At 38.6% G+C, this 288,358-nt stretch overlaps 3 protein-coding genes, 1 long non-coding RNA gene, 1 other non-coding gene and 1 pseudogene across 16 annotated transcripts in view; 1 reads left to right on the top strand and 5 right to left on the bottom strand.

The window, feature by feature from the left end:
• HECW2 (HECT, C2 and WW domain containing E3 ubiquitin protein ligase 2) overlaps positions 1 to 84,090 on the bottom strand; it is a 376,253-nt gene extending 292,163 nt beyond the window's left edge. Inside the window, exon 1 of one of the 5 annotated variants that reach the window (XM_058710579.1) lies at positions 83,994 to 84,090. The gene's annotated coding sequence lies outside the window, so the exon portion shown is untranslated. Of the gene's footprint in view, positions 1 to 39,919; positions 40,029 to 83,040; positions 83,164 to 83,842; positions 83,972 to 83,993 lie in introns of those variants that run through there. The other 4 variants (XM_058710563.1, XM_058710589.1, XM_058710560.1 and 1 more) reach the window with 4 other exon arrangements.
• A 41,664-nt stretch (positions 84,091 to 125,754) lies between these two features.
• Positions 125,755 to 225,371, top strand: CCDC150 (coiled-coil domain containing 150). Of its 8 annotated transcripts, none has more exons than XM_058710493.1 (27): positions 125,755 to 125,946; positions 133,956 to 134,119; positions 135,303 to 135,523; positions 136,413 to 136,591; positions 138,408 to 138,476; positions 147,339 to 147,455; positions 148,089 to 148,218; positions 151,331 to 151,374; positions 153,141 to 153,233; positions 156,805 to 156,912; positions 161,732 to 161,856; positions 162,099 to 162,276; positions 162,829 to 162,897; positions 176,635 to 176,748; positions 183,276 to 183,359; positions 197,782 to 197,889; positions 204,842 to 204,970; positions 206,365 to 206,534; positions 208,842 to 208,935; positions 209,968 to 210,137; positions 211,339 to 211,465; positions 220,412 to 220,606; positions 221,008 to 221,076; positions 221,171 to 221,332; positions 222,004 to 222,090; positions 224,478 to 224,597; positions 225,011 to 225,371. In XM_058710493.1, the coding sequence occupies exons 1-27, from the start codon at positions 125,755 to 125,757 to the stop codon at positions 225,125 to 225,127; spliced, it is 3,435 nt and encodes a 1,144-aa protein (XP_058566476.1). In that variant the 3' UTR covers positions 225,128 to 225,371. The 8 variants fall into 8 exon arrangements, 7 of the variants coding, with proteins under 7 accessions (XP_058566476.1, XP_058566467.1, XP_058566489.1 ...); XM_058710484.1 differs by having other exon boundaries at positions 225,008 to 225,371; XM_058710502.1 differs by having other exon boundaries at positions 125,834 to 126,029; positions 225,008 to 225,371.
• Positions 159,831 to 160,491, bottom strand: LOC131500939 (uncharacterized; annotated as a pseudogene).
• Positions 218,355 to 218,408, bottom strand: LOC131505891 (small nucleolar RNA SNORD56). The gene has a single exon (XR_009258644.1). It is a non-coding gene; the product is annotated as a small nucleolar RNA SNORD56 (small nucleolar RNA).
• LOC131500942 (uncharacterized) lies at positions 223,742 to 230,226 on the bottom strand. The gene is made up of 4 exons (XR_009256541.1): positions 227,725 to 230,226; positions 224,921 to 225,052; positions 224,490 to 224,841; positions 223,742 to 224,329 (listed from the first exon to the last, which is right to left on the bottom strand). It is a non-coding gene; the product is annotated as an uncharacterized LOC131500942 (long non-coding RNA).
• Positions 230,227 to 249,207: 18,981 nt separating this feature from the next.
• On the bottom strand, positions 249,208 to 287,848 carry GTF3C3 (general transcription factor IIIC subunit 3). Its single transcript, XM_058710470.1, has 18 exons — positions 287,653 to 287,848; positions 286,687 to 286,798; positions 284,108 to 284,298; positions 283,106 to 283,229; positions 275,129 to 275,320; positions 274,459 to 274,624; positions 271,743 to 271,890; positions 271,126 to 271,198; positions 266,943 to 267,046; positions 265,449 to 265,620; positions 263,538 to 263,740; positions 262,873 to 262,974; positions 261,662 to 261,797; positions 259,158 to 259,395; positions 258,128 to 258,318; positions 256,209 to 256,333; positions 252,416 to 252,568; positions 249,208 to 250,587 (listed from the first exon to the last, which is right to left on the bottom strand). Exons 1-18 carry the CDS (start codon positions 287,752 to 287,754, stop codon positions 250,465 to 250,467), a joined length of 2,655 nt encoding a protein of 884 aa, XP_058566453.1. The 5' UTR covers positions 287,755 to 287,848; the 3' UTR covers positions 249,208 to 250,464.
• Positions 287,849 to 288,358: the final 510 nt, after the last annotated feature.

Genomic DNA, 288,358 nt, shown 5'->3' with positions numbered 1-288,358 from the left:
TTCACGCTGTCACATGCTACAGATGCAATCCCTCTGGGCTCAGAGAAAAATGATGATTTTGGAAAACCCTCAAGTCCATGCACTCGGCCAGCATTACACACATGAATGTTCCTAATAGAATAAATAAAATCAGTGGCAACATCTTCTCTGGGCCCAGAGTGTGGGTGGCAGCTTTCCCCTGCAAGGGACAGAAATGGAAGAAGACATGTAGAATCGAGCACCCTTAATTATTACTCCATACGCCGCCCTATTTTGAGAGAAGCTTAATGAATGGAATGATAGTTCAACCTGGTAACAAAGACTGCAACCCAGCATCCAAGGGAACTATTAAACAAGAATAAAAATGCTCAGGGTCCACCCCTTTTCCATGTAATTCCAAATATAAGTCCGGAGAAATTGTGTTTCTCACTTCTACACATTTCCTCATTAGGAATGTAGGGCTAATATTAAATCCTCAAACATAAGATTTAAATGGACTGCTATTATTGCTGTAGTGGTGCCATAAAAGATGGGTAATTATCACTACATCACCGATCTCTGGGGGATAATACTCAGGCCAGCTCATAAAGAAAGGCTCCCTGTCTATTCTTGGAAAAATTTAACCCCATTCAGACCTTACTTACTAATGCTCCAATATGCAAGGTTGAGACCTTAACCCTATAGGGTGGAACCATATCCCACTGTCCAGAGAAATAAGTTGGCCTATTTGGTCACAGAGCCCGCAGAAGGTCTCCTGGGAGCTGCCTGAAATTACCTCCCACAGCAGGCAATACCTTGTTAAACAATTTGACTGTGATACAGATGTCTTCTAAGACAGGGGCCAAATACTAAGTGAATTTAATCATCTCAAAACTGTAATACTGACCATAAATGCATGACTCAAATATTTTGATACTATTATAAGATGTTCAGATAAAAACAGCAATTCTATTAGATCAATGCATTAATTAGGTAGTATTGCCATGAGAGCATTGGCAACAAGATCTCTCCAAAATGCCCCAGTTTTAAGGAACACTTTGGTCTTTCAGGACACATGAATTAAATTCTTAATTATCCTTAAATTAGCTGGCTAGGGAATGTGAACAAGGCTTAGTTAAACAAACAAACAAAAACTATAATCCTAGAACTACAGTGGGATGATGTTTTTAAAACCTCATTTACTATATTTCATTTTTAAAATGGGAAAGTACCTGTACATATTCTAAGATTAGGAAGTATTCAGGAGGATTATCATTACCACACTGAGCAACAGTGCATGTAGGTCAGTTTGCTCATATTCTCCAGTCTCTTAAAATTGCATTTCTCAGGGGCATATTACAAGGAACAGGATCAAATCCTTTCTTCCATCCAAAACAACAAAATACCCAATTCCCCTCTTATAAACACCAGTAAGAGTTAAGGCATGTCAGATCATAATCCTGACAAATATTTCCACCCACATGTAAATAGTTCTTTTGAGGGAGATCAAGAATAGAAAAAAGTCTCAAAGCATAAACACAAAACAGTGATTCTATTTTTTCTTTATATTTCTGAATTGGCTCACTAAATAACAATGCATTCATTCCCTTTACAATAAGGAGGAAAAATTATTAGAATGATGCTATAAGAGAATATGTAATGGAATGGGGAAATGTTCATTCCGCTATACATGGTTAAAGGAACAAAAAGTGCATTTCAAAACAACATATACATTAATACCTTAATTTTGTAATGAAGAATACACACATACACACCATATAAAACATACCTGCACACATATAAACCTGGCGGCAGGGGGAAAGGAATAAAATTAATTTCTCCAAAATGTTATCTCTCAAAGACTGGATTGCTAATGAGTTTTTCTTTTTACTTTTCAATATTTTCCTACTTTTCTGCAATGACGGTGACCTTTAGGTTATTTTGGAAATTAAATAATACCTGAGTTCAAACACAAAACTCTTTGCCTACACATAGTAAGCATTCAAAAAACATTAGTTTAAAAATCCAATGCAGGGGTGCCTGGGTGGCTCTGTCAGTTAAGAGTCCAACTCTTGATTTCAGCTCAGGTTATGATCCCACATAAGATCCAGCCTTGGGTCCAGGCTCTGCCCTGACAGCAAGGAGCCTGCTTGGGATTCTCTCTCCCTCTCTCTCTCTCTCTCTCTCTGCCCCTCCCCCCTTCACATTTGCTCTCTCTCTCAAAATTAACATTTAAAAAAATACATAAAAGTTTTAAAACATGCATAAAAATGCACACAGACCAAAATAAACTAAAAAGCAAAGGGTAAAACATCACCTACACAAAGTATATTGTATTAAAAATTCCATATCAACCAAAATGAATTCAAAACATTTTTGCAGTAATGAAATTAAAGTTACTTTCTTTTATTCTCATAATTTTATTTAAGTTCCTTTTTTTAAGTGTACGTACAGTGGAGGATTCATGTGGAAAATATTGGGGTTCGGAGCTGACAGCCGAGAAAGTATTCTTGATAGTGTTCAGTGCTAAAAGGGTGGTTTTATTAAAGCATGAGGACAGGACCCCGGGGCAGAAAGTGCTGCCCCAGGATGGTGAGGATTCTATACTTGGGTGTTAGGGGAGGTAAAGACAAGGGGAAGTTTCCAAAAGGATTTTCATATGCTAAAAAAGACTCACATGATCCTGGAGGCCTAGCTATGTCAAGCTAAGGCTGTTTTTCCCTGTAGCAAAGTATTAACATAAGGACAGCTGGGAGTTCCTGGAGGAACGCTATACTCTGCCTGCCTTAAGTATTTGTCAGTGGGCTGCAGGCTATAAGGAAACTTAATTTTATCTATGTTTCCTTCTGCCTTTGTTTCCCACATCAGAGATGACCTCAAGAAACCTGGAATTCCAAGAGGCAGTGAGTCCTCAGTATTGTTTTGCTTTGCCAATCAGAAGACAGTATAATATTGTAAATTAGTAGGCTCATAGGAGGGTAGACTGAACACACTTTTCAAAACGGTGCTTTGTTTTTATGCTTTGCTAGAAACTGTGAGCCGATTTTACAAGGACTCAAAGAGGGAGCTATAACCACCCTATCATAACAAAGCTATCATTTTCCATAACAAAGTACTACTTTTCTTCTAAGGTCCTCAAAGCTATTTATTTTCAAAGACACTGTTATAATTCAGTGGTGTGCTGGAGGGACACAGCTAAATTCAATAGGGACTAATGACTGACCAGCAGAAAGATCAAAAGGACCCACATCACAGATATGCACAGTAATGAAAATCCCATAGAGTCAACTTAATCCAAATCCTTTCCTTCAAACCATTAAACTAAAGAATCCCAAACAAAAACAGCCCTGGGAGTGTGAAAATAGACCGCAAAGCCTGTTTCAAATGCTTACTCCCTACGCAGTCAAGGTTGCCACTGTCATTTTAACAGTGCGGGATGGCCCATGCACTTGGCCCCCAGCCTTGGGAAGTGGATCTCGTGAACTAGTGAGGAACTCAAGGAAATACGAGTGGGATGGCACAGCAAAAGGTAAAGAATAGGAATGCCCTGTTCCCGAACTTTCTTCTTTTCGTTGGATGATACTTTAAACCCCATGATAATATCTGAACTCATCTGCACAGAAGACTGTAAACAGGGAAAAGCAAAGCAGCCAAGAAGAATAGGGTAGGTGAGAATTGGAAGAGCACAGGGACTAGAAAACATTTACAGGATAAAGGTAAAGACCCACGTGGGGTTCCACACAGATGCAAACAAACAAAATGGGATAGAGGTGACTAGTTGCCTGGAACATTCCATTCACTGGGCTAGGCCTTCCTGGGAAAGGATTTTACTGAACTATTCTTGATAAGCACTGAAAAACTACAACCAAAACCAAATTAAACAAACAAACAAACAATTCAACAGTGCTTGTTCAAAGGCTGGAGGATGGGGTTGCCCTTCTTTCCCTCTACTTTATTTTCTCTTCCTTTCCTATTTCATCTTTCTTATAAAAGCAGTCATACTCCTCCACCTGTTCCCTGACAATGATGGGATTTACTTGCCCACAAACTAAATTCATTCACCAGTCTGCTCTCATTTGACCCAGAGAACGCCTCAAAGCACTTGAAAAAGATTTATTCCAACAAGAACCTTCATATGCAGCCACTTTGAAAAACAGGCATTTTCTTTAAAAATTAAACATGTATTTACCAATACAATCTAGCAACCTCGCACCTAGGTAGGTATCTACCCAAGAGAAATGAAAACCTACGTCCACATGAAAACTTGTACACAAATGTTCAATAGCAGCATTTTTCATCAAAACCAAAAGGTGAAAACTCAAATGTCCATCAACTGTGAATGGCTAAATAACATATGTATGTCCATACAATGGAACATCATTCAACAATAAAATGGGATAAAGAACTGATTCATGCTACAACACCTCAAAAATATGCCAAGAAAAAAGAAAAGGAAAAACAAAACAATACATATTGTGGAAGTTCATTTATTTTTTTATTTTTTTATGTTTATTTACTTTTGAGAGACAGACAGCGCGAGAGGGGCAGAGAGAGAGGGAGACACAGAATTAGAAGCAGGCTCCAGGCTCTGAGCTGTTAGCACAGAGCCCCAGGCGGGACTTGAACCCATGAACCATGAGATCACCTGAGCGGCTGTCGGATGCTCAACCGACTGAGCCACCCAGGCACCCCGGAGTTCATTTATATCTAGAAAAGGAGAAAGTATATTTGTGGTCACCTAGGGCTCGGCATGGGAAAAGGATTCATAGTAAAGGCACGAAGAATTTTACTGTGGTGATGAAAATGTTCCCAAACTGGATTGCAGTGATGTACACCCAAAAATTTGCTAAAAACCATTGAATCATATAGCTAAAATGAGTGAATTTTAGCACATGATGCCTCAATAAAGTTGTAAGAAAAAAGTTTGTATATAATATTCTTTCCACAATTAAGGCTTTCCACATTACATACCCATGAGGCAGTCAGAAAAATTGCCCCTCTTTAACAAAAATTTCACAAAACTTAATAGACTCATTTTACTGGCAAAAACTACAAACATATTTCAAGTCTGTGATGCTAGAGAGCAGAGATGTAACTTTATCAACAACCTTGACTCTTTAAAAAATGAAAGACAAGGGTGCCTGGGTAGCTCTCCGTCGGTTAAACACCTGACTCTCGGTTTCAACTCAGGTCATGATCTCACAGTTTCCTGAGTTCAAGTCTTAAGTCTGGCCCTGCACTGGCAGCTCTGAGCCTGCTTGGGACCCTCTCTCTCCCCCTCTCTCTCTGCCCCTCCCCCACTCATACTGTCTCTGTCTCTCTCAAAATAAATAAAATAAACTTAAAAAAAAAACCTAAAGATACAAACTTTGCTATAAAGTTATGGGGGTACAGAATAGAGATAGCTGACTGAAATAAGCACTTTCAGGATATTTCACAAAAATCTGCCTGAATGCTTCCAAAAAGATCAGAATTAGATGATAAACAGAGATTCAGAAATGTCTTTGCTACTAATGGATGTAGTTTTGTTTTCTGGTTTGTTTTTTATCTTTGAGTCTCTGTGTATCTCGATGCTCAATCCGATTATCTTTCAAAGACCAAATTAGGGATGTCACGGCTTAGGGTATTGTCCATCTCTTTTTTAAAAATCTATGTTTCCTTGATCTGTCAAAGACCTAACTGGCCATAATTTTAGCTAGAGATGGAGGAGGAGAATTTCCCAGGTGCTCTCAATCCTTTTCAAAAAGCAAATTTTGGACGAGAGGTTAGTAATTACAATCAAATTTATACAATAGTTCAACATTAGCTCCTAAATGGGAGTTGGAGGGGCAAAGCCTATTTACTTACTACTCAAAATTGGCTTCTCTCTATAAGCATTTCCTGAGCGACTAGACTACAAAATACACAATGTGCCGCCAAGAGGGTAGAAGTGGGAACTGAGGCTGGACAAAGAGCTGGAGTCCCGATCATAGACACCTACGCCATGCTGCCAAATTGGCAGTCGGGGCCACCAAAAAGGAATTTTCAGCTGGAAAGTGAGATGCTCCAATTTCCATGTTAGAAATCACAGTCAAGTAGCAATGTGGAGGGTATGATGGAGAGGAGAAAACCTGAAAGCAATTGCAATGACCCCAAATGGCAGAGAAGATGGTGCAGACTAAAAGATACTCAAGAAATAGAATTTCCAGAACTCCGTTTTTGGTTAGAGTGGGGAGGAAAGGAAAGCAGTGACAGAAGGGACGAGTTTAGGAAATTTCCTAGATTTCTTGGACCAACTGTCTAGATGGTACTGCCATTAACAAAAACGGAGCACATAAGGGAAGGGCATGCCAGCTGAGGGGACCAAGACAATCTGTGATGTTCAAGACTGTCCAGTACACAACTAAATATATGAAATCCAAAAATTCAAGTCTACTACAACTTCCCAGTACATTTTTTAAACGCAGAACTCTTTGGGTCCCAGTTGAGGTGATTCATCTTTATTTGCTTGACAGATTTTATCACATGCTTCCCAGATGCAGGGCACTCCACTGAGGGTTCAATGAGGCTTCTGTACATGGTGGAAAGAGCTCTAGACTCAGAGTCAAGACTCAGAATATAAATATTGGCTTTGCATCTTCTCTGTGATCTCCAGCACTTGCCCACTCTGATCTTTTGCAAAATGCACTGGAGTTCTTCTACCCAGCACTGCTGGGAGGATTAAATGAGATAATTGCATGGAAAGGAATAACATGATACCAGACATTTTGTAGGTGATCAGTAAAAGCTCGAAGAATGCAACCTCTGTCATTCTCTATACTCAGAGAGCTCATGGGGAAGATGAGGTATGTAACATAAAAATGCTATAATACACCGTAAAGATAATGGACACCTCTACAGAGATATAAAGTGATGGGCCATCAAAGGAGGGAGAGACCACCTATAGAAAAGGGTAGGATATAGACATGCAGACAGAGAGACAGCAGGGCAATCTAAATAGTAGGGAAAGACAGAATAGCATAAGCATGGGCTTCTGGTCAGAGAAGCTGGCTTTATATTAAGGCTCTGGCACTCACTAGCTGTGAGACTTTGGACAAAATAATGAATCTGAAGGAGAATAAGAGCAACTATCTTTCAGTCACCATGACGATTTTATGAGACACAATATGTAAGATTCTTAGCACAGGGCACATGTCAGCTAGCATCATACTTAGCAGAAACAGAGGCAGAAATTAAGGGAAGGTCAATTTGACTAGTGCCTGGTTCACAATGCTGAGTAGTGGGCATAAAATTAAAAACAGACTATAAATGTTTAAAAAAAGAGAGACAGAATTGTGGACTTTACAGGCAAGAAGTGCCACTGATGGTTTTAAAGCAGGAAAGGAAGATGCATGTCCTTTATCTTTCCAAATATCTGACTTTACATTTACAATATAAGGAACTTTAATTATAAAATTATCTGCTTTCAACCCTATGCCTGACTACACACAAGTTTCCAACAACATATAGAGTTTGAAAGGACTAATTTTAGACCTGCTTAAAAAATAAAAATAAAAAACAAAAACCTGCCTGAAATTCCTATAGTACGTCCTTGTACATATTTTTTTTTAACTGTGTGTGTGTGTGTGTGTGTGTGTGTGTGTCCTGTATCACTAAAAAAATAGAAAACCCTTGGGCCATGGCGGCCTCAGATACCAGTACAGTATTTGAAACATAAGACCGAGAGAATATTTACTGATGTTTTCAATAATTTTTCTTTTTATTAATCATAAGTGCAATACACTGGTGCTGATATGAGAAACACTGATTAATTTTTCCATATAACACATGTATTTATAATACATGTATTTATATATGCATACATATATAGAATTCTCATGTTTATCTTCTATCAGTATGACTAATCTGAAACATTTTTTATAATTATCTCACTCATATTCTTTTTACAGCATGTTTTCCTCCAAATCTTAAACCCTTTTCACTCTTCTTTTGCCGTTGAACTCCCACTGAAGTTAAAAATAATCAAATTTCCAATTCAGATATGCATAGCACTTTTCTTCCAAGGAGCTTAGGTTGTTTTATAATTAGTCTCAAGTTTATTAAGTCCTGTGAGATAGTAGGTATAAAATACTATATAACCTCACTGTCCTGTAAATAGTCTTCTTAAATGTTCACTGCAGAAGAGTACTGACATTGAGGAGGTCATGTTTTTTTATGTTATTCAAATATTAACCTGGATTTTCTCCATCCATCTACTCTGTATCACAGCAGTTGTTAACTATAAATACACCAGCAAGTCATTTTTTCCAACCATTTATTGAGTGCCTACCATTAGCCAGACACCATGAAAGGCTAGAGAGAAATGGACTAAAAGAGAAATAAATCTGTGTACCTGCCTTTAAGGAATTCTCAGTTAAGTGGAGAAGACCCATTCTCGGTTGATAGTACAGACTACTTACAAACCAGACTGGCCGAAGGTCTTTAGGAGCCTCGCAGAGGGAGAAATAGGGAAAAATTTTACTCCTAAATCCCAATTCCAGGATCTACAGATTACTCCCAAAATATGTGCCAAAAATGTTCAGACCCACCTGTGCACTTAAAATTTCCTAAAGTTGTTTTTCCTGGCCTTTTTTTTTTTTTTCTGCTGCACCTTGATTGCCCCACCCTGGTTCCTAAAGCAAACAAAGTCTTCCACCCAGGAACAAATTCCACACTGTGACATTTAACTAGAACTCCACTGCTTACTAGTAAACACTTACGAGTAAATTTTTTTTCATTTTTTTAATGTTTATTTATTTTTGAGAGAGAGACAGAGCGTGAGCAGGGGAGGAACAGACAGAGAGGGAGACACAGAATCTGAAGCAGGCTCCAGGCTCTAAGCTGTCAGCACAGAGTCCGACGTGGAGCTCGAACTCGTGAACTGCAAGAGATCACGGCTTGAACTGAAGTTGGACGCCTAACAGACTACGCCACCCAGGCGCCCCAACTTATGAGTAAATACTAAGTTTGCAACCAGATACTAAAGATTTTAGGCATTTCACCTTTGCATCTCAGAGCCCAGCTCAATATCTGGCAGAGTAGACAGAATATGAATGATTGTTGACTTAACTGAATGAATCACAAGGTCTCTATTCTGCAATAATAATGCACCCACTCACCAGAAAAGTCAAGACATTTTGGAACTTCAAGAGCTACTGTCACTCCTACTAATTGGAAGTCATATGAATCTTACAACCTGTCTTTTTTCACTTAACATTCTAGCAGAAGTGTTTTCTCAATTAATCAAAAATTCTCACCATGTGTCACTTTAGAAACTAGATAAATATTGCATGACTGTGTCATAATTTTTCTAACCATTCCCATTTGCTGGAATAGCCCAAAGGTCCTTTTTATTTTCATTTTATGAATAATATTATGGTGAACATCTTTGGGCATAAAGGTCTGTATGGATTTCTGATTACTCTTTGAACAGGGATCTCAAAGTAAAATTAAAAGGTCATATATTTGGGGTGCCTGGGTGGCTCAGTTGGTTAAGCATCCAACTCTTGATTTCGGCTCAGGTCATGATCTCACAGTTTGTGGGATCCAGCCCTGCGATGGGCTCTGTACTTGTGCTCACAGCACAGATCCTGCTTGGGATTCTTTTGCCCTCTCTCTCTCTGCCCCTCCCCCCCCCAAAATAAATAAATAAGCTTAAAAATAAAGAAAAGGTCATATATTTAAAGTTCTTATGATGTACTGACAAACTGCTTTTAAACAAAACTTAAATTCATTCTGACTGCAGGACTACAGTACTAGCTTCACTGTACCTTCCCCAGGCTTAAACATTCTGAATTTTTTTACATCAATGCTCACGTACGAACTTAAACACATCTGACAAATAAATGCAAGTAATCCCTTATGCATTTAACAGTTTCAAAACAAGAGGACCTTAGGGGCGCCTGGGTGGCTCAGTCAGGTTAAGTGTCCAACTCTTGGTTTCAGCTCAGGTTATGATCTCACGGTTTCGTGAGTTCGAGCCCTGCACTGGGCTGTGTGCTGACAGCATGGAACCTGCTTGGGATTCTCTCTCTCTCTCTCTCTCTCTCTCTCTCTCTCTCTCTCTGCCCCTACCCCACTTGTGCTCGGTCTCTCTCAAATAAATAAATAAACTTAAAAAAATATTTTTAAAAAATTTTATCATAGCAAGAAGACCCTGAAAAGACTTGAGAATGCATTACAAGATAAGCTATTTAGATAGGGGCTTACCATGGAAAATGATACTGCATTTATTCTTAGAATCTACAGACAGGGGCACCTGGGTGGCTCAGTTGGGTGAGCGTCTGACTTTGGCTCAGGTCGTAATCTTGAGGTTCGTGAGTTCAAGCCCCACATCAGGCTCACTGCTGTCAGCCTATCAGCACAGAGACTGCTTCAGATCTTCTGTCCCTCTCTCTCTGCCCCTCACCCCTTTGCACTCTCCCAAAAATAAATAAATATATTTTTTTAAATCCAGACATCTTTTATCTTTACTGGTAATCTTCTCAAAGGCAAATTTAGAGTCCTTCATTTGTCAATATTCATATTACATTAAATTCTGGGGCTTGCTTTTCACTCTTAGACTCAACAACATAATAAAATGCATGCAATTTTTAAATTAGAAAGCACTTTACCCTAAACATCAATACTGACCAAACCACTAACACCTCCCTAAAGAACCCAAGGACTTCCAGAAAGTTCTTTTCCTCAGGGTTTGTTGTTTTGTTTTTTCTTTTTAACTTCATTGTTCTTTATCATTCTGAGTTAAGGATTATGCTACATGACCTTTCAGAGAACAGACTTTGTCATAACAAAACCCATTGGTGCATTATACTGCCACTGTATTCTACGAACATATGAAAACAGATGGAATGAGTCTGGGATTTCATTTCATTTCAAGTTCTACTATATATTTTTTTCTAACCTTAACCATCCCTAAAAATGTCCCTCTTCAAAAAAAGAAAAAAAGAGAGAGACTGCAAACCCCTTGCTCATAATTAAAATTCTCCAATGAATAATGCTGTCTCTATGACTCCAAGTTGTTGTAAGAATTAAATGAGATAATACATGTGAAAAACACTCTCAAGAACTACAGAACCTCCTTTCCTCGACTTTTTTGAGCAGGATCTAGAACTCTGAACATCAGCTTCTAGAAAAAGAAAAAATAGCATATAACTTAATGTAACTCAAAATAAAGCAAGCTCAAAGCTCACTTCCTCACCATATGACCTAAAGACAACACTGGCATTTGCATTAGCTGATCTCCTTAATACACACACACAAAACACACATGTGTATATACAGACATATGTACAAACAGTCCACCATTAAAAGACATAAGCGTTTCAAACAATTTCCATAGGAGCAATTGACACCACTAGGGGGAAAAAAAACAAAAAAACAAAAAAAACACCAAAAGCTAAAAAAATAATTGCGCTGCCACTAGAAGAGTGAATGGCAGGCCTTGGGATTTCACATGATAATAAAACTTCAAACACATTTTGCAGGCTGACATAGAGTAACTGACTTTTTATTTTGCCAAACAAAGATATTTAGGAAAGAAAAAAACTAGAACCATTAATACTATTTTACCACTTTACCACTTACTTCCTTAAAGTTGAATAACCTCAGCTTTAATTAAAATTGAGTACATGGCTGGAATTTTTCTAACCCCATACAAAATGTCTCGGAACAGAACTTGGGAATAATTTTAATCTAGTCTATCCTGGACTTAAGAACACCAGCATCCCCTCCACATTTCTATTTCTCATCTATATTTCCCTTGTGCTGCTTCTTTTTGTCCAAGACCCTGTCTGCCAACAGGGCGGTCGCCTATCCAGGATTCAACACTTCAGACACCAAGGTCAAGGCACACTTTGATTGAGGGACACCATGCCCATAGATGGACAGCAAATCTCTGATGGTGAGATCATCCTTAACTTTTCCTGCCCTAATTGTCTTGGTTAACCCATTTCCAAAAGTGAAGGTTTTTCTCTTTTGAATACAAAGTGGAGAAGGATAAGGAAGAAAGATAAAATGAGCGTAAATAATAATAATATAATGAACCCACCTACTGAATTTAATCCTTGTTCAGAAGTTGGTTCTTTTCAGAAAATAAAGAAATAATACACAGAATTTCCATGTGAAAACAATAATCTTCTAGTAGCTGCAGAAATGCATTTTATCTGTCTCTTTTGTGAAAATCCTAAAATATCCAAATAACTTTTTTAAATCATAAGTTATAAAAGATGACTAATATATTTAAAAATGTTTTCTTTTCTGTGAAACTCTCCTTTCAGATTTTGCATGATATTAAAGTGTTGGAAGAGATGTCACAAGTACAAAAACTGACAAAAGGAGAATGTTCTGGGGAACAAACTACTAATTCTCAAATTAGCACTAATAGGCTAACTCCTCCATGTGTTTTGTATGTATATTCATGAAAGCACAGAGTTTCTCCTGCTTTAGATTTTTTAAATACTCCTTTAAGTAAAAGACTCTCAAAATCTGGGGTGCCTGGGTGGCTCAGTTAAGCATCCAACTCGATTTCAGCTCAGATCATGATCTCACGGTTCATGAGATCAAATCCTGTGTCAGGCTCTGCACTGACAGCATGGAGTCTGCTTGGGATTCTCTGTCTCCCTGTCTCTCTGCCCCTCCCCTGCTCTCTCTTGCTCTCTCTTTTTCAAAATAAATAAATAAACACGAAAAAAACCCTGTCAATATCTAAACCCACAAGTACTATCATAGATCAAAACACTCAGTGACTTAGGCTTACTTCTAATTGAATATAAGAAAACATATCTTCTGGTTTGAAAATATGAATGCTTACACTTCTCTTGAGCATGAGAAAGAGTCATTGCATAGTTTTCCAAAATCAGAAACAAGATCAGTAGATAACGTTTTCCTCAGCTCCAGCTACTGTACGTTCCCAAAGAAGACCATGACACAGGATGAGTCCCACTTGACCTTTCTCCTAGCACGCTCGCCCAACATCCACAAATGGGCTAGATTTCCAGTGACCTTAATCAAGGTCTCAAATGACTCAAGTCACACTGAGATCAGCATTCTTCACTATGAAAACCTGGACTAGCCTTGAATCTTGATATACCTGAATCTTGATATCCTTGGTAGTTTTATTTATTTTGAAAATGCTTTCAAAATAGTGCTAGGACTTCTTTGAAAAATTTTTCAGAAAATATAGCATTCCTATTTTGTTTAAAAATTTAGTCTCAATAATCAATAATGATCACAATGGTTTTTATAATGTATCTCCCCCTTTTTGGCTTAATTTATGGTAGTCTGGGGTTTTGTTTATATGTCTTCTTTCTTTCTATCTTTCTTTCCTTTTTTTTTTTCTTTCTTTCCTTCTTTCTTCCAACTTAATTGAACTACATACCATCCTATATGGATATTTGTGGTGAAAACCTGAATCAGGAAATTATGGTAGAACTCCTTTCCCTCAAAAATATGATACAGATACAAAGTGAAACAAGAACATATTATCAAATTTACATAACCAAGGGTCTCTAAATGATACAAAAATTTTCAAACTTCATATGATCCAAAAGAAAAATGGATACCAGAGAGCATCCTGGAACAGCTGACTATCAGTCTATTACACATAATTGTACCCCAATGTAGTCAGTAACGGTATTTCCCTCTCCTGCTGAATAATTCCCTCCCTTCCACTGCTGCTCAGATCCCATGACTAGTCCTTCTTTCATTCAACATGTGCCAGGCATTGTTCTAAGGAACAATGGTGAGCGGTAGGAGTGATGGTTCCTGCCCAATGGAGCTGATGTTTGGTGGGAGAGGCATGTTCTTCACCCAGCCTTGATCCTCTCAACACCAATAGACAGCAGAGTGCCTGCCTGGGGCAATGCTCTTTTGTAGGTCCACTGCTAACATTTGCAAGGTTCAGGGCAAGTATACAAATGGAAGCTGACCTCCATATGTCTAAATATTTAAAGGCTATAAATTTAACTAATAAATATGTTTTACTCTCCTACTCTGATCCTCATAATGGCCTGAAAGGTCAGGGTGGAACTGAGAATTCAAACCAAAATGTGGGGGTCTGGAGGTACAAGATACCCTTCTCTATCTACCCCAGCTCCATCCAGCAAAGGGGCCTCATCTGTGCATACTTGTGGGCACTTAAGCCAGCTCATCAAACTCCATTCACACTACCTGCAAATAGGTACCTCTAAACACTCCTTGGGTTTGCACCCTGGCTTCCCTATGTGTCCTCAGTAAGAAACCCCATGAAGAGGCCCAAGCAGTCCCCAGAAGCAGGCTTAGGGCTTTGGGGAAGGGAAATGTACCCAGAGTGCCCAGATGGTGTTCCAGAAGGCAGGACACAGGCTCCAGGTGGGCATATTCACTTAGCCCTGTGGACTCCTTGCCCTACGGGGAGGGGTAGAAAGGGGGGCCAAAGGAATGGCCTCTCACCCAGTGCAAAGGGCATTAGTGTGGTCTGTACAGAGGCAGATTATACTTTTCAGAATCAGTCAAGAGCAGCATTGAGCAACAGGGTAAGAGGAGTCAAGGGCAAGGAAAAAACAACATACTACCCTGATGCCAACAGGTAATCTCCACCACCCCAAGGGAGGAACCCTTGCATTCCTCCACCCAGATTGCCAACAGCAGAAGAGGGAGGGGAAAAGGAGTGGCCAGGTACTCTGCTGTTGCGGGAGTGCTGTCTCCCTATAAAGGCCAAGTTGAGCACACAGCCTGGAAGACTCAGGTAAAAAGAAAGGAAACAAGAAGGAAGATGGAATGGAACTGATATTTATTAAGACTCTGCTGAAGGCCAGCTCTACCCACCTCAGAAATACAGAAAGGCAAACAAACAAATAAAAACTCCAACATAAGCAGCAGTGTTTAAAAAGTTGTCTAGGGGCGCCTGGGTGGCTCAGTCAGTTGAGCACCTGACTTCGGGTCAGGTCATGATCTCGCAGTTCGTGAATTCGAGCCCTGTATCGGACTCTGTGTTGACAGCTCAGATCCTGGAGCCTGCTTCAGATTCTGTGTCTCCTTCTCTTTCTCTCTCTCTCTCTCTCTCTCTCTCTCTGCCCCTCCCCCACTTGCACTTGTGTGTGTGTCTCAAAAATAAACATTAAAAAAGGTTGTTTATTAAATTATACCAAAAGTTTTAACTTTTTCTTTATTTATTTTCAGAGGGAGAATGTGAGCAGGGGAGGGACAGAGAGAGGGAGACAAGGAATCCCAAGCAGGCTCTGAGCTGTCAGCTCAGAAACGGACGCAGGGCTCAATCCCACATACCAGAGATCATGACCTAAGCCACAATCAAGAGTCAGACACCTAACCAATTGAGCTGCTCAGGCGCCCCTACCAAAAAAAAAATTTAAGTAAAGTACCTTTCCCACCACCAGCTTTGCTCTGCTGTTTGTGAGCCTTCTGTGTCAGAGCCATCAACTCAGCAACTGCCACTGTTAAAATAATCACAGATGCTTCTAATTTGAGAGCATCCCATACTTGCTTTATTCACAAATGGCAGAGGCATGCAATGAATGCCTGGCTAACCAGTGGTGCCAGGACTCTGGTACAACCAACCTTCAATCATAGAGATGCAGTACATACTCTCCTGGGCTCACCTGCTAGATGCCTCCACCTGACTAATTCCCCTCTCGGTCCCTCTGAGTCAGAGACACCTGGCAAGTTGTCTCACGTGCCCATCACAACAGTTAACCCTCCCTTCTCTCCTCTATCCACTGGGCAAAGGCTATGGGCTTTAGAGAAATACTTACCAGGTCCATGCCAGCCCAGAGGCCCACAAACCTCTCCATTAAGTTACATTCTACATCATGTTATACTTCCATCTCTAGTATAATTCTCCCCTTCTTCCTCCACACCAGCCCTCACCCTCACAAGAATTCAAGTCCCCTCCCATCTGTTCTTCTGACGTATCTCTTTTATTTGACTTGACTTATTGGTTTACTCGTGAGTTCTTTAGAACAGAGCATGTATGATCAAACCTTATATATCACGCACTAAGACAGGAGGGAAGGACTTTTTGAACATGCCTTCCATGTTCAGGAACCATGTTTAAAGCTTTACAACCATTATTACTACCCACATGTTTATCCACTGAGCTCAGAAAAATTAAGCAAGTGACTCAAGATGACAAACCTAGGAAATGTGTGAACACCCAACAGAGTTCTCCCTGTACCTGTGAAACTCCAAAGCTATTCTTCCCACTGAATTAGCTTCCTACTTGATGAATGGCCAACTCTAGACATTCTTGTGTATTATTTGGCTACATGGGGCCTCAAATAGCCTTCAAGGGCTGACCCACAATAATAAGAGTAAAATACTGTATTAACCAGACTTCATAGTTTAAAAAAAAAACTTTAAAAATTAATTTTTAAACACTGAGACAGCAGAAAGAATTAATAAGGATAAAAACAGCAATTAATGAAAGAGAAAACAAAGAAACTAACTTGATGAATAAACCAAAAGATGATACTGTGAAAGGACCAAGAGAGGAGACAAATCAGAGGCCACACTCATTTTTAAAAAGAAGGAAAACACAAATAAACAGTGTTACAGATGAGAAAGAGATCATGACCTGACCCGAAGTCAGGTGCTCAGCTGCTAAAACGGTATTAAGAGAATAATACATTTATGACAATAAATTTGAAACTCTAAACCAAGTGGATAACTTTCTAGGAAAATATAAATATATCAAATCATTCAATGAATATTTACTGAAGCCTTTCTATATGCCAAGTACTAGGGCTATCACAATCAAACAGGTGAAGTCCCTCTGTTGTGGAGCTTTCCTTTGGGGGTTAGAATCGAAGGACAGACAAAAGTAAATACATAGCATGTCATATGGTAATACACGCCACGAAGAACAAAGATGGTTGTCAGAGGGAGACAAGGAAGGAGGAACAACTTTCAAAGCTGTGGTCAGAGAAAGAATGGAGCCATGTGGATCAAAGAGAAAGGGAAACTGGAGTGTATTCGGCTTGCTCAAGTACAGTTAGGAGTAAATGTGTAACATGAACTGGTGTATACTTTAAAAGAAGCATTCAAGAGATGCCTGGTTAGCTCAGTGAGTTGGATGTCCAATATTGATTTCAGCCCAAGTGATGATCCCAGAGTCATGAGATGGAGCCTCACACTGGGCTCCACATTGAGCATGGAGCCTGCTCATGTTTTCTTGCTCTCTAAAATTTAAATAAATAAATAAATAAATAAATAAATAAATAAATAAATAAATAAATAAATAAAGCAAGTTTTCAAGGTCAAAATAAGACCAAAAAGAGGTAAAAACACTACACAGAACAATAATTACATGAGAAACTATAAAAACCATTTTAAAAACAAATAATCCCATTTACGACTGCACCAAAAATAATAAAATACCTAGGAATAAACTTAACCAAAAAGGTGAAAGACCTATACTTTCAAAACTATAAAACACTGATGATAGGAATTCAAGGTGACACAAAAAAATGGAAAGATATTCCATGCTCACGGGTTGGAAGAAAAAATATTGTTAAAATATCTATAATACTCAAAGCAATCTATAGATTTAAAGCAATCCCTATCAAAATACCAATGGCATTTTTCCCAGAACTAGAACAAAGAAACTTAAAATTTGTATGAAAACACAAAAGGCCTCAAATAGCCAAAGTAATCTTGAAAAAAAAAAAAAAAACATGAAGTATCACAATTCCAGACTTCAAGTTATATGACAAAGCTGTAGTAATCAAAGCAGTATAGTACTGGCATAAAAACAGACATACAGATCAATGTAAAAGAATAGAAAATGCAGACATAAACCCACATTTATATGGTCAATTAATCTTCCACAAAGGAGGATAGAATATACAACAGGAAAAAGACAGTCTCTTCAGTAAATGGTGTTGGGAAAATGGACAGCTACGTGCAAAAGAATGAAACTGGACCACTTTCTTACATCATATATAAAAATGAACTCAAAATGGATTAACGACCTAAATGTGAGACCTGAAGCCATAAAAATCTTAGAAGAGAGCCCATGCAGTAATTTCTCTGACACTGGCCACACAGCAACATATTTCTAGATTTATCTCCTAGGGCAATGGAAATAAAGGCAAAAATAAACTACTGGGACTACATCAAAGTAAAAAGCTTCTGCACAGCAAAGGAAACAATCAACAAAACTAAAAGGCAACCTACAGAATGGGAGATATTTGCAAATGACATATCCAATAAAGGTTGGTACTAATGTATATAAAGAATGCATATAACTCAACACCCAAAATACAACTAATCCAATTAAAAATGGTCAGAAGATATGAACAGACATTTCTCCAAAGAAGACATACAGATGGCCACAGACACATGAAAAGATGTTCAACATCACTCATCATCAGGGAAATTCAAATCAAAACCACAATGAGATATCACCTCATATCTGTCAGAATGGCTAAAACCAAAAGCAGAAGAAACATGTATTGGCAACATGTGTAGCAAAAGGAACCCCTGTGTACTGTTGATGGGAATGCAAACTGGTGCAGCAACTGTGGAAAACAGTAGGGAGGTTCCTCAAAAAGTTAAAAATAGAACTACCCTATGATCTAATAATCATACTACGGGGTATTTACCCAAAAAAATACAAAAACACAAAAGGATACATGCACCTTATGTTTACTGCAGCATTATTTACAATAGCCAAATTATGGAAGTAGCCCAAGTGTCCACTGATCAATGAATGGATAAAGAAGATGTGGTGTATACACACAATGGACTATTATTCAGCCAGGAAAAAGAATGAAATCTTGCCATTTACAACAACATGGATGGAGCTAGACAGTATAATGGTAAGTGAATAAGTCAGTCAGAGAAAGACAAATATGAGATGATTTTACTCATGTAGAATTTAAGAAACAAAACAAATTAGCAATGGAGAAAAAAGGGGAGGGGGCAAACTATGAAAGAGACTCTTAGACTATAGAGAACAAACTGATGGTTACCAGAGGGGGGGTGGGTGGAGGGATGGCTGAAATAGGTGATGAGGATTAAAGAGTACACTTTATCATGATGGGCACTGAGTAGTAATGTATAGAATGGTTTAATCACTATACTGTATACCTGAAATTAATATAAAACTGTATGCTAACTATACTGGAATTAAAATTAAAAACTGAATAAAACAAAACAAAAACAACAACAGAAAACACCTCTAAAATAAAATGGGCCCAGACAGCTTTAAAGGTAAATTCCACCAAGCCTTTGAAGAACTGATAACCCCTACGTGAAAAGCTTCAGAACATTAATGAGGCTCATAGAATATGGAAAACAAACTAGATAGATAGATAGATAGATAGATAGATAGATAGATAGATAGATATAGATAACTCTCCTACTCACCTCCACCCATTTATCTAGCAAACACACACACACACACACACACACACACACACACACACACACACAACTTTAAAGGCCTATGTGCCTCAAACCATCTTCACAATTTTTAACATATCCAGAAACCACCAATAGTACATATAAATATTATTAATGTTCATTTAAATTGACTGGCTACTCTAAAAGATAAATTTTTATTACTGTCAAGAATGAAAAACAGTATCACTTGTCAAAATTAATTCAATAATTACATACATATTACAATTTTTGAAATATTTATCTGCATACTACCTAAGAGTAGATTACATTCTCCCAGTACTTGGTACTGGCATATGGACCATATTTGAAGAAATACTAACATAGGTCAAACTTACTTATGAATGACTCTATGTATAAAAAATTTTAAATATAATATTAGAAAATCTAATACAAAAAATTCTTTTAAAGAACAATATATCATGACCCATCAGGTTTTACTCCAGAAATAATTATATATAATTAATATACATATATATTACATATAAGTAATATATATACACACATATATTAATAAAGACACATGTAGACTACAAATTAAAGACCATTCATTAACTTTTTTGAAGTAAGTAGTACCTAACTTATAGACAGAAAAACAGGCTGAGGACTGTTAGGATAATATGTCCAAAGTCTTAGACATCATACATTTAGAGCAGGGATTCTCCACCAGGGACAATTTTGCCTCCCAGGGGACATTTCTCATTGTCATGACTGGATGACTGCTACTGGCAACCAGGTCAGAGGTCAGAAATGCTGTTACATCTCTTACAATGAAATACAGGACAATCCTGCAGGACAAAAAACAGATCTAAAATGTCAATAATGGCAAGGTTGAGAAACCCTGGCTTAGACAAAATGCAACATCTAATTCCAAATCGGATTCTGGGTCCAGGGCTCTTTCACTGTTACAATGCACCCCTATCACTGAATTAAAACTTTATTTCTATGGAAAAATGCATTTTGAATTCCAAATAACCAACTCTAAACTTACCTAAACACTATACCTAACTAAAGAGTCATAATTAAGAGAAAGGACATTCACCCCACAGGGAGTCTTCTTTCCCTAGTGGAGCTACAGGCAAGAAAAGTTAACAAATTCCTTCTACCACCAGGCAATGGACAGAAGGTTTAAGAGCAGTTGACCAAAATCTCTGTCCAGCTATTCTTCTCCTCTGACATTAACATTTCGCTTTGACTCCAATATGCTCTGGAAACCTAGGTCCATTGTTTCAAACGGGCCTGGGAAATTTTGTAATAGGCTAGTGTTTGTTAAATATTGTTAGCTTACGTCATTTATACAATAGGTATTAAGAGAAAAAAAAACAGACTACTTTAAACAAGTATTTTTACCTTTCTGCAACTGTCTAGAAGTGTACTGCTTTCTGAAAGATGGAAAGAGACATAAATATGTTACTTTACTTTTCTTCAGTTAACTCTCATGACCTACTTCTTCTAACCTGTTTTCTACTCCTGTACTCCGACTGCAGAGAGGAGAAAAGACAGTTAATAAGCCACCTGTGTCAAACAGAGAAGCTTCAGTCCATCAATCTCCGGGTGTACTCGAGACAAAAAAGCCAAATATTTCTACCCTTCCCAGTGGTGCAACTAAAATATAAATTAGAAAACCAAACCAGTAAACTTTTTTTTCAAGATTACAATCGAAGAGCCTGCAGAAGAAACCTACTGGGTTCTCACTGCAGCTGGTGCACATCATATGTTTGACTTTCAACATGCATGGATTATAAAAAAGCATCAGTGTGTACAGAGGGATGTGTGTAGGATGAGTAGGTGGGGATATAATAAGAAAGAACAGTATTTTGGTTCTTCAGCAGATTTAATTCCTTCATCCCAACCTCCCACTACTATTTCTGAGAATATGCAATTATCCCAGAATGTGCCTGTCAGACCAACTGTCCCCACTCTGCCTCTTTGCCCTCCATCCCCTCATCCGCCAATGGCATCTTAGTGGGGGATGATGACTCTTGCTTCTTTCCTTCCCCTCCATTTTGCTCCTCCCTGAAGAGAACTCCATCATTCCCTATAGGATTTCTTTTTATGAATATTTTAATCTTGGGCTTTCAAACAATCACAATTATCACTCCATGAAAGATATTTCTACCATAATTAGGACAAAAAATAACTTATTAAATGTTTAAATAAGCTTCTGGGTCAAGAATAAAAATGGTTTAGTAGGACTATAAGATTTTCTTTAAAATGATTCCCTAAATTGCTATACTTCATAATTTGAAAAAACAAAACAAAACAAAACAAAAAAATCCTCCAGCTCTCAACACTAAAGAAGAATTTCAGTAGTTATTTTCCACAAATATAAGGATTATCATATTTTTTTTTTTACTTAACCATCTATTTTTTAATGGTGTGATCAAAAGCCCAAAAGACCTTATGGACAAACAGTTCTAATTATTGTGTAGCCTGCAGTTTTAATTAGTATGAAGCTAATGTAATGGTGACTCTTTTCTCCCCTCAGAATTACAACCACAAGCCATCAGTAGTGAGGACCTACCTTCTTGAAAATCTCTAAAAATTAGACACTTAAATCTGATTGATAATAATGTAAAATACAGTAAATAAATTATTTTTGGAAGTATAAAATATCACATTCCTAAATGTGAAATCATGAGCGCCAAAAAAATAATTAATATACTTCTAAACCATCAATCAATATTTCCATTCATTTTCTGAAATAATTCAATCATTCAAATAATTCAAATAGCTCTAAATTAGGATTCACTGGTGACTGCACACTGCATGGGTGCAAATCAATTCCACCACCCACCCTCAAGCCTACTGCGCCAACACCTTCATTTCATCCAGCCATCAACTATGACAATGTCCTAGGTATGCCACACATAGTAGTAGGGGTTAAGAATTCAGTGGATAACATGGGGCACCTGGGTGACTCAGTCGGTTAAGTGTCCGACTTCAGCTCGGGTCATGATCTCACAGTCCATGAGTTCAAGCCCCACGTTAGGATCTGTGCTAACAGCTCAGAGCCTGGAGCCTGCTTGAGATTCTGTGTGTCCCTCTGTCTCTGCACCTGTCCTGCTCACATTCTCTGTGTGTGTGTGTGTGTGTGTGTGTGTGTGTCTTAAGAAACAAATAAATATTTTTAAAAATTAAAAAAAAAAGAATTCAGTGGTGAACAAAGCAGAGATGGTCCATCATAGAGCATACAGTTTTGGATTAAATAAGTAAGCATATAAATAAGTGTATGTTTACAAACTATGGTAAGTGCAATTAAGGAAACAAACAGTGCTATCAAAAATATTCCAGAATAAGGGATATACAAAGGCAAAACCAGAGGTATTGTAAGATTAGCACTACATGAGAAAAAAACGTGTAATCCAAAGGACAGAGCCGTAAGAGGCAAGCAGATAGAGGTTGATAGGTAGAGGTTTCTAGAAAGGCTAATAGGAAAGCAGGGGCAGAGTTAGGTAGAACACAGGGTAAAGAGAACAGCAACCATTCAGAGCAAGAGAATCAAGGCAACAGGAGTATGACATCACTAGTGCCACAACCTGATGGATTCTCTTTTAGATGGTGTCCCTCAACACAGCCTGCTCCCTAGACACTCAGACTTTACTCTGGACCGGAGGTGACAAACTCCAATGTCCACAGTGGGTGGGCAGGTAAGTAAAATTAATGAAGCAGCTATATGCACCCTGTGTGAAAGGTGGGGACTGTGGAGACCTTGCACTGACTGAGGTCACCTAGAGATGGAGACCCCACAAGGGGCCAAATATTAGGGTTTTTTAAAGATATAGAGAGGGGTGCCTAGGTGGCTCTGTTGGATAAGTGTCCGACTTTGGCTCAGGTCATGATCTCGCAGTCCGTGAGTTCGAGCCCCACCCCAGGCTCTGTGCTGACAGCTCGGAGCCTGGAACCTGTTTCAGATTCCTTGTCTCCCTCTCTCTCTGACCCTCCCCCATTCATGCTCTGTCTCTCTATTTGTCTCAAAAATAAATAAACGTTAAAAAAAATTTTTTAATAAAGATATACTAGAAAACTAGATTTTTTTTCATATGACACACCAATTTTTTAAAAACTATAGTGGACCAAATAAATCAAGTTTGGGGGTCACCATTTTATAACTTTCCTTCAATATTTTACCTCTGTTATCTATGTAAAAAAGACTTAACTCTTCAGCTGGTTTTACTTTTTAATATACTACTCATACACTATTTCAGACAAAGAAAACAAAAAACCATAAGACAATCTACTCCACTGTTATTCTTTAAGTAACCCTTATTCTTTAGACCCTTATTCTTTAAGCCTAAAAAAATGTGTATGTATTTTAGTCATGAATAACATTGAATAGGTGTCCATCTTTCTTCAAGAAGCAAGTTATTTACTACAAAATTGTTGAAATTGATTACTGACAAAGGACAGAAGATTAATGTGAAAATAGTAGCCTTATTTGCTTTACTTTGGATAAAAGTTTGAAATGAATATCCTGAGCTTGCAGAAACTGATTTATAAAAATACTTTTCCCATTCTTGTAAACATATCTTCTGTGAGCCCGGCTTCTTTGCTGTGAGTGTAATTAAAACAAAACCTTAAACATTTTGGGTAGACATGCATTGTGAGTAGCATGTCAGCAGTTCAACCTGTATTAGATACGTCCACAAGCAAGAAGCAAGCCCATTTGGAGAATTAGAAACTATAAATACTGATATACACACAGTTTATATTCAAAGTGTGCATATGGAGATCACTATTTCACTTATAACTATTTGTTTAGTTACAACTGCAGGTCAAGAAAGGTATGAATGCAATAACAATTCTCTAAAGTAACTGCCTACACATATACACATTTTCAAGAAATCTGTGTAATTTTCATAATTATCATTGTCACAATTTTTCTCTTCTTTCCTATGTTAGGTTTGTTATTTATTGAAATGTCATGTTATCTGTTAAACCTAATTTTAAAAAGTCTATACTTCTATTTTGTATGCACAGTCACTATTTTATTTTTCTAGTAATTCAGAGTACCAGTCCACAATGTATTGGAAATTAAAATTAAAAAAAAAAAAAAAACCTGACCTTCTCCACAGATAATTTGAAAAATACTGATCTACCCAAGACTGCTAGAAAACAAGCCAGAGTTATGCAAACAAATATTTCCCTTGGGCTATATTGTCCAAAAATTCAGGACGTGTTGATTGGTCATAGACAAGGCATTCAATCACACTGAATCAGAGGAAGAAAGATACTGCAAGCTGACCTGTTCAGGAAGGGTCTACATCATTTAGGAAGGACCTGTCAAGCTAGGTATAAGCCATATATCTCATTCCTCATATACCTCGCTATGGGGTAGTACATTATGAAATCAAGTCATAAACTAAATTCAGCCAAAAGTACTTTAGCAAGCAGGCACCAAACCTGTTTTGTAGCTCAAGGAAGCCCCACTTTCTTAAGGCACTTCCTATTACCACCTAAGATGAAAGACACTCCCAGAAAGACACCAGAAAACCTAGATGGCAGGATGAGCCCTCCTGGGCTTCCCACAGTTCATTCACACAATTCGCAATCATGTCACAGATGAAAAATTGTTCCTAACATCCTTTAAGCTAAGTAAATCCTCTGGCATATATTTCTATAACAATATTTGAAGTTCTGGGGCACCTTAGTGGCTCAGTCGCTTAGGCATCCAACTCTTGATTTTAGCTCAGATCAACTCTCAGGGGTTGTGGGAGTTGGCTCCATGATGAGCATGGACCCTGCTTAAGATTCTCTCTCTATATCTCTCTCTCTCTATCTCACCCTCCCCCCCCCTTTGCTCCTCTCTTCCAACTCGCATGCTCTCTCTCTTTCTAAAAAAATTAAAAAATTAACAGAAAAACAATATTTGAAGTTCTAAGTATCCAATACCAAAGGTGTTAATTCCTTATTAAGGTGCCTGAAATGATACCAGCCTGTAAGGAGAAAATTAGCCAAGAATCATGCTGTTTATGTTGAAGCGCTTCCAAAGTAAATTACACACATACAATATAAAAATCTTATTCCAATAGTTCTAATGAAATAGTCTCTGTTTAATGATAGGATTCCACCAACAAATCTTCAACACCTGCTCATCTCCCATTTTAACAAAGAGCAGAAATTTGGTTTAGGGCCTCTGGCAAGTATCCATATCCACCTAGAAGTTAATTATGTTGTTTTCATTTGTTTTCATTGTAATGAATGCTAGAGTGACCTTCTCTTAATCATGTAATAATAGTATAGAGCTACCTTTTAAAATAAATTTCCTTCAGTTAAATAAAAAGTAAGTAAATAGAAAATATCAGGTAATCAAGTAGCACCTGAGTGGCTCAGTCAGTTAAGAAACTGACTCTTGATTTCGATTCAGGTCATGATCTCACAGTTTCAAGAGTTCAAGCCCCAAGATGGGCTTTGCACTGGGCGTGGAACTTGCTTAAGATTCTCTCTTTCTCTCTCTCTCTCTGTCTCTCTGTCTCTCTCCCTCTGCTCCTCCCCCACTTGCATACGCACGTTCTCTGTCTCAAAAAAAAAGAAAAAGAAAATAAAATATTATGTAATCAATAGTAGAAGCATATAAGGTAAAAATCTGTGAAAACTGTTCTGTCCTAAGTAATGAACACTGTGAACCACCCCAGCCACACCTCCCCACAATTTCAAGATCACCAGTAACTAGGGGAGGCAGCTATTGCTTTAAAAAAAAAAAAAAAAAAAAAAAAAAAAAAAGGCCTGGGGCACATAATTTCCCATAATTCTGCCTCAAAGCATCACCCAGGGAATCCTGTGGGGTAACCCATCCTTACTGTAACCCTTTTTCCTTTAACACCACATACAGAGCATGAGGCTTACAATTCAGACTTCCTCTAAAGTCTGTGTCAATCAGATTTTATCCCTATAACAAAGGAAATGGAGGAAGATAATTTTTATATATATTCAGGATAAGATGAACAAAGAATGAAATCCACTGTATTAACACAGCTAGCAAATTGTGGGCTTTTTTTTCCCTCTTCTTTATTTTCAAAATTTTCTGTAATGTTATAGGCCTTTTATAATCCAAAAATATATGAAGAAAAAATTAAGTGTAATGTTTAAAAAATACACAGAGGCACCTAGATGGGACAGGGGATACTGAAACCAAATTTATAAGACCCATGTGGTGGTAGCTTGCTTTACAAAAGGCTTCTGCGCATGACTGCAGAGAACTCCTTTAAAGAGTTCACGGTAAGAGGCTGTAGGGAGAAAATTAGCCGTAGGATCCTTAATTCCTCTGTGCCATGCACCACCCTTGCCCAATAACTTAAAACCCAGCCTTAGCTCAGTGCCTACTGCCTTCTTGTCTTCCTGGGTGTCCTCCCTGTATCTCTGCCTCTCCCAGACAGGCCTGGGTGGCTCACTCCTCACCAGTCTTCCCACAATGCCTGTCCCACCGTGTCCCATGGTGTTGGCATCTGTCTCCACTACTACTCTGTGCAGTGCCTGAGAACCCAGACATGTCATTTCTCAATGTCCCTAACACCATGTCCAGATCTTAGCACACAGAGGAAAACTCAACATGTGCCTGCCTCACGACTGGAACTGATTCAATTTATAAATTAAAAAGGAAAAAAAAGGAAATACATTGAATATTAATATAGCTACCATGTATTTCAGTGTTTTACACACGTCATCTGAGTTAATGTAACCTTTGGACCTCTGAGGCATTCATCACCATCCCTGTGCTACAGGTGAGGAAACAAGGCAGGGAGAGGCTACATGACATATCCATACCGAATCTTAAACTTGAGAAGGTGGTGTGGAGTCAAGACGAAATGCCCCCATTGTGTGAACCTGACTTTCCCCCGTACCCTATTCTACCTTCGCAGGTTTATCAGTACAACAGACATGCAAAGCCACTGTCATCAATTTCTCCCACAATTCCGTATCAGTAACTCAACAACTGTACAAAAAAATAATAATAATAATTCAAAATAAACAGAAGAGCATTGGCAGCTTTTATTCAGCTATGACATTAGCATGTTAGTTTATGTTCTGAGGAACATTTGCACATCTTTATACTTCTTGAAAACACAGAAGTGTAAAATTCCATAATGAACTCTACTTAAAAGTAGTAATTTATGCTAGGAAACACTTCGTCTCCTTGCCCCTCAATTCTTGAGTCCAGTCCACTCCTGATGGCAAAAAGGCTAAAGCTTCTCTGAAACACTAAGTCAGAGAAAGATGGATACAGATTCAGACTAAAGTATTTCTTTGTTTCTGGAGGTCACAGAGGTAATTAGATTTAAGGGAAAAATTAACATTTAAGCCAAGAAAATCAGTATGACAGGAATTATGTGAATGTTTACTTTGTATGCTTTTCTATATTTTCTGTATGTCTGACAAGTGAATAAAAGTACTATTTTTTTATAATTAGGGTAGAAAATGTTATAAATTTTTAAAAAAGGACTAAGGATCTCCTTTCATCAATAATCTATAGCATACACTTAACTTAAACAGAACTTCAATATAGCCCAAGTGTTAGATTACCTGGAATTTATTTTCAAATACCACAGCAGAGCAATATGAAATGCATGTGTGTGTTAGTTTTTGTCTCCTACCCTAACTGGAACTACACACTATACTGGTGGTCAGCTGATATCTACTCAAAAGAACCACACTCCCAGAGGCAGCTGGCTATCTCTTTCCAACTGATACTGGTGGTTTTGATCACAGGTGTTGTAGATACTAGAGACAAATTTTCATTGGTTAAAATTAGTGGTGTTTAAGATGTATAAACTGATCTTTTTCATGAACCTGGTACAAAAGTCTAATGACTAAATGCAATGTGATAGTCTAGATTGGATTCTAGAACTGAAAAAGGATACTAATGGAAAAAAGTCTGGAGTATAGTTTATACTGATAATAATAATATTGATTTCTTAGTTTTGATAAATCATGGTAATGTAGAAAGTTAACAAGAGCAGAAATCAGGTAAGAGGTATATGAAAACGTTGTATTCGCAATTTGTCTATAAATCTCAAATGATTGTCAAAAAGTAAAAACCGAGTGAGCATTTAGAATATGGCATTAAACCTGGCACCTGTAATGTGCACCTAGAGAGCACCTGAAAGACTGTTGAGAATTCACAGAGCTCAAAGAACAGGTTATATAGGGTTATTTCATACCTTCTCTAATAAACATCTTTATATGCAGTGGAATGAAGTCTGAAACTTGCTTTCATTATTACAACCCAGTAAGAAATTACTCCTAATTACTGGAGTTTAGACATAGTTACCAAAACAGATGAGTCTACTGGTTGCACAGAACCAGATCCATTTGTAATACAATACTCAAAACAGTCGTTCAACTGTAACTTCAAAAGATGAATGTGCATCAATGCCTCATGGATAAGCAGAACAGTTAACATGAGACAGGTAGGTCTGAGGGAATCCTGTCTAGTTAAGATTAATGCTTGGGGTGCCTGGGAGTCTCAGTTGGTTAAGCGTCCGACTTCGGCTCAGGTCATGATCTCACAGTTTGTGATCTCATCAGATTCAGTGCCGACAGCTCAGAGCCTGGAGCCTGCTTCAGATTCTGTGTTTCCCTCTCTCTCTCTGTCCCCTTCCCCTGCTGGCGCTCTGTGTCTCTGCTTCTCAAAAATTAATAAATATTAAAATTAAAAAAGATTAATGTTCAGTTCTCATAAGAGGAAATATGAGTCATAATTATACCATATATAAGACAGAATTATTTATAAAGTCAGAAAAAATACACCATAAACAGGAAGAAGCTAGCTAAAACATAAAACAGTATGGTTTTAGGATACATCAAAGAAAGTATGTGTTTTCAGCTTGGGACAAGCTTCCCATGCATTCCTTAATGTTTCTCATATCCTTACCCAATGGCTATGTGGCATAGGAATATACTGGAATATACTGAAAAGGGTTCAAACAAAAAGAAGAACATCATTTCATTTAACCTTCACAACAGCCTAATATTGGTGATGAAGGTAACAGCGACTGTACTGGTGGTGCTATCTTTATATCCACCTATATTTCCAGATCATTTGGGCCATTATTTAATATGCCAAATTCTTCCCTCAATAAATATGACATAGACTTTTAAATATATTTCTTTAAATGATTCAACTGCAGAAGTATGTGATGCATTATCCAACAATTAATTAAATACTAACACTGGTGCCTACATTACTGGAAATTGACTGACTAATGGAAAACAAGTCAAATGTATTATTTTTTTAATTATATAAATTAAATTACATAAAAGCAACAGTATCACCATCCTGTTCTTTATGTGGGGGGGGGGGAGGGTAGAACACACTCACCCTCACTCATTTTAAAATTATCTGTTGCCTGAAGCAACCGAAAGCTATTTCCAAAGTCAATGCTGAGAATCAGTGGCAGAAACACCACAACTAGAATCCTGGTATATGGGCATTATAATCCTGGGCTCCACCAACCAGAACATGACGCTCCTTCAAAAAGCAAAACAAAACAAAACAAAACAGAAGGCTTTTCTATTGTGTATATCCAAGGCATTGTCAACACATCACTGCTTCATTGTTCTGCCCATTCTTCATCAGAGCAGCCACAATTAAATGGTCAAGCCTTCTTTTCCTTTTTCTAATAAAAGCCAGAGGAGAATTCCACATCCTTACAATGTTTCATTTTCTAGAACTCCAAATCCACTATTTAAATGTTTCATTCAAAGGCCTGAGTAAAAACAAAAGACAGTATCTGGAAAGTATCTGGAAATTCTGTGGCTTTGTCTGATCTGTATTAGTGAAATGCCCCCAAAACTGTCAAATGAAATTTCACTTATCTGTGCACAGTTGTGGTTACCCAGACCTAGAAAAGTGACTTGACTAATGACAGCAATTCTGGCCATGACACTCTCTTAATAGTTTTCTCAGAAACAGAAATTGAATGAGGCTGAGAGCTCTAGCCACATGTAAACACCATGCTATAAGGAATCAATGTTCCTGCACACAATTAAACTGTAACATTTAAGACAAAAGAATATTCTGGTACTACCAGAGCAAAATCATCTTACAAAATATTTGAAGGGCCGTTGGCTTTTGTGGATTCCCCATGTGATGTCAGGAGCCAACAAGAATGATACTTCGGAAGAGGGATATGATAATGTATCCAGGAGGAAAAATATACATTGCCATCTGTTTTCATGCTTCAGTAAGTGACTGAACTTTAATAACAGGAATTCAAATAAACTGTTAAATATGTATTACATATGCATTTCAAAGACATTTTATTATTAAAAGGGAGTCAAGGTAGATTCTAGTCCTGCCACTAATTCTCTTTGTGATCTTGGGTAAGTTACAACTTACTTACACCTCATTTTTCTATCTGTTAAATAGGACTAATAATCCATCATGCCAGGCTCAAAACTCTATAAGGATAAAAATTAATAAGGAAGTATGCCAGAAAAAATTTAAAAAAAAAATAGTAAGAGTTTTTATGAATATATGGACAGATACTTCATCTGTGTTCTCTTTCTCTTTCTCTGAGTTACTGGAATCCAGATGTAATGATCCAACTTTAACCATGAAGATGAACACTCTACTTGGGGATGGTGTAACAACAACTGCAAGATTACGAAGTACCTGAAAGATTACGAAGAGCAACAATGTCCAGCCACCCGGTCCATTCACATTGGAACTGTCACATAAGAAATAAACATCTCTGTTCTCTTGGCCACTGGGTTTCTTTGTTACAGCAGCCTACCCAAACTAATACAGTTATTAAGACGTAAGCACACATGAATCTGTGCAAATCAAATCTCATTTACAGACCTGTTTTGCTTGGTCCTTACAATGTTGGTCTACACAGTACTTCGTTTGTTTGCTTAATTTTTACTTAGATGTCAACATTCAAAATCAGAAGATTTCAGGGGCACCTGGGTGACTCAGTCGGTTGACCATCTGACTTCAGTTCAGGTCATGATCTCGCGGTTTGTGAGTTCAAGCCCCACACTGGACTCGCTGCTGTCAGCACAGAGCCCACTTCAGATCCTCTGTCCCCCTCTCTCTGTCCCTCCCCTGCTTGTGGTCTCTCAAAAATAAATAAAACATTTTTTTTTTTAATTTTTTTTTTTTAATGTTTTTTATTTATTTTTGGGACAGAGAGAGACAGAGCATGAACGGGGGAGGGGCAGAGAGAGAGGGAGACACAGAATCGGAAACAGGCTCCAGGCTCCGAGCCATCAGCCCAGAGCCTGACGCGGGGCTCGAACTCACGGACCGCGAGATCGTGACCTGGCTGAAGTCGGACGCTTAACCGACTGCGCCACCCAGGCGCCCCAATAAAACATTTTTAAAAATCAGAAGATTTCATATAACAACCCAAGATAAAAGGGGAAAAAATTAGATCTGGCAACAATGAATTTTTATTTATAAATGACAACACTTGGCTGGAACTGAGGATATCTGACCCCTTTGGAGACAGCATGTACTATCCAGTTCTCCATAACCTCCCAACATTACAATAGGTCTGCTTTATTTATTTCGTTTTCCTATTCTTAGGCCATAGTGAATACTTGATTTTGCAACCCCTCATCAAAATAAATTTGTGGACATTCAAAATTCTTGGAATTCATATAATTTTATGAATTTCAGCCCTGGATAGCAATAGATTAAAATAGCTCATCTCTGCCAAACTCTTACTCCACGAAGTTCTGCCTATTAACTATATTATGGCTAACAGATAACCATCCCTTATCACCATATCCTTATCACCATATCCTTTCTCATCTGGATTACAGCAATAGCCTCACTGGCCCCCCAGCCTTACATCTTGCCCACCCATTCATTCATGGCATTAAAACGAGAGCCACCTTTCTAAATTATAAATTTAATTCCCTTCTTTCCAATGGCTTCATATTTGCCTTTGGATAAATCCTAAACTTCTTAAAATATAGTGATATGGTGATGTATGTGTGTGTGTATATTATATATTATATATATTATAATATATTAATTATATATTAATATATATTAATGTTATATTAATATAATAATATATTATAATATATTATAACATATATTATATATAATATATAACATATATTATATATTATATTAATTAATATTAATTAATTAATATATTAAATAATATAACATATATTATATATTATATATAAATTAATATGAGACAATTAGTTCACAGTTAAAGTTCCCTGATCAAGAGTTCACTCCTGCTAGCATTGCAAACACCCTATTCAGGGATCCATCCTCTAGAAGCTGCTGTTCTATGGGAGGAAAGTAAACTTGTTTTGTTTGAGTTACTGTAATTTGTGGTCTCTGTGTTGCTGCACCTTAAATTATACCCTATCTAATACTATACCCAGTGATTTTTAGTTCCTTAAATCTCCTATATTCCCTCTTGCCATGGGTTCTCTGCACATGTTCTTCCCTCTGCCTGGAACTCTCCCACCTCCTAACTTGCATCTTGCCAACTTCTACTTCAGTTCTCACCTCCATGGAGAAATTATCCCTAACCTTAAGTCTGGGCTCCATCCCCCTTGATATGTATTCCAATAGCAGACTTCTTTCTGACTTTCAGTTATCACTTTAGACACCAGTGGTTCATTAATTGTATAAAGGATGCTTGAACAAGTTTTTCACTGGTAAGTGAATGATAAAGATAAAAAGAATCTAAGTTCCTTTAGAAATAGAGTTGCCTAACCAACCTGGCTTGTCAACCAATTCCAGACAACTTCATGGGAGGAAATAAATTTGTCTTATTTGAGCTACTATAATTTGGGATGACTTTGTTACAGCAGCTAAGCTTGTACCTTAACAGATGCACTTACCATATTCAATGGTTTTCATGGTCTGTGAAGAGACCATGTCCTTCTCACCTCTGAGTCCTTGTACATGCAAGGGCTATGACTGGAATACTCTACCATTTCCCACCGTTAATGTAGCTATTAGCCTCCAAATCACAGCTCAAAGATTATCTTGGACAAATCTTCCCTAACCTTGAGGGTCCATTAGATCCAACAGAAGATCCTGCACCCCCACCACCATTATCTCAACATATTTTACTACTCTTTGTTTTGTAATAGTCTCTTTCCTTCAACACACTATAAGCTCTTTGCAGACAGAGGCCACTTCTCACTCATCTACTGCTGCATTGGCAGCACCCTGTGGATCTGGCACCTAACATATGATCCGGGGCGCAAACCTCCATCTTGACCACAATGCATCTCAACAGATCTTGTCAATTACCTCACTACAATCTAGAAATATCTCCATATTTTGTTTTATTTTACTTCTAGAAACACTAATAAGGAGAAGGAAAGGGAAGAGGACAAAAGGCGGGGGGGGGGGGGGGGCGGAGAAGAAGAAGAGATTAGTATGGCATAATTTGGCATGGTTTAGTGAACCTTTCAGTCTATGTTGCTTCCCAAAACACTTTGTTAAGAAAATATATTCAAAATATTTGGGGGTTGAAGACAGTTAGATAGCATATAGTTTCTTTAGCTGTAATTTTTTTCAAGCCCATAGCATATAATTTATGTGGTATGGAGACCAACTAGGTGCCTTCTTACTATGTCTTTCTTCACCTTGGATAGAACTTCAACTGCATCTTAACCATGTTTGTTTGAAGACTAAGACAGGTGCTTAGCTAGTATGTTTTCTCTTCTGGAAGCCAGGGATTTGGCAGCTGATCTTCCAGTAAACAAATAAATTATAATATTGCAAAAATGTCCAAACTTTAGTCACCTTATCCTTTGTAGAGAAACCAAGAAAGAACCCCAAGCTAGTTGGGATTAGCAACCGGTGACCTCTATCTACTTCCAAAGCCATGATGCTGGGAGACAAATGTCTGTCATTGATGTGGGACATTCTAGAGCCCCTTTCATATTGTGAAGCAGCCTCAACCACCGTAGATGAACTTTGTCCTTTAATTATTTTGAATCACAACAGCCAAGAGACAACTTGCCTTTTTTTTCCCTCACCTTGTATTTCACTTCCCTTTCCATACTCCTGCTTTCGCCTTCAATTTTAAGGTTGTAAGACAGAGAAGCTCCTATTCTTTAATCTCAGCAAAATTATCTGTTCTCTTGTCCATAGCACAAGAAAAGGAATATACAGATGTAATTTCATTCTTGATCTTCCTTTAACAATGTGTTTAATTAGGCAAGTGCCTCTGTTACTGTCACCTTAAACTAGACTGACTTTTTTCTGGCTCAGCTTACCTCACTATAAAACAGTATGAGGTCAACGCTAGATTGCAGAATTTAATTAAATGCCTAAAATGAAAGCTTTATAACACCTTCAATTCTTGTTTTGCATCAAGAACAAGAAACCAAATTTTGCTTGAGGCGAAAATATAATACTAGCCTTGTAAAAAAGGATTACTATACATAATTTATAACCTCATTTTTGATAGCAGTTATCAGCAAAGGCTGAGTATTTTTTTTATATAACTGCACTCTGATTTACTATTGCACACAATTCCCAGAATCCTGATTTCAGTTGTTTTTACTGTTAATATGAGACTGCTAAAAGGTCCCAATTTTGTGTCCTAAACTAAATGAGATCAGCCAATTGGAAAGTAGTATGTATAAATTTTAATATCCAGCTATTTATAGTCCTATTTCCCAGACATGTTGCCTGACCACAGGAAAGGTTCAGTCTGGCTGTAAATGAGTCTTCAGTATATGTCAGGACCTCCTGTCCTTGTGCAGCAAAAAATCTTTACTCTGCTTTGTTCTTAAATTATGTAGCTCTTCCCTGCCACACACACTAGGCCGCTCATATGTCAGCATTAATACACAGGAATCAATTATTAGCAGCAACATGCTCTGAGATGTCAACTCAGTGAGTTCAGTGAAACATCAGAGGGAATGTGTTACTTTTTTCCTCTTTAAATAATACATACCTGAGGACCAGAGAAGAATCTTTCCAGCCTTGGAAATGAAAACGGAGGTTGAAATGATAGTTAAATCCTCTTCTCTTCTGCCTCACTCCACCACCCATAAATATCAGATGAGAGGCTGCATATTCTGGTGAATGTAGGCCAGCTGCTGTGACGCAGGAGGGAGATTTGGGGCTTTGAGATATAAATTTTTCAAAGAACTAAAAGTAGCTCCCAAGAACCTGCTTAACACAACCACCTGCCTGAGCCTCAGCATTTCCACCGCCAGTCTCTACTGGGGAACAAGATGGGCTTCATCTGCCTCCTCTCATGGTTTCACCACACCAGGCAGGGTTAATCAGACCAACACGACACTTTCATGCTTTTCTTGCCATAGTGTGTGTGAGGGCAAAGTATCTTGCTACAAGCCTCATATACCGAAATCATATCCCATTTCAATTGCCCCACAGCTCCCCACATCTAAATGGGGAAATTTTTAAATAGCAAACACTAAATGAGCATAGCAGCTAACTCCTCAACTAACTAGTCTTCTCCACAATGCGCACAACAAAATGACTATGAAGAAAACAAATTGTCGACATAACTCTTCTTCAACTGCTAAAAAAGCTAGCCCCTAAAAAGCCATATTTAAAGCTTCAAGCCTCATTTCTCACAGCACTCCCAGAAGAGGGAAAACAGATTTCCCAGTCTGTGAAAATCAGTGTTGCTTTCAGAAAGTTGGTAACGACTCCAAATGCAGAAACTCAAAATCAGGATCATACTAAAATAGATGTGGTTGGTCCTTACCACCAATGTGAGACATACAGACTGCTCACCATGCTGGCTTTGTTATTTCTTAAGGGCTGCTTCCAACATAATGCATAAGAAAGGACGCTAGTCCAAATACATCAATGTTTAGAAATTTTATACTGTTCCACATCACATTTACATGCCATAGACAGTTTGGGTGAGTCTGATGTAATGCCTTGCATAATGTATTGAAAGATAAAGAGATTTGCTAAGGCAAACTACAAGACAATTAATTAAAAGCCTTATCCTCTTACCATATAGTTTTTTAGGTCTGTCTGTGGCAAAGTCAACCCTAAACGTATACATAATAGTCCTGGCTAGTCTTACCCACCCCCCACCTCACCCATCCCTAAACTATTAACAGTCACTTTGGAAATGCAGAGGTGAGAGGAGTTCAAAAGCAGCAAAAGTCAGAGAAAGCAGAAAGAGCTTACAGACCTCTTTTGTGTTGTCCCTTCACTTCTGTTCAGAATGTCTGAAATTGCTCACTTCATTATGATACATTGCCTCAGATGTCACCAATTAAAGATATGAGTCAACAAGCATTATTTGTTTAAAAAAAAATCCAACCACCTTCAGGGGAATCATTATACTATGAAGAATTTAATCAGATCGCTTTCTATCCTAACATTTATCAGAGAACAGCTCCAGAGGAAAGAAAAAGATGACAGAGGCCTAATAATCTGGGAGCACTTTAGAACAACCTGGAAAGGTAAAGTGGGCTCTTAGGAACCATACAGCATCCTAAAAACTCAAACTCTCTTTTTCTAAATGACCAATGTTGGATATGGAGGACACACTTAATAAGTTGGCGAGTAACCTGATATGAGAACCCTCCGATGCTCTGCTAGAATATTCACGGACACTCTAGCTTTGTCCACTTCTGAGTTCGTTAGTTTTCTTGGTTCACCTTGGTGCACGGTGCCACTCTAAACTACGACAGCTGTGGCAGCATCCTGCATAAGGGACCACTGTAGGGGCCACAGGATCACATAAGAGAGCTGAAGTAGAAAAATCAGAAATGTCCATGGGCACTTGCTTTCCAGATTATGTGTCTAAAGTCTATAAATCTTAAAAGCTGGCATGCTCAGCCTCACAAAAGACCTCCTATCTCCATCAACTTCTAGAATTGTTCCAATGATAAGCAGAAAGAGAAGCAAAAAGTATATAATAATTTCTTGAAAAACGTTAGCCTTGCTATTTGGTGCCTAGACCCCCTTCTAGGACTCACTTCCAGCTTGAATGGGAAAAGGAGATTATAAATTCCAGAAAGTTACCGGGCAAATGATCTTCAGACAGCATGTCATCCAATTTTCTGGACTAGAAGCTGAGAGCTATGGGGCCAGTCACCCTCCATATTAATCTGCCAAATGGCCAATGCACTCCATGAATAAACTAATAAGCATTGATCCACCTAGTTAGAAGTCCTGACTTCTTTTTTTTTTTTTTTTTAGATTTATTTATTTGGAGAGAGAAATAGAAAACACAAGTGGGGGAGGGACAGAGAGAGAAGAAAAGAGAGAGAATCCCAAACAGGCTCTTCGTGGAGCCCAATGCAGGGCGCGAACCCACGAACCATGAGACCATGACCTGAGCCAAAGCCAAGAGTTAGACGCTTAACCAGCTGAGTCACCCAGGCACCCCAGAAGTCCTGACTTCTAACTCAGTGGGTCTTTGATGGCTACATCAGTGGTGGTGTTGGGTGAAAGGCGGCAGCAGCCACAAGTGAACAAGCCAGAGCTCCCCACACATCAGCCATCTCCTGTGTGTGGGATGCATCATTCACCTCAGAGCTCCATCACCTGACTTCAAATACAGAAGCCAAGAAAGGTGGATCTAGTGGAAGAAAAGGAGTGGGCAAAAAGTCATTCCTATACTAGGAAGAAGAAGGAAAACTGTTCTCTGTCCTCCCTCCATATCACAAGCCTCCTGCTCCTGGGAAACAATTCGGTTACCATATAAAGTGAATTAAGCTTCGTGGAAGAACCTGAACACCTTAACACTATGAGAGTTTCCGGTAGACATAAACAAAAACAAAAAGCAAAAAAAGTATATCGGGAAAAACTGTTTAGAATTGAGAATGTGCTGTATATGTATATGGGACCAAGATGAGAAGGGAGAAGAATGAAAGCCTCTGACTTGTAACTATAGAGATCAAACCAACCGATGGTTACCAGAGGAGAGGTAGGTGGGGGGATGGGTGAAATAGGCAAAGGGGATTAAAGAGTACACTTATCATGATGAGCACTGAGTAATGTATGAAATTGTTGAATTTCTGTTGAAACTAACAGAACGCTGTATGTTAACTATATTGGAATTGAAATAAAAAACTTAAAAAAAAAAAATGAATGAATGAAAGCCTCTGGATAGAAGGCAATAGAGCCAAGAGGAACTCAAACATCCAATCTAGAGATGAGGTAGCTATATCCAAAGGTTTATAATTCAACTGAAGCCAAGGATGGGGAGATGCAGAGCTCTTGACTGCCAGGCAGACCAGTCAGGGCACAGATGATTATAAATATGAAAATACTTCTCGTAAAACCAGGGACAACATGAACCAGGGCAGAGAACAGACCAGGCTGAGGTGTGACCGAAGAGCACACAGTAGAAAGACTCAAGAGTCTAACAGAGACCATTGAGAATGGCAATTGTTTCTCTACCTTTTTGAGACCATTCCCCTGTATCCTCCTCACCCCCTTCCACAAAGTGATTTGTCCTTAGTGTAGCTCAATTGCTTGTGATTAAGACAAATAAGGGAAATGAGAAAGGTGCCAGTAGCTGTCAAATCTTAAAGTATCTATGAATACTTGGAAAGTTTGTTTAATTAAGAATCCTAAGCCCCACCCCAAGAAATCCTAATGCAGGCAGTTCCGGACCACAATTTGGCAAACACTGAACAACAGAGAGGGCAATAAAAAGGCTAATTTTCCAGCCAGCCCAGCAGCTCCAGATTTGTTTTGACAGCATAAAAGATACCCTGCACCCTGCACAATCCTCAGAGAGGTTACTGCAAAGGGGTTCTAAAAACCTTGCCCACATTATACTTATGGGAAAGTTAGGGCTCCAATTTAGAATACTCTTCTATCACGGCAGTACCTGAAAGGCCAGTTAATCACAAACTTAGCCAGTGCCCCTACATGCCTACTCATGATTTTGTTTCTTTTCTTTTTTATTTTTTTTTTAAATTTTTTTAACATTTATTTATTTTTTGAGAGAGACAGAGTGCAAATGGGGGAAGGGCAGAGAGAGGGAGACAAAGAATCCGAAGCAGGCTCCAGGCTCTGATCTGTCAGCACAGAGCCCGAGGCAAGGCTCGAACTCACAGACCGCGAGATCATGACCTGAGCCGAAGTCAGACCCTTAACCAACTTAGCCACCCAGGCATCCCAGGATTTTTGGTTTCTTTTAAAAAAACAAAGATTTGTCTTGTTGAAAACTCTGCATCTGTAAACTATGCAAAGGTATCATAAGCCAACATGTTCTGACACTTTTGGTTTTGCTTGTATAAGGTTTTCTCCCAGGTACCTTTATTTTTACATGAAAGACAATCCTGGTGATATGAGAGGAAACAGAGGCCAGCTTGCTGGCTGCTCGTCAAAACTTACCAGAAATAGGGGCGCCTGGGTGGCTCAGTAGGTTAAACGTCGACGTCGGCTCAGGTCGTGATCTCACGGGTCATGAGTTAGAGCCCCGCATCAGGCTCTGTGCTGACAGGTAAGAGCCTGGAGCCTGCCTCGGATTCTGTTTCCCCCTCTCTCTCTGCCCCTCCCCACTCACGCTCTGTCTCTTCTCTGTCTCTCAAAAATGAATAAACGATAAAAAAAAAATAAAAAATTTAAAAATTTAAAAAAAAAACTTACCAGAAATAAAAGCTTAGTAACGTGCAAGGAAACCAGCTGTTGCCTCCATACCAAATCAGCCCGCTGCCATGGCAGTCTCCTTGGAGCTGAAACACACTTTGAAGGTAGGAAAAAATATCTCAGAACAAAGAAAACAAGTCCTTCCAACAGTGAGAAGTGGTAGTCTGCAAAGAAAGAGTCTATTTAATTTTTCAGTGCTAAAAGCAAGTAACTATTGCCCAAATGGCATGGAAAAGTGGCAGAAGTGCAGAAGTATCCTAGAGCCTTAAGCTGAGACTAAAGGTGGGTTGGAAGAGAAATTCTGGACACTCCTGAGTTCTTGTCTGAGAAACTCAACCACTGTAGGACCTTGGGTGAATCACTGAACCTCTGAGGCTCATTTTACAAATGTGTCAAATGGAGATAATATCCCCCACCATCTCTCCTCACAGGAAGTGGTAAGGTTTGAACCACAGAAAACATGGAAGAGCTTTCCATAAAATACTAGTCAATAAGCAAATATTTGTACACATTTTTATCACCATGATTGCTACTCTGCTGTTCCTTTAAGGCTTTTAAAAATTGAAAGAGCAAGTCGTCGCTGTATCCATTAAATACCTATTCGTTAATCTTTTTTTTTAATGTTTAGTTTTGAGAGACAGAGCCAGAGTGGGGGAGGGGCAGAGAGAGGGGGAGACACAGAATCCGAAGCAGGCTCCAGGCTCTGAGCTGTCAGCACGGAGCCCGACACAGGGCTTAAACTCACAGGCCATGAGATCATGACCTCAGCCAAGGTCGAATGCTTAACCAACTGAGCCACCCAGGTGCCCCCTCATTAATTTCTTTTAAAGTTACTGTGCTATGGGACACCCAGGTGGCTCAGTTGGTTGAGCATCCAACTCTTGATTTTGGTTTGGATCATGATCCCAGTGCTGTCGGATGGAACCCCACATCAGGCTTTGTGCTGAGCGTGGAGCCTGCTTAAGATTATCTCTGCTGTCAGCACAGAGCCAGTTTTAGACCCTCTGTTTCCCTCTCTCTCTCTGACCCTCCCCCACCTCTCTCTCAAAACTAAAAATAAACACTAAAAAAAAAAAAAAAAAGATTCTCTCCCTCTGTCCCTCTCCCCCACTCATGCTCTCTCTCTCTAAAAAACAAAACAAAAAAAGTTACTATGCTAAAGAAATCTGTTAATATCAATGAAACTGATCAGTGTTTGGTAATCAAGTATAGGAGAGGAATGTATTTGTGCCTAAAAAGTCTAAATCTCTGAATCTTTTTTTATTATTTATTTATTTTTATTCTCACATTAGATAACATACAGTGTAGTCTTGGCTTCAGGAATAGGATCTAGTAAAAAGTCTAAATCTCAAATACTATCTTCTATTACCCATTTTTTTCCTAAAACAAAGAAATCACTATGAGGATGTACAATATTTTTAATCATTTCACTTTTTCCATGGAATGATCACACAAACGACTGGTCATCCTATTTACACGACAGAGAATACGAGTAGTAGCAGCAACTAGAAAGAAAAAAAACATGGCAATTTAGCATTGCAGCAAGAAGACTGTACATAAAACTATCCTCAGCTCATCTGTACTCTTCTATCCATCAGTATCTTTATCTTAAAAAACTCTCTTACCTTGGGTGCCTGGATGGCTCAGTTGGTTAAGCATCTAACTCTTGATTTCAGCTTGGGTCATGATCTCATGGTTCATGGGATCAAGCCCTGTGTAGGGTTCTGCACTGGTGGCACAGAACCTGCTTGGGATTCTTTCTCTCCCTCTCTCTCTGCCCCTCCTGAGTGATGTTCCCAGAAGCCCCTGGGAGGCTGCCCTCCAGGCTGCCTCTGCACCTTTGTTCCCACCAGCTGAGTCATGTGCCCACCAAAGCCAACTATGTTTGTTCCCAGACCTGTTTATGCCAGCTCTACTTGTTATTGTTAATTATATAATTGAATTAAATATTATGTAAATCCCAGAAATTTGAGAGCAAAAAGAAAGAGTGGTAGTAACTATGGAAACCAAGTTAAATACTTTAGAAAGATCTGGTAAAGGCAAGCACCTAAAAATATTTCTGTCAAATTAAGAATGAATAAAGGATTGGAGGAAATCTTAAAATTCTAGAATTCTTGACTCAGACTGCTTCACAAGTCTGCATACTTTCCCTACTGAAGAGGTTGGAACGGCAAAGCATGGAAGAGGCAGTATGGGTGCAGCTCACACAAGAAAGCCCATGAGGAACCCCCATGAGCAGATAAAGACTCAGAGAGAACACCTCAGTCTTCTCAAAAGACTGGTGAGTGTGCACAGAAATTTTTTAATCTCTTTTTGACTCTCTGTTTTAACTGACTCCACATATTTAAAGACCCCAATAATAAAACATTTTTTTAAAAAAACACCTTTTGGCTTTTATTCCAAAAAGACAAGTGTCAAAAACCAGGGGGAAGACTCTTTTTTTATTTAGTGTTTATTTATTTTGGGAGAGAGAGATTTTATCTCAATGTTTTGCAAATAGATAAAGGAAAAGCCGGCCAAATTGAAAAGAACTTGAATGAAATACAAACACAAAACTACAAATTAAAGGAAAGCACAGGACACAAAGAAGAGCAAGAGAAAGGCATGGAACTAAAACCACACTGGACAGAGAAAAGGCTAACCCAATACTCTGAAACACCAGAACTGGTGAAATGAAAAATAAACATGAGAAAATTAAGCAGAAGTTAGAACTTGGCTCTTGAAAAACTACCTCCTGATGAAAGAAACTGCTCATAATGTGATTTTTAGGCATTTTATTTCATCCACAATTTTAGGAAAAGTAATACATACACATCATACAATATTCAGACAATTAATGAGTAAATAATGAAAAGCAAGTCTCCCTCACACACTTTTCCTTCAGCCACCCGTTTGCCCCTAGAGGCAACTACTGTTACTAGCTTCTGTTTCCTTCCAGGGACAGTACATGCATACAAGCATGGATATATTTAAATAATAATATAATCTTAAGCATTAAACTTGGGATAGACAGATACAGGTATTTCTAATAGATCAATGTATAAGTCTCCCAGAAAGTCTCAATCCACTCTTGCAAAATTACCTCACAATTCCACAGGTACCATTTTTGGGAAATGAATTCCATCCAAAGTCCTATTTTCACAGTGTAAAAATAGGGATGGTGCTACTTCTCAAAAAGCAAGTCAAGTCAGAGGTCTCTAAGAGTATTTATTTACATTAAATACAAAGCTGGCTAGATGACAGATCTGATCTGTTAGGGCAATTCACCTCTTCGTGATGCCATGGCCTTTTTAAAAACTGGCATACCACACATACAATGTGGTAATCGGTGTGGGAATTCAAAAGGGAAAAGCAAGCGGGAACAGTAAAGTAGAGGAGACTCCTATGGGTCTCATACCTCAGGCTTTTCTTGCTCAAGTCCAGACTTTGCATCACCTGTCTCTGGACGGCTTTGGAACCTGATTAGTTGTTCAGAGCAGACCCTTCTCTCAGGCAAATTCACTTTATTGTAACTCATAAGATCTATGTGTATGATTGGGGCGGGGGGGGGGGGGGCTTTGGGTGTGTATGTATGTGAACACATACACTTACAGAATGCCAAAGTATTCATTTACAGGGAGAACTCTGTCAAGGAGCCATAAACACTCAACATGGAGGCAAGTGCATTTTCCTTCTGTGGGCACATACGTGAAAATCAAATAACCGAACTACAGAAAAACTGCCATTTCCACCTATCCAAATCCATTCCTCTTTATTCTGATTACAGAATTTCATTTCTGAGAACTGTTCATTCCCCATTAACAGAACTTATGGTTTAAATGGTTGGGTGGGCACATGTCCCAGGAGTGGCCAGTCCCAGAGCTGAACCTGTCCCAGTAGTTGACAGGATTGTTAAACTGTGAGCACGGAGATGCAGAAAGCCCCCTCAAAATGAGAGAGCTTTGACTGAAAATGAAGGCAAGAGATGGAGAGAGACGTTGCTTCATAATACCATTTAACAATGAAGCCAAGCCATGCCTGCGACCAGGATACCCAATGAACTTTTCACTTATGAGAGAAAATAAACTCCTTTCTTAACTCACTTTGAGCTGGGATTCTATCTCCTGTAAACAAAAAGAAGTCCTTTCTGGGGCGCCTGGGCGGCGCAGTCGGTTAAGCGTCCGACTTCAGCCAGGTCCCGATCTCGCGGTCTGTGAGTTCGAGCCCCGCGTCAGGCTCTGGGCTGATGGCTCGGAGCCTGGAGCCTGTTTCCGATTCTGTGTCTCCCTCTCTCTCTCTGCCCCTCCCCCGTTCATGCTCTGTCTCTCTCTGTCCCAAAAATAAATAAAAAAACGTTGAAAAAAAAAATTTTTTTTTAAATAAAAAAAAAAAAAAGTCCTTTCTTCTTGTTTATATAAGTGCTTTCACAGAGAAAATGGAATTCGACTAAGGAAGGTTTATAATATGATTTGAATGCTTAATCAACATCAAAGTAGCTTAATGCATTAGTATCCACACCAAGGCAATCCAACGCTCATCCTTGGGCATCCTTCTGTCCTTCAACATCTGACCAGAGCCACTTGCACAGACACACTGTTTCTTAAACCATGCTCATTATGTTCAATCCGCCTGGCAAGCCTGTCTCTGCTCCATTTAACCAGCTCTCAGAGGGCAATCACATATCCCTTGTTCCCAAGTTCTTATGGGGATGCATCACTGGATCCCAAGTACCGAGAATAATCGAAAACCACTTAATAGATTAAATTCTATGGCACCCAAGAGAACTCGTAACGCATTCAAATTAAATGTTATGAATTTCTTCCAGTGAATTCTAGCATCAAAAAATCATTCACTGTAGCAAAATGACGTACTCAACAGTTTCCGACTATGGGAATATATCAATGATATTTTCCACTAAGGTGAACACATAGCTCTGATACTTTGATTAAGGTCGGTTCTTTAAACCCACATTATTTTGATTACAAAGAGTTGTTTACGCTCACTCCAATTTGTAGGACAAGACAAAAGTATACATCTTTGTAAGCTAAGCTCCAATTGGAGCACCTGTTAGGCAAATAATGGCTGCAGTGCACCACTTTTTTCCTCCTTTCAGGCACAAATCCTGTGTGTGGTTACATTCTTTGAGTGCCTCCCCCAGCACCACTTCCCAGCCCCTTGTCCCAATTAACCCACGCCATGGAGAGAAGCAAACAGTTTCTCTCTCCTCAAACCATTATCATCATTTGCTTCTGTGTCGCCCCCACTAGACTCAGCTCTTTGGATGACTTGATCACTAGTCTAGCACAGTGTCTGGCAGACACTTTAAACATCAGTTGTGTGGCTTTAACTACACTTGTCGACAACTTACCAGAATATCTGGTCTGTGACTTTTATGTCACTGTTCAGTTTCAAGCATCAAGGAAAGTACTGGAGAGGAGTCTTAGAAACTTGGTGTCTGCCCTCCCTCCAAGAACAAGGGGTCCTGAAACAGGTTCTTTTGAACAAATTTTCAACCTTTGTAAAATGTATCCTGCAACCCTGGCTACAGCTCTCTGGCCGAGGGGTTGGTGTTTGACCTAAACGTGTCAGATAGAGACTGGACACGAGGAAGGCCACTGGCCTCCAAGGTGGCCAGGCATGAGAGCTGAACCCCAGGAGGGACAAAGTGTACTGAATAGTGATGAAGCAACTCGGTAAGATCCCTTCTCAGAGTGTGTGAATGCAACTCTGACAGGGAAAGCTGTCAGAGAATAGCACAGAAAAAAAAATCAAAAGAAAGTAAAAGCTGAAACTCTAAAGCAAGAGAAGCCAAGAATAATTCAAATCTTGAGGTCTGTAGGGGGAAGGAAGCATTTAAGACCACAGAGAAGACACAGCAAGAAGCGGAGACAAGTATCAGGAAAGAACTCCAGCCACTATAATGTGGTCTCAAATTTCCTTTACAATACAACATGAGGTCAGTGGATGAAAAGGCCACATTAAGAGACAGCTACTGTAAGTTTTTCAGTTATCTTTACCTCTACTAAAGAGCTGAGGTTGTCAATTATCAAAATGGACATTAGAAGTAGGCTTTTATTGTTGAAATCAGAGACATTTAAGACTTCTGAGTTGGCAGGTTGCCTGGGTGGCTCAGTCAGTTAAGCGTCTGGCTCTTAATTTCAGCTCAGGTTATGATCTCATGATTCGGGAGTTGGAGCCCCATGTCGGGCTCTGCACTGTCAGCACAGAGCCTGCTTGGGATTCTCTCTCCCTCTCTCTCTGCCCCTCCCCACCACACATGCACAAGTGCATGTGATCTCGCTCTCTCTCAAAATAAATAAATAAGCTTAAAAAAAGGATTGTGAGTTGGGTATAAAAACTTCAGGGGTACCCCACCATTTCATGAAGGGGTATAATCTCACCAGGCCGTTCTCAGGAACAGGCCCCAGGCTGGATTCTGCACTCAGGCACAGTTTACTTAGATGATCTTGGTTGTCGAATGCCAACTCTAAGTTTAATTGAATCCTGCCTCTACAACATTGTGATATTTGCCTCAAGTGAATCTCTTAAGCAAACCAAGGAACATCCAAAGGGCAAAAATACAGACTTTATTAAACTTATAAAATAAGTTGTAGGTGTATTTGTATGCCCTCTTACAAATGTACATTTGGCTTTCATATCTAGGGATGGGGGAACTGGTAGGAGACCTGGAGCCCTTACCTTCCTCTAACTACTGGGATATGTTCATTGGGGCTTTAGACTCGGGTGTGATTACACAAAAACCAAAAAGTAAATGGCTTGAACAAGAGCCATATTTATACCTTAATATTTAACAGTCCAGATGTAACCAGTCCACACTGGAAAATCTTCCACTTCCAGTTCCAGATAGCTATTTCAAGTATCACCATCCCCTAGTCAGTAGGAAGGCAGAAAGAGGAATGGAGGGTACACTCCTTCCCCATTGGCCAGATTTTACCACATGATCATGCCTAGCTTCAAGGGCAGCAAGGAAATTAATCCCTACACTAGCAACCAAAGGAAAACTAAGTGAAATTATACTCTCATACATCAATCGGGGGCCTTCTTCCCTGTGCAGCTCCCATCACCTGAGGAAACTTGAGTGAGATCTGTTCTCCACAGTATGTATGAGTTTAATATAAGCATGAAACTCACTGCTTAAATAACACCAATAAGAAATCCACTATGAAGTCACTACATAAAACTGACAAATGTTTACAAAAAGAGAAAAAAAAATAGTAAAAGACCTGAAAGATAATTAGGTAACTATTATATGAAGGAAAATCTGGATGATCTGAGAATAAACCACACCCTTGCTCCTAACCTTCTTCAATCACCTGAGAGACTCCCAAATCACATGGGAAAAGTAGCTCTCCTGCCCTGCACTGAAAAACCCACACAGGTCATTGTAATAACTAAAGGCACTGATTAAATGACAAAGTAAAATCTTCCTCAGCCTTTAAATTGCACTACTTGGTTAGAGTGGCTTAAACAACAACTTTATCATCTCACAGAGATGGAGGCGAGTCCACAGTCCAGATGTCAGAAGGGTTGGTTCTGTGAGGGAAGGATCTAGGCCTCTTACCTTGGCTTGTAGATGTCTCTTCACAATGTCTTCCCTTTACGTGTGGCTGAGCTTGAAACTTCACCTTTTTAGAAGGACATCAGTCATACTGTATGAGGGCCCCCCCTTAATCACCTCATTTCAACTTGATTACTTCTGTAAAGACCTCAACTCAGAATAAGTTCACTTTCTGAGGTATTTGTGGTTAGACTTCAACATATGAATTTGCTGGGGGCAGTGGGGAGAGATTGGGGCACTACTCTAAAACTTACTCTTATAGTTTTTGTTCCTTACAAAAAAGGGGTTTTTTCCTTACCCAAAAAAAAAAAAAAAAAAAAAAAAAAAAAGCCTTTTGTGCTTTTGTGTCTATGAAGACAGATTATAACACAAGCAACTTTCTTCATTGTTACCTCTGCATTTTCCCAGAAAAACTGAACAAGAAATGATACTCATTGCAAAGCATATTTACTAAACCACTTGATCGTTTTAGGCAATGCTATAATATTCAAGGTTGTACTGGCCCACAGACCATTTCTCACAAGATACGTGAACCAGCAGGAAAAAATGAGAGAGGTGATGGTTCAGTGGTTTGAGAGGACAGTCATTCGTCAGGGTCTAGTTGACAGATTTCAAAGGACCTCAAAGGAAAGACAACATTGTAACATGCTGGGCTATGCTAACAATACAGACTTGCCCAATTCTTGGGTTTTCAATGGTCAGAGACTTGCTCCTTGGTCACTTCTATTTGAGATTTACTTAACTTAATGGTGTCAGTACTCTGACCTTGCCTATCTGCTTACCTTTGTGAACTGGATTTCAGTCTGCAATCTCAGGCTGATATCTGACACTAGTTTGGTTAACTCATCTACTTGTTAATGCCCCGGACCTGCAGAGGTAGACTGGCCTTCCATCCTTCACTTGTATTAGATCCTAAAACCTGCTTTTAAGTCTCCATTCAGATTTCATTCCTGGTCCTGACAAGCAGCTTTATTTTCCAATCCCAACTTAAATTCCAGTCCTAATGGCGACGTGACTCCCCTACAAATGAATCACAACTGGGAAGCTGGTTTTTTCTGTCACTCTGGATGTATCTCTGTGAAGTAGAAATGAGCTAAATAAAAAAGGAAATTAAGAAATTACAACAGATATGAAATATTCACAAAAGTTCTTTAAATAATAAAATAGCTTCTCCCTTCAAATTTATTATTTATTTTTAGTCTCTACAAAATTATTAGGAAGAAAGGGAAAGTCACTCTTATTTCTAACCCTCGAGGATAATCACTGTTAACATTTTGGCACATATCCTTCCAGTCTATTCTTTTCTACTCATAAATACATAGGTAAATAGATTTAAAAATGAGATCATGTTATAATTTTTATTATTTTGTGACTTACTTTATTGTCTTAAAAAAATATACTACAAAGACTATCTTCTGGTAACATTTTTTCTTTATATCATCACTTTTAATGGCAAAATAGAATTCCATTGTAAGAATGTACCAGACAGACAGACCTAATAGGCCTCTAAGTAAACTTTTTTGTAAAGGTATATGTTTGATGAATGAGAACATTCCATTCTGATTTTCTGCCTTGGTAATCTGTTGCAGTTTACAACCAAATACAGTCAACTACAAGATGCTAAAGGAACCTTAATTACACCCCAAAAGATTAATGACTGAAAAGAATTTCTAATAAGATCAATAAAGATTTTAAATCCTTCATGCCTTATTGCTAGCAGGTAAGCAAGACCGTGCTAAACATTCAAACTTCTGATTAGGATAAAATGTAAAAATGTGTCTTTTTGCCCAGTATTTTTATTGCCATTGTCTCCATACTAGAAAATTCAATGAAATCCAAAAGTTCCTCCTATCTCCATCACAACAGACCAGGTAAACAGCTTTATCTGCTTAATATGTTAAGAAAGAGGCAAAGAAATGCAATGCCTTGGGGACCAAAAAAAAAAAAAGTTTCACAATGAAAACAATACAAAACACGCCAACCTCATTTTATTAGGAAGAAATACACTAACTCTTACAGCCAAGCATAGCGGCAGGAAAAACAGTAATTAGATACTATTTTTCACAAGCATTTTTGTAGGACACCTTAAAAGAACAAAAAATTTCAAGCTACACAAAGTGGCAGACTATAGAAATCACAACTATTTTGAATCACTCCACTCTAGGAAGTGGAAAGACTAAGAATTTGTAGACACCACCAAGCAGAAGTTGGCTTGTTTACCACTAAAACTCTATTCCAAATGGTAATTCAGAACAAATGCTTGAATTTAATATGCTTCTTTACAAATGTGTAATTTTTCCCCAAACGATGTAAAGATGTGTTTTGAGGCTATACTATACAGTTTCAAGACATCCAAATATAGTTAGTGTCTGATAATTTTGTTTAAATGGTAAACATGATTATAAATTTCTTTTAAACTCAGATGTATAAGAATTACTCCCTGATTTGTGAGAGAATCAACATGAATTGAAAATTACAGTAAATGTTGAGAAAATGTGATTTTATTTAATCATATATTCTTTCCATAAGACGTTACAGTTTGACTTCACGATCGAAATCTTGCCGGAAACTCTCTTCTCCATGGTCATCAGTGACTTCCTTCATGCCACATGCAATACTTCTCATTCTTGAATTTTCTTATACTAGCATGTCTTACTGTTGAATATTGCTCTTTCTTAACGTTCTCTACTTTCCAGCTTTTCTAACAATATACCATCCTAAATCACTTCTCTCCCTCTCTTCCCAATCTCTGTTAACTCAAACATTACCTAGAGCCTAGTAGGAGATGGGCACAACAATGTATCCTATAGATAAAGAAGGATCAAGACGTGTCTGGTCCTTGAGGAGAGAGATGCAAGTAACTAACATTTCAGCCCAAAATGATCAGAATTGTAAGGTATGACCAAGTTGGTGTAAGACTATCAGTGAGGGATATTTTAAGTTGTAAATCAGAATTGAGGATTTATGGTGAAAGCAGGCTTCCTGGAGCATGTGATGCTGACCAACTAGGTTTGTGCCAGACACACTTATATTCCCCCAAAGTAGTCCTCAGGCCTCAGCTGCCTGGAAATCCTTCTAGATTTTCCCTAGGGCAGCTCTCTGGTCCACTTACATGACAACTATTTCTGACTTTCTCCATTCTCCTCAAAATTTCCAGACAGCCTCTGTTTGCCTCAGACACAGAAGATGACCTAACCTTCAACTTCGGAGAAACCAGAAATACAGTCCACTAGAAGAAAAATCTTACTATTACAAGATGAAGCATACAGTACAGAGGATGGTACAAAGGAGTTATTTTAGAGTTTCTTAAATCCCAGCTCCTACCATGATCACTTTGGGAGGCTCAGGGAAGTCCTTCCTCTCCTGTTTCCCTATGGTTCCTTACGTGTCTTCACTTGTCAACCAGAGCCCCAGGCTCATCTCCTCCTCCTCTGCTACTGGCCAAGAGACTCCTCCCATTTGGTTCCACTAGATTTTCCTTCAGTGGAACAAGGTGGAGGAGAGAATGGCAGGGAAGGTGAAGATCCTTCCTCTTCAGAGAATCAAGAGAAACGAACTTCCAGATCCAGCTTGAGAGTGAAGTCTCCAGGACCGCCACCCCCTCAACATAAACCTAGATCCAAAAACACCTCCAAATTTCCAACCCACCTTACCACACCTGTTCCCATTAACCTAACCTGGTCAAGGCCATAGAAGAAAAATGGCTGTGTTCCAAACCCCAGAAAGACTGGGTATGGTGGGCACAAAGGGAAGAAAATCCAATCCTTTCTCACAAGCCATTATGTTTTACTATAGCTGCTTTCTAGGAGCCAAATTTAGATACACTAGAAGCTAACAATTGTTTTTGCAAGTCATTAGAAAATAGATTTCACAGGCAAACAACAGTTCTCCAGAAACACCATTTTGTTCAAATTCTGCTCACAGTATGGATTACATGCAGTAATTATAAAACCTGCAAGAGGTTTTAGAATCCAGTTAATCAAAGTTGTGGGTTAGCCAACAAAAGTCAAAAACTTAAGTCTGTAACTCCCCTATAACCTGAAGGTACTTAGACTCTTTCAAGTTCATTCATTTCTTCAGCAAATATGTATAAGTCATGTATCACACACCCAATACAGCACTAGGCTCTGAGCACACAGTGGAGAATAAAATAAATGTGCCCACTGCTTAAAGACTACTGAGGAGACAGATAAAAAAACAAGTAAACAAGTAAATAGAGCATTACAAATGGTAATAGGTGTTTGCATCACATCCTGCAACAAAATTATACTCCCAGGCACTACCCAATTGCCATAGTCTCCTTAGCAGAATGAAGCAGTGACCAAGAAAACATGGTAGAAAATTGCACAAAATTGTTGGTCTAGGGGACATATGCATTTAAACTCTGATTTGCAAAACAACTGTCTGGAGAAGCCTTCAGGCTGATGACTCACTAGACCAAAAGAGACTCTTACAGAGCTTTATATTTAATCAAATTGATACCCCACAGACTGCATGAGTTTTTCACCAAAGACACTATTAACTTGAGCCATCAACAATATTCAACCCATGCAAGCCTCAAAACACATTTATATGCTAGTGTCATTTTCACAAAACCAATAAGATCTCTACCGTCACTAACCTCAGGATCTCATTCAAATGACCCAGCCCTAAGTGCCACAGAAGACAAAAAGCTGTTCACCTGGTAGGTTATCTCCCAGACATCTGAGATGTGAATAGAGAGATTTTTTTTTTTTAAGATTTCTGAATTACAATGACAGAAAATAAGCAACCCCTGATTTACACTCATTGGCTCATTGACTTCTCTGTGACATTTTCAAGGTCCTGGAAATCTGACAGAAACATCTCCTAACTGACCCTCATTTGAAGCCCTGAGACCTAAATTGAAGAAGGGGAGCAGGTGATCATATAGGAGAATTCCTTCCCTACCAAAAAATATCTGCACTTTCCCCACCCCTTCCCTGCCCAAATCTGGGCTTTGCACAAAAAGAAAGCAAACCACTCTCTTGTGCTGCTTTCTAAAGCAGCAGGGAGCTGCCCCCCATATGCCAAAACTTCTTTTCTTGTACCAAATCCACTTTAGTTCCCGCCAACTACACTTCCCAGTGTGCAGTGCACAAATAAGAAGTCAATTGCTGGCGTTTAGCCTAGAAGAACAATAAGCAGTAGATTCTGTGGTGTGCAAAACTGCTGGCTTGGAAATTACCTGTAAGTTTCTCAGATCATCCAGGAATAAATTCTCACCTTCATAAAAAGATAACAAGAACACAACATCAGAAAATCTCTGCTTTAGACAACAGATCTATACACAATAGAGCCCACAGTAACACAATGCACAGCACTTAGCCCTCTAACTTAAAAGGCCAAACGAGGATTACAAAACCTATAATGTAAGCCTAGAATAAGGACACCAAGAATAAGGATAAATAAGGCCTACAAGAATAAGGATAAATAAGGCCTACATCAAGAATGAACAGATTTCCCCTCACGTAGGATTAAGTAAAGAAAAAAATATCAATATGGGTCCTATCAAAACAGCTTACTGCAGGGGTGCCTGGGTGACTCAGTCAGTTAAGCATCGGACTCTTGATTTCAGCTCAGGTCATGATCTCATGGTCTGTGTGTTCAAGCTCCACACTTACAGCATGGGACCTGCTTGGGATTCTCTCTCTCTCTCTCTCTCTCTGCCTCTCTCTCTCTCTCTGCCCACTAGCACACACTGGCACATACCCTCTCTCAAAATAATTAAGCTTAAAAAAAAAATCTAACTACATAAAAGACTTGAGGTATATATAAAATTTTATTAGATGATAAGAGTGCACTTCAGATCCATGGAAAAAAGAAGGATTCAATAATAAAATAATAGTAATAGGCACATTTCCTAGCCTTCTTCATGAAAAATAATTCTACACATTGCAACCACTCAAACATGATTAATTCACCAAAGCCCTTTTCATCACAAGTTAACATTACTGCTTTACGCATATCCTCACTTTTTCCTGACTCCAACTACATGTTGGCATATCCTCTGTGTAAAATGGAATATTCTCAGTTTTCTGGACATGTAATCCCTCCTGGCTATGATCTAGCTGATGAATCTGCCAGGCTGAAAACACTGTGCCTTTGAAGGCCAAGGACTGCCATAGTGATGATAACAAAAAATGATGCTTACCTGGCTAAGAATCACTTGGAAATATATTTGATGAACAAAACTATCAGAAGCTACTTAAATCCCTACTTACTTTAGCTGAGACAGGCACTGAGGAAAAAAAAAACTGGTAAGGAATTATTTAATATACAAAATGTATATCATAATGTGTATTTAATATTCGATGGTTACCTACTCTATGCCAGCACAGTATTAGGCTATTAATATATTATCTCATTAGAGTCTCACAACAACCCTGGAAGAAATCAATTAACCTTATTTTTATAATTATCTAACTCAAAAATCAGAGGTTAAATAACTGCTACTAAGTCAAAAACTAAAAAGCAGAAGAGATGGAATTCAAATCCACATCCCACGAATTCCAAATGCAATACTCTTTTTCACACCACCATACTGCTGCCCTCGGTCAGCTCTTCACACCCGTGGGTCCCGATGGACCTCCCACCGGACTGAGCCAGTAGGGTGCACCTGCAGTCTGGCACTGGCTTAAGGCATTTGCTTCAACAGCACATTAATTAACCTGTCAGAGGCATATCTCACCCACCTTCCCCTCAGAAATATCTAGAGACTTGAGGGAGATTCATGAGGTGAGGTGGCTCAGTTTCTTCACCATCACCCCCATCACCTCCAGATCTAAGTGAAACATCTAAAAAGCTGGGGAAACCTGACTTATATCAAGCTGCCATCAACATTACTAAAGCCAATGCTGGGTTAATGTGAAAGACAGACACCTAATGTTCGGCTGAGTACTACGCACAGGGTAATGCAGTAAATCAGCACCTATGCCCGACCCCTCGAGTGCCGTGGAACAAACAGGCTATCCAGCAAACAACAGAGGCAGCCTAAAGCCTTTCTCTGTAAGTTTTCCTTACAAGTTGAAGCAGGACTTCAAAATTTTAGCCCCGTGGTATCATCAAAATACAAAGAATATGTCAAGCAAGGAATGGGAGGGGAGTATTTGTGCATGCTAGCCTATGACTAGCAAAATCACTTTTTGAAAATAATATTCTTGGCATTTTGGAAACATCTCTTTAAGTCTTCTTGGGAGGAGTGATGTGGGAAGGTTGATCTCTAACTACTATATTGAGCCAAGAGCTTACACCATATATGGGAAATGCTTTCACTCAAGAAGGATCTTCCAAAATATGCTACTTAATATCTGCAGATACTTCACACAACAAGCCTTTATCACCCAACTAGTTAATGTGCAGAGAAGGACAGGCTCACAAAAAATGATTTTCAGTGCTTCCCAAATCTAATTTGTATGTGAACCACCTGGAGAGAGTGTTCAAATGAAGATTCTGATTCAACAGGCTAGAACAGAGCCCAAGATTCTGCATTTCTAACAAGCACCCAGGTGACCTTGATGTGCAGAGAACAGCCAGAAGAGCCCTTAGCAGCAAAGATCTCAGCCTCCATTTCTTCACTAACATGCCAGTGTTCCTCACACTGGCCCCAGCAAACTGAGCTTTACACAAATTGTGTATTGTGCCTTCATATTTTGGATAACCTAAAAAACATACATTGTACTAGTTCAATGACAAAAGACTTCTCATTTGCAGAAACAATTGACAGGCATTTCCAGAAAATAGGTTTTATTTAAGACAGCTTTCTCAAAACAGAGTCTGCAGACATTTTCTTGGTGGGCACTCAAGAATAATCTTCCAGGGGCGCCTGGGTGGCTTGGTCGGTTAAGCGTCCGACTTCGGCTCAGGTCATGATCTCACGGTCCATGAGTTCGAGCCCCACGTCGGGCTCTGTGCTGACAGCTCAGAGCCTGGAGCCTGCTTCCGATTCTGTGTCTCCCTCTCTCTCTGACCCTCCCCCATTCATGCTCTGTCTCTCTCTGTCTCAAAAATAAATAAACGTTAAAAAAAAAAAAATAATAATCTTCCATAAAAGAGGGCCATACAATGACTTCTTGATCAGTTTCACCTTATTCAGGAGTACAACCAACATCCAGTTGCAGGAAAAGGACTGCCCTCAGAATGGAGCCAAGACTAGGAGGAAGGGGAAATTCTGAAAATCACAGAGCTTGATTTCATGTCCTCCAAACCTCTGAAATGGATTACTGAATAAGCAGTCTGTGAGAACTTAGGGCAGATAAAAAAAAACAGGCATTCACTAGAAAACAGCATGGTTTCACTGAGAATTAGTGATGCCAAATCCTTTACTTCCTTTCTGACAGGCTTGTAAGAACGGTGGACTAGGACAATGCTTCAGGCATCTAGATACCTAGATTTCAACAAGGCAGTGGTAAAACAGAATATCCAGCAGGTGGGTGAAATAACCTCAGTCTAGGAACAGACCCCTTTAAGACCGCTTCCTTCCTCCCACCAGCCCACCCTCCATCCACCAATTCCTCTCAACCTCCAACCGATTAGAGACAACCCAAGTCATATGTACTGAAATAAATTCTTACACATACTCATATAAGAACTCTACAAAAGAGGGATTCAATTTCAGTATACTTGACAGCAATTTCTCTTGATAAGGCCCCAGTAATTAAAATGTAATGACTTGTCCCTGTATAAGTTATTTAAACTGCTTTCAAATGGCAATTTCTGTGGTTAATGCTTAAAGAGAGGTTGGTAATAGAGGAGGTAAAGTGGATGTCAGAGAAGCAGTAGGGGTTTTTCCAATTAAAATTTGGGAAAGATAATGGAAAACGAGCTCCAGTATACACCGTATTTACAAAGTGTGTGGTAGGAAGGAAGGACAGAGCAGAGATGTATGTGAGGAGGGCTGTCCCAAAGCTTTTTTACCATCTTAAGCATCGACATTATTCTGCCTCTCTGGGATCAGAGAGGGTCCCAGGAGATAGCACACAGGAGTGTTTATTTTGAATCATAAATCAGAAAAGGACTAGCTTTGAGAAATCAAAAATTGGCCTCTTGATATGCTTGTAATCTTCAATGAGCCAGTTATGCACATATCACTGATACTACAAGGAAAGGAGAACATTCCATCAAAGGAAAGGAACGAAGGAAATCAATTTGTATAAATGTCTAATATACCTTTATTTCTTTTATTATAAATAAATATTATTACTTCACTTGAGTCACTAAAAAATAGGTCTTCTGAAAAAGCAGGGAAGTGCTCAAAAAGTACAGAAGTCATGTATAAAAAGAACACAGGAGCTGGCTTGTAATGGCACCAGATTTAGGGTAATTTGCACATCTAAAAGTGTAATGTTGATAATTATAACATCTAATTTTAAAAATTCATGAATCCATATTAATGGGGGAGGTGAGGGAATTTCTTCTTGCAAAATGCCAGCTATCAGTGGAAAAGGAATGATAAAATTAGAAAATAATCCCTTTGCAATCTCTAGGTAATTGATTTAGGCAACAATCACATATAAATAGTAAAAGTTCTTGGGAAAAGATAACGAGGAAACAAGATATTCACATAGCCTCAAGCATCATCCCACAGATTACCTACCACTCATAAAAGGACAAGTGTACTTGTACATGGGAAAGCTCTGGTTAAGCCCCCACTTAACCAAGTGACCCATTTCACTGTCACCAACAGCAGGATGATCAGACCTCATGTGCCTCCTGCTGTGGCACAGTAAGTGGTATCACATCCACTGTCTTCTTGCCAAAACTGCTAACCTGATTCTAAAAATTGAGAAACAAGTAGACAAGTTCAAAATGTGGAACATTCTACAACTGGTTTAACCTCTTCAAAACAGTGTTATAAAACGAAACAAAAGGAAGAGACAGGGTGATCAAATGCAATGCATGAAACTTTACTGCATCCTGGATCTAAAAAAAAAAAAAAAGTCATGAGGCCCCCTGGGTGGCTCAGTGAGTTAAGCATCCGACTCTTGATTTCAGCTCAGGTCACGATCTCACAGTTCATGAGTTCAAGTCCGGCAACGCTGCGCTGTCATTGCAGAGCCTGCTTGGGATTCTCTGTCTCCCTCTCTCTCCACCCCTCCTCCACTCTATCTCTCTGTCCCTCAAAAATAAAAACGGACAAACTTAAAAAAAAAAAAATTACTTAAACACTTTCAACATAAAATGTACATGAAATGATATTATTGAATTATGGTTAATTTTCTTAGGTTTAACGATGATAAAAACAGTAACAGTAATACTGGGGGTGGTAGGAGACTGTGTTTATTCTCAGGAAACCTGTATTTAGGGGTGATGTGCAATGGTGTCTGCAACTTATTCTTTAAAGCTCAGGGGCACCTGGGTGGCTCAGTTGGTTAAGCATCCAACTCTTGGTTTCAGCTCAGGTCATGATCTCACAGTTCATGAGTTGGAGCCCCTCATCATCGGGATTTGCGATGACAGTGCAGAGCCTACTTGGGATTCTCTCTCTCTCTGCTCCTCTCCCGTGTGCGTGCATGCGTTCTCTCTCTCAAAAAATAGACATTTTAAAATAATAAAAGGTCAGAAAAAATAGACATACAGTGAGAGAATCCAATATGACAGAAGGTTAACAATTGCTACAGATGAAGAGTATATAAGTTTTTTTTTTCAAATTTTTCACAGTAATTTTTCAAAATTAAAGGTTGAGAGAAAAAGGCTATAAACTTGTGTTTAATTTAAACACTCATGAGTGTTTCTTTTCCCCTCAGCCTTATTTTTTACATAAAAGCTTATGTTCCTCAACCTCATACCTCCTACTACAGAAGTTTCCACTAACTTACCCTTGGAGTGTGGTAACAATTACAGTCCTCTCTGAATGATGCATTCAATATTCCAAATCTAGAGAGGTCGTAATAAAAATATATTTAACAATAAAACAGAGCATCAAAAGTCTAATGGGCAGGGTAGTCCAGAAGATAATAGGTGAAAAGCAGAGTGCTCATTTCTGTTTCTCTGCTTTCCATTTTTTCCGAGGCAAGTACTTCAACTATCTTTAGAGACAATTAGAGAAACCCTTTGGTAAAATGCAAAACTGTCCTTAGTGCAATGCTCCACACCAAGTGAACAATGAAGTCAAATGTAAGAGATTACAAGGCTGGTAGCTGTGTCCCCAGCCCTGTCTCCCCACAGTAGATCCTTGAACAACTCAAGGGTCAGGGGCACCAATGCTCACACAGTCAAAAATCCACGCATAACTTTCTAAGTCAAAACTCTTACCAGCCTACTATTAACTGGAAGCCCAACCAATAACATAAACAGCTGATTAACACATATTTTGTATGTTGTATTATATACTGTACTCTCACAGTGAATAAAGTAAGCTAGAGAAAAGAGAATGTTGTCAAGAAAATCATAAGTGAAAACCTGCCCAAAATTTTCAATTATATTTATGGAAAAAATGCACGTATAATGGCACCCACACAATTCAAACCCACGTTGTTCAGGGTGAAATGTACATGAAAAGGTCATCTTAAGCTCACTCACAAAATTAGCCAGCAGCAATACCAGAGATCAAGAAAAAAAATTACCAAAAGCTGCAGGTTAAATCAATGAGAAAATCTAAATTGGGGGAATTCGATCTCAAACTGACGATGACAGAGCAGATGGCACACATATTCCCTTCTGGCATTTGGCCCAAGAAATAGCAAACCAAGGAAGAATTCTTATGCAACAAATGAGCACACTTGAGAGATGCTAAGGCAAAACAAAACTTAACCTATTCTTCACTTGTTTACTTCTCATGTCCTTATCACTAAAGAGAGTAAGGGATGAATGCACAAATAGACTGATAGGTAAGCTCTGTCATATTTAAAACACACTGCCAATGGAAAGACTCTGCTTGAACCAAATTAACATACTATCTCACAAAACTAAAGAAGATTCCTGGATAAATGTCTAGCCTCTTTTTATCTTTATTTTTTTAACCAAAAACTTTGCTAAAAATTACTTTCAAAAAAGTTAATGAAGGGGCGCTTGGGTGGCTCAGTCAGTTAAGCATCCGACTCTCGATTTCAGCTCAGGTCATGATCTCACAGTTAGTGAGTTCCAGCCCCATGTGGGGCTCTGTGCTGACAGTGCAGAGCCTGGAGCCTGCTTCAGATGCTGCCTCTACCCCACTCATGTGCTCACTTGCTCTCTCTCTCTCTCCCTCCAAAACAAATAAACATTAAAAAATATATTTTTTTAAGTTAATGAATGATCCTTAACAACGGACAGGATAAAATAAACAAGGAACCCAAAACAAAATAAAGTTATTTTTTTTTATTCGAAAATAGTTACAATTGGCTATGGGGATTAAAGATCATTTGTTTAAAGGTTTCTTTCCAGCTACCAATGACACATAATATCTAGTACACTAAAATAATCACAATAGTATTATGCCAGGAAAAGTAGGGATTACTTTCTGTACTTTCAAAATCAGTTTAAAATAATAGCAAATTTTCTTTACTTTGGTATATGTTAAAAATATCAATAATAGGGATACCTGGGTGGCTGAGTTGGTTAAGTGCCCAATTATTGGTTTAATCTCAGGTCATCTCACAGTTCATGAGTTCGAGCCCTGCATGGGACTCTGGACTGACAGTGCAGGGCCTGCTTGGGATTCTCTCTCTCTGCCTCTCTCTCTCTGCCCCTCCCCCAACTTGTGCACACACACATGCACACGCTCTTTCTTGCTTATTCTCTCTTTCCCTCTCTCTCAAAATAAGTAAATAAACTTAAAAAAATCAATAATAAAGAAGTTTGGATTCAGGTTAGTAAGAGATTTTATAGTTTATTCGTCCCAGCGAAATACCAAGAAAACAACTTTTAAAGTTACAGCGGCATTTTAGAATTCTCACTTCTGCAGCAAATCCATACGCTAAGAACACCTTGCCAAATAAATGAATTGCTTCTGGCGATGACCCATTTTAAAAGAAAAATCCAACTAAAATTTTTGCAAGCGAAATTAAATTACTCTAATGGACTACTTACCTCAAAACCTACTTATGTGTTATCCACATTAAAACCATTCTAAGAAATAGCGTGAGATGTTCCATTAATAATACTTTTTCAAAAGTAAGCTAAAATAAAAAGCCTAGACATTACATTCCTATAAAATATGTTGTCTCCATGTATTTAGTGCCTTTTACTACTTTAAATAGTACAGTTCTCTTGAAGTAAAATACTGCTTAAGATTTCTTTAAGCTTTGAAAAACAAAAAAGGAAGTTATTCTTGTTATTAGAAACATCTTCATAGTTAATATCTAATATTTATTGAGCATATTTTACATACCAGAAACTGAGTAAATAATGTATACAAATTACCATACCTAATCTTCTGATAATCCTCTGAGGCAGGTACTGTTATCACCATTTTAGAGATGAGGACACTAAATTCAGAAAAGTTAAATAACTATGGCATATTGTTAGGCATTGTCCAAAATCTAATGTCCCTTTCTTTCCTAGTCACAGAGTAATAGCCAGGCATATGGACGCCCAGCAAGAGGATACATCTGCCAGCCTCCATTCAGTTTCCATGTAGTCATGGACTAAGTTCTCACCAACAGTTCTCACTGGTGAACTACGTTCTCACACTGAGTGGAGGTGATGTATGTACCTGCCGTGTTACATGCCTCTCCCCTTTCTCAGGCTAGAACACAAATGTGGAACTGAGGCAGCTTCAACCACGCAGACGACAACAGCACCCTAAGGGATGGCGGAGCAACAAAACACAGGAATCAAGCAGTGCTAAAGGGCCCGTCCATCCTGGACTACCCATCTACCTGTGAAATAATAGAAAAAAATATGCAGTACTCTCTGATCCCTGTTCCTGACACAAGATTTCCGAAACCTTTGTAATTTCCTAGGAGATAGAAGTGTCTTTTGTTCTAATCAGGTGACTCTAGGTGGGGTCCTGGATGACGGCAGGTTGTTGGAAAGAACAAGCCATGATTAGAAGCCTGGTGTTTTCACCCTACCTCCCATTCTCTTGAGAAGAAAGAAGGGCTGAAAATAGAGTGAATGATCTATCATGCCTTGGTGATGAAGCCTCCATAAAAATCCTTATAGTATAGGGTTCAAGGAGATTCCAGGTGGATGAACACATCCATGTACTGGGAGGTGGTGCACCCCAACTCCACAGGGAAAGAAGCTCCTGCACTGAGGACCCTCCCAGACTTCACCCTAGGTATCTTTTCATCTTGCTATTCATCTGCGTCCTTCACTATATGCTTTAATAAACTGGTAAACCTAAGTGTTTCCCTGAGTTCTATGAGCCGCTCTAGCAAATTAATCTAATCCAAAGGTCACGGGAACCTCCAATTTGTAGCCAAGTTGACCAGAAGGGATAGGTAACCTGGGGACGTACTACTTGTGTTTGGCATGTGAAATGGCAGAGTTGTGGAACTGAGCCCTTAACCTGTGGCATTTGATGCTGTCTCCAGGCGCATAGGGTCAGAAATAAGTTAAATTACAGGACAACCAGCTGGTGTGCCAGAGAACTGCTTATTAGGAGAAAACCTCCACACATTTGGTAACCAGAAGTGTCTGAAGTGAAGTATTCTGTGTGAACGCAAAGGAGATACACAGGAGGGAAGGACTGAAGTTTTTCCAAAACACTACCTCAGATAAAAAATAAGTGAAAAATGGCCAGAGAAAATGTTAGAGAGAAATAAGCTTTTCTATCACTAGGACCACTATAATTTTGAGGACACTTCCTCAGCTTAGCTCATACCCAAACAACCATAAGAAGTGGTAACAGAAATGGGGTGCTGATGTTAAATAAATATAAAATAGAAGGCACTGGGTTAGCGATTGGGTGCTAAGTAACAAGAAAGATGTTGCTAGCTGAAAAATGTCCTAAACCGGTGACCCTTGTTTGTCAGAGTAAAACAGTTGGTATATCTCTCACCTGAGACAACCTCTAAGGCAGCCGACCACATACCTACAGAACTAGTTGCCCTAAGGAAAAAGTAGATGGAAAGTGCAAGAATGGGCCATTCCCATAATTCCGGGTGTTCCACCAGAATTAATTAGCCAACACTGATAGGGGCTATTGTCACAAAGAAATCCTGGAACTAACTACATTCTTCAGCAAAAGTCAGAGGCTTCCCTACCTCATATAATAAAAATATCTGTGGTAATATGCCTTCTTAAGTTTGTTTCCAGATTAATTTCATCCCTCCCTCAATAAGAATTAAATAGCAAGCACTAAATAAAACCTTCTCAGATTCTGGAAATTAAGAAATGGAATATTTTATTTCCCCCAAAAGTTGTTGGATGAAAACAAATTTTTAATCTTATATACCACAGTTATCTAGTTAGTCTTGTTTCACTTTGATGATACACATGTCTAAAAAGAAAACAATTCGAGCGCCTGGGCGGCTCAGTCATTTCGGTGTCTGACTCTTGGTTTCAGCTCAGGTTGTGAGTTCGAGCCCCACATCGTCAGGCATGCACGTGTTCTCTCTCTCTCTCAAAATGAATAAATAAATAAACTTAAATAAATAAATAAAACAATAAAACACATCACTGCAGACGTATTTCCTTTAGATATATTTAATTGGAGATTTTGCATATTTTGCTTCACTTGTTCTTTCTTTTTTTTTTTTTTTAATTTTTTTTTTAACGTTTATTTATTTTTGAGACAGAGAGAGACAGAGCGTGAACGGGGGAGGGTCAGAGAGAGGGAGACACAGAATCTGAAACAGGCTCCAGGCTCTGAGCTGTCAGCACAGAGCCCGACGCAGGGCTTGAACTCATGGACCGCGAGATCATGACCTGAGCCAAAGTCGGCCGCTTAACCAACTGAGCCACCCAGGCGCCCCATGTTCTCTCTTTCTTAATATCTTTTTATTTCCAAATTTAGCTAGACTAGTTAGAACTTCATTCAAGGTCAACTTATATGTTTCTTTAAAAATCGGGAAGTTATTATAACCCTCAAATATATCCCTAAATAAAAGAACTCTATATTATGGTAGTTATCGTTCTATTTTCATTCCCAAAAGCATGTCTGACAGTGACACCAACTTAAAACCTCATAGGACTGAACTTTACCCACCCCCACCTCATGCAAAATAGAGACTAGAAGCGTGAATAAAATTAAGTGCAAGAAAACAACAAGCCTTAAAAAGCACTAGTCAAAAACCTAAGAAAAATTATAGAAATAAAACTTTGTCTCAAATGTCAACTCCTCCTTGATAAACACCAAAACTTATCCAAGAAATGCCTTCTGTCTACTTTTTCTGCAGGATACTTTTATAGCCTTCTGGTCTATTCAGCATTTGTGCGTTTTCTCCTTAAGAAACCTTTATTTTATCATATTATTTATCTTCCTGCTGTGACGGGTGAGGTTTACAATACAAATAAGGAGACTAGATCCTTAATTTCAGCACTATCACTAAGTGACCCTGTCCCAGACTACCAAGGACTATCCCCATTTGTGTCTGTTGTCCCACTGTAATAATCTCAAAGGTATCTCAGGCTGAAGAGAAAGTATAATGGGCACACTATCCATTACTAGCTAGCTATGTGAACTTGAATAAGTCACAAAACTTCTTTGGAACTCAGTTTCTTCTTTGGCCCAAGGAGAATAACCTCTGTGCTACAACTTGTGATTATAGGAGATGACCTATGCGAATGACATGGAAAAGCTCTATATAAACCTAAGTTATTGTAAATAAGAACACAAGGGGGGAGCCTGGGTGGCTCGGTCAGTTAAGCATCTGACTTCAGCTCAGGTCATGATGTCACGGTCCGTGAGTTCGAGCCCCGCATCAGGCTCTGTGCTGACAGCTCAGAGCCTGGAGCCTGCTTCGGATTCTGTCTCCCTCTCTCTCTGCCCCTCCCCCATTCTCACTCTGTCTCACGGTCTCTGAAAAATGAATAAACCTTAAAAAATTTTTTTAAAAATAACACGAGAAGTCCAAATGCATTTGGACTAAGAAAGAGCAGCTGGCATTGTTATCCTTAAGCTTGCTTTGCATGATTCCAAGAGTCTTAGCAGGTACCACGGCAAGTCACATAACTTTGGTGGGTCTTGTTTCTTTATACGATAAAATAGACATGCTAGATGACCCTTATAGCCCTCTGCAATACTAGAAATGGTATTGTCGTAATTACCCTAGTCAACTTTCTCCAATTACTACAAACATATCGCTTATGTGGTATCCATCAAACAGGTTACCCCCTGAATTTATAAATTCCTGGACCTCAATCAAAGTCATAAATCCAGCTTGCGATCTTGTTTGGCTGGGCAGCACGATTTTTTATTTTCACTTTTAAGTTATCTGCCCCTTTCTTTTTAAATAAGAAGACTACACATAAAAATTCTAATTTCTCTTTTTTATTTTTATTTATTTATTTTTTTATTTTATTTTTGGGACAGAGAGAGACAGAGCATGAACGGGGGAGGGGCAGAGAGAGAGGGAGACACAGAATCGGAAACAGGCTCCAGGCTCCGAGCCATCAGCCCAGAGCCTGACGCGGGGCTCGAACTCACGGACCGCGAGATCGTGACCTGGCTGAAGTCAGACGCTTAACCGACTGCGCCACCCAGGCGCCCCTCTAATTTCTCTTTTTAAAAAAAACTAGCTTATCGGGGTGCCTGGGTGGATCAGATGGTTAAGCATCGAACTTCAGCTCAGGTTATGATCTCACAGCTCTACGAGTTCAAGCTCTGCATCAGGCTCTCTGCTCTCAGCACAGAGCCCACTTTGGAGCCTCTGTTTCCCTCTCTCTCTGACCCTCTGTCAGTCATTCTCAAAAATAAACAAAAAAAAGAAAGAAAGAAAAACTAGCTTATGTAGCATCTTGGGGCAACACTCTGGAAGGAGCTGGTAACAGCTGTCCCTTTAGAAACTGCATGTAAGGTCCAGCTTACCAGAGCTCTCATCTGGTTTGCTTCACAGATTTATGTTACCTTCCCATGTGGTGCAGGTATTTGAGCTTGCTCCCCAGATGTACAAAGAATGTATGGCCACTCACATCTATTACATGACTAAACCTGTTACTTTCTATCCCTAAATATGCATCCCCAGTAGCCTACTCATTTATCAATGAAATTTAAACTATGAAATCCCATGTTGGTTTCTTATTCAAAAGGATTACAAGAATTCTTATCCCTACACTCTTTTTTATTTAGGTACATAAAAAATAACAAAACACAGCAACTTAAGGTTTCAACTAGGAATCGGAAGTTGGGTTCCATTTAATTTTGTAATTTATTCATTTCCTAACCCCTGACATGGCGTCAAGTCATCTAAAATTTTTTAAACTTTACCAGCTTAAAAATGGGAGAACAAGTGAGGTAATGTCTAAGTCTGCGAAGAATCAGAAAATAATACTTAATTGGGTCTAATGAAGAATGTACTGTATAGCAAAATCTGAGAAACTCATTTAGTTTACTAACCTGTTTAAGAAAACTATCGAGTTGGGTATTTCTGTACATGCTGCCACACAAAGCATAAATAAATAAATAAATAAATAAATAAATAAATAAATAAAAGCAATATACTCAAAAGAATTGAAAGAGATGTGTAGATCTATGCTCATGTTCACAATAGCAAAAGGTAGAAGCAACACAAGTGTCTACTGATGGATGAACAGATAAACAAGATGTGTTAAATGCATACAACAGAATATTAATCAGCCTTAGGAAGTGAGGAAATTCTGACATATACTACAACCTGGATGAACCTGGAGGACATTATGCTAAATGAAATAACCCAGTCACAAAAAAAAAAAAAAAAAATACTGTACGACTCCACTTATATGAGGTAGCTACAGTAGTCAAATTCATAAAGACAGAAAGTAGAATAGTGGCTTCAGGAGCTAGTGGGAGGGAGAAAGGGGGAATTTTTGTTTAATGGGTACAGATTTTCAGTTTTCCAAGACGAAAAGTGTTCTGGAGATTGCTTATACAACAGAGTGAATGTACTTAACATTACAAGCTGTACATTTAAAATGCTGAATTAAGACAACAAAATTTTGTTACGTGTATTTTACCTCAATTTAAATATTTTTAAAATATACACATGGATGTTTAAAGAAGTATATACCTATAAAAAGCATAAAAAAAACAGATAAAAAAGATGAAAAAAGATAATAAAAATTGTGCTTCTGGGGCGCCTGGGTGGCTCAGTTGGTTAAGCATCCGACTTTAGCTCAGGTCATGATCTTGTGGTTTGTGGGTTCAAGCCCCACAATGGGCTCTGTACTGACAGCCTGGAGCCTGTCTGGGATTCTGTGTGTCTCTCTCTCCCTATCCCCTGCTCATGCTCTGTCTCTCTCTCTCTCTCTCAAAAATAAGTAATGCTAAAAAATAAAAATAAATTAAATAAATTTAAAAAAACCATGCTTCAAAATCTTGAAAGAAAGAAAGAGGAAAAAAAAGAAGCCAATCAATTGTAACATCACATTCTAGCAGCCAGTGGTAAAATTCAGTAGGAGGGGGAAGCACTTCCAGAATAGCCAAGTAAGAATCACCCAAAATTTGCTCCTCCATAAAAGCACAAAAGCTACCAAAAATTGTCAAAATCAACTTTTTCAAAATTATGGAAATAAACAAAAGACTTACAACATTACAATGATACTTGAGTCATGAATGTTTGAATGTCAACAAAAACACTGAGTTTTGTAGGATTTTAATTTCCCTGTTTCCATCACTCTCTCCCTAGTATCACAGGACCCTTGAAAATGAGCATCCTTGCAGCCACAAATGACTGAGAAAGCCAGTACTCTAGTGATCCATGAGAAGGCAAAATGGGTTTGGAGTTCCCCTAAAAAGGCCCTATCCCAGAGAACTGTCATTATTTGACCTGGCAGTTATCTGGAAAAGCCCCATTCTCTGGGCTTGTGCTTACTGGGCCCAACTCAGGGATCACTCATTGGAAAAAGCTCTAGCCTCTCAGCATTTGTTGAAAACAATTGTTTAGGGCACTTGGGTGGCTCATTTGGTTAATCCTCCAACTCCCGATTTCAGTTCAGGTCATGACCTCATGATTGTGGGATCGAGCCCTGTGTCAGTCTGCACTGACAGTGTCAAGCCTCCCTGGGATTCTCTCTCTCTCTCTCTCTCTGCCCCTCTCCTGCTAGCATGCACACGCGTGTACACACACACTGGCACACTCTCTCTCCCTCTCTCAAAATGAATAAATAAACATTTAAAAAGAAAAGAAAAGAAAACAGTTGTTTAACACTGCAAACACCTGAAGCAGCAATACCAGTTGTGTGGGCGTTGGGGTGGGGGGGGAGGGGGGGAGGAGATGGGGGAGAGGCTGACTAAAAAAACTTAAAACGAAAATCTGGGGAATAAGACGTACATAGAAGGACTTGAAGAGCTCTGACATATTCCTTGGAATATAGAAGACCACATGCATATGTAGCACTACATACACATGCAACAAATATCTGAGAAGACCCTCATCTTTCACCTCTGGCTGACACTGAGCCTCTATGCCTGCAGCAACTGAAGGCCAAGGCAGTGTTGTAAATAGCAGCATGGCTGATTGCTGAAGATGTACCCTAACATGCACCCAGGGCTTCTCAGCACCAATGGAAGGACTTATTCATTCCAAGCATTTAAGGAAATTTCTGTCAAATCACTAGCTGACCACTAAGGTAACTAAGCAGAGGCTTCAGTAGCCACATGTGACAAAAAATACAGACTTTACAGAATTTATTCAGAAACGTCTGTAAACAAATAACAACAAAGAGCAAAACTACCAAACCCTGGGGAGGGAATGAAATCTCATTTTCAGAGTTGCCATGAGATATTATTTGAAATGTCCACTTTCCAACAAAAACCTACCCCCCCCCACACACACACACACAAATAAATAGGAGAGTATGGTCCCTGCATAGGAAATAAAGTAGTAAATTAAAATACGTCCCTAAGAGGGGCATCTGGGTGGCTCAGTCAGTTAAGCATCGACTTTGGCTCAGGTCATGATCTCACAGCTCATGAGTTTGAGCCCTCTCCCTCTCTCTCTCTCTATCTCTCTCTCAAAAACAAATAAACATTAAAATTTTTTTATTTTTCTTTAATTTTTCAATGTTTATTTACTTTTGAGAGAGAGAGAGAGAGCACAAGCATGGTGAGGGGCAGAGAGAGAGGCTCCAGGCTCTGAGCTGTCAGCACAGAGCCTGATGTCGGGCTCAAACTCATGAACCACGAGATCATGACCTGAGCTGAAGTCAGACACTTAACTCACTGAGCCACCCAGGTGCCCCCCAAAATTTTTTTTAAATATGTCCCTGAGAAATCCAGATGGGGCATACTAAACGAAGATTTAAATATGCTATTATAAGCATGTTCAAATTATTAAAGTAAATCATGTCTAAAGAATTAAAGTAGAATATAAAAAGAATATTTCACCAGAGAATATCAATATAGAGACAAAAATTATTTAAAAAAAAAAAAAAGATTAAAAATTCAGGTGTTGAAATGTACAATACCCAAAATGGAAAATTCGCTAGAGGGATTCAACAATTTGAATAGGCAGAAAAAAGAATCCGCGAACTTGAAGACATGTCAGTTGAAATTATCCAGTCTTAGGAATAAAAAAAAGAATGAAGAAAAATTAACAGAGCCTCAGAGATCTAGAGAACAACAAATATTGTATCAATACATGCATATGGGGAATCCCCCAAAGAAAGGAAAAGGAACAGAAAGAATATTTAAAAAAATAATGGCCAAAAACTTCCCACATTTGATGAAAACATTAATCTATACATCCAAGAAGCTCAACAAACCCGAAGTAGGATAAACTGTAAAGAAACCCCACCAAGACACATCATAGTCAAAACGTCAAAAGACAGAAACTTAAACACAGCAGGAAAGTCTACCACATAAAAGGGATTCTCAATAACAGTAACAATTGATTTTTCATCAGACACTAGAGAAGGCTAGAAGGCAGTGGAACAGCATATTCAAAGCAGTGAAATAAAAAGGTAAAACAAGACTTCTATATCCAATAACATTATCCTTCAAAAATGAAGAAGAAATTAAGACATTCCCATTTAAGCAAAACTTGAGAGAATCTGTCACTAGAGAATCTGCCCTTCAAGAAATACTAAAGTTAGTCCTTGAGGCTGAAATGAAAAAACACCAAACATTAACTCCTACCTACACAAAGACATTAAGAGAATCAGTAAAGCTAACTACGTAGTTAAATGTAAAAGACAACATAAATGTATTTGCTATAACCCTTTTCTATTATCTGATTTAAGAACAACTGCATTGACAGTTGAGCCTGAGTGGCTCAGTCAGTTATGCATCTGTCTTCAGCTCAGGTCACGGTTTCATGGTTCATGGGTTCGAGCCCCGCATCGGGCTTTCTGCTGTCATCAGGGAGCCCACTTGGGATCCGGATCCTCCATCTCCCTCTCTCTCTCTGCCACTCCCCTACTTGCCTGCACATGCACGCGTGTGCTCTCTCTCTCAAAATTAAACTTTTAAAAAAAAAAGTGCAGTGATGGGCTTGTAATATGTAAAGCAAGGAATGGAGCTATATTGAAGCTTCTGTATACTTCTGAAATTCATCTGAGTAAGGCTGTTTTAAATTAAAAAGGTTATTGTAATCCCTACAGCAAACGTAATGATATAACTCAAAAAATATCATAATAATATTATCAGTCATGACAGAATAAAGACCTATGAAAATCAACAAGGGAATTAAAAGCAACAAGGGAACTGAAATGGCACACTAGAAAATAGATATTTAACACAAGGCAAGGCAGTAATGAAGGAACTGAATAAAAACGACCTGAGGCATACAGAAGACAAATAGCAAAATGGTAGACAAATAAAATCTTGTCAGTAATTAACATTAAATTTAAATAAATTAAACATTCCAGTCACTAGCTAAACACTCTAGTCAAAAAGCAGAGATAGGCAGAACATATTTTTTAAGTGATCCAACTACTTGCTGCCTAAAAGAGACACTTTAGATTCAGAGACACAAACAGGATAGAGGTAAAAAGATGGAAAAAGATACATCATGCAAAGAACAACTTAAAAAAAGAGATGGATTGGCAATACTAATATCAGACAAAATAGACCTTAAGACAAAAACTGTAACTAGAGAGAAAGAAGAATATTTTATGATAAAAGAGTCAATTCAGAAGGAAGACATAATGATATAAACAATGTATGTACCTCAGAACAGGACTATAAAATACATAAGTACAAATTGATAGAGTTGAGAGAAAGACAATTCAACAATAGTTGGAGATGTCAATATTCTACTTGTCACAACTTACATAATAATTAGACCAACAAGGATAGGTATGACACCAAAAGCACAAGGGTGAAAAACATAATAATAACTGGACTTCATTAAAATTATAAATGATTGTGCTTCAAATGACACTATCAAGAAAGTAAAAAGATAATCCACAAAATAGGATAAATATTTTCCAGTCATGTATTTCATAAAGGTCTAGGATCCAGGATATAAAACGAATTCATACAACACAAACGTAAAATAACCCAATTTAAAAACTACCAATGAGAGGTGCCTGGGGTGGCTCAGTTGGTTAAACGTCGGATTCCTGGTTTCTGCTCAGGTCATGATCTCACGGTTGGTGAGTTCAAGCCCTTCTTCAGGCTCTGCGCTGACAGTGCAGAGCCTGCTTGGGATTCTCTCTCTTCCCCCGCCCCCCCCACCCCACCTCCACTCTAAATAAATAAACAAATAAATAAGCAATGAATTTGAAGAGACATGTCTCCAAAGAATATATACAAATGGCCAATAAGCACATGAAAAGATGCTCAACATCATTAGTCATTAGGGAAAAGCAAATCAAAACCACAATGAGATAGCACTTAATACTCCCTTGGATGGTTAAAGTCAAAAAGAAAAATAAATAACAAGTGTTGCTGAGGATACGGAGAAATTGGAACCTTCACACGTTGACTGAAATGCAAAATAGCACACTCAGTTTGAAAAATGGTTTAGCAGATCCTCAAAATGATAAATGTAGTTACCATATGACCCAGAAATTACACTCTGAGGTATGTACTCAACAGGACTGAAAACATATCCATATAAAAACTTTCACACAAGTTTTCATATCAGAATCATTCATAATACAGCCAGAAAGTGAGAACATCTGAAATGTCCATCAACTGGTGAATGGATAAACAATATGTGGAATATCCATACAGTACAATTTTATTTGGCTATAAAAAAGAACAAAATAGGGGAGCCTGGGTGGCTCAGTCGGTTGAGCATTTGCCTGAGCATCTGACTCTTGATTTTGGCTAAGGTCATGATCCCAGGGTCATGGGATAGAGCCCTGTGTTGGGCTCTGCACCGAGCCTGGAGGCTGCTTAAGATTTTCTCTCTTGGGACACCTGGGTGGGTGGCTCAGTCAGTTAAGTGTCTGACTCAATTTTAGCTCAGGTCATGATCTCTCAGTTTGTGAGTTCGAGCCCCGTGTTGGGCTCTGTGCTGACAGCACAGGGCCTGCTTGGGATTCTCTCTCTCCCCCTCCCTCTCTGCCCCTCTCCTGCTTGTGCTCGTTCTCTCTCAAAACAAATAAAGTTAAAAAAAAAGTTTAAAAAGAATCTTTTTGAAAAAGATTTTCTTTCTGTCTCTCTCTCTGTCCCCCTCCGCACTCCTGTGCTCTCTCTCTCTCTCTCTAAAAGAAAAAGAACAAAGTACTGATACACACTACAACATGAATAAACCTTGAAAACATTATACTAAGTGAAAGATGCCAGTCACAAAACACTACATATTATATAACTCCACATTTTCTTAAGTTTATTTATTTTATTTTGAGAGAAAGAATGCTTGCATGTGAGTGGGAAGAAGGCAGAGAGAGAGAGAGCAAGCTGGACGGGGGCAGAGAGAAGGACAGAGAGAATCCCAAGCAGGCTCCATGATGTCAGCAGGGAGCCCAACTCGGGACGCAATCTCACAAACATTGAGTGTCTGGAATAGGCAAATTTATAGAGACAGAATGTAGGACAGCAGTTGCCAGGAGGTGGGAGGAAGGGTCACGGTGAGTAACTAATGGGTAACTGGGCTTCTTTTGGGAGAGATGAAAGGGTTCTGAAGTTACCTAGCGGTGGTGGTCGCACAGCTTCGCAAATATACTAAAACTCGCCAAATTGTACACTTAAAATGGTGAATTTCATGGTATGAGGATTATTATCTCAATAAGGCTATCGTTTTTTTTTAATCAGTGAGGAAAATGAATACCTACAGAATGATTTTCCAAGATGAAAAATAAATTACATTTTGCCTTACAATCATTTCAGACCAACAAACATTCACTAACCCAGACTGTGCTAGATGCCAGGATGCAAAGATAAATAACAAACAGTACTGACCCTTGAGGAACTTAGTTTTTAACAAGAAACATCATCAATAATAAATATTTGGAAAGAATTTTGATTCTTTCTCCTAGTTTTCACTTTCAAAATATATAAAATGCTAATTTTACCATGACGAACTTTAATTGAAAATCTAATTCCAGCAAACGTTCAATATTAGCTGGCACCCAAATATAACAACCAGATGCTAAAGAAAAATTAACTCAAATTCTATTTCCCGTCACACTCCTCTCCCAACACAAGAATGTCCAAGTTGTGATCCAGCCCTCCAGCCCTGATTGCTGTGTTGCTGTGCGGGATCCCAGCTTGGGTGTACCAAGAAATGTCCATGTCTCCATTTCCTCACCCTCGTCCCAACCCCCTTCAGATCTCACAGGACCTAAACTGTATTCCTTTAAGCCCCCAACTCTTTCTTTCAAACACCTTTAGCCACCAAGGTTCTGCAGATATACATTTTGTCAGGTCATCAACACAAATGCAGCTCCTTTCTTTCATGTCTTTCATTTCTTTTACTTAATAACGATCCAAAATGGTCCCTACCAAAACCCAAACACCTCTGTGTTTGGTGCCCTGCATCACAAAAGCTGAGCAGTGATACAATCTCATATGTTCTGTGGCTCCAGAACAAGGGTTGTAAAACAGATGCAGGCAGCATATGAATTTTGTTTGGCCTGTGCTGTTCTAAAAACATTTTAATTACCACTCAAGAGATGTTTTACATACAAACTTACATTTCTAGCTTCGTTGGAAAAATGTGAAGATTTGGCCATGCTAGACCCAAATTCCCATGTGGTAACAACGGAGCGAGCTGAGTGGCCCCCTCTCCCCTCTGATGAAGAATGCCTCTCCCATGATCCTCACCACTCTACAAGGTCTCCATGCACACCACATCCAGCTGGTTTCATCTGTGACCTGCTGGTTCTGGAGGCATTAGACTTTAAGACAAGTGCAAGCCCTCAGCATCAGAAATTGTTTCAGATTCTAAAGGGAAGACCTCTTCCTTTATTTTCAGAATTAGGTTGCATGGCCACGCCCCTCCGCCTTTACCAAGCTCTCCTAGTTTCTCCTCCAACAACTGCTTCAAATTCCTGTAATCACCATCATGTCTCACACATATCACCCACTTAAATTCCTCCAGGACACTCCTACAGAGACATCTTCTGGCCTGGAAGCTTCTACGTGAAGCAGCGTAATGAGGCCACACTGCAGAAAGCACTGACAATCTCACCCAGAGACTGATGAAATCCTCATTTCCAGTCTTCCTTCTCTTTGAAGATAAATGCTCCTCCTAAATTTCGGGATTCTGGTAAGTTAAAACAATGTTTCTCCAACTTTGCTTTCCCTAATACAACACAGCTGGGGATCTTGTTCAAATGCAGATTCTGATTCACAGTAGTTCTGGTGTGGGGCCTGAGATTCAGCATTTCTTTTTTTTTTTTTTTTTTTTTTTTTTTGACAAGCTTCCAGGTGATGCTGATGCTTGCCGGTCTATGGACTACACTTTGACTAGCAAGGAGTTAGAAGACTTACAAAGGAAGAAGGAGTTCTGAGATCAGAATTATCTCAATGAATCAGACCCCCAAGACTTGACTTTCTGCCATTTTAAAAACTACAAAATGTTCATTATTTAGTATCTGTGCCAACTTAATATCTGATTTATATAAATAATAACCTTTCATAATGGTCCATGAGAAAGAAACAATGCCTTTCAACCATTAGGCATTGATAATTGTATATTCACTCCATGATCAATACTGGGCATTATACACAGGTGTTGGCCAAGTTTCCACATATTGAGGGTGCTTAAAACCTAGTTGGCGAAAGGCTGGTAGGAAACAAAATAACTAGTACACCATCTAAAGCAAAGAAGATTATGATATTAACTGCTATAAAACAGTGATATGAGGGTGGCATTATCAGCATCTGGAGGGGAAGATGTCAAACCAAACCCACTTCCTTCTATCCCCTCAGATTATGACACTGATTCTACCCGCCCTTTCTGTCAGTCACTGACAAAGGAAGCTACATATGCTACAAGAAATGCCATATTCTTCAGAAAGGTAAGACGGGAAAAATGGGAAAACTACTGTTTTCAGATTGTATACAGAAAGGCAATGGAGGTACGGGGCCTGGAGAGTAAGTTCAATTGGTGAGTGTTCCAGGAGGGAAGTGCCTCCTGTGGTAGAAAGAAGGTACTGAGGGAGAGAGGAGTCTGGGGTATTTACGGGACAGAAAGAAGACCGGCCTAATAAAAGTAAACCAGAGTGAGTGCCCCACTCACCACCACCCCATTCTGAGTAGAGGAAGCATGAAAAGGATCTCCTAAGAACTTGATGACCGCCTGTGAAGAACATTAAAGAGATATTTCTTCACAGGAAGGCCGAACTGGTCTGTCTCTCAGTTCCTTTCCAATTTTTCCTCAGCTGAAGCACAAAAGTTCAATTTTCCTCTCGCACATAATTCTAACCGGGATATGCCTTGCCTGCTGTTGACCATGGAACGTGACTGAAGAGAATGTGGTTGCGTAAAAGACCCTATAAATTTAACAAAATGACAGCCAACCCCGCCGCATCAGGTAAATTTCTCCCGCTGCTCAGCATCCCCAGTTCTTCGAGACTGTTCTCATAGATACGTCTTATTTCCAACCATGTCATCAGTTATCTTTGTGTCTCTTCTCTGAACCCTGTCCAAGTGACCCTTATCCCTCTCACATAGGCAGGCAATGAGGTGCACTTCAGGTCTTCCCTGACTACTCCATCCAAAGGAAGTCTCTGTTACACTCCACTGTCTATCGAAGTCCCCTCTACAAAGTACTTATGCTTCCGACCATATTTTTTTCATTTTTTACTTAGGAAACATTGCAAATATATATTCAGAAGCTCATCTAGTTCAGAAGTTAATAGCAGCCCATATACCACCACCCACATTTAACAAATGTAAACATTTTTGCCACATTTGCTTTGCAATTATGTATGTATTTGTTTATCATATCCTTGTTGTCTATTTCCTACTAGATTCTCTGTTTTATCTGGGCAGGGCCATGTCTAATTATCAACCTCTTTTATACCTATCACTTAGCATAGAGCCTGGCACGTATGTAGCTCTCGATGTTTGTTCAGTGAATAATGCATGAATCGCTTATGTTCTAGAAGTAAATAATGGTGACCAATATAGAAGGGTTATCAGACAAAAGACAAAGATTCCATCTTTATTTATATTCAAAAAAAGGGAAATGGATCTTTATTGAAGAATGAGGGTTCAAATTTAAATGCGTGCTATAACTGGACATTACACATTAGAGTGGGTTAGCTGGGCAAGGAACAGAATTTCCTTTCCCTAGAGGCCCTTATCCCTCTTGCCCTGGGTAGCACAGGTATCCACCTAAGACACGGAGATACAAGAGATGGGCTCACAAAGTCTCTTCTAGCTTAAAGATGCCAATTAAATGACTTAAGGTGGAAAGAACAAATGAAAAGAAGATGGGAGGGAAGAAGAGAGGGAAGGAGGGATGAAGGGAAGAAGGCCTATGCATAGAGAATCCAAGACCACTAGAGATCATTTATTTTTTCTAGGTTAGGTCAGGGGCAATACAAATCATGTCCTGAAAGCTTTTGAATATCAACTCCATTTGTCTCGAACGAAGCCAAGCCTAAGGCAAACGTATATAAAAAGTAATGTCCAATGGTCAGACTTCTCCATCTCTTTCTACCTGTCCCCCCCTCCCCAACACCCAGTATCTCCATGAAAATCTTAAAGGCCTAGGTTCCTCCCAGCACGGTTCTCTACATGCTCTCAAATACCATGTATACACTTGTACCTTCTCTCCATCAAATTAGTAGGTCTAAGTTCTACTTCTTTGTGTTCTTATTCTTTTAATGGGTCATCAAGAGGAAATATGGTTATTATTTAAAGAACTGTCCATTACTGAAAATATTACCTCCGTAACCCTTTACGGTCAATGTAGATCTCCAACTTTCTCTAATGAAAAAATTTCTTAGTCCTAAGATTGTTGCAGATTGTTTTATTTGTTGACAATTCTTCCTTCCCTCCCTGTCCTTGATATCACTCACTGTGGGCAGAGTATATCGCTGAGGTGTGCCACTTGATAGAAGAGAAATAGTTTCTCATCGGTGCCATGAAGAAACATTCGTCTTCCTCCACAGATAAAATATTTTACGTGTGCCTTTCCTCTAAATGGCCAGCATATGTCAGCATGGAAAAGCAGTCTTATGCTCCCTGCCTGTCACTTTGCACAGCACACTCCTATACTCAGGGGCTGCACTTTGACTACACCCAGTTCTCTCTTTCTTTTAGTTATTTCCTCAAGATCAGAAGGCACTACATCTGTTCTGTGAACGGAGCAGCACACAGACTGGCTTCTAGCTACAGCTTCTTTTCTTTACAAAGCCATCACCTTCTCATTCGAACATGAAACTAGTGCTCTGTAAGTCCTGCCCCCTTAGCAACTTTTCCAGTCTCATTAATACCAGTTAGCCAAAAGAAAAATCTCCTCTCTTGTAGCACGAGTTTTCAGTGATAAATGAACAAAGCATCACCAAGCACTCCTCCCTGAACAAGTGCCAAGAGCTGATTCATTCTGTGCATGACCTCAGTGGTTTCATCCAACCATAAAGTGAAATATCTGCTAGTATGTACTTGATCGGAATCGCTCTTCCACATGCTACTCCACTGCTCTTATGCAACAGCCAACCGTGTCATTTGACAGAGGAATTCTGTCAATAACTTCTGGTTTCTCTTTAAGGATGTTTGTCTTTAGCTATCTAGCCGATTTTGCAAGTGTCTATCCAATAATATGACTCATTCTTATTTTTGCTACAAGAGTCCTTTAATGATGCTACTAGGGTTTTAGTCCCTTCCCTACCTGTAGCAATAGCATATGTTAATTTTGTAATGGAAAGCATTGTTGTGTGCTTGTCCTGGAAAACTTCAATGGTATAACAGAGAAGCCACTGTGCTTTGTTTGAAAATGACACCAAAACATCCATGGCTTCATGCCACTATTGGACAGTTTCATAACAGGGAACGACTGGGAATTAGGAGCGAATGGATGGCAAAGTCAAGAAAAAAAAAACAGCTTTAAGATAGTCATCATCATACTTCCGTTAGCACTTTTCAATTTCAGTTACTGTTTGAAGATTATCACGGATTCCCTTGTTTTTATACATACAGATTTCACATTTTATATTTGCAGCAGGATTGAGTTCTCTAAGCATGTTTATGACATTCTGAACCCCAGCATTTACATTACTATTTTAATTACTATTTTCACACTTCAAAGAACCACTCTTGAGCCACTGTTGTATTTTTGCAAAATGGGGGTATAATTTAAGACTAGCAACAACCAAAAATATGCTAGTTTAACAAATAAACAGTAAGCAAATGACACAAAGAGTATATTAACCAAGATGAAGTGCACTATTTGTGAAATGTAAGTCATATTGACCAGTGCAGGCTTCATAGGACAAACACAATTTTTTAATACTATGAGTTTTAAGAACACGATGGGATTTCTGCTGACACTGTAATTACTCTTCATATTGTAATATCAAGGTCCTACATGCTCTGCCACTTCTATAACACCTTTCTGATCTCATTTCCAACTCCACCCAGTCACCCCACCCCATCATGCTGATCTTCTTGCTAATCTTTGAACACATCCTTTAGGCTTTCACACTGGCTGTTCCTTGCACCTGGAAAACTCTGTATGAGTAACTTCTCTCGCCTCCTTCAAAGTCTTGGCTTAAAGTTAGGATCTCTTTCCCCAGGAAGGCTACTCAAACACATTTATCCTGTTCTACTTTCCCTTTCTTCCAAAGCATGTACTTCCTTCTAGCATGCTATTTAAGCTACTTATTCATTTTTTTAATTATCTGTCTCCCATCCCACCCTTCCGCCCCAAGAGAATGAGAACTCCACAAGGGCAGGGATCTCTTGTTTTATTCATTGGTATATCCTCAGCAACTAGATGAGACACTGACTTATGAAACGTGCCCAATAAATAGTAGTTGAGTCAATGAACCAATGAATAAAATGTTTTCATTGCTTTTCCTTTCTAACCACCAAACTATCTGCAGATCTTTGAGAACTAAACAGAAAGTGAGAACCAACACTGATTTTTAAACAAGAATTATACTAACAGATTGGTATTCAAACTACACAAGGTCAGGAGATGATTTAAAGTTTAGACAGGCTGGATGCAGAGAGTTTAGTTCAAAAGTCAATCCATAGAAGAGATTATGAAGGTCACAATTTTCCAAATAACTAGGCCTTCTTGAATGGTTTATTTCAACCTTACAGTACACACGTCTATAGACATATGATCAATATTTGTGTAAACAATACACACATACATGTATATGCATGCACATGCATAAAAATTTATGTTGAACATGCGGTGTTCACCCATGGGTGAACTCAGTCGGGGTGGCTCAGTCGGTTAGGCGACAGACTTCGGCTCAGGTCATGATCTCATGGTTTGTGGGTTCAAGCCCCACATCAGGCTCTGTACTGGCAGCTCAAAGCCTGGAGCCTGCTTCGGATTCTGTCTCCCTCTCTCTCTCTGCCCCTCTGCCGCTTGCACTCGGTTTCTCTCTAATATAAATAAACATTTTAAAAAAATGTTTTAACTGTTCCCTCTGTTTAAAAAAAAATTATGTTGAACAAATCTAGAAGAAGCTAAAGACATTTTTCCATCTTATGGGTATTCTTCATAAAAAGATAATGGCTTGGGTCATAGTTAAGATGACCATACATCATCGTCTTCCTGGGACAGTCACAGGTTATGCTTGTTGACCCAGTGCCTCTTCCAGTTATTGCTACTTTTTACTCTCAAAAGTGTCCTTGTCTGGACAAAAGAATTACATAGTCATCCAAGTTATAAAGGAGATAAATAAACCCCTTCCTATGCTGACCTCAATTTTGAAGATTTTATTGGAGTGCGTATGGAAAAGGTGACAGCCATAATTAATTCTAACACATACTGGCCAGCACTGCAAGTGAACTATTTCAAACAGGCAATTCTTCGGCGAGGTAGATAGCAACAGTTGCAGAAGTAGATCCCACAAGCTTCAAATATCTAGGTTTGGAACCCAAACCCTTACCAGGTCACCTGCACAATCTCAAACCCCTATAACTTTCATGGGCTGAGCAGGCTCACCATATTCTTCTCTGCAAGCCCTGTTGGCCCTAGGTAAACGGGGAAGTGTTAGCTCTTCACATTCTTGAAAGACAATAATAACATAGGCTTAGAGCCATAGCAGACACTTAGCAACTTAAGGATAAAACTATTTCTTTCCTGTATGTGTAAATAAATACATAATCAATTACCTCATTCTTCTATCTTCCTTGATATTTTTTTCTGTGTGCATTTTTTGTTTTTCGTTTTGTTTTGTTTTGTTTGTCTTGCTTATCTTTGCATATAATGAATAAAAGACAAATCTGTGGTCCAGAGAGGGTGGTAAAGAAAAGTCAAAATTCCTTAACATCTAGGATGACCAAAAAATTTATCATCCCAACCAGGGCACTTTTAAACGTGAATAGGGGTGCTTTTGATAACTAAGATAGGTCAACAGGAATAAGCTAGGACTGTTGCAGACAAACTAGGAGGTCTGGTCACTCTTCTAATTCCCCATTCATATTCCCATACAAAAGACATCCTGTGTATAAAGAAGCAACCTCTGTCTCTGTTAGGTCAACCAAACTTCAGATATAGTCCTCTCTCTTTCAGGTCACGCCTGGCTTTCTACAATGGAAATGGAAAGGTTTTCACTCCATGCTGCCTTTCCCTATTCAACGCACCATGCAAAACTGGTTCCATTTTTACCCAAGGAAAAAAGCAACACACTAAAACGTGGATCCAGGCCAGGCTCATAGCAAGCCTCAGGCCTGGAGCCTCGGGTTTCTCTTAAAGCAACACTTCATGAGACAGCAACTTGGTAAGAGGGTACACAGATACCAGCCAGTGATTTAAAAAGTATTTCGAGTGTTAGATCCTTTCACTGACGCTAGGGCACCCGTTGAAACTGGACAGAGCCCAAAAGCCACCTCTCCCGCAAAATACATTCATCCACAGAAAAGGTTATAGCATCTGTCCTCAACTACAGGTAACAACCTAAGTTTCTTTGCCTTTTGCTGAGATCAAGGGTGAAAAAGTCTTTGAAAAGAATAAGAAACCATGTTTTTCTCTCAAGATCACATTGCCCAAGAAAAACAGAGCCAATGCTTACTTTTATTCCATATTTCCTGTTCACAGGGGTCAAACATTGCTCATGTTCTTCATTAAATCTAGTCCTGTCACTGATGAATATTAATTTGCTGGGATATTTTCCCTCACAATCGGAGAGGGAAGACCAGATTTATAATCTACAGCACATAAAGAGCTATAATACTGGATGGAGCAGAAAAGCTCCAGCTGGCTTATCTCAAATATTCAGAATGACTTTGATTCTTCACAGACTCCATGGTCATTCATAAAGATTCACTGCCAAAGTCAGCTCAAAGTTGTGATAGAGGCGATGGTAAAGCAAATGTCTTGGGCTAACTAATTACAGAAGGTAAGTACTATCCATAGCTGAGGCTCTGGGGGCAAGGGCTGTAAGACTGGGAACCACCTGCCATAGAGATGGTGGATGAATTCATGCAGAGTGGACTACCATCCTTCCAGCGAGGAGACTGTATGCGAGCAAGGGGCCATTTGTTGAAATGAACAAGAGCTAAGAGAGTTATGACTGTTTTCTCCCCAAAGGTGGTATGGTAATCTTAAATGCAAAGACATCTTTGCTAATATAACTGTTTAAACTGCTTCACATAACCACAAATGAGACCAAAATGTGCCAAACAAATAATCAAAACAAACAACTTAATGATGACTTTTTAAATGCTCAAAGAAAGAAGAAATTAACTGGTTAGGAGATCAAATGGTAAGGTTATAATGTCTCCTTTGGGAGATCAAAATTACATTTTCCCCACCCTCCACAGCACCCTACCCCTCCTCCCAACAGTGAAGTGGATAGTTTCTGAAAAATACAATGACCCTTTATGCCGGGCTTCTCTTGTCTGCTAAGGATGCCATCTGTCTCCCACACTATATAAACAATCCCTGCAGGAATCTTCTGATGACCAAACAGATTAGCAAGCTCCAGATTTTCACACCATTAATAATATCCCCATCCAGATTAGGCCTCTTGCTTTAATAATGCCAAAGATAAGCCATATAACTGATTTCTCTGTATAGGTAATGTGAGTGTCATGTTAAAGATAATCTCTCAGAGGGTACAGCCATCTGTTGGGAGGAGGGGGGTGGGGAAAGCTCTCTCTAGGCAACGAAGAAATGAGCCCTTGAGGGAAAAGGAGAAACAGTAAAATGAAAATCATACTGGTAAGACAAACGAATACATGAAATTTCACCAGGTCTAATGGAAGACTCTACTAATTACATAAAAATCTTTTTCTTCTAAAAGACAAAGTATAGAAAACTGCGCAAGAAAAGACAAGTTTCACCCTTTGGCAAAGGTGTAAGTACAGCGAGAATTCAGAGTTTCCTTGACTCTGGGGCAGTGAGAGCAGAAACATACCAGGAAGGCTAAAGCCTCCCAGGAAGTTTGCCTACCGTCCACCTCTATCTATGATGATCGCCGATGCTTGCCTTCTCGAACTTTAACATCGATCCCCTGTAACTCTGTGAGCTCTCAATATTGTCTCCAAAGACTTCCAACTCTTAGAGAAATAAGCATGCCTGTAAAGATGTTCCTAAAGTTGGTAATCATAAAGGAAAAACACTTGAGCACTGCAAAGGGAGGAAAAGACAGGCATGGAAGAGCCAGACCTCTGCAGTTGCACGTCCTCGGAAACGACTACGTCTAAATCTGCAGCCCCAGTTTTCTCCAGGCCCCAAGCTCCAGCAGAGGATGTTCACAAAACATTCCCAACCGAAAAGAAATGAAGCCCCCTCTCCCTCAAATGATGCCCAAACGGACCCGAAAGTCTCAGCTCCCTCGGATAACCAAAGCAGAAAACACGTCCCGGTGTCTCTCGCCCGCATTTCAAGGTAGCGGAAGCCAAAATGTCAAATGAATGACCGCGCCGGAGCGCGAGGGAGGAAAACAAAGGCACCTCCCGCTAGCCGGTACCTGCGGCGCCAGGGCCCGGCGCCGGCCGCACACTCACCTGGGGCTCGGCGCCGCCGAGGGCTGCGGGTGGGAACGGGGCCGCGGGGCGGGAGGGCGCCCCCGCAGTCGACCAGACCGGCGGCCCCGGCGCCCTCCGGCCGGTCCGTGCGCGCCGCGGGGAAAGCAGGCGGCCGGGGGCGCCGCCGCGCGTCGCATGCAGCTCCCCACTGCGGCGGCCGCTGCCAAGGGGCCCAGGGACCCTGCGCTGCCGTCCCCGACCCCGCGACCCGAGGCGGCGACGGGAGAGACGCGGCGCAAGAGCAGAGCGCGTCCGGTGCGCCCCTCAGCGACTCTTCCCGCCGCCCTCCGCAGCGGGCTGGGTTTCCGCTCGCCTTTGTGCTGGCATCTTCCTTCGCTCCCAGCGACACTCGGAGCTCCTCTGGCGGCTCCGCGCCGCCGCCCACCCCCGGGTTACGCCGCGCCCCCCGCGCGACCCGCCGATTGTGTCGAGTCAGCACCCGCGGCGGCGGGGACGCGCGAAGCCATGTCTCCCGCCCGCGCTCGAGAGGGCGCCGGGGGTCCGGGCGCCGCGAGGAGGTTTCCGGCCGAGTTCGGCGACCCCGGCGGGGCGCGGTGCGTGCCCGAGCGGCTCCGCAGCGTCCGGCTCCCCGGGGCTCGCTCTCCTGGCGTCGCCCGCGAGCAGTGCGCCGGCCCGCCTGGATCTCCCCTCTCGCCGCTACCCGCCGCCTGGCCCGGCCTCCCTCCCGCCGCCACCTTCCTCCTGCCGGGCTAGCCCGGGCGCCCGCCCCAACCAACCCCTGCGCCCCGGCCCTCGGAGAGCGCAGGGCCGGCCCGCTCACCTCCGGCGGCGCCGGCGCCCCTCCCGTTAGACGCCTGGGCAGCATCTGCCCGCACCTTCCTGCGGGGCGCTTGGCTGGGGGCTTCCTGCACGTCGGGGACCGGGGAAAGGGAGTCGGGTGGCAGGGGGAAGGACGGGAGGGACAGCCAGACCTTAGCCAGCTGGACCTCCTGAGGAAGGTGCGGGAGAGTGGGGCGGGTACAGCCGGGCGGAAGACGAATCCCGAGGCTGCGGAGGATCCGGAGCTTCTCTCCTGCCACGCCGAAGGACACGAGAGTTCTGAGAGACGCCGTGAAGGAAGGAGACCCTCTGAGGTCATGCAAGCAGGTCTCTGCCCAAATCCCACCGAAAAGCTGAATGGAGGAGTGTCATGCCTCGGTTTCCCCAACTGCAAGGGCAAGACGGTAATACTCATGTCACCTACACGGGGTGTGGTCATAATAAAAATGGATTATTGAAAGTGCTTCGGGGTACTTTGCCTAAAGAGGGCACTAAATTAAAAAATTACTGCATTAATAGCTTCAGCTTTCCATTTACTTCTTCTGTAGCATCTTCATTGACTCTCAGTCCCACTTGGAGGAAAGAGTAAAAACGCCAAAATGTAAGGATCTTGCCCCCTATGCATGATATCTATCCATATGTGGGAAAGATTTACTTGATTTTACAGTTTAACAACTATAGCCCTATAGAGGAAGTCCCCAAACATTGTCCCCTCCCCTAAATAATGGATATCCATTATTTTGGAATTTTTGAGTGTGTGCTCTCAGTATTATCCATCTTCCCCACCCTTCTCTGTTAAAAGAAAACAAATTTTTACCCCCTTTGGGAACTACCCCTCCCTCTTGCCCAGGAGTCTTAATGGTTCTGGATGGTTACACCTCCCATCCTCACTCCCCAGAACTGCCAGTCATCATAGTCCAGACCACAGAGATTGGTTCTGAGATGGATATCTTGGTCGGAGAACTCCATCTGGGGCTTTCGCTGAATCAGTTCAGAACAAGAAGCCCTTTAAACGAGGATAACTAATAAGGCAGTGATAACAGGTACCACTAATGCAGGTGAAGGAAGCCAACTTCAAGGGAAGGAATGCTGAGAGAGGATAATGCCTTTTGAGCCTTAGGAGGCAAATATGTCTGAATGAAAGCTACCCCTGAAGCCAATAAATCCCCTTCCTCTTTATTTCCTTAGACCAGTTTCAATTGTGTTCTGTTACCTGTCATAGAAAAGCCCTGACTCATTATTCCCAGACATCTGTCCATTGCTAGGCTATTCCACAGAATTGAGGAACCCCCCTCCCAGCACATGGCAAGAAAAAAAAAAAAAAAAGCCTCTTTTTGTTCCTACTAGAAGAATCAGGATCCATAGAGATCCCACATGATGTTCTGTTTCTACAACTTGCTTTAGTCCCAGCAACTCCATACCTCCAACCTTTAACCTCCTGTATTGATTAACTATGTTAGAATCTTGCCTTAAATAAAAAAAAGCATAAAAATAAATAACACTAAAATGAATCTCTATTGCTGCCCTTAGGTTTAAAGAAAAAAATTTTTTTCCTCTTACCCTAAAAGTAGCTCCATCTAATCTTTAAATTTTTCCATTTATCAAGCATTAAACCTGAGGCTAAGGTGTCAAATAAAATTAATAGCAAAGTCATCCTAGAATCTCAGACTTGTGAAAGTGTGTAAGGGTTAGGTTATTTCATACTGAAACACCCCCCCCCCATCCCCTATCACCGCCACTACCTAATATGAGTCTCCCCTTCACAGAATCCGTGACAGGTTCTCACGTAGCCTCTCCTTAAACCCTCTCCTTAAACCATTCCTATAAAGAAAACTCGTATTTCACAAGCTGATCAATTCTATGTTGAAACTGGCCTAACCCTAGAAAGTGATTCCTAATATTGAGTCATAATACTTCTTTTACCTCACAGGACTTCAAGAACTGAGGACAGACTTGTACACTACTTGAATTGTGTCTCCCAAGATCTTTGCATGGACTCTAACTGCTTATTATATGAGTGTCCTGACTCTTCATCATCCTAGGTTACCTCCTTTCTATGAATGTGCTCAAGTTTGTGAACACTACCTCTGAAGTGCAATGTCCAAAGCTGAACCCAAAGGCAGATTCCAAGAAACTTAAGCATCAAGCCCCTTCTAACACCACAGGCGGAATCCTAGCAATATGTTCCCATGGTCTTACATTTCTGTAAAGGTTTAAACAGTAAAATATTTTAATCTCAAGAGCCTGCTGTGTCCTTTCATCTAACTTCCATTCTGTCATAACTTCCCTTCAGTCTGGAAGCATTATGGTGGTCGTGGACATTTGGGGACCTGGCTAAGGGGAAATTGATTTTGTAAGTGGAATAAATGTATGTAGTTCATGGGCATCACAGCCTGTAGTAACAGTGACATCTATTCCAGCAGCTCAAAGGCCTACAGTTATCTGACCACAGGTTATTATGACACAAAGGTGGAGGGCCAGACACCTTATCAGCAAATGAATATGTCCTTCAGGATCCAGCATGTAAGTATATACAGGTAACGGGGTAGACAATATTTGGAATACATGGACCCAGAACTGGAATGTGGAAAATCCCCCCACACCTTAATATATGGGAAAGAAGTTTGGTAGAGATTTTTCCATATTTGACGATAATCTTAAAAATGTATATAACTTTTCCAATAATGAACTGTAGACTGGAAAGAAACTCTTCTAAAGTATCAATAATAAAAAGAAATTTCAGGGGCGCCTGGATGGCGCAGTCGGTTGAGCGTCCGACTTCAGCCAGGTCACGATCTCGCGGTCCATGAGTTCGAGCCCCGCGTCAGGCTCTGGGCTGATGGCTCGGAGCCTGGAGCCTGTTTCCGATTCTGTCTCTCCCTTCTCTCTCTGCCCCTCCCCCGTTCATGCTCTGTCTCTCTCTGTCCCAAAAATAAAATTAAAAAACGTTGAAAAAAAAAAATTAAAAAAAAAAAAAAAAAAAAAGAAATTTCAATCAACTACGCTAATGGAAAGACTGAAATAGCTATTAATGCTATAGAACAAAATGTGACAGAATCATTTTTACATGAAGAAAACAGTATACAGCCAAAATGTAGGGGAAAGTATTGTAAAAGTATATTAGGCAATTAATTTTTTTCATAATTGTATTTGTTTATGTTTGATGATGTCTGATACTTGTGAATTTATTTTAATTTGTAATCTGTTGTGATTTTTAATTCCAAATAAATATTTTAAAAAATATCTAAACTGTGTATTCTTTTCGTGTGTGTGTATGTGTGTGTATTCTTAAAGAAGGTTCTGAGCTGTATTATCTTCAGACTCCAAAAAACATGGACCTCTCCCCTATTGAAACAGATACTCTAAATGTGGCCTAATCAGTATAGCATTCATGGGGTGGGAGCTTCCACAGAAATGACTAAAGACAATAATGTTTTGGGACGTCCATTCCTGTTGTATTTTATCTATCAACCATTAGAAGGGAATAAGTGGTGAATTACAATTAGGGCATTTGGGGTCTGACATAAGGGTACTCATGTGAATGCCAAAATGGAACTTAAATATATTCCAACTTTTCTGTATTTTTAAAGAAAGTTTACCAAACCTAACTGCCTCATTATTTTCATAGTGGCTATGATTTATTTACTGTGCTGTAATTCAGTGATGTCGTTAGGTACTATGTAGGTATATAACAGGTTTTTGGCCTCTACACCAAATGACCTTAGACCATTATAGTTTTCTTGTTGTTGTTGTACTTAAAAAGTAACCTTCTTCGGGGCGCCTGGGTGGCTCAGTCGGTTGAGCCGACTTCGGCTCAGGTCATGATCTCGCGGTCCATGAGTTCAAGCCCCGCGTTGGGCTCTGTGCTGACCGCTCAGAGCCTGGAGCCTGTTTCGGATTCTGTGTCTCCCTCTCTCTATGACCCTCTCCCGTTCATGCTCTGTCTCTCTCTGTCTCAAAAATAAATAAACGTTAAAAAAAAAAAAAAAAAAAAGTAACCTTCTTCTTGGAACCCCATATTTTTCCTATCACCTTTTCTTTTTTTGATAATCACATCTCATTCTTAAGTTCCTACTTATGTCTTGCATGGAATCTATACTCTAGATATATATTCTCATTAGAACTTTGTCTAGAATGGCTTGTGGAAAGGAGGAGGGTCAGTGAATAATGTACTTGAGCTTTAGTGCCTACATTTTGTGGCATCTATTTTGGTTGCTTGGAATCTTTTCTCATTTTCTTCCAATTTCTCACCCATTATCAGTGGTGAAAAGCTCTGGATTCTCCCATTCATATATTCCTTATGTAAATATTTAATAACCACTTACTGTGAGCCAGGTACTCTTCTAAGTGTTGAGGATGTAAAAGTGAGGGGCAGAGACAAAAATCACTGCCTTTGTGAAGCTTATATTCTAATAGGATAGGGAATGAGAGGTCAAATAAGATACAGCAGAAAGTGTGAGTGTTTACAATATCCATATGTTCCTCTACATTTTCCATTCTCCTTTGTACTTAGGATAGCCGTGTGATCATTTCTGGCAAATATTTAAGGAGTAATGATGGGTGTCACTTCTACCTCGAGATTAAGAATCTAATGTGACTTCTCTCATTCTCTTCACCTTTACTGAGACCACAGAGGCTATATATTGCAATGGTGTCATCCCAAGATAGGAGGAGACTGGATCCCTGAACCATCACTTGGAGGAAAGCTGACTAACTGATATGAGACTGTGATGTGAGCAAGAAATAAAGTGCTATGATAATTAGATATGGGGTTATTTGTTACATGAGCCAGCATTAATGATCCTGACTACAACAGAAACTGGTATTTTGAAGTAGGGTATTGCTATAATTAAAACCTAAAATATGTGTCATTTACTTAGGAGTTCAATAGCAAGCAACAAGGAAACTAATATTAGAAGCTAGAAATATGGTTATAATGATATGCAGTGGAAAAACAATAAAATGTTGCTATAATAACTAAAATTTATCTTGTGCCACTGAGTCCACAGCTCTAAGTAAATTGATTAGAAGAAACAACTAGTCAGTGATGGAAACCATTGGTTGTTAGTGAATGGGAGAAGAGATTTGTAAATCATATATCCAATAGGGGTTAATACCCAAAATACATGAAGAACTCATCCCACTCAATAACAAAACAAACAGGCAAACAAATCTGATTAAAAGATAGGTAGAAGACCTGAATAGACATTTTTCCAAAGAAGGCATGCTGATGATAAATACACACATGAAAAGATGTTCAGCATCGCTAATTATTGGAAAAATGCAAATCAAAACTGCAACGAGATATCACCTCATGCCTGTCAGAATGGCTATTACAAAAAAGAAATAACTATTGGAGAGTTGTGGAGAAAAGGGAACCTTCAAGCATTGTTGGTGGGAATGTAAATTGTTCCACCATGGTGGAAAACAGTATGAAGATTCCTCAAAAAAACAAAAATAGATCATATGATCCAGCAATTCCACTTCTGGGTATCTATGCAAAGATAGAAATGAGAACCCTAATTCAAATAGAAATGTGTACCCCTATGTTAATTGCAACATTATTTATAATGACTGAGAAATGGAAGCAATCTAAGTGTCCATCAATGGATGAATGAATAAAAAAGCTGTGCATACACACAATGGAATACTACTTGGCCATAAAAAGGAACAAAATCTTGCCATTTATGACAGCATGGATGGACTTTGAGGACATTATGCTAAATGAAAAAAGTCTGACAAAGACAAATATCACATGATTTCACTTATATGTGGAATCTAAAAACCAAACCAAAACAAACAAACAAAACCCAGACTTATAGACCAAAACAAACAAACCAAACCAAAACAAACAAACAAAACCCAGAGAATAGATTGGTGATTGCCTTAGAAGGGAGAGAGTTGGTGGGTGAGCAAAATGGGTGAAGGAAATCAAGTACACACTTCCAGTTATAAAACAAATAAGTCACAGGCATGTAATGAACAGCATGGAGAATATAGTCAACAATACCGTATTAACTTCGTATGGTGACAGATAGTCACTAGACATTGTGATGATCATTTCACAATGTATACAAATACTGAATCACTTTATTATACACACGAAACTAATATGATATTATACGTCAAGTATGCCACAATATAAAAAAAGAAGCTATTGGTAGCACATGGCAAAGTATCACAATAAGTAGATGATTTAGGAAATAAGTCACCAGTTTTCAAAAATAAATGAAAGAGAATACACAGAGTCTAGATATTTGGGTCTTTGCAAAGGTAGAAAGGCTGACTGCTTTAGATCCCAAGCAGTAAAAATGGGATGTATAAAGACTTTGAGAGACAAAAGCTCAGTAAAACTCAGCCAGTGAAAAGATCAAATTTGAGGGTATGGTCAGATAGCTTCAAGGTTACCATGTAGTTGAGAGAGGTTTAAAACTTATGTTTCAAAAAACACTTTGAGTGCAGTTACTGGAACATACTACTGATTGGATGCAAAAAAGAAAAATCACAAATCAGTTTATCTTAGAGAAAATTATATTACCAAAGAAACCACGAGCCCAGACAAAAAATTATTTGTCAGTCCAAGACTTATAATTTTCCATGTGCAAGGAGCAGACTTTGAATGTTGTATACTCTCCCCGAGGAGATCTCACATAATGTTTCTCATTTCATATGTGGCCAGGCAAGATAATGGGGAAGGAAGAACCTCACAGAGGTGGAAGGGAAAAGGATGAGGGTGGAGAGAAACAATGGACAAGGGAGGTCCTCTCCAAGGGCAAAACCAGAATTTATTCATGAAACTTAGCAAACTGCCAGGCCAGGGATATATAACAATACCTACCCATAGGATTTCAGAGTTACTCTGGACAAGTCTGTTGCATATCTTCCATTATTTTCTTTTCTGAATGTGGTATCTATTATGGGTGTCCATCATTATATTTTGGACTTCATAGGAGGCAGATATCTTGTCCTGTTACATCATAAGTTGTTACTACACCGTAAAGCACCACATCTGGACTTGATAGAGAGGACTACACATCAAAGATCTTGAATTTAGAACCAGAAAAAAAAAATGACTGTATTGTTTTCCTTAGGGAGAAAATGAGTGTTTTTTAAATACAGGAATATATTAGTTTTCTATTGTTGCATAACCAATTACCACAAATTCAGTGGCTTAACACACAACACATTATTTCATAGTTTCTGTGGGTGGAAAATGTGGGCAGAGCTCAATGGGGACCTCTGCTTAGGGTCTCCTAAGGCTGCAATCAAAACGTCTGCCAACTGTATTCACATCTAAATGCTTGACTAGGAAAAAAACCCACTCCATCAATGTGTTGGCAGAATTCATCTCCTTATGGCTCTAGAACTAATGGCATCTTGTTTCTTCAAAGCCAGTAGAAGAATCTATCTTTCCAGTCTTCTAAGACAGAGTCTTATATAACATAACTTAATCAAGAGACTAATGTTTTATCACTTTTGCCATATTTTATTGCTTAGAAACAAGTCACAGACCTCACCCACATTCAAGTAAAGGGATTTACAAAGACATGATTCACTGGGGGATTTAGTTCACTGTCTGTCACAGGTGAAAGTGGGACAACTGGATAATTGATGAACAGAAGACAAATATATTGGTTTTTACCAATCACTTTGTGCTTCTCTATTTTTCCCAGGATGCTCTATGGTTATGTGGCTATGTGACTAGTTCTATCCAATGAAATGTGAGCACAACCAAAGTGGGTCATTTCTAGATTGATGCAATTGCCCTTTAGTTGGTGCCAGGGCAGCCTGTGAGGCAAGCTCCTCACTAAACCTTAAATATGAATTGAAGAAGATTCTAGGAAGATAGTGGAGTAGGAAGCACCAGGAATCTGTTTCCACTTAGACAATAATTGCACTCTCAGAATCTGTCTGAGGTAACTATTTTAGAACTCTGGGGTCTGTTGCAGGCTTGCAACGTCAGGGGAATACTTGTATGGTAAACTGTGGTTAATTTGGGTCAATTTCAGTTCTTATTACAGTAGCAGCTACCCATCCCCCATCCTCAGCCACATGGCAGGCAGCTCTGTACATGGTCCTTGAGCAACTTGCACACAGCTTTTGGGAGCCAGGGTGAGCAAAAAGGACCCTGTCCTCCAAATATCTGGGATCTGTGCTCTGATCACTGATTGCTGCTTCTGATCACAGAGGTAAAGACAAAAAAAGCAGGTAACCATTCTTGTCGCACCTAACCCCCTTGATACTAAACCCTCCCCCTCTGGCTGAAGGGATTTCTAAGGGACTTAAAGAGATGGTACTGGGGCGCCTGGGTGGCTCAGTCGGTTAAGCGGCCGACTTCATCTCAGGTCATGATCTCGCGGTGCGTGAGTTCGAGCCCCGCGTCGGGCTCTGTGCTGATAGCTCAGAGCCTGGAGCCTGTTTCAGATTCTGTGTCTCCCTCTCTCTCTGCCCCTCCCCTGTTCACGCTCTGTCTCTCTCCGTCTCAAAAATAAATAAACATTAAAAAAAAAAATTTTTTTAATAAAAATAAATTAAAAAAAAAGAGATGGTACCCTTTCTCCCCCTTTAGTTTTTCACTTTTTACCCTTCTGAGAGCCAGACATTAAAGATTAAGACTTTCAAAAGTTACTGTATATACATGAAAAATTTGAAACTGACCATACATTCCCAGGGAAAGGGTCACCTGAGGAGGCGTTAAGTTTACAACTCAGGCTCGTCCTTGGTACAGAGATAGAGCACAACTTAAAAAGAAAAATAACAAAAAAATCAAACCTTGGGGAAGTGGGAGAATCTGGTTTACAGTTACCACATTATTAGAAAAGACAAGGGAAATTATTGAGTCTGGGGAACAGAAAACAAAAAAGACTTAAAACTGTTAACAGTGCCTAAGCAGCTAATAGGACACCCCCAAGCAGACCAAAATATGCACCATGGGAGTCCTAGAAGGGGAAGAGAGAGAAGGGACAGAAAGAATGTCTGAGGAAATAATGGCTGAAAAATTCCGAAATTTGATGAAACACACGAATATAAACATCCAAGAAGCTCAACAAACTCCAAGCAAGATCAACTCAAAGAGACCCATTATAATCAAAGTATCAAAAGACAAAGACAATCTTGAAAGCATCAAAAGAGAAGCAAATCATCACATACAAGGGATCCTCACATTAATCTAAGATTATCAGCAGATTTCAATTTCTCATCAGAGATTTTAGAGGCCAGTAGACAGTGGGCTGATATGTTCAAAGTGCTAAAAGAAAACAAAAATTCAACCAAGAATCCCATATCTGACAAAACTGTCCTTCAAGAGTGAGGGAAAAATTAAGACATTCCCAGATAAACAAAAATTGAGGGAGTCCATGACCACTAGACCTGCCCTGCAAGAAAAGCTCAAAGGAGTCCTACAAGGTGAAATGAAAGGATACTGGACATATAACTTGATGTCATATGGAGAACTAAAGATCTCAATAAAGAAAAATACACAGGTAATTATGAAAGCTAGTATTATTGTAACAATGATTTGTTACTGCACTTTTTGTTTTCCCCATGATTTAAAAGATTAATGCATTTAAAGAAAATATCATTAATGTAAATGTTAGTATTACTATAACTTTGGTTTGTAACTCCAGATCTTGTTTTCTATATAATTTAAGAGGCCAATACATTTAAAATCATTATTGGGGCACCTGGGTAGCTCAGTCAGTTAAGCGACCGACTTCAACTCAGGTCATGATCTCACGGTTTGTAGGTTTAAGCCCCATGTCAGGCTCTGTGCTGACAACTCTAAGCTTGCTTCAGATTCTGTCTCTCTCTCTCTGCCCCTCCCCTTCTCGTGCTCTGTCTCTGTATCTCAAAAATAAAATAAAACATTAAAAAAATTTTTTTAAAGAATTACTAATTTATTTTGGGGGCACACATGTATAAAGATATAGTTTTGTGACTGTATGATTCCATTTATACGAGGTACTTAGGGCAGTCAAAATCATGAAGACAAAAAGACCGCATGGAAAGGAGAATGGGAAGTTATTGTTTAATGGGTATAGAGTTTCAGTCTTACAGGATGAAAGAGTTGTGATGGTCACACAACAATGTGAACGTATTTAATAGCACAAAACTATACATGAAAAATGGTTAAGATGGTAAATTTTATGTTATGTATGCTTTACCACAATATAAATAAATAAATAAATAAATAAATAAATAAATAAATAAATAAAATTGAAGCAAGTGTCCCTGCTCTAATATATCCAGGTCAAAGCCTGGAGAGGGCATATGTTATGAGACGCACATCTGCCACACGATGGGCCTCTCCTATCCCTGCCTACCTTCTTCTCCCATGACCTGCCAGAACTGGAAGAGATGTCCTTCTTTTACTTTATTTTCCTGTCCACTTGGAACTTCCTTTGGCTAAAAATGAGCCCTTCTGCTGTCCAACGTCTTCACACCATGTGCTATTTCCCAAACCCAGCCTCATTGCTAAGCCTTAATGAGGCCAGGATAGAAGCAAAAAAGTCGGGTTTATCAATAAGGGAAACTAAATCAGGGGGCAATTCTAAAATATTGCAACTGCACCATTAACAAAGAATATTTAACGTCTCAAACAACTTCAATATATAATATCTCATTTAAGAAATGAATTCCATTGTTATCTCAACTTAATAGGTGGGAGATTGAAGCACCGAAAGGCTAAGTCACTTGCCAGGACTAGCACGAGGCCTCTGACTCCTCATCCAGTGTTTTTCCACCATGGTGTATTGTCCCTTTCGTTAAGATAAGGTAGCTTTTAAGTTACTTTTTAAAGTTTTATTTCCTTAAGACTCACTCACATCACCCACTACCTCAGGTCACTTATGCATTTCTTTGACTTCCTTATTAGTTTCTTACTGTCTTATTGTTTTCCTCTTTATAGATCTTTCTTTAAAGTATTTTCTCTTCATCTGATAGAGAGCGCATGCACGCACGTGCAAGGAGGGGAGAGGGGCAGAGGGAGAGAGAAAAAGAATCTTAAGCAGGCACCATGTCCAGCGCAGAGTCTGACCAGGGCTGATCCCATGATCTGACCCGAGCTGAAATCAAGAGTCAGGCGCCCAAATGAATGAGCCAGCCTGGCACCCCTATAGCATCTTTCTTAATACTACCATCTCTTACAGGACTTTCAATAGTATTCACGTATGAAGAGCCCCAAGTTGCTCTTTGAATGACTATCACAATTTGGCTATCCCAATTTAGGAGAAGCCAAAATAAACTTGAAGATGTGGAAAGAGATCCCCCAAGAGGATAACATTTTGGTTATATAATTAAGAAATACCATCAAGGCTTTAAAAATCCAAAATGTATACCATAGCTGTCATTTGTTCCTTGTTGGTGAACAAATATGTCAAATAAACCCAGAATTCTTACTTGGCTCAGAATTCCAGCCTAAACATGATTCTGTCTTGGGAGAAAACTATAGCTTTGGCCAAAGAAAAGACATCTTTTCTGGAAGTTGTATCATTATTGAAACTTGTGCCAAAGCATTTATGTCATGATTTAGTTCAAGGTCACACAGAGGTAACAGGTGATGAAGTTAATCTAAGAAGACAGAAAATGAAACAGCAGCCTAGAAAATACATTGTGAAATTAAAGGCAAGGGTGAGGCCCTAGAAAAATAATATAAAATATACAAAAAGTTTAATTATGATGCCCTTTTAAGTGTTATTTTTGCCCATGTCCTAGGGCCAATGTTATACTACATACAACTTACACTTTCACACTGGTTTTTTCTGTAGGCCAAGCTACCTCCTCCGGAGACCCACGTCTCTCCCTTCTCTGCCCTGCTTTGTGTCCTGGGAGACTGACCCATATGGACTGCATCATAGGCTCCCTTGCTCCCTCGCAATGGAAGAGACTAGAGGGTAGAAAAGAGAAGGGCTGGACTGTGTTTTCTTCCCAACTCCCTCCTTGAGATGGTGATGTATTTCCAGCACCCACCCTGTCAGACAGCCTGGCTTCTACTACTCCAGCCCTCACTGGACTCTAGGACCTTATTGCCTTCCCTTACTCCTTTGTGGCTATGGATAGTAACAGTTTCCCCACTGTTTCTGGTCCCAGAGTGCCTCAACATTCCTTGTTGGTTATCTTAACTCTGCCCAAGTTTCTGTGAGTAGACTTTTCTTGACATTCTGTACAACTTTCCAGCATAGCATGTCTTCTATTTTCTGCTGGGTTCCTGTTTGGCATTCTTTTCCAGGATATTTACACTTTACAAAATGATAGATTTAGGTACAGAAGTACATTTAAAGTAGACAGTTTCTACAATTCAGATCAATAGAGTTCAGATCAATAGAGCTCCAATCAATTTCTATCAGGTAATTTCAGACCTAGATTCATTGAGAGTTTACAACTCAGTTTTGAAGGTTCAAGAACTTCAATTTTATCAGTTCGCCTGGAGTTCACCTGTAATTCATGCCAAATTCACAGGACACTGAGTTATATTTCCAGACTTCCTTTTATTAACTTCAAGAAGTGAATCTGACACCAGAACCATAAGGTCATCAGCTCAGGTGGTCTCCTTTCTGGTGGATAAAATCCTTTAGAGACTTGGGGCACCTGGGTGGCTCAGTTGATTGGGTGTCTGGCTTTGGCTCAGGTCATCATCTCACAGCTCATGAGTTCAAGCCCCGTGTCAGGCTCTGTGCTGACAGCTCAGAGCCTGGAGCCTGCTTCGGATTCTGTATTTCCCTCTCTCTCTCTACCCCTCCCCCACTCATGCTCTGTCTCAAAAATAAATAAACATTTAAAAAATTTTTAAATCCTTTAGAGTCTCAAATTATAGATCAAATGTTTGCATCATGGTGGACACAGAGTTAGAATACAGTCATTGTATATTTTTAGAGGTTTTTCCTACAAATTTAATTGCCACAATACATTGTTTTTATACACTTCAAGTATATGCCTACATGAAAACAACAACAAAACCAAATAGCACTCACATGGAATGCTATATAAAGTAATGGGAATGAACAAATTACAACTAACCAACAGTATGGGTGAATCTCACAGGTGTAATGTTGAGTGAAAGAAGACATACAAAGAGTCATACATTGTATGATTCAATTTATATAAGCACAAAGCAGGAAAGCTAATCACTGCCATTTAGAAGTCACAATAGTAGTTACCTTGGTGTGGGGGTGAAGGTGGGGATTATAACTGGAAGAGAACCATGAGAGGGGATTCTTGAGAGGGTGATATTCTCTTTCTCAGTCTAGGTGCTCTTTACACAAGTGGATCAGTTGGTGAAAATTTACATCTACATAAGGGTAAATATTTTATGTTTATACTACACTTCAATAAAAAGTTTTTTAAAAAATTTACCAGTACCACTTCTAGAACCAAAGCTTCTCTCTTTGGGACAATACTGTAGATCCACTGACCGATGACCACTAACTTGGTTTATCCAGTGGGGTATTCATTGTCAGTTTTGAAGTTTCTATCATGATATTATCTCAAATAATAATGTTCAACATCACAGCTATTTTTTTTTTTAGAGAGAGAGAAAAAGAGTACAAGCAGGGGAGGGGGAGAGGGAGAGGGAGAGAGAGAATCTTAAGCAGCCTTCATGTCCAGCGGAGCCTGAAGCAGAGCTTGATCTCACAACTATGAGATCATAACCTAAGCCGAAATCAAGAGTTGGATGCTCAACCAACTGAGATACCCAGGTGCTCCTTCATCACAACTATTCTAGATTATGAATGAACGATGAAATAATGATGATACTCTGGTTTCATTTCACAAAATTCTTAGAAATAATTTCCTAGGCTGGACTATTTCTGGAAAGTGTTCCATCGATGTTTTTTAAAAACATTTTTTGGGGTGCCTGGGTGGCTCAGTCGGTTAAGCGTCTGACTTCTACTCAGGTCAAGATCTCACGGTTCGTGAGTTCGAGCCCCACATCAGGCTCTGTGATGACAGCTCAGAACCCGGAGCCTGCTTCGGATGCTGTGTTTCCCTCTCTCTCTGCCCCTCCCCCACTTGTGCTCTGTGTCTCTCTCTCAAAAATAAATAAACATTAAAAAATTAAAAATATTTTTTATGTGCCTCTGGATACATCAGAGCAGTGATTTGTAGTCAGATGTGTGCCTTGGAATCTCACCTCCACACCTGTTGACTCAAAGCCTCCATGAGTCGTTTCTTGTCATATATATTTTCAGAATGTGTCCTGGGTGAATCATACGCACTTCCCTACTTAAAAACTGCTCTCCTGTTCCAACACATATTGGTACACCAAGGTTCATAGCAGCATTATTCTCAATGGCTAAAAGGTTGAAACAACTCAAATGTCCCTGGATGAAAGAATAAACAAAATCTGGTATAAACATGCCATGGAATATTATTCGGCCTTTAAAAGGAATAAAATTCTGACACGTGCTACAACATTGGTGAATCTTTAAGATATTATGTTAAGTCAGACACAAAAGGACAAATCTTGTCTGACTCCCCTTATATGAGGTCCCTAGAGTAGTCAAATTCATAGAAACAGAAAGTAGAATGGTGGTTGCCAGGAACCAAGAGGAAGGGGAATAGGGAGTAAATGTTCAATGGGTACAGATTTCAGTTTGGGAAGATGAAAAAGTCCTAAAGATGAATGATAAGAGACAGTTGTACAACACTGTGAATTACTTACTGCCACTAAACTGTACACTTAAAAATGGTTAATGTAGTGGGGCACCTGGGTGGCTCAGTTGGTTGAGCATCCAACTCTTGATTTCAGCTCAGGTCATAATCCCAGGGTCATGGGATCAAGCCCCGTGTTAGGCTCCACACTGAGCATGGAGTCTGCTTAAGAATTTCTCTCTCCCGGCGCCTGGGTGGCTCAGTCGGTTGGGTGTCCAACTCTGGCTCAGGTCATGATCTTGAAGTTCTTGAGTTCGAGCCCCACGTCAGGCTCTGTGCTGACAGCTCAGAGCATGGAGCCTGCTTTGGTTTCTGTGTCTCCATCTCTCTCTCTGCCCCTCCTCTGCTCACATTCTCTCTCTCTCTCTCTCTCTCTCTCTCTCTCCCTCCCTCCCTCTCTCTCAAAAATAAACATTAAAAAAAAAAGAATTTCTCTCTCCGTCTGCCTCTCTCCCCAGATCATGCTCTCTAAAAAAAACAAAAACAAAACTTTATGTAGTAAATTTTATGTTATGTATATTTTACCACCCAACAAAACCACTCTTCTGGAGTTTTATTTAGCTTATTTTATAACAAAATAAGCTAAGAGTTTACACTATTGGAGGAAGATCATAAAACCAAACCCAAGGGCCATTAAGAAACTCTTGTGGCACCAGCAGCCCTCCACTTGAAGTCCAGAATTCCCCATAGACTTGTATGTAGACAAAGGATTTGTACAGTGGCCATTTTGATTCTTGTTTATTTTGTCTGGATGTTGACTGGTGGGAACAAGCATTATGTAGTCAGTCTAAAGCTTACATATGGTTCCTGTGGTGCACTGATTGAAAACAGCGTCATCTCATTGAACTCCTTAGGAAGCAAGAGGGACTTTGTTTAAACAACATTCTGAAACATCATGAAAGAAACCCTGCAATAAAGGCTTTCATTCCATTTTGCCTTGACTCATCTAAAGAAAATATTATTTTTCTATGAGAATTATCATGTGATTGTTTATAATAATAATGGTAGTTTATTATTTTAAGCATTTGGTATTATTTATTATTATTATTGATTGATTGATTGATTATTTAGGCATTTATGTTGGTTTAGTTTGTTTGTAATAAGATTTGTCTCACCCACCTAGCTGTCAAAGGAAACCAGAAAACCCTTGTGGCCTTCATAAGCTCCTTTTGGGGAAGAATTCTGGTTCATTACAACTTCAATGAGGATATTCAACAGAAGAAATTTTTCAAAATGCTTAGCATGTATCAACAAAGTTAGCAAATTACACTGTCATTAAAATTGTCCAAATATCTCTTTTGTAACCATTGTATTCCTATCAATCAGATTTCTAGAGGTAGGTGCCCTAATACAATTATGAACTCTCCAATCCACCACTTTTTGAAATCCAGTCCCAAATACATTCTTTTCTCTTTTGTTAACTAAAGTTGTGGCAAATATAGGTGCTATTACACCCCCAACCCACTACCACCACCAGAAAAACTCCAAAAACAAACCAACTAAAACTTTTACAAGCTAAATAGCTGATGAAATTAAAGTGTGAGAGGACTTTTCAGCCAACCGTGGTTCCAAATTAAAGTGCATTGGGTAAGGCCATCCTCTTTTTCGATACATCATACTTTTATGATTGCAGATGGCCCCCCAGTTTATGATGGTTTGACTTGTGATTTTTGCAACTTTACGACGGTGCAAAGGTGATATGCATTCTGTGGAAGCTGTACCTTGAATTCTGAATTCTGACTTTCTTCCCCAGGCCAGTGATATGCAGCACAATACTTGCTCATGACGCTAGACAGGGGCAGCGAACCACAGCTCCCATCAGCCACACAATCACGAGGGTCAACAACCAATAAACACACTTACAGCTACCTGTACCCATACAACCCTTCCGGTTTTCACTTTCGGTATCGTGTTCAATAAATTACACGAGGTATTCAATACTTGACTATCAAATAGGCTTTCTTTTAGATGATTTTCCCAACTGTCGGTTAATGCAAGTGTTCTGAGCATGTTTAAGGTGGACTAGTTGCTATGGTGTTCAGTAAATCAGGTTTATTAAACACATGTTCAACCTAACGTGATTTTCAACTTACAAGGGGTTTATCAGGACTGATTAATGAGCTGTACCAAAGCAGCAATGGGTTTTGGGGGTTGCACAACACTTCACATATTTATTACCTCCTGCCAGAAGAAACGTTTAGAACCTGTTTCCTTGGTAACAGAACACTGTATTAGTTTTCTACTGCTGTTGTAACAAATTACCACAATTTTAACAGCTTGTAAGTCACAAATGTATTACCTTGCAGTCCTAGAGTTCAGAAGCTTGGTATCAGTTTCACTGAACTAAAAAGTCCAAGTGTCATCAGGCCTGCCATGGGGAGACTCTCCGGGAGTCTACTTCCCTGCCTTTTCCAGCTTCTAGATGTCACCTATATTCCCTGCCTTGTGACGCCTTCTTCTATCTCCAAAGCTCATCACTGCAACCTCCCCTTCCATTGTACCATCCCCTTCTTCTACTCTACCTTTAACCCTTTTGCCTCCCTAAGGACCCTTGTTAATACATTGGACCCACCTAGATAATTCAGGATAATATCTCTACCTCAAGATTCTTAATGTGATAATATCAGCAAAGTTCCTTTTGCCATGTAAGGTAACAAATTCATAGATTTGGAGGAGGAAGCTGGCCATTAATCAGTCTATCATAAGTAGCTGTATTTCCAGCTGAAACATTAAATTTACAAACTTCTCTCCCAGATGCAATTATAAGATTAAATTTTGGCCAAAGAGACGTAATAGGCAGAACTTCTAGGAAGAACAGTTAAAGGAAGTTGATTTAACTGCAAAATGCACTCTTTTGTTCTTCCTCTTTTCTTCCTCCCTTCTGCCCAAAACATAGACATGATGGCTGGATGTTAGCAGCTACACTGGACCTTGAGGTTAACACTGGAAATAGAACTCATAACTAGGATAATGAAGCAAAAAAGACAGAATAAGCCTGGGACTTTCAGGGTCACTGTACCAGACTGAAATGCCAAACTCTGGACTTATTTTACATGAGAGAATAAACTCTTGGGTACATAAGTCACTCCTTGTGTTTATATTACTATCAGCCAAACACAGTTCTTGTCTGATATTGTCTAATTCAGAAGATCTACCTTGTCAGTTGATCAGAGGGTATTTTTTGAGAGTCACACTGCACTATGTGCCTCTATAATTAGTTGGGCTTTCAAACTAAATTTAGGAAAAGGAAGGAAGGAAGGACAGAAGGAAGGAAGGAAGGAAGGAAGGAAGGAAGGAAGGAAGGAAGGAAGGAAGGGAGGGAGGAAGGGAGGGAGGGAGGAAGGGAAGATTAGAGGGAGGAAGGAGAAAGAAAGAAAAGAAAAAGGAAGGAAAAAAAATGTGTCGACTCCCATAACTGAAACCTTCAGTTAGGGTTGGCACCAGGCACAGCCTGACTTTAAGCCAAACTAGAACATGAAGACCCAGGCTGACTTTGCCTTCTTAGGACATCATCATCTGGCTGGTTCCTCTCATGGTAGCAAAATGGCTGCAGTAACCCATCCTTCTCATATCTTTATTTCTCTAAGCCTAGAGGAAGTCTAAAAGCCTCTCTTCCTGAAGCCCTGTAAAGTCTCCTTAGGTCTAATTGATTATGATTAGATTATGTGCATATTTCTGAAGCAGTCACTAGGGGGATGGGAGTTGGGATATATTGTTTCCTTTGTTTTACACCCACACCAATCAGGGCCTACCCCTACAGTTGTGAGTGGGATGCATCCCACACAAACAACATGGCTAAGAACCAGGGGAGGGTAGTAAAGTGCCAAGTATGTTACAGAGACATTGAGAATTCCTAGGAGGTTTACTGGGTCAGCCTACCAGTTTCGTAACAGACTTCTCTAGGAACTTTGAGAATTTGAGCAAAATGATTAGCAAAAATGTTTCTACCTCAAGAAGTGAGGACTTAATGCAAACATGTCTAATTCCTAGCCCACAGCTGGCCTCAGTCTTCCATTCTGTTTACACCATCATTCCTGAACTCTTGTCTTCCCCAGAACAGAAGAGAGTTCTCTTGGTGGTAGCCCCAAGGTTAAATCTACTCCAAGTTTATTGGCATATACATTTTGCAAGAAATTACATGGCCCTGAGACACTATTTCCATGCAAACTCTAAAATGGGTAATGTCAGCACATCACCTCCTAGGAACAATAGAAGCTTGCTTCTCCCTGTTTTTATGCACATAGACTAAGCTCATTTCTTGTGTGCAATTCAACCAGTCTAGTACCTTCTATGTTCAGGCTTTGTTTTCCCTTTCCTTAGTGAATGTACACCAAATCCATATGCACATGTACACTCAACCTGTCACACAGTAGGTTCTTTTACAAATAGGTTTAATCTAAAGTAAGGTAAATTTACGGGGTGCCTGGGAGGCTCAGTCGGTTAAGCATCTGACTTTGGCTCAGGTCATGATCTCGTGGTCTGTGAGTTTGAGCCCCATGTTGGGCTCTGTGCTGACAGCTCAGAGTCTGAAGCCTGCTTCAGATTGTGTGTCTCCCTCTCTCTCTGCTCCTCCCCCACTCATTCTCTCTTTCTCTGTATCTCAAAAATAAATAAACATTAAAAAAACTGGGCACCTGGATGGCTCATTCGGTTGGGTAGCCGACTTCAGCTCAGGTCACGATCTCAGGGTCTATGAATTTGAGCCCTGCATTGGGCTCTGTGCTGACAGCTCAGAGCCTGGAGCCTGCTTTAGATTCTGTGTCTCAGTCTCTCTCTCTCTGCCCCTTCCCTTATCACTCTCTGTGTCTCTTTCTCAAAAATAAACATTAAAACAATTTTTTAAATAATATAATAAGGTAGATTTTATTTCCTTTCTTAAGTTTTCCAAAATACAGAAAATAGACATCCAGGTATCCATGACTGAGATTAAACAAGCATGAACTCTTTGCCTTATTTATTTTAGTTTTTGTGTATTAAATATTATTTTCAGAACCAAGATAGTTTAGATATGGCTAAAACCCCCTACTTCCCACTTTTCTTTTTCCTTTTCTTCCTCAGAAATAACCACCACCCTGAAGATAGAATATCATTCGCATCCTTTTTTTTTTTTTTTTTTTTTTTTTTGGTGTTTGCTAACATTTTTCTCCATATGTGTATATCCAGACACAAGATATACTCTGGTTCAATCCTAATATGGCTAGGATCCTAGCAAAAAGCTGATGATGGCACAAAGGGTTAATTAGAAACAGAGTGATAAAGAGGGTAATGCAGAGACTGTTTATAGAAGTATGGGCAGTTTTAAAGAACAAGACATGGTAAAACATCCAGGGAGTAGCAACAGTGGGAAGTCCTTATCACCTCTGAACATGAAAGGGCAGAGAGAGGGACTAATGTTTCCAGAATCTGCTGTGAGTTACAGCATGGGATAGGGGTTTGACAGCAGCTTTGACTTTCAGTAGAGGAATTAGAAGATCCCAATTGTTGTTCAAACCAAGGTCTACCAGGGAAAATCAATACCAGGCTCTCTTTCCTCCCTCTTCTGATCACCTGCCTGTGCCTCCCATTGGCCACAAACCAACTGGAAGGCAGGAGAGGCTATGTGATCTATTGGTAGAGGCCAGTTTCTTACGGCAGAAAACAGGAAAGAGAAGGGTAGCAAATGGATCTGGAAAAGCAAACGGATAATAACACAATTTCTCTGTATTTTAAAAACTAACATATAGGGGCATCTGGGTGGCTCAGTTGGTTAAGCATCCAACTTTGGCTCAGGTCATGATCTCACTGTTTGTGAGTTGGAGCTCTCTGCCCCTGCTTGTATGCACGCTCTCTCTCTCTCTCTCTCAAAAATAAAATAAATATTTTTAAAAATTAACATATTTATTATCAAAAGGTACATGAATTTAATTTTTAATTGATGTGTGAACTGCTTCCTTCCATAAAACCATAAATTAAAAATTCAAGTTACTAAACTAGAACTTTTATCTCTGAACACTACAGCTGTTTTCAGAGTTTTGCATCCATCCCCACAACCAATTTTACAACATCCTTATTTTCTCAGTAAGAAATTCCACACCCCTTAGCTGTTACTCCACTACCCTTTCATTTTCAACTCCCTTGGTCACTTGCTATCACACACACTACAAGAAGTAATGTATGCAATTTCCTAATTTACACAATTCATAATTTTCCTATAATTCTGAATCCAAAATCTCATGAACTAAACCAGATATATTTATGGTAACATGGTTGAAATTCTTCCCTTATTTATGTATTACCCTTCAATACAGATGCCCACATTAATGTGTCAAATGAATCAATAACTACATGCTCCCTTCTTATTCTTTTAAGTTACTATTAGATATGCTCTGAGGCTTTTAATTATGTTGGGGAGATTTCAATTATTTTTGGCTTCTTACAATATTGTCTTAGGTACGTAAAATAACCTTTAGGATACAATATATTATTTAAAAGTTTAAAATTATATTAATGGGGGCAAACAAAAGAGAAGATGAGATACTCTGAAGGTAGTTCTGCTTTACTAAGGATTTATCAGAACCTTTATTGATGTACTGCCTCTAATTTGAATTCCTTCATTTGAGTGTAATGTACAGAAACAAATGAACATCTGAAGGAGAACAAACAAAAAATATAAAAAGGAGTGAGTATGGAGAAAATAGAAGCGGCTCTTTGCATTGTCTCACTGCGCAAAGGAGAAGGCTAAGGAACAACTTGGCGGTCCTTAAGTTTAAGGAGAGTATGTTAGTTCATTTCCGTCTCCTCAGATGCCTACGTATATACTCTTTCTGGACAATACCCTCTACTTTCACCATTTCTGTTACCATTTATATTCCACATGCAGATTGTGGATTTATGGCTCCAGCACCAAACCTGTCTTTTGGTTCTAGACTAACATATCCCACTGAACATCTTTACTTGGAGGTTTCATGAAACTCAACATGCCAAAACTGAACTCATCTTTCCCCATAGCAGCAGACAGACTCTAAGGTGACCCTTGATTCCTGCCACACAGTGTTCACACCTTTGTGTGAGCTCTTCCCCTTGAGAGTGGATGGGACCTGTGACTTGCTTCTAACCAGTAGAAGGTGGCAAAATTGAGGAGATGGCACTTCTGGGACATGATGTTCTCTAAGATTCCCTCTTGCCAGCTGACTCACACTAGAGACTCTCTTTGTTGGCTTAACAAAGTTGGTAGTCATGTTGGCAGATTCCATGTGGCAAGAATCTATGGCCAACCTCTAGAAACTGCAACTGATTCTCAAGGAGCTGGGGGCAGCCTCCAGCCGATCATGACCAATGAAGTGGGTCCTCAGTCCTACAACCATACGGCATGAATTTTGCCAACAACCTGAGTGGGCTTAGAAGCAGATTCCCTGCCCACAGATGAACTTCCAGGCGAGAATGCAACTTGGCCAGCACCTTAACTGTCGCCTGTGAGACCTAAAGCAGAGGATCCAATAAGTCATGTCCAGCTTCCTGACCCACTGAAACTGTGACATAATAAATATGTTAAAGTTGCTAAGTTTGTGGAAATTTGTTACATAGCAAGACAGAACTAATACACCCCAAACTTCATCTTCTACTTCTTTTCTCTGTTTCTCTCTTTTTTTAAGACTATTTTTTAAGTAATCTCCACACCCAACAACGGCTAGAACTCACAACCCTGAGACCAAGAGTCGCATGCTCCACTGACTGAGCCATCCAGGCACCCCTTTTCTCTATCTTTTTAAAGGACTGTATATTTTACTCTACTTATCAAGTTATCTTGAATTCTTCCCTCTTCTTCACCCCACATTCAACCAATCCCTTTGGGCTACCACTTCTGCCTCCTGAATAGCTTCCTAATTCTTTAAGGATGCCATATATAAATTCAGATCTTTAGAATCACTTGCCCAGCTATCACTGCGGCCTTTTTAATCAGTCTCTCTGCCTCTAACCTTTACTGTTTCCAATCCACTCCCATAGGACTACCAAATGTATCTTTCTAAAAGCATAAATCTAATGAATTCACTCCATAACTAAATGACTTTGGGGACTTGGAAAAATCAGACAGGTTCAAGACAAAATTCAGAGTCCTTGAGGCACCTGGTTGGCTCAGTTGGTTAAGGATCCAACTCTTGATTTCTACTCAGGTCATGATCTCAGGGTTTGTGAGATCAAGTACCACATCCTGCTTGGAATTCTCTTTCTCTCTGCTCCTCCCCCACTCACTCTCTCCCTGAAAAATAAACAAACTTTAAAAAAAATTTCAGAGTCCTTAGCATAACTTTGATCCAACTACTCCTACTTGCTTAGTTTCCTTTCTCACCATTTCCGCTCTCCTCACACCACACATCCAGTTCCCCACATGCATCCTGTTTTTTCACTGCAAATATACTGGTATAGACTGTTCCTCCTACCCGGTGCTCCCTTTCTGTCCTTAGTTAACTGGAAAATTCCCATTCATCACTTTTTACTTAATTCTGGCATCATTTCCTCCAGAACACTTTCTTAGACCTCACTACCTGGACCCTGTCTAAGTTAGATGCCCCTCCTATGTGCAGTCTGAGCCACCTGGGCTTTTCTTGATCACAGAAAGTTGGGTATTTCTTTTTGTTTCAGTCTCTCATATGATAGTGACCTCCTTATCCTCTGGAATCTTGTCTTATTAATTTCTGTTTGCCCTAAAGTTTCCATAGTTTCTGACCCAAGCAAGAAATGGTCATTTATTTGGTCAATGAGTTAAGTGAGTTCACACTTCTAAGATATATGGAAGTTGACAGAGAATACAGTTAACACTGGCCCTGTTCTTGGAATTTTCCCCCACAGCTCTGCTAGAATTACACGGACCTGGGGCACCCAAGTGTCTGCTTTGGGTTCTAAGAAGTTAAACTGCATTTCTGATCATGAATTTGTCTCTTCGCCCTAGCCAGAGCTGAATCTCTGCAGTTTACATACTCTTTAGAGACCGCTTACTGTGAGTAGATTTAAACCGCCCTGTGCCTGTAAAATGTTCCTACGTTTGTTGAGATGCTTATGTTCTCGTCTGGGAAGTTATCACAGATCATATCCTGTAATCCTGAGAACTGCAGGAAGCATGTGCAGATGTTTTCATCTCATATGGAAGAAGGCGTCACAAAAGGCACCAGACTGAGGTTGACAAAGTTCATCTTGAACTGAATTACGGCTGTCCAACATCTGGTGTTATTTGAAAGGTAACAACACAGGTTTGAGAAACATTAAAAAAATTTTTTTTGTTTGCTACTTGAAAGTGAGGCATTTAGGGTTGCTATCCTGTTACTGTTGGGAGTGCATCTCCTGTATTGAAACTGGATACTGTACATCAAGGTTCATCCTGGGGAAGGGTATACAAGCTATTCTGAAAGACATGGTTATTTTCACAGCCAAACATCTTGGGAAGAGAAAAACCCTAAATAGGGTAAGAAGGCATCTCTCTCTCTCTCTCTCTCTCTCTCTCTCTCTCTCTCTCTCTCTCAGCCTGGGTTGCAAGAATGTACCTGAAGCCCCTTATAAGAGGAAGGAAACTGGCTTCTACCATGAGTTCATGTGTTAACTAGGCAGAAGGGATGCTGTACGAATGAACCAGAATTACAAAAACAGTCATATCTCATAGCCAGTAGTCTGTATTATGCTTCCCTTCCATTTCCCCTAAGACTACAGTCAAGTTTTGTTATGATGTAGAGCCTAGTTTCAGCTCAGCTTGAGGATTTAAGTCTGTCTGTGCTTGATTTGGAGTGATTTATTCCGAAACCCAAGTGAAGAGAGTGTACTAATAAAAAGGAGGGTAATCAATGGTTTCATGTGCTACAAAGAGGTCAAGAAGAATGAAGGCAAAAAAAAAAAAAAAAAGGCTACTGGGACTCTGCAGAATGGAGGTCAACAGGGCCATTCTAGATGGCCGTTACAAGAAAGTAATGAAACTAATCACCCAATTACAGTGCCTAAAGATGGACAGATAAAAGAAATGGATACAATCAGTTTAGGACATTCTTTCTGTTACAAACTAAAAGAATGAATAGCCTTTTTTGTTAAAAATTATTTTAACTTTCATACTGTCAAATTGCAGATAAAGAAACTGAGTCTCAGATTATGAATTCCCAAAGTCACCAAACTAGAAAGTGGTAAAGTCATACTTTTCCTCCCTCAAGTTCAATTATTTTCCCCACCAGCTTTACGAAATGAGCTGGTGGCTTGAGAACCAAACTAAATAGCTGTATTCAGATCAATGGACGTGTTCAATTTCCAGAAAATATCTTTAGGAAGGAGATGTGTTCTTCTTTATTAGTTGTTTCCTGATTTCTGGAACACAGACATGATGGGTAGAGCCTGAGGCACCATCTTGGACCATTAGGGGGGCATTTACTTGCTAAGAATGGTAGACAACAAGAGAGAAATCATCTAGCCGGCATCTGCCAGCCCTGAACTGTCTACCTCCAGCGTTTTCATGAGAGTGAAACAACACCCCCATATGGCTATCTTATTTAAGCCATTACTATTTTGAGCCTACTGTCACTAAAGGAAAGATCTAATGACGTTAACTGACACAACTGGGAAAGGGGACAAGGGAGTGTAGACATGCTGATAGGAAGGAAATGGTTTGTGATCTTGGTAATCTCAACAGGAATTAGGGGTTATGCGTGACATTATCCTTAATGTGGTCTTGCTGGGTTTGGCTAGTAAAATGACGAACTATGGTGGACATTTGTTCTCTTTGTCTCATCAGCACCCCTTAATCCTTTGGAGAATTTTTTATTTTTTCCATGTGTTTCTAGTGGGATTGCCATTACATTACTACTCCTCAGTTTAAGGGGGTCTGCAAGTGACTCAGGCAATTCTGCCTTATAACTGTGCCCTCTTCCATTTATTGGGATGATTGGTTCAATGGCAGACACTTGACCCAAGCCAAGCCAATCAAAGTCCTCTGAGATTGCCTTAAATGGCTCTAGAGGATAAAGCATCATTTGACTCTGAATGTACACAATAGGAAAGAGGTAAAACTGGTGCTGGTTGAAGCCATGTTTCTTGAGTCCGCAACAGAAATGAGGTCAAGAAGAGATAAACAAGGGCACCTGGGTGGCTCAGTTGGTTAAGTGTCTGACTCTTGATTTTGGCTGAGGTCATTATCTCACAGTTTGTGAATTTGAGCCCTGCTTCGGGCTCTGTGCTGACAGTGTAGAGCCTTCTTGGGATTCTCTCTCCCTGTCTTTCTGCCCCTCCCCTGCTCACACTACCACTGGCTCTCTCTCTCAAAATAAGTAAATAAACATTAAAGAAAAAAGAAGAGATAAGCAGAAGTGAGAGTGGGTGGATGGAAGTGGTTGAGAGAGAGATTGGGCCTCAGATTTCATGACATAATTTGACTCCTTGGATCTATTTGTGCCTTAGCTAACTGCAGTAGTTTCTTATTGCTGTTGTAACAAATGGCTAAAAATGTAGTGGCCTAAAACATTATAATTTATTACCTTACAGTTCTGGAGGTCAGAAATCCAAAATCAATCTTAATGAGCTAAAGTCAAAGTATTGGCAGGACCTGTTCCTTCTAGAGATTCTAGAGGAGAATCTGGTTCATTGCTTTTACTAGATGCTAGGGCCTGCTTGCATTCTTTGGCTCATGGCCCTTTTCTCCATCTTCAAAACCAGCAGCATAGAATTTTCAAATCTCTTTGTCTCTATGTCTCTATGTCTCTATTTTTCTTTCTGACCTCTGCTTCCTTGGGAGCTTTCTACCACAAAAACCTTTAGGATCCTCTACATTAGCCTTTTAATCACACTAACCCCATCCCTAGGCTCGCAAAAAAAAAAAAAAAAAAATTATTTTCTTCTTCTCTTCCTCTTGTCACTTGCAAACAGGAGTCCTAACTGACCATACAACTTCTTGTACAAAATCTAACAGAATAAGTATTTTGAGTCCACTTTGATTTATCATTGCCTATAAGCCTCTTCACGCAGGTCAACATGGCTTCATCATAGGAATTCATCCACCCAGTGTACTCTAGTAAAGATTCTCAGGATTCATGGGTATTGATGTCCTGGGTAAATCAAACAATGATCTTGTCTTTTCCATATTCCTAACCCCAAGAGGTTTAAGATGTTACAGCAAAATTACCGCCAAATAGTAGCATATGAATGATTAAGATATTATTTAGAATGGGCTTATGCCCTGGAAATCTCATCTCCTTAATTCTTTACAGGAGTTAAAACCTTATACAAAGAAAAACTCTAGACAACATATGAAAGCGACTACTTGAGCACTCTGAGTAAAAACAGCAAGTCATGGAGAGTTCTTTCATGGAGAAGACTGAACACTTGAAAGACCTCTACGGGGGTGAGTTTTCTTTTCTTTGCTTTGCTTTGCTTTGCTTTTTTTTCTCTCTCTGTTATCTATTGTTTTAGTGTTGACCTAAAGAAAACTTCAGTTGTATGTAACTATGTATCAACATGGACAACTATAACTCTGAGAGAAATTCCATCTTTCTAACCAGAGTACTGGAAAAGGGGCCCTCAGAAATTGTAGAGAATAATGGAAATATCAGAGAGCAGAGAGCTGGAGAATATCTTCTAATTCTGTGTATGAACCAACATAAGCCCCAGGCTCACTCCCAAGCTATGCATGCACGGAATAGATGTCAGAGCCTCACCATATAATATTTTAACTGTCTAGGACACAATCTGGAATTACTCAACATACAAAGAACCAGGAAAATATGACCAATTTTTAAGAGAAAAGACAATCAACAGATGCAAAGTCTGAGATAACCCAGATTGGGGCAAACTTTTTCGGTAAACAGACAGATAGAAGGAATATTTTAGGTTATGTGGGCCATATTGTCTCTGTCACAACTCAACTCTGTCATTGTGGTACAAAAGCAGTTATAGATAATATTTCAATGAATGAATATAACTATGTTCTAATAAAATTGTGTTTACGGAAACAAATTTGAATTTCATATAATTTTGACATGTCACAAAATATTAGCTTTCTTTTGATTTTTCTCCCAATCATTTAAAACTTTAATCTTAGTTAAAGCTTTAGTTTAGTGTGGAAACAATTCTTTGCTCATGGGCCATACAAAAACAGGCAGCAGGTTAGATTTGGTTCACAGGCCTTCACTTCTGACTCTTGGTCTAGCTGTTGGAAGTAACACTCTAAAGTATATAGGAGCACCTGCATGGCTCAATAAGTTAAGTGTTCAACTTTGGCTCAGGCCATGATCTCACAGTTCATGGGTTCAAGCCTCGCGTTGGGCTCTGTGCTGACAGCTCAGAGCCTGGACCCTGCTTCGGATTCTGTGTCTCCCTCTCTGTCTGCTCCTCCCCTGTTCATGCTCTGTCTGTCAAAAAATAAATAAACATTTAAAAAAATTTTAAGTAGCTATTGTAACAATACTCCATGAAGTGAAGGTAAACATTCTTGAAATGAATGGAAAGATACTCAAAGTTCTCAACTGAGAAATGGAAATTATCTCTATCTATCTACTATAACAAATTGGAATTTTGAAACAGAAAAATATATATAAAATAAATGTCAAGAAACTCAGGAAATCTTCAAATACTCTTTGTAATGCTCTGCTCCACCAAGATACCCAATAGGATTAAAATGAGCTCTATGAGGAATAAAACAGATAATTTCTGAAGCAGAATGAAGTTTTATAGCACAGGACCTCAGACCTAAAACCTCTAGATACTGGATGTTATTTTATTCTTATGGGGACTGGGGAAAGGGAATGGGAAATGTGTTATCAACTAGAGAGTACCTGGGAGATAAAAACATTTTTGTCATTTTTAGTATTTGTTTTTTGCTCTATTATTATATCTTTTTAAGTTTTTATTATAAAAGTAATACATATCTATAAAAAATTTCCCAATGATACACAAGTATTTATGTTAATACATAAAATATAAAGTGGAAGGAAGTTAGTTCTCATCTCCCAACTCCAATCCTGAGAGATAAATACTAACAGTTTATGTATCTTCTCAAACTCTTTACTAGGCACATAAAATAAATATATTCAAAAGTTTTTCTTTTAAATAAAAATAGGATGACATACATATCTTACGATTGTTCTTTTCATCCAGCAATGTGAGGTGCACATTTTCCATTTAGTATATTCAGATATACTCATTCTCTTTGATGGCTGTTTAGTGTTACTATACTATTATTACCTAACCACTTCCTGTTGAAGATTGTGGTAGATTAAATTACAGATTCCAATTTTCCACTCTCCTATAGTCCATCTAACACCCTTGCTGTGGCTTCCTAGTGATCTTGGTATAATTTCCTATGTCTTGACTTCAGCTTGGCCACATTACATACTTTGGCCATTGGGATGTTACTAGATGTGACACAGGCAGAGGCTTGAAATGTGCTTGTGCACTTGGGCTGCCCTCTGGTTCTTCTATCACTCTCAGGAAGAGCATGCTCCAGGTAGTCACTGACCCCTTTTGCCTTCCTCTCTTGGAATGAGACCACACAGAGCTTTCCCAGCCAGCTTGTAGACATTGTGATTCTGAGAATAAATGCTTTCTTTTGTATGACACTGAGTTTTAGAGTGTTTTCTGTTATGCGGTATCACATTTTATTATAAAAAATTTATAATAAGTATCCATCCGTTTATGCAACTTTCAGCCAGATAAATTCCTAGAAGCATAATAGTTAAGTCAAATCTTAGTATTTTTTAAGCTAGCTAGCTAATGTGGGTGATGGTAAATATTAACATTTGTTAAGCATTTTCTACATTCCAGATTCTAAGTCTTTCACATGCATCAAGAACTATAAAGGGTATGAGCTTTTATCCTACTTGCAAGCTAACAAGTTATCTTGCCACAGTTTCGTAGATGCTGACAAAGACATGAAACTCCTGAATCAGAGACAAAGGACTTTGTTACTTAGGACAAGCAGCATATGTAGCAGCAGGTTTGTATTAGTTCCCCTTTCTCCTAAGCACCAGAGAGGCATCACAGATTGGCTCAGGTGGATAACTGCACATGGACTATGTTACAGGAAGGGATCCTTGAGTTTAGGGAATCCAAATCTTTTATAAAAGTTAGTAAGCAAACCTGCCTTTTTTCCAGTGGCAGACAGTCTATGTTTCAAGACTGTTCCCTATACAAATCTTCTTGAAAAGATAGACCAGAACAAAGGGAGGTCAATGCCTCTCCTTACAAGTCATAGAGAAATAGGAGAGATCTATGGACGATTGTCTTCTAACGGTATTATTAACTTAATTCTCTCTACTTTACAAATATGTAGACTAAAGCACAGAGAATTTAGTAACTTTCCCAAGGTCATACAGCTAAAGAATAGGAGAGTCAGGCATATTGGTCAATATTTCTAGGACAAAGATTTTTGTTTAAGAAAAATCTGAGGAACCCCATTCTTTCATTATCATATAAGAAGTAGTCCTTTTGATTTTATTAAGCTGTTCAGTTTATATAAGAAAAGAAATTGTATCTTGATAGCACTATAGCTAGAGAAGACTTTTTTCATAAATAATTATTTTAAGAAGCCAGGATGCTTTCCAGGAAGGCAGTATATAGGGGTAGGAAATGAAACCAGTCAAGCTGTCAAGGACTTCAAGAGACAATATGCACTTCAGACCTAATGTAGAAGTTTGATTTTATCATCAATAAGTTCAATTAAATTTACTACCTTGGCGGGCCCTCTGTATTGATTGTTATGGAGAAACAACGAAGAAAGAAATGTAAATATGGATTTTCTATTTGTTGAGAGCCAGAAGAGAAACAATTCTATTACACTTTGGATGCGACATATTTCTGCTGTGACACTGATACATAGCTTACCTCAGAGCCTTGTATTTTGAAGGGCTGGACTAATCTTTGTTGACTATAACCAAGAGCATTCTTATTGTTTTCAGGAATACTTGTTGGAATGCATTACTTGTGTTTAACTCATCATATCAGTTCTTTAAGATATGTGTGTATATGCATATTTTCAATGTGTTTTTAAGAGAGAGATGTGATTTTCCCCAAAGTCATAGAAAAATTAATAATGTTTTGACCCTTTTCATTCCATAAATAAAACAATTTTATGCTATTCATCTGATTTATTGACTCATGGAATTCAAGGACATACTCAATATCTAAGAATGTAACTACGTCTCAGAAACAACTGAACCAAGGTCCTAACTACAGTTACAACATTTCACTCAGATGTTGAATTCTAAATAACCACTTATAGATCTTATTTTGCAATGGTTTTCCCATTTTTGCATTGATTCTCTTGACCAAAAATCATGTAGAAGAGAATTTTATGCTGAGGACATACATGTAGAACCATGTAGGAAAATGGAAATCCCTGCAGTCACTATGGAACTAGGGCGTAGATTGTAAAGAAAAGGAGCAGAGCTGGAGAGACCCTCAATGGATCTGTACCTTCCCCCTGATATTCTAAAGCAAGTTGCAGTTTACTCTTTGTACGTAAGATGCCACAAATGAAAATAGGCAAGAAAAGGAGATATAAATAATAAAAACAAAATAAATAAGTCTGTGATGATAATACTTATGCTACCAAACCTGCAGGTTAAGACTACAGGTCTTAACGATTGGTTCAATCATTCAATTCTGATACATATGTTGTAGACATTTAGAATTAGCTATATAATACTACCCCATTCTCTCCAATAAAACTTAGGTAGTCCTCAATGCTTACTGACTGATTCATTCATTTATTCAACTTTATACATTGAGATTTTCTATATGCCAGGAATTTTACCAGTTCTGAAGTACAATTGAAGTACATTGAAGAAGTACGTTTATTTTATTTTTTGAATAGGTCATACATTCAAACAATTTAAAAATCAAAATAATCCTGGGGCATCTGGATGTCTCAGTCAGTTAAGTGGCCGACTTTTTTTTTTTTTTTTTTTTGGTAATGTTTATTTTTGAGACACAGCATGAGCAAGGGAGGGGCAGACAGAGGGGGACACAGTATCTGAAACAGGCTCCAGGCTCTGAGCTGTCAGCATAGAGCCCAATGCGAGGCTTGAACCCATGAACTATGAGATCATGACCAGAGCCAAAGTCAGATGCTTAACCAACTGAGCCACGCAGGTGCCCCTAAAGTGGCTGACTTTTGATCTCAGCTCAGGTCTTGATCTCGGGGTCATGAGTTCAAGCCCCACACTGGGTTCCACACTCGGCATGAAGTTTACTTAAAAAAATAAAATTAGGGGCGCCTGGGTGGCTCAGACGGTTAAGCGGCTGACTTCGGCTCAGGTCATGATCTCGCAGTCCATGAGTTGGAGCCCCGTGTCGGGCTCTGTGCTGACAGCTCAGAGCCTGGAGCCTGTTTCAGATTCTGTGTCTCCCTCTCTCTGATCCTCCCCCGTTCGTGCTCTGTCTCTCTCTGTCTCAAAAATAAGTAAACGTTAAAAAATTTTTTTTAAATAAATAAAATTAAATAAAATAATAAAATCAAAATAATGCTAAAAGGTATATACTGTAAAGTTTTATTTGCATAGAAGTTCCCATCTACCTTTTTCCTCATCCTATGTATCCTACAGGTAGTGTGGCCATATATCCTGGTTTTCCTAGAACATTTCCAGTTTGTGCCTTTTGTCTTGTTTTAATTATTAATAATGTCACCTTTTATTTTCAAAAGCATTCTAGTTTAAATAATAAACATGAGAGGAAAAAATCAATAAACTTGAACACAATCAAGAAAATCAATGAACCCAAAAGCTACTCCTCTGAAAAAAAATCAATAAAATTGATAAAATTTTAGCCAGATTAACCAGGAAAAAAAAAGAGAGAGAGAGAGAAGACAAAAACTACTAGTACTAGAAATGAAAGAGAAATTGTCATGACAGATCCATGCAGACAGTAGAAAGATAATAAGGTAAGACTACCAATAACTCTAAACCCATAAATCAACAACTTGGAAAAAAATGGACAAATTAAAAAGATACAAACTACCTAAACTCACTCAAACAAAACAACAAAAAACAAACAAAAAAAACAAACAAAAACCCAATAGTCTGATAACTATAAAAGATATTGAATTTGTAGTTAAAAGACCTTCCAACAAAGACAATTTCAGGTCCAGATGCTTCACTGGCAAATTCTAAAAAATATTTAAGAAAAAAATAATGCCAATTCCATACAATGTCTTTCAGAAAATATAGGAAAAGGAAATACCCATACATTTTATGAGGGTAGAATTATCCTAATACCACAAGCAAACACATTATAATGAAAGAAAAATAAAAACCAATATCCCTCCTCAAATACAGACATAAACCTCCTTGACAAACTATTAGCAAATCAAGTCTAGGAATATATAAAAAGGATAATACAGATCAACCAAGTGTGTATTACCCTAAGAATGCAAGGTGGTTAAACTTTTGAAAAATCAATGTAATTAATCAGATTACTAGACTAAAGAAGAAAAAAATATATAATTATCTCAATAGTACTTGACAAAAATTAATACCTTTCACAATAAAAACTCTCAGGAAACTAGGAATGGCCAGAAACTTACATATCCTGATAAAGGACAACCATAATAACCCTACAACTAATATCAAATTTAGTGCGAACAAGGCAAGGATATCTTTCTTTCACTACTCCTATTCAACATCAGAGTAAAAATCCTCGTCAATGTAACAAATGAGAAATGAGAACAAGATGAGAAAAAAAATGAGAAAAAGAAAGTTATTCAGATTATGAGGGGAAAAATGCTCTATTTGCAGATGACAGGATTTTTTATGTAGAAAATCCCAAAGAATACATTTTTTAAAAGTTCCTAAAACTAATAAGTGAGTTTAGCAAGGTCGCAGGATAAAAGATCAAAATACAAAAGTCAAGTATGGTTCTATACACTATTTCTATATTCTATATATTTCTATGTTGTAACAATGAGCACTCAGATTTGAAACTTAAAAAACTGCTATTTAAAATAACATCCCCAAAATGAAAACATAGATATAAATCTATGAAACTATGTATAGGACCTATACGCTGAAAACGTCAAAATACTGATTAAAGAAGTCAAAGAAGACCTAAAAAAGTGTAGAGATGTATCATGTTCATGGATTGATAGACTCCATAATATATTAAGTTCTCCCCAATTTGATATATAGATTCAGCATATTCCCAATTAAAACCCTAGCAGAATTTTGTGTAGGTATCAACAGGTTGATTTAAAATTTTCTAAGGAAAGGCAAAAGAACTAGAATAGCCAAAAAATTTTGAAAAAGAACAAAGTTGGAGGACTACCCCTCCTGATTTTAAGAATTATTATAAACTAAGTGTAGTTGAACACAGGGTAGCACTGGTGGAAAGAGAGACACAAAGATCAATAAAACAGAATTGAGAGGCCAGAAACAGGCTCATGACTTTTAGGTAGATTAATTGATTTTTGACAAAGGTGCCAAGGCAATTCAATGGAGAAATCATGGGTAATTTTTCCAACAACGGTGCTAGAATAATTGGATGTCCCTAAGCAAAAACAAAAACAAAACTCTGACAACATATACCTCATCCCTTATTCATATACCTAAAGGTAAAACATAAAATGATACAACTTCTAGAAGAAAATGTAAGAAAAACAATTTGCATGACCTAGGACTAGGGTAGGAGTTTTTAGGTATGATATCAAAAGCACTAATCATAAAAGAAAAACTGGTAAGTAGGACTCTAACAAAATTAAAAACTTCTGGGGGTGCCTGGTTGGTTCAGTCGGCAGAGCAAGCAACTCTTGATTTTAGGGTTGTAGGTTCAAGCCCCACATTGGGTATAAGGATTACTTAAAGTTAAAAACAAATCAAAAACTTCTGCCATGCAAAAGATAATGTTCAGAGAATTAAAAGACAAGCCACAGACGGGGAGAAAATGTTGTCAAAAAATATTTTGATAATGGGTTTGTATCTCAAAAAATTTATTTGAGAAATAAACCACCATTTAATTAAGAAAACGAACCACTCAATTTTAAAAATGGGCAAAAGATACATACATGTTGAAAATATGTTCAACTTCGTTAGTCATTGAGGAAATGGAAATTGAACCACAGCAAGATACCACTACACATTTAGTAAAATGGCTTAAAAATGTTAACAATATCAAGTGTGGACAATGATGAGGAGCAACTAAGAATGTCATACAGTCTTACGGATGGACATGCAAAATGGTAGAGCCACTTTGGAAAGCAATTCGGCAGCTTCTTATTAATTTACCTAATAAATAATGCCACAATCCCACTCATAAGGGTTTATCCGAGAGAAATGAAAATTTTGTTTTCACACAAAAAGCTCTTTGCAAATGTTTATACCTGTTTTATTAATAATCACCAAAACCAGGAGCACCTGGGTGGCTCAGTTGGTTGAAGTCATCTGACTTCAGCTCAGGTCATGATCTCACAGTTCGTGAGTTCAGGCCTCATGTCAGGCTCTGTGCTGACAGCTCCGAGCCTGGAGCCTGCTTCAGATTCTGTGTCTCCCTCTCTCTCTGCCCCTCCCCTGCTCATGCTCTCTCTCTCAAAAATAAATAAAACATTAAAAATTAAAAAAAAAAATCACCAAAAACTGGAAACAACCCAAATGTCCTTCAACCAGTGAATGAATAAGCAAACTCAGATGTATCCGTTCGGTGGAATGTTAGTAAGTTACATAAATGAATTATTATTTTTTTTTAAACAACAAAACCCACTTATTTCTCACAGTTCTAGAGGCTAGGAAGTCCAAGATCAAGACGCTGGCAGATTCAGTGTCTGGTGAGGAACTTCTGCCTAGTTTGCTGATGGCTGTCCTGTTGTATCCTCACATGGATGAGAGAGAGAGAGATCTCGTGTCTCTTTCTCTTTTTCTTTTTTTAAAATTTTTTTTCAACATTTTTTATTTTATTTTTGGGACAGAGAGAGACAGAGCATGAACGGGGGAGGGGCAGAGAGAGAGGGAGACACAGAATCGGAAACAGGCTCCAGGCTCCGAGCCATCAGCCCAGAGCCTGACGCGGGGCTCGAACTCACGGACCGCGAGATCGTGACCTGGCTGAAGTCGGACGCTTAACCGACTGCGCCACCCAGGCGCCCCTCTTTCTCTTTTTCTAAGAGCATTAATCCCACCCTCAGGACTTAGTCTAACCCTAACTGCCTTTCAACAGTTCTACCTCCCAATACCATCATGTTGGGGATTAGGGGTTCAACATATGAAATCTAGGGGTGAGGGTGACATTTAGTACATGGAGCATTATTTCTGCTACATCATGTTTTCCTAAAGTTTGTCAATGAAAGATTGAGGGAGGTATTGCTAGCCTACTACCAAAGCAGTGTCACGAAAATGTGTTTTTTTAGGCTTTTTTTAATGTTTATTTTTGAAAGAGAGAGCACAAACGGGGAAGGGGGTAGAGAGAGAGAGGGAGACACAGAATCCGAAGCAGGCTCCAGGCTCTGAGCTGTCAGCACAGCGCCCCATGCAGGCGGAACTCACGAATTGGGATATCATGACCTGAGCTGAAGTTGGACGCTCAGCTGAATGAGCCACCCAGGCACCCCTATTTTTAGGCTTTTGAGAAGGAACCAAGTAGAGGAGGAAGGTGGGTAAGTGAAGGAGTAAGCTCCCTGGGGAGATAGTGGGAATGAGAGCATGCCTGTGTCTGTATAAGGGTAAACAATTCCAGGGGCGCCTGGGTGACTCAGTTAGTTAAGCCTCCAACTCTGCATCTTGGCTCAGGTCATGATCTCATGGTTCGTGAGATGAAGCCCTGTGTTGGGTTCTGTGCTGACAGCACGGAGCCTGCTTGGGATTCTCTCTCTCTCCCTCTCCTCTCCCACCTCTCAAAAAATAAATAAACTTTAAAAAAGAATAAGCAATTCCACATATAACTATTTATTCAATTTGTTCTTCCTTGGGGTCTTCTCAGGACATCATTATCAACCTTTCAGTAACCTTATTAATTTAAAACAGTAGGATACTTTAGATAATCTTCAAGACCATGCTTTATCTTTATAGCTTTTTCTAGGAAGTCTATCATCCCAGAACTGAAAAGAACTTTCTGAGTTACAAATGAATTATTGATTCATGTAACAACATGGATCAATCTTAAATGCATCTGGTAACTGAGAGAGGTTAAACCCAAAAGGGTGGGACTCCATTAATGTGACATTTTGGAACAGCAAAATTGTAGGTATGGAAAATATATCAGTGGTTGCTAGCGGTTAGGAGGTGGGGGGAGAGGTTGACTAGAAAGGGGAAGCATGATGGAGTTTTGAGTTTTGAGAGCGAGGAGAGTGTTCTCATGGTGGGAGACTAAGACTAATAACTTGTCAAACCCCATATAACTCTACACCACAAGAAGTGAATTTTACTGTATGTAAATTAAATAAAATCAACCAGGATGCACACAGAACACAAGATAGAATGCAGACTGGCACTCATGAATCTAACTGCATTACAAATAAATCAAATAGCCACACGGAAGCAGGTAGAGAAGAAAGGGGCTGATCTAAGTAACTTTGGAAAACAGTGTTTTGACTGGGTACTGTAAGGCGAAGGCATAAAGAACAGTACTCAAGCAATATGCTCTAGTTTTAAATTGTGTTTCTTTTTGGGCATGGGTTAGCACGTTTTAAAATTACTTTATGTGTGTACTAGGGTTGAACAAACAAATAGATATATTGTAGATAATGAAAGTCAGGGCTCCAACAGTCAGAGAAAGAAGTTAAAAGTCAAGAAAGGACAAAGGGTGGAATAAGCTGTGGTGCTAATTTGAGTGGCAGTATCAGTAGGAACTCATGTTTTGTTTATTTATGTATATGCAAATATATATATACAGATAGATAAAGAAATATAGACATGTATGTATATGCATGGATTGGTATATAAACATGTATTTTCTAGCTCTACCTTTTGAGAGGAGCTATCAGCAGCGATACCCTAACATTTGATTTTAAATACCATTCTTTCATAAAAAGGAACAGGACTCCTTGGAAAAGGGGTTAAATCTGTGGTGAGGCAGGGAAAATACAAGATGAACTTGGAAATCTTGCAGTGACAAAAAGTAAGGCAGTGCTAAAAAAAAAAAAAAAAAAGGGAAGAAGGGACACAGCAGCTCCTTCATGATCTCTGAATGGCCAAAGCTAGAGCAATTTTATTGCTCGAGCCATAAAATGACAACAGTATTGAATTATAACCCAAAGGATAGAACAAATATCCATAAGCCCACACTGATATAAATACACAAATGAACAAATCCAAATAAATAAATGGGAAAAACCATAAATTCCTCCCTACCAAAGAATTCTAATTAATAAATGAGGAATATGGAAAGTCACCGTTAAGCACACCGCAATTAATAACTGCTGCTGGTGAGACAAACTAGCTAAAATTAGTGAGTGAAAGTTGAAGGAGAAACAGGATACTTGCAGAGCCTCAAAGTATCTCCCCCCCAATATTTAATAGTAGTACAGAGAGGAACACAGAAATATTTTACTGGAGAAATCTAGTAGACATCACATAAACAGGTGATGGACCTTAACTTTAACAGTTATAAGACACACACATTGTGTGCACCCCCAGACCTGATACACCCAAGAAGTGCACAACGTCACTTCTATGGTATTCGTCTCAAAATGAAGAATCTTGATCTAATCATGAGAAATCATGACAAACCCAAAATGAGGGGCATTTTAAAAAATAACTGACCAGCAGTCTTCAAAAAATCCCAGGGTCATGAAAGACAAAAGCTGAGGAAGGAGTCAGGACAAGTAAATGCAATGTAAAATCCTGGATTGTATCCTGGAACAGAAAAAGGACATTAGTGGGCAAACTGATGAAATTCAAATGAAGTTTGTCATTTAGTTAATTGTTTAACACGAGTATTAATTTCTTTGCTTTGATCATTGTAGCATGACTATGTAAGAGGTTAACATTGGCGAAAGCTGGGCGAACGATATATGGGAACTCTCTGCGTTGTTTTTGCAGCTCTTCTGTAAATTTAAAATTATTTCATAACACAAAATTGGTAAAAATCATTTTGGGTAAGATGAAAAATTATATGGTTGCCTTACCTGCAGAGGTAATAAAAGGTATTAATGTTGCTGGTTTCTTGTGTATCCTCTCAGTACTTATTTATATAAATACAATATTCTTATTTCTCCTGTTTCCATGTACCTTGCTTTTTTCATTTAAAATGTATCCTAGAAACTTTCCATAAATACATAGATTTCCCTCATTTTCTTTTCAATGTATTTCTTATCTTATAGTTAGATGCTGAAATTTCTGTCTTGACCCACTGTTGTCAAAATGTGCAGGAGATGGAATCAGATTCAAAAGCAGGACTTTGAAGACAGACCCAAGTCCCAATAACCATTCTGTCACTTACTGGCTGCATGGCTATCTCCTATGGGAACACAACTGCATCTTAAGGTTACAGCATGAATGGGGGAGGGTTAGAGAGAGAGGGAGACACAGAATCTGAAGGCTCCAGGCTTTGAGCTGTCAGCACAGAGCCCAATGCGGGGCTCGAATTCACGGACCGTGAGATCATGACCTGAGCCGAAGTCAGACGCTTAACCGACTGAGCCACCCAGGCGCCCCTTATGTATCATCTTATTAAGACAAAAAGAGTATTCCAATCTTGGGAAATGTAAAATAGAGCTGCAGCAATATCACCATAATCTTGATTGTTCTGAAATTCGGTCACTAGAACAATCTGAAAAAATATATATATTATATATGGATATATAGTCAAGAGACTGAGAAATAGCCTCTGTCTGTAGAAGCATTCATTAGTTCACTCACTTAATAAGGAGGACTTACCAAGCATTGTAAGCCTGGCTGTGTGCCGGGCATTGTGCTTGGTGTTGAAAATAATAAGCTCAAAATAAGAACAAAACTCCCATCTTTAACTTACTTACAGCCTAATTAAGGGTAGATAAGACACACTGACAGTTATAATGCAGTGCAGTAAACTATGGGAGCAAATAGAATGGCTTCACAGAAGAGGTTACATTTCTGTTGGGTTCACCAGGCAGACTAGAGGAAGGGCATGCCTGGCAGAGGATACACAGCCTGCACGCACAGAAACATGCTGGTATGCTTGAATTCAAGCTTTTTTGGAGTGACCAGGTGCAGATATGGCTGGTGGATTAGGCTGAGGTCATAAGCAGTTTCATAAGCAGTTTCTATTTCTTCCTGTTCAGTGGAAAGCTACTAGTTCAAAGGGAGAACTATTAAATGGTTCTTTTTTTTTTTTTTTTAATGTTTTTATTTAGCTTTGAGAGAAAGAGAGACCAGCGCAAACACACATGCAGGGGAGGGGCAAAGAGAGAGAGGGAGAGAGAATATCCGAAGTGGGCTCTGTGCTGACAGCAGAGAGCCCAATGCGGGACTTGAACTCACAAACCAGGAGATCATGACCTGAGCTCAAGTCCAACGCAAAAAGACTGAGCCACCCAGGTGCCCCTATTATACGTCTTTAAGCAAGAGACAGAAATAATTGGATTTACAGTTGACTTTCAAACAACATGGGTTTGAACTGCATGGGTCCACTTATATATGGATATTTTAAATAAATACAGCATAATACTCTAAATGTATTTTCTCATCCTTACGATTTTCTTAACATTTTTTTCTTTAGTTTACATTATTGTAAAAACAGAAAATATGTTAATCAAATCTATTTTATTTGTAAGACTTCAACAGTGGACTATTAAAGGATTCTGGGGTATCAAAAGTTATACATGAAGTTTTGAACACATGGGGTTTCAGGGCCAGTAACCCCCATGTTGTTGTTGGGTCAACTGTGATTTTTAAGATCACTTTAGCAGATATATAAAGGTTGCATTGGGAAGGGTGATCAGAAAACCAATTAGAAGTCTAATGTGGTATTTTAGTGAGAGAATATATGGTTTTCATGGAATCTCAAGCTTTCGATGACTGAAAAGACTTTTATCAATGGGTCAAGACATATAAAAGCCATTTATCACTTGAAAATCAAGAGTGAAATCAGACAAAAAAAATCAATATTCTTAGGCACTTAAATAAAAACAGACTTTTTATATAATGAATTCTCAGGTATCCAAGACTGATTCTCTAGCAGATGAATTCGTTTATTGAAGAATTCAGATTCTGTTCTCTAACTTTGTAATTGCTTAAGTTCTTATATGGTTTTCCAGGTGGTAGAAAGAGGAAAAGAAATGAAAAACAGTAAACTTAATCAATTGGCTCCCTGACTGTTGCTTAACATGCGTATTCAGGAAGGTGAAAATGCTCATTACATTGAAGTGTGTGGCTATCTGTGGAGGGCATACACATATAGCTCATCTCCGCAGATAAATCAGACATCATTGAAAATGTACATACTGAGAGAATAACTGGCTCTTTGTGTTGATGCTCTAAAGTACTCTCCCACTTTTCCTATTAAAAGCTTTATTTGGTCCCTCCACCTGAATAATGTATGCAGGGCTCATTTCTCTTTTACCAGACAGGCTCACAGTTTAATGAATACATCTTACAGCTGTGGTTTGATAGACATTCTTTCTATCTCATGTTGAAGCTTGGCTATCAGGATTATCAAAATAGCCAGATCATTTCAGTCAGGCACTTGCTTAGCAAATGAGGACTCATCTGGAATTTGACTGCATTCATTTGAGGGCTAAAGTTATTCTCAGCTGCGCCCCCAAGGAGATTAAGAGAAACGCCTTAATTGCCCTGATGGTGGTAACAGGTGTTCTCTTCAGCTACCTAAATGCAAAGCCATGTTGTCTTTTCACTGGAGGCTTCTCATCAAGTGTGAGTTCCCAGCCTTACAGCAAAACAACTTTAAAACGGTGGCAGTATTATTTTCAAATCTTTCTTCTTTCTTAGCTATTTATAGCCCTATTTAGAAATACCTATTCACTTCCCGGTTGACAAGGCAAGAAATAGATTATGCTGATGAAACAAAAGACAAGAGAACAGAAAACATGACTTTTACTCTCCGTCTGGCCATGGACGAGGATGAAGAGGCCCTTGGTTTTTCCTTCGAGAGAATAATGTTTGAGTTTGTATTTTTAATATTTTTTTAATGCTCATTAACAAAGTCTGTTGTATTTTCTTATCGTTCAGAAGTTACTTGTTACTTTAGTCCTCCTAAAACTAAAATCATTTTCTAATCATGGATTTCTCCTGTTACAGGGTATGTTTGCCAAATTACCTAAGTGCCGCCGGTTCACCCGGGTAGAACCAGTAATTCTGCAAAGTAGACAGGACAATCCGTGAGGTTGAGTGGGAGAAAACTACATATCCCGGCATGCCTCGCTCGCGAGCACAATGGAGCCCTGTCGTCATCCGGGGTCACGGGGCTGAGCGTTCCTTACGCACGGCCGGATTCCGGCCTGGGTCCCGCCCCGGGCGGAGGGCCCTCCTGGGCCGGGAAAACTGCAATTCCCGGCATGCGCTGCCACGGATGCGCCTGCGTACAGGAGCTACCGCGCCGGAGCGGGTTGGTTTAAAGCGCGTTTAGTTCCATGGAAACCCGCCTACCTGCTGCGGGACAGAGTTACAGGCGGACGGATGGACTGTGGGGTAAGGGCGACCGTGCCGTGGACCGGTTAATCCGGGAACGGAGGTGCTGGGCCCGCGGGGGAGAGCTGGCAGCTCACATAAGACCACCATCACCTGTCCCTTTTCCCTTTTGCCTTTTGTCCTCCCTGGCAGAGTTTAGTCTCGTCCTCTGAACGTCGGGACCCTGATTTACGGCGCTTCTGTGCTTGATGCGAGTGAAAACCGTTTAGGAGCAAAGTTTGCATTGGCCTGGCTCTAGCTGAGGGAAGGAGGATAGCTACCAGAGAGGACCTCCAGATGAGCCCCAACACCACCTTTACTTTTTGTTTGGCTGGAGGTTATCGGTTCCTAGAAAAGCCATTTTGACGTTTTTGTTTGTTTGTTTTTAATTATAATTAATTAATTATAACACCGGTTATATTCCCTGATCTGTTTATTAGAATGCAGGTGTCAGGAATTGGCTTTCGTTCATTGAAGTTTCCTCAGTGCCTGGACAGAATACATGTTCGTTAAATTTTTCCGAAATTTCCTCCTGTTTGTTTGCCACCTACAGTGTCCCATGCACTGTGCTAGGCTCTGAAGATATGGATTAATCTGACCCTACTGGGGAGAAGCTCACAGTCTGGCTTGAACACCCACCCACTCCTCATGTCCCTGACTTGTGAGTCTTGGAGCACCCAGGATTAGATCCCTTAATCCTTTCTGTTCTCTGTTAGGCAGTCTTGTGCCTTTACACGCTACGTGTGTGTTGAGAATTTAAGAATTTATATCTCCAGTCCACAACTCTCCCTTGAACTCTGTATCTACAAGTTCAGTCGTGTTGGTCGTCTTTCCGGTTTTAAATTTTACATTTCCAAAACAACTCAATCTTCCGACTAAAGCTAATTCTTCTGAAGGGCTTCTATTGTCTAAATAAATGGCAGCACCATCTTCCAATTGCTTCCTTGCTCTCATGTTTCATATCTAATTCATTAGCAAAACCAGTCTTTAAAATATGGTTGGACTCTGACCACTTCTTACTGTTGTGTTGCTGTCTATCACCCTGGTCCTATCCAGTGGCACCACCTGCCTGGATTATTGTAGCAGCTTCCCAACTGGTCTTCCTACTTCTGTGGTTGTCCTCCTACCATCGTGGGAGGGTATCCAGAGTGATCCAGTTAAAGTAAGTTAGATCACAGCACGCCTCAGCTCTGTACCCTCCAATGGCTCTGAGAGTCACTTAGAGTAAAGACCAAATCTTTCCAATCGACTTTCAGGCCTAATATGATCTGGTCCCTTTATTACCCTCTGACCTCACCTCCTGTAGTTCTCTACTTCACTTACTCCTCTCCAGCCAGACTGACCTCCTTACTGTTTGTGAAGATCTTTGTACTCATCGTTCACTCTTTCTGGACTTCTCTGTCCCCTAGATGTTTACATGACTCACGCCTCCACCTCCTTCACAGGTCATTGCTGAAATATCATCTCAGTGAGGCTTTCTTTGATCGGTCTGTTTAAAATGAAAGCCAGCACCACAGCTCTTATCCTATCCTCTTTCCTACTTTATTTTTCTCCATTGCACTATCAGCAATAAACAAACTATGTATTTTACTTAATGTCTGTGCTCCTTAGTTGGAATATAAGCTTCACGAGGGCAAGGAATTTTGTCTGTTCACTACTGTATTTCCCAGTGCCTATAACAGTTTCCAACTCATGGTAGCATTCAGGAAATATTTGTTGGCTTTATGAGTGAATGAAGACAGTATTACTAAACACATTATTTTCCAATGATTGTGATAACATCAAGTCCCTAGCCTGTTATTTTAGAACCAACAGCATATAGTTGTACCTATTGCCAGGTGTAGGAATGGAGCCTATGTCCACTGAAGCAAGTGTCCCTATTTTTTTTTTTTTTTTAGAATTTATTTTTCAGTTATCTCTATACCCAATGTGGGCTCTAACAACCCCAAGATCAAGAGTTGCATTCACCACCAAGTGAGCCAGTCAGGAGCCCCAAGTATTCCCTTTACAGTTACCTGGCTTATACTAGGATATTACTTATAATATTAGTCTTATTCATGCCATCCTTTCAGTGAGGTAACCTACTTAGAAGCTCCTTAGAAATACTCTCCCTAGAGTGGAAAATGGGTGATGGGCATTGAGGAGGGCACCTTTTGGGATGAGCACTGTGTGTTGTATGGAAACCAATTTGACAATAAATTATATTTAATATAAAAAATAAAAATATGCCTATTTACAGTTATAAAAATAAAATAAATAAAATATTTATTAAAAAAAAGAAATACTCTCCCTAAATTAAGTTGATGATAATACATTTTTAAAAGTAGCTATGAATGAACTTTTTTAAAAACTAGAAGTTTATATCTCAGTGATTTTATTACTGTTACAATCAAGTATCAGGACTTAGGTTCAAGACTACAGTGATATTTTCACCTTTTCAAAAGCAGCAAAGCATACATAAGTCAAGCCATAGTCTCTTTGCTAGAATAGTAGCAATTGGAGCTATCTTCTTTTCTTGTAAGACTGCTCTTAGACTGTGAGCTTTTGAGCTATGACTTCAGAAGATCTGCCAAGTGGCCAGTGGATTGTGTGTGGGAGCCTGCCAAATAAGGGAAGACAGATGGGTATGAGTAACTGTAGTGAAATGAGAGTCTCTCCCAACTCAACAGATTTACTGGATCCCAGGTAGTTACCTCACTCTTTCTTTAACAGGCTCCCAGGTACTCAGGGACTCTCCCTGGTGGATATTAAGGCTGTCTCCCTCTTGCTATTCATCTACCATTGCTTCCTTGGGCTTCCCTGACCTTGACATTTTTTTTTCTCTTTCCTATTGTAGGGAAGGTTTGTGGAGGGATGGTTTTCAGCTAATCCTGGCACCTGTTAAAAACAGGTTAAAAACCTCCAAAGGGTAGATTGGCTTGTTTGCTTTTCTAGTCAACTTCTTGGATGACTTGATCATGCTCATGAGTGATTCACTAAGAATATTTCAAGAACGCTGCCATGTTCACTAAGAAGCTTTATCCCTGCCCGCCATCAGTCTGTCCCAGGCACCTCAGTCTTCCCTTCCTTAGGGTGAATTTTCTGTAAATCTCTTCCCCCTCAGAGTCTAGGGGCCAAGTTTATTTCTTCCTTTTTGTTTATTTTTTTTCATCTCTGGAAGCCTGAGTAGCTCCAGTGTAGATCAAGTGGGTGTGAGTGATGATGCAAATCAAATTCTTACTCAAACATATATGGACTTCCTCTTTTTTTAAAAAATGAAGCAATTTAGGGGCGCCTGGGTGGCGCAGTCGGTTAAGCGTCCGACTTCAGCCAGGTCACGATCTCACGGTCCGTGAGTTCGAGCCCCGCGTCAGGCTCTGGGCTGATGGCTCGGAGCCTGGAGCCTGTTTCTGATTCTGTGTCTCCCTCTCTCTCTGCCCCTCCCCCGTTCATGCTCTGTCTCTCTCTGTCCCAAAAATAAATAAAAAACGTTGAAAAAAAAAAATTAAAAAAAAAAAAAAAAAATGAAGCAATTTAATTTGAATAGTTTTCCATTTTGTTTTTATGTCTGAAAGAGCCTACATACTGTAAAGTAAATGTGAACATTTTATACATATAGGTACCTTAGGGACATGTCGGCATAACCGTGATTTTTTTCAACAATTACATGCAAAAATTTTAGGTGGCAACCTATATCCCATTCAAAATATGTGGGAAGCTTGTATTCCATTTCCTGTATTTTTTCCCCTAAATGGACTAATGTTTGTATTAGTATTTTGTGCTTGGCTTCTGGTATAAATAAATAGAGATCATCCTTTGTATTATAACCAGATACTTCAGCCTAACAAGTTGTTAAGGAAGTTGTCCTCCCCCCACTTCCCAGCACTGCTTGTCTTTTCTTTTATGGCCTCCTTCTACTTGTTTCTCCACCAGCTATCGCCTGGGACTACTGTGTATTAGTTAGGAATCATGTTGCAAGCAACAGAAAAAAGTGTTTAAAACAAAAGAAAAAGTTTATTTTTCTTAAATAAGAAGTTTGGATGTTACAAGTTTTGAAAAAAAAAAAAAAGGCTAATCTGAGTTTCCCTTACCTTTTCCTTGTGTTTCTCAGATGCTGGTGATCTCTGGCTGTTTATATCTAAAAGTGTGGTACTACATGACTGACTCAAAGAGAGCTCTCAAAACTGTGGGCTTCATATGGGGAAAGAAAGGACAGGTGCCATCATTTCAGTTTTTTTTTTTTTTTTTTAAATTTTTTTTTTTTTTAAATTTTTTTTAACGTTTATTTTATTTTTGAGACAGAGAGAGACAGAGCATGAACGGGGGAGGGTCAGAGAGAGGGAGACACAGAATCTGAAACAGGCTCCAGGCTCTGAGCTGTCAGCACAGAGCCCGACGCGGGGCTCGAACTCACGGACCGCGAGATCATGACCTGAGCCGAAGTCAGCTGCTTAACCGACTGAGCCACCCAGGCGCCCCATTTCAGTTTTTTTAATGGCAAAAACAAAACCCTTCCCAGAAGCTCCTTGCAAACTTTGTGCCCAAAGCCTCATTGGCCAGAATGTGTCATATGGGTGTGCCAGATGCAAGGGAGGCTGGGGACATGAACTTTTCAGCTTCTGTTAGGGAGAGAACAAAGGAGCCAACTATGTCTACCCCAAACCTTATTAAACACCTTTTACATTTTCTCCTCACTTCAGGCCTAGTTTATTTTTAGGTGGACAGTAAAGAGACAGCAGGTGACAGAAAATGCAATGGAGGGTAAATCCATGTGGTGTTTCTCCATTGTTACCGTTCCATTTTCTCCCTACCCCACACTAGTGGTGGTTTTCCCAACCCTAGCCCTAGTTTCATGGAGGCTCTTCATTCTGTTACCAGAGAAATACTATCCTGGTTCCTGTGGTAACATGAGCAGGAGTCTCCAAATCTGGCTTTTTTCAGAAACATAGATGAACCTTACTTCAAATCTTTGTATATACATAGACCCCTTTACTACCTATATGTACCTTTGTCTTTCCCTTCAGGAAAAATTGAAAGCATGGAAGGAAGTTAATAATGAGCTTCTCTACCTGCATATCCTTAAACTGATTGTTAACAGAAAATGTTTTTTAAAAATTGAAATTATATGTGTCAGAAATGTTTTCTACTTCATAGAGGAGGATAAAAGAGAGAAATCCTGGTCAGAAGCACTAAAATAAGAGTAAAAAGAAAATTTGTACCCTTTGACCTTTATCATTCCTTATCCCCCCCTCCAGACCATTCTATTCTGTTTCAGCCTTTTTTTTTTTAAATTCCACATATAAGTAATATCAGACAGTATCTTTCTTTCTCTGTCTTGTTTATCTCAGCTTAGCATAATGCCCTCTAGATTAATCCATGTTGTTGTGAATGGCAGAGTTTCCTTTCTTTTTACAGCCAAATAATATTTTATTAAGTATACACATCCACACACATCCACATATATATGTATATATATCACATTTTTTTTTATCCACTTACCTGTTGAAAGATAAGGGTATGTAGGTTGTTTCTCTATCTTGACTATTCTGAATAATGCTGCTGTGAACCTGAGTGAGCAGCCACTTCTTCAAAATGATGTCTTTGATTCCTTTGGATATATATCAAGGAGTGGGATTGCTGGACCATATGGTAGTTCTATTTTTAAATTTTTTGAGGAACTTCCATACTGTTTTCCATAATGACTGTACTATTTTATATCCCCACCAACAGTGTATAAGGCTTCTCGTTTCTCCAAATCTTCACCAACATTTGCTGTCTGTCTTTTTGATAATAGCTACCCTAATAGGTGTGAGGTGATACTCATTGTGGTTTTGATTTGCACTTCCCTGGTGGTTAGTGATATTGAGCACCTTTTCATTTATCTATTGGCCCTCTGTACATTGTCTTTGGGGGAAATGTCTATTTAGGTCCTCTGCCCATTTTTTACTTGGATTCTTTGCTTTTTTGCTATTGAGTTATATTTTGGACATTAATGCCTGATCAGATCAGTGGTGTGTAATTATTTTCTACCATTCTGTAGGTAACCTTTAAAATAAGAAGTTCTGAGGATCTAATGTACAGCATGGTAACATAGTGATCTGTTGTATAGTTGAAAGTTGTGAGTGGGTCTTAAGCATTGTTACCCCACAAACACACAAAGTTAACTATATTATCTATGTGGGGTGATGTGTTAATCATCTTGATCTTGGTAACCATTGTACAGTGTATATGTATATCAAATCATCACATTGTCCACTTTAAATATATTCAATTATATTCTATTATTCCTCAGTAAAGTTTAAAAAAAAGAAGATGGAAAAGACAATAGGCCATTCTCTGGGACCTTTGGGAGGAAGATAAAAGGTGATTGGAGACCTATTTCAGGATGAAGATATGTCGTTGATGGCTGTAGCACTGTTATATTGGCAAGAAGCTCATCCTTTTCATAGCTCCTCACCATAATTCTTGCCCCCTTAAATCTTGCCATCAGTTTTCCCACTTCTTTAATTCTTGCCTTGAGTGATGGAGACGACCTTCAGTGACTGGGACACTTCAACTGCCTGGGAGGTGAGGGGGAGAGATCTGATTATACAGTAAATAGGGGAGAAAACATGTGTTCCTAATATCTGAATGGGATCTTTATGAACATGTTTCCATAGGGATACCATTGCTAGTAATGGTTAAGGTTTACAGGCTGGTTAGTATAGAAATGTCTATACAGGATGGAATTGCAGGAAAATGTCCTTAAAGTTTCTTTCTATCAATGATCTTGTCATGAACTTTGGGTCCATGATTCACTTATATGTTAAGACTGCTTCTTCTTTGTTAATTCTGTCTCATTTGTCACTAATATTTCAAAAGTAGTCTCACTACTCCCATTTACTCTTAGACAATTTGGGGAGAGAAATCTGGAAATTTTATGTCAATAGCTATAGAAGAGTCTTTGCTAGGCTATGAAGTTAAGTTTGCAAATTATTTTTTAAAATTGCTGCTTTGCTGTAGTTAGTACATTTATTTTATAATAACTGCTCAGAGGGCGCCTGGGTGGCTCAGTTGGTTAAGTGTCCAATTCTTGGTTTTGGCTCAGGTCATGATCTCACAGTTCTGGGAGTTTGAGTCCCACGGTGGGCTCTGCACTAGCAGTGCAGAGCCTGCTTGGGATTCTCTCTTTTGCACGCTCTCTCAAGAGAGAGATAAATAAATAACTCAGAAGTCTCAGTATAGGATTTTTTTTCTGATAGGTTGGTTGGAATATGTTTTATTCCTTTTTTAAGTTTATTTATTTTGAGAGAGAGAGAGAGAGAGAGAGAGAGAGACCATGGGAAGGGGTAGAGAGAGAAGGAGAGAAAAGAGAATCCCAAGCAGGCTCTGTGCTTCAGTGTGTAGCCAGACTCAGGGCCTGATCTCATGAACTGTGAGATCATGACCTGAGCCAAAACCCAAGGGTCAGCTGCTTAACTGACTGAGCCACCCAGGTGCCCCAGGTGGGAATGTGTTAAAATGACAGTGGCTGGTAATGAAAGAGTGATAATTCCCTCAGCCAAGTCATAGGTCCTAGTGTGTGTCTAAAAGTAGCAGATAGGATAGACTAGATTATGATGATTGGACTAGTAGTTTGTTACAAAATACTCAGCAATCTCAGTGGATGATAACAGCATTAAGTTTATTGCCCATTCACCATGGATGTCATGGACAGGTCATAGCTCTGCTTCATGTCTTCTTCATCTTGGCACAGGAGGCAGGCCCTGTCTGGGTGTTGCCCATCTCATGGAGGGGGAGAAAGAAGGAGATGATGAAAGACAAGTTGGGTCTTAAAGCTTCCACCTGCATTAAATTGACCAAAGCAAAACACATGGCTGTTCCTGAGCTCAACAGGACAGGGATGTATAATTCTCCCATAAGAAGGGGCAGTGACTGTTTTGAACCATAGTAGAACCTACTATACTAATAATGTGATTTTAATCTCAGGTGCATATGGAAACTGCAATGTCTAGACAGGTCCTCTCTCCAACCCACATCAATGCTACAGCTTCTGAAACGTTCACGGTACTTCAACAAAGGATGAGAATAGCTGAGGAACAGACCAGTTCTCTGAGGGATGACCTAATAATGTTGGACTTTGGTGAAAAAAGGTAACACGTGGAAAATGAACTAGATCTTTGTAAGTTGAAGAATTTTGCTTCACTGGTTATTAATAAGGAGTCGAATTACAGATGGTTTGGCTGATGAAATAGGTGTTTATGAAAGAATTGAGAAAAAAACAGTTTCCATTTGAACATTAATTAGAAAATATTTGCAAGATAATTGTTATCGTGTAAGAGGTACTACCACTACTACCCTAAATAGATATTTAAATTGTGCTAATGAGGTACACAAACTTTGATATCCTGTTCACCTTCAAATCTTGATTGAAAACAAACATGGAATTTTTTGTATAATGAGAAAAAACTTGGTTCTTATTTTTTAAATCAGAAATAGTCTTTGATATTAGTTAAGGTGAACATTTAAACTTGATTCATGCCATTGAAATAGTTTTCATTTTCTTTCCCCAGACTTATTGTAAATTAAAAGAAAGGCTTTAAGTCTTTAAAAACCATTTTTCCCCAATGGCTAAAGAAGATATTGCCATTAGAAGTTGGATTATCAATGGCCTGAAGAATCTGGGTGACTTAGCAGCCAATATCAAATTTACTGGTGTGATTTTCTTTAAGATTACGTACATATTTCCTTTGTGTTTCTCTTGAAAACCTGAAATAATTATAATTGGTATTACAGCAACCAAAAAATGAATAATTCTTCACTTAAAGATTAAATCTGTACAGATGTTGAGTATGTTAGAATAAAGTAGAAATGTTTAGGGGCACCTGGGTGATTCAGTCAGTTAAGTGTTTGTGGGTTCGAGCCCTGTGTGGGCTCTATGCTGACAGCGCAGAGCCTGGAGCCTGCTTCAGATTGTGTCTCCCTCTCCTCTTCCCCTTCCCTGCTCGCACTCTTTCTCTGTCTCTCAAAAATAAACATTAATTCTTAGTTTATACATTCAGGATTTATCATGTTTTAGGTATCACATAAAAGTTTACAAAAAATTACATTAAAAGAAACAACCATTATAAAATCAGTGGTCTTTATCCATCTGATAATAGTCTCATCCTCAATACCTAATGGTGCCTTCTATATTTAAATTTGGAGAAGCTAATGGATGCTTGTTAACTAAGGATCTAATTTTCATTCTTGGTAGAATGTTACACTGACCTGATGGTTGGGATTATCATAGTACATTGCATTACATAATATTGTTAAATTGGGATCTTTGTCCAGAGGCCAATTGGAAGCTCCAAAATGTTTAGAAGAGGCTTTGAGCCAGAACATCATTAGTCCTATCCAAAAAGAAGTAATTTGTTCAGGAAAAACGGATATTCTGTGGAACAACTGTGAGTTTCTGGCAAATCGAATGTGCCGTCTGGAAAGCCTTATCCAGTCTTTGAAGATGAACATCTTTCATCTGCAAACTGAAAAGGATTTGAATCCACAGAAAACAGGTACAGAGAGGAGAGCATCATCAAATTTTGATCCTGTATGGGTGTTTAATGAGTTTTTGATTCTTTTCTTTTCCTGATCTTCTTTCAAATGCTTGATGACCTGTTGTAGACTCTGGGTCTGGAGTTCTCTCTTGTTCAGCAAGAAAGCGGTATGCAGGATTAAAAATGCAAGAGAGGCTAATGTTCAGGAGGGAACAAGAGCCCCGAGTAAGGGTCCTTTTTCAGTTTTTATTAGGATCAGAAGGCTTACAAGTTTGACGGGCGTGCAGAGAGACGATGAAACCGTGAACATACAACGGTTCACGATGAAACTGTGAACATACAACGGGAGAAGGGAATTTTGGAGATTTGTGGTGTTAGGGGTTTGGGTCAATCTAAAACAAAATCCTGGTGCTGGGTGGAAAGTTTGTGGGGCAGACATGAGGCCCCACCTCTGTTTGCCTAAAGTGGCCTGGGGGACAAGAAGTGCAGAGCGTGCTACCTCAGGGTCAACAAGGCCCCTTTCTTTTGCTAATTAGCTGCGCTCTGGGCAACTTTGCCCTGCTGTGGCCTATAGCCCTATTTACCTTTTTACCTAATTTGGTCCTTCCTTCAGGTGAAAGCAGCTTTCTGCTATTGTACTAAATTGGGCATTTCCGCCTGAATACCTAATCTTGTTTACCTCATCTTGGATGTTTTCCTCCTGAGATTTCCTCATTCCTATACCTTTGTCCTATACTGGGGGCCTTTGCCCCAATTACCTAACCTTATTTACCTAATCTTGTTTACCCAAACTTGGGTGTGTACATCCTATGGCTTTCTAATTCTTTATGCCTTGTTAACCCTTCGTGCAAGCTCAGGGAATTCCTAAGCTTATACCCCACAATGACCTTTCTCTGCTGTTGGGTAGCTCTTCTGAAGGATCAACTGAACGCAATACAGGAGAAGCATACCAAGGACCTGAAGCTGTTGCATCTTGAGGTGATGAATTTGCGCCAGCAACTAAGAGATGTAAAAGAGGAAGAATACAAGGCACAAGAAGAAGTACAAAGGTTGACTGCTACCCTGGAGGTTGCCTCAGAGACCAAGGTTTGAATCCAGATTTCTGAAATACAGATTCACTATTATCTGTTAACTGGAGGAGGCAACAGATCCATAAAATTGAGTTAAAAATAGGTGATGTGAGGATTCTTGACATTTCAAAGTTATCTACATTGATAACATAAACCATTGTGTGCCATCAGTAATGTAATATTTATAGAGCCCTTACCCTATACACATGAAAGTGAAAGTCCAGAGATAGAAGTAGTGTCTCTGCTCTTCAAAGAGCTTACATGCTAGGTGGGAGAACAAGGAATAATGTGAAGTACTAAACAGAGAAAGAATAAGGGCATAGGAAATGATAAAGGGCAGTGTGGGACAATCAGTGGATATTGAAGAGTAAGTGTTTCACGTTCAGGGGGTTTGAGAGGGTGAGTGTGCCCTATCTAGAGAAGAGGAAACTTCAAGAAAGAGATAAGACATGAGCTGAACCTTTAGAAGCTAAGATAGAGAGGTGAGGACATTTCAAAGAGTACATACTGAGGCAGGAAAGCATATAGAGTAGGATAATAAACTAACAATTTTGTTTAACTTCCTAGGGCTGTGCAGTATCATAGATGGTAAATATGTTACTGTGTTTAATTAAAAAAAACACACACACATGACATAGGATATTATTGTCCCCATTTTAGTAATAAAAGTATTGGGGCCCAGAGAGAATTCATTTTCTCTAAGATCACACTTCCTTGTCTTCTTACTGTTAACCCAGGTTTGAACTTAGATCTTTCCACTGGTACAGTTAGAGGAAATGCACAAACTAGGCTGACAGCAGTGAGGATTTGTTTGGGGCAAATAAATTGGAACTTAGTTAGAGATCACATAGAGGATTTCAAAATCAAGAATAATCAATAGTTGGGCTTGATCCTATGGAGGGTGATTAACATTTTTGATAAGGAAGAAACATATCAAAAACAGGCAAACTAATCTGGCCAGTAGTGTAGAGTTTTGGGAAACCAGTTAGGAGTTGTATGATTTGGGGCATAAGCCTTATTAGGTCTGACTTAGGGTTGTGGCATTTTGAAAAGAAAGATACTGTGAAGAAAGATAACGCTAGAATATGGTGCTGGACAGGAGCAGAGAGTAGGAAAGAAGGCAAAGATGACTGAGGTTTTACATCTTGGATTGTGGTGCCATTAATAGTGACGTAAAAGAGAATAAATAGTGAAAACTGTGTTTGTTTTTGTTGTTGTCTTATTTATTTTTGAGAGAGAGAGAACACATGTGTGCAAGCAGGGGAGGAGCAGAGAGTGGGGGGCAAAGGATCTGAAGCAGGCTCTGCGTGGACAGCAGAGAACCCAATATGGGGCTTGAACTCATGAATTGTGAAATCATGACCTGAGCTGAAGGCAGATGCTAAACCAACTGAGCCACCCAGGCACCCCTGAAAGCTGTGTTTTTGATTCTCAGTTCCTAAGCATGGATAATATTTGAGGCTAGAAGAAATAGAATACTTGAAAAAAAAGCAAAAGGAATATACCCTGTAAGGAAGAGTTCTATCAATTATACCAGGTTCTCTCATTATTGAGTGTTATGTGTAAAGTGATGCGAAGTTCACTTTAAGGAGTTAATCACTTCTTTGGTCTAAAAGGGAAAATGAAAGAAGTCATGAATCAAAGTAATCAAATAACCTTCTTTTTAGATATCTCACCATAATTACTTCAGACCCAAAATAGGTATTTATAACCATATTCAGAATAGCATTTATAGGTTGTTAGAAGGAGTCTAGATTTAAAATGATGTGCCTATAGACAGTTTCTTTCTATCATTTCAGATTGTTTAGAACCTTTTCTCCTTGTACTTTTAGAAGAATGCAGCCATTATTGAAGAGGAACTGAAGACTACAAAACGTAAAATGAACCTGAGAATTCAAGAGGTAAGATAGAAAAGATGCTAGCAGGTGGAGGGGGCGTTGGAATTACTAAGAGGATGTCAAGAAAGTAGAAAAAATGAAAAACTTTGAAAAAGAAAATGTTACTATGTAGTAGGAAGACTTTTAAAATATACCACGTGAAATTCAAGTGAAAGTGGCTGCCCTTATTTGACACTAAGAATTCTTTTTGCCTCGATATGGTCATACAACCAGAAATACAATAAGTGCTCTGTGAACTACAAAGGAAATTAGTTACCACATATTCATATGCTAGAGCTAAGTGAACACCTTCATACAAAGACCTTTTAAACTAAAGTATTTAAAACAAAAAGCTTTTAAGAAGCCTGTTCATCTAATTTTACCTTGAAACCTCCATTTCAACCTAAGTTTTAGTAGATAACAGATTGGGAATTGTGAAGTAGGTGGCTGCTAAAAGTTGCTGGACTAAAAATTGGCAGCTGAAAACAGTAGAAGAGTCAGGAGAATTAGTAATCCAACATACCCTGGCCTAAAAACCTCAATATTCCCTGACAGAATAATCATTTATGTTAATGCAAATCAAGAGGGTCAAATTATATTTAAAATATTCTATTATATAAAACAGAGAAGTAGATACACTTTTTAGGAAAAATTTCAAGAAAAGTTACTTTTTTATTTTTTTTAATGTTTATTTTGAGAGAGAGAGAGAGAGAGAGAGAGAGAGAGAGAGAGAATGAGTAGTGAGTAGGGGAGGGGCAGAGAGAGAGAAAGAGAATCCCAAGCAGGCTCTGTGCAAGCGCGACGTGGGGCTCAATCGTAAGAACCCACAAGATCATGACCTGAGCTGAAACCAAAAGTCAGACGCTCAACCTACTGAGCCATCCAGGCACCCCTAAAGTTAATTTTTAAGTTATGGATTTTAGTGCTTACAGTGAGAAGTATAGCTCTCTGAAAAATTCTCTTATATATATTTTATTTGCTACTAATTATTGATAAAAGCATGATTGTTCATAGTTCGAATGTGTTATGTTTAGCATATTTTTAGCTTTCACATATTTTAGTAGACTATTTTTTAATGTGATTTTTTTTTTTTTTTAATTTTAGAGAGGGAGAGAGTATGTGCAAGTGGGGGAGATGGGCAGAGGGGGAGAGAGGAAGAATCTTGAATCTTAAGCCAGCTCCTTACTGAGTGTGGAGCCCGATGCAGGGCTCGATCCCACCACCCCTGGGATCATGACCTGAGCCAAACTCAAGAGTCAGACACTCAACCGACAGAGCCACCCAGGTGCCCCAGTAGACTTTTTTTTTTTTTTTTTTAAGAGAAGTTTCACATTTATAGAAAAATCACACAGAAAACAGTTCTCATAAACCTGTTCTTCCTATCTCCACAGTTTCCTCCCTTATTAACGTTTCACATTAGTGTGGTACATTTGTTACATTTGATGAACAAATATTGATAAATCATAATTAGCTAAGTCCACAATTTATTTTAAATTCACCCTTTGTTGATTACAGAGGATTAAAAACGGCCCCCCTCTCTTCCTGAGCCCCTAGCAACCACTGATCTTCTCACTGTCTGTAGTTTTGCTATAGTTGAAATGATTCCGTGCATGGTTATTTTGGACTGGCTTCTATCACTTAGCACATGCCTTTAAAGTACCTCCAAGTCTTGTCATGGTGTGATAACTCATTTTATTGCCTAACAATATTCCGTTGTATGGATGTACCACAGTTAGTTTATACATTCATCCATTGAAGTACACCTTCGTTGCTTCTAAGTTTTGGCAATTGTGAATAAAGCTACTTGAAACATTCATATGCAGGTTTTTGTGTGGACATGTTATCTACTCATTTGGATAAATACCTAGAACACAATGGCTGGATTATATGGTAAGCTTTTGTTTACCTTTGTAAGAAACTGCCAACATGTCTTAAAAAATTACTGTACCATTTTGCATTCACACCAACTAGGAATGAGTGCCTGTTGCTCCACATTCTCATCAGCAGGTTGTCAGTGTTTTGAATTTTTGCCATTCTAATATGTATGTGGTGGTATTGGTGTCTTGTTTTAATTATAATTCTCTAATGAAATATGATATCAAGTATCTTTTTATATGCCTGTTTGCCACCGTATATCTTACTTGGTGAGGTATCTGTTAGATCTTTTGCTTATTTTGTAGTTGGGCTGTTTGTTTTCTTATGTTGAATTTCAAGAGTTCTTTGTATATTTTGGGTATTAGTCCTGTATCAAATACGTTTTTGCAATTTTTCTCCCCTTCTGTAGCTTATCTTTTGCAGAGCAGAAGCTTTTAATTTTCTTTTTTTAATTTTTTTTTTTTAACATTTATTTATTTTTGAGACAGAGAGAGACAGAGCATGAATGGGGGAGGGTCAGAGAGAGGGAGACACAGAATCCGAAACAGGCTCCAGGCTCTGAGCTGTCAGCACAGAGCCTGACGCGGGACTCGGACTCATGGACCACGAGATCATGACCTGAGCCGAAGTCGATCGCTTAACCGACTGAGCCACCCAGGCGCCCCAGAAGCTTTTAATTTTAATGAAGTCCAACTTAACTTTTTTGCTTTTGGAGATTATACTCTGGTGTTAGATCTACTAAGTCATCACTGAACCCAACATCACCAAGATTTTTCTCCTGTGTAATTTTTGGAAGCTGTATAGCTTTTAAATGCTTGTTTGTTTATGTATGTATGTATGTATGTATGTATGTATGTATGTATGTATGTATTTAGAGAGCAAGTGGCGGGGGGGGGGGGGGGGCGGCAGAGAGAAGGAGACGCAGAATCCCACATAGGCTCCTTGCTGTCAGCACCGAGCCTGATACGGGGCTCAAACTCACAAACTGCAAGATCGTGACCTGAGCTAAAACCAAGAATTGCACACTTAACTGACTGAGCCACTGAGGCACCCCACAGAAACCTTATAATTTTGCATTTTACATTTAGATCTGTGATACTGATGGGGTTTTGGAGTGTTGGAGGGGCTCTAGTTATCATAGCCATTAACCCAGGAAATAAATGAGGGAGAAGCCCTCACATCTATTAGGAGGAAGAACAGTAAGAAAAAGTCAATGTCCCTTTTGTTAGGGATGGCCTGTCTTTCCTTCAGAAACCTGAGTTCTATCAGGAGGAGGCCTGTTTAGACATGCAGTTTGTCAGGAGGGAGTTTCCTAGTCAAACACGTTTGGCCCAAACACATTCTGCAAGAGACCTTTAGCTCCAGGTCCTGATTTAGAGCCATGAAGGCCTGGACCTAGGGTAACTCCATTCATTTGCCCTATTTCCTGCAGGAGAGATCTGTTAAATCCTACTAAGGCCATGCAATATGACAGGAGATCAGTCCTTTCTTAAATTTTGCAATCCGAATTATTTCCAGTGGGTTAAAAGGGCATCCCAAGGAAGAGTCCTTGAGGACTGTAGAAGTTCCCATGTTCCCAGACAAGTAGGGAAGGACCATTACTAAAAATCCCCTGACACCTGGGTGGCGTCCCACGCATAGGATATGTCAGAGGTTCCTGAGGTGTGAAAGCGACCTGAGGCATCCCTCGAACGAAATCACTATGGCCACAATATTACCTTGCCACTGAGGGCAATACTCCCCTGGAAGGCCCCATAAAGGGCCCCCAGTGGAAGGGATGCCAGCATCCTTCCACTTCCCTGTTGCATCCTAGGTTACAAATGGGTGCCCGGCGTATGGACCGAAATACCATACCCTGAAGGCTGTGCCCTAAAAGGCCGTGCCTTGAAGAACATGCCCTGATCGTCATGCCTTGGTTTACCTGATCTTTGAAGAGCATGCCACAGAAGCTATGTTTTAGTTTCTTGAGGAAAACTGCTGTTTTTAACCCATGGAAAACACTAGAAAAGTTTCACAAGAGGCAATGACCCAATTATGTAATTTAGGTAGTTAGTAGAGGACATTGACTAAAAACGGTAAAGATGGAAATCCGTCATGCTTTAAGTGACATTCAAACACATACAGTCTTCACAGCCAACTTCCCTAGAAAATAGTCCCTGTTGGGTTTTAATTCATTCAGGTACTGATTTTGGCCACCTCCCAGTGGAGGTCACATGGCCAGAACTGGCTAGACCAGAGACGTGGAGGGGATCACATTAGACCAATGAGGAGGAAACCTCACATGGGAGTCTTAAGGTTGGCAGCCATCTAGGTGGTTGTCCTGTGCTCAATACAGACAACTTTGTATAAGGACAGGAATAAGAGAGGGCATCAAGTTTCTGGGTCTCATTACCATCCCAGCCAGGGTACTAACTTCCAGCCAAAAGGCAGGCTTTCTCCTCCCTGTAGTCATGGGCTAGAGGATTGCAGCCTGAGCAATCAACAGCAAAGTGTTCCAGTAAGATGATACTCCTTGAAAAGCCTCTGAAATTAAAGTAAAGGAGGAAGAGAGAAAGTACTCAGCAACTTTGCACTGAAACTCAGAATCCAGATGAAAAGGATCAGCCCTGTGTTCAGGCACCAAATGATGGGATTTTAGGGTGTTGGGGATTCAGAGCCAATGGCCAAGAAAGAATTCTTGAAGACGTCTTTGGTGCAAAAAGGTGATTTTATCAAAGCACAGGGACAGGACCTGTGGGCGGAAAGAGCTGCACTGGGGTTGTGCAGAGTGACTGATTTATATACTGTGGAGTCTGGAGGAAGGTAAAGTCAAGAGGAAGTTTCTTAAAGGGATTTCCATATGCTGAAGAGGATTTACAGATTACTGGAGGCCTACCTATTTATTGTCAAGCTAAGGTTATTTTTCCCTGTAGCAAAGCATTATCATTAAGATAGTAGGAAGTTCCTGATGAGGCTATTGATGAGATATTTGTAAACTGATGGAGATTATCAGTTTAACCTTTTGTTTTCTGTCCTTTCCTTTGTTATTGGGCAGCCAGGAGTGCCTGAGGAATGTCACACACCCTGAGGTGGGGGGAGAGGGGGAGTTGATTGTGCTAACTTGTGCTTGGCCCTCAGCTTGCTTTATGGTCCCTCATCAATACATTTTGAATTAATGATGTGAAGTTTGTATCTAGATTCTTAGTGTGTGTATGTCCAGTTGTTCCAGCACCATTTGTTTAAGATTATCAGTGATTACCATATATTATTAGTTTTTATTAAGACAGTCTTGTTTCTGCTATTTCTGGTATAAGACAATCTTATTTCAAGATAAAATCTTGAATTTTTATTGAACCCTGTCAAGAACCCATAGGACTGTCCTAGTCAAAATGCATTTTCGTATTCGAGCAGAATGGGTGTAATAGCTTGCTAGTGCTGCAGTAACAAAGTAGTACCACGGACTGGGTCGCTTAACAACAGAAATTTCTTAAAATATTTCTGGAGATTTGAAGTCCAAGAGCAAGATGTCAGTAGGTTTTTGGTTTCTCCTGAGGCTTCTCTACTTGACTTGCAGATGGCTGCCTTCTTACTGTGTCCTCACATGGTCTTTTCTTTGTGCATATACATCCCTGATATCTGTTTATGTGTCCCAATTTCCTTGTCTTAGAAGGACACCCTTCAGGTTGGATTAGGGCCCACCCTAACAGTGTCATTATAGTTTATCACCGCTTTAAAGGCCCTGTCTTTAAATAGAGTAACATTTGAGATACTACTGTTAGAGCTTCATTGGAGTAATTTGGAGGAATACGGGTTAGCCCAGATCAGAGGCTGTATAAAGAGAATAAATGTGGTATGTATCTTCCTAAGAGATAAAATATATAAAATCTAGTTCTGATAAACATAAAGCTAATAGCTTTTAATAATGCTTCAGAAATACCTCAGTAGTATAATTATCAAATAAAGATTTCCTCTAGGGGCCCTTGTGTGGCTTAGTTGGTTAAGCGTCCAACTCTTAATTTCAGCTCAGGTCATGATCTCACAGTTCACGAGACTGAGCCGTGTTGGGCTTTGTGCTGACAGCACTGAGTCTGCTTGGGATTCTCTCCCTCTCTCCCTAACTCATTTTCTTTCCCTCTCTCTCTCAGAAATAAATAAGCAAACATTAAGAAAAAAATTTGCTCTACAAAGGACTTAAATTAGATGTTGAGTATATTATACTATATAATTTGATCCAGAACTTAGAAAAATGCAGCAATCTCCTGAATGTAACAAAATAATTATAATCTGACAGTATAGTTAGTATCAGATCATTAATATAGCCAAAACCAAAAACTATGGCTCATTCTTACATAAGATTGTAATACTTAACTGATATAGAAGGAATTTCTAAACTTGAAGGGACAGAATTATAAAAAGTTCGATAGATTTGACCACATAAGAATTAAAAATTCTACATTTAAAAAGAGCAAAAAGCAAAACTAATAAAACCCAGCAAAACTAGATAGAGTTAATAATCTTACCTTTTAAAGAACTTAAAATTGGCTAAAAAAAGATAAACAATATGAAAAAACAAAAACAGTGGTCAACTAACAGGTCAGAACATGTACAGAGCTTATAACCGTATTAGAACATATTTAACCTCAGTAGTAACCAGAGAAATGAAAAACTGTCAAGATGTTATTTTTCATTTATTAAATTAGCAAAGATTTAAGAAAATAATACATACTACTGATGGGATTTATTATTAATGCTATTGATAGGTGGCTAAAATCTGAAGGAAAATTATATATCAAATATATCAAAGGTCTAAAAATTATTTATACCTTTAATCTAGTGATTCCTCTTGTAGGAATTTATCCAGAGGAAATAGAAATGCAGTGAAAGATTTATTCACAAGCATGTTTAGCAGAACAATATTTAGAATAGTGAAAAACTGGAAAAACCTAAATGTTTATTAGGGGTATGATTAAGCATATTAATAGAACATCTCCAAAATGGGCTATCTTATAACAGTTTCATGCCAACACACTTTTCATGTCTTTCAACTGTTTTTAGAAACTTTTTAAACATTATAAAATATGTCATTCATAGAGAAAACACATATAAAATATGTACAGTTTCGGGAAGGGCTATAAAGTCCTCTTTACTGGGGCTTAAAATAGAATTTCTTTTAAGTCATCTTCACTGGGGCTTAAAAATAGAATTTCTTTTAACTTAACATCACTTCGCAAAAGGAATAGCATTTTGCAAATCCCATTTAAGTTTAAAAGGGTCTCTTTGCAGGGGTGCCTGGTTGGCTCAGTCAGTTAAGTCTGACTTCGGCTCAGATCATGATCTCATGGCTCATGGGATCAAGCCCCATGTTGGTCTCTGTGCTGACAACTCAGAGCCTGGAGCCTGCTTCAGATTCCGTGTCTCCCTTTCTGTCACTCTGCCCATCCCTCGCTTGCACTCTGTCTCTCTCGGTCTCAAAAATAAATAAGCTTTAAAAAAAAAAAAAAGTTCATCCTGATGGCCAACAGACACATGAAACAATTGATGCTCAACGTCACTCATCATCAGGGAAATACAAATCAAAGCCACACTGAGGTACCACCTCACACCAGTCAGAGTGGCTAAAAATGAACAAATCAGGAGACTATAGATGCTGGCAGGGCTGTGGAGAAACAGGAACCCTCTTGCCCTGTTGGTGGGAATGCAAACTGGTTTAGCCGCTTTGGAAAACAGTGTAGAGGTTCCTCAAAAAACTAAAAATAGAACTACCCTATGACCTACCAATAGCACTGCTAGGAATTTACCCAAGGAATACAGGACTGCTGATGCATAGGGGCACATGTACCCCAATGTTTATAGCAGTGATTTCAACAGTAGCCAAATTATGGAAAGCCTAAATGTCCATCAACTGATGAATGGATAAAGAAGATGTGGTTTATATATACAATGGAATACTACTTGGCAATGAGAAAGAATGAAATCCTGCCATTTACAGCAATGTGGATGGAACTGGAGGGTATTATGCTAAGTGAAATAAGTCAGAGAAAGACAGATACCATATGTTTTCACTCATGTGGATCTTGAGAAACTTAACAGAAGACCATGGGGAAAGGGAAGAGGAAAAAAAAAAAGTTACAGAGAGGGAGGGGGGCAAACCATAAGAGACTCTTAAATACAGAGAGAAAACTGAGGGTTCATGAGGGGGTGGGGGACAGGGAAAGGTGGGTGATGGGCATTGAGGAGGGCACTTGTTGGGATGAGCACTGGCTGTTGTATGGAAGCCAATTTAACAATAAATTATATTTTTAAAAAAAGGTTCTCTTTACCTCATGATAAAAGAGATTCTTTTGTATCTTTATCTGACTCATCATTTATTGAGAGAAACAAAGTCAGTGTACCCCAATTCTTGAGTGGTGGTTTATCTGCAACTTAAGTTACTTCATTATTTGTTTAGACCTTTAAATTCCAAAACAGAATTGGAACAGCTTTTAGAAGTATGTTTATAATACTATCGGATAAAAAAATGTATAGATGAAGTAATGAAATACAGAAAAATGAGACTTAAAAATGAAAGCCAGGAAATACAGAAAGTACATGTACTAACGTATGATAATAGTGTTTTTCAATCTTCTTTTTGGTAATAGTCCATTGTAAGATGTATATTTTATACCATAGCACCATACATAAATAATACAGACATTTCATGAAGCATTACTTACCCTTCCTTATTACATGCTGTGTGCTCTGATATTTTTTTCCCTTTTTCAAGTGCTGCTTGCAACTTACTAATGCGTCTTGACCCACAATTTGGAAAAAAGACTTATACAATGGGAAGACAAGGGCAACAGATTTGACGCCTCATTTCTTAGTAGTTTATCCCTTAGGGGGAAACAAAAGCATGTTCCTGAGTAGTCATAAATGAACGAAGAATGGGAGTAAGATGGCAAAGTGTCTGGTAAACTTTTCTTGGTGACTTTGATCTTTGGCAAACTGCTGTCATGTTCCCTTGGTCTTGCCTAACTGCAACTTGCTCTGTAGCTAAGGAGACAGCTGTCTCAGGAGAAGAACCTCAGGGAATCTCTTGAGAAATCTGGATCAGCTATGCTATTCAAAATACAAGAAATGGAATCAACAGTGGAGGTGGAACGGAAACAGGTAGATTTTTCTCTCCTTATTTGTGTCAAGGAAGTGAAACCAAAAGAGAAAGCTGACATACCTTGAACCGTATGGTTTTGCTAATTTTCTCTAGATTTACTGAATTTTTGCCTGTATTATTCAACATACCTACATGTAATTTAGACTATTCAATTCTAAGTATTGAAGGAAATTAATTAGTAGTTCCAAATTCTAATACCTGTAATTGTATTACATAATCTTTACTATTTTAACCAGTGGCTGTCCTTCATAACAGAATTAATTATGAAAAAGATCCTACTTAAAAAATTTGTAAATGATAATTTATTACTTACACTACCAGTATAGTAGCCACTAGCCACATATGGCTATTTAAATTTAAATTAGTTAAAATTAATTCAATTCCTCACTCACTCTGGCCACATTTCAAGTTTTCAGCAGTCATTTGTCACTGGTGACTGCTGTGGTGGGAGAGTGCATAGAAAGTTGTGCTGGATGACCCTACTGTGAAACACTGCATCCTGTTGGGATTTTTAACCGTGACCTAGAAACTTTTCCCTCTAGTGATGTTAAGATTTGAAAATGTTCCTTACTGTAAGGTAGTTGGGTAGAAATTTGTACCTTAAAGAAAGGAGTTTTTCTTCTACATTCCAGGTGCAAATTTTGCAGCAAAACTGCATTGCCCTACGCAGTCATATACAGACCACCCAAGAACTACTGGCACAGGAGCAACAGAAAAAAAGAGAGTTGGAGACTACTATCTCACAGCTCACGTCTAATCTAAGTATGAAAATAGGTGCTAGAAATTACATTTGTTTTTTTGAGATTTCATGCAAAAACTCTTAAGATCCCAAATTTTTGAAGTGACCATTACCGATATTTACCACAAGACTGAATATAAAAAATTGCTGATTTCCTTTCTGTCTGTGGCACGGGGGAAAAAAAAGAGTACTGGTAATAAAATAGAATTTGATCCTCTTAACTGTGAACTATTCTCTATTTAGATTTTTTTTTCAGGTCTATTTAAGTGTTTGTGGACTTAGGAACATTGGGTTTCTAGAAATCTAGATTGACTATTGGATACTAGAATATTAATAAGGAATTAAGGCCTTTGATATTTGCTAACCTACTGATTCTAGCCATTTATCATGTCAGACTCTCCATTTTTCAGGTTACTAGTCTATTGTCCTGTATTTGTAGCAATGGATGGTTGTAAGTTACCTTAGAGCTTAAAGTCCTCATCTTACAGATGAGTTAACAGAGTCCTTACAGGTGATTGAGCTAGGAAATGGATGAGTCTAGATTTGGTCCCATGTTGTTCAGAATCAAAGTTCTTCCAGCCCATGAGCCCTTACCATATTTACTGTTGTTAATATATAGTTGTAAAGCAATTTTCATACAGTATCAAATAGATCACAAAGAATTATGGTGCATGGCCCTACATGAGTAACACTTCATGGTTTACCAAAAGCTTTCACATAAATGATCTCATGCAACGTGCAAAACTATCCATACTTCCCAAAGTTAAAGCGAATAAATGGTGAAGTGAGGCCTGAACCTGTGTCTTCTAACTCCAAACGCAGTGTTCCTGCCAGTGTGCCTTCTGTGTCTGGCTGTAATGAAGGTAGGGAATACCAAAAGGGAAATGAAAATTATAAAAAGCATACAGCAAAGAGTAATCATTCAATGTTTTGACCTACTGCTTTTAACAGAAAGTACTCTTTTTCCTAATAGTTGTTAAGTAGTGAATTACTCTGGGGAGCTCTCACTGATAAGACCCCAAGCTAATTTTTTGTCTTCCTGTGACTGGGACTACAAAAATACATATTATATTTTATGGTGCTGCCACATTATCTCATTTGAACCTTACAACCTTGTGAGAAGATAAGAAAATATACTCCATTCTGTAGAAGAATAAAAAGATCTGTATCCAAGGATCCACTGCAAATAGTATAGCTGGAACTAAAACACAGATCTTTCTGTCAGTAATTTTTTTTTTTTTTTTAATTTTTTTTCAATGCTTTTTTATTTATTTTTGGGACAGAGAGAGACAGAGCATGAACGGGGGAGGGGCAGAGAGAGAGGGAGACACAGAATCGGAAACAGGCTCCAGGCTCCGAGCCATCAGCCCAGAGCCTGACGCGGGGCTCGAACTCATGGACCGCGAGATCGTGACCTGGCTGAAGTCGGACACTTAACCGACTGCGCCACCCAGGCGCCCCTGTCAGTAATTTTTTAATGTTATCTCTTTGGATTAATGCTGTAGTTTTGAATTTCGTAAAGAATATATGAAAGACCATTAAAATAGAACAATTATACACCAGTAATTAAAAGTAACACGAGGAGGGGGCGCCTGGGTGGCGCAGTCGGTTGAGCGTCCGACTTCAGCCAGGTCACGATCTCGCGGTCCGTGAGTTCGAGCCCCGCGTCAGGCTCTGGGCTGATGGCTCGGAGCCTGGAGCCTGTTTCCGATTCTGTGTCTCCCTCTCTCTCTGCCCCTCCCCCGTTCATGCTCTGTCTCTCTCTGTCCCAAAAATAAATAAAAAAGCATTGAAAAAAAATTTTTTAAAAAAAATAAAAATAAAAAAAAAAAATAAAAGTAACACGAGGAAAAGAAGCCTGCCTGAGTACCAACCATGTGCTTCTGATTGAATAGTAGACTCCTTACATGCATGCAATTTGATTACTATAAGGTACAAATAGTTAAACTAACTAGATGAGTAAACGGAATGCCTTTGGATATTTGCTGTAATGAATTTAATTGTTGAATGTAATTGTTTATTAGCAATAAACATTTATATACACACCCACTAATTAAAGTGCTTAAATTATTCTTCCAAGTAAGATAAACATTCTCCTTTCATTCTTAACTTGATCGAAGAATTATTAGAAGAGCTCTTATGGGTATCCTTTTTATTCTTCACATATTTTAAATTAGCATTTACTCTATTTGAAATGAGTCCGGACTTATTCATTCAAAAAGCATAGTTTCTCTGAGTATATTCTACATAAAATGTGAGTTATATGTTTTGTAATTTTCTGGGTTTAGAATATTTAAGTGAAACAAAACTGATCTTTGTGAATTGTTCATGAAACCAAAACGTTACTCTCAGGGAAGTTTACTTTGGGCTACCAATATATAATGCCAAACTGTTCCTATTTCTCTTTGGTTTTATTATCACTGTATTCTCTCTGGGTGGTTTCACATCTTTCTTTTCCACACAAATCATCTTCCTTCTCCAGATAGTATCTTACTGTCAACTCAACATATCTCAAAACACATGTGAATACTTAACTATTGCAGTCATTCTTACTCATTCTGTCCCTTGAACTTGGCCCTTACCCCGTGTTCCCTATTTTGTTGAAGAGTCTGCCTCCCACCCCATTGCTGACATGTGGACACTAGATACTCTCCTTGACTTATCTATTGCCTTTACCCACCAGGCAGCCACTGAGTCCTGACAGTTCTCCCTGCTTGTTATTTCATGAGTGTGTTTTCCCTCTGCATCTCCATTGCCAATCCCTTAGCGCCAGCTTTCATTGTTTTATACTTTGAGTACTACAACAGCTACTTAACTCTTCTTTTCCTTATGGAGCCTCTGTTAGAATATTCTAACACAAAGCTTTGGATCCTGTGCCTCTCCAGCTTAAAATCCCTCAGACGCATCATGGAGTAAAATATGACCTCATTTACTATAGCACATGACTGTGGACTATTTTCTTGACAATTTCATTATTTATTTTCCACTCTATTAAAATATAATAGAAATACTTGCATTCTCCTCATTTCTACAACATACTAAAAAAAAAGGAAAGCTCAGGGAAAAGGTAATGTGTTGATCTCAGTTTAGTTGTAGTAAGTTATTATCGTAGTTATGTGGACTCTTTGTTTTTAGTTTCTAGAGATGACCTCATTTCCAAGTTGGCTGAAGAAAATAAGGTAAGTTTTGAGGTTGTAGAGTTCAGAGGTGATCTTTCTTCACTAAGGAGTATCTCCTTACTCGTGTTGGTTTACAGTTCCTTTTTTTTTTTTTTTTTTTAAGTTTTTTTATTTATTTATATTGTGTGGGGGGGTGTTGCAGAGAGAGAGAGGGAGAGAGAGAACCCCAACAGGCTCCACACTGTCAGCACGGAGCCTGACAAACCGTGAGATCATGACCTGGGTGGAAATCGAGAGCCAGAGGCTTAACCAGCTGAGCCACCCAAGTACCCCTGGTTTACAGTTCTTCTGATTCTCCTAATATTTTTATTAAAAAAAAGTTGCAGTGTAAATAAGTTGTATATTCAGTCCTGTTGCAAACTGGGTATTAAGAAATCATTTCAGGCAGGTTAATATGGTTTGAAAAAAGATGAATTAGCAAAAATAGTGAGACTTATCTGCATCATCTTATTGGAAACTAATTGTTAAAAGGAAAGTTTTTTTATAAAATGTAAGAAATACTAGTGATAGTGATGGCTGCACAACAATGTGAATATACTTAATGCTACTGAACTTAACACTTAAATATTTTTAAGTGAACTGTACACTTAAAAATGATTAAAATGGTAAAATTTGTTATTTATATTTTACCACAATAAAAAATGAAAAATAGGAAATATTGTAACTTTTATATCTTAATTCATTTCTTTTTTTTTTTTTTAATTTTTTTTTCAACGTTTTTTATTTATTTTTGGGACAGAGAGAGACAGAGCATGAACGGGGGAGGGGCAGAGAGAGAGGGAGACACAGAATCGGAAACAGGCTCCAGGCTCCGAGCCATCAGCCCAGAGCCCGACGCGGGGCTCGAACTCACGGACCGCGAGATCGTGACCTGGCTGAAGTCGGACGCTTAACCGACGGCGCCACCCAGGCGCCCCCGTCTTAATTCATTTCTAAATAAATCTTAATCCTGTTTGGAGTAATTTTTTCTGGGTTCTGTCTCATCCTGTATTATGTGATGTTTAAATATTGAGATGCTTCTCAAGAGGGAGTGATTCTCTCTTTGTAGGGGGAGGACTTATCCTTCCCCATTTCAGTTACTACCTGTTAGGGAAAGCCCAACCCACAATGCCCATCCCTGCCACCTTTCTCCCATCTTTTATTTTATTTTATTTTATTTTATTTTATTTTATTTATTTGTTTTTTTAATGGAAAAAAATTTCTAATGTTTATTATTTTTGAAAGAGAGAGCGAGCGAGCAGGAGAGGGCCAGAGAACCCATGTCAGGGTCTGTGCTGATAGCTCAGAGTCAAGCCTGCTTCGGATTCTGTGTCTCCCTCTCTCTCTGCCCCTCCCCTGCTCGTACTCTGTCTCTCTCAAAAAAATATTTAAAATTTTTTTTAATGGAAAATAAAGAAAATCACAAGATCTTACTGCTTAGGGAAAAATATTCACCTTAGCAGAATTTTCTTAAGGATGCTAAGTAAACATTTACATTACGGTTTTAGGCAAATTCTTTCTAGTTTGAAACTCAGTATGAGAACATTTTGTAAACAGCTTTTATAATTTGTTTAAAAAGAAGTTTGGGAGTTGAAGATACCAAGATTTTTAAAAATTCTTTGTAAGACACTTGTCTATATTGATCATTAGAATTTGCACTGGTATATGTGCTGCTGAAGGAAGCACTAGAACCTGAACTCATACTAAAATACAGAACATGTATTTTGGTGGAGATATACGTAATAGTTCTTATGTGTAAAAAAGGAGAGATTACTGTTTTTTCTCAGAATATGCAGATGTCTTTCAACAAGGAACATGAAGAAAATGCATATTTGAGGACTGAAATACTATCCCTTCGTGAAACATCAGAAAAAGCACAGGTAGATCTTATCGTATCTCTAACTTCTAGAGGTTATTTAATTTTGTTCAATTAAGGAATCAAGAACCAAGATTAACCCTAATTATATAAATTCATACCAACACCATAGGTATAATTGGCATATAACTTTGTATTTCTGGTATACAACATAATGATTCAGTGTTTGTGTACATTGAAAAATCATCACCACGATAATTCTAGTTAACATACATCACCACGTGTAGTCACAAAAATTTTTTGCTTGTGATGAGGACTTTTAAGATTCACTCTCTTAACTTTCAAATATGTAGTACAGTATTAACGATAGTCACCATGCTATACAGTACATCCCTATGACTCACTTATTATATAACTAGAAGTTTATGCCTTTTGATCTCTATTACCTCTCTCCCATCTCTTACTCTCCCTTGTCTCTGGCAGCCACTTACCTCTTTGTATCTGTGAGCTTGGTATTGTTTTTTGGTGTTTTGCTTTTTGAAGATTCCACATATATTGTAAATGAGATTATATGGTATTTTCTTTCTCTGGCTGACATATTTCACTTAGTATAATGCATTCAAGGTCTCACCATGTTTTTGCAAATAGCAAGAGTAAATTCTTTTTTGTGTGGCTAAATAAATATAGATATGTATACCACATTTTCTTTATCCATTTATCTGTCGATGGACATTTAGGTTGTTTCCTGATCTTGTCTATTGTAAATAAGGCTGCAGTGAACATAGGGGTTCATATATCTTTTTGAGTTAGTGTTTTTGTTTTCTTGAGATAAATACCCAGAGTATAATTGCTGGATCATATGGTAGTTTGATATTTAATTTTTTAAGAAAATTCGGTTCTGTAATGCACAGTGGTAGTATCAATTTACATTGCCACCAACAGTGCACAAGGGTTCCTTTTCTCCACATCCTCTCCAATACTTGTTATTTCTTGTCGTTTTGGTAATAGCCCTTCTAACAGATGTGAAGTGGTATCTTATCGTGGCTTTGATTTGAGTTTCCCTGATGATTAGTGATGTTAACATCTTTTCGTGTACCTGTTGGCTATCCGTATGTCTTTGAAAAATGTCTATTCACGGGTGCCTGTGTGGCTCAGTTGGTTAAGCATCCAACTCTTGATTTCAGCTCAGGTCATGATTTCAGTGTTTGTGAGATAAAGCCCCTCATCGGGCTCTGTGCAGACAGAATGGAGCCTGCTTGGGGTTCTCTCTGTGCCCCTCTCTCTGCCTCTTCCATGCTCTCTTTCTCTCAAACATTTTTTAAAAATGTCTATTCAGATCTTGGACCCATTTTTTAATCAGATTTTTTTGGGGGGTGCTATTGAGTTGTATAATTTCTTTATATTTTGGATATTAACCCCTTATCAGATATATTAATATATGATTGCAAATATCTTCTCACGTTCAATAGGTTGCCTTTTCATTTTGTTGATGGTTTCCTTTGTTGTGCTTTTTAGTTTGATATGCTCCCACTTGTTTATTTTTGCTTTGGTTGCTTTTGCTTTTGATGTCAGATCGAAAAAATCTTGCCAAGACCAATATCCAGAAGCTTATCTATGTTTACTTCCAGTAGTTTTTTGGTTTCAAGTCTTACATTCAAGTCTTTGATCCATTTTGAGTTAATTTTTATGTGGTACAAAATAATGGTCTAGTTTCCCATTCTTTTGAATGTGCCTATCCAGTTTTCCCAACACCATTTATTGAAGAAACTGTCTTTTCCCCATCAGAAAAAGCACAGGTAAATGTTCGCATTTCTCTGGTTTTCACATGTTATTTAATTTTGTTCAATTAAAAAACAAAGAACCACGATTGATCCTGATTATATAAATTCATACCATTGCCATCATCCAGATTTTTTATTTTCATGAAATCTATTTCATCTATGAAACATGATCACATTAACTACATCTCCCATCACCAAAGCTCTATGATACATCAGTATATGAGGTATACTGCTAAATAATGCACTAATTTACACTTTACCTTTGTTTGCTTTATAATTTACCCATTGAATATATATAGTTCTCATCTCGACCTATGAACTTCTAAGCACTTGAGTGCCAGGGCCAATGTCTTACACTTTCCTTGTATCTTTTATAACAAGTAGCACAGCAGGAACCTAATAAATGCTTACTGGATTGTAGAGTTATGTGTACTTATTTTCTGTGGGATGATTATTGCCAAATTTAGCTGATGTTATTTGTGTGTGTGTGTGTGTGTGTGTGTGTGTGTGTGTGTGTGTAGGCAAACAGGTTATTTCTCATAGGGCCAAGAAATAGTATTAATCACTTAAAATACTTAAAATAACTGTTGCTAGTACAATTTGGTTACTTCAATGTTGGGATCATAATGTTGCTGTGCTGTCTTTATGATAAAGAAAATGCAAAATAAATGTGTTCTTTTATAAAATAATAATAAAAATTATTACTGCTACTTTTGCTGTAGTAGTAGTAGTAATTAACATTTACCAAACCCATTCTACATTCCAGGCACAATTGTAAGCACCTTATGTTACTAACAAATGTTATTGTCCTCACAATAGTGCTACTATAGAAACTTATTATTCTCATTTTAAAGATAAGGAAGTTGATATACAGAGAGGTTTAATAACATAGCTAATCAGTGACAGAGTTATAATTTGAGCTCAAGCAATCTGGCTCCAAAGAAAATTAGCTTGTTCTTTTCAAGGTTCAAGAATTCACCTCTGTCTTATCCCACGTATTTCTTGGTGTATAACTTAGAACTTTAAAGTGCTCCTGAACATGTTCCTAACTTGTGTACTATACATACCACTTAGGCTTTCCAGATAAGTTTTCATTTCTTTTTTGTTACCATTTTTTGAATTTTTTTTAATTGATCCTATAGAGTTATTTGTCCCCATCCTTGAACTTGTTCATTAAAAGATAAGATCCTTTAAAAAATAAAAAATAAAATTAAAAAAATAAAGATAAACTACAGCATGTTAAAAAAAAAAAAGATAAGATCCGTGGCAAATACAGTTTGCAAAAATAACTGATAATTAGGATAAATGGTTTCCACAGGAATACAAATTTTACATATCAAAAGACAACAGAATTGTATGAAAGATCTGTTGTACAAAAGAATTTTGTTTTATTTTGGATGATCTGTCTTGTGAAATGGTACAATTATCTATATTTTGCTTTTATGAATACTGTAATTGGTAGTGAAATAACTTAAAACATTTTGTGTTATTAGCTAAACAATTCAGAATGCTCATCTAAATTGGGGAATGAATTTCTATAATCTTGGCATCAACATTGTAAAGTCCATTCTGTACATATCGTGCTGTGTCTGACCAGTGTCCAGAATTCTGAAGAAACTATTGAATGCTTCACTTGCTCCACCAGATGAACAAATTTCTCCTTTTGATTTAGAATTATGTGGGGTGTTGACTCCAAATACTGAAAGCATTATCTAATGAAATATCAATTGGAGGTAGGTTAAATAAATTAGGTTCACAAACAGAGTGAAATACTATGCCATCATTAAAAATAATGGTTAATAAGTAAAAAATTATTTACTGGAGAGACCTGACATGCTGTACATATCACCTTAGGTTTCGAATGACCAACTGACTAGAAGGTGTTCAGAGCTGCACAGCATGCTTGAGACTGTTAGTATGGAAAATGCCAGAATTATTTCTGACCATCAAGCCATTCTGCAGGTATTCATTTAATACTAGTCCATCTCTGATAGAGTCAACAATAAAACTCCTTGGCTAAGAGATAAGGAAATAAGCATGACCAACTGAATAAATAAAATATTTTAACAATTCCAAGAAATGTTTTTGATTGGCAGTTTTCAGTTTTAATCAAGAGTGGTCATTTAGGGGCGCCTGGGTGGCGCAGTCAGTTAAGCGTCCGACTTCAGCCAGGTCACGATCTCGTGGTCCGTGAGTTCGAGCCCCGCGTCAGGCTCTGGGCTGATGGCTCAGAGCCTGGAGCCTGTTTCCGATTCTGTGTCTCCCTCTCTCTCTGCCCCTCCCCCATTCATGCTATGTCTCTCTCTGTCCCAAAAAATAAATAAAAAACGTTGAAAAAAAAATTAAAAAAAAAAAAAAAAAAGAGTGGTCATTTAGCCTTATACTCAATACTTTCTTAATGGTTTCTTCTCAAATACTATTACTTTAGGAAAAGTAATTGCCTGTCCTATTGTTTATAGAATCATAGAAAACACTATGACCCTAAAATACTTTTTCCTTAAACACCAGTACTTTCCCATTTTGCTTATGCCATATTCCATCTGCTGAGAATGGTCTTTACTTCTTCAGCTATTTGAAATTCTGTTCGTTCTTTAAGACTCACCTTTATCAGGAAGCTTGCTCATTCTAAGCAGAAGGGATCAATTTTTCTGTTACCTTCTACTCCTGGGACACTAAACATCATAATAATAGCTCTCACTCTTTTGGGAGCATACTTACTGTATACCAAGCATTGTGCTAAGGATTTTACATATATTATGTCCTTTGATTCTAGCAGCCATTATGTAAAGGAATATTATCTTCATTTTATAAATAAGGAAAATGAGGTTTAGAGAAATGTACAACTTGACGGAAGTCACCTAGCTAGTAAGGGGTAGAGCTGGATTGAAACCTAGGTCTCACTCCAGAGTCACTGTTTTTAATTGTTACATTATGCTGCCTCTCTGTGCATTCTAGAGCAGTTTATATGTATGGCTCATTTCCTGTATAACTTTGTGAGCTTCCTAGAACCAAGGACATTGTCTTATATATCTTTGCTATTTCCCAGAGTGCTAACCACTGCACAGAAAGATACTCAATAAATATTTGTCATTAATTCAACAAGCACTTAGTGTTTATTCAGTGCAGGTATGATGCTAGGTCTAGATGGGATTATAGTGGTGAACAAGACAAAAATCTCTACTTTTGTGGACTAACAATTTAGTAGAATAATTAATGTGACATATGCAAGCAACACTGTCATAAGCATTTTTAAACTTTGGAATGTTACACATTTTATTTTCCAAAGTGTGAAGGTTTGCTTTGCAGTCAAATATTGTTAAGATAAAAGTGTTTTAAAATATGTTTACAAAAGTAATTATTAATATGTACTATACTTGCAAAAGTTTTGTATATTGTAGGTAGAGGGGATATGTGTAAAAATGTTATGTTTTGATAAGTCCAACATGATGAGCCAGAGAAAATAAATTCTGCAAAACAGTTACAGATATATATTCATTGTGCTTCTCAAGTAATCACATTTTTTACAAATTGAAGGTTTGTGGTAATCCTGCATCTAGCAAGTCTGTCCGTGCCATTTTTCAGTAGCAATTTTCTCATATTGTGCCCTATTTTGTGCTCTGTGTCATATTTTGGAACATCTCACAGCATTTCAGACTTTTTCATTATTTTTGTTCTGGTGATCTGTGATAATTTGATCTTTGATGTATTGTAATTCTTTTGGGGCAGCACAAACCATGCCCCTATAAAATGGGAAACTTTATAAATGTTGTGTGTGTTCTGGCTTCTTTGATCAGCTATTCCCCCATATCTCTCCCTCTTCTCAGACCTCCTATTTCCTGAGATCCAACAATATTGAAATTAGGCCAGTTAATAATCCTACAATGGTCTCTTAAGTGTTCATGTGAAAGGAAGAGTTGTACATCTCTCACTATAATTCAAAAGCTAGAAATGATTAAGCTTAGTGAGAAAGCCATGTCAGAAGCCAAGAAAGGCCAAAAGGTAGGCCTCTGGGTACCAAACATTTAGCCAACTTGTGAATGCAAAGGAAAAGTTCTTGAAGGAAATTAAAAGTACTACAGTGAACACATGAATGATAGAAAGTGGTAAAAACAGAGAAGACAAACCATAAGAGACTCTTAAATACAGAGAACAAACTGAGGGTTGCTGGAGGGCTGTTGAGTGGGGGTATGGGCTAAATGGGTAGTGGACATTAAGGAGGGCACTTGTTGGGATGAGCACTGGGTATTATATGTAAATGGTGAATTACTAAATTCTATTCCTGAAACCATTTTTACACTATATGTTAACTGACTTAGATTTAAATAAAATTTTACAAAATAAAAATTAAAAAAGAAAGTGAAACAGCCTTATTGCTGGTATGGACAAAGTTTTAGTGGTCTGGATAGAAGATCAAACCATTTACAACACTTCCTTAAACCAAAGCCTAATCCGGAGCAAGGCACTAGTAACTCTCTTCAATTCTATGAAGGCTGAGAGAGGTGGGGAGGCTGCAGAAGAAAAGTTGGAAGCTAAGAGAAGTTGGTTCATGAGATTTAAGGCAAGAAGCCATCTCCATAACATGAAAGTGGAAGCAAGTGCTAACATAGAAGCTGCAGCAAGTTCTCTGAGATCTAGAAGATGATTAATGAATGTGGCCACACTAAATGACAGATTTTCAATGTAGACAAAACCTGCCATTGGAAGAGGCCATTTAGGACTTACGTAGCTAGAAAGGAGAAGTCCATGCCTGGCTTCAAAACACAGCCTGACTCCCCTTTTTTCCCCCACTCAGTGTAAGGGAAACTTTATGGAAGCTCCAGGGCCATAGGACTCAGGCAGGAGTCTGCCCTGCAGGCAAAGGAAGAGCTAAGGGAGGGGCCTTATTTGACCTTCCCCTTGGGGCACAGGTTGTTGGTGTGGCTGCATTTCTTGCAGCAGTTGACTGCTCAGGGGTGCAGGTGAGCATAACCCTTAAAGCAGATAATTTTGTCACAGTTTATTTCTGAACGAGCTAGAAGAGGGAAAGAAGGCTCAATGCTGCAGCCCACAGACAAAGCACCAAGTGCAGGGTGAACTCTTTCTGAATATTATAGTGTCAGAGAGTGCAGCCATCCTCTAGCTGTTGGTCTGCAAAAATCAGACACTGCTGGTTACAGGGGATGCTCTCCTTGTCTTGGATTTTGACATTGACATTCCAAATGCTGTCACTGGACCCATTCTAAAGGGTCAGAGTGAGAGTCGGGGTCTTCACAAAAATCTGCATCTCTGCATTTGTTGCTCAGCCACCTTGTTGAAGAGAAAGAGCCAAGCTGACTCTTGTTTGGGGCTAATGCAACGAGTGACTCTAAGTTGAAGCCAGTGTTTGTTGACCATTCCGAAAAATCCTAGGACCGTTAAGAATTATGCTAAATCGACTCTGCCTGTGTTCTATAGATGGAACAAGAGAGCCTGGATGACATCTGATTACAACATGATTACTGAATATTTTTATTTTTATTTTATTTATGTTTTAGAGTGTGCATGTGTGTGAGCAGGACAGGAAAAGAGGGAGAAAGAGAATCTTAAGCAGGCTCCAATGCCCAGCACAGAGCCCAAGGGCAAGGGGCTTAATTTCACATCTGTGAGCCAAAATTGAGCGTCAGACACTTAACTAATTGAGCCACCCAGGTGCTCCAATTTACTGAATATTTTAAGCCCATTGTTGTGGCTCAGAAAAAAGATTGCTTTCAAAATATTACTGCTCATTGACAATGCACTTGGTCACCCAAGAACTCCAATGGAGTTGGACGAGGTCATTGTTTTCATGCCTGCTAACATATCTATTCTGCAATTCATGAACCAAGCAGTAATTTTAATTTTCAAGTCTTATTATTTAAGAAATCTATTTCATAAGGCTATAGCTGCCATAGATAGTGATTACTCTGATGGATCTGGGCAAAGGAAATTGAAAACCTTTGGAAAGAATTCACCATTCTAGATTCCTTTAAAAACATTCGTGATTTGTGGAAAGAGGCCAAAGCATCAACCTTCACAGGAATTTGGAAAAATGGATTTCAGCCTCACACAGAGCTCAGATGATGGTTAACATTTTTTTTTAGCAATAAAGTGTTTTTAAATTATGTACATTGTTTTTTAAGACATAATGCTACTGCACACTTAATAGACTACAGTATGGTGTAAACATAACTTGTGTATGCATTGGGAAACAAAATCATTTGACTAGCTTTATTGTAATATTTGCTTTATTGTCGTGGTCTGGAACTGAGCCCATAATATCTCCTAGGTATTCCTATATAGTACTTTTGCTATCACGGTATCTGGGTGCAATTTTAAATATTTTCCAAAGAATTCACACCATATTATTAACATGATTGTCCCTGGAAAGGGGGATTATTTGATTGGGGTGGCGGGAGATATAGGCGAAGAGATCTTTTCACTTTATCTGCATTGATATTTTACTTTTCAAAATAATTGAAATTTTAAAGTACCAAAATATTCTTAATAGGATTTTTTATCTAAAAATATGTTCATGTTGAGTTTTACAGATTTTGCAGCAGGCTGGGTAGACAATGCATCTTCACTCTTGGCTGGTAGAGCCATAGAATGATAGAACTGTGGTCAGGTCAGAGTGGCGACAGAGAGCTGAGCATTAAGTTCTTTTTTAAAAAGGTTTTATTTATATAAAAATTTGTCTTTTGTAAGTTAATTCAGTATGATTGAATGATACCCCATCAAATGACTGTCTGGCATCTCAGCTTTTAATATGACTTTTAAAATTCAGATAGAGCAGAAAATGATGACACAGACATTTCAAGAACAAAACTTCTTGCTGGATGCAGCCCATGCCAGTATCACTACTGAGCTACAGAGTGTTCAGAATCAGAAGACCCAGCTCCAGGAACATCTGTAAGTAAATTATAGACAACTTCTTCTGTATCTTTTATTCTTGCCTTTGTATTTCTTATCTTTAATGAGAACATTTAATTCTGCATTTCTTGGGCCAGACACAAAGGTAAAGACTTTGCCCTCAAGGAACTAGTTCTGTTAGAACATTTTGGTAACTGCTGTCAGGCAGTATGCTCTCCAAGAAATGACTCTATTAAAGAACTCTCATTGAGTGCTCATGTCTCCTTGTTCTCTTCCTACAGGGACCATTTAATCCTTGAGCATAATCAGTGTATCCAGAAAGCACAGGATGCTGAGAAGAGGGCAGCCTTGCAGAAAGAGCTGCTGGAATCAACTATTGCAAGATTGCGAGGTGAATTGGAAGCATCGATGCAAGAGAAGAAGTCCCTTCTAGAGGAGAAAGAAAGACTTCAGGAAGAGGTAGAAGAAGCAGATTTATATTACCTCCTGGTTGGGGTGGTGATCTTGTTCTAAAACTATTTTGAGTGCAAGATAAGAAAAGAAATACAGCCCACTCAGATGCAGTTTGTCTGAATTGCCCATTAAAGAAGTCTTTAGGTAGCTGATCTATGTTTTTTAGCATGTGGAGTAGTCTGTGCCAAACAGCATGCCCTTATACAGCGTTAGTGAATGTCAACTCATAGTTCACACATCCTCATGTTAGTGAAGGGGTCAGATTTAAAAAATTGATTTCCCCTGAAGGAGTGGACAATGGAGGTTAAGGGGGAACAGCCCTGTCTTCCTATTTAGGAAGGTACCATCAGAGTCTGACATGCAGACGTGTCTTTCTAATTTCAGGGCTATTTGTGAAGTCTGCTCTGCCTCAGAGACTCCCTGAGTGGCCCCTTTTCTGAGAGGATGTTCTATCTCTGCAGTGTAGGTATTAATTAACATGCAGGGTGTGTCTGCTATAGTAGAGACTGTCACCTGCTTTAAAATTGACCCATTTCTTTTTTTCCCCTCCTTGGGCAGGTGAATAAAACAGAGAAAGAAATAGCTCAAGAAAAATGCAATTTGGAAAAGGAATTAGCTAAAAACAAGGTACTCCACATTTTATTTGTTGACATTTCACTGTATTTTATTTCCTTCTGTACCTCTGCCTCCTGTATCAGCTTATCTTACTGAGGAGATGGGTTATTTTGTTGAATACCAAGATGTGGAAGGACAAAGAAGCCCCTGGGCTGGATGCGACTCAGCACTCCAGGCACTGTGGCACAAGGCTGCTTCCAGGGAGCACTTGTTGAGATCTGGCGTTTGCCAGTGAGTCATGACCACCTCTGGCCCTAGTGTTACTGAGTATTTTAGCCAGGAAGTCCCTTGAGAGTGAGCTAATGGTCCTGTGGGAGGCAAAGAGATAATTGCTGACAGAGCTGGGTTTTTTGTTTCCTAAAGCCAATTGGGCTTCCTAAGTACCTATTAGCACCTGTCACTTCATCTGTGAGATACTCTTTTCTGTGTTCTAATAAGATAGAATGGCCAGAGACACAATATAATTCTTATTAAAATAAAACAAAAACATAGCATCATTTTGCTTGTCTGATTTCATTTGTCTGAGCATAACCTAAATGTAAGTTCATGGGGCTAAAAGATATTTGTTCATTAGGGAAATTATATTAGGCCAAGTGATCATGCTTATACAGGGTCCTTTTTTTTTTTTTTTTTTTTTTTTGCCTAATTTGATATTTTTCAAATGTGTATTCATTGTAAAGCTATGTTTTTCTAAAGTCAGACCTATTAAGTTATAATATGCATAGTGAAATTCACTTTTTTTTTAGTGTACAGTTCTGTGAGTTTTGACAAACACATACAATTATATAACTATCATCACAATGAAAATACAGAACACTTCTATCACCTCAGGGAGGCCCCTCGTGCCTCTTTGTAATCAACCTCTTCTTCCACTTCCATCCCTTGACAACCATGGATCTGCTTTTCTGTTCCTTTGGTTATGCCTTTCCCAGAATATCATGAATGGAATCATACAACATGCAGCATTTTAAGTCTGGCTTCTTTTATTTAGCATAAGGTATCTGAAGTTCATCCATGCTGTCATATGTATCAGTTGTTTGTGTTCCATTATATGGATATACCACAATTTCTTTACCCATTTGAAGGACATTTGAGATGGTAAATTTTGGCAGTTATGAATAAAGCCTGTATAAATATTCAAATATGAACATGTATTTTTATTTCTCTTGGCTACTTAACAGAATTTGGAATTCTATATCCTATGGTAAATATATGTTTGACATAATAATAAACCATTTGACTGTTTTCCAAAGAATCTGTACTATCTTGCCTTCCCATCATTTTCTCTGCATTCTCACCAGCTCTTGGTATTGTTTGTCCTTTTAGTTTTAGCCATTCTGACTGGCATAGGGGGGTGTATTATTGTGGCTGTAATTTGCATTTCTCTAGTGATTAATAATATTGAGCATCTTTTCCTCTGCTTGTCATCCACAACTTGAAGTGTCTCTTCAAATCTTTTAACCACTTTTAATTCAGTTTTTCTTATTATTTTCTTACTGTTGTTTTTTTCTAGAGATTGTAAAACAGTCTTGTATGATTCTTATGTAAAAAATTCTTATTCTTGGGGCGCCTGGGTGGCGCAGTCAGTTAAGCGGCCGACTTCGGTTCAGGTCATGATCTCGTGGTCCGTGAGTTCAAGCCCCACGTCGGGCTCTGTGCTTACAGCTCAGAGCCTGGAGCCTGTTTCAGATTCTGTGTCTCCCTCTCTCTGACCCTCCCCCGTTCATTCTCTGTCTCTCTCTGTCTCAAAAACAAATAAACGTTAAAAAAAAAAAATCTTATTCTTTGTATATGTACAAATCTTATATGTGCTTTACATATTTTTCTTCCACTTTATGCCTTATTTTTTCATGCTCTTTCAAAGAACAGAAGTTTTACATTTTGATGAAATCCAACTTATGAATTTTTAAATTTTTGGATCATATTTTTTGTGTCATACTTTTAATTTTGGATCATATCTAAGAAGTTTTTGCCTAACCTAAGGTCACAAAGATTTTCTTTTTTGCTCTCTAGACGTTTATAGTTTTGGGTTTTAGATCAGGGCTATGACCCATTTCTAGTTAATTTTGGATATCATACAAGGTATAGTTTAAGGTTCATTTTATTTTCAGATGGATTGATTGTTCTAATACTTTGTATTATTGAGATATTTAGTATATGATAAATTCACCTTCTTAAAATATACAATTGAGTGATTTCTTAGTATATTCACAAGTCTGTGCAAACATCATCACTATCTAATTCTAGAACCTTTTTATCACCAAAACAAAACCTGGTACCCATTAGCATTCACTCTCCATTCTGCCCTGCCCCCAACCCCTGGCAACTATTGTACTTTCTGTCTCTATGAATGTGTTTATTCTCCCATTTCATATAAATAACATAAAATAGTATGTGGCCTTTTGGTTCTTGCCTCTTTACTAGGTATGATGTTTTCAAGGTATGTCCTTGAAATAGTAGTAAATGTCAATATTTCATTCCTTTTAATGACGGAATAATATTATATTGTGTGACTGCACCAAACTTGACTCAGCCATTCATCAGTTGATAGAGATTTGGTTGTTCCCAATTTCTGGCTGTGAAGAATAATGCAGTGAACATTTGCATACAATTTTTGTGTGTGTAAGCATATCTTTAGGAGTAAAACTGGGTCATATGATAACTATCATTTTGAGAAACTACCAAAGTGTTTTACAAAGTGGCTGCACCATTTTGCAGTCTCACCAGCAGTGTATGAAGATTCATGTATTTTCACATTTTCACCTACATTTGTTATTGTCTGCTTTTTAAAAAATTAATATACCCATCCAAGTGGGTATGAAGTATCTCACGGTGTTTTTTAAATTAAGCTGACATTCACATAATAAAAAATCAAACACTTTAAAGGGAACAATTCAGTAGCTTTATATATATTTGCAATGTTATGTAACCACCACCTCTGTCTAGTTCCAAAACATTTTCATCACCCAGAAGGAAACCCCATACCCAGTAGGTAATCATTTCCCTCTTTCTTCTCGCCCCTGACAGCAACCAATCTGCATTCTGTCTGTATGGGTCTGCCTATCTGGATATTTCATGTAAATGTAATCATACGATAAGTGATCTTTTGTGTCTGGCTTCTTAGCATAATATTTTTGAGGTTAATTCATGTTTTTGTACATTTCAGTAATCCATACCCTTTTACTCCCTTTTACAGTTGAGTAATATTCACAGTGTGTGTGTATGATGTATATATACACATACCACAATTTGTTTTGTTGATCTGTTCATCTGTTGATAGACACTTGCATTGTTTGCACCTTTGAGCTGTTGTGATTAGTGCTGCTATAAATGTACATATGTGTTGTGCATGTATTTGTTTGAGATATAATACCAAGGAATGGAATTGCTGGGCCGTATGGTAATTTTGTTTTAAGTTTCTGAGGAACCACCAGACTGTTGTCCACAGTGCCAAACTATTTTACATTCCCACCAGCAATGTACAAAGATTCCAATTTCTCCACATCCTTACCAACTTTTTTATTTTTTTGTTTTTTAATAATAGCCATCCTAGTAGTTGTGAAAGTGGTACCTTGTTGTGATTTTGATTTGCATTTCCCTAATGACTAACAACTAAAGATGTTGAGCCTCTTTTTATGTGCTTATTGGCCATTTGTATATCTTCTTTGGAGAAATGTCTATTTAGATCAGTTGCCCATTGTAAACTGGGTTGTTTTTTAATGGTTCAGTTGTAGGAGTTCTTTATACATTCTGGATGGTAGCTCCTTATCAGATTTGTGATTTGCAGATATTTTTCTCCCATTCTATGAGTTCTGTTTTTTATTTTTTATTTTTTTAAGAAAGAGCGCAAGCAGGGGAGAAGGGCAGAGGGACAGAGAGAGAGAGAAAGAGAGAGAGGGAGGGAGGGAGGGAGGGAAAGAAAGAGAATCTTAAGCAGGCTCCATGCTCAGCCCAGAGCCTGATGCAGGCCCCAATCCCATGACTCTGGGATCATAACCTGAGCCAGAATCAAGAGTTGGATGTTCAACTGACTGAGCCACTCAGGCACCCACTATGGGTTCTGTTTTTAAATTTTTAGATTTTTTGACATTCAGTTTACTTACTTATTTTTTTGGTTGTCTGTGCTTTGATGTTACAAAATCAAAGAAACGGGAAACTGTTGCCTAATCCAAGATCGCAAAGATTAACATTTTTTTATTCTAAGAATTTTACAGTTTTTCATATTACATTTAGGTCTTTGATCCATTTTGAGTTAATTTTATATATGGGTTGAGGTAGAGGTTCAACTTCATTATTTTATCTGTGGCTATCCAATTGTCCCAGCACTATTTGTTGCAGAGCTGTTCTTTCTCTTGAATAGTGTTGGCTCCTTAGTCAAAACCCAATTTACCATAGATGTATGAATTTATTTCTGGACTTTCAATTCTGTTACACTGGTTTCTATGTCTTTCCTCATGCCCAAACCACACAGTGTTGATTACTGTAGTTTTGTAGTAAGTTTTGAAATCAAGATGCAAGAGCCTTTTTTTGTTGTTGTTAAGATTATTGTGACAATTCTGGATACTTATATTTCTATATGAGTTTTAGGATCAGCTTTTAATTTTCTGCAAAAAAAGGGCAGCTGAAATTTTGATAGAGTTTGTATTGAATCTGTATCTCAATTAAGGGAGTATTGCAATCAATATATTTTTTCTTTTTTTTTTTAATTTAATTTAATTTTATTTTATTTTATTTTATTTTTTTAATATATGAAATTTATTGTCAAATTGGTTTCCATACAACACCCAGTACTCATCCCAAAAGGTGCCCTCCTCAATACCCATCACCCACCCTCCCCTCCCTCCCACCCCCCATCAACCCTCAGTTTGTTCTCAGTTTTTAACAGTCTCTTATGCTTTGGCTCTCTCCCACTCTAACCTCTTTTTTTTTTTTTTTTCCTTCCCCTCCCCCATGGGTTTCTGTTAAGTTTCTCAGGATCCACATAAGAGTGAAACCATATGGTATCTGTCTTTCTCTGTATGGCTTATTTCACTTAGCATCACACTGTCCAGTTCCACCCACGTTGCTACAAAAGGCCACATTTCATTCTTTCTCATTGCCATGTAGTATTCCATTGTGTATATAAACCACAATTTCTTTATCCATTCATCAGTTGATGGACATTTAGGCTCTTTCCATAATTTGGCTATTGTTGAGAGTGCTGCTATAAACATTGGGGTACAAGTGCCCCTATGCATCAGTACTCCTGTATCCCTTGGATAAATTCCTAGCAGTGCTATTGCTGGGTCATAGGGTAGGTCTATTTTTAATTTTCTGAGGAACCTCCACACTGCTTTCCAGAGCGGCTACACCAGTTTGCATTCCCACCAACAGTGCAAGAGGGTTCCCGTCTCTCCACATCCTCTCCAGCATCTATAGTCTCCTGATTTGTTCATTTTGGCCACTCTGACTGGCGTGAGGTGATATCTGAGTGTGGTTTTGATTTGTATTTCCCTGATAAGGAGCGACGTTGAACATCTTTTCATGTGCCTGTTGGCCATCCGGATGTCTTCTTTAGAGAAGTGTCTATTCATGTTTTCTGCCCATTTCTTCACTGGGTTATTTGTTTTTCGGGTGTGGAGTTTGGTGAGCTCTTTATAGATTTTGGATACTAGCCCTTTGTCCGATATGTCATTTGCAGATATCTTTTCCCATTCTGTTGGTTGCCTTTTAGTTTTGTTGGTTGTTTCCTTTGCTGTGCAGAAGCTTTTTATCTTCATAAGGTCCCAGCAATTCACTTTTGCTTTTAATTCCCTTGCCTTTGGGGATGTGTCGAGTAAGAGATTGCTATGGCTGAGGTCAGAGAGGTCTTTTCCTGCTTTCTCCTCTAAGGTTTTGATGGTTTCCTGTCTCACATTCAGGTCCTTTATCCATTTTGAGTTTATTTTTGTGAATGGTGTGAGAAAGTGGTCTAGTTTCAACCTTCTGCATGTTGCTGTCCAGTTCTCCCAGCACCATTTGTTAAAGAGACTGTCTTTTTTCCATTGGATGTTCTTTCCTGCTTTGTCAAAGATGGGTTGGCCATATGTTTGTAACGTTTATTTATTTTTGAGACAGAGAGAGACAGAGCATGAACGGGGGAGGGGCAGAGAGAGGGAGACATAGAATCGGAAGCAGGCTCCAGTCTCTGAGCCATCGGCCCAGAGCCCGACGCGGGGCTCGAACCCACGGAGTGTGAGATCGTGACCTGAGCTGAAGTCGGATGCTTAACCGACTGAGCCACCCAGGCGCCCCTCAATATATTTTTTCTATATAAGAATGTGTCATCTGCAAATAGAGATAGTTTTATTTCTCCCTTTCACATTTTCCTGTCTTTTCTTTCTTTCTTTCTTCTTTTTTTTTCCCCCTTGTGTAATTGCCTTGGATAGAATCTCCAATACAACACTGAATAGAAATGGTGAGAGCAGACAGACATCCTTGTCTTGTTCCTCATCTTGGGAAAGCTTTCAGTCTGTCACCATGAAGTATGATGTTAGCTGTGGGCTTTTTCTAAACACCCTTTATCAGGATGAGGAAATTTCTTCCTATTCCTGGTTTGGAGAGTTTTTATCATGAAAGTATGTTGAATTTTGTCAATTGCATATTCTATGTCTATCAAGATAATCTTGTAGATTTTGTCCTTTATTACTATGGTATATTACATTGGTTGATTTCAAATATTGAACCAAGTTCTCATTTGGGGGATGAATTTTACTTGCTCATGATGTATAATCCTTTTATGTTGTTTCATTTGGCTTGCTTGTTGAGGATTTTTGAATTGTTATAAATAAGGGATATTGTTCTCTAGTTTTCTTGTGATGACTTTGGGTTTAGTATCCAGGCAATACTGGTCTCTTAAAATGATTTGGTAAGTGTTCCCACCCCTTCTATTTTTGGGAAGAGTTTTTGAGGCACTGGTGCTAATTCATCTTTAAATGTTTTATAAAATTCACCAGAAGCCATCTGGTTCTAGGTTTTTCTTTGTGGGGAATTTTTTGTTTTATTTGTTTTTAATTATTATTATTATTGATTCAATGACTTGTTAGAGATCTATTCACAATTCCCACTTATTTTTTTAGTTAATTTCAATAGTTTTGGTCTTTCTAAGAATTTTACCATTTATCTAGGCTGTCTAATATATTGGCATACAATTGTTCATAGTAGCTCCTTTTCTTCATTTCTTTAAGTTCAGTATAATGTTCCTTCTTTCATTCCTAACTTTAGTAATTTGGATCTTTCTTTCTCTCTCCTTTTTGCTTTCTTTCTTTTTTTTTTTTTGTTAATACAGTTTAAGGTTTGTCAATTTTGTTCATCTTTTCAAAGAACCAACTTTTGGTTTTACTGACTGTCTCTTATTTTTCTATTCTCTTGTTTCTGCTTTAATCCTCATTATTTTCTTCCTTCTGGTTGCTTGGGTTTAATTTGCTCTTTCTAGTTTTTTTAAGATAGCAGCTTAGGGGGCGCCTGGGTGGCTTAGTCGGTTAAGCGTCCTACTTTGGCTCAGGTCATGATCTCGCGGTCCGTGAGTTCGAGCCCCGCGTCGGGCTCTGTGCTGACCACTCAGAGCCTAGAGCCTGTTTCAGATTCTGTGTCTCCCTCTCTCTCTGACCCTCCCCCGTTCATGCTCTGTCTCTCTCTGTCTCAAAAATAAATAAACGTTAAATAAAAAATAAATAAGATAACAGCTTAGGTTGTTGGTTTATTTTTTTCTTTTTTAACATAGTTTTCTACAGCTATAAATTTCCCTTTAAGTGCTGCTTTAGCTGCATACCGTACATTTTGTCGTGTTTGCATTTTCATTCATCCCAAAGTATTAACTACTTTTGTGATTTGATTTTTGGCTAATTGGTTATTTACAAGTTTTTTGTTTAATTTTCTCATATATGTGACTTTCCCAAATTTCCTTCTTCTATTAATCTCTAATTTTATTTCATTATGGTTGGAGAACACACTTTATATAATTCCAGTCCTTTCAGATTTATTGAGAGTTGTCCTGTGGCCTAACATGGTACATTGTGGAGAATGTTGCAATTGCAATTGAGAAAAATACTCAAAAATTGAGTGTTCTGCTATTGTTGGGAAGAGTGTTCTATAGATGTCCAGTTGCTTTATAGTGTTGTTAAAGTCATCTGTCTCCTCTATGATCTTCTAATTGTTCTGTTCATTATTGAAAGTGGGATATTGAAGTCGCCAGCTATGTTGAATCATTTATTTCTCTCTTCACTTCTATTAGTTTTTGCTTCATTTGTATTGGGACTCTGTTGTTGTTAGAGGCATATATATTTACAAATGTTATATCTTGATGGACTGACCGTTTTTTCAATATATAATATCTCTCTTAGGCTCTTAGACCCAATTCTAACACAGCAGGGGTGCCCCCCCACCCCACAACACTGAGCAGTTTTTGGATACCAGCAGGGTGTCTGAGAATTCAACTCAATTCTTACAGTGTCTACCCAGAGATAGCATTAGATTTCACAGATTAAGGGTTCAGTCCTACAAGACTTCTCCCACCCCTGACCTCCCACTTCAGATGCCACTCACGAGCTCCAGGCTCTTGTGCTTCGGACCTATTGACTATAGATTGGAGGTTCCAACAACCTTCTCCTTAGATTCTTTTAATTTGCAAGAGTGGCTTACAGTATTCAGGGAAACGTGCTTACTAGTTTATTAAAGGATATGATAAATGATACAAATCAACAGCCAGATGAAGAAATACATAGGGTGAGGTATGGAAAAAGGACAACAAGTTTCTATGCCCTCTCTAGGCATACCACTCTCTCCAATTTCCATGTATTCACCAACTCAGGAGCTCTTGGAACCCAGTCCTTTGGGGGTTTCATAGAGGCTTCACTGCACAGTTATGATTGACTAGGTCATTGGCCATTGGATGATTCATTCTTCAGCCCTCTTTCCTCCCTGGAGGTTAGGGGCTAGGACTGAAAGGTCCAACCCCCTAATCACTTGGTTGGTCCTCCTGGCAATCAGCCCCCACCCTTGGGTGGGGTTCAAAAGTTTCCTTCTTTATTAACAGGACACCCATTTCACCATTATGGCTCTGATATGTTTTCAGGAACTGTGGATGAAGACCACATATATCTGAGAAATGTATTTTGGTCACCTGAAAGAACAAACATATTTCTTTTTTTTAATTTTTTAAATTTTTTTCAAACATATTTCTTATAAACCATTATATTATACTAGTCTTCTTTGTCTCACACATTTTTTGTCTTAATGTAGTTTTGTCTGATGTTAATATAGCTACTTCAGCTCTTTTCAGGTTATTGTTTACATGATATACCTTTTTCCATTGTTTTACTTTCAACCCATTTGTGTCTTTGAATCTAAAGTGTGTCTCTTATAAATAGCAAACATTTGGATCTTTTAAAAGATGCATTCTGCCTATCTCTGCTTTTTTTGGTGGAGTGTTTAATCTTTTTATATTTAACATAATTACTGATAAGATAGGATTTACATTTGCTACTTTACTCTTTATTTTTTATGTCTTATATGCTTTTTGTTCCTGTCTCCATTACTGTCTTTTTCTGTGTTAAGTAGATATTTCTGGTGCACTATTTTAATTCTCTTATTCTTTCTTTTACTGTATATTTTTGCATTATGGGTAACCAAGAAAGTTACAAACAAAAAAATACGTATACAAACACCTTTTAGGGGTGTCTGGGTGGCTCAGTCAGTTAAGCGCCTAACTTGATTTCAGCCCAGGTCATGATGTCACGGTTCATGAGATCAAGCCCTGTGTCAGGCTCTGCACTGACAGCGCAGAGTCTGCTTGGGATTCTCTCTCTCCCTTTCTCTCTCAAAATAAATAAACATTTAAAAACCAAAACAAGAAAACACTCTTTTATATATATCTATATTGCTACCTTTATTGTAGCAGCTGTACTATTTATTTCTTTATGTGAATTTCAGTTATTATCTAATCCCTTTTTATTTCAACTTGAAGAACTCTCTCTCGTGTTTCTTCTAGGACATTTTTTTCTAGCCCCATAGCCCCACCAGAGAGTGGACCCTGGTCCAGACCTACACAATTTTCATTGAGATTAAAGAGAATTGAGCAATCTCTATCAAAATAACACCAGCATTGTTCACAGAGCTAGAAAAAAACAATCCTAAAGTGTGTACGGAACCAGAAAAAGACCCCAAATGGCCAAAGTAAATCTTGAAAAAGAAAACCAAAGCTGGAGGCATCACAATCCCGGACTTCAAGCTGTATTACAAAGCTATAATCATCAAGACAGTATGGTACTGGCACAAAAACAGACACTCAGTGGAACAGAATAGAGAACCTAGAAATGTGCCCACAAACATATAGCTGACTAATCTTTGACCACGCAGGAAAGAATATCTTTAGAAAATGGTACTGGGAAAATGGACAGTGACATGCCAAAAAATGTACCTGGACCACTTTCTTATACCATACACAAAAATACACTCAAAATGGTTGAAAGACCTGAACATAAGACAGGAAGCCATGAAAATCTTAGAGGAGAAAGCAGGCAAAAACCTCTTTGAACTTGGCTGCAGCAACCTCTTACTTAACAGATCTCTGGAGGCCAGGGAAACAAAAGCAAAAATGAACTATTGGGGCTTCATCAAAATAAAAGTTTCTGCACAGTGAAGGAAACAATCAGCAAAACTAAAAGGCAACTGATGGAATGGGAGAATATATTTGCAAGTGACTTACCAGATAAAGGGTTAGTATCCAAAATCTATAGAGAACTTACCAAATTCAACACCTCAAAAACAAATAATCCAGTGAAGAAATGGGCAAAAGACATGAATAGACACTTCTCCAAAGAAGACATCCAAATGGCCAACCGACACCTGAAAAAATGCTCAACATCACTCATCATCAGGGAAGTACAAATCAAAACCACACTGAGATACCACCTCATACCTGTCAGAGTAACTAACATTAACAACTCAGGCAGCAACAGATGGTGGCAAAGATGCAAAGAAAGAGGATCTCTTTTGCATTGCTGGTGGGAATGTAAACTGGTGCAGCCACTCTGGAACATAGTATGGGGGTCCCTCAAAAAATTAAAAATAGAACTACCCTACGACCCAGCAATTGCACTACTAGGTATTTATCCATGGGATACAGTTGTGCTGTTTCAGAGGGACACATGCACCCCCATGTTTATAGCAGCACTATCAACAATAGCAAAAGTATGGAAAGAGCCCAAATGTCCATCGATGGATGAATGGATAAAGAAGATGTGGTATATATATATACAATGGAGTATTACTTGGCAATCAAAAAGAACGAAATCTTGCCATTTGCAACTACATGGATTGAACTGGAGGGTATTATGCTAAGTGAAATTAGTCAGAGAAAGACAAAAATCATAGGACTTCATTCTTATGAGGACTTTAAGAGAAAAAACAGATGAACATAAGGGAAGGGAAACAAAAATAATATGAAAACAGGGAGGAGGACAAAACAGAAGAGACTCATAAATATGGAGAACAAACTGAGGGTTACTGGAAGGATTGTGAGAGGGAGGATGGGCTAAATGGGTAAGGGGCACTAAGGAATCTAATCCTGAAATCGTTGTACCATATGCTAACTAATTTGGATGTAAATATTAAAAAATAAAAAATAAAATTAAAAAAAATAGAACTACCCTGCAACCCAGCAATTGCACTACTAGATATTTAACCAAGGGTACATGTGTGCTGTTTTGAAGGGGCACATGCACCTGATGTTTATAGCAGTGGTATCAACAATAGCCAAAGTATGGAAAGAACCCAGATGTCCATCGATGGATGAATGGATAAAGAAGATGTGCTATGTGTACACAATGGAGTATTACTCAGCAATCAAAAAGAGTGAAATCTTGCCATTTGCAACTACGTGGATGAAGCTATGCTAAGCGAAATTAGAGAAAGACAAACATACGATATCACTCATATGAGGAATTTAAGATACAAAGCCGATGAACATAAGGGAAGGGAAGCAAAAATAATATAAAAACAGGGAGGGAGACAAAACATAAGAGACTCTTAATTATAGAGAACAAACAGGGTTGCTTGAGAGGTTTGGGAGGGGAGTTGGGCTAAATGGGTAAGGGGCATTAAAGAATCTACTTCTGAAATCATTGTTGCACTATATGCTAACTAACTTGGATATAAATTAAAAAACAAATGAATTACAAAAAAAAGAATTGACATTTTAGCAATATTGAATCTCATACATGAACATGACATATCTCTCCATTTTATTTAGGTTTTTAATTTCTCTTATCAGTATTTTGTTTTGAGCATATTAAACATTGGACATACTTTAGATTTGTACCAAATAATTTCATGGGTTTTGGTACTATTACAAATGGTACACTTTTAAGAAATATCAATTTCCAATTGTTTGTTGCTAGTATATAAAAATACAATAGAGTTGCATCCTCATATCCTTCAACCTTACTGAAGTCACTTATTCTAGTATCTTTTTTGTAAATTTTTTGGGATTTCCTAGGTAGGCAATCATATTTGTTATAAGTAGAGATTTTTATTTCTCCATTTCCAATCTCTATGCCTTCTATACTTTTTCTTACCTTATTGCTGATAAGGTGCAGATATCCTTGCTTTTTTCCCAGTGTTACGGAGAAACATTCAGGTCTTTCACTTTTAAGATATTAATTGTAGGGGCTCCTGGGTGGCTCAGTCAGATGGGCATCTGACTTTGGCTCAAGTCATGATCTTAAAGCTCGTGAGCTCAAGCCCCGTGTCCAGCTCTGTGCTGGCGGCTTGGCGCCTGCTTTGGATTCTGTGTCTCCCTCTTTTCTGCCCCTCCCATGCTCACACTTTGTCTCTCTCTCTCTGTCTCTCTCTCTCTCCCCTTCAAAAATTAAATAAACATTAAAAAAATTTTAATGATAAATGATATTAATTGTAGGTGTTTTATAGATACACTTGATCAGGTAGAGATGGTTCCCTTTCATTTCCAGATTGCTGAGTTTTTATCATAAATGTTGAATTTTGTGAAATGCTTTTTCTGCATCTATATAAATTGCCATTATAGTTTTTCTTCTATATATTATAGTCTACTAATTAATTTCGGGTGTTCAACAAGGTTTGTATTACTGGGATAAACTTGGTCCTGGTTTGTTATCCTTTTTATATATTGTAGGATTCATTTTACTAGTATTTTTGAGGAGGCCTTCTGCATCTGTATTCATTAGCTTAAATTAATATTTAAGTAAATATCAAGTACCAGAAGGACTTCTACTTCTAGTATATGTGAATTAGGTAATTTGTCACAATCCTCCTTCTGAAGACTAGAAAAGCTGAAAAAATGTAAAAGAAAAGGAAAAAAAGTTTAAAAGAATTCTCAGAGCTGTCAGACTACAAATCCCTGCATTTAGACACAGGATAACATGTTCATACAATAACTGCTATCTTACAATTACAAATGTCATTTAAAAAAATTTTTTTAATGTGTGCTTATTTTTGAGAGAGACAGAGCTTGAGCAGGGGAGGGGCAGAGAGAGAGGGAGACACAGAATCCAAAGCAGGCACCAGGCTCTGAGCTGTCAGCAAAGAGCCTGACGCGGAGCTCAAACCCACGGACCGCAAGATCATGACCTGAGCCGATGTCAGACACCCAACCAACTGAGCCACCCAGGCTCCCCACAAATGTCATTTTAAAAGCAAGATAATGCTTTTGGATCTGGCATAAATAGATTTCTTTTCTCCTTTTGTGTTTCAAAGGTAGACATAAATACATTGACCCACAACCTACAGACTCTAGAGGAAAAGAATAAGCACCTGTCAGAACAAATGGCTTCCCTAGAACTTCAGCAAGTCCCTTCTGATTACAATGAGGTGGGTATAAAAAGGTCAGTCTAAATTAGGAATTAATGACTAGTGTGTTTTAAAAAATCAGAAGTTAGGGGCGCCTGGGTGGCTCAGTCGGTTAAGCGGCCGACTTCGGCTCAGGTCATGATCTCGCTGTCTGTGAGTTCGAGCCCCGCGTCGGGCTCTGTGCTGACAGCTCAGAGCCTGGAGCCTGTTTCAGATTCTGTGCCTCCCTCTCTCTGACCCTCCCCTGTTCTTGCTGTGTCTCTCCCTGTCTCAAAAATAAATAAAACGTTAAAAAAAATTTTTTTTAAATAAAAAATCAGAAGTTAGGAGATGGATTTTCTTCATTTGTGTTTTAATAATTATCATTTAGTCCTGAATAACTCGGGCTGACTATGGCAGAGAGCCCTACAAGTGCTCAAACAGTAAAAGATTAATAAAACAAGAATTTAAGGCAGCTAATAAACATCTGCCTCCACAGATGATCTATAATACTGAAAAGCATGAATATTTCTAATGTTTTAAAATACTTCCTATTCCATAAATTATGAGGCAGAAGGCTGTATTTTTCTTTTGCTTTTTTGACACTTCCATTAGGCAATCAGTAATAAGTACGATTTCTAAAAGCTGTTTGACACAGTCAGTGCAATACAAATAAATGGTAGAGTTTGGACCATCTCTAAGTGGAGGATATTTAAAGAGATTCTCATTCTGTTAAGCAGCTAGTAAGTTTCCTGTGTGCTTTTGAGTACTTGAAAAAGAATTAGTTACTGCTTCTATAACATGCAAATCACCTTTGAAAACTGCATAGAAGACCCTGGTGTGAGTCTGTCTTGATCTGAGTTAAATTCTTTCAGACTCTGTCATAAGCTGCACATTACTTCAATTGTGAAATCCTAGAGAATAATCTAATACATTTTCATGGCCTGAGAGCCAGACGGCCGGCATTTCAATTTTGGCTATGACCTCGAGTATGAGCCTTAACCTCTCTGAGCCTCAGTTTCTTAATCTGTCAAAGTGGGGGAAGTAATACCATTATTAGGAGGTTGTTGGAGGATTTAGTAAGTTAATACATTAAAGCATGTAGCAGATAACTAACATTTATTGAATTTTTAGTATTTGAACTGTCCCAGAAAAAAGGCTTTTAAGTTCCTCTTATAGCAACAAGGTGCATTAGCTCTAGCTCCTGGTACTATCTCAGACCAACCCTCCCTTCCCAAGATTAAAGATTTATCCATGTCCTCTGCTTGTTGGCCATGTATCAGCTAGACTTATCAGCCTACTGGCTCCTGGTCTTTCTGGAAGACTACATCTCCGTCTCTCTGATTCTTTCAGTGCCCCTCTGCCAGTGAGTAGGCCTGTGGCCTTACCCTATTAGTGACTTTGACAGATCCTGCTAATGATTTTGTCAGTGTTGATTCTTGCTTTCTCACCACACCTCTTAAGGTCTCCCAATGATAAACCACACCTCAGGTCCAGCTTGTAGTTCTGTCTCCACATAGAATTTTCTCTGACCAGGCCTGCCTGGAAGTCCTCCAGTTGGCTGTATGAGTCTTGAGAAATGAGGTTGAGATGTCAGTATTTGTTTGGTTTTTAATCTCAGCAATATCATTAAACTTATCACCGTTCAATGCTGGCAGTGTATGTTTGTTCTTTGGGAATTCACACTTGAAATTCTCAATACGAGTTACCTTTCTAGTATAATCTGTTACTGGTTTTTGGAGATATGCTTATGAGTGTATGTTGTGTAGGCCACACCACAGATTTGAAGTTAGACCTGGTTTCGACCCTTAAGGTTCCATTTACTGTGTGGCCTGGGCAGGGCTTAAACCCTATGGCCCTTGGGGCTAAGGAGATCTCCCTTAATCACAGCACACTGTGTCTGCACATATCAAAATGGTAACTTTGTGAATTAGAAATTGACCTGTTGATGCATGTGCCTTCACTGTCTTCTAATGCAAGAGCCATAGTTACTCATCTTTACACTCCCTTGCCTAGCATAGCACCTAATACATAATAGGTATTTAAAATTTTTTTTTTAATTTTTTAATGTTTATTTATTCTTGAAGGAGAGAGACAGAATGAGAGTGGGGGAGGAGCAGAGAGAGAGGAGACACAGAATTCTAAGCAGGCTCCAGGCTCTGAGCTGTCAGCACAATCTGTGAGATCATGACTTGAGTGAAGTCAGTCGCCCAACCGACTGAACCACCCAGGCACTCCCATAATAGGTATTTTAGAAAGATTGAGTAGAACACAAGGAGGGTCACGTCTGTCTTACCAGTGCATGAGGATTAAATATCATATTGTGCGTAAAGTACCCATCACAGTGCCTAGCATACTTAATACACGTATAAACATTATTCTCTTTTCTTCTTCACACCAATTTTGGGCTTATTTTTATTATTTCAGCCTTTAATGATGGTATAATTTAAGTCTATTACTATAGTCAGTCATGCAGGGAACCACAGTGAGAAATGATCCAAATGGATTTTTTTTTTTAAGCTGAGTGCATAGCCCGACATGGGGCTCAATCCCACGAACTGTGAGATCATGACCTGATTTGAAAGCAAGAGTCTGACGGAGCCACCCGGGTGCCCCTTCTTTTGGATTTTAAAGATACATTTTCAAACAGTAGCACTAGACAGAAGTATAGTTCCCTATGCAACCAGGACTTCAATGATTTGAAATTAAACCGTGAATTAAATGTAGTATTTCTTACAACTAGGATGACATTCAGTGCACACTCATGTAGGTGTCCAAGTTGGCTCAGTTTGCTGTGGCCCATGCAAACCAGTTGTTAAATATTTTGAATAAAATCCCTGCATACAAGGGTGCCTGTCTTAGTAGAGCATGCAACTCAATCTCAAGGTTGTGAGTTTGAACCCTCACTTTGGGTGTGGAGATTACTTAAAAATAAAATCTTCAAAAAACTCCCTGCTTACAATCTGCTCATAAAATAGCTTTATCAAGATGCTAGTATCTTTTGGTTTCATGTATTCCTCTAATAGCCTTCTAACTTTCACAGCTCATCTTAATTTTAAAAAATGATTTTAGAAATCATTTTGTGGCTTACAATTGATCCTTGTCAACCTACCTTTTATTTCTTAAGATAATTTTATGTTTGCTTCCTGCTTTTCCAAGGAGTGATATCTTTGTATATCAGTTAAAATGCATATTCTAACAATTAGCATTTTTCTTGGTATTCTAATTCTCAAGTGATTCTCCAATTTCTCTTTTGCTTGCATATTAATGGTCTTTTTAGTATATTGCCAAGATTTTTTATGCAAAGGTTAATCTCTGGCCTTCCACAACTCAGAATCTGAGATATTCACTCATTTAAGTGCTCCCTAATTTCTGGTCTTCCGTTGATTCTCTTAAATATAAGCCCTATTTAAATAATCTGGACACAATAATTTAAACTACTGCTTTAACATCTGCTTTCCCTTAGCAACTGGAACAACTGGAACAATTTCCTTTCTGTTTGTTGTGAATTTAAATAAGTGACCTTGTGTCAAATATCACATTTTGATTTTGCTTAGACAGTTTACACTATCACTGTATTAACATTCTCTTAGGTGACCAAAAAAGAGGAAATCATTTTTAAAGTATATTTAAAAGATTAATGGAATTTCTTTATGCCTTTGCCTAAAAGAGGGAACTTTATTGAGGTAAAAAGTGCCATTATTTAAAAAATTCCTGGACATCTTTTATAAGAGACCCAGATCATTTAAGTTACTGTGAAAAAAAAAAGACTTCATATTCCAAGAAGACAAGCAAAGTTATCTTTGAGTGTTTGTTATAGCTAGCATATTTTAGGTTTAAATCTAGCTCTTGGTATTTTATATTGCACTTTATAGCACATGGGGCACCTCAATTTATAGAACTTAGAACTGAATTTTAAATACCTATGCTTTTGTGGTTATGGTATAGTTTTGTTTTTGTAATATCATTGGCCATCCTTGTTTATTTTGCTGAAGACGTGGTCAGAACATTATCCCAAATGTTGTGTTCATGGAATGTTTTTACCTCATAGTTTCCAAAATAGAAAGTATTGTGGGAAAGGGGGACTGTATGTGTTACACTGACAGAAAATTAATTGATGATTAATTTTATGGTAATATGTTCTAACCTCCTATTTATTGGTAACAGTCTATATTTCCGTTAGGTTATTTTGTGTGTTTTTTTTTAAATTTTTTTTAATTAAAAAATTTTTTTATTAAATATAACTTATTGTCAAATTGGCTTTTTAATTTTTTTTAATGTTTATTTATTTTTGAGAGAGAGAGGTAGAGTGTGAGTGGGGGAGGGGCAAAGAGCGAGGGGGGACACAGAATTTGAAACAGGCTCCAGGCTCCGCCTTATCAGCACAGAGCCTGATGCAGGGCTCCAGCCCACGAACAGTGAGATCATGACCTGAGCCGATGTCAGACACTTAGTCTGCTGAGCCACCCAGGAGCCCCACCCTTAGTTTATTTTGAAACCAATACTTTATTGGCCTGAATGCTTTAAAAAAATAATTTCCTTTGCCTTAGTGGGAACCACATATAGTGATTAAAATTGAAAGTTTAAGAAACAATGTATGAATATGTATAATTATGTATGAAATAAATACTGGTCTGATAGGACAAACACTTAGATGGGCCATAATGGTTAACCCACTGATGCCAAAAATTGGATATAAATTTTTATATTGAATGTGCATAATTGGGGGTGGGTTGTATAGAAGAACTAATCACTCTTTATGGCTTTTCCATAGGTTTTTATCAAGCCTAGAATTGTCTAAAATGGCCTAATTCTTCTGGCCAAGGCAACTACCAAAGGGAAAACAATGCTCCAGACTAGTGTACCCTCTTGTAGAACATATGCTATCATGAAAGTATTTTGAACCCAAGAAGAAATGGGTTACATGTTATTACATAGTAATCTAGTTTGGAATATGTTTTTGCTTTTATTTGGAAAATATTCATAACACTTGAAATAAAGTGCACTACAAAGTGGTAACTAAGGAATAGCTATAACAGTGTTGGAGATGGTGAGAATTATCTCTTGTATAAATTCATATCTCTACATATGTTGACATCTTTATTAACTTGCCTAAAGTTGAACATAAAACAAGTCTAAATTCTTTGGATTTAAATGCTGAAAAGGCCTCCTGGTCTATAGTAATTATGTCAATGTAGGATATTTACCAGCATTAATAACACTTCCCACTAAAGATTTACTGCAAATGATCCATAGTGCAGCTCATTGGCCAATGTGATTAAGAATTTGCATTCTCTTGGGGCACCTGGGTGGCTCAGTTGGTTGAGTGTCCAACTTCAGCTGAGGTCATGATCTCACAGCTCGTGAGTTCGAGCCCTGCGTCGGGCTCTGTGCTAACAGCTTGGAGCCTGGATCCTGCTTCAGATCTCTGTCTCCCTCTCTTTCTGCCCCTAACCCACTCCCATTCTGTCTCTGTCTCTTTCAACAGTAAATAAACATTAAAAAAAAAAAAAAAAAAAAAGAATTTGCATTCTCAGTTACATTTGCTTTTGTGTGTATTATTCTTGCAGTTTATTTGTGAAGATGATTTTGACATAAGGCAAATATCAGTATTTCCTGCTGTTAAGATATAACACTGAAATAGATCATGGAAGGTGAAAATTTCCATATTCAATCACTAATATGTAATCACTCCAAATTCAATCACTGGAGTACCAACAAGGACCAAAATTTAATCAAAATGAAACTGTATTTTATACTTATTTTTTCTGAAAAAGTCTGAGGAAAAAGACATATAAAAAATAACTGTCATTATTAAAAGGCTGTTTGAGTGATAAAATATGTAATTTCTTGAAATATAGAGCCTTCAGTAGTGTTTCTCCAGGATAACACTGTGTAGAGTGCTTGATCAGACAATATTGGAATTTCCAATAAATGTTTCTTTTGTTCAGAGATTTTTTTTTACTCCCTCTTGCATGGTAACTGAAGTGTCTTCTGTCTACACAGTTGTAATGATTTGCAGCTCCTGTTTTCTTAAAGAAATGTGTAATCTTTAAACTGCATATCTGTAACCGCTGATACAACCACCCCACATCTGGGTTGGATTGCAACTACAGGGGCGCCTGTGTGGCTCAGTCTGTTAAGCGTCCAACTCTTGGTTTTGACTGGCATCATGATCTCACAGTTCATGGAACTAAGCCCCGCATCCCTGCTTGGGATTCTCTCTCTTCCTCTCTTTCTGCCTCTCCCCCGATCATGCCTGCTCATGTGCGTGTGCTCGCTCTCTCTCTCTCTCTCTCTCTCAAAATAAATAAGTAAACTTAGAATAAGTAAGCAAAAAACTACAAACTCTGGGACATTTAAGGCACTCATACTTTCACTAGCAATCCTTTAATGTTGCATATTACCACTATGATCAGCTATGTAGGGAAAAACTAAGAGGCAGCAAAGACAAATAAATATGAATCCTGGTTTCATCACTGTAGAAATGATAAGAGTATAAATGCTTGTTCAGAAAATGGTTGTTCCTTTCTCTGCCAAGGTACTGATACCTGTGTTTGCTTTCCCAGCTGGCTCAACAGCAGGTGGAAAAGGTCTTGGGAAGAATTACTGAGAGTAAAAATAAACTGGCCTATGAAAAGGGAAAACTCCAGGTATGAGATTTTATTTTCTGATTTGTGTTGTCTAATTTTTTAATGCCAATTATCAAGCTAAATATAATAAATGATGGATTTTGAGAGGACCTAGCTCTATTAATTCTCTAACTTTGGACAAGTTTTTGAACCCTCCTAATTTTGTTGCCTCATTAAGTAAAATCAGGTGATTGCTGTTCACATATCTGTAATATAATACTGAAACTAAAATTGTGAAACCAGATCCCATTCTGTAGCTATTGAAAGTTGTATTATGATTGTTTTGTGCATGGCCACTCACTAAGAATGTTAGGAGCTCATGCTCTCTTTTTTGCTGAATTTTTATAGCATTCTTAAAAAGAAATAACCCTGGATATTGGGACTCAAAGGCAATAGACTTGAGTGACTGGGATGATACTATTATTTTGCTTCCTGTGTGTTTTATCTCTATAGTACCTACAGAGCAGGAAGCTGGCCACTGATACCCAACTCCAGTGGAAATGCTAAATGAAATCTAAATCAGTGGTTCACAGCCTTAGCTACACATCACAAATTGAGGAATTTTTTAAATACCTCATGCAGGGCAGTATATGATAGTCGCCATTTACTTGGAAATGAATCAGAAAAAGAAAAAACACTTTGATGGATAGAGGAAGTTGATAGATGGATTGATATGTGATGAGCAAGTTTAAAAAAATTAATTGTGGAATTTGGATGGTGAGGGTATGCATATTCACAGTAAAATGAATTTTACTGTATATTTATAAAATGCAAGGGGAAAATTCCCCATGACAAGGCTTGCACCCCAGAGCAATTAGATCAGAATCTCAGGGAGTAGGTCCTAGGCTTCAATACTTTTAAGTTCCCCAGTGATTCCAGTATGCAACCATACATGAGGACCACTGGATTCAATGGTACGAAGTCCAGTTAGGCTTGGCAACCAAAGAGCTGATTTAATTAAGTGATCTCACTAGAGACATGTAAAACGTGTCAATGTTAATCTCATCTCATCTGCTCAAGGAGCTTATTATAGGGTTAGGAGATGAGATTGGCCCTTATGGCAGGCTATGTGAAAGATGATAAACCATGGTTGTGAAACCGTATGTTGGCCACTAAAAACATAAGGCTATTTGGCCACAATTTGTGTGCTTTTAATTAATATTTTCTAGAGCCAATGATACATTTAAGTATAATATACATTTATACTTGTGTAACCTCGGACGAGTCTTAATTTTCTTGAGTTTCATCTTTTTTTAAAAAAATTCAGTTCCTTTAAAATGTTTTTATCAGGGGTACCTGGGTGGCTCAGTTGATTGAGTGTCCAACTCTTGATATTGGCTCATGTCATGATCTCCGGGTCATGGGATCAAGCCCCCACATCAGGCTCCGCACTGAGTGTGAGGCCTGCTGAAAATTCCTCTCTCTCTCTCCCTCTGTCCTTCTCCCCTGCTTGCACGCTCTCTCTCTCTCTCTCTCTCTCAAAAAAAAATTAAAAAGTTCAATAGTAATTGTGATAATTTAACAGTTGTTTCTTTACTGGTGCATTCAATAACAAGATCTAATGGTGTTCTTATAAACTCTATTAATTTCAAACTGGTGATAAGCACAAACAGCTTTTCAAGATATTTGCAATAACTATTCTATAATATGAAAATATCTGTGATGTCTATTGGAGACAAAGTAACAGGTTAGACTAATACTACTGTGGTTTATTGCCTACATTTAAAAATTTTTTAGGGGCACCTGGGTGGCTCAGTCAGTTGAGCGTCCGACTTTGGCTCAGGTCATGATCTCATGGTTTGTGAGTTTAAGTGCTGCATTGGGCTCTGTGCTGACAGCTGAGACCCTGGAACCTGCTTCGGATTCTGTGTGTGTCGCTCTCTCTGCTCTTACCCCACTTGCGCGCTCTCTCTCTCTCTCTCTCTCTCAAAAATAAATAAACATTAAAAATTTCTTTTAAAAAATTTTAATTGAAGTATAGTTGACATTCAATACTATATCATTTTAGATGCTTAACATAATGAATTGGTAATTATATACATTACAAAATGCTTACCCTAAGTGTAGTTACCATATGTCACCATACAAAGTTACTATAACATTATTGGCAATATTCCCAATGCTGTACTTTTAATCCCTGTCACTTATTTGCACGTCTTAATCCCCTTGACCTATTTCACCCTCCTCCCCTCTGACAATCACCAGTTCTCTGTATTTATGAATCTGTTTTTTTTTTCTTATTTCTATATACTATTTTTAATGGCTCAAGAGTAGGCTATCTTATGAATGCATCTTCTGAACCATTTCTTGCTGTACAGTTATCTAAGAATATATCAAGCACTGTGCCAAGTGACAGTACAAGGAGGCAGGTACTGTAATTATGCCCATTTATAGGCAAGGAAATGGAAGCATAAGGAATTTAAGTAATTTTCGAAAGGTCTCACAGTTCTTGTGTTGCAAAGCCAGGATTTAATCTAAGCGGTCAGATTGCAGCCCCTAAACACCAAACAGTTACACTATGTAACCATGATTTAACTGCTCTCATATTGTTGGACGTTTACGTTTTTTAATTAAAAAACTTATAAATCCTTGTTTAATCTTTGCATCCATGATGATATTATTAACTAGATTTGCTTTTATCTCATTCTACTATTTTTTTAAATTTTCTATAGTTTATTTATTTATTTATTTATTTTTTTTTTTTAATTTTTTTTAATGTTTTTTATTTATTTTTGGGACAGACAGAGACAGAGCATGAACGGGGGAGGGGCAGAGAGAGAGGGAGACACAGAATCGGAAACAGGCTCCAGGCTCCGAGCCATCAGCCCAGAGCCTGACGCGGGGCTCGAACTCACGGACCGCGAGATCGTGACCTGGCTGAAGTCGGACGCTTAACCGACTGCGCCACCCAGGCGCCCCATATAGTTTATTTATTTTTTATCATTTACATCCAAGTTAGCACATGGTGCAACAATGATTTCAGGAGTCGATATCTTAAGCCCCTTACCCATTTAGCCCATCCCCCCTCCACAATCCCTCCAGCAACCCTCTGTTTGTTCTCCATATTTAAGAGTCTCTTATGTTTTGTCTCCCTCCCTGTTTTTATATTATTTTTGCTTCCCTTCCCTATGTTCATCTATTTTGTATCTTAAATTCCTCATATGAGTGAAGTCATATGATGTTTGTCTTTCTCTGACTGATTTTGTTTAGCCTAATACCCTCTAGTTCTATCCACGTAGTTGCAAATGGCAAGATTTCATTCTTTTTGATTGCTGAGTAATACTCCATTGTATATATATATATACCACATCTTCTTTATCCATTCATCCTTCAATGGACATTTGGGTTCTTTCCATACTTTGGGTATTGTGGATAGTGCTGCTATAAACATTGGAGTGCATGTGTCCCTTCGAAACAGCATACCTGTACTAAATACCTAGGAGTGCAATTGCTGGGTCGTAGGGTAGTTCTATTTTTAATTTTTTGAGGAACCCCCATACTGTTTTCCAGAGTGGCTGCACCAGCTTGCATTCCCACCAACAATGCAAAAGAGATCCTTTTTCTTTGCATCATCACCAACATCTGTTGTTGCCTTAGTTGTTAATGTTAGCCATTATGACAGGTGTGAGTTGTTATCTCAGTGTGGTTTTGATTTGTATTTCCCTGATGATGAGTGATGTTGAGCATTTTTTCATGTGTCAGTTGGCCATCTGGATGTCTTTGGAGAAGTGTCTATTCATGTCTTTTGCCCATTTCTTCACTGGATTATTTGGTTTTTAGGTGTTGAGTTTGATAAGTTCTCTGTAGATTTTGGATACTAATCCTTCATCTGATACATCATTTGCAAATATCTTCTCCCATTCTGTTGGTTGCCTTATAGTTTTGCTGATTCCTTCCTTCCCTGTGCAGAAGCTTTTTATTTTGATGAGGTCCCAATAGTTCATTTTTGCTTTTGTTTCCCTGGCCTCCAGAGATCTGTTGAGTAAGAGGTTGCTGCGGCTGAGTTGAAAGAGTTTTTTCCTGCTTTCTCCTCTAGGATTTTGATAGCTTCCTATCTTATGTTTAGGTCTTTCATCCATTTTGAGTGTATTTTTATGTATGGTGTAAGAAAGTGGTTCAGGTTCATTTTTCAGCATGTCACTGTCCAGTTTTCTGAGCCCCATTTGCTGATGAGACTGTATTCCATGGATATTCTTTCCATGGATATGGATATTCTTTCCTGCGTGGTCAAAGATTAGTCAGCTATATGTTTGTGGGTCCATTTCTGGGTTCTCTATTCTGTTCCACTGAGTGTCTGTTTTTGTGCCAGTACCATACTGTCTTGATGATTATAGCTTTGTAATACAGCTTGAAGTTGGGATTGTGATGTCTCCACCTTTGGTTTTCTTTTTCAAGATTTCTTTGGCTATTTGGAGTCTTTTCTGGTTCCATACAAATTTTAGGGTTTTTTGTTTTTGTTTTTGTTTTTGTTTTAGCTCTGTGAAGAATACTGGTGTTATTTTGATAGGTATTGCACTGAATATGTAGATTGCTTTGGGTAGTATTGACATTTTAACAATATTTGTTCTTCCTATCCAGGAGCATGGAATCTTTTTCCATTTTTTTGGGTCTATAATTTTTTTATAAGCTTTCTATAGTATTCAGTGTATAGATTTTTCACCTCTTTGGTTAGATTTATTCCTAGGTATTTTATGGTTTTTGGTGCAATTGTAAATGGGATTGAACCTTGATTTCTCTCTCTGCTGCTTCGTTGTTGGTGTATAGGAATGCAACCGATTTCTTTGCATTGATTTTATAGTTTTGACTTTGCTGAATTCATGGATCAGTTTTAGCAGTTTTGGGGTGGAATCTTTTGGGTTTTCCATATAGAGTATCATGCCATCTATGAAGAGTGAAAGTTTTACCTCCTCCTGGCTGATTTGGATGCCTTTTATTTCTTTGTGTTGTCTGATTGCTGAGACTAAGCCTTCCAATACTATGTTGAATAATAGTGGCAAGAGTGGACACCCTGTCTTGTTCCTGACCTTAGGGGGAAAGCTCTGTTTTTCCCCATTGAGGATGATACTAACAGTGGGTCTTTCATATATAGCTTTTATGATCTTGAGGTATGATCCTTCTATCCATACTTTCTTGAGGGTTTTTATCAAGAGAGGATGCTGTGTTTTGTCAAATGTTTTCTCTGCATCTATTGAGAGGATCATGTTCTTGCCCTTTCTTTTATTGATGTGATGTATCACATTGATTTGTGGATATTGAACCAGCCCTGCATCCCAGGTAAAATCCCGCTTGGTCGTGGTGAATAATTTTTTAAATTTTTTTTTTTTTTTTTCAACTTTTTTTTTTTTTTAATTTACTTTTGGGACAGAGAGAGACAGAGCATGAACGGGGGAGGGGCAGAGAGAGAGGGAGACACAGAATCGGAAACAGGCTCCAGGCTCCGAGCCATCAGCCCAGAGCCTGACGCGGGGCTCGAACTCACAGACCGCGAGATCGTGACCTGGCTGAAGTCGGACGCTTAACCGACTGCGCCACCCAGGCGCCCCGGTGAATAATTTTTTAAATGTATTGTTGGATCTGGTTGGCTGGTATCTTCTTGAGGATTTTTGCATCCATGTTCATCAGGGAAATTGGTCTATAGTTCTCCTTTTTAGTGAAGTCTCTGTCTGGTTTTGGAATCAAGGTAATGCTGGCTTGCTAGCTTCATAGAAAGAGTTGGAAGTGGGGCGCCTGGGTGGCTTGGTCGGTTAAGCGTCCGACTTCGGCTCAGGTCATGATCTCACGGTCCGTGAGTTCGAGCCCCGCGTCGGGCTATGTGCTGACAGCTCAGAGCCTGGAGCCTGTTTCAGATTCTGTGTCTCCCTCTCTCTCTGCCCCTCCCCTGTTCATGCTCTGTCTCTCTCTGTCTCAAAAATAAATAAACGTTAAAAAAAAAAAATTAAAAAAAAAAAAAGAGTTGGAAGTTTTCCTTCCATTTCTGTTTTTTGGAACACCTTCAAGAAAATAGGTGTTAACTCTTCTTTAAATGTTTGGTAGAATTCCCCCAGAAAGCCCTCTGGCCCTGGACTCTTGTTTTTGGGAGATTTTTGATTACCGATTCAATTTCCTTACTGGTTATGGGTCTGTTCAAATTTTATATTTCTTCCTGTTTCAGTTTTGGTAGTTTATATGTTTTTTGGAATTTGTCCATTTCTTCCAGATTGCCCATTTTATTGGCATACATTTGCTCATAATATTCTCTTATTATTGTTTGTATTTCTGTGGCGTTGGTTCTGGTCTCTCCTCTTTCATTCTTGATTTTATTTATTTGGGTCCTTTCCTTTTTCTTTTTGATCTAACTGGCTAGGGGGTTATCTATTTTGTTAATTCTTTCAAAGAACCAGCTTCTGGTTTCATTGTTCTGTTCTACTGTGTTTTTTGGTTTCCATAGCATTGATTTCTGCTCTAATCTTTGTTATTTCCTGTCTTCTGCTGGTTTGGGGTTTTACTTGCTGTTCTTTTTCCAGCTCTTTAAGGTGTAAGGTTAGGTTGAGTATCTGTGACCGTTCTTCATTCTTTAGGAAGGCCTGGATTGCTATATACTTCCCTCTTATGACCGCCTTTGCTCTATCCCAGAGGTTTTGGGCTGTGGTGTTACCATTTTCATTGGCTTCTATGTACTTTTTAATTTCCTCTGTGACTTCTTGGTTAGCCCATTCATTCTTTAGTAGGATGATCTTTAGTCTCCAAGTATTTATCTTTCCACATTTTTTCTTGTGGTTGATTTTGAGTTTCATAGCATTATGGTCTGAAAATATGCACGGTATGATCTCAATCTTTTTGTACTTGTTGAGGGCTGATTTGTGTCCCAGTATGTGATCTGTTCTGGAGAATATTCCATGTGCACTGGAGAAGGATGCATATTCCACTGCTTTAGGAAGAAATGTTCTAAATATATCTGTTAAGTCCATCCGGTTCAGTGTGTCATTCAAAGCCATTGTTTCCTTGTTGATTTTCTGATTAGATGATCTGTCCATTGCTGTAAGTGGGGTGTTGAAGTCCCCTACTGTTATGGTATTATTATCAATGAGTTTCTTTATGTTTGTGCTTAACTGATTTATATATATGGGTGCTTCCACATTTGGAGAATAAATGTTTACAATTGTTAGATCTTTTTGGTGGATAGACCCCTTAATTATGTATAATGCCCTTCTTCGTCTCTTGTTACAGTCTTTGTTTTAAAGCCTAGATTGTCTGATATAAGTATGGCTACCCTGGCTTTCTTTGGCTGACCATTAGCTTGATAGATGGATCTCCATCTCCTTACTTTCAATCTGAAGGTGTCTTTAGGTCTTAACAGTTTTTTGTTCTTTTGTTTTACCTTTCAGATTTCACATAGAAGTGAATGGTATTTGTTTTTCTCTGACTTACTTCACTTAGCATAATACCCTCTAGGTCTGTCCATGTCATTGCAAATGGCAAGATTTCATTCTTTTTTATGGGTGAATGATATTCCTGTATGTGTGTACACATTTGTGCCTTCTTTATATATTTTGGACATTTAACCTCTTATCAGATATAGCATTTGTAAATATTTTCTACCATTCAATAGGTTACCTTTTCATTTTGCTGATAGTTTCCTTCATGCATAAACTTTTTACTTGATATAGTCCCAATTGTTTATTTTTGCTTTTGCTTCCCTTGTCTGCAGGTACAGATCCAAAAAAATACTGCTAAGACCAATATCTAAGAGTTTACTCCCTGTTTTTTCTTTTGGGAGTTTTATGGTTTCAAGTCTTACATTTAGGTCTCTAAACCATTCTGACTTTATTTTAGTGTATGCTGTAAGAAAGTGGTCCGGTTTCATTCTGTTGCATGTAGCTGTTCAGTTTTCCCCAGTACCATTTAGTGAAAAGACTGTCTTTTCCCCATTGTGTATTCTTGCCTCCTCAGTTATAGATTAATTGACCATATAAATGTGGCTCTCATTCCATTCCATTGATCTATGTGTCTGTTTTTGTGCCAGTACCATACTATTTTTATTAATATAGCTGTGTGGTATTGTTTAAAACCTGGCCTTGTGGGGTGCCTGGGTGACTCAGTTGGTTAAGCGTCCGACTTCAGCCCAGGTTATGATCTCACAGTTGTGAGTTCAAGCCCCACATTGGGCTCTGTGAGACAGCTTAGAGCCTGGAGCCTGCTTTAAATTCTATGTCTCCCTCTCTCTCTGCTCCTCCCCTGCTCATGCTCTGTCTCTCTCTCCTTCAAAAGTAAATAAAAACATTAAAAAATAAATTAAAATAAAATAAATAAAATAAAATAAAATAAGATCTGGCCTTGTGATACCTCCAGCTTTGTTCTTGTTTCTCAAGATTGCTTTGGCTATTTGGGTCTTTTGTGGTTTCATACGAACTTTAGGATTATTTATTAAGAATTCTGTGAAAAATACTATCGGTATTTTGATAGGTATTGCATTTAATCTGTACATTGGGTAAAATGGACATTTAAAAAGAATTTTTAAGTTTATTTTGAGAGAGAGAGAACATGCACTCACAATCCGGGGGAAGGTGGTGCAAAGAGAAGGAGAGACAGAATCCCAAGCAGGCTTCACATCATCAGCACAGAGTTTTCTCTGTGTTTTGGGGGTTTTGGGGGTTTTCTATATATCTCATTATATAATATGCAAATAATGGCAGTTTAGTGTCATATGCAAATAATGGCAGTTTACTTCTTCCTTACCAATTTGACTGCCTTTTTTTTTTTTTTTTTTTTTTTTGTCTGATTGCTGTGGGGTATGACTTCTATTACTATGTTGAATAAAGGTGATGAGATTGGATGTCCTTGTCTTGTTCCTGATCTTGGAAAGCTTTTAGTTTTTCACCATTGAGTATGATGTTCACTGTTGGTTTTTCATATATGGCCTTTATTATGTTGACATATGTTTCCTCCAACCCTACTTTGTAGAATTTTTATCATGAATAGATGTTGTATTTTGCTTAATGCTTTTTTCTGCATCTATTGAGATTATTGTATGGTTTTTATCCTTACTCAATGTATTGATGATATTTTTAATGTGTTGTTGGATTCAGTTTGCTAGTATTTTGTTGATGATTTTGGCATCTGTGTTCATCAGAGATAATGGCCTAGAGTTTTCTTTTTAGTAGAGTCTTTGGTGTTGGTATCAGGGTAATGCTGGCCTTGTGGAATAAGTTTGGAAGTTTTTCTTCCTCTTCTATATTTTGGGAATAATTTGGGAAGGAAGAAGAGCCGTACAAAAAGAATGAAATCTTGCCATTTGCAATGACATGGATGGACCTAGAGGGTATTAAGCTAAGTGAAATACGTCAGAGAAAAACAAATACCACAGGATTTCACTTCTATGTGGAATTAAAGGCAAAACAAGGGGCGCCTGGGTGGCGCAGTCGGTTAAGCGTCCGACTTCAGCCAGGTCACGATCTCGCGGTCCGTGAGTTCGAGCCCCGCGTCAGGCTCTGGGCCGATGGCTCGGAGCCTGGAGCCTGTTTCCGATTCTGTGTCTCCCTCTCTCTCTGCCCCTCCCCCGTTCATGCTCTGTCTCTCTCTGTCCCAAAAATAAAATAAAAAATGTTGAAAAAAAATTTAAAAAAAAATAAATAAATAAATAAAGGCAAAACAAAAGAACAAAAAACTGGAAACAGATTCATAAATACAGAAAACTGGTGGTTGACAGAGGGGAGAAGGGTAGAGGAATGGGTGAAATAGGTGAAGGGGGGATTAAGAGATATAAACTTCTGGTTATGAAATAAATAAGTGACAGGGATGAAAAGTACAGCATAGGGAATAATGTTATAATAACTTTGTATTGTGACATATAGTAACTACACTTATAGTAAGCACTTTGTAATATATATAATTATTGATTCACTGTGTTGTACATCTAAAATTATATAGTATTGTATGTAAACTATGCTTCAATTAAAAAATTTTTTTAAATGTAGGGGCACCTGTGTGGCTTAGCCATTTAAGTGTGTGACTTCAGCTCGGGTCATGATCTCACGGTTTGTGAGTTTGAGCCCCGCATCAGGCTCTGTGCTGACAGCTCAGAGCCTGAAGCCTACTTCAGATCCTGTGTCACCCTCCATCCCTGCCCCTCCCCTGCTCACACACTGTTTCTCTTTCTCTCTCTCTCTCTCTGTCTCTCTCTCTCTCTCTCTCTCTCTCTCTCTCTCTCAGAAGTGAATAAACATTTAGAAAAGGGTTTTTTTAAAAATTTTTTTTTTCAACGTTTTTTATTTATTTTGGGACAGAGAGAGACAGAGCATGAACGGGGGAGGGGCAGAGAGAGAGGGAGACACAGAATCGGAAACAGGCTCCAGGCTCCGAGCCATCGGCCCAGAGCCCGACGCGGGGCTCGAACTCACGGACCGCGAGATCGTGACCTGGCTGAAGTCGGACGCTTAACCGACTGCGCCACCCAGGCGCCCCTAGAAAAGGGTTTTTTTAATGTAGTTAATGAAACCACAGTAGTATTAGCAGAACCTGTTACTTTAAATGTTTACAAGTCATCTGTGAAGCCATCTGATCCTTGACTTTTATGTATTGGGATTTTTTTTTTTTTTTATTACAGATTCAGTTTTATTACTAGTAATCAGTCTGTTCAAATTTTCTATCTCTGATTCAGTTGAGGGAGATTGTATGTTTCTAGGAATTGATCTACTTTTTTCTAGGTTGTCCAATTTGCTGGCATTTAATTTTTCATAATGGTGTCTTATAATCATTTGTATTTCTGTGATGTGGTAGTTATTTCTTCTTCATTTCTGATTTTATTTGAGTCTTCTTTTTCTTGATGAGTTTGGCTAAAGGTTTATCAGTTTTGTCTGTCTTTTCAAAGAACCAGCTCTTGGTTTCATTGATCTTTTCTATTCTTTCAGTCTCTATTTTGTTTATTTCTACTTTAATGTTCATTATTTCCTTCCTTCTGCTGGCTTTGGGCTTTGTTTTTCATTTTCTAGCTCCTTTAGGTGTAAGGTTAGGTTGTTAATATGAGATTTTTCTTTTTCCTTGAGGTAGGCCTGTATTGTTGTACACTTCCCTCTTAGAAGTGCTTGTGTTGCATCATGTGTCATTTGATTAGAGCATTTGGTCCATTTACATTTAAAATAATTACTGATAGGTACTTATTGGCACTTTGTTCATTGTTTTCTGATTGTTTTTGTTTGAGGTTCATCTTATCACCTATAAACTGAGGAGGGGAAAGCATACCTCTCATCTACTTTTCACTAGGAAAGCTAGTCAACATTACAGACTAGGTATATAGATTATTACAGGCACAGAAGAGCCTTCTCCTTTGTGAAACTAATGATCTCATAAAAACTATGACCAATGATTTTGACCTTCTTTCATCTTTCCCAAGAGAAATTAAATGTATTGTTAAGTATATAAGAAAAAAAACAAATATTCATAGCCAACTTAAAGCCAAATATTGGCTGGGAATAGGATACATTTTAAAATTAATTAATGAGCTGATATCTATGTAACCTTTTAGACCTCAGTTATATCCTTAGAAGTTATCCTCAGAATCTTAAGGAAAATATTACTTTCTACTCCTATTTCTACAACAAGGGCTTAAAATTTTTGATAGTCTTTGAAAGCTGAAACACTTGAAACTATTGACTCACTGGTGTTTTTATGTCATACCTTGGGTTGGCACATTCCAGACTGACTTCATCAACCCAAGGGAAAGTGCTCTTAAAGCATAATACCCTTGCAATAGTTTAAAGGAAGAGCTGCATACTAAGCATAATCAAAATAGTCTGCTATGTTCTCTCTAAATTGAATAATTGATTAAAAATATTACCTATGAATCATTTGATAAAAGATTACATTTTAGAATTGACTTCATGATTGGTATAAACACTTGGTTTCAGGTGTTAATGTAGACTGTGTCAGAAACTGCTTTCCCTATTCAAACATGGTATGAATTACATTTTCAGTGCTATATTCTATTCCATTTTATAAATATACCAAAATAGATTTATCCTTTCTTCTGTTGATGGATATTTAGGTAGTTTCCAGTTTCTTACAAACAACACTAAAATGATGAACTGTTGTACAGGTCCCCTTGTATTCATGTAAAAAATTCTCTAGCTAGTATAATTCTCAGAAGAAGAATTACTAGGTTGTAGGATTTACAGATCTTGAATTTTACTGGAGTTTATTAAATTTCTCCTGAAAGTAATTCTATCAGTCTTGAAAGCAGTCTTTAAAAAAATTTTTTTAAAATTATTATGTTTATTTACTTTGAAAGAGAGAGAGAGACAGAGTGTGAGTGGGGGAAGGGCAGAGACAGAGGGAGACACAGAATCCGAAGCAGGCTCCAGGCTCTGAGCTATCAACATAGAGCCCGATGCAGGGCTCAAACTCACAAACTGTGAGATCATGACCTGAGCTGAAGTTGGACGCTTAACCAACTGTGACACCCAGGTGCCCCAAAAGCAATCTTTGAGTATAGAGTTACATGTGCTAACATACATCAATTTTTTTTTTAACGTTTATTCATTTTTGAGAGAGAAAAAGAGAGGCAGAGTACAAGTAGGGGAGGGGCGGAGACAGAGGGAGACACAGAATCCAAAGCAGGCTCCAGGCTCTGAGCTGTCAGCACAGAACCTGATGTTGGGCCTGAACCCACAAACCATGAGATCATGACCTGAGCCAAAGTCAGCTACCTAACCAACTGAGCTACCCAGGCACCCCTAACATAGATCAATCTTATAAAATAATACTGTACACTGTTTAGGGATACATTTATGGTAAAATTGTTAAAAAGGATTAAAAATGATGAACAAAGGACCTTGACCTAAGTTACTGCAGTTCCTGAGACTGGCTGATAAGCTAATAATGGAAGTTGCTTGACTTTTAATGACACAGAAAAACCAGATCTCTGAGCGGCAGCACAATTTATTTGCTTCTGTGTTCTTTCCCATGTGAATGTCCTGAATTAGAAATCATGCCAAATAAGACACTCAATACAAAATTTAAAGTACTTGTAGATGAGAACATCCCATCTAAAAAGTTTCAGGGCATTTTACTGTGTGCCCAGAGGCTGAGTTAGGGCAAATTATCTGAGGAATATTGTAGAATAAGGATATTCTGTTTGCTTGAAGAAAAGCAAATCTCAAAGTCTTCAGAGTTATTCAGCCCATTTTCCATTAGATTCTATGGGTTAACAGCAGCTTGCTTGTTTAAAATGAGAATAATTGTTGCATGAATACTTCCCTTTAGAGGCAGTCATTTTAATTCTGAACCTTAAGTGAAAGTCATGATTAACTTTTACTGGTGGTTTTAGGGAGCCATAGCACATATTTTATAATGTACACTGTGGAAAAGAGCAATAGAAACAGGCAGAGATAAAAGAAGGATTCTGCTTGATAGAACAAGAGAGATTTCCTGAGACAAAATGTATTTTTATGCAGTCCTTCAAATAAAAATACTAATATTAGCAATCAAAATTTAACAGTTCCTGAAAGTCTGCAGTAACTCCAGCCAAGAAGTGTTTTCCCTCCACAGGTAGGAAACAAGACACAGAGAAAGGAAAAAGTCGATTTAAGTAAAAAATTTTGGATGACATTTTGTCTGATTCAGGGATTCATTATTGATTTGTATGAAAGGGTTGGATATAAAGGGAAGAAAATGTGGGAAAACACAATTTGGAGATTAGTGAGTAAATATTAATGATTTCATTCCCCCAAATGATCATTTTCTTTAAAGAGAAAGCCGTAATTATCTTTCTCAGTTAAAGTATAATTCATCATATAAGAATTTCATTTACTCAGATTTTATAATTCTGTCAGTAAAACACAAGAGTCTGTGTCATCTACTTGCACGTTGACAATTCTCATTATCCATAGCCAAAATGGTTTTTGAATGTTAGGTATCACAATTTTTTTTTAAGTTGAAATTCTTACCCCCAAAGTCTCACTGTTACATTCATAAGTCATGTTAATTTGGAGTTTCTAAAAAAATTCTTGAATGTTTATTTTTGAGCTAGAAAGAGAGAGACTGAATGTTAACAGGAAAGGGGCAGAGAGAGAGGGAGACACAGAATCTGAAGCAGACTCCAGGCTCTGAGCTGTCAGCACAGAGCCCGAGGCAGGGCTCAAACTCACAAGCTGGGAGATCATGACCTGAACGGGAAGTTGAATGCTTAACCAACTGAGCTACCCAGGTGCCGCTGGAGTTTTCATAAGCAATAGAAACCAAATGAGTTATCTCAGTACATATAAATGGCTATAGCCTACTTTTAGCTATTGAAATAAGCTCTGAGAGTTGAAATAGCAATCTTTACATGATTAGAAAAACTTAGGATTGCTTCTACAAGTTTTAAGGATTCTCTGTGATTTTTCCAAACTCATGACATCTTTTTCCTTTTAAAATATGTAAATATATATATAATTACTCTTTATTTTATTATTCTTCTGTTTTATCCTAGATAAAAGTTAAACAGTTAGAAGAACAACTACATTCTTTTACTGAAACCAGTTCACAGAATGACCATCTACGCAAGTTGAACAAGGCTCTAGAGGGCAACTATATGCAGGTGTGATTAATAGCTATAAAACATATTGCTGTTATATTGTTTTAATTAGGTTTTAAGAAATTGATGCCTTTCTCTCCACCTTACCATACAATCCCAGAAAGATGAATATTCTTTCACTTGACTCAATTCAACAAACATTTTTTAAACACCCGCAATGTACAAGGTTTTGCCAAACTGTAGAGAAATAAACATACCTGAAGCAGGATTGGGATATTCAACTTATGTTCTAATTGGAGGCTTAGGAATATACTCATAAACTTTATTATGGATTTAGAAGTTAAGTCTTTCAGAAGCAAAATAGAGTGAGCCGTTCATAGGGAGCATAATTATAATGAAAGCATTGAGAAACACTTTCATAGAGGAAATGGTTTTTTAATTATAGGCAAACTTAGAACTCAGTGGCAACAAGATAGGACTGCAGGAGACAGCTCACTTGAAAGAGGTTAGTGGTATAAATGCTTACTTGTCATCAGGGTGACTGCTGAGGCTACAATCCTTTTGTAAGTCACATAACATTTTAACAAATGAATAGAGAAAGTTAGACAAACAAGATACAAAACATTTAGTGAAGAAAATAATCCAAGAATGTGTAACCAAAAGAAAGTGATTCATTTCAGTGATTTACAAATTTACCATGTGTACATTTTTTTTTTTTACTCAAATATGTTTGACTTCTATTAGCTATAATATTTCTGTTTCTATACCCTTGGTAACCAAGGAGCTAGAATGTGTCTTCAAATAGAATACTGTTAGGGTTCTAACCATCTGACTACTGGAAAAGAGGGCCTCATTAGATACACTCTCCTACAGGGAATTTGATTTAAGGAAGGCTTGTTTCTTCACCAGGACAACTTTACAGTGTGATTTCTTCGTTCTGAAAGCAAAGGAACACATTTTCAAGTATATTTTCTATCACGGCTTCGTTAGAACTTTGTGTTGTTCCTCTTCATAAAAGGAGCGCTCATTGAAAAATAACTCTAGGTTTAGTTGTTTTACTGTTTTTGATTGGTGATGCCTCCAAGAAAAAGGAAATCTCCGGAGAGGCCTGCATCTTCGAAATTCTTTGAAAGCTATAGGCCCCATGTAAACAATATAAAGGAAAGAACTTCATCAGTTGGTTTACCCAGTGTTATTCCAAACTCTGCACGCCGTGTGACCTTTGCATCTAACCTCACTTCTTTGAGAGCTTCTCAGGAGATTGGAGACTCTAGAATCTCTCTAAAGACTCTTTTGAATGCTATTAAAACCATGGAGGGAAGACTGGAAGGTAAAATAGACATTCTTGCTTCAAGACCATTAATAAATGAGTCACCAAATTTTCTTAAACAGGATTCGGTAAGTGGAGACCACAAACTAAATCATAAGGAAATTTCAGATTTATACAACAATGAAGAAAAGTAGTAACAATTCAGAAAGATAATATATGGAGGTATGAGTATCAAGAAAGTTAGGTTCTTCACAGATAAGAAAAATTGACAATGTGGATTGAAACCATTATTTTGGTTATCACATGGTTAATTTTTAGACATAGAAAGATTTTGATTAACAGTAGCCATTGAGTTTTTTTAATATGATTTTGAGTTTTTACAAATTCAAAACATCCACCTAATCTTTTTTTTTTTTAATAATCTCTTTTTTTTTTTTAAACGTTTATTTATTTTTGAGACAGAGAGAGACAGAGCATGAACGGGGGAGGGTCAGAGAGAGGGAGACACAGAGTCTGAAACAGGCTCCAGGCTCTGAGCTGTCAGCACAGAGCCTGACTTGGGGCTCGAACTCACAGACTGCGAGATCATGACCTGACCCGAAGTCGGCCGCTTAACCGACTGAGCCACCTAGGCGCCCCTCCACCTAATCTTAATATTCATGGTAAAATGTTTCAAGCCTGATTTTAAAATAGAAATACATTAATCAATGCCCTAAGAACTTGAACATTGGAGAAAATTTTTTTTGAGTATTATCTTAGTTTTAGGTTGTTTTTAGATGTGAACCTTACAGTATAGTCTGAATGCCTTACCCAAGTTATTGGTGAAAATTATAATAAAATTGAAAACAACAACTGCTTAATAAGAAAAGCATGAACCAACATTTATTGAGAGCCTATCATGTCTCAGGCTTTTCTTTATTTATGAGAAAGCATGTGAGCGGGGAAGAAGAGCAGAGGGAGAGAGAGGGAGAATCTTTTTTTTTTTTTTTTTTTGGGACAGAGAGAGACAGAGCATGAACGGGGGAGGGACAGAGAGAGAGGGAGACACAGAATCCGAAACAGGCTCCAGGCTCCGAGCCATCATTCCAGAGCCTGACGCGGGGCTCGAACTCACGGACCGCGAGATCGTGACCTGGCTGAAGTCGGACGCTTAACCGACTGCGCCACCCAGGCGCCCCGAGAGGGAGAATCTTAAATAGGCTCAGGGCAGAGCCCAATGTGGGGCTTGAACCCATGACCCTTGGCCAAAATGAAGAGTCAGAGGCTCAACTGACTGAGCCACCCAGGTGCCCATGGAAATTATTTTTGAAAGAAAACCTTTGAGAGCATACATCTTTGCTTGATGTTTAAAAATAGAAAGTTTTGTATCTTGTCTTCAAGAGTTGGTAGCTATTTAGATCTTTTCTCTAAACATTTTTGCTAGTGACATTTTCATATGTATCTTAAAAACCCTGGTAAAAGTATATATCCTTCCTTGTGTCCATTTCTAGAACAAAATTCTGTAGGTTTTCAGAGCCTATGAATTGGCATCCTTTGTAATATTCTTAGATCCTTAAAGAAAAAGTATTTCAAATGTTACAGGTAGAAAGTTTTAAGGAAGTGTAATGTTGAGGAAGATGTGGGGAAAAAATATTCTTTGTTGTTGCTGTTGGAAGTATAAAATGGTACAACTTCCTGTGGAAGACAGTTTAATACCTATCATTTCACCCCACAGTTGTACTTCTAGGACTTTCTCCTTCAAATATACTAGCTTATACATATGACATGTTTACAAGATTACTTATTGAAGTATTGCTTGTTAATAGCAAAAGACTGGAAGTAAGCAAAATTTCATCAATAAGACACTAGCTAAGTATATCATGGTGTATTCATGGTTTGGAATACTGCTCGAACATATGTATATAGTATATACATACATATGTATGTATGTATTAGGTTAAAACAACCAAGGCTCAGAAGAGTATACATAATATTTTATTATTTGTAGAAGGGGTAGGAGAATAAAAAATATATCCATATGTGAGTACATATAGATATTTTCACTTATAATGCATAGAATATCTCTATCATGGATAATAATAATAATAATAATAATAATAATAATAATTGGCAACATTATTTTTGAGGAGGGAAACCAGGTGACTGGGAAATTTTCCACTTTACCCTTTTGTATCTTAAGAGTAATGTGAATGTGGGACACCTGGTGGCTTAGTCAGTTGGGCAGCCTGCTTGGGCTCATGTCATGATCTCATGGTTTGTAAGTTCGAGCACCACATTGGGGTGTGTCAGCTGTGCTGACAGCTCAGAGCCTGGAGCCTGGTTTGGATTTCGTGTCACCCTCTCTCTCTGCCCCTCTCCCACTTGTGCTCTGTCTCTCAAACATAAAAATAAACATTAAAAATAAAGAATAATGTGAATGTGCTACCAATTCAAAATCATTTAATGAACATTTCATTTTCAACAAAAGTGAAGGTAGAGAAAGGATGATCTTTTCAACAAATGACACTGGAGCAGTTGGATATCCATATGCAAAACCAAAAAACCTTTGATCCATACCTCACGCTATATATAAAAATTAAAATGCATCAGAGTCCTAAATGTAAAATCTTAAACTGTAAAACTTGTAGAAGAAAATGTAGGAGGAAATCTTTGTTATCTTGGATTACTCAGAGATATCTTAGATTTGACATCAAAAGCATGATCCCTAAAGGGGGGAAAAAATGGATGCACTGACACCTTATGCTCTTTAAAGTGTTAAGAGAATGAAGACACAAGCTATAGACTGGGAGAAAATATTTGCAAATCACATATCTGATAAAAGCATTGTCTCCAGAATGTATTAAACTCTTAAAACTCATTAAGAAGAAAACAACTCCATGGAGCAAGTGAGGGGCTCAGTTGGTTAAGCGTCTGACTTCATCTCAGGTCATGGCCTCATGATTTGTGAGTTCAAGCCCCAAGTTGAGCTCTGAGCTGATAGCTGGGAGCCTGGAGCCTGCTTTGGATTCTCTGTCTCTCTTGCCACCCCTCCCCTGCTTACGCGTGTGCTCTCTCAAAAATAAATAAACATTTAAAAAAAATAAGGTTACAGAAAAGAAAACTCAAAAAAAAAAAAAAGATATATGGATGATAAATAAGTAGTTGAAAAGATGTTAAACATCAGTCATTAGGGAAATGCAAATTAAAACTGCAGTGAGATACACATCTATTAGAATGTATGAAACTGAAAAACTGTTCATAGCAAGTATTAGTGAGGATGTAGAACAACTGGAACTCTCATAACCCTGCTGAAGGGGATATCAGATGGTATAACCGCTCTGAAAAATGCTTTGGTAGTTTCTTTAAAAATAAAACACTATGTATAACCCAGCCATTCCACTTCTAAGCAAAGATAAATGAAAGCATATGTCTACCCAAAGACTTGTACACAGCTCTTCACAGCAGCTTATATCTTAAAGCCGGAAGCAACTCAAGTGTTCAGAAGGTGAATGGATAAGTAAACTGTGGTATGTTCTACAATAAAACACTCTTCAGCAACAGAAAGGATTGAACTACTGCTACATCAAAATTAATCTCAAAATAATTATGCTGAGTGAAAGAAGCCATACAAAAAAAAAGAGTACATACAATATGATTCCATTTATACAAAATTCTAGAAAAAAAAACTATTGTGACAGAAAACAGATTAGTTGTGTGGAGGTGTGGGAACAAGGAGAGACAGAAAGGAGAGATTACAAAAAGGCATGAGGGAACTTTTTTTTTTTTTTAATGTTTATTTATTTTTGAGAGAGAGAGTATGAGGGAGAAGCAGAGCGAGAGACACAGAATCTGAAGCAGGCTCCAGGCTCTGAGCTGTCAGCACAGGGTCCACTGCGGGCTCTAACCCACCAAACTTGAGATCAGGACCTGAGCTGAAGTCAGATTCTCAACGGACTGAGCCACTCAGGCGCCCCCATGAGGGAACTTTTGAGATGATGGAAGTGCTTATCTTGATTATGGCTTCAAGAGCTTATACACGTCAGAACTATACTTTAAATATACACAGCTTCTTGCAGGTCATTTTTACCTTGGTAATGCTGATAAAAAAGAATAGTGTGAATGTATTACCTATACAAAAGTTAATTATATTAAAACGTTTAACATTTTTAAAATGACAGAACTATAGAGATTTAGAACAAATTATTGGTTGCCGCAGGACCAGGGATGAGTTTGGGAGAGTGTGTATATACACAAAGAAGTAGCACATGTGAATTCTTTTGTGGTGATGGAACGGTTCTGATTGTGATTGTGATGGTTCATGAATAATGTGCATGAGATCAGATTACATACAGCTATGTGCGTGCTCAGAGATGAATGCAGGTTTTTAAAAAAGTGGTGAAAACTGTGTAAGTTCTGTGGGCCAGTTAATCTAGTGAACAGTAATGCACCAAAGTCAGTTTCCTAATTTTGATGTTGAACTACAGTAGTATAAGATGTCACCACACCATTAGGAGCAGGGTGAAGAATACATGGGATTCTTTTCACTACTTTTGCAACATCCTGTGAATCTAATTATTTCAACATTTTTTAAAAATAATATTTAAAATACTGTGATCATTTGAATGTGTAGAAAAAAGAAAAAAAGTATTTCAAGGATATAAAATTCTCATATTTCTAATTAGGATGCATTCTTCTATAACAGTATTTTCTTGACGCTACTTATTCATCTTGGCTTTTGTTATATTCTTTCAGTTGTTATACAGTAAAACCTTGGATTGTTCTGCGAGTGCTCTGCAAGACAAGCAAACATTTCTAAAAATTTTAACTTGATAAAGGAGCGATGTCTTGCAATATGAGTAGTGTGTGACGCCAGACATCACATGATCACAACTGAGCTGATGGTTCTTGAAATTTGCATTGAGGGGCGCCTGGGTGGCTCAGTCGGTTAAGCGGCCGACTTCAGCTCAGGTCACGATCTCGCGGTGCGTGAGTTCGAGCCCTGCGTCGGGCTCTGTGCTGACAGCTCAGAGCCTGGAGCCTGCTTCCGATTCTGTGTCTCCCTCTCTCTCTGACCCTCCCTGGTTCATGCTCTGTCTTTGTCTCAAAAATAAATAAACGTTAAAAAAAAATTTTTTTTTTTTAATTTACTTTGATACACAAGTGCTTTGGATTACAAACATGTTTCCGGAATGAATTATGCTCTCAAACCAAGGTTTTACTGTATTTTTAAATTCTAGGATAATCAGTCCACCACCCCCACCATTTTACATCTAACCTTCATAGTCTTATCTCCTTTATCACTTACCCTGTATTTTCATGGAGATTGACATATATTAGGTTTGCTCATGTTTATTCACACAGATTTTTTTTTTTTTGCTTCGTAGTTTTCTTTAAAGGGAAAAGTAGCTAATAAAGTTTTTTTTATTATAGTGGATGAGCATATTTAAACATTTTTAAAAATTTTTTTTAATGTTTATTTTTGAGACAGAGAGAGACAGAGCATGAACAGGGGAGGGTCAGCGAGAGGGAGACACAGAATCTGAAACAGGCTCCAGGCTCTGAGCTGTCAGCACAGAGCCTGACGCGGGGCTTGAACTCACGGACCGCGAGATCGTGACCTGAGCCGAAGTCGGCCGCTTAACCGACTGAGCACCCAGGCGCCCCATAAACATTTTAAGTTTGGTGTCCAAATTGCTTTTTCTTATTCTAATTGCTGATTTATAGTGCTTTGGACAAATTATTTATCATTCCTTGTTTTCTACTAAGGTGAAATCCATTCTTGAAAAGAATGAAGAGGAGCTCTCCCGAGCAGTGAAGTGTCGTGATGCAGCCCTAAAAGAGAGTCAGAAGTTGAAAGGGGACCTTGAGGCTTTGGAGGACAGAGAGAGCAAGAAGGCAAGGCATCAATCCTTTTTGAAAGTTTGTTATTGAAATGAGGTGCTTAAGAAATCTTGCGCAGTCGTATTCCTTCATTTCCTGTTACCTTTGGTGAGAACGAGGATTGATCAGAGGAGCTTTTTTTTTTTTTAAGATAACTTTAGAAGAGCTGTAAAATATTTTCCTTAAAAATACATGATTTAATTCCCAATTTTTTTTGTTTTTGTTTTTTATTATTTTTTTAAACGTTTATTTTTGAGAGAGCACACGAGAGCAGGGGAGGGGCAGAGAGAAAGGGAGACAGGATCCAAAGCAGGCTCCACCCTGACAGCAGACAGCTCCACTTGGGGCTCTGACGCATGAACTGTGAGACCATGACGTGAACCACAGTTGGACGCTTAACAAACTGAACCACCCAGGTGCTCCTATTTTTGTTTTAGAGAGAGAGAGCATGTGCGCACAAGCAGGAGAGAGGGGCAGAGGAAGAGAGCAGGAGAATCTTAAGCAGGCTCCACAGTCAGTAGAGCCTGATGCAAGGCTCGATCCCACAACAGTGGGTTCATTACCTGAGCCGAAATCAAGAGTCAGACATTCAACTGACTGAGCCACCCAGGCGCTGCTAACTGCTGTTGGTTTTGGTTTTTATTTTATTTTACTTATGAAAGAAAGAAAAGAAAGAAAAGAAGAGAAGAGAAAAGAGAAAAGAAAAGAAAAGAAAAAAGGAAAAGAAAAGAAAAAAGGAAAAGAAAAGAAAAGAGCACAGGCTGGGGAGAGCCAGAGCGAAAGGGAGAGAAAGTATCTGAAATGTGCTCTGCCTTGACAGCAGGGAGCCCAGTGCGGGGCTCACACTCAGAAACTATGAGATCATGACCTGAGCCAAAGTCAGACGCTTAACCAACTGAGCTACTCAGGCACCCCCCAGTGTTTTTTTAACTTCCAGTCTTGAAAGTCCTAATGTTTTCTAATGAAAATCATCTGACCTTGGTAACAGTAACCTTCCTACTATGTGTAACTAACATGTTCCTGATTCTGATGGGCTTCAGGTGTGTTCTCTTTTGTCCCAAGATAACTGATCAGGGCCAGAGCAGACCAGCCTGGGACCACATCTAGAACCAGGAAGTTGTTGATCCCATTGTCTGCAGTTAATACAGATGTTATAACATGACAAAAGTTGGGAAGTGCTGCAGAGTTCTCCATAGGGTGGCTGGCGGTGGGGGGCGGGGGCTAGTTTTCTTTTCTCAAAGTCACAATAACTTAAGATCTTAACAATAAAATGAAATATGCTTCAATTATTCCTCTTAGCATTTTGCCATGCTTGGTTTCCATATTCTTGCCTAGAAGTAATGGGACTCAGCAGCAGTGGAATAAGGAGAAAGGATCAAATATCTTTGTATTGTTTCATTTTCTGTTAGGTGGGAAACTTTCAGAGACAACTGGCAGAGGCTAAAGAAGACAACTGCAAAGTTACAATTATGTTGGAAAATGTGCTGGCTTCTCACAGTAAGATGCAAGGTGCTCTGGAAAAAGTACAAATAGAGCTTGGGCGGAGGGATTCAGAGATTGCAGGCCTCAAGAAAGAAAGGTACTGGAGATTTTTTTTTTTTTTTTTGTCTTTGTGCATGTAATGGAGCATGTCGGCTCCATTATAGTAAGGAGTGGCATGCAGTCAAGAAACAAAGTCACTTCATTTTTTAAGTTTATTTATTAATGTTTGTTTATTTATTTTGAGACAGCAAAAGCATGTGAGTAGAGACGGGGGGGGGGGTGCAGAGAGAGAGAGAGAGAGAGAGAGAGAGAGAGAGAGAGAGAGAGAATCCCAAGCAGGCTCTGTGCTGTCAGTGCAGAGCCCGACGTGGGGCTTAAACCCATGAACTGTGAGATCATGACCTGAGCTAAATTCAAGAGTCAGATGCTTAACTGAGCCACCCAGGCACGGCGAGAAACAAAGTCACTTTAAAATAAAGATCTAGCCCCTGTTTAGGGAAACATCTTAGGAACTTGACCGGAGAGCAAGGGATTTTGGTGAATGCACTAACCTCTGCCTCTAGACTTCCCAACCTGCTCTTCCCTGTAGATCCTGTACCTGAGCTGTGGCCTCCAGCGGGGTTCCCAGCCTGTAGTCCAGCCATCCCTGCTGCAGACTGGCTGCCCCCACAGCCCACACCCCTCTGTCCTGGCCATTTCTTCCGCCTAATGGGGTTTTGTGCTATTCGATGTTCTTTGTAAACCCAAGTTCTTATTTGTATAGTCTTTATTCACGGGGAGATTTTTGTTTGAAATCAAGGACCTCCCTTCAGTCCTGAACAGGTTTTTCCTCCAATTCCAATCCAAAGTTTTACATATTTCCCTCTCCCTATTTTACCACTCACTAAATGTATGAATCTGACAGTTCACCCCCTTTACTCTGTTGCTCTCTAAAAGTCCTCTATTTTAGCTTGACATTTCAGAAGTGGTGAAATGTAGACCTATTCAGTAAAACATGGTATTATAAAAAAAATAAAGATCTAGAAAATTAGGGAGTATCTGGAAGTAGAAATAAACATGACTTTCAAAAATTCAAAATTCCCGTATTTTGTAATGATGTAAAGGAGTATGTATTCTAGAAATTCATGTGCTATATTACTGCTACCCTTTAAACCTGTCCTTGGGTCTGCAGACTAGTAATTATCTAGATAATTGAAGCTCCATGCCTAGTTGAGTTTGAATTATCTATTTATTAGTATCCTATTTAAAGATTAATATTTTTAGATGAATCATTCTGAGACCTACTTCTAGCCATGTTTTAGAAGTAAACTCCGGGGCGCCTGGGTGGCTCAGTCGGTTAAGCAGCTAACTTTGGCTCAGGTCATGATCTTGCAGTCCGTGGGTTCAAGCCCCGCGTCTGACAGCTCAGAGCCTGGAGCCTGTTTCAGATTCTGTGTCTCCCTCTCTCTGACCCTCCCCCGTTCATGCTCTCTCTCTGTCTCAAAAATAAATAAACGTTAAAAAAAATTTTTTTTAAAAAAGAAGTAAACTCCTTCTTTGAAAGTTTCAAGTTGCATAAAAGTTTCCCCTTGAGGTTAATGAGCAAATGGTTTCAGTTTAACGGGTCCTCTGAAATATATTGTGATGGGTGTATTAGTGCTTATTATTGTCTCTCTGCTATGGGAGAACAAGTGCCAGTTTTATATTCTCCATTGTGCTTATCTTTGTTTTTTGCATATTATAAACGTGTATTGCCTCTGAACATAAAAAAGTCAAGGGGATGGTACTGAAAATTGTTCACCATTCACATATAAGATTCTGGGTAGCTATTGTATTTAGAAGCAAAATCTCAACAGCAGGCCCATCCATCTAGAAGCAATATATTTTTGTACTGGTGATATATGTATATAGTATAAAATTACCAGCTCATAAGTTAGTCATTGACAAGTATTGATAGCTAATGTATCAATACAAATTGAATCATAGATGGGACAAAAAAAATTTTTTTTGATGTTTATTTTTAAGAGAGAGAGAGAGAGACAGCATGAGTGGGGGTGGGGCAGAGAGAGAGGGAGACACAAAATCCCAAGCAGGCTCCAGGCTCTGAGCTGTCAGCACAGAGCCCGACGTGGAGCTCAAAATCACAAACCACGAGATCATGACCTGAGCGGAAGTCAGACATTCAACTGACTGAGCCACCCAGGTATAGATGGGACAACTTTTTAATCCTTGGGAGTCTTAGTTTCTTAACCTGAAGCTGAGGCTACTAATTGTCACCTGCCAACTCTAAGGTATTCTGAGCATCTGTAGTTTATCACATATGCTATTTGAGCTTCTTGGAAGAAGAGTGCCCTGTAGCTCCCAGTGGTATCCTTCCTAGATGGTTCTTTTCTGTAGTCACTCTTTCTGTGTCTCCCATTTTCAGGGCTCTAAATCAACAGAGGGTGCAAAAGCTGGAGGCAGAAGTGGACCAGTGGCAGGCGAGAATGCTTGTTGTGGATGCCCAGCACAACAGTGAGGTAAAGGCCATTATTATAGATGAGAATATTGATATTTTTGGTTTTATTGGGACATTGCTCTTTTAGGAAAATGGGGTAAGTAATCAGGTAAATCTCTTTTTCATTCAAGTCTGAGTTATGTTTACAAATGGGAAGTGGGCCTGCAACCTTACAGTGAGTCATTTATTGGCAAACCAGGACGACAGTTATGCCTAATTCTCTCTCTGATATAGTTTACTTCTTTTTACTTATTAATGCATAAATGATTGCAGAAGTTAAAGGGCTTAGGGAATAATTTGTAATTTAAGTCAGAAGTAGCTGGAGTGACCCCACTATTAATAAGGAGACACACTTATGGGGCACCTGGGTGGCTCAGTCGGCTAAGCGTCTGACTTCAGCTCAGGTCATGATCTCGCGGTCCGTGAGTTCGAGCCCCGCATCGGGCTCTGTGCTGACAGCTCGGAGCCTGGAGCCTGTTTCGGATTCTGTGTCTCTCTCTCTCTCTGACCCTCCCCTGTTCATGCTCTGTCTCTGTCTCAAAAATAAATAAACGCTAAAAAAAAATTAAAAAAAATAAATGAGACACACTTACATGTGTGTGCTCATGGATATATGCACACATGAATTTATAAGTATATATGCACATATATTAAAAAGTCTTTGATATTTCGTATAAATAAGCTTTTTCTGGAAGGACATACAAGGAACAATTTCCAGTTCTTCTCTCTTTAGGTAGTGACACCAGAAGTTGTAAGATTGGAAAGGGGAATTTACTTTAAAATTTTTAAAATAAATAAGTTGGTTCCATTTTTCAAAGCTCATAGTAATCAGCAGAGCTTGCTTTTCCCATTGCTGTGTAAGAGTCTCCTAAGCAGTGTCTGCAGTAAATTCTCACATCTATATCCCAGGCATCTGGAATCTTTAGTTCTGGTTCCATCCAGTTATTGTCTCAATGGCATTTGATGATAAAGTGTAAGGAGTGAGTATATAGTGTTACCGACTTCTTGAATCTATCTGTGACAGTAGAATTAAAGAGAGTCTTCTCTCTTTCAGATGGAGCCTCTACAGAAAGCTCTAGATGTAGCTAGAGAAGACAACAGGAAACTGGCTATGAGCCTGGAGCAAGCTCTCCAGACAAATAATCATCTACAAACAAAGCTTGATCATGTGCAGGAGAAATTGGAAAACAAAGAACTTGAGCGACAAAATTTGGAAACCTTCAAGTAAGGGCAGTAGAGTCACAGTGAAATTAGGGAAGAGCCTCTGGGAGAGTTACGTCCGGCTCACTTACCTAAACTGTTTAGGGGCGCCTGGGTGGCTCAGCTGGTTGGGCGTCCAACTTCAGCTCAGGTCATGATCTCAAAGTTCATGAGTTGGAGCCCCGCGTCAGGCTCTGTGCTGACAGCTCAGAGCCTGGAGCCTGCTTCAGATTCTGTGTCTCCTTCTCTCTCTGCCCCTCCCCACTCATGCTCTGTCTCTCTGTCTTAAAAATAAATAAAAACATTAAAAACAAATTTTTTTTAAAAATGCTCATCTTCTGCGTGGAACTAGTACTCCAGCAGAACTGTGTTAGGAACCAGGCATCCTGAGCAGTGGCAGCCGCCAGCAGGCTGGGGAATGCTCATGTGAATCTCCTTTTCAGCTCTCCCTTCATCTGGTGTCAAGCTGCTGCTCCACATGAAGGTAAAGCCAACATTTAAAGAATGTTGCATGTTTCTGCCAAGCTTTTTCTATCAAAAGCTAATGTGTCCTTTAGAAGCATGATTTGGAAAAGGAATAGCCTCAGCCTGGATGGGAAGAACCCATGGAGGAGTGGGATGACTCCACTCAGGCAAATCTTTAACCATTGTTTTCCTTTTGGGCCTAAGATTAGGTCAAACGTATCAAGTTCAAGTCAGGCCGCCAGAGTTTTTTGTAAACTGCACCTTGGTAAATAGGATTTAGATATAAATAACGTTCCATGAAAACTTTTACCCAAGGGAAATGCAGTGTGCACATAGACCTTTATGCCTTTCAGGTCGTGAACATATGGATATGAGGAAGGTATAAGCTAAAGCAGAGAAGGCATTTTTCCTGTCCATGAGCTGTGCAAATTTTATCTAGTGAAATGTTGCTGGCTCAAGACTGGTTGCTGGTTAAAACAAGAGTGTATGTTTCACTCTTGGTTGGTTCTCTTGATGTTGAAAGACTTTTTGGCTTTTAATGCTACAGGTAAATGCTTTTCTTCCCTTTGTGTTAATGGGCTCCAGACCAGTGAGTTGATGTACTGATGTACAGTACCTGATGTGCTGTGTACTGATGTACTGGTGCCTGATGTACTTCTCATGTGTAAATCGTACCTTCTGGACAGCTGCCCATGATCGTCCAGGCCTTCCTTACCTGCTAAGATGATTTCTAAGAGTGACTTACCTTTTTTTTAAACAGAGAACGGATGACTGAGGAATCCAAAGTGGAAGCAGAAATGCATGCTGAACGCATAGAAGCCCTAAGAAAGCAGTTTCAAACTGAGAGAGAAACGGCAAAGAAGGCAGCGCAACGGGAAATGACTGAGGTATGCAGTCGAGTGACAAAAAGGTTTCTAGATGTGAATCTTTTAAGAGGAGAACCAGTCGCAGGATTTCCAAGAATGGCTGCAGCTGTTCTTTGGCCCTTTTCATTCCTCTTTGACCAATAAGCCCAAAGTGATCAAACCATCTCTGTGCTCTTTGTAAATCAAAACACAGAAAGTTTCTGATAGACAGTTCTCTGCCCAGCGAAGGAATGTCTCAATGACAGCTTTTGCATTGGACAGTGATAACTGAGGGCTAGAGGAAGGAAGTGGCCATTGGGAGACATCCAATCATCTGTCCCCTCAGTTCGCTTCACCAGCACCCGTCACTCATCTATCTTCTCCTGAGAGGCATGTATGGTCCATGCTCTGGTGCGTGCTGCATGACCTTTATTTCATTATGATCTCCTCTTTACAAAAGGAGACAAATAAGGTAAACAGCTGAGGACTTCTGTTGAGTAACTAGAGGCTAGGTACAATCTTGAAGGAATTCAAAGCAAGGGAAAGTTGGGTGATAGAAGAAGAGAAATGAAAGTACACAATTGAGACAGAACCAGCAGGGCTGGGACACCCAGTATAAGGGGATGACCAAAGCTTAGAGAAATGAACAGGATGTGTGAGCAAATGGATAGGATTTCTCTCTTGATCAGAGCAGACTTTGGGAAGTGTCTGAGAAAGAGTGGTTAGCTGAGATGGTACCAGCTGACCTTGACAGAATGGTAGAGGTGAACTTTCCAGTCAAAGTGGAGCCCTGTGGGTTTCTGAGAAAGGGATAGTGCACTGTAAGCACAATTTTAGGAAGGTTAGTCTGGTGGTAGTGGAGAATAGGCAAGAATGAAGGAGAAACAGGAGATATGAAGACTCGAAACTAGAACAGTTACTTTGGGCTTTAGAAGACTAGGGCCAAGCAACATGGCTCAGGTGAACATAGAAAACAAATCGAAAGGCAACTTTAATAGAAAAATCATTAAACAGACACTAAATGTTGTATCATCAACAAAGGGGAGGGAAGAATTGCAAATTACAAAACACTATGTGAATATTAAAAAGTTAGAAAGAGGGGCGCCTGGGTGGCTCAGTTGGTTAAGCGTCCAACTTTAGCTCAGGTCATAATCTCGCAGTTTGTGGGTTCAAACTCTACGTCAGGCTCTGTGCTGAAAGCTCAGAGCCTGGAGCCTGCTTCAGATTCTGTGTCTCCTCTTTCTGCCCCTCCCCTGCTCACATTCTGTCTCCATCTCTCTCTCAAAAAATGAGTATTTTTTTTTTAATTTTTTAAAGGTTAGAAACAAAATTCTGTGGGAAACAAAAATGTGCCCTGAAATTAAAGGCACCTTTAATCAGAGATAGTTGTCAGAGTACCTATAAAATGTAGATCCTTTTAACAAGGATCACTGGAGATTGTGACCTTGTGAGGAGACCAAGGGCAGAGTGAGTGTGTGATATCAGGGGTAGGCTCAAGGGCACACCACTTAAGAGTCCCAGTTCTGCCTCTTACTAACAATGTGTACATTTACTGTCTGCAATAATTCCTGAGTCTATTTCCTCAGTCATAAAATGGAAATCATCATAACTACTTTTTGTTTTTAAGTTGGAAAATATATGTAAAGTCATTGTCACAGTGCCCAAACATACTAAATACAAAGTAAGTGATAGTTGTTAGGGCTTACCCAGTTTTGACAAAGCTATGATTAAAATAATGGGAGAATAGCTAACAAGAAGTTAGTTGAGTAGTAATAAAAGACCAGCACTGTGTCATGAAGTTAGTATCAGAAACAATGAGTTGGTGTAGAAAGAAAAGATACAAACAACTTTGCACGTTAAACACTATCACCCATTCAGAATACTGTGTTCTTATCTTCTCCCTTCTCTGCTGCCACCTTTTCCTAAAAATCAAGCAGCACTAATTTAAGGGCACTGGAGGAGGAAGGGAGCTCTGCAAAATGATTTAAGTAATGTTAAAAGATAAACTGAGGCATATTAAACATTTTAAGAGTTTGAGCAAAACTCAATTCGAATCAGGTAGTGTCCAATCTAGCAGATAAAAAGGAGCTTCAAGGAGCTGTACAAAATGAAAGGCTTTCATTTGTGGAAGGGAACAGGAACAACTTACATTAGGTATAAAAGCAGGTTGGTTACTGCAAACTACTTTCCTCTAGGGGATGGCAGGTCTTATCAGGCAGATGACCTAACTGGTACTGATCAAACAATTCCTGATGGACTGGTTTAAGAGTCCATTTCTAGAATCGCTGAAGCATTAAGTCTCAGTTTGGTGACAGAGAGCTGACTCCATTTTGGGCTTGTTTTTTTTTTTTTTTTTAACAATTTCCCCTCCCCTTTTTAAAGTTTATTGATTTGAGAGAAAGGGAGAGAGAGAATCGCAAGCAGGCTCTGTACTGTCAGCGTAGAGCCCGATGTGAGGCTCAATCTCACGAACCGTGAGATCATGACCTGACCCAAAACAAAGAGACACTTAACCGACTCAGACACCCCGACAATTCCCCCTTTTGATCAGACTCTCAGCCTGAGAGAGGTCATTAAAGTTTAAGGCATTATCTACTCCCAGCTACTACTCGGGAGTTCTTGAAGTTTTTTTGCTGAATTTCTGTGTGGTATTCATAGGTCATGCTTTTTGTTGATATTCTTCGTGGCATTCACAGGCCATGACATTTTAGATTCACATTTTTAAGTCAGTCATTCTCTTCATTTCTGTTCTGACGTTCTAGTCTTAGATCATTTGCTTGGTGGTTAGCAACTGTGAACATGTGTTTCAAGGTTTTGAGAGAATACAACACACTTAGGGAGACTACTAAGGTTATTATAAGCATGCTAATTCCCAACATCTAGAGTGTCCTTTGGAGCCTTGGTCCCCAAGACCCAAATCAATCAAAAAGTCAAATAAGTGAAGGATTCTGTTGAAGGAGTCCCTTTCTCAAGCCAACTAGCTTAGCTTGTTCAGTGATCTTACATAGCCGAGTCTCAGCCTCCCCAGAAGTGTCCGTCTGAGTACAGCATGTGGTGTTGTACACAGAACAAACACCTCTGTGTTCAACTAAAAGATGATAGGGCTGTCCTGTTATCCAGAACAACTTCAGACAGTCTAGTGGTTTTTGTTGGGCAGCTGTTACTTCATCAGTAGATTCCGCAGTACCTTCAAGAGTTAAGGAGAGGTTTCTGATGGTATTCCCATTTGTACTTACTCCTAGCCAAGACAGTAGGGATCTGCCAAAGGAAGCGAATTTTGGATCATGAGTGCCTCCTGTAAGTCCTGATTTCAGTCTGTGGCTCAGGATTAGAAAGGCGACAGCCATGAAAGCCAGTAAAATTTACGAGTCTGTAGACCACAGACTGGTTGCCCTTGCCTATGTCCGTTTCTTTATACAGAGCTTGGATACAAGATTCCGCTGGTTTGGAGTTTTTAGCCAGAGGCAGAGAAATGACCCCTAGGAGTAGGGAGTATGATACAATGGAGAGGGGGCAGTTTGGTAGGGAGAAATGTGTGATGGGCAGAGCTATAGAATTACCAGCATCGTGGCAAATCCACCAGTTGTTTGGAGGTTACATTACCCCCTTTGCAATGGCATCATCTTTGCAGGCCAGAGCAAGGCAAAACATGGGCAAAACAATCATAAAGACCTTCAGGATATAAGAATTAGGATAAGGATTGTCAGAGCAGCAAGAATAGAAAGAAACAAATAATTTTTGATCTGACGTCTTGGGAGGAAGCAGTCTACCTCAATGTCGGCTACTTGTCAGTTTGATTTTGAAGCCTCTGCAACGTCTTTACATAGGACCACATGTCAGCTGGGGCCTTCTTCAGTGTGAAATATGCACCCAAGGTTTGATACCTTGTACGGTATCTACTGATACCTACTACGGCAGGGATGTCAGTGGTCAAGAGTACCTAGTAGGCTCCTTCCCAGAAATCTCTCTTTTGCAAAAGTATCAGAGTATAACAATAGCTGTCTATAAATGATAAAAAACCTTAATATGCTCATGTTTAAAGATCTGATGAGAGTTCATTGTAATAGGATTGACAAGGAAATTTGGTTATATCCATGATATACAACATTTGAAGATAAAAACTGAAATTATGACTCATAAAAGGACATATCAGATTTTTAGGAATTTCCTATGTTTTCTAGAACACATATTAATAACACACATTGTACGAATATTATGTAAGGTTTATCATCACTTGACAATGCTTCCCATGTAATTTAGCATACCAAATAAGCCTGATTAGTTTAACATTTCTCTCTTACAAGGTGAGACACAAATCCTTTGAGATTTTCCAAGGACTATCTGGGAAATCTGCAAGTTGCTTTGAGATCAGAAAGACCCCATTTAGAATTTGATTTGGGGAAGTTGTCAAAACATTTGAACATGTGACTAAATAAGATCACAAATTATTACGAAGTATTAGTTAAACTGATAATGGAAAATTTTAAAGGCAAATACAGAAGGTTACATAGTTGTGAACAAAACTTAGCTCTTAATATTGACAAGACTAGGTTTTCTTAAGTAATCACAGACTTAATAAAAGACCATGTGAAGCACGGTAAATTATTGTGCTCAGTTGCAAAATCTTTATCTTTCAGGTAGATTACCCAAAAGGTTAAAAAAAAACTTTCATAAAATCTTATCAAGAACAGACCAATAGTCCAAGGAAACTTTGTCCTTATAATGAAGAAAAAAAACAAATTCTAATTTTTCACCAAATTCATTCCTTAGAAACTTGAATAAACCAATTCTAACTTAGCCACCTTGACCACACAGAAAATTCCTTTCTTAAGATTCCTTTTCCACAAATCTTCAATTTTTTCTTTTATCCATTCAGATTTTGTTTTGTGTCTTTTCCTCTTTCTTATTCTAGAACAGTCCGTCATTTACTTACTACTTTTAATACACAGTTGTTTCCTTTCACCCTTGTTATTTCAAAGTAATTACAATTACATATATTGATTAGAATTCTTAACCCTTACAATCCTCATATCTAGTAAAACCCAGGAAGTAAGCAGTTGTGGAGTGTGTTACACTAACATTCTATGGGTTGGCCAGTCTGTAAATCCATTAATTTCTAGAAGTCTATTCTTCCTCATAGTAAACTTCTAATGTAGCACAAAACAGCTTTACTAACAGACACAAATACCTTTAGTTCCTCTGTGAAAGGAAGCCAAAAGTGGATAAACCTGTGTTTAGTTATGTTTTGGTATTTTATCTTACTTGGAATTGATCTAGATATTCAGTGAGTACCCATCATTTCATTTATTTTAGTGTGATTTAAAAGTTTTCAAAAAGATTTTGGAAACTTATCCTCCATTTAACAATTACATTTAGATTACTCATGAAAATTTTATGAGACATGAAATCAGCTAACCATGATCTTAAATTATCTTTCTTGCCGACAAATTCTGTGACAGACATAGATAAGCTTCTTTGACTTTTAGTAAACCTGGGTAGAATGGAAGTATTACAGCTAATGTTGATAATTCTTAAGACATGGATGTTTTAATTAAAAGGTAGCTTCAGGGGCACCTGGGTGGTTTAGTCGATTAAGCATCCAACTTCAGCTCAGGTCTTAATCTCACAGTTGGTGAGTTCAAGCCCCTCATTGTGCTGTCTGCTGTCAGCACAGAGTCTGCTTCAGATCCTTTGTCCCCTTCTCTCTCTGCCCCTCCCCTGCTCATGCACTCTCCCTCACAAAAAAAAAAAAAAAAAAAAAGAAAAAGAAAAAAATTAAAGAAGGAAAAAGGTAGCTTAAATTCATTGTTTGGTTTGTTGATGATTATCCTAGATCATGTGAACTTGAAAATCATATGGGTTAGGGGCGCCTGGGTGGCGCAGTCAGTTAAGCGTCCGACTTCAGCCAGGTCACGATCTCGCGGTCCGTGAGTTCGAGCCCCGCGTCAGGCTTTGGGCTGATGGCTCGGAGCCTGGAGCCTGTTTCCAATTCTGTGTGTCTCCCTCTCTCTCTGCCCCTTCCCCGTTCATGCTCTGTCTCTCTCTGTCCCAAAAATAAATAAAAAACGTTGAAAAAAAAAATTTAAAAAAAAAAAAAAAAATCATATGGGTTAGATTTTCTATTTCTTAGAGAACACTGAATACATATAAATACTTGTTTGTCTTTAAACCAATTAAATAGAGCTCTTTACAAAGTCATTTTGGCAATACCATTCAAAGGTAGGAAAAAAGTCTCTAATATGTATAAAAGACATAAACATACAAACAGGTCTTACAGGTTTCATTTTATAATTTTAGTCTTGAGACAGGTACAATACTGCAAAACTCACTAGTTTATAAAAGAACAGTTAGATCCAAATTGTGTTCTTGGCAAATGGAATAAAATTAAGGTTATTTGTTCAGATGGCTAAAGCTTTTAACTAATATTTTTAAAGGTGACTTAAGATTTTCATGGGCCTAGTTTTCCAAATATCTTTTCTCCCTACCCCCTACTCGTACGAATGGTCTTCATTCATGGAGAAGACCAAGTAGAACACTTTTATCTCAAAAGGCACAGAAAAAGGGAACAAAAGTCCCCTTGGTAGAACTTGTATTCTAAGTCCAGATCTTTTACACTGTCTGCAAACATTAGATGAATAGAGAGGTTTGGGGATCAGTAAAAAGAACAAGAGGGCTTTGAATTGTTTTTAGAGCTGAATTTCTGTTCTTGTACACTTGATTTATAAGACAAGTACAGTTTTTGCTTCTTTACACCAGGGAGAGGATCTTCAACTAAGGTGGAAGTCAAAAGATTCTTAGGTTCTAGATTCAGAGCTGTGTGTCTGGAATGTCTAGTAAATCCTTCCACAGAGGCTTTAGAATGTTTCTCTTTCTCTCTGGGTACATAGTTTCATCTTAGCTCAGGGGAGAAGACTTTTTTTTCCCCTCATCTTCACTCAGACCCAAAGGATCAACAAGCAGGAGGTGAACTGAAAGGAATTTTTAAAAGTCTGTCAGGCTCTGAATATGGCCATCTTCTGACCGTAGAACTCCTTTAAATTCTTTCAGATATCTTGCCAAGTTTCAGCCAGGACAAACAGTAAATATTCCTAGCAGTATTAAACCCCTGAATACAAGAGAGATCCCCAAAGAGCACAAAAGATATTACCCTCCCAAGATCAGAGCCACTCCCAAAGTAACCAAAAGAAGGAGAATTGTACTGGGGGTCAGTAGGTCCCTAGCCATGAATGGGATGGCACCCCTATTTCTATCCAGCCTCTGACCCGATGGTTGCCTCGCCAAGTTCTCAGGACATAAAGCAAGATAAACAAGAAGGCAGTAGCTGTCCCTGGGTGAGAAAGGATCAACAACCAGTGGGTACCCAAAAGCAGATTCACAAGATACAATTCAAAGATTAATTCTTACAGCTGTTTTTTGCCTATCAATCTGAATTTGGAAAGGAAAGGACAGTGTGAATTTTTTTACTTTCTTCTCTCAGCCAGACATCACAGACATCTGAGAAAGCTGACTTTGCTGAGAATTCTCATTCTTTGTTAGCTTCTGCTAGTTGTCCCAGATCCCATCTGCAGGCTCGTGTTCCAGCAGATCTCATTCTAGTCCCCAGAAACCACAGAGAAAGGAAAATAATTTTTCTTTTCCCTTTATGAGTGCTTGGCTTTGCTTCTCTAGAGCACCTTCTCTAGAGCACCTCATACATGGATAAGCATATTTAGGTTAAAAGTTCTCCACTATAGCCATTGTAATTCAAAAATATCTGTTCAGCCTTAAAAGTTTTATTCACTTGAGACCTCACACTGGAGCGACCCAGTCCAGAAAATGGAAGGCTTAAAGTCTGAAAGCTGCCAACACGAAAGCTGCAGAGCCAGGATCCAAGAGAGATGTAACCTGTGGCCTCCAGAGGCAGTGATGGAGCGGGGAGCTCAGTGGGCACTTACACCAGGCAGCTCACTGCTCCTGGGGACCAGTGCTGTCCTTCAGTTTAACAGTTCTGGAATCAGAAAAGTTTTAATATGCCTCAGTTTATCTTTTAAGAGTTTATTAGAACGCATATTTGTTCGAATTGGGCATCATCCAGTCTAGCAGATCAAGAGCTCTAAGGAGGTGTACAAAATGAAAGCCTTTTTATAGCAAAAGGGAGCAAGAACAAGTTCTACTAGACAAAAACTTGAGTTGGTTATTGCAGTTTCTTCCCTTTTAGGGGACGACAGGATCAGGCAGATTACCAAACTACTGCTGATCAGGTAATTCCTGATGGACTCGTTTAAGAGTTCATTTCTGGGAAAGCCAAAACCGTAATTCAGTCTCAGTTTGGGACTGAGCATAAGGGACTCCATTTGAAATTTTTGTCTGGTTTTTAACAGTAAGCACTATGCTGTTTTCCCACTAGACAATTTTATTAAAATCTTTAAAAACTAAAAGCAGTATTCTAAAAATATATGCAGTGGTAGTAACTGGCAAGTATTTATAGAAATTACCATATAATTTTCAGTTGTCCAGACATGAGGTCACAAGTGACAGGAAAGAAAAGTTGAATGATCACTGAGAAATTACCATATGCCAGGCTCTGCTTTCTTTCTCTACTTTGTCTTATTTAACTAGGAACCCTATGAAATAGGTTATGTGCATACTTTGCCAATGATGAACCTGAGGCTTAGGGAAGTCGGTTATCCAAAATTACTTGGCTAGTAAGTGCTAAAGCTGGGATTTGAACTGGGGTTGGGCTCCAAGGTCGTGCTCTTGAAAAGAGAATGAGGAACATTATATACGTTGTGTTCTTTAGTGTTAATAGTTATGAAAACAAAAGATGAAAACCACTTAGAGTGTTGCTCCACAGGTCTTCTTAATCAAACGTCATTATTATTGCCTCACTTTCCCTTCTTGTTAAAAGAAAGTTCCAAAGAGAAGGAACTAAGTATGGGGACAGACCTACTTATAAGCTTCTCTTAATGAAAGGTAAAAATGATTGAATTTTCCCTTTGTGTTCCACAGCTGAAGAAAGCCCTTGACGAAGCCAACTTCAGATCAGTGGAAGTAACGCGGACCAACCGAGAGCTGCGGCAGAAACTCACGGAGCTGGAGAAGATCCTGAACACTAGCAAGGAGAAAATAAAGAATCAAAAGGCCCAAATTAAGCTCCACTTGTCGACTAAGGCGAATAATACTCAGAATGTAGAGAGGATGAAGGTTGTATGAAAAATGCTAAGTCTCCCTTACTCCCTGTTATCTGATGAGGATCCATGCAGGCTGTGGGGTCTGGCGAAGATAGTTCCAGAGTACTAACAGCAGCATGTGTGCTCCGGGAATTACAGCTACACCTGGGAAGTGGGCAGATTGCAGGGGGATGGACAGACTGTCTTTCTCCAGGAGAGAGAGACACTGCTGTGTAAATGTTTGATTTCTCTTCAGCTGCCATGTCACCTTCTGGCCCCCCATCTGCCTCTCCCACAGTGATCGTACAGGATTTTGCTCTGTCAGGGTCAGTGGGCCAGACGGGAAGGAGAGCCCAGCAGGGGCTGGTAACTGTGGGTCTCATATGGGATTCTCCACTGATCATCTTTCTATGTTATTTCCACATTTACTTTCAGCAAATAGAAACAGAATTGAGGCAAATGGAGCTAATTAAGGATCAGTATCAGAAAAAAAATTATGAACAGGTAGATGATTTCCACAAACTCTATGTTTACTATTCACCTAAAATCTCACACTTGGACAGGTTCACCAACTGCTTCCCTCTTTGTGCCCTCCCAGTCACTGAGTATCCAGAAATTTGTATCTGAAATGACTAACCTACAGAAAGAGATGCAGCTGTTGGCCAAGAGCCAGTACGAGACCTCAGCACGGAATAAACAGCAAGAGCTGCGCCTGGAGGCAGAGCGGAAAGTAAGGCAGGAACTGGAGAACCGGTGCCAGGTAAAAAGTTCCCTCAGGTTCATCTCAGATTATCAGCAAGTGACACATACCGAAACCCAACATCAGAGCATCTACATTTTCTAGATTCTGTAGAAGAAACATAAGTCTACAAGTAGGAAGAAGCCTATAGCTTTGAATGTGGCCCATGTTCTCAATTTTCAACTTAATAAGATATCCATTCTTAACAGCTACAGCTCACATATGCAAAATACTGGTTATTAAATAAGACTTCTGAACTGAATTTCATAGTCTTTCAGGCACTTTACACCCCTTGCTTCTTCCCTGAAGCTTAGATACACCTGTTGCTATGACAGGATTTTTAGCTCTTCCCAGCCTCTGGAAAAGCATAACATTTTATCACTGCAAAAGGACTTCAAGAGATCATTAAGCCCTTGCTTTCTAGCAGAAATTGTCTCCAATGAAAAAATATTCCTTCAGTTCTGGAAAGAGATATTAATCACTTTTTCTTCAGGAGAATCCATAAATCAAAATCTGTGATCATACATCTGTGGATACTACTAACACTTTTCATCTTATATTTTGGTAGCACCTGAAGTTAGTGTACTCCATCATGCTTTCATAATTTGATTGCCCATTTATAACAATATGGAAGCTCTTTGTTCCATATGGGACTGTGGGAATTTGTAAAAATCTTTGTATCACGTTTTCAGGAATTGGAAGAAACCATCAGACACCTAAAGAAATGCAAAGAGGCAACAGAGCATAAACTCAAAGAAGCCAGTGTGGAATCAGAACAGGTAAGCCAGACCTAGGGACATAAAGACTTAACAAGTTTCCTCACACACAACAATTTTGAAACACTCAAGTCAGAGTAAAATGCCTCGTTAACATAGTTGGGAGCGTAACAGGCAAGAACCATTATGACTTACGAAGTATAATCTCCATTATGAAGAATGAGTTTTAGGTTGAGACTCTGTGTCCTGATAAAAGATAACAGAATGCCAAAATACTGATTAAGTCCAAGTCTTTACCACTTAATATAAGAAGGGAAGACCAGCATGTGTGTAGATTTTAATGCACTATTACTCAACATCACTAATAAAAGTGGAAGCTCTTTGTTCAGTCAATAAAAAATGTTAAGTAGGCCTTATTTTTTTAAGTTGGTTTTTTTTTTTTTTAATTTAGGTAATTTCTACATGCAACGTGGGGCTCAAACTCATGTCCCTGAGATTGAGAATCATATACTCTTCAGACTGAGCCCGTCAGGTCCCCTGAGTAGGCCCTCTTACTTTGTGATTTTCCTTTCTCTAATCTTAAATTGGCCTATTTGAAGGTATTTAAAATTATACATTTTTTAGAGCTGGAAAGGGTCTTTGAAATCATGGTCTGCCACAACCATTCCTCATTTTCCAAATAAGGAAAACAGCTTCTAAGGTATCACAGTGATGTTTTTGTCAGTTGGTCATGATGTGTGTGCCTTTTACAGCCACTAAATTACAAGACAACATGACTGTCATAGTGGGATATTAAAGGGAATATGGACTCAGACACACATGAGTTTGAACACTGTCACATGAGTTTGTCACACTGTGACACAGTGCCCTTAAGGAATTTACATTTACTTCCTTTAACTCATCAGTTACCACATCTAGAAAAGTCAGGGTATTGAGACTTACCTTTCCGTTGTTCTGTTAGATGGCTCAGAGTAAGTTTCAGTAAACGGTGCCTCCCTTCTCATTTACCAAACAAGAGGAGATAGGATGGATGTACAGGGCCATTTCAAGCATCTTTCCCTCCACTCCTGGTAAAGAGTGCTGGACACTGCCTTTGGTGGGGGGCAGGGTGTGAGTATCACCGGCATTAGGGTATACAAACAGACCTGGAAAATATTTGAACTTTGTAACTTTCTTTCTTTTTTTTTTTTAAATTTTTTTTTTTCAACGTTTTTTTTTTATTTTTGGGACAGAGAGAGACAGAGCATGAACGGGGGAGGGGCAGAGAGAGAGGGAGACACAGAACCGGAAGCAGGCTCCAGGCTCCGAGCATCAGCCCAGAGCCTGACGCGGGGCTCGAACTCACGGACCGCGAGATCGTGACCTGGCTGAAGTCGGACGCTTAACCGACTGCGCCACCCAGGCGCCCCTGAACTTTGTAACTTTCTAAAAGTTAAATGCCAGGGGAGCTCTATTTTTTTACCTCACTATTTTGTGCCCACACTGTGAACTGGCTGGGCTAGGACAGATACATAGTCGCACGTATTTTTTGTGGACCTGTCATATGTTGGACGCTGTCCTAGGTGATGGAGACACGGGGTGAAACAAGCCCGACGGAGTCCCTGCTCTCCTAGATCTTGTCTTCTCCCAGGCAAGACAGAAATACCTCTCAAGACTTGAGAATCAAAAAACGAAAATGCTGTCCATGGAACAAATAATCAAAGGGAAGAAAACAGTCATTTTGCTTTTTATTCTAGAGGATATGTTCTGGAGCTGTTTTGAAGCAACCATTATACCACAGAAAAGCCTGTTGGCCTACCTTAAAATACCATAGTATCCCAAACACACATAAAAGTGCCAGGCACACAGTAGATATTTGTCAATTAAATGAATACGGAGTCCAGATCATCTTCAAAGGCAGACGACTAGTGGGACCATTTAAGTCCATCTAACAAAGGTGATTTGGAAGTTTGTGCTTAGGACCTGAAGTCTAAAATATTTTGATGATAAAGGAAATAAAGAGGATGCAACTTACGCTAAGCTGGTTCCGTCTTTTACTAATTCAGTTTACTCTCATAAAGCACAACAGAAAAATCTAGTGTAGGGACTTTGGAGAAGTATTTAGTCTTGGAGAACAGAACTCACAAGTCCCAACCATGGTTTGCACTACCACGTTCACTTGCCGCGCTATCTTATCCCGTCATTCTGATTTTTCCCCGGGGTTCTCTTGCCTTAGGTCACGCCCAAGAAATAGGAACAAATGCATGAAAAAGCAACAGGCTTGCAGGCATCCCTCAGCTCTGCATTCAGAAATCTCTGTCATCTGTAGAATGGATATTATGCAAATAGGTTACAAGGACCTTGCACTCAGAATTTGGGTCTTTTAACATCTAGGTAAAAAGTCTCTTGAACCAATACACAAAAAACTATTTCTTTGTTGTAATGTTTAATGATAACGCTTGTATGTCCAGATAACAGCTAACCTGGAAGAAGCTCATCGCTGGTTTAAGTGCAGGTTCGATGGCCTGCAGCTTGAGCTGACGAGAAACCGGTTGCAGAGGCTTCCCCGAGAAGACGGGTGGATGGAAGAGGTAGGGTATTTGGACATGGCTGTCGTAAGCAATTTTGGATTTGTTCCTTCTCAGATTTCTTTTTCTTCAGCATGGGGCCCACTTCAGGGCTCATACTCACAAACCGTGAGATCATGACCTGAGCCGCAATCAAGTCGGACACTTAACCGACTGAGCCACCCAGGTGCCCCTCTTCAAATTTCTAATTACAGAAGTTCTCTCTTCATCCAGCTACTCTCCCCACTAATCTGTAGATTTCTTTAAACTGCAAAGAAAACAAATGCATTAAATTTCTTTCTTAAAAGTTCTACATTTCCCAACCTGTCTAGATTAGAACCACTCACCTTGATGAATAAATTATATTCGTAAAGACAAAACAGGGCCTCAGCTATGCAGTTAGTTTTGCAATGTCGGGTCTGTTTTCTTTCCAGCAGGACCAAGGTAACAAGCACGACGTGGCATCCAGCCAGTCTGTTCTACATCGGTGGGAGAATAAACAGCGTCCTAGACTTACACCCAAGAAATGTCATTCTGAACTAGAGAGAGATTGATGCCCTTGACAGAGGCACTTCTTCATCGATAGCTACACCACCATGATTTCCAGAGCCCAGCAATCAGGGCTGGCCTTTTCCACAGTCATCAGAACATCAAGTCTTTGATGTGGGCTGAAGATTTTTGGACTTGAGTTTATTCTTTCAGGAACTTGCTGATATCAGTACAGAACCACCCCATCTTTTTTGTCTCTTTCCCCATTTTCCACCCAATAAATTTATATGAATTTGTTGTAAGATAGAAGTTACTGTTGTATGATACTTGTCTATTTTTCTAAGTACATTTTATCAAAAAGCATTTAGTGAGGTACTAGATGTACAGCCACTAAATGATAGGATATTTTGTTTCGATAAAATCCCCTAGTCTAACACCCAGTAGATAATCCTTGAAAATGGGATCACCTGGAAAATGGTAAAAACTTTTCCACATAAAAAAAAAAAAAAAATACCCTTTTATGCTGGGTAATTACCAGCACATCTTTAGTAGGATTAGATCTCTCTTCTTTATTTTTTTTAATTGTTTTAAGTAAGCTCTATACCCATTGTGGGGTTTGAACTCACAAACCCAAGATCAAGAGTCATGTGTTCTACCAACTGAGCCATCCAGGTGCCCCTACAGCTCTATTCTTATATTAGATATCTCAGAGATTGTATTTATAACTTCCTCAAATGTTTACAAATCAAATTATTGTATACAGCAGACTGCTCTGCTCCAGGACTATGCCTGGCCCATGTAGCTCTTCCTTACTATAGTAAGCAATAAATTCAGCTTTATATATATGTATATTTTTTATTTTAGATAGGGAGCGGTAGAGTAGGTAATCCAGACTTAATGAACATAAACAGCTACCATAGCACCTGGCTTTATTCATGTTCAAGTAATGGTAGCTACTGATGATGCTATCAGGACCTAAATTGAGTGAGCATTGTGAATTGGAGGGAATATCATTAATAAGACTCTCAGAGGTTGAAGAGCCTACCATTCTTCTGATATAAAAAAGACAAAGCTGAATTTATAGCCTAAACTAAGCCGTAATAATTGAAGGAGAGCTCTGTTGGTCAGGCAGAGTCCTCCCTGATCGGAGCAGACTGCTGATCTTATATAACATTTGGGGGAAACACGAAGTTCAAGAATCGCAAGACTTTCAGAGACCTTGAGGGTTGGTACTATCTGTAGAAGTGTAGTTATGTGGGTAAGGTTGGTAACTGGCATTCAGGGGGCACCTGTTGGAATGCATCTATTTCTGTGTGTCTGACTTCCAGAGGTGAGGGTTCACTGATTGGCAGGCTGGGAAAAGCCTCCCCAAGTTATCTAACTCCTACAGAATTTATCCCTTTAGACTCTTCATAAGAAGATAAAGTTATTTTAAGGTACCAGAGAGTCAATCTTGAAATAGTCTAAGCAAGAACCCCACAGAACAGTTCCTTTGTCCTGAATTCCTCATAGGACAAAAGATCCCAATTACTGTGCAGGAGAGATGATCAACCTTATTGGATTGTAAATACACCGTTCTTGAGTGTTGTCATGACATTGACCGTTAACTGACCAAGAATATGTTTATCTTCTTCATCCAGAGCAAGGACATTTTTCTCCACTTGTGTTTTGTTCTCAAAGAGTATCATTATTGATAAAGTCAGTGTAACCTTATGTCATTTTTTTAGGTTGGCTATACTAAACCTTAGCTTGGGAGAAGTGAATTATAGCATTAGATTGGTGATCATTTCTAGTAAAACCTATATTTAGAACAGCCTGTTTAGAGTGATGAATTTGCTGAAGTGTTTCTATAGTACTTTTATAATGGTCTGCTGTATACTAGGTTCTATTGTGGGCCTGTACTTTCATCTGAAGCTACCAAAACACAGACAAAATATCAACCAATGGTTTTTAAGACACCAGACATTGTGCAACAAAGAACAGTACTCCCTGAGAGAAAGGGAACAAATGAGGTGAACCCTACTATCACCCCGCCTTCTAGCCTTCAGACAGTTCATGCACCTGGTCCTGAGTTAAGGAGCCAGAGTCCAGGGAGACCAGGACTGCTAGAGTTCCAGGACCGAATACCGGAGAGGAGAGTGCTACAGAGGGAGAATTTCAGAGATGTCCCGAAAGCCCTCTTGAGTATTAGCTGAGCACATGCATGTGAGGAAACCACCTCAAGCTGGAGTAAGAATCATCCAAAAGGGTTTAAGTTAACAGTGGCCAACACACACACACACACACAAAATACCAGCTTCCATCAGCCAGCATGAGAAACATGATTTGCAGGGCATTGGGTGGAGAACACTAAAGAATACTTGTCTCAGAAGTAGAGAATAGGTAGCCCTACAGCAAACACTGCTCTAGTCCTACCCAGCGAATCTGAAACGCAAGACCCCAAATGATCTATTCCAAGTAACTGCATTCCAAAACAGCTTAAGGATATTTAGAGGAATACAAAAATATGTGGCACCCATCAAGGTAAAAATCACAATTTGTGGTACCAATCCAAAGCAGCAGGAAAATTTAACCCAGATTAACAGATGTTAAATGTGACAGTGGGCCGCCTGGGTGGCTCAGTCTGTCAAGCGTTCAACTTCATCTCAGGTCATGATCTCACCGTTCATCAGTTCCAGCCCTCCGTCGGGGTCTGCTGACATCTCAGAGCCTGGAGCCTGCTTCAGATTCTGTGTCTCCCTCTGTCTCTGCCCCTCCCTTCTCTGTTCTCGTTCTCTCTCTCTCATAAACATTAAAAAAAAAAAAGTGACAAACAAGGACATGAAAACAGTTACCATAACTATATGTTCAAAGAGTATTAAAACAATGGATGGTAATAGAAAAATTGAAAAGAATTCATAATTATTAACTAGTAGAAAACTGATGGTTTCCTTTAGCAGTAGAGACTGACTACATGTAGGAACATTGGATTTAAAGGGGATTCCAATACAAGATCTGAAGATGTTTTGATTAATTTTTTGATGACTGCAGTTGTTCTAAAGCAAGGAGACTGAGCTGTGGCTCCTGAATTAAGGGATAAGCGATGGTTCTATTAATTGTGCTGTGTTGTTAACACCCATAGAGCATGACCTAACCTTTTCTTGTGAGTACAAAAAGTGATTTGTGAAAATCTAGGAAGAACCCATCTGGACTGTGACTTTGGTCCAGGTAAACTGTCTATGGAGTCATTTGCCCTTGGGGATTCTGACACTATAGCTGTTTGTTTTGGTCAGCTTTATTAAGGTATAATTGACAAAACTGTAAGTTATTGAGGGTGAGCATCATAATGATTCGATACACATTGTGAAATTATTCCATCTGTCACCTCACATACTTAATTTTTGATGAGGACATTTCATTTTTATTCTCAGCAAATATCAATTATATAATACAGTGTTAACTCTAGTCATCATATTATACATTTGATCCTCAAACCTTACTCATCCTGTAATTGAAAGTATCCTTTAACAACTTCTATTTCCCCAACCCTTCAGTCATTGCCAACCACTTTTCTGCTCCCTGCTTCTAAGAGTTTGATTGTTTAAGATTCCACATATAAATGTCTTTGGTGATTTTTTGAATTTTTTTTTAAGAGTTTATTTTTAATCTCTGCACCCAACATGGGGTTTGAATCTACAACCCCAAGAGTCACACGCTGTACCAACTGAGCCAGCCAGGTGCTCCAATTCTTTGAGGTATTTCTGGAGACTACCATAAATATCCTAATGTCATAGCAGCTTTAATCTGATCACATGTATGGGCTACAGCATATTTTATCTGGAAGTAGATCCTACCTATTAAATCTCTGTGTCCTGAAGGAAAAAGGACTGTTTCTCTGACAGTGATCCCAAAGAATCAGATACAGGTTGAGACTTAGGAAAGGACTCACAATTGTTCCAAGGTCTCATTTTTCAGAGTGGTTTTAGTAAAGGAAAGCAAAGTTCATTGCCTCTCAAACTTCTATAATTACTATACATTTTCAGTTTTACCTTTTATTACCATCTTTTGTCATAAAGTCATTTATAAGATAATACTCTCTCACACTAGAAGTCATTTTGCTTATCTGTTTGCTTCTTAGACAACTGTAAAATTTGGGTCTGAAGGATCTGATGTTCAGAGTAGTAGAATTAATTGTAGGTAACGGTAATATCAAGTACTGTTCTGTTCCACTTGGGAGTTTAGATGGAAGACACGGACTTGTGGAGTAATGTCTCCCCCAGGGTGGCATCATTGGACTTCAGATGGTTGTCCTTCAGCTTCTTAGCCAGCACTGGGCAATTATTAGCTCAGTGATCTTTTTGCTTGCAATTTCTCTAGTTTCTTTACCAAAGACTTCCAGTTCTTAACAGAAGATATTGGGCCTTGTTTTTATCTCAGGACCAGTTGTTTTAGATAGACAGCCAGAGCCTGTTTACTTTCTAAGGCTCTCTAGAGACATCTAGCTACAGATTACTGGTTTTCCAAAATAGCTTGTTTTTCTTATTAAAGTCCCTAGTTTTTCAATTATTCCAATTGTTTTTCTTATTAAAGTCCTTAGTTTAGATAATGAGCCCATGAACAAAAAGAAGACAAGGCCCTTACTTCAGCTGTTGGGTCTGCCCCAGGATACCATTTGAAAGAAGAGCAAAATATTTAAGAAATTTGACTTTTTGATGGTATTTGGCATCTCTCTTCTCAAGAGCATTTATTCTGGGCTCTTATCTCGTGATCTCATTTCATTGGGCAAGATGGCTTTATGTTCACACTGGTCTACATCATCATATGTTCTCCACCTTGGACTTCTTTGGGCAATAGGGATTCTACACCATTTGTTAATGCAAGCCTTTTTATAAATGGTCAGAAACAATGTACAATATATAGAAGACTAGAACAGACTGAAATATTTTCTGCTTACCAACCCAGCAGAGATTTCTTAGAGCTCTAATAAATCCAGGATTGAGTCTCCTTGGACGGGCTGATCACATGCCCACCCTCAATTAATCACTATCACTTAAGAGAGAGATTATATACTAATTGGCTAGGCCTAGATGTGCCCATCTCTGAAACAGAATAGTTCCCCAAAGGAAATCTCAGTGATGTTCCTAGAAGAACGGGGAAACAGAGGTAAGTCAAATCAAAACCGTAAATGTCTGGGGCGCCTGGGTGGCGCAGTCGGTTAAGCGTCCGACTTCAGCCAGGTCACGATCTCGCGGTCCGTGAGTTCGAGCCCCGCGTCAGGCTCTGGGCTGATGGCTCTGAGCTGATGGCTCTGGGCTGATGGCTCTGGGCTGATGGCTCTGGGCTGATGGCTCGGAGCCTTGGGGCGCCTGGGTGGCGCAGTCGGTTAAACGTCCGGCTTCAGCCAGGTCACGATCTCGCGGTCCGTGAGTTCGAGCCCCGCGTCAGGCTCTGGGCTGATGGCTCGGAGCCTGGAGCCTGTTTCCGATTCTGTGTCTCCCTCTCTCTCTGCCCCTCCCCCATTCATGCTCTGTCTCTCTCTGTCCCAAAAATAAATAAAAAACGTTGATGGCTCGGAGCCTGGAGCCTGTTTCCGATTCTGTGTCTCCCTCTCTCTCTGCCCCTCCCCCGTTCATGCTCTGTCTCTCTCTGTCCCAAAAATAAAAAACGTTGAAAAAAAAAATTAAAAAAAAAACAAAACCCGTAAATGTCTATCACAACAATCTTAAGATTGTAAGCAGAGAAAATACACCAACACGGTCACTACTGAACTTCATTAACACAGAGCTCTGAGTAGCTGCTAGATTCCTTTCATATTGACACTCCTTTTCCTCCAAAGCATTTATAGGAGACAAGCTATCAGGTTCTTCCCAAGCTTTTAAAACGGATTCTTTAATAACCTATATAGAGACTTTGAGGCAGCTGCTTAGTCACCTACCTCCTAATGTTTCCTTCACAAGCAATATGAAACAAGAAAGGAAAGGTGAATTCTACATAAAACCACACTCAGCGTAACTTGAAGGCAGACAATGTCAAATCTTTAAAAATAAGTAAGTAAAATGAGAAAAATCACCAGATCCCAGTGTGTGTTGTCTCACACTTCTGCCCCACCTCACTACAAGGTTTGTAACAGACAAAGGCAAACGGAGATGGAAAAAGGAAGCTAGTGAAAGGGTCTCAGTTTCACCGGACTGTTACCACAAGGACTACATGTATCCTAAACCTGGAAATACTAAAAAAAAAAAAAAAAAAGTGTCCAGGCAGATCAGAGTATGAACTACAGGAAAGGAACTTCTAAATACACACGGTTTAAAGGTGCAGGCATGATTTAAAGGGGCACTCTTTAAAATGTGGATCTGCTAGGGGAACAAAAAAGGTAAAGAGGAAAAGACCTTATTGGAAATTGGATTGTTAAGGGGAAAAGAAATTGAAGTTTTAGGACCAATAAGAAAAAGAGAGAAGCACAAAATTGAAGGACTCATAACCCTCCCCACAACACAAAAACCTCCCCACCAAATCACAACACCCTGGAAAAAGTACCTGGACTTTGCTATACTGACCAGTGAGGGCTCAGTAAACTAGAAATATTGCAAAACAACCCAATAGCACAAATGTGAATAAGAGGAAAGTTAAGTCTATACAGAGTACTGCAGAAAGTCGGGAATAAAATTACATCTCAACTGAGGAAAATTTCTCCCAATAAACCCTTATGAAGGAAAAGAAACTTCAATATGTTTCAAGTTTGAAGACAAACTTTTCAGGATATGAGAACCACTGTGAAACAAATTTAAAAACTAAGGACATAAATGGACAAAAATCAGAGAAATGAAGAGTGTTGTTTGCACTTAGAACAGTGGAAGAAAAAGACAAAATTATCTCAGAAACGAAGAATAAGTTACAAGATGCCCAAGGGAGAACCAATTCAGATCAAAGTAAGAGACACTGGGGCGCCTGGGTGGCGCAGTCGGTTAGGCGTCCGACTTCAGCCAGGTCATGATCTCGCGGTCCGTGAGTTCGAGCCCCGCGTCGGGCTCTGGGCTGATGGCTCGGAGCCTGGAGCCTGTTTCGGATTCTGTGTCTCCCTCTCTCTCTGCCCCTCCCCTGTTCATGCTCCGTCTCTCTCTGTCCCAAAAAAAAAAAAAAAAAAAAAAAAAAACGTTGAAAAAAAAAAACAAAGTAAGAGACACTGAAGAAAGGCAGGAAAACAAGGAAATGAAAATGGCATTAAGGGGGCGCCTGGGTGGCGCAGTCGGTTAAGCGTCCGACTTCAGCCAGGTCACGATCTTGCGGTCTGTGAGTTCGAGCCCCGCGTCGGGCTCTGGGCTGATGGCTCGGAGCCTGTTTCTGATTCTGTGTCTCCCTCTCTCTCTGACCCTCCCCCGCTCATGCTCTGTCTCTCTCTGTCCCAAAAATAAATAAAAAACGTTGAAAAAAAATTTTAAAAAAAATAAAAAAAAAAAGAAAATGGCATTAAGGACTAAAAAAGTCTGGGGCACCATGGTGGCTCAGTCATTAGAGTGTCTGACTCTTGATTTTGGCTCAAGTCATGATGTCACGGTTTGTGGGATCAAACCCTGCATTGGGCTCCACACTGATAGCATGGAACCTGCTTAGGATTCTCTCCCTGTCCCTCTCCTGTTCTGTCTCAAAATAAACTTGAACAAAATAATAAAAGTAAAAAAGTTCAGAGAAAAGGTAACAGAATGGAATACGACAAAGAAGGAATAGTATTTGTGTTAATTGGAGCCCTTATGGAAGAAAAAAGGGTAGATCAGAAGTAATATTTAGAACTACAACCCATAAACACTTTCCAAAAATAGAAAAAAGTGTATCTGAATCTACATAGTGAAATAATTCACCAGGAAGCTGGAAAAAAAAAAAAAACAACTTCAAGACACATTCTAATAAAACTATAGATTTCAAAGAAAGTATTCTCAAAGTGTACAGGCAAAAAGATCAAATAACTTACAAAGGCAAAAGAAACTGGCCTCACATTTATAAACCAACACACTAAGCAAGGCAACAATGGAGCAGTGTGGTTGGCAGAATTCTAAAATAGGGCCCAAGATGTCCCACCTTCAGGTAGACATAACTGCTTCATCTCTTGGACTTGAAAAATGATGGAGTTCACTCATGATTAGATTATAGGTCACAGTTGACTTGAAGGAAATTATCCTGTAGAGCTGACCTAATCAGATAAATCCTTTAAGAGCCATTTTCTCCCAACTGGTTGCAGAAGGGGAAGTCTGCGATTTGAAGCACAAGAAGGCTTTTTGTGCCCCTGCTGGCTAGAAGAATAAGGCTGCGTAGCAAGAAATGCAGGTGCATTCTACAAGCTGAGCGCCAGCCCTGGCTGGAAGCCAGCAGAAAAATGGAGACTTCAGTCCCAAGACTGCCAAGAACTGATTTCTGCTAACAACCAGAATAAGCTTCAAAGTAGTTCTTTCCCCAGACCTCCATAAAGGAGCACAGTGCTGCCAACAGCTTGGTGTCAGCCTGCGAAATCCTGAGATTCTAGCCCCGCCCTGGATTCCTAACCCACAGAAACTGTTAGGTAAGTTTGTATTTTTTTTTAATTTCCTAATTTTTCATTTTTTAAAGTAAGCTCTACACCAATGTGGGGCTTGAACTCACAACCCCAAGATCAAGAGTTGCACACTCCACCAACTGAGTGCAAGTTTGCATTATTTTAAGCCCCTAAGTGTGTGCTAGCAGCAATAACAAAAAATTAGCACAATTGGCATTTTTTAAAAACTCAAAGAATGTGTGTGAACCAAGGATTCTATATTCAGTTTTCAACTATCAAAACTACAGAAACTTGGATTTGAAGCCAGGCTACCATTGCCAGAGGGTGGGCCAGCCCCTCCCTGTTCCAGGGCCCCTCCCACCTGGTTGTGTAACCATCCCCAGCCCCCCCTCTCCAAGGCCCCCCACCTGGGAATGGGGAGGTTCACCCAAAAAGATAAATAGAATAAATAAAACTACAGAAAAATGGTTACAAACATATAAGAACTTAGAGAATTCTGCATCCATTAGGCCTTCTTGACGAATTTACAAGAGCAGAGATCAGCCAACTTTTTGTGTAAGGATGAGACAGTAAAGGTTAGAGGCTGTGAGGGTCAGATAGAGTTTATGTACCATATTATTGGGTTTTTTTTAATGTTTACTTTTTTTTTTTAACATTTATTCATTTTTGAGAGAGTGCAAGCAGAGGAGGGGCAGAAAGAGGGAGATACAGAATCTGAAGCAGTCTCCAGCTCTGAGCTGTCGGCACAGAGCCAGACGTGGGGCTCAAACTCACAAACTGAGATCATGACCCTAGCCGAAGTCCAACGCTTAACTGAATGAGCCACTCAGGTGCCCGAGTGTTTATTCACTTTTGAGAGAGAGAGAGAGCAAGCAGGGGAGGGGCATAGAAGGGGACAGGGGATTTGAAGCGGGATCTGCGTTGACAGCAGACAGCCCAATGTGGGGCTTGAATTCTCAAAACTCTCAAGATTATAACCCAAGCCAAAGTCAGAAGCTTAACCAACTGAGCCACAGGTGCCCCGTGTTGTTGTTGTTGTTGTTTTTAACAATCCTTTAAAGTGGTATGGAGGTGGGGGTGGGGATTCTTTGCTCATAAGCCACACCAAACCAGATTAGGAGCCAGATTTGACCTTCAGGCCTTATCTTCATAACCCCTGTGTTAGAGAAGAAGCTTCATCCAACTAAGTAGTAATTGAAAATTTCAGGCAAAGGGAGCGCCTGGGTGGCTCAGTCGGTTAAGCGGCCGACTTCGGCTCAGGTCACGATCTCGAGGTCCGTGAGTTCGAGCCCCACATCGGGCTCTGTGCTGACAGCTCAGAGCCTGGAGCCTGTTTCCCATTCTGTGTCTCCCTCTCTCTGCCCCTCCCCCGTTCATGCTCTGTCTCTGTCTCAAAAATAAATAAACGTTAAAAAAAAAAATTAGAAAATTTCAGGCAGAGGATTGATGGGGTGAAGTTTTAAAAATATATAATTATGTATAGCAATGTATAAGGCAAAGGTCAAGATAAGAGTGGAAAACTGATGTACAAATGTCACATATTACGATAAAGTAGATACAAAAATGACAGAGAGTGGGGGGCACCTGGGTGGCTCAGTGGGTTAAGCACCCAACTCTTGGTTTCAGCTCAGTTCCTGATCTCACGGTTCGTGAGTTAGAGCTCCACATCGGGCTCTGTGCTGACAGTGCAGAGTCTGCTTGGGATTCTCTCTCTCTCTCTCTCTCTCTCTCTCTCTCTCTCTCTAAATAAACCTTTAAAAAATTAAAAAAAAAATTTTTTTAACGACAGAAAGGAAAGGGAAATACAAAAGTAGACTACAGTTGCTGTATGGGCCACAGGAGGGCATTAAAGGATAATGGAATCTTGATAAACCAGATGGTCAATGGTTAAATAAGTAAACAGGACTAAGCGCTTTAAAAAAAAAAAGTACAGGTGAGGGGCGCCTAGGTGGCTCAGTCAGTTAAGCGTCTGACTTCGGCTCAAGTCATGATCTCACGGTTCGTGGGTTCGAGCCCCACGTCGGGCTCTGTGCTGACAGCTTGGAGCTTGGAGCCTGCTTCGAATTCTGTGTCTCCCTCTCTTTCTGTTCCTCCCCCGCTTATGCTCTTTCTCTCTCTCTCTCTCCTTCAAAAATAAATAAAAAACATTAATAAAAAAATTAAAAAAAAAAAGTACAGGTGAGGGAGGTGGTGCAAGATGGTAATGTACAAAGATCCTGAACTCATCTCTTCCCAAGGTCACACTGAATCTACAGCTACAGATGGAACAATTTCTTCTGAAAAAGACCTGAAAACTAGCTGAGCAACTTCTTATCAAGCAAATGAGAAACCACGATGAAGAGGGTAGGAGTCTGAGACCCAGTCTCACCATAAGCCTCACCTGTGACACAGTGACCCATAATCCGGAGAGAACTTACAAGCTTGGAACTTCTCCCTGAGAAGCAAAGACTTCATACCCAAGTTTTAAGACCTGTACCCAAGAGATGAGCCCCCCAAACCTGGCTTTGAAATCCAATGGGGCTCACGTCCATGAGATCCAAAGGGCTATAGCAAAAGGAGAAAAGGCTTTTAAGGGGCACACATAAACTCACCACAGGGCCCAGCAGAGAAGCCCAGATTTTATGTGAGATTGAATAGCTGATCCTAAAGAGTGGGCAGGAGAGGCAGGGGGTCCTGGGATACTCTGTGGGGACAGATGCGGGCCAGCACCATTTTCACACCTCTCTACCTTGCTAAGGCTGGCAGTCCTTTCCCCCTCCCCCACTCTGCATGCGCTAGCTTCACTTTCTTCCTCTGCCACACTCCAGAGCACCCGTGGGACTGTAACAGAGAGACACTTCTTGGCCAAATGCCTTCCAGAGCACTGCTCAGATGGCAGGCTGAAACACCCCCACCCTTTCTAAGATGCCTATTTACTTGTCCAGGAGCTTTCTTTTCAGCTTAAATATTTCTTGTAAGGCTCATTTGAGGTGATGAACTGCTTTGGCTTTTTTGTTTGCTTGTCTTTAACTCTTTAGTTTGCCTGCTGAAGGGCAGGCTGCTGGTCTGGCACGTTTCTAGGGGCCTGTGGAAGTGGTGTCAGGGAATAGAGCTAGTGGATGCAGTCTTGGCACTCTCCCTCCTCCCTCACTTCGGCTTGCTGGGATCTCCTAAAGAGGAGTTTATACCCTTGTATTACACCCACATCTTTGTGACTCCTGCCCGGGGACCTGGCTGTACTGGACAGCAGGGTTTATCCTTGTGGTCCCACACAACTATATACATTTGCGGTACTTTAAAATGCACTGCCTGAGGATCTGACTTCCAATCAGCCTGTATATAGGTGCTGACTGAGATAACACCCCCTTTGGGACACTGCCAGTAGGGGCACACCTTCAACCACTGGGAGCTATTAAGCACAAACAGGCTGCTGGAATAAGCACAAAGGTCTGAGAGATAAGAGTTACAGCAAGGATGAACAATAAGGTTCATCTCCTACGTGAGACCACTCCTTCAAAATTGAGAGAGGTGGCTGTTACATCTATTGCATAGAAACCAACACAGAGAGTGAAGCAAATGAGGAAATAAAGAAATATGTTCCAAATGAACAAGATGAAACCTCTGGGAAAAAACATAATAAAACAGGTAACTAACCCGATAAAGAGCTCTAAGTAATGATCATAAAGATGCTCACCACGGAGCGCCTGGGTGGCTCAGTCTGTTAAGTGTCCAACTTTGGCTCAGGTCATGATCTTACACCTCGTGAGTTTGAGCCCTGCACTGGGCTCTGTGCTGACAGCTCGGAGCCTGGAGCCTGCTTCGGATTCTGTCTTCCTCTCTCTCTGACCCTCCCCCGCTCACATTCTGTCTGTCTCTCTCTCTCTCTCAAAAATAAACACTAAAAAAATTAAAAACAAAAAAGATGTTCACCAAAACTGGAAAAATGAATAGTCAGAACAGAGAAAAATATAAGAAAATACCAAATAGAAGTCACGGAGCAAAAGAATACAGTAACTACTGACAAACACAGTAAAGGAGTTGAATGGCAGACCACTTGAGCAGAAGAAAGGATTAGTTAACTCTAAGTCAGGGCAATATAACTACCCCATCAGAGCAACAAAGAGGAAAAACAATGAAAAAAAGTAAAAATAGCTTTAAGGAACTTAGGGACAACATTAAGCATACTAATATTCATATTATACAGATCCCAGAAGGAGAAGAAAGAGAGAAAGTGGCAGGAAACATTTGGAGAAATAAAGCTGAAAAGTTCCCTAACCTGAGGAGGAAACAAGACATTTAGACCCAGAAGATCCAAGAGTTCCAAATAAGATGAACCCAAAGAGACCTACCTGAGACACGTAATTAAAATTTCAGAAGTTAAAGGGGAGAATTTTAAAAGCAAGAGAAAAACAACTTGTTACATACAAGGGAAGCCCCATAAAACTATCAGATTTTTTTTTAATGTTTTTATTTATTTTTGAGAGGGAGACAGAGCACCCGCAGGGGAGGGACAGAGAGAAAGGGAGACACAGAATCCAAAGCAGATTCCAGGCTCTGAGCTGTCAGCACAGAGCCCAATGTGGGGCTTGTTCCCATGAACTGCAAGATCATGTCCTGAGCTGAAGTCAGATGCTTCACTGACTGAGCCACCTAGACACCCCAAAACTCAGATTTTTTTGGAAGAAATTTTGCAGGCCTGAAGGGGGTGCCACAATATATTCAGAGTGCTAGAAGAAGAAAAAAAGCAATTCCAATCTACCTGGCAAAGTTAATCAGAATAGAAGGAACGATAAAGAGTTTTACAGACAAAAGCTAAAGGAGTTCACCACCAAATTAGTCTTACAAGAAATGTCAGACTACTTTAAGTTGAAAAAATAAGGGGTGCTAATTAGTAACAAGAAAACATATGAAAATGTAACTCACACTGTTAAAGTTAGATATATAGTAAAGGTAGTGGATTAATCACTTATAAAGCTAATACAAAGATAAAAAGAAAAAAATAGTAAAAATAACTAAAATGACAATAGTTGATGGATACAAGGATAAAAACATGTAAAATGTGACATCAAAACCATAAAATGTAGCCGGGGGGGGGGGGGTGGATAAAAACAGATTTAGAATGTGTTACAACTAATCAACTTAAAATAGACTGTTATATGTATAAGCCTCATTGTAACCACAAAACAACATCAGGTAGATACATAAAAGATAATGAGAAAAAGGAATCTAAGCATCCCACCCAAGCAAATCATCAAACCACAAAGGAAGAGACCAAGAGAAGAAAAAGAACAAAAAAGAACTACGAAAAACCAGAACACTGCCAAAAACAAAAAACAAAAAACAAAAAACAAAAAAAAAACCTACAAAAAAGCCAGAAAACAAAAATGTAAATAAGGCCAACAGTACCTATCAATACTTACTTTCAATGTAAATGGACTAAATTCTCCAATAAGAAAAAAAAAAGTGGTTGAATTTAAAAAACAAACAAGACCCATCTATATGCTCCCTATAAGATAATCACTTCAGCTGTAAGAATACACAAAGTGAGGGGATGAACAAAGACACTCCATGTAAATGGAAACCAGAAGAAAGCTGGGGTAGCTATATGGATATTAGACAAAATAGACTTTAAAACAAAGACTGTGTAAGAGACAAAGCATTGTAAAATAAGGGGTCAAGCTCACTAAAAAGGATATACTGAGGAAGTATTTATGCACCTAAATATAGGAGCATTAAATATATATAGCAAACATGAAGAGACCAAAAGGAAGAAATTGGCAATACAAAAATAGTAGGGGATTTTAATATCCCACTTACATCAGTGGAGATCAGAAAATCAGTAAGGAAATACTGCCCTCAACACATTAGGGGGCACCTGGGTGGCTCAGTCAGTTAAGCGTCCGACTTCGGCTCAGGTCATGATCTCGCGGCCTGTGAGTTCGAGCCCTGCGTCAGGCTCTGTGCTGACAGCTCAGAGCCTGGAGCCTGTTTCAGATTGTGTCTCCCTCTCTCTCTGGCCCTCCCCCGTTCATGCTCTCTGTCTCAAAAAATAAATAAACGTTAAAAAAAAATTAAAAAAAAAAACACATTAGACCAAATGGACTTGATATTTATAGAACATTCCATCCAAAAGCAACAGAATATACATTTTTGTGAAGTACACATGGAATATTCTCCAGGATAGGTCACATGTTAGTCCACAAAACAGGTCTTAATTTATTTAAGAGGACTGACACAATATCAGGCATCTTTTCCACCAAATGGTAGGACACTATAAGTCATTACAAGAAGGAAACTGGAAAATTCACAAATATGTGGAAGTTAGCAAAGATGCTACAGAACCACCAAGGAGTCAACAAAGAAATCAACAGAAATAAAATACCTTGAGACAAATGAAAATGGAAATAGCACACCAAAATTTATGGGATTCAGCAAAAAAGTTCTAAAAAGGAAGTTCATAATAAATGACTACCTCAAGAAACAAGAAAAATCTCAAAACAACCTAACATCACACCTCAAAAACTAGAAAAAGGAGAACAAACCAAACCCAAAGTTCATGGAAGAATATAAACAAAGATCAGAGCAGAAATAAATGAAACAGTTAAAAAAGGACCAATGGAAAAGATCAATGAACCTAAGAGCTGGTTCTTTGAAAAGATAAAGACTCAAAAAAAATAATAAAATTTTTCAGAAATGAAAGAGGAGCTGTTTCAACTGATACGACAAATACAAAGGATCCTAAGAAACTACTATGAACAATTATATGCCAACAAATTAGACAATCTAGAAGAAATGAATAAATTCTACGAACATACAAGACTAAATCATGAAGAAATAAAAAATCTGAGTAGACCAATACTAGTAAGAAAATTAAATCAGTAACTGAATACCTTTCAATAAACTAAAGTCCAGGATCAGATGGCTTCACTGGTGAATTCTACTAAACATTCAAAGAATTAACACCAATCTTTCTTAAGATCTTAAACAAACAAACAAACAAACAAACAAACAAAAAACAGAAGAGGAAGTAGTCTTCTGTACTCATTTTATGGGGCCAGCATTACCCTGACACCAAAACCAGACAAAGTTCCACAAGAAAATTACAGGCCAGTATCTCTGATGAACATAGATGCAAAAATCCTCAACAAAATATTAGCAAACTGAATTCAACAATACCTTAAAATGATCATAACCCATAATCAAGTGGGATTTATTCCAGGAATGCAAAGATGGTTGAATATCTGCAAATAAGTCAATGTGATACACCACATTAAGAAATGAAGGATAGGGGCGCCTGGGTGGCGCAGTCGGTTAAGCGTCCGACTTCAGCCAGGTCACGATCTCGCGGTCTGTGAGTTTGAGCCCCGCGTCAGGCTCTGGGCTGATGGCTTGGAGCCTGGAGCCTGTTTCCGACTCTGTGTCTCCCTCGCTCTCTGCCCCTCCCCCGTTCATGCTCTGTCTCTCTCTGTCCCAAAAATAAATAAAAAAAAAAGTTGAAAAAAAAAAATTAAAAAAAAAAAAAAGAAATGAAGGATAAAAATCTTATGATCATCTCAATATGTACAGAGAAAACATTTGATAAAATTCAACTTTTGGGGCGCCTGGGTGGCTCAGTCGGTTAAACGACTGACTTCGGCTCAGGTCATGATCTCTCGGTCCGTGAGTTCAAGCCCCGTGTCGGGCTCTGTGCTGACAGCTCAGAGCCTGGAGCCTGTTTCAGATTCTGTGTCTCCCTCTCTCTGACCCTCCCCCGTTCATGCTCTGTCTCTCTCTGTCTCAAAAAAAAATAAACGGTAAAAATTTTTTTTTTTAATTCAACTTTCATAAAATAAAAAAAAAACATTAAAAAAATTTAAAAAAAATTCAACTTTCATTTATGATAAAAGTTTCAACAAAGAGGTTATGGAGGGAATGCATCTCAACATAATAAAAGCCACATGTGACAAATGTACAGCTAGCATCATACTCAACAGTAAAAAGCTGAAAGCTTTTTCTTTAAGATTGCAAATAAAACAAGGACACTTATTCTTGCCTCTTTTAATCAACATAGTATTAGAAGTCCTAGCCAGAGCAATTAGGCAAGAAATAAAAGGCATCCAGGGGTACCTGGGTGGCTCAGTTGGTTAAGCGTCTCTTTGTTTTGGCTCAGGTCATGATCTCATGGCTGATGAGTTCGAGCCCCATGTCCGGCTCTGTGCTGACAGCTCAGAGCCTGGAGCCTGCTACGGATTCTGTGTCTCCCTCTCTCTCTGTCTGTCTCTCTCTCAAAAATAAAATAAACATTAAAAAAAGAAAGAGCATCCAAATTGGGAAGGAAGGGGTAAAACTGTCACTGTTTACAGATGACATGATATATATAAAAACCCTAAAGACTCCACTAGAAATCTAATAGAACTAATAAATTCAGTAAAGTTGCAGGATAAAAATATTAATTTGAAAATATCAGAAAGAGAAATTAAGAAAGTGATCCCATTTAAAAGTGCATCAGAAAGAATAAAACTTAACCAAGGAGGTGAAAGACCTGTATACTGCAAACTATAAGATGCTAATGAAAGAAATTGAAGAGAGCACAAATAAATGGAAAGATATTCCATGTCCATGGATTGGAAGAATACTGTTAAAATATCCATCCATACTACCCAAAGCCATCTACAGACCCAGTGAAATCAATCCCTATCAAAATTCTAATGGCATTTTTACAGAAATAGACACATGATCTTAACATTTGCATGTTTTTATTTTTAAGTAACCACTACACGCAACTAGGGGCTCGAACTCACAACTCTGAGATCAAGAGTTGCATGCTCCACTGACTGAGCCAGCCAGGCACCCCAATAACAACATATTTTTTAAAAAATGAAAAATCTCAGGAGTTTCTTTTGCCTCTTGAGATAACCTGAAGTTGACCCACAGCTGTCACGACTTACTTGACCCCTGCCTATCTCCACTGCCTTTTTTTTTTTTAATTTTTTAAAATATTTATTTTGGGGAGAGTGCAAGTGGGGGAGGGGCAGAGAAAGGGAGACAAAGGATCTGAAGCAGGCTCTGCTGACAGGCTGAAAGCAGCAAGCCCAATGTGAGGCTTGAACTCACGAACCACGAGATCATGACCTGAGCCAAAGTGGGACACTCAACCGACTGAGCCACCCAGGTGCCCCTCTAGTGCCTTTAACAACATGTAAGTAAGTTCTTGATTCGTTCTAGAGAAGACTTCTGGCTTCATGATGAAACTAGAGTCATTTGTGTTGTAAGGCAAAGCCAGAAGTTTGCTATATGAAGCTCTTAATTAGTCAGGCACATGGACCACGTACCCTCTCTGTACTTTTAATCTTTACAACATCTCAAAGGAGAACCTTGCAAATCCTTCAAAATCCACCTCTGCCTCTACGTCTCTAAGAAGTCTAGCCATATTTCTTTCTCTAGCTGCTTCTCTGTCCCCCCAGAATCCACTCTCTGTGCTCAGAACCTGTTCACTTTCCACCCAGGCTACTTCAGTGGTCCTACTCTTTGTTCCCTTGTTTCTGTCCAGATGGAGATGGGGCTGGTCTGCCTTCTGCTGTGATCTTCCTAAGAACTCTGCTTGATTTTCCAAGATCTTCCTTACTTCGCTAAACGCTTTCTTTTGAAGTCTCATATATTGGCTATTAAAAAAAAAATTGAGATTTATGAAAAGACACCATAAAGTGAAAAACAAATGACAAAGACTTAAGTCCAGATTAAATAAAGAGTGCCTACAATTCCATAAGAAAAAAATAGGACCCAGTATGTTTTTTGTTTTTTGGTTTTTTTTAATGAGCAAAGGAGAGGTGCCTGTGTGGCTCAGTTAAATGTCCGACTTCAGCTCAGGTCATGATCTCACGGTCTGTGAGTTTGAGCCCCGCGTCGGGCTCTGTGCTGACAGCTCAGAGCCTGGAGCCTGCTTGGGATTTTGTGTCTCCCTTTCTCTCTGCCCCTCCCCTGCTCATGCTCTGTCTCTCTCTCTCTCAAACATAAACATTTAAAAAAATTTTTAATGGGCAACGGATGTAACAAAAGCAATTCAAAGAAGAAAAGGATTCTGAAAGGTCTATTAGCATATAAGATAGGTTTCAACTTTACCAGTATGCAACTGCAACATCCATTTCCCACCTATCAATCGGGGGAGAAAATATGTTTGAACTGGGCCTGGGGAAAACAGGTATCCCCACACAATTGGTAAAGCCGTCTGGGAGAGCAACTTAGTACCCATATTAAAACTGTGCTGGTGCCCTACAATCCGGCAATTCTGACTATACACAGATCTTTTCTTTTTCATCTGGGAGAGTTAAATCAGATCCTACAAAACTTACACATTGTTGGGGGATTGCCCGATGGAGGTGGTCCTGACTGCTCCCAGCGCGAGCCTTCCTCCGTGCGGTGGGAAGTTCTGTGACTAGCATACCCCCTCTAGTGGTCAGAGCTTCTACTTTTCTCTCCCAATCAGGAAAGCACCTGAGATGGGAGAAGGTGCAGGATCAGCCTCACTCACACCATAAACTGAGCAAGTCTCTGTCCAAGCAAGACAGAACTAATCTGTAAAGCAAGTAATTACAAAAATACTTCTTTCAGCTGTCTATAGTTATGAAGATATGCTTCAATAAGAAAACTTGTTTCATTACAACACTAGCTTGAGAAAAGAGGGAACGGACAGCCCTAGAACTCGCATCAGAACTGACTTCCACCTGTCCTACACAGCTGTGGGGCGTTGAGCCAGAGGGATCTGTTTATTGGCTTTCTCCTTCCTCTCTTCACTTGTTTGAACTCCTTTTGCTGAATATAAACACCTGACTCTCTTTACTGAAATGCCAGCTAATTCGGTGCTAATTCGCATTCTACGCTTGCTTACCTTGAGTCCACAAACAGGGTAAATGCCGGGTACAATCTTCAGCGTATCATTAGAAGCTTTTAGTGCAGGAAGAGGTTACCCCGATATCTCCTAGACATTTTCTTGGGTCAAGGCCAAAAAATGGACGAGAAACATACGTTAGGGTTCCAGCTGCCCTTTCCATGCTGACGGAGAGCAGTGCAAAGGGACAGAGTTTTGGATGTGATTGCCAAAATGTAGAGAAGAATACTGAATTTTTTCTATTCAAATAAATTTAAACTTTTTGGAGGAAAATGTTAAAAGCTGGCATGATGAATGATGAAGTACACTTCTAAATTATAGAAATATACTGCAATGTGTTGCGTATAAAAAAATCATTGCAGGGGATACCTGGCTGACTCAGTAGAGCACTGGACTCTTGACCTTGGAGTTGTGAGTTGGAGCCCCATGTTGGGCATAGAGCCTACTAAAAAACAAATAAATAAAACTAAAAAAAAATCATTGTAGGACTTTGTTCCTCCTATAGGAATTACTTATAACCAAACACCGTGAAATGTAATGACTTTATAAAGGGCGCCTGGGTGGCTCAGTTGGTTGAGCTTCCGACTTCGGCTCAGGTCATGATTTCATAGTCCCTGAATTCGAGCCCTGCATCAGGCTCCTTGCTGACAGCTCGCAGCCTGGAGCCTGCTTCGGATTCTTTGTCTCCCTCTCTCTCTGACCACCCCCCCCCCCATTCATGCTCTTGTCTCTGTCTCAAAAATAAATAAAAATTTAAAAAAATAAATGAATTTATAAGATATGGTAACTGCCACAAAGAACTCATTTAGATTGTTTTGTAGCCTTTAATTTCCTTATCTGAAATTTTCTTATCTCTTAAATTTTCCCTTTTTTCTTTTTAAAAGCCAATTTCCCCAATCTTTTCATTAAATTAATTTCAGCAGTTACATTTTTGATGTCATAAGGCTCTCTTAAACTTTGAATATTTCTTTTTATAGCATTCTTCTTTTCACATATACGATATTTTCTTTTTTTTAAATGAGAGCACACATGTGCGCTATGTGCACATGAGCTGGGGAGGGGCAGAGAGAGAGGAAAAGAGGATCCCAAATAGCCTCTGCATTGTCAGCACAGAGCCCGACACCAGGCTCAGTCTCACATTCTGTGAGATCATAACCTGAACTGAAATCAAGAGTTGGTCGCTTAACCAGCGGAGCCACACAGGCACCCCATCATCTGGGGATATTAATTACATTTTATTTCTCTACTTCCTGCATTGTTTTCTTTGAGGACCACTCCTCCCCTGCCCATTTGCTCATGTGGATCTCTGCACCTCAGAAACTATCCGCAAACGCCTCATGCTCACGAGCTGTCTGTTCCTCGGATAGCTGACTGGGGCCAGGTGGGAGTGGGAGGGTTATCCCATTGGCAAGCTCCTGGCCAGGACCAGGCTGTTTCACTGGGGACCTGCAACTGTAAGTCTCTATAGGTCTTTTTTCTTGGGCCGGGTTTTTCTCAGAGAGGAACCCTCTAATCCCCTGCTTGGAGGATATAACTTGGCTGCCACTTTTCTGGGAGTCAAATAGGAGGAGGCCAAGGTCACTGTTCAGTGTGCAGACTTTCACTTAATCCGAACACTCTGCCTTCAGCTACACCTGGTGTTCCGGAATCCAGAGATCCTGATACAGCCTCAACAGAAAAGAAACCACCAGTGTTCTGTAGGCAGGGGTGAAGTGGTAACATGCTCTGAGTGAAGAAGGTAACTTCGAAGATCTTTTTTTTTTTTTTTTTTTTTAATTTTTTTTTTTCAACGTTTTTTATTTATTTTTGGGACAGAGAGAGACAGAGCATGAACGGGGGAGGGGCAGAGAGAGAGGGAGACACAGAATCGGAAACAGGCTCCAGGCTCCGAGCCATCAGCCCAGAGCCTGACGCGGGGCTCGAACTCACGGACCGCGAGATCGAGACCTGGCTGAAGTCGGACGCTTAACCGACTGCGCCACCCAGGCGCCCCGAAGATCTTTTTTTTTTTTTAACGCTGGCATGCTTTTTTGTTTTTCTTTTTTTTTTTTTTTTTTTTAAATTTTTTTTTCAACGTTTATTTATTTTTGGGACAGAGAGAGACAGAGCATGAATGGGGGAGGGGCAGAGAGCGAGGGAGACACAGAATCGGAAACAGGCTCCAGGCTCCGAGCCATCGGCCCAGAGCCTGACGCGGGGCTCGAACTCACGGACCGCGAGATCGTGACCTGGCTGAAGCCGGACGCCCAACCGACTGCGCCACCCAGGCGCCCCTGTTTTTCTTTTTTTAATGTTTATTTTGAGAGAGAGAAAGAGCAGAGGAGGGGCACGTAGGGAGAATCCCAAGCAGGCTCCACACTGTCAACACAGAACCCAACCCGGAGTTCGAACTCACCAATCTTGAGATCGTGACCTGAGCCAAAATCTGAGTCAGACGCTTCACTGCCTGAGCCACCCAGGCACCTCCTGCCTGCTTCAACAGACTTTCAACTGCTTCACCCGTTTTTAGTCCCACCTCAGCTGCCTTTGGAGATACTGAATGTATCTCTTATGCATGAGCCTCTCTGAGCTTGAATCAGCTTGCTTCTGGCTGCATACTGCCACCACCTGTGGGCACTTAGCTTTCATTCTTCCCTGGTTTATTTAGTTGCTAATTGCCCCTTTGCTTTTTAGCTTCTAAAAACTTTTTTTTTTTAATACTTAAGTAAACCCTACACCCAACATGGAGCTCGAACTCACGAACCCAAGATCAAGAGTCACACGATCTCCTGACTGAGCCAGTCACGTGCCCCAACTTCTAAAATTGTTTTGTCATTTGCCTGTTTTTGGGTTTTGGGCAGTTTTTTGGTCTTGAAACTTCTGGGTAGCTCTGTAAACAGGGATGTGGTTAGTTGACTGCCTTCAACCATTAGCAACTATAAACTATGCCTTAGCTTCTGAGCAAGTCTGGAATACAAGGGCCTGGCCATGCCTGCCATCATGGGACTCCTCCAGTAGGTAGTCTTTGGTCCATTGCAGATCAATAAGTCACATTTCTCCAACCCACAAGCATAGCCCAAGAGACGTCCTCAAAAACTCTGCTGAAATCCAGATACATTCAAACTGTAGTAGTCCTCTGGGCTACCAAGTCCCCTTCCAAGGAGACAGAGTAGGTCTCCTAAGGAATAGAACTTCTATGTGCACTTGAGTCAGCTAGAATCATGTCAGGAACATCATACTTATGTGGTTCCCAGGATCCACCTTTTCCCCACTTCAAATATTGTTTATTTATCATTTCCTTCTTTAAAAGGACTCAAAATTATAATTTTCAGTTTCATAACCTAACAGCAACTGGATTTGGGACTATGGACTTGGAAATGAAACATTTATAGGTCTCTCTTATCACAGCCTCAGATTTACTGCTTCTTTTCCATACTTTTCTACCTCATCCTGTTTGAGTATTGTGCTTTTATAGTGTTAACTACCCCAAGCACAGAAATTGAACAATTCTATGGTCTTACTGTTGACTTTACACCACCAGACCATAGACACATTCCTACTGTTCTTGCCTAAAGTTTTTAAAAGCCTCTTTATTGTGGATTAGACTTCATGACACTACTTATAACTCTGGGACATTGTCTCTGGTTGCTATATGCCCTTCCTTCTGTGAAAATAGCTAGAACACATGAATGCTCAATGAAAACAAAGAAGGAATGATAGCTTATCAGGACTATTTTTGGTGCAAATAACAGAACTCCAGCTAGTATAAAGTGGAATTATAGAACTGGATATATTTATAGAAAGAACCCAAGGGTTGGAACACAATTTCAGAAAGCATGGGAATGGAAAACTGGAAAATCTCTAGGAACACACAGCATTCTCTCCATCTCTCATCTCTGCTTCTCTTAATGCATAGGCTCTATTTTTCTTTCTCAACATAAGGGTTTAACTGCTGGTTGGCCCACAGGGAAAGCAGAAAATGTCCTCATAGCTTTCATGTTCCAACCCTACAGCAAGACTTCATCTCAATTCTAAAATTCCCAGAGAAGGAGCGAGGAAACTCGATTGGCCCAACTTGGTATAGGAGCAGACTCCCAGCTGAGTCCACAGTGACCAGTAGAAAACAATCTCATTGTATTAAAGTGGCTGTCAGAATTCCAAGGCTGGAGTGAGGATGGTAGATAAGAAAGCGAGTATCAGCTTTTAAAAAGACCCCCAAAGATGTTTACTACAGGGCTTTTAATAAGCTGAAGTCCTGGAGGATAGAAAATATAACTGCCATTCTCCTTTTTTTTCCTAAAATAAATTTATGCTCAATTTTTATGTTGTAACTCTGAACTGGAATTGTGTTCCCATGAAGGAATGTCTCTGAGCAAGGAGCTTGCTAGTGATCTTCAACATGCCACTTAATTTCTCATCTATAAGATGGAGATGATAATAGTAAGACCAACCATAACACCTACCTTGCAGGTGATTCTCTGAGAGGACAAGAGATCATGTATCTAGAGTATCCAGCACTGTACTTGGCACAGAGTAGCATAGTAAACACTCAGCAATGGTAGCTATGATTTTAAATGCTAAATAAATTCATGCAATATCAACTTTTTTTTAGAAGACTGCTAGAGAGATTTATTATTTCCTCCAAGGCTGTTCAGGAGATCAACTGGAGTCACAGCCAGTTGAGTTTAATTCAAGAGAAAAACTCAGAACACAGAATACTCAATTCCCTAAGATTCCAAGATGCAAATCTAACTTATACTCTATCAGTTAACTTCATCATTACCTGCAAATGGCATGAAATAAAATATATAAGCATGTAAAACAATTATAAAAATACAATTTATTTAAATTATATACACATTTAAATACACACACACACAGAATACATGATACATTTACTTATTATATACAAATTTTGCTTTTCAACTACTTTGTAGTGGTAAGAATTCCTAAAAAGCCCTCATACTATTTCTTTGATCCTAAGTCTCATACGTGTTTCCCTCTCACAATTAGAATACGTCATATAATCCAAACACACACTTATTACAGCATTTTTTCCCCTAAAAAGAAACTCTCAAAAACTGTTAGTAAACCAAAAGTATATCTTAAAACTATTGTTATCTTAGATTCAAGAACATAACGTATTTAAGTAAAAAATTTTCATCTATTTTTTTAACTTTATCACAGCAATACTTTACTCCATACATAGAATTCTCTAATCTTCCTACATTCCTAGTGATCTTGAAATGCAAATTAGGTCATATTATTAAATGTGGTCCTCTCTATTCTACATTTTTTTTTTTTTGTCAGAAAGCCACCAACACATGTAATGCATTCTTTAATTTGTCTTGGAACAGGATGTTCTGAATTATGCCCAGCAATCTATACAACTAAGACACATGGAGGTGAAAAGTAAAAGATTAACTCAATTATGTGTCTTCCTACTATATAACCATTTCAAATAATTTTCTTAGGAGCTAAGTCAATTACATAATTGTGCTGATATGAGAAAGAGTCCCAACTTGTCTTTCCTTCAATAACATCCTTTTCTATGTACCTGATAAACTGCCCATGCAATAGTAACAGGGCACTAAGAAATGGAAAGGTCAATGATAATGTAGGTAGAAATGTAGCAAACATTTCTTTCAAATGAATATATTGCTCAAGTTCTGTATTTAGAGAACTGTATTGAGAGGTCACATCTGTCTTACTATATTCCAAGGTACATAGGTGTTTAATACATAGTAATGAATGCACAGATGAATAAATGGTATGAGTAAAAAATGAGCACATTTAGCTCAAAGCTGGCTTAAAGGCTAACATTCTCCATTTCACCTTTGGGGACAATTTTACTAAAAATAATGCTAAAAGAAAATGATAGAACAATGTACAAACTCTTGGAATGATACTTTTGCATATCTATCAAAAGATCATTATCACATATTAAAAATTAAATACAATGATAATTCTCAAACTGTCATTTCTATTTCAGGTTAATACTTAGTTAATACTTAGCCCTTAGACAGAAAATATTGGTCCACACACAGCACCAATGCTTCTTTCTCAGCTGAGGTACTTTATATACAGCAATAGGTATACAAAAGCTTTTGAGCCATTCCAATATTCCCACTGCTCTGATAAATTAGAGACAAGTTGTAGGCAATATCTCTTCGTAAGTCTAACTGGTCAACTTCTATACCCTAGGAGGAAAAATACATGAATGAATTATATACTGTTATAAACAGTTATATATACTGTTTCATTAAGTAGAAGTATTCAAAAAGCTTAACATTCATGATACTAAAAAAAAAGTATAAAACTAGGCATATATACCTTGGTTCTAAATTATTAGGTAATACTGATTCAGTTAATCACTGTAACAACTATAGAATTAAATTATTTTAAATGTCTAACCAATAAGTTAAAGAAAAAGTCTCATCCACAAGCCATAGCAGAATAAAATTCCAAATGAATTAAGCATTTAAGAATAAACAAATGAAACCATAAAAGAAAAAAATATATAGTGGAATAATAATATAATCTTGGGTAGGAAAGGCCCTTCTAAGTACAATGGCAAAAGTAGAAACTATAAAGGAAAAAATATGATTTCATTAAAAAATGTAAAACTTATGCATCTAAAAAAGAAATCATAACACAAATGACCAGATGGGAAATACCTGTACTATATAATAGAAAGCCATATAAAGAATAAGTCTAGGAAGGCATACAGCAAATTAATAATAATAATTACCCTAGGGGTGTTATTACCTTTTTTTCTACTTAATAGCAAAGCAATGAACTCAGTGAAGTAGGTTAGATCTATACTAATCTTCCCCAATACAAAGTTTTGGAGTCAACTGTAAAAATATCTGCAACAATTAAAAATGATACCTATAAAGCTTAAGGAGCAATACTTAAAGGCATTTATGAAATAAAAAATACAAAAGTGTATGCATTTCATCAGCATAACTATAAAAGTATGTCTTTATTTGTTTAATGACTAACAATGGACAAGGGTAATAGAAAACAGTTATGAGGGCATGTGAGGATTACGAATGCAACTTAAAAATGTTAGCAACTAGGGTGCCTGGGTGGTGCAGTCAGCTAAGTGTCAGACTTCGGCTCAGGTCATGATCTCACAGTTCGTGGGCTCAGGCCCCGCGGTGGGCTCTGTGCCAACAGCTTGGAGCCTGAAGCCTGCTTCAGATTCTGTGTCTCACTCACTCTCTGCCCCTCCCCCACTCGCACTCTGTGTCTCTTTCTCTCAAAAATAAATTCTTCAGAAATTAAAATAAGAATTAGACTTTAAACACAGATTGTCATAGTATTGGCAACACTTTACCCTATACAGTATCTTAAAATTAAATTCATACTGGCCTTTCATCTTTATAAAGAAATATGTTAGTTACACTTGAACTTTGAAATGAACAATGGCTTTATTACTCAATATTCAGGCTTTCTGTCTCCCAGCTCATACCGATAACCACAGAGGCTACCTTAGGGTAACTGAAATGGTCACCACAAGTCATATGTGTCCACATGGTTGCTGATCAGGTCATAAGGTAAGAATGCCAAAGATCTACTTGTTGCTAAATAAACACATTCAATATGGACAAAATGCATTCTTTTTTTTTCTTTTTTAATGTTTATTTGAGAGTGAGCATGTGCATGCATGAGCAGGGGAGGGGCAGAGAGAGAGGGAGAGAGAGAGGGAGAGAGGGGGAGAGAGAGAGAGAGAGAGAGAGAGAGAGAGAGAGAGAGAGAGAGAGAGAGAATACCAAGCAGTCTCCACACTGTCAATGCAAAGCCCAACACAGGGATTGATCTCACGACCACGAGATCATGACCCGAGCCAAAATCAAGAGTCGGATGCTTAGCCAACTGAGCTACCCAGGTGCCCCTGGAAAAAATCCATTCTAGTATTTAATTTATTTCACTATCTGGACCACAACATAAGCTAACTGCACTTCTCTCTAGATGAAATGAAATGAAATGACTCCTCAGTTTTTAAAGCAAATCATACAATACCTCTACCACAAGTGGAGGGAGATCCAAGGCCTTCTGATAATAGTGGATTGCAAGATGAATCAGCCCCAGCTGGTGAAGGCCACGGCCCAAATTGTAGAATGATTCCTGGCAAGGCCCACGTATGCTGAGGTATCGATTAAGAAAGGAAAAGCCCTACCCAAAAGAAAAAGATAATTCATTATTATTCTCATTTGGTATATATTTGAACAACTATATGTGCCAGGTATATTCTATACAGAATACAAGTATTTAAAAAAGGGCGCCTGGGGCGCCTGGGTGGCTCAGTCGGTTGAGCGGCCGACTTCGGCTCAGGTCACGATCTCGCGGTCTGTGGGTTCGAGCCCCGCGTCAGGCTCTGTGCTGACCGCTCAGAGCCTGGAGCCTGTTTCGGATTCTGTGTCTCCCTCTCTCTGACCCTCCCCCGTTCATGCTCTGTCTCTCTCTGTCTCAAAAATAAATAAACATTAAAAAAAAAGGGCGCCTGGATGGCTTAGTCAGTTAAGTGTCCAACTCTTGATTTCAGCTCAGGTCATGATCCCTGGGTCATGAGACCAAGTCCTATGTAGGGCTCTGTACTGGGCGTAGAACCTGCTTGCTTCTCTCTCTCCCTCTCCCACTGCCCCTCCCGCTTGTACTCTCTCTAAAAGAGACACAATCTCATCCTGAAAGAACATATGTCTGTGGCATAGTGCTATATCACAATTTAGTCTAGAGCTCTTCCGAAGATATAAAGGAAAGATTTATTTTTTTTAAGGACAAAAATATTTACAGAAAACAAAGTCCAATGTTAAAACTGTCAAAGATCCATAATCTTTAAGAACACAGGATTGTTTTTAAGGTTCCAAGTTGGCTTTTGTGACATTAGAGGCCAATAAACTTTTTCTTTTTTGGGGGGGGGGGGGGAGGGTGAGAGAGCACGCATGCATGAGTGGGGGAGGGGCACAGAGAGAGAGAGGGAGAGAGAGAGAATCCCAAGCAGGCTCTGCACCATCACTGCAAGATCATGACCTGAGCTGAAGTCAGATGTTTAACCAACTGAGCCACCCAGGTGCCCTGAGGCCAATAAACTTCTTGATTCAAGATGTCTAAAAGCTTGAGCAAAATATAAAATCTAAGCTCTTAAAATGGTAATCTTAGAAAGGTTTCTTCTCAGGGACAAACTCACTTAAGTATACCTAAACTTTCTGGGTCAATGGTACCTTTTTTGTAAGTTACCTCTCAGGACCTTAATAACCTCTTAACCCAAAAAACTTGATTATTCTTCCCCTGAAAGCTTCTGACTCAAAGACTTTATGGAAAAAATATCAGAACACAGATAGAATACTGCAGGCTCCACGTGTGTCACAGTGTCCAAAAAGCACCTGCTTCATCTCTTACTGTATTCATTTTCCCCTTTAATGCATCTTCAAGTTACCAGCTGCAGAAAGTTACCGACTGCAAAAGTGCAAGTGTCCTATGTTAAGTAATTAAATAAATATAATCTCCAGCTGTGAGTATAGACTATAAAATGCAACTATTTCCTGGGTGATCTGCTTTCTGATAAATGGTCACAAATTTTTCTTCATAAAAAAACAATAAAAATTAATGAATTCTTTAGAATTAATGCATTTTAGGAATAAAAATAATTATGTTCACTAAACTCATACTTTCTGCATAATAAAATAACCCATATTTATAGGTGACTATAACTTCTACTCCACTGAAAATCATGGTTCTGTTAAGTAAAGCAGACAAACTATTAGTCTCAGAGAAATAGCAAATCTTCCTATTTTAAGATGACAAATTTAAAGATAAAAATTTGAGAAAGAATAATAAGCCCAGATGAATTACTGCAACCCAAATAAACTTGTAGGTCTTCTGATACAGTAACAGGATTTGAATTACCTGCTGCATTTTAAGAAATTTTTAACAAACTTAGGAGACCACTGAAACACTATTCAAATATTTAGTGATTTAAAAGCTAGGTAATAGAGACAGCAACTTTATCTTTTAGGCGATAAGAGTTTTGACAAAAAATTTAATGGAATAGAAGTAAAAGAGTCCTTTTTACATTAACTGTGTTACTTTCAAACATTTTTGTCACATTATTCACTAAAGTGTCCAAGTAATATACACTGTACATAAAATATTAAATACGGGCAGAATTATAAGATTTACTTTCACAGTATAATAAGAAGGTAGGAAAGATAGTAAAACATATGAAATTAGTTTGTTTTTAACTACTCCAAAGGAAAATTAATTATGATCATGTAGCATAAGGAAATAGATTCACAAGAAATTAAAACAATTTAAGAATCACGGTATTTACAATGAAACTTGTTTTTAGAAACTTTTTTTAATGGAAAATGTTTAACATACACAAAAGTAGACAGATTAGGACAACAAACCCCCATATACCCATCACTTCTTGTTTTATCTCAATCTCCAACCAATTAAACACTGCTGTTTAAATATACCAGTGATTTGAAAGTTAGCTTCTAAATTACTGTGCAGTACATAAATTTTTTCCCTACCAGGCAAAAACTACATACTTTATTTTTTTTATTTACTTATTTAGAGACAGAAAGAGAGCATAAGTGGGAGAGAAGGGCAGAGTAAGAGAAACAATCTTAAACAGGCTCCATACTCAGCATGGAGCCTGACGTGGGGCTCGATCTCACAACCCTGGGATCATGACCTGAGCTGAAATAAGAGTCAGACACTCAACCAACTGAGCCCAGGCACCCCTATTTTAACTATTTAGTAATGAGTCAATCCATAAAAATTTCCTATTAATGTTTACCAGAATATAAGCGTCATGAGGGTAAGGAATTCTGCCTGTATACTCATTCACTACTATATCCCCACTCCTAGCACAGTGGGTGCTCATTATATATTTAATTTATAAACAATCCTACATTACCTAAAACAGCAAAAGTATCCATTAAGAGAGAAAAAAACTTAGAGCAAGAGGTGGATAAATATCACAATTGTTTTTTGGTTTTGGTTTTACTTTTTATTATGAAAAATTTCAAACATACAAAAGTAAAGAGAACATTATAATGAATCCCAACACCTAGCTTTAACAATTATCATCATTTGAATTTAGGCTTTCTTTTAACCATTTTACTTTAAAAACCAAACCCACATGAAAAATTCCTTTACTAAATCCTGCTATTCCATTCAAGTCAACATTTTTTTCCTTCCATAACTACTTAAAAAACATGTCTTTACATGAGTCAAACATATAAAAACAACACAAAAGTACTAAAGATACAGTGGTAAACAAGACAGACAGAATCCCTGATCTCTTGGAGTTTACATTCTTATTAGAGAAGACAAACTATATAAAAAAGTAAACAAGAAAATAAAAAGACTACAACCATGAAAACTTTAAAAGAGCAATTTGTTGGTGGTGATGTAAAGAAACAGTCAACACAGTCACATATTCATACATTACTAGATATATATATTATGTATTTTTAAAACTGATTTACAATAAATCAGTCATCAGGACCTAGAAGACTGGAGGTCTTAGGGGCTCCAAAGTCTTAAGGAAGCCTCCAGACTCTTCTGTGTCCTCTTTGTGATCTGGCTGTGTACCCTTTCTACACGGCTACATAAGTCTTAGCCAGGAGCACCACCACTAGATGTTGAGTCCATGCTGAGTGCTAAACAGAGGGATAGGTGTTGGAACTCCCAACATGTATGTATACTAAGCAGGTATTCCTTCTAAAGCAGGACAACAAAAGCATTAAGTATATTCATTTTTAAAGAACATAAGACCAAGTAATGAGAAATCTAAATGAATTACCTGCACAGTAAGAGCATGTCTCCTTAATACATACTTCTGAGAGGCCATGTGAATAAACGTTAGGCCTATACAGAGGCTATAGAGAGGTTCATGGGGATGGGTGCGAAAGGCTTGCACATATTGTCCTGAAAAAAGAACAGTGGTGTCAGATGGGTGTGACAAGAGCATAGTTCCCTATTTCTTCACTTATTCAAATATACTTCATTGCTAAACAGTACTGATTTTTAACATATGCAAGGTGTACATTTTAAAATATCAATCAGATGCACATTAATTTGAATTTTAAAACAATGTACAAAATATAACAAAATTAGGAGGATTTACCTATAAACATATCCTGATCACCCAGATTAAATATGAGCAACTAAAACCTTCTTTTAGGCACAGCTAGACATTTCCATGTAGAGTAATACTTCCAAAATAATTTATCAATTGTGATCGTAAGTCTATTTTAAGATCTTAAATCTATTTTAAAAGAAACAAGGGAATGTGTCTTTGGCGAATTCTTTTGGTATAAATGCAAACGTGATAGATCATGGAGATGAAAAAAAGAAAAATAGATCTGTTTTGTTTTTTAGGATTATGGATGTTGTTTCCCAAATGGAGCACTACTTCGTTTTTCCTGAGAAAAACATGTTTTCCTTGTTTTCATGTATTTACATATGTAACTGCTTCATGTCAAAAGTTTATCCATATGAGACAGGGGAATTTAAGAAAATTTTTATTTTTTTGATAAGCAAATTTTTTTATAAAGGGATGATCTATAAACTTCTGTTCTTTCCAGCTCTGTGCCAGAAGACATGGCACCGCAGAATCTCTTTAGCAGCACAGATGGTAGACTGCCATTTGCACTTTCTATTTTTACCTTCTGCAAAAGGTCCTAAATATAGGAAAATAATATAAATCTGTTTTATATTTTCTTACCATTAAACAAACAATTCCAAAACACACACACCAGAGGTAACTTTCAACATCTGATGTTCAAGGTTACTGGCAAGTGAGTTGGGCAACACTAGCTCTTAGGCAGCAAGAGATACATGCCTCATTTTAAATTTAAACATTTGGCCAGGTATTTTTCTAATTTGCTTCTGATTCCCTATTATAGAAAATTTCAAGTGATTAATTTTCCCTGAGTTTAATTAGAATTAGCAAGCACAATGTAAATAAATCTTGGTATAAAGACTTGTCTCCTTAAGGAACAAACTATCAGCAAATCTTAAATCCATTTTTGTACTATAGCAAATTAAAATCAGGTAGCAATACACACACACACACACACACACACACACACACACACACACACATATATATATATTTTTTTTTTTTTTTTAGACAGAGACTGCATGAAACAGGGAGAGGGGCAGAGGGAGAGAGAGAGAAAGTCTCAAGCAGGCTTCACGCTCCACACAGAGCCTGACACAGAGTTCAATCCCATGACCTTGGGATAATGACCTGAGCAGAAATCAAGAGTCAGATGCTCAATCGACTGAGGCACCCAGGCACCCTGCAAAGCATCTATAATTAATGAAAATTATTTAGAAAACAAACAAGTCTACGCAGGAGGATTATTGACCTTTAGAATGAATTATAAAACTTCAGCCTTTTGAACCAAAGCTTTGTAAAAAAAATAAATACTAATATTCATTATTATCATCACTGCCAACACTTACAGCTACTTACTGTATGTGCCAGGCATTTTTTTTAAATGCTTTACATTAACTCATTTAATTTTCACAATAATTTGTAAGGCAGGTCCAATTATTCCCTCCATTTCAGAGATAAACAAACTGAAGCACTGGGAGGTAGAATAACTTGCCATGAGGGAGCTGCTATTTAAACACAGGTAGTTTTCTGCTCCAGGCCTGGCTGTTAACCCTCATACCATCCACACTTGACAAAGTCACATACAGGACACTTACCAAGCGCGTGCTTAAAACTACCAGATACAAATGCATTGTGTCCATTTAAGACACACAGGGCATGATTATCTGGGTTTTTCAGCATTAGGCGAAGACAGAAGCGATGATGTCGTACCTCTTGGGAGTGCATGGTAACCTGATTGAAAATGTTCCAGAGCTGAGGTTTATTGACATTTTCCATTACCATCACCCTAAAATTGCAGACAGAGAGGGAGGGTAAAAAATAATGTAAAAAGAAAAACTTCTGATTCTAAGAATGAAATACTTCATTCAGCGCAGCAACATTTTCCTACAATGAAAAGCAGACTATGTCAACATATTTAAGCATAAACACTCACACAGTGATTTTTCCCAGAAGATGCTACTTAAGTTAGTATTTCTACATCTTGTTTGTTCTTTTTTTTTTTTAATTTTTTTTTTTAACGTTTATTTATTTTTGAGACAGAGACAGAGCATGAACAGGGGAGGGTCAGAGAGAGGGAGACACAGAATCCGAAACAGGCTCCAGGCTCTGAGCTGTCAGCACAGAGCCCGAGGCGGGGCTCGAAATCACGGACCACGAGATCACGACCTGAGCTGAAGTCGGCTGCTTAACCGACTGAGCCACCCAGGCGCCCCTTGTTTGTTCTTTTTAACAAAACTTTTAAACCAAAAAAAAAGAATCAAGTAGTTTAAGTTTCACCCATTCTCCCCCAGCCCACTACAGCTCCAGTACAATGAACAGTGAGTAACAGCTAATAAGTGTGTGCCAGACATTGTTAAAAGGCCATATCTATAATAATTCACTTAACTCTCACAATAATCCTACAAGGAGGTAATATTATAATATCCATTTTATATATGGGGAGACTGATGTACAAGAGGTTAAATATATGAGAGGGCATGCCTCTGAGAATCATCAATGATTTGAATTTACCTGTAAGCCACAAGAGAGTTAAAACAATTTATTAATTCTTGAGTATGAGAGACTAAATCAAAGTAAATACACATCCTCTTTCAAAGAATCTAAAATAAGTTATTGGAAAATTACCTGATATAATTGTATGCCTTTCTGAAATTTTTGTCCAGTATTGCAGCAGACAGACCAAAGTATTCTAATTCTTTGCGTTTTTGCCTGTCATCATAAAATGAATAATATTCCAGTGAAGAATCCACAAGTAACTCAGCCTCTTGAAATCGGGATAGGTCGCATAAGGAGTATATGGCCTTCAACAGAAGGTTCCACCAGTCATCTTTTGTCAAGACACTTGTGAGTACAGCAAATATTGCTAAAATGATACCAGTGAAAATCAGTTAGGACACTGTATTTTCAGAAATAACAATATTAGAAAAATCCCTATGATCAACTTTAAGGCTAAATTTAATACCCACATTCCTATGGGCCTGAATTCTTGCCAACACTCTTTAGACAACGATGAAGTGGATAGTTTTCTGTTTACACTACTTCAACACCAGCCCTCTGCTCTGCCTAACAATCCACAACCCCAGGTAATTCTTACTTCTGGTTTGTCCTCTACAAAGTCCAGCTATGTCATCTGTATCTGTCAGTGCTAGCTAGGATATATGGTCCTCCAGGGCAGAACAAGTAAGTGAGTATTCCATGACTGAAGTCAGATACAGGATTCTGCACATACAAGGAATTCAAAAGTTTGCTTAGCAAAGGACTTCAAGATTTAGATTGTTCTTGATCTTTTTATAATCTTAATATTTTCTCTGCCTCAAAATTTCTTTTCCTTCAAAATCTTGTCTTGTCTGTTAGAGCGTCCTTTTTTATAAATTTATAACTCGAGAAATATCAAAAGCCATAAAAATTTTTTAGTCTTTTACCCAGTAATTCTCCTGACAATATATCCTATACAAATAGTCAAAAATATGGATAAATGCACAGTATTATTTATAAAAGAAAATTATCAGAAACAACCATATATAAAAAAATAATAAGGGAATAATTAAATTATGGGATTGCTATCCAATGGAGTATTAAATATTCCTTAATGATAATAGCTATAAAGAGACCAGCATGAGAAAACATATGTGAGAAAATGTTGAGTGAAAAAATCAGAGTACAGGCATGCCTGGGTAGCTCCGTCAGTTAAGCATCTGACTCTTGATTTCAGCTCACAGTTTGAGTTCAAACCCGCACTGGGCTCCGTGCTGACAGCACAGAGACTGCTTGGAATTCTCTCTTTCCCTCTCTCTCTGCCTCTCCCTCACTTGTGCTCTCTCCCTCACTCAAGCTTTCTCCAAAAAAATAAATAAACTTAAAAAAAAAAAAAAAAAAGTACAAAGATGCATGTAACATAAAGAGACCTTGTTCATCCTATCCGGGTACACAAATGTAACATGATCCCTACCATGATGAAATTAACAAAAAAAACCCTTTATGAACCTAAGAAAAACCCACAATGGACCTGAAATGAGAAAATACTGAAAGAGAAAACTTGACAGAATCATATATAGAGAAAAATATAAGAAAATATAGTCGTAAACACATGAAGCAGAGTCTGCCTTTGAGATGGGCCCAGAACCATGAGCTGTAGAGATAGGCTTCTGAGGCATTTATATCTAGATTATGAGCAGCTGATCCTCATTCCTTTCCTGACTCTCCTCCCCTGCAAAACCTACTTATGTTAGGTCCTCATAATGTGCTTACAGAGATTCAGCTCTTCTGGATTTTAAAACCCTTTTCCATTGCACACTGCACACATTGACAGACTGATACCTCCAGTTTAGACTCTTTTCAAGTTTCTCTTTTCAACCTCACCCAAACATACTTGAGGCATACTTGAGGCATTACTAAATATAGACGCCTTTTAAAATCAAATTACTCGAGACTAGGTCAAAGCAATTTATTTTAGAGTTTCTACGACTATTGCTACATTTATCAAAAATGAATTTAACAGAGAATGAAATACATGTAATTGAAGTGACTGGACAAATATAGTAATTTATATTGCCATCTAATCTTCATAAATTTCTTAAAATAACATATTTTCTTCTTAAAAGGTCAAAAGTTCTGTTTAGTTTTTTCACAGGGAGATCCAAGCAGATGGTTTCCTTCGAATTTTTAAAAAGTAAAGTATTTACATGTAGCCTTCCTTTTCTTCTTTTAACATCAAATGAGTTTATTATACTTGAAGGATCTGGATTAGAAATTTCATTTTATTTGAAAACGGTGTATTTTCTTTTTTTTCTATGAGAGAGAGAGAGAGCAGAGGAGAGGGGCAGAGGGAGAGAGGGAGAGGGGGAGGGAGGGAGATGGAGAGAGAGAGAGAGAGAGAGAGAGAGAGAGAGAGTGAGAGAGAGAATCTTAAGTAGGATCTATGCTGAGCGGGGAGCCGGACGTGGGGCTCCATCCCACAATGCTAAATCATGACGTGAGCCAAAATTAAGAGTCAGATACTCAACTGACTGAGCCACCCAGGTGCCCCAGAAAAGGGTATATTTTCAATTAAGTTACTATCAGGTATTATTTCATGAATATTTTTTGAATTCAGTCACATTTTATGCAATAAAGCAAATGAAAGTAATTACCTTTTGCATCACAATTTGCGGTCTCTTGGTCACTGTTGTCTGATATTTTGTCTCTTGACACTTTTATAAGGTAGAGATGCCTCTCTCCAGATTTGGAGCTAGATATCAAACAAACTTGAGCTCTATTCATTGCTACCTGAATTTAAAATAACAATTTGAGATTTTTTTAGTCATATACTTTTTTTTAATATTTTATTTTTAAGTAATCTCCATACCCAACATGGGGCTCAAACTCACAACCACAAGATAAAGAGTCTTGTGCCCCTCCAAATGAGCCCGTCAGGCACTCCAGTCATATAATTTTTTAAAGAAAATCTATGGGTCACAAGTACCACAGGTATACCTGAAATCTTCTTTAGTAGGGAAAAAAAAAAGGCCAAATTACTGTGTATTTAAACACCTAAAAGAGAACAGACTTATTTTCTTTCTTCCCAAGGGAATTTAGATCACACTGCTTACCTTAGCAGGGAAAAAGAAGGCAATTCACATTAACTCATAACATATGTACATGCACACATAACCACTTCCCTGAAAAAAAGCTAGACTTGGAAATGATGTCACACATGGAAAACATTTTTGCAAAGTGAACAATTTTGGCACGTGGTACTGTCTACAAAGCCAGTAACTGATCACACTATGGTTCTCACTTTTCTGAATTTGTACTAGCAAAGACTTTATTTCACTTACTCTACCTACAGTCAAGTTTACACTTTCATGTAGAACTTTCAGTTACAGTCAACCCTTGAACAATACAGGTTTGAACTGCACAGGTTCACTTATACATGGGTTTTTATAGTACAGTACTATAAATGTATTTTCTCTTCCTTATAATTTTCTTAACAACATTTTCTTTTCTCTAGCTTTCTTTAAGAATACAGTATACAATACCTTTAACACACAAAATATGTGTTAATCACCTGTTCATGTTATCAGTAAGGCTTCCAGTCAACAGTCGGCTAGTAGTAGTTATGTTTTGGGGAAGTTAAAAGTTATATGCGAATTTCAACTGTGTTAGGGTTGATGGTCCTAACTCCCATGTTGTTCAAAGGTCATACATACCAGTAACCTCTAAGTCTTTTGTCTATATCTGACTTTCATTTTCAAAAGTTTGAGAGTAGAACAGTTATAAAATAGCTGTAATCTATGTTTCAATCAAATTCTAAACATTTAAACAGTCAACAGCACTAACATAAGGAAAGACCATTACCCACCTTTAAAAGCATGGCTAACATGGTAAGTAAGGTATCCACATAACCATACGTTTTGCCTTGGGAAAACAATAGAGTAGAACGATGAAGCAATAACTTCAGTTCCTAAATAAATAAGCACATGATAATGAATGTGACAAGATTCCTTTGCTGTAAGTTGTTTTGTCTGCATGGAAGAGTTTTTTTTTTTTTTTTTTTTTTACATTTATTTATTTTTGAGAGACAGAGACAGAACACAAGTGGGGGGAGGGACAGAGAGAGAGAAGGAGACACAGAATCTGAAGCAGGCTCCAGGCTCCGAGCTGTCAGCACAGACCCTGACACGGGGCTCGAACTCACAAACTGTGAGATCATGACCTGAGCCGAAGTCAGACACTTAACCAACTGAGCCACCCAGGCGCCCCAGAAGAGTTTTGTTTTAGAAACCAAACCTTAACAACATTTGCTTTATGATCTTTCACAACTTAAGATCCAACATTTTAGACACATAACTTACAGTGTTTAACAAGAGGCTGAAACTTAAATTCAAAATTACTTTTCAAAAACGGTGAATTTAATACACTAAAATAAATCTTTTGGATACAAACCGTATACACATCCTTAACGGAGGAAAAAGTTCAAAAACACAATCCACCAAGGAAAACTTCCTTTCACATGACATGGCCTACCTGCTGTGCAGCATTTGCATCCTGTGCTAAAGTATCTGGGTCATACATTGGTTCCAGAGCTTCCAGAGCTTTCTCAGGACGGCCCAGCTGCTGCTGAAGGGTGGAAAGTGAAATTCTTGCATCCAAATGAAGGGGGGCCAGATCAACCACTTTGCCATAGCTTTCCGCAGCGCGTTCCATATAGCCTAAGGCCTTTAAACATTCTAAGATGATGTTAAAATAAAGCATAATAAATATGATCTACAGATTTGTAAGCTTGCCAAAATTATTTTTCCACTTTAAAGAAATATTAAATATTTCTTATATTAAATATAAAATTAATATAAAATATAATATTAAATATAAAATATTCCACTTTAAAGAATTATAACAAAAATGAAATGTCTGCAGATTTCTAATACTTTAAAACAGCCATTCCTTCTAATCTCCATCTACTGATTGATCCATCTATTGATTTCTCTAACTAAATCCAAATTGCTACAAGGATATAATCAGCACATACATACACTTTGAGGTTCTGCTTTATTTACTTATTAGCATTATACTTTCAACATTTCCCACATCTTCCTTAGCATTTTGAATGGTTATAACATTCAACTATTTATTTAACCATATTATCTGATATTTAGGTTATTTCTGAATTTATACTCTAATACATAGCAATGCAGTAAACATTTTCATGTATATAAGCCATGTCTAAAAATTGGCAAACCTATTTAACCCACAGAGGTGTTTTGTTAGGCCACAGTGCTGTTAAAAACAATACATGGCCTCCATTTTTTAAATTTCGGATTTTTATGAACTCTAAGTTACCGGATTCTTTTGACAAATCCGAATTGGCAACACTCTCCTGTTCCCACATGGCACATCAGCCTATGCTGAGAAACAGCAGCATCCTCTGGAGAGGGCTCTCCAGTTCTCCCCCCAAGCCCTGCGCCTCTTCACTTGCCCACTTCACTCATTTTCGTTATTTGCCAGGCTCCTGAGTTTTGTGATACCCAATATAAACTACCTCCCCTCATCTCACTCAATTATTTCCTCAGGGTAAGTTCTCAGAAGGGAAGTTACTGGGCTCTATTCCTCAAACTTTATGCCAATCAGTCATTAAATCCTACCAGTTGAATTCTCCAGCGACAACACTAATCTAGGCCTTTTCCATCTCATTCCCTTTTCATTACAATTACCTCCTAAAATGGTTCTTTCGCTTTCAATTGCTTTCTCAAATCTCAAATTTCTCAACTCTCTCCCGAGTATCATCTTTAGGTTAAACTTTGATAGTAAGCAATAAAAACTCCATCTCCCTGCTCATGTCTTTTAAATTCAAATATCACAAATAATGTTTTTATGATGGTTATTACATTTGTATTCATGTTCACTCATCCAAACAGTAAAGAGTTATCTTTAAGTGTTCTTAGCAATTTCATATTGTGATAGGTCTCAAAATAACCCAAATTGTCAATCAATGCTTCTCTAGTTATAGAAAACTTCTATACTTCTATTACTAGAAGTCAGAGCCTATGGTTAAGACAGGTAAATGACTTGTATAAAGTATTTTTACCAGGGACATGGTTAGTCTTACTTCATTCCTGTAGCATTAAGTAAATCTTTCTTCCAAAGCATTAATGTGGGGGAAATCATATAGTGGCATACCATGACAATTTAAAATACTAACATTCATAGGGTTGCAGAATCACTATGTTGTACACCTAAAACTAATGTAACACTGTGTGTCAACTATACTCAAAAAACAAGCAAACAAAAGAAACTGATATTCAAAAAACTGCCCTGAAACTAGAAATACTTTCACTTTTACCAAGACATTAATATTTTAAATAATTATTACCATTTTGGAAAGTAAGTTCTTGCCTGTTTATATGATTAAAACTTCTCCCTCCCACAAAGAAGTATTACCTGCATGCCGAAGCCAAACTACTGCGAGGTTGTATCTTTCAGAGCAGACTAGTGCACTAAGGAGGGGAAGTGCAGAATTATATTCACCAACATCCAGAAAAGCTTCAGCAACATCTAGATAGAGGTCTCCCATATCTTCAGGATTCTGTTCCACTAGTGTTGTCAAGAGAGGCTAGACCCCAAAATAAAAGTCTGAAGTCAAACAATCATTACAAATATGGACATGTGGGTATATTTCTCTTTTCACATGTCTATCAGTTATTTGAAGCAAGCCGAAAAGGAGCAAGGTTTAATGAAAACAGCTTTAAATAACCATTTTTCTATTCATTTCTGAATCTCTATTTCTCTATTAGAAAGAACTCATACTACCATCACTCATTCAACATACTACTTTCAAAGTATTTTTTTTTAATGTTTACTTATTTTTGAGAGAGATCAAGCATAAGTGGGAAAGGGGCAGGGAGAGAGGGGGACAGAGGATCCAAAGCAGGCTCTGCATTGACAGCAGAGAGCCCAACGTGGGGTTTGAACTCACAAACTGTGAGATCATGACTTGAGCTGAAGTCAGATGCTCAACCGACTGAGCCACACATTACTTTTGAAGGCCTGGTGTAAGCAGACATGGCAGGAGCTAAGATAACACTGACTTGCTGTGCTCTTTCTCTGCTAAGACAAACATACCCAAGCTTCAGGGCCTCTGTGTTTGCTGATATTTCTGTCATTATTCAAAGGTCACCTTTTCAGAGAGGGCTTTCCTGACCACCCTCCTACTCCCAATATTCTCTGTTCTTCACTGTTTGATTTTTTCCAGAGTATGTACCACCAACTAACATCCTATATTTTGCATATTTATTTTGTTATCCATTTACTCCCATTAGAATAAAAGATCCATGAGGGCAGGGTTTGTGTATTATATTCAATACCTTATCCTAAGGTCTGCAAAGCAGATGCCCAATAAATTTTTTTATTCAACAAAATACTCCAAAGCTGGCAAAAGGGAAGAACTTTCAGAATTTACCAACTGTCTAAAAAGCCCAATCTCAAATTCTGATCTCTGCATTTAAAAAGGAAAACAAGGGGCACCTGGGTGGCTCAGTTGGCTAAGCATCCAACTCTTGGTTTTGGCTCAGGTCATGATTTCACAGTTTGTGGGTCCGAGCCCCCCACTGGGCTCTGCAATGACGTTGCAGAGACTGCTTAGGATTGTCTCTCTCCCTTATCTCTTTCTGCCCCTCCTGAACTCACATGCGCACTCTCCCCTTCTCTCTCAAAATAAATAAATAAACTTAAAAAAAGAAAAGAAAAGAGAAACAAATCATTACAAGCCCAGTTCAGCTTTTGTAAGATATTCACACACAAATAATTTGATGCTTATGGTGACTTCCTGGGTTACTGAAAAATGTGAAATCTAGGGTAAACTTAAAATTACTTGTCATCTAAAGAAAATGTGATTTTATCTGAAGTATCTCAAGTGCAGATCTTAATGTTACTTACATTAAGTGGTTCAAGAATGTTGAGATGTACAAGGCAGACCATCAACTTCACTGTGATATCTATTGGCACACCATCAGGTATAGTACAGGTAACATTTTCACCAGCTATGGATTAGAAAGACAGGCAAAAAGCAGTTCCTATATGCAAGCTTAGAATGTAGGGCAAATGAAGCAAGCTCTATATTTTCTACATAAGATCTCATTTACTTCATTCAGAGCAAATGATTCTGTAGTCAATTCTAAGTTGGACCAACTCTTATTACTAGGTTTTTATATTCTCTTCAGTCTGTCCTTTGGTAGCAATTATCCTTCCAATTCTCTTCCTAATACTTTATCCACTTATCTGAAACCTACAGAAACTCCCACACCTATCAAATCTATAGAGAAAAAAAAAGAGAAAGACAAAAATGACCAACAAGAATATATACACTCTTTCTTTTTTGAATTCAAAAGTCTCTTTTCAGTCTTTATGATAAAGAGGCTAAGAAAGGAATAAATTAAATGTTGTGTTATTTTCTAAAACTTCATTAAGGTAAAACAGTTAAAAAAATTTTAACGTTTATTCATTTTTGAGCAGGGGAAGGGCAGAGAGAGGGGGAGACAGAGACTCTGAAGCAGGCTCCAGGCTCTGAGCTGTCAGCACAGACAGAGCCTGATGTGGGGCTCAAACCTACAAACTGCGAGATCATGACCTGAGCCAAAGTCGGACACTCAACCAACTGAGCCACCCAGGTGCCCCAAGGTAAAACAATTTTTAAAGCCCTGAGAAATCAGTCAAAGGAATTTTTATCCACATTTAAAATATTTTGTATTTTGTAAAGTCTAGTAAGTTCCAAGTAAGTTTCCATTTCAGAAAAAAAAAAAAAACAAAACACTGAAGCATAGAGAAACATCAGAGATTGATCTTAAGTGATAGAATAAAACCTACAATTATATTAAAATGAAATAACTCATGTTTTATAGAATTTGCCATATAAATTATAGAATTCCCTAAAATTATGAAGTCATGGAAGGATTTAGACAAGTTTAATTAATAGATTATTTTTATCTCTAAGCTCCAATATAATAACTGTTACAGGAAACCAACTTAAGACATTTATTTTCCTCAAACAGAGTCCTAAAATTTAAATTTACCTAGACCATAAGCTCCATGAGGATAAGGACTAATCTGACTCACAACTATATCCACAGCCTATTTCTTCTGTAGACAGTGGCTATGGCATACCTATTAAAGATATAGTGTGTACAGATGTGTAAATCAAAAATTTGATTTCAAGAATAATCACAAAGTAAAACTCAATGTTATGTTGAAAATAAGACACATGCCTGAAATCATATAACTCAGGAAGGTTGAAAACAAAATGGCAAACCAAAGATACAATAGGCAAATGAAAACAAAAAGAAAGCAGGGGTCACAATCTCATCAGACAAAGTAGAATTTGGATGAACTATATTTTAATAGAAATAAGAGGGTCACTTTATAATGCTATAGGACAGGGGTGCCTGGGTGGCTCAGTCAGTTGAGCGTCTGACTTCAGCTCTGGTCATGATCTCATGGTTCATGAGTTCGAGCCCCACGTTGGGCTGTGTGTTGACAGCTTGGAGCCTGGAGCCTGTTTCAGATTCTGTGTCTGTCTCTCTCTCTCTGCCCATCCCCACTTGCGTGCGCTCTCTCTCTCTCTCAAAATAAAATATTATAATGCTATAGGACAGTGCCACTCAAAGGGAAGTCTGAAGCCTGTAGTGGTCCACAAGCGGTTACCAGTTCTATCAGGTAAGTACAGAGATTGAGAATAATTATTTAGACACTTTAGTGGCAATTTGACAATGCTAAAGAAGGCAGTAGATATTATTTACAGCCCCTACAGTTTAAATAATAGTTTATCAACTAACATATAGCAGCGGTATCTTTTTATTTATTTATTTTGAGAGAGAGAGAGAGTGTGTGCATGAGTAGGGGAGGAGCAGAGAGAGAGGGAGAAAGAAAATCCCAAGCAGGCTCCATGCTAAGAGCAGTATCTTTTAAACCTCATTTTATTGTGAACCTCAATGGAAATGCTTATTAATCCACCAATAAATGTTCTCATTTTCAAAAATGCATATGAAAAACAAATTTTGCTTACATTGAAAGTGTTTTAATGTCCTAGTTGTCTGGATTATCTCTTTCTTTAAAGTTATTTTATCAACTCTAAGATGCCCGATTTCAGATACACCATTATTTTATATACTAAGAGAGACAAACACCACTACTTTAACTGTGACATGTTGTTGATTTATGTTAAGATGTTTCCTGAATTCAGATATGTTAAATCATTAAGAAAGGAAGGGAGGGAGGGAGGGAGGGAGGAAGGAAGGAAGGAAGGAAGAAGGAGGAATGGCCAATGAAACTCAGCAAAATATATTAAACAAAATGACTAACAAACATATCTACAATTAAAAGTTGAACATAATTCTATTTTTCCTTAATATTTTCAAAATAATAGCAGTATATTTCAACATGAATTAATTTTTTAGAAGAAAGATCTCAAACAGAAAGTACAGAGGCGCCTGGGTGGCTCAGTCAGTTGAGCATCTGACTCTTGATTTTGGCTCAGGTTATGATCTCTCGGTTCATGGGCTCGAGCCCCATGTTGAGCTCTGTACAGATAGCACGGAGCCTTGGAATTCTTTCTCCCTCTCTCTTTCTGCCCCTCCACCACTCATGCCTTCTCTCAAAATAAATAAACTTAAAAAAAAAGAAAAATTATGGCTGCAAAACAACTTAACTGAGACTCAACTCTAGTTTAGGCCAGGTCCAAGAAAACTATCAAAATTGACAGAGTCCTTCAGAGACCCTAATGCATGCTCTCACGGCATTATAATTGCTACTCTTTACTACTCATTCACTACTCATTCATTATCCAGGATCCTCAACCAAAGCACCTTATCTAATCCTATCCATACCAAGTAGTGCTCCCACACCCTGGGACCTCAGTCTGATATGCACCTCCTCTTGGGTGTTCGCTTAAATTATACTTCTAGAAACATCCTCTGATCTTAGTATATTGCTTTTCTCTATTTTCCCATAATGTCAGGTTTACTACAGAGATGATCACACTGTTCCTATTAAAATTAAATTGTATACATTTCATTTGAATCCCACTCCCCCATGTCCTTAAGGGCAGGAAATATACTCATCCTCTGTATATTCCCCACACACCCAGCATAGAATCTTGTAAGAAACTCTTATTGAACTGGGCTCTTCATTCCCCAACAACTTTTCACTTCAATATTTATCTTTCCCATGCCTTATTGGTGCCTTGTTCTCTATGAATTAGCACACAAATTGACTGTAAAAATGAATTACTACTTTACATTAGGATAGATCCTTTAAAAAAAAAAGGCTTTTGTTTTTGAATAATTATGCCTTAACCCAAAGGATTATATAATGATGGAATTTTTAGGCTTCATGACTGCCAGGGAGAGAAGTATTTTGAAGCAGGCAGTACTCAGGTAACAAGTGTCTTCCCACTTCCCCACCACCACCAAAAGCCTCATGGGGTAGAGGTGGAAGGTACTACATAGGAATTTCCTCACAAGAAAAGGGACATCTATTTTGCCCAGAGTTCAATCTTATTACAATCTCAGACAGGGTCTTGCATGCTAATATTTGCACAGAACAGGTTAATGGGTGTGATACAAAGGAAAAAGCTGAAAGAGATACTGCAAGCCATACTTCAGGTATGACTTTCTAGCCAGATCCCTAACTACATATTTTAAGCTTTCAAAGATAGTAATCATATCAGTTTCTACTTTTTATGTGAATGCTTAAGTTTGAAGTAGATTTTTTTCAAGGAGAGTATTTTAAGTCCTTCCTAAAAATTAAACTGCTTTATATCCAAATGTTTTTGATAGCTGTTCAGTAATCCATTCTTTGTTCACGTATCACTAAAAAGACCTGGATCAATGAGAAATGCCATGTTCAAATGGATGTACTGAGAAGTAAAAAGGGACCGAAAACAATTTTTTAAAAAGATGTCTTGTGAGTAAATATCCATAAGAAAAAGATATGAAATCTCTATAAAGAAAAAAATGCTTCTGGGACAACTTGTTATGAGAACATTTAACTATCAATTTCTAAATGCCACATTATAAAAAAGAGAGGATTATGTATACTATCCACTCTATGCAGAAGGAACTACAACCTTTATTCTCTTCTGAAGTGCCTTCTTCTGTAGTTTTTTTTTCCAGCACAATTCCAGAAAAATCTGTTATTACCTAAAAGAATGGAAGAAAAAAAGGAAATGATATAATAGATACATATGAAAAAACCTTTCACAATGCAAAGATTTGTACAGTTAATTCAAATAATATATAGTTCATCCTAAATGAACTATAAAAAGCATCAACAAATCTCTTTAAAATAAGGAACCACTGTGATATATTAGCATTTTTATATCATATTAACTAAATGTTTAACAGAAGATACATAATTCCCCTATATCAAACCAAACTACTGTTCCCAACAGCTTAGGAACGGAATCACAGCAATTGGTCTGGCTGCTCAGTCCTGCTACCCTGAAGTACAGACTATCTGGCACCTGTGATAATGGCGAGAGCTTTTATCATATAACTATACTTTACCTTTCATATGGAATTACTATAGAATCTAGAAATCTGTTTTCATATAGACTTTAAAAATATAACTTAGTATATAAATAATTTAATTTTTTATAACTCAAGTGAAGAATTGTCAATTTGTAAGAATTTCTAAAATGCAGAAATGTGTCCTAAATCTAAGAAACACATTACATGTTCCTACCTCCAAAGCTCTGTCATACTGTTTGTTAGAAATATATAGTTCAGCTGCTACATTAACATCTTCCATGGAAACAAGACCCTGATGTTTTGAAAAAGCTTCTTCAATTATGTTAATAGCTGAAGTAACATCATTGGCTTCATAGTAACTCCTGAAAAAATAAATGACAAAATGGATGAATACTTATTTAATTCAGATTATAAAACTCACATCCTTGCTCAGACCATCCATTACCTATGATTTCCATTTTCTTAAAATCAGAGAGGAGAAAAAACTTTTCCTTAAAATCATAATCATAGCTGATCCAGAGAAAAATGGGCAATGCCCATTTGACAATGCCATCATGTCAAGCCCCTCACTCTACAAAAGCTACCTCATACCATTCCAGCTCATCCTCCCTATCACCCAATTCCAACAACTGTTCCACCTCAGTGGGGTCTACAAAGCATCGATCTACCTGTTTCACTGTCCTGCAGCCTCTTGTCTTCACTTTCCTCCTTCTCCATAGACCAACATTGTAATTACTCCCTTGTGCATCTCCTCACTTCTCCTGTCCTTCTGTCCCTTCTGATAAAGTCATGTGATAAAATCCCAACCCCTGTTAATCCAAATATGCCTACTCTTCACAACCACCTGTCAAGCTGACCATGCTGACTGGACTCACTCTAAATTAATGATCACTAGCCTCAAGTGGGCCCATGGTGCTGTCAGCAGTCTTGCTACAGTTATCTTGTCCAGTACTTTTCAAACCTGAATGTGCATACAAAGTAATTGGGCATCTTGTAAAAAGGCATATTCTGATTCAGTAGAGCTGGGGCAGGACTGAGATTCTAATTTATGACAGGCTCCTAGGTGATACAAATGCTGCAGCAAGGCCCCAAAGACCTAGACAACCGCTTCTCATCTCTCCCTTCAAACCTCCAAAACTCTCTGATCCTCACTGTCAGCTGATGACCTTGCTTCTTAGTTTGCAGAGAACCAGATCATGACATCCCACACACTCCCAATACATCTTCCTACTTACACACACCCATGGCCATATATTCCACATTCTCCACCTATAAGGCAAACCCCCAACTAGATCCCATTCTCTCCAACCTACTCAAGGATATCACTCAAGCAACTGTCCCTTCTCTCATGAATCTTCAGTGTGTTCCTCAATTGTGGATTACACCAGCTGAATACAAATCCATTGTAATTTTTCCCAACTTAAAAATTATCTCTTACCCCTACAACCCATTCTAATTATCTTCTCATTCCTCTGCTCCCCTTATAAATTTCTCCAGAGCTGCCAATACTCCAGGAACCCTCACCCCATCTCCAATGTCAATACTCAGTCCTCATTTTACATGCTCTATCTGGACTATTTCATCCCTCCTCCTTGCAGTGCTTTCTTCAATACATTTCTAGTATATCATGTTCTCTTAGTTTCTTCCTACTTCACTGCCCATTTCCTTTCAGTCTCCCTGCTGCTTCCTCCTGATTTTCCTGATTTCTAAACACTGGAGTGCCTCAGGGTTTAGTCCTAAGAACTCTTCCCTTGTCTGTGTGTGTGTGTGTGTGTCTCCCTCTCTCTCTTTCATACACACACACCCACCCATCTCCTATTAGAACATTGTTGAGTTCAGCCTTAAAATACACCCAGAATCTGATTACTTCTCACCACCTGCACTTTTATCCTGGTCCAGGCTACTATTATCCCTTCCACAGATTACTGCACTAACCAGATCAAGATGGTTGATCCTAGATTGAAATACCATTTACAGATACCTCTAGAAAAGATAGCTTACAAGACATTATGTAGCCAAAATGTTTCCTGCTTTGCTTTGATGTACAGCATGTCAGAGAAGTATAGTAGCATAAAATATCTTATTTTTTATTTTTATTTTCAAATTTTTATTTAAATCCTAATTACTTAACATATAGTGTAATATTGGTTTCAGGAGAATTTAGTGATTCTTCACTTATATATAACACCCAGTGCTCAACACAAGTGCCTCCTTAATACCCATCACCCATCTAATCCATCCCCCACTGACCTCCCTCCATCAACCCTCAGTTTGTTCTATAACGTTAAGTCTCTTGTGGTTTGCTTCACTCTTTTTATTCCCTTCTCTTTTGTTAATCTGTTTTGTTTCTTACATTCCACATAAATGAAATCATGGCATTTGCCTTTCCCTGACTGACTTATTTCACGTACCATAATACACTCTAGTTCCATCCATGTCATTGAAAATGGGATATTTTAAAATAAAATATATACCACAGTCAGTGCTGTGTCAACCATAAAGAAAAATTTTTGTCTTAAGATGTTATTCTAGTACTAACTAAAGATACAATTATAGAAAACCCTAGGCCACAAACATTTCAATAGCATATTTACAACAACTAATCTAATATTGCAAATGTACATCAACTAAGTTATGGAAACCTAGGAACCTAATCATCCTTTTAGAACATGCCCCATTTTTAAACTTCAGAACACTTGAAGGTAATTGTATATACAAATTTTTCTAAGTAATCACACAGTTGACTTGGAAACAGAAAATTACTGAAAAAAAAAAAACCCACCTCTATATTTAACCACAATATAAAATATAGGAAATAAAACACTTCTTTGAACCTCAATAAAAAATATATTCTACTTCAAATATGTGCTTTGACGTGTAAAATAAGATGATTATCAGGAGCATCTATATATACTTCACTCCAAACTTACTTTGCCATATCTCTAGTCAACTGCATAAAACGTTCTCCATCAGATGGAGATAAAAGGTTTAAAATACGCCTATAACCATCCATTGCCATTTTATGATCCCCCATTTGTTCATAAAGGCTTGATCGCTCCCACAGGTAACGGACATTAGTAGGTTCATATTTAAGAGCTAAAAAGAAAAAAGAGAATACAAATTATGGATTTATCACAAAAAGGTGTTCATGATACTTGGGTATGACCAATTCTCTTTTCAGAAAATTAAATGAACGCTCTAAACTAATTGTCTAATAGAATTAAGTGGGTTACTCTAGAACAAATCTATCTTCACAGGAACCCTCAGTTAGGTTTACTCTAAGACCAGACAGAACCTGAATCTCTACATTAATCTTCATTTGGTAACTTAGTGTGATGTTAACCAACAATGATCTCAGTAGGAAATTGAAGGTAGTGTTCTACCAACTTTTGTGCCATATATTAGCTCACACTATAAAGTTGCTGATAAACATGAAAGCAGACTGGCTCCAAATACTTAACCCTGGGATGACAGAATATAGGGACAGAATATAAGGAATAAATACATTTCAGCTAACATCACCCCAGAGTAGCAAGTACAATTATCAAAAAATATATTATGTAACATTTTTATCAAACAAAATAAAAACATTTTAATTACCTTTTGTGTAGCAAAAAATAGCCTGCTTAATATTATCTTGTTCCAGAGACATTTCTGCCAATCTAACCCATTCTTCAGTGTCACTGGGATTTAAATGCGCAGCAATCAACTCAAACTGCAGAGACTTCTCCATGTCACCTTGGTCCTCATATATCATGGCCAGAGTAGAGAATGGCTCATAAGCCAGAGGAGCTATAATGAATTAAAAAAAAAACAAATTCCACTGACTGAGGAAAGAAGCATGAGATGATGCAATCCTATGGCTCAAATTATGATCTTGTAATAATTAAACTCTTTTAAACACCCTAGCAGAATTATACGAACTACTTGATGGAATTTAGAAGGTATCATTTCATGAAAAACTCTATTCTCCACCATGTGCTCCTTATGAAAATCCCCCTTTGCTAAGGCTAAACATGGCTTAATAACTGAGTGAATTCATCCCAATGAGCATCAGCACATCAGTGTTGAATCTTCATGATCCAACAACCACAGGCATATGGAATGAATGGACTGAGGATATCTAAACTGCACCTAAATCCAGGATATCAAAATGAATAGTTAATCTGCATTTCTGAAATGTTTCTGAAATGAAGTTCTAAAATCACAAGGGATTAAAGTCAAAGTTATTGTCAAAAATAAACAACTATAAACTAATATAAAGGAAAAGATAATATTGCAATGTAGGAACCAAACAAAATATTCTCAAGAAAAAAGTGTGGTTAATCTTGTTTCTCAGATAGAAAAGAAAAAGCAGTGACCTCAAGTTATCCTAATAAGCAATGCAGGAAATTTTTAAAGTAAACTGTACGTCCAATGTGGGGCTTAAACTCACAACTCCAAGATCAAGAGTTACATGCTCTACCAACTGAACCAGCCAGGTGCTCCAATCCAGGAAATGTTTAACAAGACTTCAGGAAGGTTGGCTGGGAAGACGGTAGAGTAGGCGGACCCTAACCCCACTTCATCCCATGGATGCAACTAGATAACACTGATATCAGCATAAATAATCCAGAAAACGATCTGAAGACCGGCAGAACAAAAACCACAATAAAAGGTATAGAAGAGGTCACAATGAAGAAGGTATGAAGTGTGAAGACACAGTCTGGGAGACAAAGAGGGCCGTCTGCAACAGGAAGGAAGCCAGTGGTGCAAAGAAGGAACCTTCACACTGGAGAGCCCACAAATGGTGAGGTGAATCCCCATAATATTTGCCTTTGAAAGCGAGAGGAGCCGAGTTTCGTTGAGTTCTTATAACCAATGGGACTTAAAGTCTGCAATTTTAAAAATCCACCAGCATGGCTCTAGGAGACCCAAGAGGATATTAGCAAGCAAAGTCCCTACCCTTAGATAGCACAAAAAACAGGCCATGCAGATACCATGCAGAACCAGCAGCTTGAAAGACACCAGGGGCAGATGGGAGGAAGAGTGATTTGTTCATCTCAGAGCACGTCCCAGAGAGACAGGGATCACGGGGAGACCCCTCCAGGAACAAAGGAGCTAGCAGGCGTCATCTCCCTACCCATCTACCCCCAGCATAAACAACAACCACCTGCAGGAACCAACACTCGCTACCTAACTTGTTTAAAGCAAGCCCTGCCCCCTTGCACTTTGGCAGATCCACCCTTCCTAGCCAAGCTGGCCTTAGTCCCCGTTACAGGCCCTTCCCCCAGAAGATCAGTGCAAACCACAGACACCACATCTCCCAACCTGCAAGTTGTGTGGGACTTCAAACGCGGCAGCTGCAAGTGGTGGCAGGTCTCATTTTGCAAGCAGACCACTGCACACCTTGTTAAAATGCAATCCACTTCTGCTGGGGACCAAACAATGCCCACAATAGGCAAAGAGAGCCTCTGCAGACAACTGAACTGAAAGAAAAAGAGGCCAAGACTCAACAGCAGAGCACACAAGACACATATAGGAGACACTCCCTGAAGCACGAGGCCCTGGGGAACAGGGGACACTGGACTACAGTGCACTACAGGACCTCTTCTTCATAAGGATATTATCGTTAACAGCAAGAGAAGTAGCTGATTTTCCTAACATAAAGAAACAGACACAGAAAGTCAGACAAAATGAAGAGACAGAGAAGTATCTCCCAAATGAAAGTATAGAACCAAACCACAGCAAGAGACCAAAGCAAAATGGATACAAATATGCTTGATACAGAATTTAAAGTAATGATCATAAAGATACTCACTGGACTTGAGAAAAGAATGGAAGACATCAGTGAGACCCTTAACACAGAGCTAAAAAAGAATCAATCACAGATGAAGAACATAATAAATGAAATTAAAATACACTTAATGGAATATCAGGCTGGATAAAGCAGAAGAACAAATTAATGACTTAGAAGACACAGTAATGGTAAGTAACCCAGCTGAGCAAAGGAGAGGAAAGAAAATTATGCAAATTGGGAAGTATTAGGAAACTCAATGACTCCATTAACCATAACATAGTAACATAATAACATGTGTATTATAAGGATCTCAGAAGAAGAGAGAGAAGGGGGCAGAAATTTTATTTGAAGATATAACAGCTGAAGACTTCCCCAATCTGGGGAAGGAAACAGATCCAGCTCCTGGAGGCACAGAGATACCTCCAAAAATTCAATAAGGAGGTTCACACCAAGACACATAGTAATTAAAATAGCAAAGTGCACTAATAAGGAAAAAATATAAAAACAGCAAGAGAAAAGAAGACAGTTACACACAAGGGAAACCCTATGAGGCTATCAGCAGATTTTTTAGCAGAAATTTTACAGGCTGTAAGAGAGTGGCATGATATATTCAAAGTGCTAAAAGGGGAAAATCTGTAGACAAGAATACTCTATCCAACAAGGCTATCATTCAGAATAGAAGAAGAGATAAAAAGTTTCTCAGACAAAAAATAAAGGAGTTCATCACCACTAAGACCAGCCCTACAAGAAAATTAAAGGGGACTCTTTGAATGCAAATGAAAGACCCTACATGAAAGTATGAAAAGTAAAAAACACAAAAGTAAAAGTATTTCTGCAAAAATAAGTCAAAGCATTCATAAAATAAAAGGATGTGAAATATGACACTATGTATCTAAAACATGGAGGGGAGATAAGAATGGGCTTAAGCGACCATCAACTTAATATAGACTGCTATTTGCAAAAGATTTTATATGTGAACCTAATGCCAAACACATAAAAAACCAGTAATACATATGCAAAAAAATAAAGAGACAGGAATCAAAGTATATCATTAAAAAAAGCCAACAAACCATGAAAGAGCAAGAGACGAAAGGATCAGAGAAAATATGCAGAAACAACCACAAAACAAGTAACAAAATAGTAATACATATCTATCAATAATTACTTTGAATGTAAATGGACTAAATGCCACTATCAAAAGACAGTGTGACAGAATGGATAAAAAATTAACACCCGTGTATATGCTGCCTACAAAAGACTCATTTCAGATTGAAAGACACCTGCAGATTCAAAGTGAAGGTATAGAGAAACATTTATCGTGCAAATGGATGTTAAAAGAAAGCCAGGGTAGCAAGACAACAGACTTTAAAACAAAGAGTTTGGGGTACCTGTCTGGTTCAGTCACTAGAGCATGCAACTCTTGACCTCGGGGTTGTATGAGCCCTACGTTTGGTGTAAAGATTACTTAAAAAAAATAAAATCTACAAAAAATATATATAATTAAATTAAATTAAATTAAATTAAATTTAATTTAAAAAAAAGACTGTAACAAGAGACAAAAGCTTGAGTGGCTCAGTTGGTTAAGGATTCAACTCTTGAATTTCAACTTATGTCATGATCTCATGGTTTGTAGGTTTGCGTCCCACATTGGGCTCTGCACTGACAGTGCAGAGCCTGCTTGAGATTTGGTCTCCCTCTCTCTCTGCCCTTTCCCTACTCACTCTCTATCTCTGTCTCAAAATAAATAAAAACATTTTAAAAAATTTTAAAAAGAGACAAAGAAGGATATTATATAATAATAAGGGGGCCAATCCAACAAGAGGATATAACAATTGTAAATATTTATGCACTCACCATGGAAGCACCCAAATACATAAAAACAGTTAATAACAAATATAAAGGAAATAACCAGTAATAATACAATAGTAGTAGAGGATGTAAGCGATGTCCACTTATAACAATGGACAGATCATCCAAACAGAAAATCAACAAACAGTGGTTCTGAATGACACACTGGACCAGATGGATTTAACACACACATTCATAATAAAACAGCAGAATACACATTCTTTTCAAGTGCACATGGAACATTCTCTAGAACAGATCACATTTTAGGCCACAGAAAAAGTCTCAACAAATTAAAAAAAAATTGAAGTCATACCACGCATCTTTACTGACCACAAAACTCTGAAACTAGAAATCAACTGTAAGAAAAAATCTGGAAAGAGCACAAATACATGGAAGCTAAATAAGATGCTACTACACAATAAGTGGGTCAACCAAGAAATCAAAGAAGAAATCAAAAACTACACGGGAACAAATGAAAACACAATGATCCAAAATCTTTCGGACACAGCAAAACTGGTTCTAAGAGTGAGTTTATAGCAATACAGGACATCAAGAAGCAAGACAATTTTCAAATAAACAACCTAACCTTATATCTAAAGAAGCTAGAAAAAGAAGAATAAAACCCAAACCCGGCAAAAGGAAGGAAATAATAAAGATCAGAGTGGAGGGGCACCTGGCTGGCTCAGTGGGTATACAATACTCTAGATCTCAGATTGTGATTTCACGCCCCACACTGGGTACAGAGATTACTTAAAAATAAAACCTTAAAAAAAAAAATTAGAGCAGAAACAAATGATAAACTAAAAAAAAAAAAAATAGAACAGAACAATGAAACCAGGAGCTAAGTTCTTTGAAAAGATCAACAAAATTGATAAACCTCTAGTAAAATTATCAAAAAAAGGAAAAGGGAAAAAAAAAAAAAGTGAGAGGACCCAAATAAACAAAGTCACAGATGAAAGGAGAGAAATAACAACCAACACCACAAAAATACAAAAATTGTAACAGAAGATTATGCAAACCTTTATGTCAAAAAATTAGACAACTTAGAAGAAATGGATAAATTCCTAGAAACATACAACCTACCAAGACTGAAGCAGGAAGAAATAGAAATTTTGAACAGACCAATAGCAGTAATGAGACTGAAGCAGTAATCAAAAAACCAAAAGTCCAGGATTAGACAGCTTCAGAGGTAAATTCTACCAAACATTTATTTTTTTTATGTTTATTTATTTTGAGAGCAAGTGTGCATGCACACACATCAGCAGGGGAGGGCACAGAGAGAGGGAGATAAAGAATCCCAAGCAGGTTCCATGCTGTCAGCACAGAGCCTGATGCAGGGCTGGATCTCACAAACTGTGAGATCATGACCTAAGTCGAAACCAAGAGTTGGACACTTAACCGACTGAGCCACCCATGTGCCCCCTAGCAAACATTTAAAGAAGAGTTAATACCTATTCTCCTCAAACCATTCCAAAAACATAAGAGGAAGGAAAACTTCCAAATTCACTCTATGAGGCCAATATTAACCTGATACCAAAACAAGATAAAGACACTACAAAAAGAACTACAGGCTTGTATCTCTTCATGAATACAGATGCAAAAATCCTCAACATGTTAGCAAACCAAATCCAACAATACATTAAAAAATCATACAATACAATCAAATGGGATATTCCCAGGATGTAAGGGTGGCTCAGTTTTCACAAAAAAATCAACACTATACATCACATCAATAAGAGAAAGGATGAAAACTACATGGTCATTTCAACAGATGCAGAAAAAGCATTTGAAAAAGTATAACATCCACTCATGATAAAAATCCTCTGCAAAGCAGATCTAGAGGGAACATACCTCAACATAATAAGGGCCTTATATGAAAAACCCACAACCAATATCACACTCAATGGTAAAAAACTGAGAGCTTTTACCCTAAGATCACAAACAAGACAAGGATGTCCACTCTCATCACTTTTATTCGACATAGTACTGGAAGTCCAAGCCACAGTAATTATACAATATAAAGAAATAAAAAGCATCCAAACTGGTAAGGAAGAAATAAAACTCTATTTGTAGATGACTTGATACTATATACAGAAAGCCCTGAAGACTCCACCAAAAAACTATTACAACTGATAAATGAATTCAGTAAAGTCACAGGATACAAATCAATGTACATCAATCTGTTGCATTCCGGGGCACCTGGGTGGCTCAGTCGGTTAAGCGGTCGACTTCGGTTCAGGTCATGATCTCGGGGTCTGCGAGTTCAAGCCCCGCGTCGGGCTCTGTGCTGACAGCTCAGAGCCTGGAGCCTGTTTCCGATTCTGTGTCTCCCTCTCTCTGACCCTCCCCCGTTCATGCTCTGTCTCTCTCTGTCTCAAAAAAAAAATAAACGTTAAAAAAAAAATTAAAAAAAAAAATCTGTTGCATTCCTATATACTAATAATGAAGCAGCAGAAAGTGAAATCAAGAAAACAATCCCAAGGGCACCTGGCTGGCTCAGCTGGTAAAGCATGTGGCTCCAGATCTCGAAGTCATGAGTCCAATGTAGGGTGTAGAGCTTATTAAAAAAAAAAGGGGGAGGGGGGCAGACACCTGGGTGGCTCAGTGAGGTGGGCAACCAACTCTTTGATATTGGCTGAGGTCATGATCTTGCAGTTGTAGGATCAAACCCCACATCAGGCTCTGCACTAGGCATGGAGCCCGCTTGCAATTCTCTCTCCCTCTCTCTCTGCCCCTCCCCCACTCACTTGCTCTCTCAAAATAAATAAATAAACTTTAAAAATAAAATAAAAACAGAACTACCCTATGACTCAGTAATTATATTACTATTAACCCAAAAAATACAAAAACACTAATTTGAAGGGATACATACACCTCAATGTTTATAGCAGCATTATTTATAACGGCCAAACCATGGAAACAGCCCAAATGTCCATCAATAGATGAATGGATAAAGAAGATGGTGTGTGTGTGTGTGTGTGTGTGTGTGAGTATTATTTGGCCATAAAAAAAAATGAAATCTTGCCATTTGCAATACGGATAGAGCTAGGGAGTATAAAGCTAAGTGAAATAAGTCAGTCAGAGAAAGACAAATACCATATGATTTCACTCATGTGGAATTTAAGAAACAAAACAAATGAGCAAAGAAAAAGAGGGAGAGAGAGAAACCAAAAAAGAGATTCTTAATAGAGAACAAACTGATGGTTACCAGAAAGGAGGTGGGTCAGGGAATAGGGGTGAGTAAGAGGGTATAGGGATTAAAGAGTACATTTATCATGATGAAAAAAATAAAATTAACAAAGAAAAAACCAAAGACCTCTAAAAGGACCCTTGCCCAGATAAAATGAAATGCCAAAATACTGAAAAGATAAATGAACAGTTTACTGTATTACAATTACCCAAGCCACTACGCAGGTCACCATTTGGCAACACATCAGGAAAACAAAATGACAAATATAAGTGATTAATCAAAGAGTCACTTCTGAAGATATCCTCCAATGAGCCCAAGATTTGCAGTTTAATGAAAAATGATATATGTAAATTGTGTCTTTTACCAAAAAGTAGATTAAAATAATCTAGCTCTGCCTAATCTGGAAAATGAAAGAAAAAAAAGAACACTTTTTAAGTGGTTTCAACACATGTCATACTTAAAAAACACTAATGCTCCAAAAGTCTAAAAACCCCAAAATGAAACATTAAAAAACAAACAAAAATAAAAAAAAGGCTATAAGAGTTCAATAAATATTAATATTTCATTAAGTCATACTCTATGATTTTCATTTTCTTGGTAATGATTTCTACTGAATATGAAAAATGGCAAATCACTATTATCATAATCATTTCCAAGCTTCTGAATATTTTTTCCAAATAGTACAGTGAAGTGCTCCTCCACTTGTTTTAAGACACACTATTAAACTGCTATTGTCAATAATCCCCCCTACAGAAAACACCTTGTCTTATGATTTCCATGCACATCAATATCGCCTCCTCCCGTTCTCCTCGAGCAAAGCGAATGTTGGCTTCACCCATGAGACCCCTCAGAGCTCTGGGAAGTTTACTTCGAGGTCTTTTCTCCTGTATAGAAAAAAAATGACATTTAGACTAAAATACAGTAGTGTCTTAGATTTCAATTCCAAACAAATTAATAAATGCAGAACATAATGAAACTGAAATTTCCCTTTAAAATTTCTCAATATTCTAAATTGAGAAATAAGGACTAAATGACTATAATTCTAACCCATTAATATTAAAGTCTGTATTTCAGGAAAAAGTCTAAAACTAATCTCAACAAGAAAAAGAAATATTCTATAACATTCTCCAAAAAGGAACACCTCAGAAAACTAAAACAAACTTCCTAAGTAGAAAGTTCAAACCACAGTGAAGTATATAAAGAAAGTAAAAATCAAAGTGGTCAAGAATTATTAACTACTAACTAGAATAATAACAAATGTAGAACCTGATGTTGCAAAATGGATTTATGTGCCCCTAAACTTATAACCTACTGAAGATCCTCCTTCCTTCTAATTTATCTACTCAGAAGAAAGTTGGTTAAAAAGTTATAATATGGAACTTTTAATAGCAAAACTATAGCATATTTTGACACATGCAATAATTAAGGTTTTACATTTTAAAAAATCTCTAAGGTGAAACATAAGAAAGTAGGTGGCTCAGTCAGTTAAGCGTCTGACTCTTGGTTTTAGCTCAGGTCATGATCTCGCTGGCCTGTTTCGGATCCTCTGCTTCTGTCCCTTCCCTGCTCATGTTTACAGGCTCTCTCTCTCTCAAAATAAATAAAAAGAAAAAAAAAAAAGAAACGTAACAGTTGTCTCATGATATTTCCTTTTTTACAGTTTGAATTCTTTCCGGATATACGTATAATTTAAAGATTTCTTTTTCGATTACTATGTCACATTTTTACATTATGTTTATAAAGACTAAAATAAATTATTTACTTTCATCATCTTCTTGGTTTCACGATTGAGAACCATCTCCAATACAAACACATCGCCTGCAGTGGGTTGCTCAGGTGTTTCTTCTTCCTCTTCTTCTTCTTCTTCCTCTTCCTCCTCATCATCTTCATTCTCTCCAAGCATGGAAGCAAAGACCTTGTGAACTGATTTACTGACTCCATCTGATGTTTCTCCTGAAGAAAGACACATGGAGATTGCCAACAAACAAACAAAAACCCATTAGAACACTCGGTAGTCAAAAGGGAAAAAAAAGAATCCAGTATTTTCTGAAAGTAAAAGTAGAGAACAAACATTCCAAAACACAACCCAAAGAAGAAATCTGTAACAAAGTCATATATTTTACTCTGTAGGAACTGCTGACTCAACCTTTAGGCCTCATTAAGATGTACAGGAGAATTAAGTGGGAAATCAGAAGTGTACATAGTTACCACTTAAAAGCAGAGAGGAAAAAAAAATAAAAGAACTATAAGACACAGACCTAAAAACTAAACAAGTCTGATGGTACACACCAGGTGGCATAGCATAGTGATTAAAGATAAGGCCTCCAGAGTCAAGCTGTCTGATTTCAAACTTCATCTCCAATTATCACTAACTGTATAACCTTGGGTAAATTACTGAAGCTCTCTGAACCTCAGTTTCCTCATTTGTAAAGGAGGTTAATAATAATGTCTGACAGGGGCATTTGGGTGGCTCAGTCGGTTAAGCGTCTGACTTTGACTCAGGTCATGATCTCATGGTTCGTGAGTTCGAGCCTCACATCGGACTCTGTGCTGACACCTCGGAGCCCGGAGCCTACTTCAGATTCTGTGTCTCCCTAGTCTGTTCCTCCCCGACTTGTACTCTCTCTCTCTCTCTCTCAAAAATAAATAAAGATTAAAAAAATTTTTTTTTTTAAATAATAATGTCAGAAAGACCAAAGAACTCTTGATCTTGGGGTTGGGAGTTCAAGCCCCATGCTGAGCACAGAGCTTATATACATACATACATACACACAAACATACATAAATAGTGGTTGTACCATTTAAATAAATAGGTAGATAAATAAATACAGTACCATAATAATAATGTCTGCTTTAGGCTTACTCTAAGGATGAGGTGAGTTTTTACATATATGCACTTAGAATAATGCCCAGGATACAGTAAAAGCTTAATAGATGCTATTATTAAAATAGTATTATCATTTCAGGAACAAAATAATATGACATAATTCATTTGTATCTGAGGATGCCACTATAGTACAATAATTTTTGCAAGTTCATAATGATAATCTTAAATGATCATGTAATGCTTAAGTTTGAGGCCAATTTTCTGTTAAAGCAGAGGCATGTAACATATTTTAGAAAAACTCCAATGAAACAGTTAAAATTTTACATACATTTTATATAATTTTACATAATTGTATTAAAAAACTTGCAAGCTTATTCACTTACGTGAAATACGTCAAATCCCAAAGATGCTGGATAGACAAGATAGTTAATATGTTTGAGGAAGGACAAAAATTTTTAAAAACCCACATATTCTGAACAACAAATAAGTAATCATTCTTAAAAAGTCATAATGACCAGCTTCAAGAATTGTGAACATCCTAAATAAATGTAAGAATATGTACACAGAAGATCCAAAAGAATATACATACATACTGCCAGAATACATGAATTAAGCAAGGTTCCTGGATACAAGGTTAATATACAAAAATTACTTGTAGTTTTCTATCAGCAATAGAAACCTCCACTTGGTCCAAGGAGGCAGGAATAAAGCTGGTTTTCTGCATGTAAACTCTGTGTAAAAAGAGTTATTCACAGGGAAAAGAACCAGCCTCTACTTCTACCCCCTAAAACTAGAAAGTTTAATTTAGTTCTCATTCAGATACTATACACAAAGCTACATTCTAATTGACATTTCAGTATCCCACATAACTTGTCATGGGTAAATGGATACTATGAACTATTATCAGTATTCTGTTCACGAGGAAGGTATGTTAATCACTGGAAATTAATGAATTTGCAAACTAGTTCATCAATTAGACTCTGATGGCTGTAATTAGATGGGACTAACCAAATCTGGTATCTGCACTTGCAGAGCTGAGGACTGGATTCTCGAAAGAGGCAGCATACCAAGAAATCTATACTGTGTGTAAGGACCCATCTGGGGCAGCCAACTGGACTTCCACACTGGCATTTTTTATCTTATCTCCTATGACTAATGCAGTGGTTTGGAAGCTACTTTGTTTAGAAGCATAAATCATTACCATTGGGGGAGTATAGTCTGGAAATATTAGTAACCAAAAGGGCCAGTTTAAAAAACAGTGACTCTACAAAGGCTCCCAAATACTGATGTCAATTTGAAATACTTTTCCACAAAAATAACCCATAAAACTAACCATCACCATATTCAAAACCTCATCAAATATTTATTGAGCACCTATTATATGCCACGCACTATAATTATGCTACTGACACACTAGATAATCCAGAATACCACTGCAATGAAAAAACAATGTTTTCATTAAATTATTAGGTAGTCGTAACATTTAATGCAAGTAGCAAATGATTTTAACATACCTTCATTGACCTCATTGTCCTGCGATTTGCTGGAGTCAATTCCTGATGATGATGGAACTTCAGAGTCATGTGGATTTTCTTCAACTGATAACTTTCCTTTTTCCTGAACACTCTGTGATTGAAAATTAATGATTCCAAAAAATAATGCAGATTTAGTTCTCTCCAGATGGGAATAGGGCATTTGCCTCATTTTCTATTTCTATAAAACTTGAGCTTTACATAAGTTTGAATACTGTCAAAGCATTTCATAGTCTCATCCCTCACAACTGTCTGAATCAGTCACTTGTAAAAAATAATTTACTACATCTGGATTATTTCATGAATCTACACATTATATCCTAGCTTTTTAAATGAAAAGAGATGGGTCTTTATTAGGTGCATGAATTAGGAACGAATCCACCAATTAATTTCAAAGAGTGCAATATTTGTTTTCCCTCGGACTTCTTATAAGTGAGAGGATATGTAAAGTTCAGATATTCTAAGTATCAAAAAATATGAATGAAGATTTTATCGGAAAAGAAAACTCGCTTTCTTGTGGAAAATTACATCACACCACTGGGAGACTCCTCAGAAATGTGAGCTCGAACCCCTCGGTTTAAAAATAAACTGAGGCCTAAAGAAGAGAGGTGAGTTGCTCACCCGAACACAAAAAGAATCGGTGGCAAAACTACTACTAGAATCAGAAACACTGACGGGGTAGGGGAGGAGGGGGGGGAGGGGGGGGAGGGAAGAGAGACAGAGAAGAGGTTACCACAAAGACAAGCTTTTTGGTGGGAGATATTTCTTAAGAGGAGATTAACACATGGATGAGAGGTGAGAACCCGCATTTGGGTAAGAAGGGGAAGAAGCTGCTAGGAAGTCCCGGCCCGCTCCATCACAGCGAATGGGGTCATCTGGGTCCCCCACATCTAGCTGCATTAGGGCGACACGACAGTGAGGGGCATCCTGGCCTGGCCATCGCCTCACTTTCTTCTCGCGGGTTTTTCTCTCTTCTCTCCGCCTTTCGAACTCCTCAAAGGAGATCTTCCCTTCCAGGTAGTCGATGAGCTCTGGGCTGAAACCCGACATTCCTGCTTCGGGGTGCGAATACGCAGCAACAAGAACCAGGACGGAGAACCGGAAAAAGCGAGACTTCCTAGATTTTACTTAACCCCCCGGCGCGAGAAAAGCGACGCGGCGTCCTCCTGAGAAACGGGCCCGGCCTGCGCCGCAGCCGCTGCGCTCAGGTTCCGCAGGCGCATATGGTCCGGCAGCCTTCGAGGCGAGAGAGAGGCGGAGCCGGCCGCTCGGGTCTTCGCCTGCTGCCCTGGCTCAAATTTATTGTTTAAGAGGATTAGGGAGTTTAAAAAAAAAAAAAAAAAAAAGTGCTTTAAAGACATTTTCCTTAATCTAGATCGTTTCCCTCAATTCTTCATTCTCCTAATCCACTTCCTTTGTGAATGTTTGTTCTTTAAATTAATTTGATCTTTTCTTTGGTGCATTATTTTCTTGATTTAACCAACTGCACTGCCACGTGCATGTTTCATTTTCCATTTTTCTCCTGCCACAGAAAGCTAAAGTCCTCTCCCAATTTGTGCTCTAAGTCTCATCTCCTCCACCATTAGTTTTCCCGTCTTCCACAAATTCTCAAACTCTCCCTTTCCTCAGGGCTCCTCAGTCCTTAAGTAAGTTT

This window comes from Neofelis nebulosa, chromosome 2, assembly GCF_028018385.1.
Source record: "Neofelis nebulosa isolate mNeoNeb1 chromosome 2, mNeoNeb1.pri, whole genome shotgun sequence".
In the NCBI taxonomy this organism is placed as follows: Eukaryota; Metazoa; Chordata; class Mammalia; order Carnivora; family Felidae; genus Neofelis; species Neofelis nebulosa.
The sequence above is the reverse complement of the archived record's forward strand: the minus strand, read 5'-3'. Positions and strand labels throughout refer to the sequence as shown.

Bases quoted from the DNA above. Each gene is read 5' to 3' on its own strand.
- CCDC150 (XM_058710484.1), top strand. From the start codon at position 125,755: ATGCCTCGCTCGCGAGCACAATGGAGCCCTGTCGTCATCCGGGGTCAC. The intron at 151,375-153,140 runs GTAAGTTTTGAG...GTTTTTTCTCAG, and splicing joins AGTTGGCTGAAGAAAATAAG to AATATGCAGATGTCTTTCAA. The intron at 206,535-208,841 runs GTACTGGAGATT...TCCCATTTTCAG, and splicing joins GCAGGCCTCAAGAAAGAAAG to GGCTCTAAATCAACAGAGGG.
- GTF3C3 (XM_058710470.1), bottom strand. From the start codon at position 287,754: ATGTCGGGTTTCAGCCCAGAGCTCATCGACTACCTGGAAGGGAAGATC. The intron at 284,299-286,686 runs GTATGTTAAAAT...GTCTTTCTTCAG, and splicing joins GGACAATGAGGTCAATGAAG to GAGAAACATCAGATGGAGTC. The intron at 283,230-284,107 runs GTAAATAATTTA...TTTTCTATACAG, and splicing joins AAACCAAGAAGATGATGAAA to GAGAAAAGACCTCGAAGTAA.